At 44.0% G+C, this 204,847-nt stretch overlaps 6 protein-coding genes across 18 annotated transcripts in view; 3 read left to right on the forward strand and 3 right to left on the reverse strand.

The window, feature by feature from the left end:
- Positions 1 to 15,026: 15,026 nt before the first annotated feature.
- Positions 15,027 to 25,641, reverse strand: LOC110525787 (protein unc-45 homolog B). The gene is made up of 20 exons (XM_021606215.3): positions 25,493 to 25,641; positions 24,608 to 24,778; positions 24,449 to 24,485; positions 24,127 to 24,302; positions 23,853 to 23,942; positions 23,533 to 23,700; positions 23,189 to 23,354; positions 22,785 to 22,955; positions 22,387 to 22,558; positions 21,828 to 22,128; positions 21,555 to 21,649; positions 21,024 to 21,165; positions 20,746 to 20,886; positions 19,950 to 20,077; positions 19,749 to 19,815; positions 19,487 to 19,600; positions 19,237 to 19,352; positions 18,703 to 18,820; positions 18,429 to 18,584; positions 15,027 to 17,751 (listed from the first exon to the last, which is right to left on the reverse strand). The coding sequence occupies exons 2-20, from the start codon at positions 24,776 to 24,778 to the stop codon at positions 17,479 to 17,481; spliced, it is 2,802 nt and encodes a 933-aa protein (XP_021461890.3). The 5' UTR covers positions 25,493 to 25,641; the 3' UTR covers positions 15,027 to 17,478.
- Positions 25,642 to 32,796: 7,155 nt separating this feature from the next.
- On the forward strand, positions 32,797 to 137,406 carry LOC110525789 (phosphatidylinositol 4-phosphate 5-kinase type-1 beta). Of its 2 annotated transcripts, none has more exons than XM_090237709.1 (15): positions 32,797 to 32,928; positions 85,810 to 85,906; positions 86,699 to 86,767; positions 88,912 to 89,042; positions 105,037 to 105,154; positions 107,227 to 107,379; positions 107,557 to 107,853; positions 117,899 to 118,101; positions 118,314 to 118,397; positions 120,907 to 120,955; positions 121,085 to 121,169; positions 123,501 to 123,656; positions 128,384 to 128,501; positions 134,406 to 134,535; positions 136,166 to 137,406. In XM_090237709.1, the coding sequence occupies exons 3-15, from the start codon at positions 86,699 to 86,701 to the stop codon at positions 136,166 to 136,168; spliced, it is 1,596 nt and encodes a 531-aa protein (XP_090093835.1). In that variant the 5' UTR covers positions 32,797 to 32,928; positions 85,810 to 85,906; the 3' UTR covers positions 136,169 to 137,406. The 2 variants fall into 2 exon arrangements, with proteins under 2 accessions (XP_090093835.1, XP_036835832.1); XM_036979937.2 differs by having other exon boundaries at positions 32,808 to 33,591.
- A 99-nt stretch (positions 137,407 to 137,505) lies between these two features.
- LOC110525788 (ceramide transfer protein) lies at positions 137,506 to 177,598 on the reverse strand. Of its 10 annotated transcripts, none has more exons than XM_036979934.2 (18): positions 175,156 to 177,598; positions 173,478 to 173,612; positions 162,855 to 162,971; positions 152,757 to 152,864; positions 151,574 to 151,709; positions 151,166 to 151,252; positions 149,024 to 149,181; positions 144,880 to 144,972; positions 144,494 to 144,580; positions 143,971 to 144,057; positions 143,302 to 143,379; positions 142,484 to 142,579; positions 141,609 to 141,741; positions 141,413 to 141,483; positions 141,187 to 141,315; positions 140,928 to 141,057; positions 138,926 to 139,062; positions 137,506 to 138,607 (listed from the first exon to the last, which is right to left on the reverse strand). In XM_036979934.2, exons 1-17 carry the CDS (start codon positions 175,246 to 175,248, stop codon positions 138,935 to 138,937), a joined length of 1,866 nt encoding a protein of 621 aa, XP_036835829.1. In that variant the 5' UTR covers positions 175,249 to 177,598; the 3' UTR covers positions 137,506 to 138,607; positions 138,926 to 138,934. The 10 variants fall into 10 exon arrangements, with proteins under 10 accessions (XP_036835829.1, XP_090093829.1, XP_036835830.1 ...); XM_090237703.1 differs by having other exon boundaries at positions 151,166 to 151,249; positions 175,156 to 175,882; XM_036979935.2 differs by having other exon boundaries at positions 151,166 to 151,249; positions 151,574 to 151,712; positions 175,156 to 175,882.
- On the forward strand, positions 177,561 to 188,076 carry polk (polymerase (DNA directed) kappa). Of its 2 annotated transcripts, none has more exons than XM_021606220.3 (16): positions 177,561 to 177,936; positions 178,136 to 178,286; positions 178,900 to 179,019; positions 179,180 to 179,332; positions 179,781 to 179,912; positions 180,004 to 180,154; positions 180,660 to 180,860; positions 181,141 to 181,265; positions 181,398 to 181,564; positions 181,687 to 181,719; positions 181,835 to 181,931; positions 182,780 to 182,951; positions 183,159 to 184,400; positions 187,307 to 187,343; positions 187,515 to 187,609; positions 187,698 to 188,076. In XM_021606220.3, the coding sequence occupies exons 2-15, from the start codon at positions 178,155 to 178,157 to the stop codon at positions 187,597 to 187,599; spliced, it is 2,847 nt and encodes a 948-aa protein (XP_021461895.3). In that variant the 5' UTR covers positions 177,561 to 177,936; positions 178,136 to 178,154; the 3' UTR covers positions 187,600 to 187,609; positions 187,698 to 188,076. The 2 variants fall into 2 exon arrangements, with proteins under 2 accessions (XP_021461895.3, XP_021461896.3); XM_021606221.3 differs by having other exon boundaries at positions 177,562 to 177,936; positions 187,515 to 187,595.
- A 2,206-nt stretch (positions 188,077 to 190,282) lies between these two features.
- On the forward strand, positions 190,283 to 197,721 carry LOC110525791 (uncharacterized). The gene is made up of 15 exons (XM_021606222.3): positions 190,283 to 190,910; positions 191,529 to 191,629; positions 192,017 to 192,115; positions 192,302 to 192,400; positions 192,643 to 192,747; positions 192,872 to 192,976; positions 193,118 to 193,216; positions 193,350 to 193,448; positions 193,589 to 193,687; positions 193,836 to 193,934; positions 194,186 to 194,284; positions 194,386 to 194,481; positions 194,989 to 195,190; positions 195,444 to 195,575; positions 195,658 to 197,721. The coding sequence occupies exons 1-15, from the start codon at positions 190,727 to 190,729 to the stop codon at positions 195,711 to 195,713; spliced, it is 1,674 nt and encodes a 557-aa protein (XP_021461897.2). The 5' UTR covers positions 190,283 to 190,726; the 3' UTR covers positions 195,714 to 197,721.
- Positions 197,482 to 204,847, reverse strand: part of poc5 (POC5 centriolar protein homolog (Chlamydomonas)) — a 15,126-nt gene continuing 7,760 nt past the window's right edge. For both annotated transcript variants that reach the window (XM_021606223.3, XM_021606224.3), the window contains exons 6-13: positions 204,279 to 204,455; positions 204,000 to 204,104; positions 203,276 to 203,455; positions 201,780 to 201,951; positions 199,346 to 199,482; positions 198,855 to 198,956; positions 198,362 to 198,544; positions 197,482 to 198,221 (exon numbers count right to left, since the gene is read on the reverse strand). In XM_021606223.3, the coding sequence (XP_021461898.3) occupies positions 198,087 to 198,221; positions 198,362 to 198,544; positions 198,855 to 198,956; positions 199,346 to 199,482; positions 201,780 to 201,951; positions 203,276 to 203,455; positions 204,000 to 204,104; positions 204,279 to 204,455 (1,191 nt within the window). In that variant the 3' untranslated portion in view covers positions 197,482 to 198,086. The remainder of the gene's footprint in view (positions 198,222 to 198,361; positions 198,545 to 198,854; positions 198,957 to 199,345; positions 199,483 to 201,779; positions 201,952 to 203,275; positions 203,456 to 203,999; positions 204,105 to 204,278; positions 204,456 to 204,847) is intronic.

The raw sequence follows: 204,847 nt of genomic DNA on the forward strand, positions 1-204,847 counted from the left end.
TTATTATTGTTTGAACAGCAGATTGCCCCTTTAAACAATCTGTGATGTTGTTGATGTTTATTGAGCAACAAAATGTATCAATGGTGTTGACATACAGTGGCAAGAAAAAGTATGTGAACCCTTTGGAAATACCTGCTTTTCTGCATAAATTAATCATTAAATTTGATCTGATCATCTAGGTCACAACAATAGACAAACACTGTCTGCTTAAACTAATAACACACAAAAAAATGTATACGTTTTCATGTCTTTATTGAACACACCGTGTAAACAATCACAGTGCAGGGTGGAAAAAGTATGTGAACCCTTGGATTTAATAACTGGTTGACCCTCCTTTGGCAGCAATAACCTCAAACAAAAGTTTTCTGTAGTTGCGGATCAGACCTGCACAATCATCAGAAGAAATTTGGACCATTCCTCTTTACGAAACTGTTTTAGTTCAGCAATATTTTTGGGATGTCTGGTGTGAACTGCTCGCTTGAGGTCATGCCACAGCATCTCAATCGGGTTGAGGTCAGGACTCTGACTTGGGGCTGCTTTGCTGTCTGAAGTTTGCAAAAGTGCACCTGGATGTTCTACAGCGCTACTGGAAAAATATTCTGTGGACAGATGAAACTACAGTTGAGTTGTTTGGAAGGAACACACAACACTATCTCTGGAGAAAAAAAAATGCACAGCACAACAACATCAAAACCTCATCCCAACTGTAAAGTATGGTGGATGAAGCATCATGGTTTGGGGCTGCTTTGCTGTCTCAGCACCTGGACAGCTTGCTATCATCGACAGAAAAACGAATTCCCAAGTTTATCAAGACATTTTACAGGAGAATGTTAGGCTATCTGTCTGCCAATTGAAGCTCAACAAAAGTTGGGTGATGCAACAGGACAACAGCCCAAAACACAGAAGTAAATCAACAACAGAATGGCTTCAACAGAAGAAAATATGCCTTCTGGAGTGGCCCATGTTTTTTTTTGGACAGCAGTGGCTTCTTCCGTGGTGTCCTTCCATGAACACCATTCTTGTTTTGTGTTTTACGTATCGTAGACTCGTCACCAGAGATGTTAGCATGTTCCAGAGATTTCTGCAAGTCTTAAGCTGACACTCTAGGATTCTAAGTATTCATTGAGCATTCTGCGCTGTGCTCTTGCAGGCATCTTTGCAGGACGCCACTCCTAGGGAGAGTAGCAACAGTAATGAACTTTCCCCATTTATAGGCAATTGGTCTTACCGTGGACTGATGAAAATCAAGGATTTTAGAGATACTTTTGTAACCCTTTCCATCTTTATGCAAGTTAACAATTCTTAAACTTACAGTGGGGCAAAAAAGTATTTAGTCAGCCACCACTTGTGCAAGTTCTCCTACTTAAAAAGATGAGAGAGGCCTGTACTTTTCATCATAGGTACACTTCAATTATGACAGATAAAATTAGGGGGAAAAATCCAGAAAATCACATTGTAGGATTTTTAATTTATTTATTTGCAAATTATGGTGGAAAATAAGTATTTGGTCACCTACAAACAAGCAAGATTTCTGACTCTCACAGACCTGCAACTTCTTCAAGAGGCTCCTCTGACCTCCACTCATTACCTGTATTAATGGCACCTGTTTGAACTAGATATCAGTATAAAAGACACATGTCCACAACCTCAAACAGTCACACTCCAAACTCCACTATGTCCAAGACCAAAGAGCTGTCAAAGGACTTTAGAAACAAAATTGTAGACATGCACCAGGCTGGGAAGACTGAATCTGCAATAGGTAAGCAGCTTGGTTTGCAGAAATTAACTGTGGGAGCAATTATTAGGAAATGGAAGACATACAAGACCACTGATAATCTCCCTCTATCTGGGGCTCCACGCAAGATCTCACCCCGTGGGCTAAAAATGATCACAAGAACGGTGAGCAAAAATCCCAGAACCACACGGGGGGACCTAGTGAATGACCTGCAGAGAGCTGGGACCAAAGTAACAAAGCCTACCATCAGTAAGACACTACGCCGCCAGGGACTCAAATCCTGCAGTGCCAAACGTGTCCCCCTGCTTAAGCCAGTACATGTCCAGGCCCGTCTGAAGTTTGCTAGAGAGCATTTGGATGATCCAGAAGAAGATTGGGAGAATGTCATATGGTCAGATGAAACCAAAATATAACTTTTTGGTAAAAACTCGACTCGTCGTGTTTGGAGGACAAAGAATGCTGAGTTGCATCCAAAGAACACCATACCTACTGTGAAGCATGGGGGTGGAAACATCATGCTTTGGGGCTGTTTTTCTGTAAAGGGACCAGGACGACTGATCCGTGTAAAGGAAAGAATGAATGGGGCTATCTATCGTGAGATTTTGAGTGAAAACCTCCTTCCATCAGCAAGGGCATTGAAGATGAGACGTGACTGGGTCTTTCAGCATGACAATGATCCCAAACACACCGCCCGGGCAACGAAGGAGTGGCTTCGTAAGAAGCATTTCAAGGTCCTGGAGTGGCCTAGCCAGTCTCCAGATCTCAACCCTATAGAAAATCATTGGAGGGAGTTGAAAGTCTGTGTTGCCCAGCAACAGCCCCAAAACATCACTGCTCTAGAGGAGATCTGCATGGAGGAATGGGCCAAAATACCAGCAACAGTGTGTGAAAACCTTGTGAAGACTTACAGAAAATGTTTGACCTCTGTCATTGCCAACAAAGGGTATATAACAAAGTATTGAGATAAATTTTGTTATTGACCAAATACTTATTTTTCACCATAATTTGCAAATACATTCATAAAAAATCCTACAATGTGATTTTCTGGATTTTTTTTCTTCTCATTTTGTCTGTCATAGTTGAAGTGCACCTATGATGAAAATTACAGGCCTCTCTCATCTTTTTAAGTGGGAGAACTTGCACAATTGGTGGCTGACTAAATACTTTTTTGCCCCACTGTAGGTCTTCTGAGATCTCTTTTGTTCAAGGCATGGTTCACATCAGGCAATGATTCTTGTGAATAGCAAACTCAAATTTTGTGAGTGTTTTTTATGGGGCAAGGCAGCTCTAACCAACATCTCCAATTTCGTCTCATTGATTGGACTCCAGGTTAGCTGACTCCTGACTCCAATTAGCTTTTGGAGGCCATTAGCCTAGGGGTTCACATACTTTTTCCAATCTACACTGTGAATGTTGAAATTATGTATTCAATATAGACAAGAAAAATAAAATAATTAGTGTGTTATTATTTAAGCACACTATGTTTGTCAATTGTTGTGACTTAGATGAAGATCAGAAATCCAGGTTATTCCAAAGGGTTATTTTTCTTGCCACTGTACCTTTTAGAAGTCTTATTTGTATAAATTCCAGTCAGAGGCAGCATCCCTTTTCATTTGTGCAGCATCCCCATTCAGAAGGGCTCCCAGTGGTCTTTTGGAAAGGCAGGATCACAGTTCTAAAGGGCAGCATCCCCGTTTAGAAGGGCAGCATCCCCGTTCGGAAGGACAACATTCCGATTTGGATGAGCAGCATTCCCATTCAGAAGGGCTCCATCATCTTTTGTAGGAGCAGCATTCCCTTTCAGTGGCTCCTGCTCATTTGGGTTCTGCACATCTGCGTTCTGGGGTTTAAAGTATGGAAGAAGAAATGAAGTGTCACGACTCCCACCGAAGGTGGTTCCTCTCCCTGTTCGTGCGGTGCTCGTCGGGCGGTGCGCGGCGGCCGGGGTCGCCGGCCTACTAGCCATCATCAATCCATGCTTCATTTTCTGTTTGTTTTGTCTTTGGTTCATTCACACCTGGTTTTCATTTGCTTTAATTTCTGTGTGTATATTTACCCCTGTTTCCCCGTTTAGGTTTGTGCGGGATTATTTTCTTGTTTCTTGTGGAGGCTTTCCTCAGTGTATTTCGCGTGTGTTTAGTATAGTAGGTGCGTTGTTTATTTGCGCTTTACGGGAGTACTGTTAGTTCCCATTGTCTTGGGCGTTGTTTTGGGGTATTGTACTGTACCGTTTTTTTGGATTTGCCCTTTTTAAAATATACGCTACACTGACATCTCTGCTCTCCTGCTTCAGTGCGTAAACGCAACATTAAGAGAGAGTATGGAGGTGTAAATCACAGAATGAACTCAGGAGACAGCAAAGGAGTGAGATTATGGAGAGACAGCTAGTGCCATCCGAGTTATATTCTTTATGTACCCTGCTGCTCTTTTGTCTTTGTAGGGAACATCATAATGCATGTTGAATGAATACCCATGTAAATTAACAGCAGTATGTATTTCGATGGAATGTACTCTAGGTAATGCAATAACACAATGTAACAGTAATGGTTTTAGAACATAGTGTCACAACAAAATGTAAGAGCAATAGAAATGGTTCTGAGAAAACATTGCGGGAAGGTTCTGGTAATGTTGATGCACACACTATTAAAAACACCTATAACTTTAAGAGAGTTGTTATGGTGTGACGCTATTACATGATTGTTCCAGTAACGTTCCCTAAACATTCTTCAGCAATCATGTCTGGATTCAATTAAATTCGTTCTGAGAAAACATTACTGGAACGTTCCCGCTAACGTTAATGGAGATGTCATCCGAGACACCTATCCAGGTATAAGATCTTAATTTGATCAGTTTCTCACAGCAGGAAAATAATCCTGCATCAACAGGAAATGTGAATTACTATGTGGATTATAATGAATGGATATTTCTGTATGGTTTGATACATTCTTTCATTGAAAATGGAAATTACAAACATGAGCATATTTTAACCTTGAATAAACTACAAGCTTTCATTTCATGCAGCGCAGGAACATTTCTCCTGCAACACGGTGGTCAAATTAAGATCCTAACAAGCAATTATGTGTACTGATGACAACAAACTTCCTCCAAAATAAAACTCCAGCTCCAACAGCACTAGCAGAACTAAAACTGGGAAATAATTTATACATTATTTTAGCAATAAACACATCTGTGCCGTACATACCTACACGTACACTACAGTCACAAGACGCTTGCCACCTTATTGTCCCTATAATTTCTAAGCAAATAGCTGGAGGCAGGGCTTTCTCCTATAAAGCTTAAATTGTATGGAATGGTCTGCCTATCCATGTGAGAGACGCAGACTCGGTCTCGACCTTTAAGTCTTTAATGAAGACTCATCTCTCAACCTTTTAGTCTGGCCCAGGGGTGTGAAGGTGAACGGAAAGGCACTGGAGTGACGAACCGTCCTTGCTGTCTCTGCCTGGCTGGTTCCCCTCTCTCCACTGGGATTCTCTGCCTCTAACCCTATTATGGGGGCTGAGTCACTGGCTCACTGGTGCTCTTCTATGCCGTCCCTAGGAGGGGTTTGTGCCGTGGGGGAGATCTTCGTGGGCTGTACTCAGCCTTGTCTCAGGGTAGTAAGTTGGTGGTTTGAAGATATCCCTCTGGTGGTGTGGGGTCTGTGCTTTGGCAAAGTGGGTGGGGTTATATCCTGCCAGGTTGGCTCTGTCCGTGGGTATCGTCAGACGGGGCCACAGTGTCTCCCGATCCATCCTGTCTCAGCCGCCAGTATTCATGCTGCAGTAGTTTATGTGTCGGGGGCTAGGGTCAGTCTGTTATATCTGGAGTACTTCTCCTGTCTTATCCGGTGTCCTGTGTGAATTTAAGTATGCTCCCTCTAATTCTTTATCTCTCTCAATCCATTTCAAGGGGCTTTACTGGCATGGGAAACATATGGAAACAAAAGGGAAATAAACAATGAAAATGAACAGTAAACATTACACTCATAGAAGTTCCAAAAGAATAAAGACATTTCAAATGTCATACGCCTCTCTCTCTTTCTCTTCTCTCGGAGGAACTGAGCCCTAGGACCATGCCTCAGGACTACCTGGCCTGATGACTCCTGGCAGTCCCCAGTCCATCTGGCCGTGCTGCTGCTCCAGTTTCAACTGTTCTGCCTGCGGCTATCGAACCCTGACCTGTTCACCGGATGTGCTACCTTGTCCTGGACCTGCTGTTTTTGACCCTCTCTCTCTACCGCACCTGCATTCTCTAACTCTGAATGACAGGCTATGAAAAGCATACTGACATTTACTCCTGAGTTGCTGACCTGTTGCACCCTCTACAACCACTATTATTATTACTATTTGACCCTGCTGGTCATCTTTGAACGTTTGAACATCTTGGCCATGTACTGGTATAATCTCCACCCGGCACAGCCAGAAGTGGACTGGCCACCCATCAGAGCCTGGTTCCTCTCTAGGTTTCTTCCTAGGTTCCTGCCTTTCTAGGGAGTTTTCCCTAGTCACCATGCTTCTACATCTGCATTTCTTGCTGTTTGTGGTGTCTGTATAGCACTTTGTGACATCAGCTGATGTAAAAATGGCTTTATAAATACATTTGATTGATTGATATATCTACTTTAATAAGAATCTAGAAACATATGCCAGACTAGTGAAAACATTTTCTTTGTAGTGTTAAACAGTAGCGCAAAAAACGGTGGAGATATTATCAAAAACAACTGAAACAAATTTTCAGTCAGTAACCCTGTGCATTATGTTCAATATAATCTGTCTGTACACAATGTAAGCAAAATCTGGTTTAACAACAAATATTTTTTTTGAAATTCCACTGCAAACATTGTGTGTAACATGGTCTTTTGTTAATGCATTTTAGAGGGCCAGAAAGTAATGGTAACATGCAGGGGTTGGAACCGATTCGAGGAACAGAACTAAAGTGATCTAAACTCAGCACAAAAAGAAACATCCCTTTTTCAGGACCCTGTCTTTCAAAGATAATTCGTAAAAATCCAAATAACTTCATAGATCTTCATTGTAAACGGTTTAAACACTGTTTCCCATGCTTTTCCATGAACCATAAACAATTAATGAACATGCATCTGTGGAACGGTCGTTAAGACACTAAAAGCTTAGAGACAGTAGGCAATTAAGGTCACAGTTATGAAAACTTAGGACACTAAAGAGGCCTTTCTACTGACTGAAAAACACCAAAGGAAAGATGCCCAGGATCCCTGCTCATCTGCATGAACGTACCTTAGGCATGCTGCAAGGAGGCATGAGGACTGCAGGTGTGGCCAAGGCAATAAATTGCAATGTCCGTACTGTGAGACGCCTAAGACAGCGCTACAGGGAGACAGGACGGACAGTTGATCGTCCTCACAGTGGCAGACCATGTGTAACAACACCTGCACAGGATCGGTATATCCGAACATCACACCTGCGGGACAGGTACAGGATGGCAACAACAACTGCCCGAGTTACATCAGGAACGCACAATCCCTCCATCAGTGCTCAGACTGTCTGCAATAGGCTGAGAGAGGCTGGACTGAGGGCTTGTAGGCATGTTGTAAGGCAGATCCTCACCAGACATCACCGACAACAACGTCGGCTATGGGCACAAACCCACCGTCCCTGGACCAGACAGGACTGGGAAAAAGTGCTCTTCACTGACGAGTCGCGGTTTTGTCTCACCAGGGGTGATGGTCGCATTCGCGTTTATCGTTGAAGGAATGAGCGTTACACCGAGGCCTGTACTCTGGAGCAGGATCAATTTGGAGGTGGAGGGTCCGTCATGGTCTGGGGTGGTGTGTCACAGCATCATCGGACTGAGCTTGCTGTCATTGCAGGCAATCTCAACGCTGTGCGTTGCAGGGAAGACATCCTCCTCCCTCATGTGGTACCATTCCTGCAGGCTCATCCTTACATGACCCTCCAGCATGACAATGCCACCAGCCATACTGCTTGTTTTGTGTATGACTTCCTGCAAGACAGGAATGGCAGTGTTCTGCCATGGCCAGCGAAGAGCCATTTTTTTCCAGTCGCACAAAAAAAGCAACAAAGCGCCTATGTAAAGCCCTCACTCTGTCACTCAGAAACTGACTGCCAGCTGAAAATCTTTGCCAGTGTGTGTGTAGGCTATCTGCCCCTCCTCCCTCCGAAACATAGTCTACTGTAGCTACAAACATGATTCAGAAATTAAGGAGAGATTTTTCAAAAAATACACCTTTTCAATGCTAGTTAAAGATATTATAGTTATCACGTTTCACGTTGGATTTATTAAGTACAAAAAAGTAAGATGTGTTTTTATTTTAATTCTGGTGCCGCTCTTCACAATGCTTGTTAGCTAGCCGTCTAGCTCTGGTTGTCACGCTCTGACCTTAGTATTCTTTGTTTTCTTTATTATTTTGGTTAGGTCAGGGTGTGACAAGGGGTGGTTTGTTGTGTTTTGTCCTGTTGTAACGGCAGATCTCTTCTTCTTCTGAAGAGGATTAAGAATCGGACCAATATGCAGCGTGGTAAGTGTCCATAACTTTAATCAAAGAAAGCACTGAACACTGAATATAGTGAAACAGTACCGTGTGGCGACAAACACTGACACGGAAACAAACACCCACAAACCAACAGTGAAACCCAGGCTACCTAAGTATGATTCTCAATCAGAGACAACTAACGACACCTGCCTCTGATTGAGAACCATACTAGGCCGAAACAGAAACCAAACATAGAAAAACAAACATAGACTGCCCACCCCAACTCACACCCTGACCATGCTAAATAAAGACAAAACAAAGGAAATAAAGGTCAGAACGTGACACCTGTCTAGGGTTTCTGTATGTTTATGGGGTTGTTTACTAGTCTAGTTGTTTTGTATGTCTATGGTTGCCTAGATTGGTTCTCAATTAGAGGCAGCCGTTTATCGTTGTCTCTGATTGGGAACCATATTTAGGCAGCCATATTCCTTGGGTAATTCGTGGGTGATTGTCTATGTGTTAGTTGCCTGTGTCTGCACTTATCATATACATAGCTTCACGGTCGTTTTGTTGTTTTGTAAGTTTGTTTAAGTGTTCTTCGTTTCATTAAATAAGAAGATGTATTCATCCTTTTTTTTTTTTTTTTTTTTTTTTTTTTTTGAATTTTACCCCCTTTTCTTCCCCAATTTTGTGGTATCCAATTGTTAGTAGCTACTATCTTGTCTCACCACTACAACTCCCGTACGGGCTCAGGAGAGACGAAGGTCGAAAGTCATGCGTCCTCCGATTTGGGTTTGGCCCATCATTACTTTCCTGGATTGAGATTGTGCATTCGTCCCCAGTGGCTTCTGTTCGCACCAACAATGTTACCTCCAGCTACTTCCCTCTCCACAGTGGGGCCAGGCAGGGTTGTTGTTTATCCCCTTTCCTATTTGATATAGCTATTGAGCTTTTTGATATTGCCCTGCGGGTGGAGGAGAGGATTAAGGGAATATTAAGGGGCGACATAACTCACAGGGTGTCCTTATATGCAGACAATCTTCTTTTATACACCTCTAACCCTGTGGAGTCTATACCCGATCTCTTGGACATGCTACAAGGTTTTGGGAAATTCTCTGGTTATAAGTTAAACCTAACAAAAAGTGTGCTCCTCCCCATTAATCAGTTAGCAGAAGGGATTGGGTATGACCATTTGCCTTTTAAGGTGGAGCATCAGGTCTTTACTTATTTTTGGAACTTCAAAACACTCTTGGAGCGCACTAAGCAGGATTTAATAAGGTGGTTGTCTCTTCCCATTTCATTAGCAGGTCGCAATAGCTATGTTAAGATGAATGCATTACCTAGGTATAGACCTAAGCATTTCTGGGCGTATTCCGCCCAGGGAAAGAATCGGGCCCACTCTCTCTGCCGGTCCTGGCATTGACTCCTCAGGAACCTCCCCAGCTTCTAGTTCATCCTTTCCACCTTCCCATTGGACTGAGGCCGATACCCGGGAGTGAGGCTGACCGTGATCCCCAGTTTCTCCATGAACGCCCTCCATACCCGTGAATTGAATTGGGGCCCACGGTCAGAGACGATGTTCTCCTGAAGGCCATAGTGCCGGAAGACCTGCTGGAACAGTGCCTTAGCAATCTGGAGAGCTGTGAGGAGACCAGAGAGAGGAATCAACCCGCATTATTTTGAAAATCTGTCCACAACCACCAGAATGGTGGTGAAACCTTCAGAGGAGGGCAGATCCGTAACAAAGTTAATGGACAGATGAGACCAGGGACCCTGAGGCACGGGAAGGGGAAGGAGCTTCCCTGCTAAGGCGTGCCAGGGGGACTTAGTTTGACCACACACAGAATAGGAGTTGATGTACTGAATAACATCCTGCGCCAAGGTGGGCCACCAATACTTCTCGGAGAGATATTGGATAGTATGGGTGATTTCAGGATCTCGACGACAGCTGTGTGTGCCCAGGTCAACATCCACTACCTTATCCCCGTGGGAATGTAGATGAGCTCAGTAGAACAGGTAGTGGGTGCGGGTTCCCTCTCCAGAGCCTGGTGAATGTCCACATCTACGTCCCAGACCACAGGAGATACGACATGAGATGGAAAGGGATAGCAGGTCCTCCGGCATTTGGGTGACCAGTCTGTGATTTTCATCCTCGACCATGAGATTGTGGGGTTATGGCGTTGCAGCCATGGGAGGCCGAGGATGATCTTGTGAGCTGATGCACTACTGATGAGGAAGGGAATATTCTCCTGATGAATGGACTCCAGGGTGGGGGTGAGTGATGTGGTGATGTGTGTGATGGTTTCGGATCCTAGTGGTCAATTATCAAGAGCTTGGACCGGAAATGGACAATAAAGCTTCCTGCGGCACCGGAGTCCACTTGCTGTAGAAACAGTACCTGAGGGACAGTCAGCTATTGACACGAAAAACTGACTGGCAGAAAATAATGAAGATGGAATACTCACACCTGCCCCAGGGGATGGAGAATCACGTGACAGTCCCTCTGCTCTCGTGAAACCCGAGTTGGGACGTACCAGACACTGCTGAAGCTGGTGTCCTCCTTGACCACAACAGGGACAGAGACCAAGCTGTTTCCGTCTATGTCGTTCAGCCGCAGGGAGGCATGTGACCTCTACCTCCACGGGCTCAAGCTCTGATACAGAGTGGTCAATGAGGGAGGGAGAGAAGTGATGAGGGTACTGACATTATTCCCAAAGTAGGTTTTCCAAACAGATGGCAATCGCAAGGAGTGCGTCCAAGGAGAGGTTGTCATCTCGCCATGCCAGTTCCATTTGGACCTCCTCGCGCAGTCCTCTTCTGAATAGCATACGGAGCGTCGGCTCATTCCAGCCGCTGGATACTGCTACAGTCCTGAAGGTGAGTGCATGCTCGGCAGCAGTCTGGTCATCCTGCCTTAGTTGGAATAAGTGTTCACACCCTCTCTGCCCTCCGGTGGATGATCAAAGATACCTCTGAACAGAGCCATGAACCCCTCATACGAACCCCCAGCTCCTCCTCTCCTCTCTCCCAGACGGCTGTAGCCCAATTCAACGCCCGCCCAGTCAGCAGAGAAATAACAATGGCAACCTTGGACCTCTCAGTGGTGGGAGCTCCCATCTGGTGCGCAAAATAGAGGGATAATTGGAGTAGGAAGCCCCGGCACTTAGATGGGGTTCCGTCATATTTATCCAGGAGGGACAGACAGACATCGCTGACCTGGGTGGACTACTGAGTGGACTGGTGCTACCTCACTAGGTTGACTGGTGGCACAGCCCTCCTCTAGATGAAGGCAACGCCGCTTGGGCATGTTCGAGACGTTGAAGAAGGCGAAGAACCTCTTCCACAACCTTCCCCAGTTGCGTGAGTAGGTATCCCTGTTCGTCAACCATCTGGGAAATGTCCTGATTATCTGCCCCTTCCATTTGTTGAGGATGTATTCTGTAACGTATACGCTGGGAGTCGGGAAGCAATTGCAGGTAGTGAGTTTAATATTAAACAGAACAATAGAACCACGAGTAGCGTATAGACATGAAACACATAGTAAATACTGCCTGGGGAATGGAACTAAGGAAGTGACAGATATAGTGGAGGTATTCAGTGAAGTCATAGAGTCCAGGTGGGTCTCATGATGAGACACAGGTGTGCGTAATGATGGATGCTAGGTGTGCGTATCGATGATTGCCAGAGCCGGTGGTTAGTAAACCGGCAACGTCAAATGCTGGAGTGGAGGAGGGGGAGTAGACGTGACAGCACCATAAATCTAGAGAATTCCACACTTTAATGACAAAGTTTGATGTCAAAATTTTCCCACAAGAAGGACTGCTGCGCCACCTTCCTGTTCAAGTGAGTACAGAACAATGTGAGTCCAAAAATGTATTGTATGCTACTGTATAATGATGTAATATGCCAGGTAGATATGTATACTGTAGGTTATAAAGTAATACTAAGTTTATGTTGTGTAGTAAGCTGTTAGTAGCCCATATGTCTCACCCTAATAATTTGGTCCCTTTCCCCCTCTTAACATAGCCTACAGTTCTGGCTTGGTGTACAGGGAGAATACTGTAAGAATGGCCCATGTTCTGAATTCTGTCGCTGTACATTTCAAAAGTGCTGAACAAATAATTTTATTGACTACGTCCGTCCTAGCTCGCTCATTAATGTCGTAATCGAAATTACGGATTTCTTCTAATCTGCTCGTCATTCCCTTATGCTGTAGTTTGTACCTCTCAATTGTCAGTAGAAACCACATTTGTTTAAGCAAGTTGTCACTATCGTCATAATGATGAGACCAAGGCGCAGCGTGCATAGAGTTCCACATAATTTTAATACAGAGAAACTCACTAAACAAAACAATAAAGAACAACGAATGAACCGTGAAGCTATACAACTAGTGCAGACAGGCAACTAAACATAGACAAGATCCCACAAACACAAAAGGGAAATGGCTACCTAAATATGATCCCCATTCAGAGACAACGATAAACAGCTGTCTCTGATTGGGAACCATATCAGGCCAAAATAGACATACAAAAAACCCTAGATGACCCACCCTAGACACTATCACGCCCCAACCAACACAGAGAAAAAACAGCTTACTATGGTCAGGGTGTGACAGTACCCCCCCCCCCCCCCCCAAAGGTGCGGACTCCGACCACAAAACCTGACTCAATAGGGGAGAGTCCGGGTGGGCATCTAGGATAGATGACGCAGGGCATCGGGGGCGGCTCCGGTGCGTGGATCGTCGCAGGAGGCTCCGGACTGAGAACCTTTGCTGAAGACTCCGGACCGGGGACCGTCGGGGACCGTCGCCGGAAGCTCCGGACCCAGAACCGTCGCCGGAAGCTCCGGACCCGAAACCGTCGCCGGATGCTCCGGACCCGGAACCGTCACCGGAAGCTCCGGACCGGGAACCGTCGCCGGAAGCTCCGGACTGTGGAGGCCTGATGTGTGGGACCGGTACAGATGGCACCAGGCTGATGACACACACCTCAGAGCGAGTGCGGGGAGGAGGCTCAGGATGTACTGGACTGGGGACACGCACTTGAGGAAGAGTGCGAGGAGCAGGAACAGGACACACCTGACTGGAAAAGTGCACTTGGGGGAGAGTGCGAGGAGTTGGCACAGGACGTACTGGGTTGTAAATGTACACTGGAGACCTGGTGTGTATAGCCGGCATCAATTGTTCCGGAACTTTAACACACGTTTCAGGACGAGTACGAGGAACTGGCACAGGTGGCATCGGACAGCTAACACGCTCCTCAGGGCGAATGCCGTGCATACTATGCCAAACCAAAGGCTCTCTCTCTTCACTCCTCCAATTTGATCAACAACTCCTCAAAGGTCTCTAACTCGCCCTTCCGTTCACTCTCCTCCAATTCGTCCAATAACTCCTCGACAGTCTCGGACTCACCCCTCAACTTCGCCGACTGCTTCATGTGCCTCCCCCAAAAAAATGATTGGGGTTTCTGTGGCCTACCTCTCCGACGTCGTTGCAGTCCTCTCATGTTCCTAGGCGACTCCCGCCAAGGAAGGCGATCCTGTCCTGCCAGGTTTTCCTCCCAAGTCCAGGATTCCTTCCCATCCAGGATCTCTTCCCAAGTCCAGGATACTTCCTCCTTCTGGGCACGCTGCTTGGTCCTGTTGGTGGGATCTTCTGTCACTATCGTCGTAATGATGAGACCAAGGTGCAGCGTGCATAGAGTTCTACATAATTTTAATAAAGAGAAACTCACTAAACAAAACAATAAAGAACAACGAATGAACCGTGAAGCTATACCACTAGTGCAGACAGGCAACTAAACATAGACAAGATCCCACAAACGGGAAATGGCTACCTAAATATGATCCCCAATCAGAGACAACGATAAACAGCTGTCTCTGATTGGGAACCATATCAGGCCAACATAGACATACCAAAAACCCTAGATGACCCACCCTAGACACTATCACGCCCCAACCAACACAGAGAAAAAACAGCTTACTATGGTCAGGGCGTGACACAAGTCAGCCATAGCTCCCGAGTGGCACAGCAGTCTAAGGCTCTGCATCTCAGTGCTAGAGGGGTCACTACAGATACCTTGGTTCAAATCCAGGCTATATCACAGTCGGCTGTGATTGGGAGTCCCACAGGGCGGGGCACAATTGGTCCAGTGTCATCTGGGTTTGGCTGGTGTAGGCTGTCATTGTAAATAATAATGTTTTCTTAACTGACTTGCCTAGTTAAATAAAAGTTCAATTTAATGAAAAAAATACCAAATATGTTTTTTAAAAGGCAGTAGATGAGGCTGAATTAACTGCTTCGCTGCCAGATAAGTATCTGCTGATAGCCAGGTGTAGCGGTGGTAAGGATTCACTCCATGGTGCTGAAAAGAAAGCTTTTCTGTTGGGACAGTTTTATGCAGGCCCTAATAGTTTGTGGGCACCATTTGTCACAATTATAGTGCAGTTAATGTATTGTTCAGTGTTGTGTTGTGTAGTGGCTTTGCTGGCATGCATCTACTTTAAAATGGAGTTAGGCTCAATGGTGCTGCCAATGCTGTCACAAACGCTATAATGGAACAGATACAAAGATGAGTCCTCTATCTCGCTGGCCTGTTGTTTTCAATCGTATCTGCACTCTCATTGGCTAGAATGGTCCCACCTGATCTCACCTCCTCCCGCCTGCCTGCCATCTTTGAGGACATGTATTTCCTTTGTTAGAGCGGTCACGTGTATATCTTGTCAATATAATAGACAATCTTTGGCGCTACATCACAAGGTTATGCGCTCCTCCCCCTCACAGCAGCGCTAGGTAGAACTTTGTGGAATAATACAGACCTACAATTTTTTTGTCACAGCAAACATTACTTTATTTGGAAGGCCTGGTTTGAGATATAGCATATACACAGTGTACAAAACATTAAGATATTGAGTTGCACTCCCTTTTGCCCTCAGAGCAGCCTCAATTCGTCAGGGGATAGACTCTAAAGGGTGTCGAAAGCATTCCACAGGGATGTTGACTAATGTTTCCCACAGTTGTGTCAAGTTGGCTGGATGCTTTTATGGTGGTGGACCATTCTTGATACACATGGGAAACTGTTGAGCGCGAAAAACCTAACAGCATTGCACTTCTTGACTCAAACCGGTGCGCCTGGCAACTACTACCATACCCAGTTCAAAGGCACTTGAATATTTTGTCTTGCCCATTCACCCTCTGGATGGCACACATACACAATCCATGTCTCAAGGCTTAAAGATCATTCTTTAACCTATCTCCTCCACGTCATCTAAACTGATTTAAGTGAATTTAACAAGTTACATCAATAAGGGACTATAGCTTTCACCTGGTCAGTCTGTGTTCCTAATGTTTTGTACACTCAGTGTACATTCTACGTGATCATTTTGGGGTTTACAATTGAACCTTTTGTGAGATCTCTGCCAAGAAAGGAGGAAAGAATCAGCCTGTGGGCTTACTGCACATGCAAAAATACACACATACACATCAACATCTGTGTGAGGCTATTTGCCTTCTTTTTCTGGAAGTCATGAAGATGGAAGTCTTATTTTTGTGGGGGTAGGGGCCACCTGGAGGTCAATTCTGACATAAGCTGTATACCAAGATGGTGGATAATTGAAAATATTACACTCAGGCTTTTTACCATTGAAAGAAATGGTCAGTTCCGGTCTACTTAACTGGGTGTCTCCCATAGACACCAATGCAATAGCAGTTGTGTCTGGTCTATTTAGTTAATTGACTTTCATTCAACCATTAAAAAAAAATTGATGGGGGTGTCTCACATCCTCTTCCATCTCTGTTGTTAAAAACCAAGTGAGCACAGTGGATGGAAATAAAAATGCCACTCCCACTTCATGGTCATTGGATGCCGACAGCCCCGCCCATTTCTTCCGTTTGCCTTTAGCCAGACAACTTTGAGCTTTCATGGGCTACAAATGTTTTCCTCTTCTTCCTGCTGCAAAAGTCCAAACCTCAAAATAATATATATTTAGCCCATGTGACTGTTTTAACTGCTTATCAAATACAGTCATGACCAATGTCCACTGTTGAAAATCATACTAGGCTGTACTGACAAACAGTAGAATAAAATTGTCCACTAAAATCAAGATAGACAATAGTCAAAATTCTCATCTTTATCCTTAAGTGTAAAATACAAATAACATTAAACAAAGACCTCTTATCCACACAAATAAACTCTATTTAACTTACAAAAAAATCTATATAAAGTGTAGCCGGTTCAGAAGGGAAACATGAGTGTGGTGACTTCAGCTGACCGCATCAGCGGATATTGCACCAGTTGGATTCCCATTAATTACATGCGGTCTATTGAAGTCCACTAGTTCTGCACATGCTTCCCTAATGCTGGATGTCACACGCTCTCATGCGCTGATGTCTCTTGCTGCTGTAACTAGCTGTTACTCGCTATGCTTGCTGTTTCTGATATCCCACCACCAGCCCAGCCTCCACCTGTGGGTTTTGTTTCTGATATCCCACCACCAGCCCAGCCTCCACCTGTGGGTTCTGTTTCTGATATCCCACCACCAGCCCAGCCTCCACCTGTGGGTTCTGTTTCTGATATCCCACCACCAGCCCAGCCTCCACCTGTGGGTTCTGTTTCTTCCATCGGGGGGGATTTGATATAGCGTATCGTGCTCACTGCCTATAGTTTTATTATAACATTCATATGACGCTTGGCTCTGGCAGTGAGCTACCCTGCAGGACAGAGCTCTAATGCCAAGACAGGCATTGTTATCTTTTCTAATAAATGGTTAAACGTTCACGTGGTGTTTTCTTTCTGAAAATTCTAAATAAAATATCTCAAGAGATTCATTTGTACTGTCTCTGATTTCATGATAGGTGGCTGTTCAGGTGCACCATCAGTCCCATCTCCTGGCCTCCCTGTCCATTGGCCCACACTCAACACAGAGTTTCTCAATCTTCAGTCTCTGGACCTCAATCTGTGGGGTGTATCTGATCAGCAAGTTAGGCAGACTGTAATTAGCTCACACGTTGCAGTTTTCATTAAAAGGCACAAACTGTAAGTCCAATGTACTGTAACAAGTGTTGGCCTGACACTTTGGGAGGACTGTGGGCAGTGAGGGGTATGGGCGTTTGCAAGTGTACCCACCAAATATACACACTCATTGGACTAAAATGGAACTGTCATACATGTTCTTATTTCTGTGTGATTTGTTTCTGGTTGATTGGGTTGCGCCTTTAAGGGAGTAGGTCCATTGCAAGCCAGTCCGTAGTACTATAAAAAGCTTAAGAAACACTGCTTTAAGAAGGGGTTGTGAATGGCTTGATGAGGCCGAGGTCCATGGCCTTGACCAGGCAGGTGCGTGCCACATCGATCACAAGCTGCCTCTTGGGGTTGTCCATTGCTTTGCCAATCACTGTCAGGATCTCCAGGATCTCGCTCTCGATCAGCTTCTTGGCCAGCTCGCTGTCGTCCGAGTTCAGTATGTTGTACACGATCACCAGGCCTCTGTGCTGGATCTGGGGCTGGTCATGGAGAATGAGCCTCTGAAGGATCTCCATCCACTGCAAAGTCTGCGGAGTGAACCGAGAAAACTGGTCAGACAAAGTGATGAAGTGGATGAGGCCTCACCATACATTTTGAATAAGTATAACTATAATCAGTGTTGTGATGATACAAATGTATTAAGTAATATATAACTATAATCAGTGTTGTGATGATACAAATGTATTAAGTAATATATAACTATATTCAGTGTTGTGATGATACAAATGTATTAAGTAATATATAACTATAATCAGTGTTGTGATGATACAAATGTATTAAGTAATATATAACTATAATCAGTGTTGTGATGATACAAATGTATTAAGTAATATATAACTATAATCAGTGTTGTGATGATACAAATGTATTAAGTAATATATAACTATAATCAGTGTTGTGATGATACAAATGTATTAAGTAATATATAACTATAATCAGTGTTGTGATGATACAAATGTATTAAGTAATATATAACTATAATCAGTGTTGTGATGATACATATTGATTACGTAACACATAACTAGTCATTGTTGTCATGATACATACCGACTGTCACAACTATAAATCAATGTTGCGATGATACAGCGTTGTGATTGATTGGGACAATTCGGCAGTTCAAATCAGTTCATATCTTTGCACAGGAACTGCCTTTGGGTCACCCCAAGGTGAGTGTACTAGTGTGAATGCAACCAGACAGACATACCACCAGGGTCATCTTGGTGCACAGTTTCTTCTGGGCGGCAGTGAGCATGGCCAGTGCTCCGGCTGCAGCTCTCTGGAGCTTTTCATCGTCCTCAGCACACATCAGCACCAGCAGCTTCAGCCTATCATTCCCATCCTCCAGGTACCGATCCTGCACCTGAACACACAATGGTGACGTTAGTTACACTGGGTGACACGTTTGTTACCTGCACACACACACACAACACACCGTATGTGATGACACTGTTCCCTAAGATTGAGGGGTGTCCTCTCACCTCTTTGCATGTCACCAGGTTGCACATGCACTCTGTGGCTGCCTGTCTGATATGATCATGGTCTTCAAACATGTACTGCTCAATCTCAGGGAGAGCCTTCTCTTTCAGGATCTTCACTCTGGAGCCGTGGAGGATGGGAAGTAATAGTTATGAAATCACGCAAACGTCTCATCTCCTCCACTGAAAACTCTCTGGCAGCAACCGTCTCATCTCCTCCACTCAAAACTCTCTGGCAGCAACTGTCTCATCTCCTCCACTCAAAACTCTCTGGCAGCAACCATCTCATCTCCTCCACTCAAAACGCTCTGACAGCAACAGTGAAAAAACAAAAACAACTCTGGAATGTCCCCAGAGCATATCTGAGCTCACAGCTGTTTTCTGGTTAGAGTCATATTTATTTTGACAAACTTATTGAACACTTGTCCTCTCACACATCGACTACCTTATAGTGATTGTTGAATAATCTGTAATAGTCTCAGGTGTTTAGTTGGGTTATACATACTGTGGTGTGGTTGGTAAATTAACAGGCCTCACCTCAGTTTGTCGTTGAGACCAGCCAAGTTGGTGAGACTCAGAAGTGCCTCGTAGTTCTGCACCCCGTCTCTCTCAGGGTGCAACAGGCTGACCAGAGGACGCACCACCTCATAGATCTGTCAGAGAGAGAGAGATGACAATGCAGGGTGAGGGAGGTAGGGTAAGAGAGGGAAAGAGAGCAGGAAGCAGAATGAGAAACAGCCCACACCCTCTCCCCCATGTAACAGGAAGTGGTCAGACAGGTTCTTACCCTCTCTCCTGGGAAGGCAATCTCTGGGTTGGACACAGCAGCGATCTTGGCCAGGGCGTGGGAGGCCCTTATTTTCCCTATAGCTGATCCCTCCAGAGCCAATGGGATCAGAGCCTGGGGAACACACAAGAGATCAGAGGTTCAGACAGTCAGAAACCCTCTGGTTAGATAAGGGTAATACATCAAATGTAAGGCTGGCTATAGGAAATAGTGATAATTCTAGAACGGAGGATCTCATGAGTCTGTTGTGTCTGTCACTCACCTTGCCCCCTCCATGGGCGCAAATCATGCCACGGTCTTTGGCATCATCTGCCAAGGCAAGGAACACCCTGCGGATGAAAGCAAACACCATTGATTTCAATCCGATTTGTTCTGCAGCATTGCTTATTGTGTGTACTGACTGTAGGTTGGCTCTGGATAAGAAGCTAAATGTTCAAGCCTAGTACAGTCCCAGGTTGCTCACCTTGCCAGCATCTCTTTGGTCTGGTCAGTCAGGAGAAGGTTGTCAGCTTTCACCATGACAGTGAGAGCTGAGATGACCCCTGCCTTTAGCATCCTCTTCACTCTCTTCTGGATGAAATCCTTCTTGTCCTAAGGGCAGAGAAGCGTGTGTATTGTCAGCACCTCCCCCAGTCAATATACCTAGGACCTCAACATAGAAATAATAAACTTTGCTAACTGTAGAGAGCAACATAGTCACATGTATATAGCTTTTATACTAGTTTAGTTTACAGTGACTTGGTGTCCAGTTATTTCCTGATATAAATAAGGATGACTTGTTTGGTATTTGGTTTTTTTATTAGGATCCCCATTAGCTGTTGCGAAAGCCGCAGCTACTCTTCCTGGGGTCCACACAGAACATGAAACATGACATAATACAGAACATTAATAGACAACAACAGCTCAAGGACAGAACTACATACATTTAATAACGGCACACATAGCCTACACATCAATACATACACACAAACTATCTTGGTCAAATAGTGGAGAGGCGTTGTTACGTGAGGTGTTGCTTTATCTGTTTTTTGAAACCAGGTTCTCTGTTCATTTGAGCAATTTGTGATGGAAGGGAGTTTCATGCAATAATGGCTCTATATAATGTATGCTTTCTTGAATTTGTTCTGCATTTGGGGGCTATGAAAAGACAGCTGGTGGCATGTCTGGTGTGTTTGTGTGTGTGTCAGAGCTGTGCGTAAGTTGCCTCCCCCTGCCTGCTGGACAGACAGGGGGAAGCCTGTGTCTTTCTCTCATCTTACCTTGGGGTGCTGCTCTGGGACGTGCTGCTTGGAAAACTTGGCCAGCTGAACCAGCTCAGGCATGATCTCTTTCTTCTCATAGCTGTTGGTGCAGTTGACCAGGGTACAGGCCACAGCATATAGGATGGTCTTATCTTTAGACTGTATCACAGGGAAACAGGAAAGAGTGAAGTTAGGTACTCTCCTCCAGGTCCCATATTCACCCTTTAATGCCACTATGCTCCGGTCATCTTCTATGAGTTGGGTCTCTGCTCTGTCTTTAATAGTACAGTACCTACCTTGGCCAGTTCAAACATGGCTTTCATGGCAGGCTCGTCCTCAACAAAGTCATCCTTTACATCAGCGTCTTGGGTCAGGTAGGCCAGACCTTCTATAGCCCACTTCCTGGTCTTCGTGTCCATGGCAGAGTTACACAGCCACCTGACACACAGGAAGAGGGTTAACAGGGAACCGGGCTAACAGGAAATGGTCCTCCATCTTCAGATTATGACCATGGGAAGCCATTTCTAAATCACACTGAGGGAATATAATATTGTTCTCTCTGCAACTGAAACACGTCAATATATCAATACAAAAAGCACGTAATTATCCAGATAAAGAGTCATAATTGTCTGGACTTGGTGTGTAATTAGTCAAGTATAAGGGTACAGATATGTTCACATTCTTTTATTCCTGATAGTTGTAGTCCATAATACTTTTTGTTGTCTGTGATCGACTGTGTCTATGAATACTTCAGTGATATTAAGACCACAAAGTTACGTAATGGCAGATAAGCTTTCAAAGCTACCGACTCCAAAAAACAGACTCACTTCCTGCACTGCTTGGCCAGTTTCTCAGTGGAGCCCTCAGCAAACTGCCTCATACTATAGTCATCTCCACCTGCTGAGCCCAGCTTACACAGACCCTGGGGAAAGGGACACACAGACACACACAAAACAGTGAGTTCATGAACTTGGAGGGAAAGTTACACTTAGATCAATCTGAAGAGCCACTGTAACGTTACCAAACATGAAGAACTATCAATGAACCCCTCAAAAGAGCACATTTCTATTCTAAAGTATGGAAATCTACAGCTCACTCACCACCAGCGCACGGATCTTGATCTTCTCGTTCTTCGTCTTCTTGTAGATGTCTTTGAGCAGCGACACGCCGTTGGTGATGATGAAGGAGGCGCGGCTCATCTTTGTCGAGGAGTGGATCAGCGCTTCCACGGCGACCATCTGGTCCACCTCACGCTCAGAGCCGCACAGCGCCACCATCATCTCCATGATGCCCTGGCGACCCACCAGCTGGTTGCCAACCTCAAATGGCCCCTGCAGCAGGCCTGACAGAGCGTTGATGGCGTGGATGTTCCTGTCCATGTCGTTGGGGTCAAACTTGCCTCTGTGGAGAGAGTCAGGGTCAGGGGGAGTAGTGTTAAGGGTAGATGAGGGAGGTGGGGAGAGGTCAGGAATAAATGTTAGTCAGCTGATTTAGTACTCATCACCATCATCAACTATAGTGCCGTTAGATACTTCCCTCGTTGTAACATTACTCATGATGTACGCGTGCATCACAGATACCTATCAATCTCTGTATGATGTTACTCTGATTAGATATGCTACTCGTATGTTACTGTTATGTTACTAATATGTAACTCACTTGATGTACTCGTCACAGACTTCCCTGTAGTGGTCTCTCTCGGGGTCGCAGCGCAGGTCGTCCCAGAGCTTGTCAAGCAACACGCTGGCGATGAGCTGAGTGTTCTCCGTCATGGGCAGCTGGTCTGGGAGGTCAGGTATCTGGCCACACACCTTCAGGATTTTCTTCAGACCTGGCGGGGGGTTCACAAAGCCAGATGAATGACAACTTCCCTAAATTAAGTTGAACAACAGTGAGGAAGGACATTTTACTTTGTGAAGAAACAGTCTTGAGAATGTTCATCTCGTCTTTGGTGTCATAAACAATCAGTGTCCCTGTGTAAGAATTTCCACGACAAACATTTGTCAAAGGTCTACTTAGTGTCACAGATCATGATCAAAGCTAACCGACTCGCTCACCATGGTCGATGGTGAAGAGGCTCTTGGAGTGGTCATGGTCTTTCTTGTCCTTGCGAGGCACGTTCCTGCACAGCAGGTTCAGGGCCTGGTCTCTGCCGTGTCCTGAAACCTTCTTACTGGCAACCATCTCCAGCAGGGCCATCAGGATGCTCTTCAAGTCTTTGCTTGCATCTGCAGGGGAACAGAATAAGTGTCAGACCACTTTTATGAAGCGTTTAGAAAACACAAACAAGTAAATATATAACAAGTAAATAAATATAAAACAGAACAATGTGTTTATATATCTAATAGATGCTATTCGGAGGCAATTCACATTGGGTAAAAAACCCTACATACATGTATATAAATGTAGGGCTTTTGACTGTAACAGGATAGGAATGCAGAAACGTAAGTGGATGTCTCACCCAAAACCAGGGCTTCCTCCTTCCCATAAATCCTCCGGTCTCCTCCGGTAAGGGAGTCGTTGATGCACTGGAACAGGTCGGAAGTTGCCAAGGCGATGTCCTCATTGTCGACAGCCATGATGCTGCACAGCTTGTCAATGCCCACCAGGTGGATAATGGCCATAGTCTGTTTAGAGACAAACATACAGGTCAACTGAGTGTACACAAGGGGGACTAGGGCTAGACATTACAATAGAAACTTTGAAAAGGATCCATATCTGTCACAAAGGACCAGGAATTGGGAGGATTGGCTCCCCTTCTTACAGAATCCCTTATGCACTGCCCTGTCTTCACCTGCCCCTCACCCGTGCTTTGTGTCCAGTGCACATTCCCGCGAAGGTACGGATAGCGGCCAGGACCATCTCTACTTTTCCGGTCTCAAGCATATCCAGCAGCAGAGGCACTCCGTTGTTCTGGAAGATTCTCTCTGCGCCAGCATCTTCTCTGGCCAGAACCACCAGGTTGTTAGCAGCCTACATGGGAAGTAAATACTATTCATACTGGCATAAAAGTTACACACATTGCATTTGATATCAGACTATAAAAATATTAAAGACCACAGCATCATGTTTATCACAGTAAGTGGAATCAATGGAACTGATCTCTACTTCGGTGTCATTCAAACCTTTTCCTTCTTGTCCTTGTCCATCTCCTCATCAAGCAGAATGTCAAACATGTTCTGGACCCGTGAGTCTGTGGAGAAGGTTGTCTTCAGCTGTAGACAGAGAGAGAGAGAGAGCATAAGAGAGAGAGAGCATAAGAGGGAAAGAGAGATGCAGATAAGTACCGTAAAATGTGTTTTTATGTCTTGTTCATAAGTCAAACAAATATTATAATCACATAGTTATCAGTAAGTAAACCAATGGCTTGTGTCTAAATGGTCCCAGTTGGTAGCACACCTTGGCTTGGATCTCCGCCCCCAGCCTCCTGAGGGTCTCCAGGAAGGTCTTGTTTTTGGGCTCGATGGTGGAACACCTCTGGACGTCTTTGAAGGCCATGTCCAGCTTGTCCAGCTTCTCCAGAGCCTGGCACCGCCGGAACAGGGCTTTGACGTCTGCTGCATCCACGTCAATGGCTGATGGAGAGCAGAGAATAATACAAGTGTCTGGGTTGAAGTGAAAATACCACTGTGGTATGAGCATAATCCATGATTTGTCAGTTTATGTTATGGTGAGCATGGCAAAATGTTTATTTCTAAACATTTACTAGACTGTACCGTACCTTTGGAGGCATCAGAGGCTGCATTGGTGTAGCTTTCCTGAGAAAGAAAAAAGAGTTCAAAAACCTCAGAGGATCAGGAAATCACAACCAGGGATTAATAATTATAAAACTATGCAGTTTTTGCTTGTTGAAGGCCTGTGGTTGAGGTTAGGTGTTTACCTTTTTCAGGAAGCAGGCTGATCTGTTCCTGTAGATGACAGCGAGCACCTTTTTGTCTTTGCACAACTTGGTGGCTTTTGTGTAGCACTCAATGGCCTTGTCCACCTCACCGGCTTGGAAATGCTTGTTTCCCTCATCTTTTAACTGGATTGGATCTGCCATCTCTCCCATCTGGTGAGGAAATGAGAAGTTATAGTTCAACGGTTCAGGTTACAGTATGACTTGAACATTAAAGCCAATGAATGACTGGTACTCAAAGAGTAAACAGCACATATTTCTGGAACATTACATTACTCTTCTAACACTATAAATTGAACATGTATCTCTATACTTAATAGAGAAACAATACATTTAAAACACATTGCAGACAATTCTGAATCTGGAACAACGCTGTAAAAAAATATACCCACCTGTTCCTGGTAGATTGTAACTTTTACAACCAGCTAAAACACCTTGACAAGGTTTCCATTCATTTTGATCTCGGAAAAATACATATAATCACAGTTCAAAATTCTAAATCAGCATGAGTGATTACACCTCACTGTCCCAAAAATGACAAACAAATATAATATTGTAAGAAAAAATAATACTCTTCTTACCGTTCTCACTACAATGTCTCCTTACCTGAGACCCCTTTAGCAAATGGCCCAGCACGTTCTCTAACTTTAAATGGCCACCCCTCATGCCTTACTTGGGCATCGTTTTGCACCACAGTGGGGGCCTTACCACTAATACAATCATTCTAATGGACAGCCACTCCACCGCTCCTGATAGACAATCACCATGTCCCCTGTCCCCTGTCCTAGAGCCCCTGGCAGGCAAGCATGTCACTCAAGACTGTGTACACTCAATACATGTCTCTCAATAGTGCCATATAATTTATACCTTTCAGGATTGTGTGTTCTTCTCTTCTCCTTTAATTTTCACTTGAGTGTCTAGTGTTGAGCTTCACTCCCTGATTGTTTTGCTTTCTATTTTTTTGGTATTAGTGCAACCCCACCCCTCCTTTATACTCGTCTCATGAGGTGGGCCAAAACCGGGGTGGGACCATTTAAAAAATGGATGGGGGTCTACTCTACACAGAAGAGACACTTCCTGAGAGAACTGTACACTGAATTCTCACATTTAGCATTGGATCGGGTTTGTTAAAATGTCTAATTTATTTTATAAAAACATACCAATGCTGAGTCATTAAAATAATTGCATAGTAGTTTATATTTTTGTTCTCTATTTGTACGTTATGACATGGGTAACCCCTTGAAAAATGGTCTGGCCCTGATATGGTCTATTTAAAGAATAGGTTCGACGACAGCTGAGAACTCACCAGAAAATGCTTGTGCAGTTCTAGTGAGGCGGGGGTAGGTGTAGTGGGGGGTCTGGCAGCTCACTGGAAGCTGTAGGAACACACAGAATGACCTGGCAGCTTCTAGAACAGGCCTGGGCTAAGGCCGGACCGGGGGCCGTATGCGGCCTGCAACCTGTTTCAATACTGCCCGCGAAATCATGCTCAAATCACATAAAGAATTAGCAATAGTCAAGTTTTGAAAAACGTATTTGTTATTCAAATTAAAAGCCAAATGAATACTCGGCTTTCTGTAATGATTTAACTCCCACCGCTTGTGGAACATTTATTTTGAAGGCACGTATAAATAACAACTACACGAGAACATACAGTGAGTGACTGACAAGCTGACACACACGTCAGTTACAAATCGTAGCTAGCTAGAAATTGCGCAAAAATAAGTTAAAGATTTCAAAGAAAAGGAAAGTAGACAATGAATGTAGGGTGTTCCAGCAAGAGTGGACATCGAAATATGTCTTTATTGAGGTATCAGGGAAAGCTGTGTGCTTAGTGTGCAAAGAGAGCATCGCTGTCTTGAAAGACTAACGTTACAACTTGGCCTGACACTTCTAGGCGAAGCATGCAGGGAAATATAGGAGTATGTCTTCTGAGCAGATGGCAAGTGCATCGAAAGTGTTGCTTTCTCAGCAAGGACTTTTCACAAAAATGCATTCAGCAAACGACGGAATTGCGAGAGCTAGCTATGTACTGTCCCACAATATTGCTAAACATAGCAAGCCATTCACTGAGGGCGAATCCATTAAATAATGTTTAATTGACTGCAGCAATACTTTGCCCCGACAACAAAGAGCGGGTTGAAAATGTTTCACTGTCAAGACGAACAGTGACACGGCGTGTTGAGGACATCGCAGAGAATATGGAACAACAGTTGAAAGACAAGGTAGAGAATTTCACCTATTTCTCCTAGGCCCTGGATGAAGGCAGTGATGCACGTGACACGGCGTAGTCGATATTCTTACGAGGCATAACCCCAGACTTTGAAATTACAGTTGAGTTTGCTTCAGTGCAGTCAATGAAGAACACAACCACAAGGTCTTTTGAAAAGGATACAAGATCAAGTAGTTGAGCTAAACCAAGATCAGGAAATGATTTTCCTGCATTGCATTATTCATCAGGAGGTGCTCTGTAAATTGTTTCTGAAAATGAGCCATATTGTTGATACAGTCACTAAAGTGGTAAACTTCATAAGAGCAAAATCTTTAAACTACAGGCAGTTTGTCTCACTGTTGGAAGAGAGAGTCGGGTGATGCAGACCTCCCCTGCCACACAAACGTGAGATGGCTGAGTTTGGAGAAAGTGCTTAATAATGGTGTGGGACCTGAAGCCAGGAGATTTCTGAGTTTTTGCAAATGAAAGGAAAATGTGGATTTCCCTCAACTGCAAGATAAAGAATGGTGGACATCATGGCCCTCATGAATGAACTGAATTCCAAACTACAAGGGAAGGGCCTTTTTGCACATCAGATGTACATCCTTGTCAAAGCCTTAAAAGGTAAAATTACATCTCCTGACCCGCCAAGTACAAAGCCAACAATATAACCCACCTTCCGACACTACTAGTCTGTTCCCTATCAGATGACCAGCGGGAGAAGTATTAATCGCTGCTGCGTGCTTTGAACAGTGAGTTCTCATCATTTTGAGGATTTCAAAATGTTGGAAAATGACATGCTGTTGGTTTCCTCTCCTTTCACCTCCAATGTGGATAACGCGCCCAGTGACCTGCAATTTGAGTTTATCGATCTTCAGTCCGATGCAATGATTGGAGAACTATTCATAAAAATGTCACTGACGAGGTTCTATTTATCTATCGATGAACAAAACTTTCCAAAGACTAGGAGTCATGCTCAGAATATGTTTGTACTGTTTGGGTCCACCTATGTATGTGAACAGACATTTTCAGTGATGAAATATAACAAGTCAAGGCACAGATCTCTTACTAACTCTCACCTCTCAGCAATCCTGCGCATAGCTACGTCAGAAACTATATCTGACTTCCCTGCTCTAGTCAATGCCCATCAGAGACTTCACTCCTCACACTGATTGAGTAGTTTAAATGTAATGTTACGCTCTCTCTTTCTTGTGTTTTGTGCATACCCGGAAACAAGAGCTCTGTCCGTGGTTCTGAATGCACAGTTTACTTTTCCCTCCGTGTCGTGCATTGCATGTTTAATGAAAATTTAAATGAAAATATCCACCAAAAGGAGAACATGGATGTGATTTATTTCTGTGCATGTTAAAAAAGTAAAATAAGTAGCACATCTGGATGTGATTTAGGGTAGATATATCTATCAACACAGTCATACACAATGGATAATCCAGTAATATGATTCTGGCCCGCGAGGGCAAACATATATTCTGTGGCCCTCGATGGAAAATAATTGCCCAGGCCTGTTCTAGAAAGAGAAAGCTCTCGAGTGTGAGTGTGTGTTAGGCATGTTCTACAACTTTCTGGGTCTACTCAACGGTTACCCCATTCATGGACGCCAACTACTTTAGCGCCTATTGACGATAGTATCTTCTGACTCACGGAATTCTGTTAAGAGCCCTGATAGTTGCTCTAAACATGAACACGATTCTCTTGTGGTACTGTTGTGGAAACATAAGGTTGTGTATCTTTCACGTCTACGAGAAATAATTTTCAAAAAAAAGGTAAATTGCCACACACCTTTATAGGGGCATATCAGTATACGTTTTGAAAAATGTTTTGTATTGAAAGCGATGATTGACGTTTCGAAACATTAACACAGCGTCAGAATTGTAGTTTACGCGGAGCCAAATTTAATGGCTGAAAACCTTACATACGGAGAAGGGTTTGAGAGCTACTTGATGGTACTCCTGGCTGATCTATTTAGAGCTGTTGTAAGAAACAAATAGAGGGAAAAATAGAGACCATGTACAGTACATTCGGAAAGTACTCAGACCCCTTGAGTTTCTCCGTTACGGCCATATCCTAAATGTTTTTTTGTTTTTTTTAAATCCCCTCAGCAATCTACACACAATACCCCATAATGACAAAGAAAACAGGTTTAGAATTTTTAGCAAATTAATAATACATTTTAAAAAGCAACTTCTGCAACGATTACAGCCTCGAGTCTTCTTGGGTATGACGCTAGAAGCCTGGCACACCGGTATTTAGGGCTGAGCGATATGGCCAAAATCTCATATCCCAATAACGATACATATCATGATATAGCACATTTTCTGTAAATTCAATGAATAAATAGTTTATATAAAATGACCACATGTAAAAGCCTATTTCTTATTGCATTTTGAATTATACTCAACATGTCACGTTCTGACCTTAGTTCTTTTGTTATGTCTTTGTTTTAGTATGGTCAGGGCGTGAGTTGAGTGGGTTGTCTATGTTCCTTTTTCTATGTTTTGGGATTTCTATGTTTGGCCTGGTATGGTTCTCAATCAGAGGCAGCTGTCAATCGTTGTCCCTGATTGAGAACCATACTTAGGTAGCCTGGTTTCACTTTCGAGTTGTGGGTGATTATTTTCTGTTCCACATGGAACTGTTTCGGTTTTTCACGTTGTCATTTATTGTTTTGTTCAGTGTTCATTATTCTTATTAAAAACCAAGATGAACACTTACCACGCTGCGCTTTGGTCCTCTCCTTCATACGACAACCGTTACAGAATCACCCACCAACCAAGGACCAAGCAGCGTGGTATCGGGAAGCAGCGAGATCTGGACTATGTGACAACTTGGGACGAAATAGAAAGGTGGTCAGTCGACCCAGGGAGAGTGCCAGAGCCCGCCTGGGATTCTCTGGAACAGTGCGAGGAGGGATACCGGCGAATGGAGTTGGCACGGCGATCAAGGAAGCCCAAGAGGCAGTCTCCCGTCTGTCCTGAGTTGCCGGAGTCTCCCGTCTGTCCTGAGCTGCCGGAGTCTCCCGTCTGTCCTGAGCTGCCGGAGTCTCCCGTCTGTCCTGAGCTGCCGGAGTCTCCCGTCTGTCCTGAGCTGCCGGAGTCTCCCGTCTGTCCTGAGCTGCCGGAGTCTCCCGTCTGTCAGGAGCTGCCGGAGTCTCCCGTCTGTCAGGAGCTGCCGGAGCCGTCCGTCTGTCAGGAGCTGCCGGTGTCTCCCGCCTGTCCGGTGCTGCCGGAATCCCCTGTCCATTCGGGACCCGTGGCTTGGGTCCCCAGTCCGAGGTCAGCGGCGAAGGTCGCCGCTCTAAAGGGGCCACGGAGGCGGTTAAAGAGGCGGAGAAAGAATATGGTGGGGTCCACATCCCACGCCAGAGCCGCCACCACGGACAGACACCTAGCCATACCCTTCCCTATAGGTTCAGGTTTTGCGGCCAGAGTCCGCACCTTTGGGGGGGGGGGGGGGGTGTACTGTCACGTTCTGACCTTAGTTCTTTTGTTATGTCTTTGTTTTAGTATGGTCAGGGCGTGAGTTGGGTGGGTTGTCTATGTTCCTTTTTCTATGTTTTGTGATTTCTGTGTTTGGCCTGGTATGGTTCTCAATCAGAGGCAGCTGTCAATCGTTGTCCCTGATTGAGAACCATACTTAGGTAGCCTGGTTTCCCTTTTGAGTTGTGGGTGATTTATTTTCCGTGTCAGTGTTTTGTTCAACAATGGAACTGTTTCGGTTTTGTTTTTTCACGTTGTCATTTATTGTTTTGTTCATTATTCTTATTAAAAACCTTGATGAACACTTACCACGCTGCGCTTTGGTCCTCTCCTTCATACGACGACCGTTACACAACAAATAAAAAGGTACCTACTCACTTGATTTCTCCTTTTATTTAGAACCTTTGTGCAAATTTTCATATAAGCATGTAACAAAATATGAATGTATGAAATCTAAAAAGGTAAATAGAAAACATTTCAACTATAGTTGCAAACAAAATGTATATATTTGGGTGCTTGCCTGTTTTGCATATTATTTTGGCATTAATACATGTCACATATCAATTTGCATTTGGTACCTCCATATCACGAAACCCCTGTTCCTTGACCGTGTAAATTGGGGCCACATCTTTTCAGATGTAAGTTGTAACGGCAGCTGTTCTCTCCTTCCATCTTCGTGATTCTTTGCCATATGGTGTGCCGCGGGCAAAAGCCTCTTGCAACGTATGAGTCAGGGTTTGTTTTGAGCACTCGACTGTACTTTTTGGGGACTCATCCATAGACTCTCGCCGTACTGTTTCACATGATTCTTGCGTAGGTGGTGTTTGAGCCTGTTGTTGGGACCGGCCTGCGGCATATTTTGCAGAGGACGGGTTTCTGGTCCGTGTCAGACTTGTCATACCCAAACCACGTCCATGCGACCGAAGTAGTCCCTCTTTAAGGTACGAGCTCCATGTCTCCGTGCTCTGTGTCACGTTCACTCTCCTCCATGTTTGTTTGTGTTACAAATTTCCTTCCATACGGCAAAGCGTCGTCCAATTGACTAAAATAAATGATAAGAGCATAATGGAACGACAGACGTTTTTCTATCGTCACACGATATATATCGTCATATCAGCCCTACCTGTATATGGAGTTTCTACCATTATTCTCTGCAGATCCTCTCTAGCGTTGTCAGGTTGGATGGGGAGCGTCCCTGCACAGCTATTTTGAGGTCTCTCCAGAGGTGTTTGATTGGGTTCAAGTCCGGGCTCTTGCTGGGCCACTCAAGGGCATTCAGAGACTTGTCCATAAGCCACTCCTGTGTTGTCTTGGCTGTGGGCTTAGGGTTGTTGTCCTGTTGGAAGGTGAACCTCCGCCACAGTCTGAGGTCCTGAGCGCTCTGGAGCAGGTTTTCATCAAGGATCTCTCTGTACTTTGCTCCATTCATCTTTCCCTCGATCCTGACCAGTCTCCCAGTCCCTGCCGCTGAAAAACATCCCCACAGCATGATGCTGCCACCATCCTGCTTCACCGTAGGGATGGTGCCAGATTTCCTCCAGAAGTGACGCTTGGCATTCAGACCAAAGAGTTCAATCTTGGTTTCGTCAGACCAGAGAATCTTGTTTCTCATGGTTTGAGAGTCCTTTAGGTGCCTTTTGGCAAACTACAAGTGGGCTGTCATGTGCCTTTTACTGACACACACTGTCAACTGTGGGACCTTATATAGATAGGTGTGTGCCTTTCCAATTCAAGTCCAATCAATTTAATATACCACAAGTGGACTCCAATCAAGGATGGTCTATGGAAACAGTATACACCTGAGCTCAATTTCGAGTCCCAATTTTCATAAAATATATTTTTCTTAAAATAACATTTTTTTTCTCGCTTTGTCATTATTGTGTGTGTAGATTGATGAGGACAATGTAATCCATTTTAGAATAAGACTAACATAAGAAAATGTGGAAAAGGTCAAGGGGTCTGAATACTTTACGAATGCACTGTATAAACTCATCTGTCGTTTGCAGTCAAAGATGCATCCTTTTATCAAAATCAGCAGACAGAGACAACTGTCAGACAACAGGCACATGTCTCCCCTGAGAATCTGGTTCTTCAAAGTTCCTTCCTATCTAGGGAGTTTTTCCTTGTCAACTGTGCCTTTGCATGTTCTCTGTGAGTTGTATAGTAAGTAGTTGGTTCTTTAGTCTTGGAGTAGCTCTCAAACTCGAAGCGGCATTCTGCCTACTCCCTTTTATAGCGCTTCACCCACGACTGGCTCATGTGGACAACAATCCCGACACTGTTTTACGTTTAGAGATGTCAATCATCACTGCTTGTGATACGACTTTTGAAAATAATGACCCTTTTCTTTAAATCATCGAGAAAGAATCCTTAAAATAAAATATATATACTTGTAGCAGTTTTGCAACCATCTAAACAGCTATGAGTGCCTCCATCTGATGAAACTACACTTCCGCTACTCTTCCCGAGTTACACTGACACACAGTTGTTCGGGGCGTGCTAGATAGCTAATTATCACAGGTTGCTGACTCTTGTCTTCCATAAACAATCACTGTAACATAGCGATATGGCCGTGTGGGAACGCTTACCCTATCAAGGTGTGTATCAATGTAACCTTTTGTTTTTTGAAAATAATTTCTCGCTGATAAGCCCCCTATGCTTCCAAAACAGTACCGCAAGCGATGGGTGTTAATGTTCAAATTGAGTGTTGCTGCTCTTAACAAAACTCCCCCATACGTAAGACGTCTTTATCCAATTACTTATGTGTAATGGAACTGAGAGTCATGATCAAGGACTAGTCTTGGGCATGCCCGTTTATGATGAAACCCTTTCTATTTAGCCATTGAATTGTACAACTTTGTTGGCAGACATTCCAAATGCAACAATAGTTGTCAGCCACTAGATGACGATATTCCCCATTATGAAATACACCAGCAAGGAGATCAGTGGTGAAAGTCAAACCTTCTGTAGCCTACCATCACTGCCCTGTAGATGGCTTGCTTATACAAGTTCTGCATCACAGCAGAGTAGGTTGGTGCACTGAATGCCTGGTTATGCTGAGAGGCGGAGAATGAGAGCTGTGTGTACCCAAGTCTACCTCTCTGTCAGGAGCCAGATACAGCATAGACTACCGTACGCAGGGAGCCGCACTCACTGCTGCTTGCGCTCTCTAATTATTGCCTAAAGGGGACTGGAATACTCCCTGAAATCTCACGGAAAGACAAGATCAATTTTGCTATCCAAACGAGGAAGAACAGCTGGTAAGTTTGATGTGTTATTCTTGATAATTGTGATATTTACCTGTCCGTTGAAGTATCCATTTGAGTTGTGCCATATTGGTCAGGTGACATGACATGAGACGTTTCAGCAATTGCTGGGAAAGGTGTTTTTGTCAGTCGAAGATTAAGCGGCTACCTAGTAGGGCAAGGACGTGTAAATTACTAAAATAGTCAAGCCTGGAAATGCAACATAACATAACCTTGAACCCGTTTCGTGCCCACCAACTAATACAGCGAAATGTTGATGAGAACACCAGGACTTGTTTACCAATGGCCTGCAAAAGAAAACACTTTAGTGCACCCCAATTTATAAGGCTAACTTTAATTTATCTTCAGTATGGTGGCAAGGTTTACTGCTAGCTGTTGATGTGCTACTCTGAGAAACAGTTTATTCAGAAAAGTGTGAAATTACGTAATATTGCGAGGAAGTGGCGCCATGGTGTTAGCCTTCATGTAGCAATAGCTCAAGGTATCAGTTATTGAACACGTTACAGTTGCCATTGGTGATTAATAGGCTAGACTCTCATATTGATGATCACAGGGTTTGGGCTGAATAGCCCATTTCTGCTGTTGATTTCTGGAAAATAAGCCTACCAATTTACTGGTGAGATCCATTATGTTATCAATATTGGCTAGGTTGGGGACCTTTCTCAGTGTTCCAAGGACTCTGGGAAGCCTGGGACTTTTCAACACCTGGCATCCTCAGGGATACACACACTATATAATACTTTTTAGCAGGTCACCTTAATGAATTCTGTAAAGTCCGCTCCGCGTGGAAGAGCTGAAAAAATGGTTGTCTATCAACAATAATGACAAGCCACCGGGGTCTGACATTCTGGATGTAAAATGACTGAGGATAATAGAGGACAATATTGCTACTCCTATTTGCCACATCTTCAATTTAAACCTACTAGAAAGTGTGTGCCCTCAGGCCTGGAGGGAAGCTAAAGTCTTTCTGCTACCCAAGAATAGTAAAGCCCCCTTTACTGGCTCAAATAGCTGACTAATCAGCCTGTTACTAACTCTTAGTAAACTTCTGGAAAAAATGTTTTTTGACAAGATACAATGCTATTTTACAGTAAACAAATTGAAAACAGACTTTCAGCACGCATATAGGGAAGGACACTCAACAAGCACGGCACTTACACAAATGACTGATGATTGGCTGAGAGAAATGTATGATAAGATGATTGTGTGGGCTGTCTTGTTAGACTTCAGTGCAGCTTTATCGATCATAGTCTGCTGCTGGAAAAAACATATGTGTTAAGGCTTTACACCCCCTGCTATAATGTAGATAAAGAGTTACTTGTCTAACAGAACACAGAGGGTGTTCTTTAATGGAAGCCTCTCAAACATAATCCAGGTAGAAGCAGGAATTCCCCAGTGTAGCAGTTTAGGCCCCTTGCTTTTTTCAATCTTTACTAATGACATGCCACTGGCTTTGAGTAAGGCTATGTATGCGGATGACACAACGCTGTACACGTCAGCTACTACAGCGACTGAAGTGACTGCAACACTTAACAAAGAACTGCAGTTAGTTTCAGAATGGGTAGCAAGGAATACGTTAGTCCTAAATATTTCAAACTAAAAGCATTGCATTTGGGTCAAATCATTCACTAAACCTCAATTACATCTCGTAATGGATCATTTGGAAATTGTGCAAGTTGATGTGACTAAACTGCTTGGAGTAACCCTGTGTTGTAAACTGTCATGGTCAAGACATATTGATACAATAGTAGCTAAGATGGGGGAGAAGTCTGTCTATTAAGCGCTGATCTGCCTTTTTAACAACACTATCCATGAGGCAGGTCCCTCAGGTCCTAGTTTTGTCACACCTGGACTACTGTTCAGCCGTGTGGTCAGGTGTCACAAAGAGGGACTTGGGAAAATTACAGTTGGCTCAGAACAGGGCAGCACGACTGGCCCTTGGATGTACACAGAGAACTAACATTAATAACATGCATGTCAATCTCTCATGGCTCAAAGTGGAAGAGAGATTGACTTCCTCATTACTTGTTTTTGTAAGAGGTGTTGACAAGCTGAAGGTACCGAGCTGTTTGTTTAAAATACTAGCACACAGCTCGGACACCCATTCATACCCCACAAGACATGCCACCAGAGGTCTCTTCACAGTCCCCAAGTTCAGAACAGACTATGGGAGGCGCACAGTACTATATAGAGCCTTGACTACATGGAACTCTATTCCACATCAGGTAACTAATGCAAGCAGTAGAGGGCACACACTTAGTGTAGTGTGAATTCTGTAATGAACGTATTGTAATATTATTTTAAATTGTATAACTGCCTTAATTTTGCTGGACCTTGGCAGCAGCTAATTGGGATCCATAATAAATACAATTTGTTTTATTTACAGTAGGATATAGAATTTGACCAATAGGGAACTTCCTCTTGCGTTCATACATGCGTGTGGTTGGTTACACACAGCCCTTTTGATTTCTCATTTTAAAAGAACTATTACCACAGAATTTGAGCAATGGCTGTACTTTTTTTCTAGACTATATGCAATTTAATTAGAAAGAATCTGAACTGAAAAATCCCCTACTAAATAAAACATTACACAAACTGTACTACTATTACCATCATAGCTGTTATTTAAAGCTATTCTAGATGATATAGCTAAAAGTTGAACAAACCATACAACTCTATTCACAAGGACTACTTTGAACAATGTACACAACATTTCACAAAAACGCATTTACTGGAAGAACTGTGCAGATGCAAAGTTTGGTATCAGAATTAAGGTAAAATCTCCCTCTGTTTTTTACGTGACCACGTTTTCCAAAAAACTGTTAAATATCTGCTCTGAATCAAGATTCAAAAAGATGTCTGCAGAAAGAATAGGGTGTCAGCTATGTCATGACACCTTGAGTATGAAAACATATTCTTTTCGTTATTGAACTACAGTAGGTGAAGTGGATTTACATCCAGTAATGGAATTACATCATGGGTCCCTGATCTGTACTGTACAGAAATGCAGAATAATGGATATGAATATCATTCTCTTCATGGTAATGAATCCTAAATATGTACACAAAGGTAGAAATGTGCTATATATCCTTCTTTTGCATATCTGAGTATTATTCTACACACTGACTATAATAATAATGAGCTCCGCCCCTAAACAAGACTACATTTGGTTGGTCCAGACCAAATCTGAACCAATCATAGACATCCAAATGTGTGAAATATAGACATCACAGCACAATAGAGTTAAGTGCAGTACAGTAGAGCACAGTAAAGTAGATCTACTATATATTCAAAAGTATGTGGACACCCCTTAAAATTAGTGGATTTGGCTATTTCAACCACACCCGTTGCTGACAGGTGGATAAAATCGAGCAAACAGCCAATCAAACATTGGCTGTAGAATGGCCTTACTGAAGTGCTAAGTGACTTTCAACGTGGTACCCTCATAGGATGCCACCTTTCCAGCAAGTCGGTTCGTCAAATTTCTGCCATCCTAGAGCTTCCCCGGTCAACTGTAAGTGCTGTTATTGTGAAGTGGATATGTCTAGGAGCAACAACGACTCAGCCGTGAAGTGGTATGCCACACAAGCTCACAGAACGGGACCACCGAGTGCTGAAGCACGTAGCGCGTAAAAATCGTCTGTCCTAAGTTGCAACACTGCCTCTGGAAGCAACTTCAGCACAAAAGCTGTTCATCGGGAGCTTCATGAAATGGGTGTCCAAGGCCAAGCAGCTGCACACAAGCAAAAGATCACCGTCAAGCATCGGCTGGAGTGGCGTAAAGCTCACCTCCATTGGACTCTGGAGCAGTGGAAATGTGGGTTTGACGGATGCCAGGAGAATGCAACCTGCCCCAATGCATAGTGCCAACTGTAAAGTTTAGTGTGAGGAGGAATAATGGTCTGGGGCTGTTTTTCATGGTTTAGGCTAGGCCCCTTAGTTCCAGTGAAAGCTAATCTTAATGCCACAGCATACAATGACATTGTAGACGAGTCTGTGCTTCCAACTATGTGGCAACAATTTGGGGAAGGCCCTTTCCTGTTTCAGCATGACAATGCCCCAGTGCACAAAGCGAGGTCCATACAGAAATTATTTGTCAAGATTGGTGTGGAAGAACTTGACTGGCATGCACAGAGCCCTGACCTCAACCCAATCTAACACCTTTGGGATGAATTGGAATGCCGACTGCGAGCCAGGCCTAATCCCCCAACATCAGTGCCCTCTCTCACTAATGCTCTTGTGGCTGAATGGAGGCAAGTCCCTGCAGCAATGTTACAACATCTAGTAGAAAGCATTCCCAGAAGAGTGGAAGCTGTTATAGCAGCAAAGGGGGAACCAACTCCATATTAATGCCCATGATTTCAGAATGAGATGTTCGACGAGCAGGTCTCAATACTTTTGGTCATGTAGTGTATGCACTGTATAGTACATTATACTGTACTCTAGTGTGCTCTATTATACTGTACTTTTCCATACTGTTCTGTGCTGTCTAAACTTGTGAAACATAGACATCTATGACCTGTTCAGATTTGGTCCGGCCAAGAAGTACTGACCAAATATGAACTACTTTTCAACATGATGGACATCCGGTGTCGGTTTGTGCTCAGTGGGTGAGGATGCTTGTTACAGTAAATGGAAAGAGGGTAGGTGGTAGGTGTCGGTAAGAGCTGTGAGAGGTGACATTAACCGGAGAGAGAGAGAGAAGATTGAGAGGGAGGGGTTGTCCAGACTGTTTTCAGTCTTGCTTTTACCAACAGATATGAGCTGAACATAACAGTATGCCAGTGGAAGGACAGTAGCAGGTGACCCAACTGTGATTTGTGACTACAATGATTGATTTCCCATTATAGCCAATGGTAATTTCCATGTAAAAGGACCCATGAGCACCAATGTAAAGTTTTTTGGAGCATATCAAATTTGGTGTCAAATTAAAGCTAAGAGTCTATAGTTTTGGGAAATGAAGGCAAATATATGTTTTGGAACCATTTTCAATCCTAAAATTAGGAATAAGCAAAGGCTTTGATTTCTGGTCACACAGATGGAAAAGGAGTCTTTAAAAACATTTACTAAAAACAGTCTTAAAAGGTATTAGAAATACATCAAACACAATAATGTTGAAGGCCCCTGCCAACTAATATCAACATGTATATTTAGTTTTGTATAAATTATTAGCCTACTGTAAGTTTAATAAATATTAACTAGTGTCTTGTCATTTTGTTACCAAAAACCCACATATCTTTAAGATATTTTCTAATTTTTCTCCCTTATGAGGAGGGAGGATTCTGAAAATTCACAGACAAGGGTTGTTCCATGTCTTTTCAGCAAAACTGATGTTACCAGGTTCTGACCTATTTTGATTTGTATAACACTTTTTTTGGTTACTACATGATTCCATATGTGTTATTTCATGTCTTCACTATTATTCTACAATGTAGAAAATAGTAAACAATAAAGAAAAACCCTGGAATGAGTAGGTGTGTCCACATATTCCTTTATTAAAAAAGAATAGACTTTTAGCTTTCATTTGACACCCAAATTGACATGCTCCTATTTTGGGGAATATTCAGAGGTGGAAACTTTCTGTGTGAGTTAACGGGAATATATGCAAATTAATATTAATACTATTTAAATGTAGATGTTTGCATTGGATATATTTACCATATCATATGGAGGCAGAAACATAAACCTTTTACCTTATCATAAGTAGACATAATTGCAAATGTATTAAATCCTTCCAATAGAAATAAAAAAAACAATTTAGTTACGAATTGAACTTTAATTAAATGAGTTGACTCTTCACATGGGAGGATTTCACTGAACAACAAAAGAAAGGGAATATTGAATGATCCCCAATGATCCTTCGCATCTCCCAAAAATGTTTTCAACATACATCTGTAAAATTATAGTCTAGAAACTAAAGCTTTGGTCTTCCTCTCAGGCTTCCATGTCTTCTCCCTGGACCTCCTCAATGTCCACCTCTTGAACGTCAGACTCTGAGGCCTCATCTTCACTGTCACTTTCCAACCTTGTTGATGATAGCTCATTGTCAGACCACCAATTTTTCAACCCTTGTATTGGTCAGCCTGTTGCGTGCTTTGATGTGTGTGTTCCCATACAAGGACCAGTTGCACTCTGAGGCAGCTGATGTTGGTGGGATTTGGAGGATGATGGTGGCAACAGGGGAAAGAGCCTCAGATCCACAAAGTCCCTTCCACCAGGTGGCTGATGAGATATGTTGGGACGACTGCCATATTGCATTTCCATCTCAAAGCCCTTGCTGGGAAGTGTACTTCGCCAGACTGCCAAGAACCAGGCCAAGGTGGCGAGACACGGTAGTGATGACACCATAGGCCTTGTTGATCTCTGCACCAGGCAGGACGCTCTTGCCAGCATACTTGGGGTCTAACATGTACGCTGCGGCGTGTATGGGCTTCAGGCATAAGTCTTCACGCTTTTTAATGTATTTCAGAACTGCAGTTTCCTCTGCTTGGACCAACAGTGAAGTGGGCAGGGCCGAACGGATTTCTTCTCTTACATCTGCAGGCAGAGTCTGAACATCATACAGGATGGCATTGTCTCCCTCAATCCGTGCAATGGTTACTGCTATAGGTTTCATGCAGCTTACCACCCTCTCCCAAAATACATTATACAGTAGGATCCTCTTGATGGGGCTGTCCATATCGGCAGACTGTGATATGGCCATTTCTTGGAGAGACTGTCAAACATGATGGCCACACCACCCCAACGGGTGTTGCTGGGCAGCTTCAATGTGATGCTCTTATTCTTCTCACTTTGCTTGGTGAGGTAGATTGCTGCTATAACTTGATGACCCCTCACATACCAAACCATTTCCTTGGCTCTCTTGTAGAGTGAATCCATTGTTTTCAGTGCTATGATGTCCTTCAGGAGCATATTAAATGCATGAGTAGCACAGCCAATGGGTGTAGGACTCCTCCACTTTAGACCAAGCAGCCACACATCAGATAGTGCCTGTGTCATTTTCCTGTAAAGATTAGAAAAAAATCAGTACAAAAAAAACAAATCCAATTCCATGTACAGATAAATAGTTAAGCAGTTAGATTAAACAACTCCTTTGTAAGATACATTTTTAAAATGAAACATGTATGGAAACGGGTGAATTAACACTCCTCAGTTAGCAGTCTCAAGCAAGCTAAAACCCACATAGTAGCAAAAACTAACTAGCAGAACTAGCAGAAAGTTAGAAATGCTGTAGGCTACTATTCACAAGTTAACAAAAAATCACATATGTCAAATTAAATATATTCACCCCACCCAGTATTGTAATCAAGACTTACCAGAAAGCATGTAGTCCTTGGCTCAGACAGTGTAGTAGTGTGGGCTCAATAGCATCTCATTAGTGTGCAAGATCTTGAGAATCAGTTGTACATGTGATGGAAGAGTGTACTGCACATGTGATGGAAGAATGCACTGTGCATGCAGAGGGTTACACTTCTATTGAATTGTGATATATTTTGGTTAAACTATCCCCAAGACCTAGAGTTGCCTTATGTGTATACCACAAAAAGGTTCACTGTTATAAGCTAACTTTTTTTTGATGAATTTAAGCAAAATTCATCAACAACTCTACTCCTATGCAACTCTACTCCTATGAACTGCACATGGTAGTGCTCAAGGGTTCTTTTAATAGGAAATGCCCGAGTGCACATACAGTGCTTTCAGGAAGTATTCAGACTCCTAGACGTTTTCCACATGTTACCTTACAGCCTTATTCTAATATGTATAAAATATTTTTTCCCTCATCAATATACACACAATACCCCATAATGACAAAGCAAAACGTTTTTTAGAAATTTTAGCAAATGTATATAAAAAACAGATACCTTGTTTATATAAGTATTCAGACCATTTGCTATGAGACTCGAAATATGATCTTGTGTGCGTCCTGTTTCCATTGATGTTTCTACAACTTGATTGGAGTCCACCTGTGGTAAATTCAATTGATAGGACATGGTTTGGAAAGGCACACACCTTCTCTATATAAGGTCAGAGCAAAAACCAAGCCATGAGGTCGAAGGAATTGTCCGTAGAGCTCTGAGACAGAATTGTGTCGACACATCTGGGGAAGGGTACCAAAATATGTCTGCAGCATTGAAGGTCCTCATGAACACAGTAGCTTCCATTATTCTTAAATGGAAGAAGTTTGGAACCACCAAGACTTTTCCTAAACCGAGTAGATGGGGGAGAAGGGCTTTGGTCAGGGAGGTGACCAAGAATCCGATGGTCATTCTGACAGAGCTCCTCCAGAGTTCCTCTGTGTAGATGGGAGAACCGTCCAGGAGGGAAACAATCTCTGTAGCACTCCACCAATCAGGCCTTTATGGTAGAGTGGCCAGAAAGAAGCCACTCCTCAGTAAAAGGCACTTGACAGCTCGCTTGGAGTTTGCCAAAAGGCACCTAAAGGACTCTCAGACCATGAGAAACAAGATTCTCTGGTCTGATGAAACCAAGATTGAACTATTTAGCCTGATTTCCCAAGTGTCCCTATTTAGCCTGAATGCAAAGCTTCACGTCTGGAGGAAACCTGGCACCATCCCCACAGTGAATCATGGTGGTGACAGCATAATGCTGTGGGGATGTTTTTCAGCGGCAGTGATTGGGAGACTTGTCAGGATCGAGGCAAAGATGAACAGAGCAAAGTACAGAGAGATCATGAAAACCTGCTCCAGAGGGCTCAGGACCTCAGACTGGGGTGAAGGTTCACCTTCACCAGCCAAGACAACGCATGAGTGGCTTCGGGACAAGTCTCTGAATGTCGTTGAGTGGCTCAGCCAGAGCCCGATCTTGAACCTGATCAAACATCTCTGGAGATACCTGAAAATAGCTGTGCAGCGACGCTCCCCATCTAACTTGACAGAGCTTGAGAGGATCTACAGAGAAAGATGTGAGAATCTTTCCAAATACAGGTGTGCCAAGCTTGTAGCGTCATCCCCAAGAAGACTCGAGGCTGTATTCGCTGCTCAAGGTGCTTCAAGGATCTGAATATGTAAATGTGACATTTCTAAAAACCCTGTTTTTGCTTTGTCATTATGAAGTATTGTGTGTAGATTGACGAGGGGAAACCATTTTAGAATAGGTCTGTAACGTAACAAAATGTGGGAAAAGTCAAGGGGTCAATACTTTTCAGAGTGCACTATTCAGTGACATACCACACTCGCCTAGTACAGACTCCACAATCTTGACTGTGTTATATTCAGTGTTTCCTGACAGCCTGAGTAAGAAAAACTCCGGGCCCTATTAGGCTATATAGCCGATGACTCGGCCCTGGCCTAGCTTATTACTAAGGCATAGTTGTTTTCTGGTAAGGTCACATGGTCAGGACAAACCTTAGTTATGCTGCTTTAGTCAAACATGTAGCCTCACTCATTGCCCAGCACATTAACAGGGCTCTTTGCACTAGTGTGCTACATTCCTCCCCAGTGCTGAGAGCCGCTAGCAGACAGACCATCCCCTACTGAAAGTCACTCTGTAATGCAGAAAAACACTGGTCTGGATGTGTGAAATACAGTGCAATCGGAAAGTATTCAGACCCCTTGACTTTTTCCACATTTTGTTACGTTACAGCCTTGTTATAAAATGGATTCTATAATTGTTTTTCCTGATTAATCTACACAAAATACCCCATAATGACAAAGCATTAACTTTCAAAAAAAATGTATTGTTGCAAACTGAAATATCACATTTACATGAGTAGTCAGACCCTTTACTCAGTACATTGTTGAAGCACCTTTGGCAGCAATTACAGTCTTCTTGGGTATGATGCTTTAAGCTTGGCACACCTGTATTTAGGGAGTTTCTCCCATTCTTCTCTGCAGATCCTCCCTCTCAAGCTCTCTCAGGCTGGATGGGGAGTGTCGCTGCACAACTATTTTCAGGTCTCTCCAGGGATGTCCAATAGGGTTCAAGTCCTTGCTCTGGCTGGGCCACTTAAGGACATTCAGAGACTGCATTGTCTTGGCTGTGTGCTTAGGGTCCTTCACCCCAGTCTGAGGGGTCCTTCACCACAGTTTGTGTGCTTAGGAACCTTCACCCCAGTCTGAGGTCCTGTGCCCTCTGGAGCAGGTTTTAATCAAATATCTCTCTGTACTTTTTCCTGACTAGTCTCCCAGTCCCTGCCGCTGAAAAACATCCCCATAGCATGATGCTGCTACCACCACGCTTCACCGTAGGGATGGTGCCAGGTTTCCCCCAGATGTGACGCTTGGCATTCAGGCCAAAGAGTTCAATCTTGTTTTCTTCAGAACAGAGACATTTGGTTCTCATGGTCTGAGATTCTTTACCGACACAGGATGTGATCATGCTGGAGCAAGGTTACTGGAAGATGCTTAGAGTCAGCCCTCAAGGAAGTAGACAAAACCAGAACGCCATGTTGGTCTCTTTGTTGTGTGCTGGGTTTCCTCTACCGGTTTCTTTTATTCAACTCTGAACTACAGTGGGGCAAAAAAGTATTTAGTCAGCCACCAATTGTGCAAGTTCTCCCACTTAAAAAGATGAGAGAGGCCTGTCATTTTCATCATAGGTACACTTCAACTATGACAGACAAAATGAGAAAATTTTTTCCAGAAAATCACATTGTAGGATTTTTAATGAATCTATTTGCAAATTATGGTGGAAAATAAGTATTTGGTCACCTACAAACAAGCAAGATTTCTGGCTCTCACAGACATGTAACTTCTTCTTTAAGAGACTCCTCTGTCCTCCACTCGTTACCTGTATTAATGGCACCTGTTTAAACTTGTTATCAGTATAAAAGACACCTGTCCACAACCTCAAACAGTCACACTCCAAACTCCATTATGGCCAAGACCAAAGAGCTGTCAAAGACACCAGAAAAAATGTTGTAGACCTGCACCAGGCTGGGAAGACTGGATCTGCAATAGGTAAGCAGCTTGGTTTGAAGAAATCAACTGTGGGAAATGGAAGACATACAAGACCACTGATAATCTCCCTCGATCTGGGGCTCCACGCGAGATCTCACCCCGTGGGCTAAAAATGATCACAAGAACGGTGAGCAAAAATCCCAGAACCACACGGGGGGACCTAGTGAATGACCTGCAGAGAGCTGGGACCAAAGTAACAAAGCCTACCATTAGTAACACACTACGCCGCCGGGGATTCAAATCCTGCAGTGCCAGACGTGTCCCCCTGCTTAAGCCAGTACATGTCCCTGAAGTTTACTATAGAGCATTTGGATGATCCAGAAGATTGGGAGAATGTCATATGGTCAGATGAAACCAAAATATAACTTTTTGGTAAAAACTCAACTCGTTGTGTTTGGAGGACAAAGAATGCTGAGTTGCATCCAAAGAACACCATACCTACTGTGAAGCATGGGGGTGGAAACATCATGCTTTGGGGCTGTTTTTCTGCAAAGGGACCAGGAGGACTGATCCGTGTAAAGGAAAGAATGAATGGGGCCATGTAAGATTGAGTGAGATTCGTGAGAATCTTGAGTGAAAACCTCCTTCCATCAGCAAGGGCATTGAAGATGAAACGTGGCTGGGTCTTTCAGCATGACAATGATCCCAAACACACCGCCCGGGCAACAAAGGAGTGGCTTTGTAAGAAGCATTTCAAGGTCCTGGAGTGGCCTAGCAAGTCTCCAGATCTCAACCCCATAGAAAATCTTTGGAGGGAGTTGAAAGTCCGTGTTGCCCAGCAACAGCCTCAAAACATCAATGCTCTAGAGGAGATCTGCATGGAGGAATGGGCCAAAATACCAGCAACAATGTGTGAAAACCTTGTGAAGACTTACAGAAAACGTTTGACCTCTGTCATTGCCAACAAAGGGTATATAACAAAGTATTGAGATAAACTTTTGTTATTGACCAAATACTTATTTTCCACCATAATTTGCAAATAAATTCATTAAAAATCCTACAATGTGATTTTCTGGATTATTTTTTTTCTCATTTTGTCTGTCATAGTTGAAGTGTACCTATGATGAAAATTACAGGCCTCATCTTTTTAAGTGGGAGAACTTGCACAATTGGTGGCTGACTAAATACTTTTTTGCCCCACTGTACCTAGAACCGCTGTCTCTAGCAAGCGTGTATGACTGGCTGGGGTTTGAACTCGGGTCGACTGCACTCCACTACACTGTTAGCTAGCTGAGCTAAAGCCTAGTCGTTAGTTTAAGGATCGAATACGAAGTCTTCAGGTCTCAGGCAACATTACTCATCATCTAGGCTTGGTTCCCATACTAACTCCACGAGGCTAAGTTCAAATAAACGGTGTCAGGAGATGTTTTCCCCGTGTTGGATGTCTCGGACAGAGCTTGATTAGCAATCTCTGTCCGTTTAGTTTAGCGTTTTTCTTGTACCTTAACCTGTTTTGGAACAGTCACAAGGTGTCATGGAGAAAAATGGGTCCACTATGGAAACCTAACAATGGAAAAGGGGTGCAGTGTCATGGATGAAAATGGGTCCGTGTCGCCTTGACTTCGTGATGAGCTTCCCGTTTCCTACTGATTTGACTGTTAGGTGGAGATGACCAGCTCAGGGTCAGGTTAGTGTGGTACTGTGGGTTTGAATGGGAAAGCAGCTCATGCAAATCGTGTCCCCTTTGACAAATATCACCAGAGCAACAGTTGTGTTCTGTCTGGCGCTGTTCCTGTCCTCATTCTGATATAAGACTTGCCAGAGCAGAGCCACGCCTGCCTGCGACATTGTCATATTTTACAGCTGGATAGGGATTGGAGATGCTCGTATCTGTTCACCGAAACTCATAATAGTTATTCTCTGTCTAACCTAACAGGCTCAATTGCTGCCACATATATTTGACAGACAGCGAGCCGGTTGGTGACGAGATTATTCTCTCAGACGGTTATAGGCTTCTGATTTAGGTTTGTCTATTTATGTGCTATAGGCTTTCTTAATGTGCTTTGTTCCAGAGGTAAAACCATTTTAAAGTCCTGACCTGTAACCATCATGACAGTTCTTAGTTTAAACATTGATGAGTGACTGTGGTCTGAATTCTGTCTGTATGCAGCAAACCAGCTTTTACGCTATTGGTGACTCAGAACTACTGATGTCACTTATTTTCTCTGCTGCACACAGGATGAATAGGAGAAAGGTTACAATCAATATAAATGTTCTTCAGTCCGAAGGTTTAAGGGTTTGAGTGTGTTCCTGGGTAAAAGAGCATCATCAGACAGTCACACTGTACTACTCAGGCATATTACAGTACACTGAAGGAGTGATGGGGGTCATTTTTCCAACAAAAAACACAAGAAGATTTCGACACCCACCATCTCAGATTGTACTGAAATCTTTTCTGTTAGAAACCGATAACATTACCATTCCTGCAACTGAAATTAAGAGAATTTATTGCATCCAATTTGGCCATTCTTTATTTATAGGATTCATATAATATTCAATAAATATAGTACCTAACACCTGATTTAGATAATGACCATTGGTCGTTAAAGTTGTTAGGTTTATGTCCCATCCTACATCCTGATATTACCAAATTCTGACCAGTAGATGGTGCTGTTCCTGTTATTAGGTAGGGTGTCCACCTATTTTGTGGGTGATAGGGCGCTTTGGTGATTTCAATTTCACTTCCTTATGTTCTAAAATACATTTTACCTAGACAAATGTGATTCTTCATGTTCTGAATCGTTCAGTGGGGTCTTTCTCTAACATATTAATATTATATAAAAATAGTCACATTTTGTAGCCTAAAACATCCGATAATAAGCACCGTGCAGCTTTCTCACCTCAACTTTTGGAGGATTTAACATGTTGAGGTGGTTGTCTGCAAAGTTGTTTTTCTGTGGGTCGCAAAAAGCAAAATTAACATGACACGAGCTGAAATTAATGTAAAAGGCTTTGAAAATACAAAGCTTGTGGTACTGTAGGCTCAGTGTTCCATTGACATTTCACAGAGATACGCTTGTTGTTGTGAGAAATCTTCAGAAAATGGCGACAGCTATGCTTTGGAGGGGGAGGGGTAGGTATACTACACGGACACATACTGGCAAAGATATTCAGCTGACAGGCAGACACTGGAAGAAGTTTCTGATTGACAGAGGGAGGTCTTTTTTTTGCTTTAATATTGCAGCTGTATTGTAGGTTCTATCAATGTAATTGTCTGCATCATTTCCAATCCCCCATATATATATTTTATATATATTTTTGCCTTCTGTATTATTTTTCCTCTAACCTTACCACCCCTCCCCTAATTGGAGTAAGCTAATGGACAACAATACCAAAGCTTCTACTTCCAGCTTTTACATATGACACATTTTACAAACACTGTATATTTTACATGAGTTATTTATATTTTTAGTTCATTTTTTTGTCCCACCCTTCAGCTACCCTCAACCCCTCACATCTAACGGTTCTGTTCTGGAACAGTATTGATCACTTTCATTCCCGGTTCAGATTCTGTTCCTTAAAAAATGTAGTTATTTTCCAGTTTTCGGTTCCCTGAACCGGCTCCAACCCCTGCTCAAAATCGATATATACACTACATGATCAAAAGTATGCTCTTTGAACATCTTATTCCAAAATCATGGCCATTTAATATGGAGTTGGGTCCCCGTTGCTGCTACAATAACTGCCACTCTTCTGCGAAGGCTTTCCACTAGATGTTGGAACATTCCTGCGGTGACTTGCTTCCATTTAGTACAAGAGCATTAGTGAGGTTGGGCACTGATGTTGGGCTATTAGGCCTAGCTCGCAGTCGGCATTCCAATTCATCCCGAAGGTTGAGGTCAGGGCTCTGTACAGGCCAGTCAAGTTCTTCAATTTGGATCTTGACAAACCATTTCTGTATGGACCTGGCTTTGTGCACAGGGGCATTGTCATGCTGGAACAGGAAAGGGCCTAACCCCAAACTGTTGCCACGAAGTTGGAAGCACAGAAGCATCTGTATGCTGTAGTGTTTAAGATTTCCCTTCACTGGAACTAAGAGGCCTAGCCCGAACCATGAATAACAGCCCAGACCATTATTCCTCCTCCACCAAACTTTACAGTTGGCACTATGCATTGGTGTAGGTAGCGTTCTCCTGGCACCCGCCAAACACAGATTTGTCTGTCGAACTGCCAGATGGTGTAGCGCGATTCATCACTGCAGAGAACGTGTTTCCCCTACTCCAGAGTTCAATGCGGGGGAGCTTTACACCACTCCAGCCGATGCTTGGCATTGCTCATGGTGATCTTAGGCTTGTGTTCAGCTGCTCAGCCATGGAAACCATTTCTTGAAGCTCCCGACGAACAGTTCTTGTGCTGACGTTGCGTCCAAAGGCAGTTTGGAAATCGTAGTGAGTGTTGCAACCGAGGACAGACGATTTTCACGCACTGGGCATTTTCGCACTTGTGGTCCCGTTCTGTGAGCTTGTGTGGCCTACCACTTTGTGGCTGAGCCGTTGTTGCTCCTATACATTTCCACTTCACAATAACATTACTAGCAGGGCAGACATTTTACAAACTGACTTGTTGGAAAAGGTGGCATCCTATGAGGGTACCACATTGAAAGTCACTGAGCTCTTCGGTAAGACTATTCTACTGACAATGTTTGTCTATGGAGATTGCATGGCTGTGTGCTTTATTTTATACATCTGTCAGCAATGGATGTGGCTGAAATAGCCAAATCTGCTAAATTGAGGGGGTGTCCACATACTTCTGTAAATATACTGTATCTTACTTCTGGGTCATTCTATGAAAATGGTGGCTTTCCTGTCCCAGCCTTATTCACCAGGAAAAACACTTAAAAGTGTGAGATAATGACACAAAAAAATATTTTTTTGTTTTAATTGGTTGTTTTATTATTAATTAAACATATGTAAGACAGTTATTTTGCAAACATTTTTTTTGTATATTGTTGAGCACGGTCAGTACCATGAAATTGGCTTGTCCCTCGGTTCAGGAGTCATGGTTTAGTGACATATATTTTGAGTAAAAAAAATAAAATAATTCTCCCTCCTTTTAAATGTCATAATACAAAGGAAAGTATTATAGTTATTTAGTGGACTACTTAAAAAACTATAATATCAAATAAATATTACAAATGATTTACAAGTAATAGCTATCCATACATTTCATGTCACTGGTGTTAAAATGTGTAAAAAACACAACTTTGAAAAAATGCAACCTTGCCAAATTCTTCCTGGGTCAAAGGTTCATTGGAGACAGGACTGTTTTGAAAAGCACATGTTGTGTGCACTCTCTCTCTTCATATGTTAACAATTTGATGATTAACTTGGTAATTTCATGCAAGGATTTAAGATGTGTCACTGGGATTATACAGATTATAGTGAAAGGAAATTGAAATATGCAATTTAATCAATCATTTTTATAAAGTGATTTATTTACAATTTAAGAAATGTGGTTTGAGCCACAGTGGCCGCCATCTTTGATAGGCCATCTTGTCTGCAGATTTGTCACTGGTGTTACTGTTCTTGCTGGTAACACCAGTGACATGATGATAACGCCAGTGACAATCAATAACGCCGCACAAAAATTCTCAAGGTAATGTTTTATAAAACCCTCAACAATTATATAAAAATAGTATTATTAGCATTTTATTACTGTTTCAATATTGTAATCACATAATATGGCTTTCCTTTTGATAGATATGGCGAAATGAGGTGCTGCTGAAAAGCAAAGACTGCAGACAGCGCAGGGAAGTGTTTACTTGTTCACTGTTACATATGCTAATTATTTTGAATTTGAGGCACAAAACCAAAGCATTGATTGCTGTCATACCTTGTCCATAGACTGCTAACAGTAAGGAAACCAATATTTTAGTTCGTAACCATCCCTTTAAGTAGACCTAAACAACATTTGTCACATGGCACGAGAATTGCTATATATATTGTTTTAACAAGCTACATAGTTTTGTGGATAGGCGTGACAGAGTAGGAAATTATTTGTAATGAAAAATATTATTAATAAATTGATCAAATTTGTTTGAAATAATCTTATGTTTGTCATTGGTTTCACATTGTGTCACTAGTGTTACATTGCGTCACTGGTATTACTGTATGGCATATTGGTGTTCTAGCATCAGAGTTTCCCAATTTAATTGAAAATGTTTTTTGTATCTAGCTAACTGTTGCTACATTCATTAGTAAACATTTTAAGGATATGATCATTCAATTTTGTTGACTCAACCTAAATTATTTCTAATGTTTAAAAAAAAGCAATAAAATGTCAGACAATATAACTTTACACACGCATGTTTAAAGTAAATTATTTATCATCCAAACAATTTTTTAGTATTATCATGAACATTTTCTCCCTTTGATTATATATGCAAATTGTTGGTATGAGAAATTACATTCTAGAAAGCCTGAATTGTCATCTAAAATGTAGGTAACACCAGATTTTAAGAAGTTATATTTCTAAAAGTTGGCTGTTCAAAAAGCCACCATTTTCATAGAATGACCCCTCTATATTGTTTATGTCCTCCGGATTCAAAAAAGAAAGATGAATTCAAAGGTGAGCCTGTCATTTAGCCTTAATTCTCGCACAGCATCCAGCGTAACTGACTCGATGCTATTTTCCAGATTTTTGACCACTTTTCTTTAGCCTCCATTGATTTAGTCATCCTAATATTGGTCATCCAACAAGGGTAAAAACTCTTAACAACTTTTGAATGGATTATGATAACCATGCGGCTTCTTTTACACATTGGACAAAATATAAACATTTGACACCCTATATTAAGTAAAAAAAGTTTGATGTCAAATGGTAGTTCACCCAAATTACAAAATTACATTGGTTTCCTTACTCTGTAAGGATAATCAGATAACAAGTGCTCAGTATATGTGGGAACTCCTTAACTGATGGAATAGCATTCCAGGTGAAGCTGGTTGAGAGAATGCCAAGATTGTGCAAAGCTGGCATCAAGGCGAAGGGTCAAGAGGCAAAAGGAACACCTATGTGAGAATGCTATTCATTGACTACAGCTCAGCGTTCAACACCATAGTAGCCTCAAAGCTCATCACTAAGCTAAGGATCCTGGGACTAAACACCTCCCTCTGCAACTGGATCCTGGACTTCCTGACGGGCCGCCCCCAGGTGGTGAGGGTAGGTAGCAACACATCTGCCACGCTGATCCTCAACACGGGAGCCCCCCAGGGTTGTGTGCTCAGTCCCCGACTGTACTCCCTGTTCACCCACGACTGCATGGCCAGGCACGACTCCAACACCATCATTACGTTTGCAGACAACACAAAAGTGGTAGGCCTGATCACCGACAATGACGAGACAGCCTGTAGGGAGGAGGTCAGAGACCTGGCTGGGTGGTGCCAGAATAACAACCTATCCCTCAATGTAACCAAGACTAAGGAGATGATTGTGGACTACAGGAAAAGGAGGACTGAGCACGCCCCCATTCTCATCTACGAGGCTTTAGTGGAGCAGGTTGAGAGCTTCAAGTTCCTTGGTGTCCATATAACCAACAAACTAGAATGGTCCAAACACACAAAGACAGTCATGAAGAGGACACGACAAAGCCTGTTCCCCCTCAGGAAACTAAAAAGATTTGGCATGGGTCCTCAGATCCTCAAAAGGTTCTACAGCTGCAACATCGAGAGCATCACTGCCTGGTACGGCAATTGCTCGGCCTCCGACCGCAAGGCACTAAAAAGGGTAGTGCGTACATGGCCCAGAACATCACTGGGACTAAGCTGCCTGCCATCCAGGACCTCTACACCAGGCGGTGTCAGAGGAAGGCGCTAAAAGTTGTCAAAGACCCCAGCCACCACAGTCATAGACTGTTCTCTCTACTACCGCATGGCAAGCGGTACCAGAGTGCCAAGTCTAAGACAAAAAGGCTTCTCAACAGTTTTTACCCCCAAGCCATAAGACTGAACAGGTAATCAAATGGCTTCCTGAACTATTTGCACTGTGTGCCCCCCAACCCCTCTTACACTGCTGCTACTCTGTTTATCATTTATGCATAGTCACTTTAACTATACATTCATGTACATACTACCTCAATTGGCCCGACCAACCAGTGCTCCCGCACGTTGGCTAACCGGGCTATCTGAATGGTGTCCTACCACCCGCCAAACCCCTCTTTTACGCTACTGCTACTCTCTGTTCATCATATATGCCTAGTCACTTTAACCATACATACATGTACATACTACCTCAATCATGCCGACTAACCGGTGTCTGTATGTAGCCTCGCTACTGTATATATCCTGCTGTTATACTGTTATTTTTCACTGTCTTTTTACTGTTGTTTTTATTTCTTTACTTACCTATTGTTAACCTAATACTTTTTTTGCACTATTGGTTAGAGCCTGTAAGTAAGCATTTCACTGTAAGGTATTGTATTCAGCGCATGTGACAAACTTTGATTTGATTTGGCTACTTTGAAGAATCTCAAATATAAAAAATATTTTGATTTGTTTAATACTTTTTTATGATTCCATGTTTTATTTCATAGTTTTGATGTCTTCACTATTATTCTACAACGTAGAAAATATTACAAATAAAGAAAAAATCCTTAAATTAGTAGGTGTGTCCAAACGTTTGACTGGTACTGTATATTGTTATTTTGGATATGAAGTGTGAAAATGCTAATGTAGGTTCTGTTGACTTGCACTGGATTTGTACCACAAATGCTAAGCAAAACCAAAGCATGTGTTGCAGTCATACCTTGTCCATAGACTACTTACAAGGTAAGGAAATTAATATGTAATTGTGTAATTTGGGTGAACCATCCCTTTAACATTGATGTGGCTGAATTTAAATAATAATAATAGTAATAATAATAATAGCAGGAAAAGCCATCTAGGGGTCAGAATCTGGTAATATCCAGATGAGTTCTCTGAACAGGGAAAAAAACACCAAATTCACTGGGAATACATTACATAGGATGAAGAAACAATACTCCACAGCTCCATACTACTTGTCAGACATAGAGAACTGACACTGTATACTGTTTGTTGGGTGGGATTGGCGTGGGGTCCGTGGGTGGCTTTTGACCATTTCTTTGGATTCCTCGTCTGACTCATTGTTAGAAAAAAGTTTAGTACAAATCGGATTTAGGTTACTATATTTGTTGAATATTATTTGAATCCTATACTTTAAAATGGCCAATTTGGGTGCAATCAATTTGCTTAATTTCTCAGAGATCAAAATATATTAAAAAAAAAGTGTTGTAGGGATGGTAATCATATCGGTTACTAACAACAGAAAAGATTTCAGAACAATCTGAGATGATGGTTGTCGTGGCTTGTTGAAATGACCGAACGACCCGATAGGTACATAGGGCCATAATGGCAACCATGAAAGTCTCATTTGAGACATGGTTGCGTAACCTGTGGGTAGGGGGGCACTGAGCACTTTCTTTCCTTGTCTAGATAAACCACTGCTGCCTGTGACACTCACGATCTGACTGACTGGCTGGCGTGCCTTGTCCTTATGTGGGGGTTGAAGAGGTGGAACATTGGTTTTAGATGTCCTGATATAGAGCTAGCAGGGTTTTGTTTTCATAATGAAATCAGGCACTTTTCTCCTGATTGTTAGTGTATTTTGTGTGAACCTTCTTCATCGCAGTCCTCCTCCCTCTGAGCTGTGTTTCTCTTTCTTTTCATTCTCTGTCGTCTTTTCTGCAGTCCGTGCATTTAAACATTATGTTCAACTTCTCTGTTGCACCATAATGTTTACAGGTTGACCACGAGTTACAATACTACTGTTCCATTCTGTACTTTACTACCCATTACTACCTTTTAATGGGCATACATGTAAGTACTGTTTTGTGCAGTCGCTGTGTAAAGGCCCAGTTTTCTCCTATGTATGGAAGATTGATTGCCATGAAGAGGAATAACCTTGGAGGGAAGAGGGGGGAAAAACTCCCCAAAGAATGTTGTGGTTTTTTGCATTGTGGGTTGTTTACACATCCAGACTTGGGCAGCTTCCAGACAGGAGCTGAGGGTTCGGCTCCCATGGCAACAATTCCTTACCTTAAGTGATGGAATTATTTGAGTTTATCAGTTTACTTTTCCACTTGGGGAAAAAAACAATATTGCTGGCCTTGATTTAAGGCAGGAAACAGGTGGTTTTGAAGGCTTCTGTTGTCTTATCACTTATAGTCTGATGTCTTGTGTTTGACTCCTTATTCACTTCATAGAGACCTGGTTTAGGCTCTCCTGTACTCTGATCCATTGTGCAGAATGGTGTGTTTTTGTTATCTGTTGTGTTGCGGCCATTCACTAGGCAGGCTGAACCGTCAGCAGTTGTGTGTGTTCAGGCTGAGGGGCTGGCACCTAGCAGATGTCAACCTGATGGCACTGGGCACTCTTTATCCATCACCCTCTTTGTTCTATGAAATGTATTTGATCGCGCAAACTAAAGGAATTTGCAATGGCTGCAATACTGCGGATTACAGTAAATATACAAATATACCTAAAGGCCATAGGCAGTTCTTTTCTCTGAGCTCAGTTGATGTGCCGCTGCGGAGGGCTGAAACGTCTACCCATAATCCTGTATTTACAGACTCCATTAATCAGATCCACTGATGCATATAACAACTCTAAAGTAGTCCTCTGAAATACACATTACATGTAAATCGGTGTTTCTATAAGGAGTACATATTATGCACTTGGAAATTAAATTAATTTGAAAGTGTTGGGTTTGGTGTAGTTCAATAAAATAGAATTAGATCAGATAGACATATGGATGGGCTTGATAAACCAGCTTCACTGTTAGATTTTACTAAGTTGATGTCGGAAGTTTACATTCACCTTAGCCAAATACATTTAAACTCAGTTTTTCATAATTCCTGACATATAATCCTAGTAAAAAGTACCTGTCTTAGGTCAGTTAAGATCACCACTTTATTTTAAGAATGTGAAATGTCAGAATAATAGTAGAGAGAATGATTTATTTCAGATTTTATTTCTTCCATCACATTCCCAGTGGGTCAGAAGTTTATATACACTCAATTAGTATTTGGGACCATTTGCCTTTAAATTGTTGAACTTGGGTTTAACATTTTGGGTAGCCTTCCACAAGCTTCCCACAATAAGTTGGGTGTATTTTGGCCCATTCCTCCTGACAGAGCTGGTGAAACAGTCAGTTGTGTAGGCCTCCTTGCTTGCACACGCTTTTTCACTTCTGCCCACAAATTTTCTATAGGATTGAGGTCAGGGCTTTTTGATGGCCACTCCAATACCTTTTTGCCACAACTTTGTAAGTATGCTTGGGGTCATTGTCCATTTGGAAGACCCATTTGCGACCAAGCTTTAACTTCCTGATTGATGTCTTGAGATGTTACTTCAATAAATCCACATCATTTTCCCCCCTCATGATAACATCTATTTTGTGAAGTACACCAATCCTTCCTGCAGCAAAGCACCCCCACAACATGATGCTGCCACCCCCGTGCTTCACGGTTGGGATGGTGTTCTTCGGCTTGCAAGCCTCCCCCTTTTTCCTCCAAACATAACGATGTTCAAACAGTTCTATTTTTGTTTGATCAGACCACAGGACATTTCTCAGAAAAAGTACAATCTTTGTCCCCATGTGCAGTTGCAAACCGTAGTCTTGTTTTTTTATGGCCGTTTTGGAGCAGTGGCTTCTTCCTTGTTGAGTGGCCTTTCAGGTTATGTTGATATAGGATTTGTTTTACTGTGGATATAGATACTTTTGTACCTGTTTCCTCCAGCATCTTCACAAGGTCCTTTGCTGTTATTTGTGGAGTGGTTGAAAAACTAGTTTTAATGACTCCAACCTAAGTGTATGTAAACTTCCGACAACTGTACTTAGAGCGACTTACATCATCTTTCATACATACCACAACCCTGGTGTTACAAGCACCATGCTCTACCAACTGTGCTATGCTCTAACAACTGTGCTATGCTCTAACAACTGAGCCACCAATTGAGTTTCTTTGAACAACCCTTTAAAAAGCTCTTTACAGAATATCACAGAATTCCCTGAGTATACATGCTTCGTAAACAACAGGTGTAGACTAACAGTGAAATGCTTACTTACAAGCCATTCCCAACAATGCAGAGAGACAAAGGGAAAAAAATATAGAAAGATAACACGAGGAATAAATACACAATGAGTAACGATAACTTGGCTATATACACGGGGTACCAGTACTGAGTCAATGTGCAGGTGTACGAGGTAATTGAGGTAGATATGTACATTTGGGTAGTGGTAAAGTGACGAGGCAACAGGATGGATAATAAGCAGTAGCAGCAGCGTATGTGAGTCCAAAGAGTTAGTGCAAAGGGGGGTCTTGGATGGCTGGAGTCTTTGACAATTTTGTAGGGCCTTTCTCTGACACCGCCTGGTATAGAGGTCCTGGATGGCAGGGAGCTCAGCCCCAGTGATATAATGGGCCGTACGCACTACCCTCTGTAGCGCCCTGCGGTCTGATGCCAAGCAATTGTCATACCAAGTGATGATGCAGCCAGTCAAGATGCTCTCAATGGTGCAGGTGCTGCCATTTCCAGCTACAATAGTCATTTACAACATTAACAATGTCTACACTGTAATTCTGATCAATTTGATGTTATTTTAATGGACAAAAAAATAGCTTTTCTTTCAAAAACAAGGACATTTCTAAGTGACCCTAAACTTTTGAACGTGTATGTCAGAGCGGTATTGGACTAAGATGGGCGGCAGGGTAGCCTAGTGGTTAGAGAGTTGGACTAGTAACCGAAAGGTTGCAAGTTCAACTCCCCGAGCTGACAAGGTCTGTCGTTCTGCCCTGGAACAGGCAGTTAACCCACTGTTCAGTGCAGTCATTGAAAATAAGAATTTGTACTTGCCTTTGAACTGACTTGCCTAGTTAAATAAAGGTAAATAAAATAAGATAGTGGCAGAGTATAGAATACATATGAGATGGGTGATGCAATATTTACACACAATTAAAGTGACTAAGATACCGTAGAATAGTGTGGGAGTACAGTTTACACATATGAGATGAGTAATACAAGATACGGAGACATTTTAAAGTGGCTAGTGTTTCATTTCCTTAATTCATAATTCCTTAACTTAAAAAGTGTAGACCTTGAAATACTTACTTTACAAGTTTGCAGTTCAAGAAGAGTAAAGAAAATATTTACCAAATAAACTAAAGTTTAAAAAAAATATACAAAAAATAACACTAACATTACAATAACGAGGCTATATACAGGGGGTACCGGTGCAGGGGCACAGGTTTTGTCATGGCGTCTTCCCTACTGTCTTGGTGTGTTTGGACCATGATAGTTCGTTGGTGATGTGGACACCAAGGAACTTGAAACTCTCGACCCGCTCCACTACGGCCCCGTTGATGTTAATGGTGGCCTGTTCGGCCCGCCTTTTCCTGTAGTCCACAATCAGATCCTTTGTCTTGCTCACTTTGAGGGATAGGTTGTTGTCCTGGCACCACACTGCCAGGTCTCTGACTCCCTCCCTCATCGTTGTCGTCAGCAAACTTAATGATGGTGTTGGAGTCGTGTTTGGCCACGCAGTGAACATGGAGTACAGGAGGGGACTAAGTACACACCCCTGAGGGGCCCCAGTGTTGAGGATCAGCGTGGCAGACTTGTTGTTGCCTACTCTTACCACCTACGGGCAGCACGTCAGGAAGTCCAGGATCCAGTTGCAGAGGGAGGTGGTAGTCATTTAGGCAGGTTACTTTGGCTTCCTTGGGCACAGGGACTATGATGGTCTGCTTGAAACATGTCGGTATTACAGACAGGGTCCTGGACAGGTTGAAAATGTCAGTGAAAAAACTTGACAGCTGATCAGCGCATGCTCTGATTACTCGTCCTGGTAAACCACCTGGCCCGGTGGCCTTGTGAATGTTAAAATGTTTAAATGTCATAATCACATCGACTACAAAGAGTGAGATCACAAAGTTGTCAGGAACAGCTGATGTAGTTTTATTGGGATTTGCAGCTGTGGTTGGTAAGTAAGGAATCCTACAAGCTTCTGAAATGACTTCCCCTTTAACATGTAAAACTGTCATGTTTCATGTTCTTTCACTGCAATTTCTCAATAGTGCTGATTCAATGTTAGCATTAGCTCTAATTGGCAACACTGACTGAACACTGAGTTTCCAACTACAACATTAAAATGTGTTTATCAGCAGGGAGAAACTGTTTGAAATATATCTGTCCTCTTGGTTGTATAACAGCAGCTGAATCTAGATGGAGAAATTCACTTTTTCATCTGTTTGATCTTAATGATCTCCAAATGGCTAATTTCCACTTCCCAGCCCCACTGTTCCATTGGCAGCCTCTGGCTGGTGTTTGATTCTCTTCCCAGGGATTGGTTTGTGGCGTTATTTGTCTCTTGAGATTTGGATTGGCTGCAGCTGTAGGTCATGTTGTTGTTGTTGTTTTGGTCACGCTGAGTCCCCGCTCTCCCCATTCTCTGTCCTGGCAAGGCTAGGAGAGGCCCACAATGGGGCCTGATTAGGGAGACTGAAAGGAAGATCGATGAGGAGAGAGAGAAAGGGACTGTGTTGTGAGAGACTGTGCATGAGGAAAGGGTGAGGCTAGGAAGTAGAGGAGTGTGTGTCCGTCTGTGGTGGTAGTGACAATGAAAGCCCCCTATGTGCTGTCTCCTCTCTATCTTTCTCCCTCTCTCTCTTCCTTCTGTCCTTCAGTTCCTGTCCCTAGATCAGTGGTGGGACCATGTCCCCTGAGCCCCCTTGGCCACTTCTCACAACAACAAATATGGCCACATCCAGCGGCTCCAAGCATATGAATAATCATGTCACCTCCTTCTACACCTCTATAGGCAAATGCATAGTCAACATACCTCACAACGTGCTGTGCAAAATAAACTAATACAGTATAATTGAATAGGGCTCATATACAGTTAAATTCCCCAACACACAGCTTTATGGTAGTCGACTCAAGGCAACGTTTCTATTCTCTGTAAGGTAGTGCTGGCAGAGAGAGAGGACCTTGGACTGGGCTTGGCTGGGCTTGGCTAGGCTTCATTCTCTCTAAGTGTCATGTGTTTTTGTTGACAGTGGGTGGACTGTTATGGTTTGGAGTGTATAGGCTAATTAATTTTGTGGACACAGTCCTCCTTCTCTTAGCTTGCCAGCGTGGCTGCTGAATGAGACGAGAAGAACACTGGTGTCCTAGTAACGTGTACGTTTTAGCCCCTACGCCCCTCATACACAACTGGCGGGTCCGGATCCGGACCAGAACCGGGTCAATTCGGAATTAGCTTTTAAACAGATAAAAATGTATCTGTCCCATGCTAAATGTGTAGAATTGTACCAAATTTGCCTTAAAAATTGCAACATTTTCTCTACAGCAACAAGGGGGGTGTGAACAGTTTAGGGTCGACTGGGTTGGGAGGTGGGGGTTGATAAATGACAATATAGTACTTGAGTACCCCTGCCCAACGCCATATCCTTTTCACTCGCTATATCACTATCTATAGCCATAGTTTTCACTGTCGGATCCTATAGGCTAAGCATTTATGTAGGTGCAGTGATAGTTTCGCTTGAGGCTGTATGGTAGCCGTGCATCACTCATTTTAGTTAAACGACCAGAGACTCCTGCGTAAAGAGTAAAAAAATAAATACTTTATCCCACAGGTTTCCAGTATGTACAGTTATCTACAGATCTTCATGTAAACTAAAGGTATTGTAAGTATCTTCAGATAAGTAGAATTATTTCTACAGGGATATCAAAAATGAGGACATGGTCAGAAAACCGTATGGCTCCTCAGCTCAGCTTCAACTGACAAAGTGACAGTTACAGCTAGCGTTCTAACGTGAAACCCATTGACCCCATATTAGTGAGCATGAGCCGCTGCATGATCACTTAAAGAGACGGTATTCAATTATAAAAAAGCATGAGATAATCGAAACAATGTAATTTATTGTAACATACAAAGAAACATGAACTTAACCAATAACTGTCTCTTATACATTCTTTGGCTAGATATAAATCTAGCCAAAATCCCAAAATGTCTCCCAAGCTACTTTATATTGTGTTGTATTGACCTTTCTTTCTATTCAACATCTATCTTGACTAGCTCATCAAAACCCTCATGTCTCCCAGTCCATATGCAAACGTCAGTAAGGCTGGTTGTACGTTCCTCTCCCTTCCTAACAGAGCACCATAAAACATAAAACATCAGAAGACAGAAAAGCACTGTCATAGAAACCACTGTGCAAACAAACACCAGGTTTGATGAAAGGACTAGAGCTGTAAAATCTCATAAGCAATGGTCCCAAAGGAAGCAATCTAGCTTGCCCTCTACCTCGCTCTCATTCTCTTACTTTAGTAAACCATTCTCCCTTTTTCTATCGACCCCCTCTTTCTGTCTTTCTCTTGTTCACTTCTCTTTCTATATCCCTCTCATTCGCACTATCCCTCTTTTATTCTCTCTCACCCTATTCTCTCTCTCTTGTTGCTGCTACACTTGTGTCTCTGTCCCTCTTTCTATCCCTCTGTGTTTCTCCCCTCTCCCACTTGTTTGGGCCATGTGACTCTGTGTGCACAGAGGGTGACCTGCTCCTCTAGGCTCTGCTCTGCTCTTCTCGACTCCAGTTGATCTCTGCTCCTCTCTGCTGCACAGTGCTGCTGGAAACAGAGAGAGATTCCCTGAAAAAGAAACTCACCGATTATTCTCCAGGGCACGCTCTCTCTCTCTCTCTGTCGCGCTCTCTCTCTCTCTGTCGCTCTCTCTCTCTCTCTGTCGCTCTCTCTCTCTCTCTGTCGCTCTCTCTCTCTCTCTGTCGCTCTCTCTGTCGCTCTCTCTCTCTCTCTCTGTCGCTCTCTCTCTCTGTCGCTCTCTCTCTCTCTCTCTGTCGCTCTCTCTCTCTCTGTCGCGCTCTCTCTCTCTCTGTCGCGCTCTCTCTCTCTCTGTCGCGCTCTCTCTCTCTCTGTCGCTCTCTCTCTCTCTCTGTCGCGCTCTCTCTCTCTCTGTCGCGCTCTCTCTCTCTGTCGCGCTCTCTCTCTCTCTGTCGCTCTCTCTCTCTCTCTGTCGCTCTCTCTCTCTCTGTCGCTCTCTCTCTCTCTGTCGCGCTCTCTCTCTCTCTGTCGCGCTCTCTCTCTCTCTGTCGCTCTCTCTCTCTCTCTGTCGCTCTCTCTCTCTCTCTGTCGCTCTCTCTCTCTCTCTGTCGCTCTCTCTCTCTCTCTGTCGCGCTCTCTCTCTCTCTGTCGCGCTCTCTCTCTCTCTGTCGCTCTCTCTCTCTCTCTGTCGCGCTCTCTCTCTCTTTGTCGCTCTCTCTCTCTCTCTGTCGCTCTCTCTCTCTCTCTGTCGCTCTCTCTCTCTCTGTCGCTCTCTCTCTCTCTCTGTCGCTCTCTCTCTCTCTCTCTGTCGCTCTCTCTCTCTCTCTCTGTCGCTCTCTCTCTCTCTGTCGCTCTCTCTCTCTCTCTCTGTCGCTCTCTCTCTCTCTCTCTCTGTCGCTCTCTCTCTCTCTCTCTCTGTCGCTCTCTCTCTCTCTCTCTGTCGCGCTCTCTCTCTCTGTCGCGCTCTCTCTCTCTCTGTCGCGCTCTCTCTCTCTCTGTCGCGCTCTCTCTCTCTCTGTCGCGCTCTCTCTCTCTCTGTCGCTCTCTCTCTGTCGCGCTCTCTCTCTCTCTGTCGCGCTCTCTCTCTCTCTGTCGCGCTCTCTCTCTCTCTGTCGCGCTCTCTCTCTCTCTGTTGCGCTCTCTCTCTCTCTGTCGCTCTCTCTCTCTCTCTGTCGCTCTCTCTCTCTCTCTCTGTCGCTCGCTCTCTCTCTCTCTCTCTGTCGCTCGCTCTCTCTCTCTCTCTCTGTCGCTCTCTCTCTCTCTGTCGCTCTCTCTCTCTCTGTCGCTCTCTCTCTCTCTGTCGCTCTCTCTCTCTCTGTCGCTCTCTCTCTCTCTCTGTCGCTCTCTCTCTCTCTCTGTCGCTCTCTCTCTCTCTCTCTCTCTGTCACTCTCTCTCTCTCTCTCTCTCTGTCGCTCTCTCTCTCTCTCTGTCGCTCTCTCTCTCTGTCGCTCTCTCTCTCTCTGTCGCTCTCTCTCTCTCTCTCTCTCTGTCGCGCTCTCTCTCTCTGTCGCGCTCTCTCTGTCGCGCTCTCTCTCTCTGTCGTGCTCTGTCGCGCTCTCTCTCTCTGTCGCTCTCTCTCTCTCTGTCGCGCTCTCTCTCTCTCTGTCGCGCTCTCTCTCTCTCTGTCGCGCTCTCTCTCTCTCTGTCGCGCTCTCTCTCTCTCTGTCGCGCTCTCTCTCTGTCGCGCTCTCTCTCTGTCGCGCTCTCTCTCTGTCGCGCTCTCTCTCTGTCGCGCTCTCTCTCTCTGTCGCGCTCTCTCTCTGTCGCGCTCTCTCTCTGTCGCGCACTCTCTCTGTCGCGCTCTCTCTCTGTCGCGCTCTCTCTCTCTGTCGCGCTCTCTCTCTCTCTGTCGCGCTCTCTCTCTCTCTGTCGCGCTCTCTCTCTCTCTGTCGCGCTCTCTCTCTCTCTGTCGCGCTCTCTCTCTCTCTGTCGCGCTCTCTCTCTCTGTCTGTCGCGCTCTCTCTGTCTGTTGCGCTCTCTCTCTGTCGCTCTCTCTCTCTCTCTGTCGCTCTCTCTCTCTCTCTGTCGCTCTCTCTCTCTCTCTGTCGCTCTCTCTCTCTCTGTCGCGCTCTCTCTCTCTCTGTCGCGCTCTCTCTCTCTCTGTCGCGCTCTCTCTCTCTCTGTCTCGCTCTCTCTCTCTCTGTCGCGCTCTCTCTCTGTCGCGCTCTCTCTCTCTGTCGCGCTCTCTCTCTCTCTGTCGCGCTCTCTCTCTCTCTCTGTCGCGCTCTCTCTCTCTGTCTGTCGCGCTCTCTCTGTCGCGCTCTCTCTCTGTCGCTCTCTCTCTCTCTGTCGCTCTCTCTCTCTGTCGCTCTCTCTCTCTCTCTGTCGCTCTCTCTCTCTCTGTCGCTCTCTCTCTCTCTCTGTCGCTCTCTCTCTGTCGCTCTCTCTCTCTCTCTGTCGCTCTCTCTCTCTCTCTGTCGCTCTCTCTCTGTCGCTCTCTCTCTCTCTCTCTCTGTCGCTCTCTCTCTCTCTCTCTCTGTCGCTCTCTCTCTCTCTCTCTGTCGCTCTCTCTCTCTCTCTCTGTCGCGCTCTCTCTCTCTGTCGTGCTCTCTCTGTCGCGCTCTCTCTCTCTGTCGCGCTCTCTCTCTCTGTCGCGCTCTCTCTCTCTGTCGCGCTCTCTCTCTCTCTCTGTCGCTCTCTCTCTCTCTCTGTCGCTCTCTCTCTCTCTCTCTGCCGCGCTCTCTCTCTCTCTCTGTCGCGCTCTCTCTCTGTCGCGCTCTCTCTCTGTCGCGCTCTCTCTCTGTCGCGCTCTCTCTCTGTCGCGCTCTCTCTCTGTCGCGCTCTCTCTCTGTCGCGCTCTCTCTCTCTCTGTCGCGCTCTCTCTCTCTCTGTCGCGCTCTCTCTCTCTCTGTCGCGCTCTCTCTCTCTCTGTCGCGCTCTCTCTCTCTCTGTCGCGCTCTGTCGCGCTCTCTCTGTCTGTTGCGCTCTCTCTGTCGCGCTCTCTCTCTGTTGCTCTCGCTCTCTCTGTCGCTCTCTCTCTCTCTGTCGCGCTCTCTCTCTCTGTCGCGCTCTCTCTCTCTGTCGCGCTCTCTCTCTCTGTCGCGCTCTCTCTCTCTGTCGCGCTCTCTCTCTCTGTCGCTCTCTCTCTCTCTGTCGCTCTCTCTCTCTCTCTGTCGCGCTCGCTCTCTCTCTCTCTCTGTCGCGCTCGCTCTCTCTCTCTCTCTGTCGCGCTCGCTCTCTCTCTCTCTGTCGCGCTCGCTCTGTCGCGCTCGCTCTCTCTCTCTGTCGCGCTCGCTCTCTCTCTCTGTCGCGCTCGCTCTCTCTCTCTGTCGAGCTCGCTCTCTCTCTCTCTGTCGCGCTCGCTCTCTCGCTCTCTGTCGCGCTCGCTCTCTCGCTCTCTGCACTGTGTTAAAGAAGCAGCGGCTTGGTTGGTTGTGTATCGGAGGACGCATGACTTTCAACCTTCGTCTCTCCCGAGCCCGTACGGGAGTTGTAGCAATGAGACAAGATAGTAGCTACTACAACAATTGGATACTACGAAATTGGGGAGAAAAAGGGGTAAAATTCAAAGAGCTCTCTCTCTGTCGCGCGCTCTCTCTGTCGCGCTCTCTCTCTGTCGCGCTCTCTCTCTCTCTGTCGCGCTCTCTCTCTCTCTGTCGCGCTCTCTCTCTCTCTGTCGCGCTCTCTCTCTCTGTCGCGCTCTGTCGCGCTCTCTCTCTCTCTGTCGCGCTCTCTCTCTGTCGCTCTCTCTCTCTCTCTGTCGCTCTCTCTCTCTGTCGCTCTCTCTCTCTCTCTGTCGCTCTCTCTCTCTCTGTCGCTCTCTCTCTCTCTCTGTCGCTCTCTCTCTGTCGCTCTCTCTCTCTCTCTGTCGCTCTCTCTCTCTCTCTGTCGCTCTCTCTCTGTCGCTCTCTCTCTCTCTCTCTCTGTCGCTCTCTCTCTCTCTCTCTCTGTCGCTCTCTCTCTCTCTCTCTGTCGCTCTCTCTCTCTCTCTCTGTCGCGCTCTCTCTCTCTGTCGTGCTCTCTCTGTCGCGCTCTCTCTCTCTGTCGCGCTCTCTCTCTCTGTCGCGCTCTCTCTCTCTGTCGCGCTCTCTCTCTCTCTCTGTCGCTCTCTCTCTCTCTCTGTCGCTCTCTCTCTCTCTCTCTGCCGCGCTCTCTCTCTCTCTGTCGCGCTCTCTCTCTGTCGCGCTCTCTCTCTGTCGCGCTCTCTCTCTGTCGCGCTCTCTCTCTGTCGCGCTCTCTCTCTGTCGCGCTCTCTCTCTGTCGCGCTCTCTCTCTGTCGCGCTCTCTCTCTCTCTGTCGCGCTCTCTCTCTCTCTGTCGCGCTCTCTCTCTCTCTGTCGCGCTCTCTCTCTCTCTGTCGCGCTCTGTCGCGCTCTCTCTCTCTGTCGCGCTCTCTCTGTCTGTTGCGCTCTCTCTGTCGCGCTCTCTCTCTGTTGCTCTCGCTCTCTCTGTCGCTCTCTCTCTCTCTGTCGCGCTCTCTCTCTCTGTCGCGCTCTCTCTCTCTGTCGCGCTCTCTCTCTCTGTCGCGCTCTCTCTCTCTGTCGCGCTCTCTCTCTCTGTCGCTCTCTCTCTCTCTGTCGCTCTCTCTCTCTCTCTGTCGCGCTCGCTCTCTCTCTCTCTCTGTCGCGCTCGCTCTCTCTCTCTCTGTCGCGCTCGCTCTGTCGCGCTCGCTCTCTCTCTCTGTCGCGCTCGCTCTCTCTCTCTGTCGCGCTCGCTCTCTCTCTCTGTCGAGCTCGCTCTCTCTCTCTCTGTCGCGCTCGCTCTCTCTCTCTCTGTCGCGCTCGCTCTCTCGCTCTCTGTCGCGCTCGCTCTCTCGCTCTCTGCACTGTGTTAAAGAAGCAGCGGCTTGGTTGGTTGTGTATCGGAGGACGCATGACTTTCAACCTTCGTCTCTCCCGAGCCCGTACGGGAGTTGTAGCAATGAGACAAGATAGTAGCTACTACAACAATTGGATACTACGAAATTGGGGAGAAAAAGGGGTAAAATTCAAAGAGCTCTCTCTCTGTCGCGCGCTCTCTCTGTCGCGCTCTCTCTCTGTCGCGCTCTCTCTCTCTCTGTCGCGCTCTCTCTCTCTCTGTCGCGCTCTCTCTCTCTCTGTCGCGCTCTCTCTCTCTGTCGCGCTCTGTCGCGCTCTCTCTCTCTCTGTCGCGCTCTCTCTGTCTGTTGCGCTCTCTCTGTCGCGCTCTCTCTCTGTCGCTCTCGCTCTCTCTGTCGCTCTCTCTCTCTCTGTCGCGCTCTCTCTCTCTGTCGCGCTCTCTCTCTCTGTCGCGCTCTCTCTCTCTGTCGCGCTCTCTCTCTCTGTCGCGCTCTCTCTCTCTGTCGCTCTCTCTCTCTCTGTCGCTCTCTCTCTCTCTCTGTCGCGCTCGCTCTCTCTCTCTCTCTGTCGCGCTCGCTCTCTCTCTCTCTGTCGCGCTCGCTCTGTCGCGCTCGCTCTCTCTCTCTGTCGCGCTCGCTCTCTCTCTCTGTCGCGCTCGCTCTCTCTCTCTGTCGAGCTCGCTCTCTCTCTCTCTGTCGCGCTCGCTCTCTCGCTCTCTGTCGCGCTCGCTCTCTCGCTCTCTGCACTGTGTTAAAGAAGCAGCGGCTTGGTTGGTTGTGTATCGGAGGACGCATGACTTTCAACCTTCGTCTCTCCCGAGCCCGTACGGGAGTTGTAGCAATGAGACAAGATAGTAGCTACTACAACAATTGGATACTACGAAATTGGGGAGAAAAAGGGGTAAAATTCAAAAAAAAAAAAATGAGAGGGAGGGATTTCTCAGGGTTGGATATGTAGAGCAAGACATCATCCGCGTAAAGCGAAATCTTGTGCTGCAGGCCACCTGCAGAAACACCCATAATACTTGGATTGCTCCTTATCAGCTCTGCCAGAGGCTCCGCCCCCAACAAGTAGAGCAGCGGGGACAGCGAGCTTGTCTTGTGCCCCGTTCCAGAGGGAATCTGTCAGAGTTCAGTCCATTAGTAGTCACCATGGCATTTGGATGAGAGTATAGTGATTTGATCCATTTAATAAAATTTGGGCCCATATTGAACTGTCTAGGGATTGTTTATGTATTTTTTCACAGCATTCCAGCTCCCTCTCAAGATCTAGCCTGTGTGCTTCCATTGCTTTTTTCTTAGAGGAAGCATATGCAATTAGATGACCTCTTAGTGTGGCTTTAGCAGCGTCCCACATTGTGGCCGGAGAAACAGGAGAGTCTTTATTGTCTTGTGTGTAGTTGTCTATCCATGTAGTTACCAATGTATGGAACTCGTCATTTGATAGCATGGAGGTGTTGAATTTCCAGCTCTTTGACCTCGGGATGTTTTTGCAGAGGTCGAAGTAGAGGTGGACAAAGGCGTGATCTGAAAGTGCTATGGGTCCGATTGTACATGTGGCTGAATTTATGAAACTCTTTGGGATAAAAATGTAATCTATACGGGAGTAGGTGTAATGGACATTAGAGTAGTATGTATAGTCCATAGATGAGCTATTATTCTCTCTCCAGATATCTATCAGTCCCATCTCTTTAGTAAGAGAGTTCAACATCTTTGCAGATCTAGGATTTGTGGTGGGGACTTGAGATGATTTGTCTAGGGTTGGGTTAAGGGTACAATTAAAATCTCCGGCCACCACGCCAAAGGAGACACAATGCTCATTGAACAGGGTTATAATTTTTTACATGAAGGCAGGAGTATCTGTGTTAGGGGCGTATATGTTTAATATAGTAATTGGTTGACCATATAGTGACCCAGTTATCAAAATAAATCTCCCCTCCGGATCAGATATGTTTTTGTCAATTATGAATGGAACATTTTTATGGATAAGTATGGCTGTGCCTCTACTGTTTGATTTGAAAGATGAGACATACACCTGTCCCACCCAAGCTCTGCGGAGTTTGGCATGTTCAGCATCACAGAGGTGTGTCTCTTGTAATAGCGCAATGTCTGCTTTTTCCTTTTTTAGAGCACATAGTATCTTTTTCCATTTTATTGCATGCCCTAGACCATGGCAGTTCCATGTCAATAGATTTAAGGTACTAGTCATCGTCATCGAGCAGTAATCGAACTTTAGTGCAAGTCATCGCTGGTTAAAAGTGGATAGTAATTACAGCTGCGTTCACATAAAAAGAAAATAAATGGTGTACATAAAATAATAATCTCTGAACACCCCAGCCGAGTTCCCAAACAACTCGACACATCCCGTTGGATCTATTACACCCCCCCCCGCTCAGTCTCAATTCTGTGTTCCGAATAAAACAAAAACCGGGAACAGTTAGCAACGCACAACGTCTCCCTCTCCCCACCAAAGAAATGCCTCATCCTCTCCACCCCGCATTGAGTAAATAACATAGTTGCCCTCGTCCAGACCACAGTAAAAGAGGGGAGAAAAATAAAATCAATAGCCCAGCCTACATATGCCTCCCCCAAGGGACATAGGGAACCCCAGGTAATAATAGCAACAACAAAAAAAACAGGGAAATAAAAGTAGGCTGAAACATTAGTAGGCCTAGGTTAGGCTATACAGCCCATCCCTCTCAGTTAAAGGACAATAAATATAAATTGGACGGCTATAATGACATTTAGGGGGTGGATCTCTGGATATCGGCTATATGTCGTCTTACCTCCTTTAGTAATGGCATTAATTGCATTTAGTCATTGGTCTGTTTCTCATTGGCCAGTATTGTCTTTCAAAAAACGTTTAGCCTCTTCGGGAGTTTTGAAGTGTCGCACTTGGTGAAGAATCCTGAGCTCGTTTGGGTATTTGAATCCCCTGAAGATGCCTCGGCCAATGGAGTATTTCTTCACTTCGTCAAATTCTCGGCGCTTTCGGCGTATTCCAGCAGACAGGTCCTGGTGTAAAGCGAGTTTGGCATTTCCCACTGTGATGGTGTTGTTTTTCGCCGCCTGTAGGACTCGTTCCTTGTCGGTGAATCTCAGGAAACGTATGGTGATTGGGCGCGGTGGTTGTCTGGCTGCTGGTGGGGGCCTCAGTGCTCGGTGAGCTCTCTCTAGTTCTATGGGCCTGTCGGTGGGCAGGTGGAGCCACTCGGGAAGTTTGTCTTGCAGGGAGCGGATCAGTGGCATGTTTCCCTCTTCTTTTTCGCCCAGATTGAATAGAACACAATTATTCCTTCGCCCCCTGTTTTCCAGGTCCTCTGTTTTCTCTTCCAGATGCTCGATTTTCTTTTTAGCATATGCTATTGTTTCCATGGCATCTGTCAATAAGTTTTCCATGGATAGGATTCGCCCCTCTGCCTCGTCCAGGCGCCCCGCGTTTATGGTTATCTTGTTGTTGATGTCAGGCAAAGCGTTTTCCAGGATTGTCACCTTGCCCCCTATCGCACTGAGCTGAGAATTAATGGCATCTAATTTATTGTTTAGTTCTGTACGTTGGGATCTCAACTCAGAAAGGATGTCTTTGACAGAGTGCGAGGTTGGCATTCGTTGTGCCTCGTGGGGGAGCGGGTTCTCTTGCTCCTGGCTAATGGCGCTAGTTTTTTCTTAAACTAGCTTCTTCTTGGAGGCTTTTTCCGTCGCTAATACTCGAGTCCGGGTAAAAATGTCACCTGTAGTGTCGCCTTTTGTAGCCGCCATTACTTTTTCTTACTAAAGCTAAATGAGTGTGAACTTGGAGTGGAGGTAAGATTAGGAATTGGAAACTACTTGTGCGGAGCTCTTAGTTCATGCGGCCATCTCGTTCAAGGGTCACGTGATCCCCCGGACAGCTAGTTTCTGTCCTCTGGGTACATTGACTTCAATACAAAACCTAGGAGGATCATGGTTCTCACCCCCTTCCATAGACTTACACAGTAATTCTGACAACTTACGGAGAACGTCCTCCAACCTATCAGAGCTCTTGCAGCATGAACTAACATGTTGTCCACCGAATCAAAGGATCACAGAATGAATATATTACTGATAGTAGAAGCTACTACTAGCTAGCACTGCAGTGCATACAATATGGTGAGTAGTTGACTCAAAGACAGAGAAAGACAATACTTGAACAGTTTTGAACAAATTCATTTCTTCAAAAATGAAGCAGAAGCAAGAGAGAGCTATATTTCGTTGTAACTGCTAAACTACTTGCTGAATGTACACTGTACTAGGTCTGTCCCCGACTGCGCTGCGTAAAAAAAAATGACAGTGGGTGACTGTGAGACTAGCACCCGTTGTCTCTCTCTCCTCCCTGCTGCAGCGACCACCACAGAACATCAACAGTGTTTATCGCGCTGTCCCTTTTGCTGAAGATGTAACATAATTACAGCCATTTCTGACTGAAAAGTTCTGTTATCGAAATTCCTCATTTGTTTAGGAAAGAAATTCCCTAAAATGGATGCAGAGGTCATAACAAATAAACTCAAAACGGGGTGAATGTTTACTGGTTTCTCAGGAGGTAAAGGGGAAGTCTGACGTGTGGAATAAATTTACTGGAGATCAATAAAAAGAAGGTAAGGAGCAAATGCTGTGTGCATATTATGTGTTAGGTTACAATATCATTTTTCTGACCGTTTGGAACAATCTAAACAACACTAAATAAATGATAAGTGTACCAGAGTCTGTTGTGATATTTTTTTGTAAAGCCTTTATTACAGCAAAGACTAAAAGCAGTTGAATACATTTTTGAATGCAATTTCCGAATTGGAACGGTTTATTTATTGCTTGTGCTAATCATTTAAGTGTCGCTTTGTTATTTTAAAACTAAAATACTTGATTGCTTTTCAAATCATGAATGACTCGTATGCTGTGTGATGACATGAACAAATGAATTATAGATTGATACAGTACAGTAGCCTATAGAAGTATTGAAATATATGCCTAAGTAAGTTAATGTATTAAGACTGTCGTGTCTTTGGCTATGCCGGATTAAGTGATATGACATGCTATTCAATAAAATAATTTCTCCGTCATTAATATTACCTGATTGAGATGATGATGTAAATGTAATTAACTAGAGTCGGGCACCACAAAATAATATTTATAGAGCTGTTATCTTCCGAATAAACTCTTAAAGACCTAGTAGTATTTTACATCAATAGCAGTCAATATTAATCATCATCTTAATTTAGTCTCATCTGAAAGTTGTAAATTCTTAGTTATCTGCATGAACCCTGGCTAACAAGTTGAATCAGCAATACAAAATTAGGTATTTAGTAAATAAGTAATTAAACCCAACTAATCACACAGAATTACACATACACATATTTAAATCATAACTTGATTACACATAACGTCCCTAGCGGGCGGAACAGATATGACAGCTTGTTACACAAAAGAAAAGGGTCTGGGTTTGAGTGAAAGAGCTGGAAGAATGAGGAACAAAGGGAAGAAGCTGTGCTATCGTAAATACAGTATCCTATGCATTCTAAATTACCGCCCATTTGGAAAAGGAAAATGCAATAAATATTTACTCTGAGCTGCGCTTCAGTAGGTTGGTGGTAGATGGAAGGCCGTGTTGCCCAACCGAGTCCTTTGAAGAATGTCTCTGGTGGTCAAGTGGATACGTTGTAGTAACGTCGTTGTTTTATAGACGGGATACTCTGTCTGTTCCTTCCTAATTCTCGTTTGCATCTGCTGTTGCTAACTCAACGGCTAGGAGGTATCACTTCTGTAGTGAATAAGAGTTCAAAGTTCATACCATTCGCAACCAAAGCTCACGCTGATGTTGGCTTCGTTCTGTAGTTATTATCTGAACCATTCTGACATCGGACTGTTGTCCTCACATCTTCGGAACAGGAGGTTATATTGTCATCAAGGGCTTATATAGGAAGGGAAAGGAGGGCGTGTTTGAAAAGTTTTATGTCCCTTCACAGGGGTGAGCCACTGATTTGAGCAGAGCCCCCTATCTTATGAAAATCTCACATTTTAGAAGCTAAAATCACATTTCATCCCATCATGAATAATTTCATATTCAAACATTTAAATTGAACAACAATTATATGTGAATCCGATAACTCTGAGGTGTAGACTTTCCACTGTAGAGTTTGTCATCTTATCATTGATGAGAATGTCTCAGATGACAATCGAACTGACATCATATTAATTAAGTACAACCGCATATGTTCAATTGATCGGATTGCCAGAATATAGTTCATTTCCCCCCACCTTCTGATGTTCCCAGAATCTCTGTTAACCAAGGGTTTTGCAAATGTAACCTCAGTAGGGTAGAGAGAGGAAAAAGGGGGGAAGAGGTATTTATGACTGTCATAAACCTACCTCCCAGGCCAACGTCATGACAAGACTAAACAGGATGCGTTCTTAGACCTACAGCTCGATGGTGGTTATACAAGGCTGCCATACTAAGCCTACTAATGATAATGACATTTATTATTATAATGATGATCATAACAATAATAGTAATAACAATAAGGAGATCAAGAAAAAGAAGGGTTACTATTATTATCGATATTGTTTTTCGGACAATTTGGAACAATGTAAACAACACAAAATTAATTATAAATAATACGAGGCACCGTTCTATCGAATATAAAGTGTAAAGACTTTATTACGGCATGGATAAACAGTTTCACAAATGTACTAACTTGTTGTGGTTGTGTGAGTCTTGGTGCTCACGGAATCAGTAGGCTATTAAACAAACACTCAAACAGGCAACAAAAGCAAGATCTGTCTTATTGCTGTAGATACATATGGATGATTTACAGTTGAAGTCAGAAGTTTACATACACCTTAGCGAAATACATTTCAACTCAGTTTTTCACAATTCCTGACATTTAATCCTAGTAAAAATTCCCTGTCTTAGGTCAGTTAGGATCACCACTTTATTTTAAGAATGTGAAATGTCAGAATAATAGTAGAGAGAATGATTTATTTCAGCTTTTATTTATTTCATCATATTCCCAGTGGGTCAGAATTTTACATACACTCAATTAGTATTTTGGTAGCATTGCCTTTAAATGGTTTAACTTGGGTCAAATGTTTTGGGTAGCCTTCCACAAGCTTCCCACAATAAGTTGGCCCATTCCTCCTGACGGAGCTGGTGTAACTGAGTCAGGTTTGTAGGCCTCCTTGCTCGCACACGGTTTTTCAGTTCTGCCCACAAATTGTCTATAGGATTGAGGTCAGAGCATTGTGATGGCCACTCATATACCTTGACTTTGTTGTCCTTCAGCCATTTTGCCACAACTTTGGGAGTATGCTTGGGGTCATTGTCCATTTGGAAGACCCATTTGCGACCAAGATTTAACTTCCTTATTGATGTCTTGAGCTGTTGCTTCAATATATCAACATAATTTCCCCTCATGATGCCATCTATTTTGTGAAGTGCACCAATCCCTCCTGCAGCAAAGCACCCCCACAACATGATGCTGCCACCCTCATGCTTCACGGTTGGGATGGTGTTCTTCGGCTTGCAAGCATCCCCCTTTTTCCTCCAAACATAACGATGGTCATTATGGCCAAACAGTTCTATTTTTGTTTCATCAGACCAGAAGACATTTCTCCACAAAGTACGATCTTTGTCCCCATGTGCAGCTGCAAACCATAGTCTGGCTTTTTTATGGTGGTTTTGGAGCAGTGGCTTCTTCCTTGCTGAGTGGCCTTTCAGGTTATGTCGATGTAGGACTCATTTTACTGTGGATATAGATACTTTTGCACCTGTTTCCTCCAGCATCTTCACAAGGTCCTTTGCTGTTCTGGGATTGATTTGCACTTTTCACACCAAAGTACGTTCATCTCTAGGAGACAGAACGTGTCTCCTTCCTGAGCGGTATGACGGCTGCGTGGTCCCATGGTGTTTGAACAGATGAACGTGGTACCAGCAGGCATTTGGAAATTGTTCCCAAGGATGAACCAGACTTGTGGATGTCTACAATTCTTTTTCCGAGGTCTTGGCTGATTTCTTTTGATTTTCCCATGATGTCAAGCAAAGAGGCACTAAGTTTAAAGGTAGGCCTTGAAATACATCCACAGGTACACCTCCAATTGACTCAAATGATGGCAATTAGCCTATCTGAAGCTTCTAAAGCCATGACATCATTTTCTGGAATTTTCCACGCTGTTTAAAGGCACAGTCAACTTAGTGTATGTAAACTTCTGACCCACTGGAATTGTGATAGTGAATTATAAGTGAAATAACCATTCTGTAAACAATTGTTGGAAAAATGACTTGTGTCATGCACAAAGTCGATGTCCTAACCGACTTGCCAAAACTATAGTTTGTTAACAAAAAATGTGTGGAGTGGCTGAAAAATGAGTTTTAATGACTCCAACATAAGTGTATGTAAACCTTCAACTTCAACTGTATAAAGCCAGGCACATTTAACAGTTAGGCTTTTGATTATAGACCTAATTAAGAAGGTTTCCTCGCATCACTTTTCTTACACAATTAAGGCAAGGGCCGTTTTCTCGTCTCTTAACTCCGCTGCTGCCTCCACCACGTTTTTTCTCAACACCAATATGCTGGTCATCTTTGCCATTATGCACATAGCAACATGGTCTAGGAAAGGCGCCAATTCAACAGCGCACTGATGTGTTTCAGAACCACGGACAGCGACCACTATCCAATGCGGGAGAAAGACATTTTTTATAAAATAATGTTATTTTTGGTAGTGTTGCGCCATTGTTCTTACGTAATATAACCATATACAATTTCAGTAGCACGTCATAGAGTGATGGATTGTGCCATCCCAATGGCCTCCACAAGTCCACTGAGACAGGTGCGAATCAGACGTGTGTCTTGTACACACATTTTTTGCTACTGCTCGACTAAAGAAATCTCAGTCGACAAACAGCCTATCAAACAAACAATTGACCAGTGAACGAAATAGTGTCAATCCTACACTGTACTGCATGATTGTAGCGGGTTTATTAACGCATTAGTTCTAGTAGCTATGTTGACTATGAATTTAGATAAAATGGTGACAAGGATGTAGGCTGTGTGTAGCGGTTAGCTGTTATGATATGATGATTTGCCTTGGAAAGGCTTTTTTCGGCTGGTCACAGACAGCTGATGTATTATGCACTGACAAGCGAAGGGATAATAAGGTGAGAGGAGGAGATCGCGTAGATGTGAGAAGGAATTATACGATGAGCAAAGTGATCGTGCTGTTTGTATGTGGCTGCTATGAAAGTGAACTGTGTTTGTGTGTAGTCAGGGGTTTATTCATTCCACCGATTCTGTTGAAAAATGTTTCTTAAATGGAATGAAACGGATAAACATACCTGCATTTGTCCAATAGAAACTTGTTTGCAACTGTTGGACTAATGATTACATCCTAGTTTAGCTAAGTGCAGGCAAGATTGTGCAAGGCGGTATTGAATGTGTCACTGTCTGTTACCTTCATTACTCAAATTTTTCTCTCGACCTGTGTGCACATTTATAGGCTAGGTTGCAGCAACCTCATGATGGGTCTAAGGACAATTTTTGTGTCATGAAGTAGCCTAAACCTATCGCCATTACATTGCGCTGGGTGAATGGAATGTGAATGACAGTCATCCGATATGCTGTGATGGAAATAAAGCCATGCTCATAAAAATACAAAAAATCGTCCTCCATCACTTTAAACCAGGGGTGTCAAAGTCAAATGGACGGAGGGCCAAATAAAAAAATCAGCTACAAGACGAGGGCCGGACTGTTCGAATGTTCATTGAAAAATTTTTAAATGACGCATATAGTCTAGTGAACCTAATTGAACCTACTGAAAACCTAACAAATATATTACAATATGATCAGATAAATAAAGCAATATTTTCTTATGGCTCTGTCAGTAATCTTTAATTTTCAACAGACACAAAAGACAAATTTCCTTTATATAAATATCCCCATAACATGAACATTAAATGAAAGAAACCGGTATTCAAGGCACCATCAGTAGACTATATTTTCTATTTTAGCAAAAGTGGGCTAAATTTACTTCAAAGAAAAAACAATAATAGCAATTTTCTATCATCCACTCAACTGAAATATTTTTAAAATATAATTGGATTGAAATACAAAAAAATAAAGTGCAAAAATCTATTAATCAAAAACAACACTTTGTTTAAGGAGAAGTAACATGCAGTGAAAACAAATATTAAATTTTAACTTTTAAACTTGAACTGAGTAAAAACTCTAAATATGTGATTGCACAGTAATGTTCACTTGTTTGAGGTTGAGGGTGATACTTGGTGGTGTCCCATCTTTTCCACAAGTTCATCAATGTTTGGGGTAAGGCTCTGAGCTGAAGAAATCCTCAGAATTGAGTGGAGGTGTTCAGCAGTAAGTCGACTTCTGTGTGATGTTTTGTTCAGGTTCATCAAAGAAACCTGTGTGAACAACTGTTATGTGCTGCCAAACATAGACAACGTTTGAGCAGCCTGGATGCGCAGCTGGGGCATTGTGCCGGGGAGGAAACGGGCGAACTCCGCAGCACCCACTGCCGCATATTTTGCCCTCAGTGCATCATTGCATTGGAGGTCAATCAACTCCATTTGGAGGTTTGGTGGTGAGCTTTCCACGTCAACAGCAAATGGGTTACCGAGCAGTTCCAACCTGCTTTTTTGTGCTTCAAAGTCAGCAAATCGGCGTCGAAAGTCAGCGGCAAGCATACCTATTTTATCAGCCAACTGTGTGCTCGGGAACGCACTGGTAGAGAGCTTCTCTTTCATGGTCTGGCAGCTGGGAAAGTGGCTCAAATTTTCTTTCCGCATCTGCGTCTCCCACAGAGTCAGTTTGGTTTTAAATGCCTTCACTGTACTGTACATATCAGAGATGACACGATCCCGACCCTGCAGCTGCAAGTTTATTGCATTCAGATGACTCGTAATGTCACACAGAAAAGCCATTTCACACAGAAACATTTCGTCTCGGAGTTGTGTTGTGTCTTTCCCTTTGCTGTCCAAGAACAGACAAATCTCCTCACGAAGCTCGAAACATCTTTGAAGCACCTTTCCCTGGCTTAGCCATCGCACCTCTGTGTGATAAGGCAAATCACCATGCTCCGTTTCTAACTCCGTCAGAAATGCCTTGAACTGGCGGTGATTCAAACCTTTGGCTCTGATAAAGTTAACTGTGCGCGTGATGATGCTCATTACATGCTCCATTTTCAAGGCTTTACCGCACAACGCTTCCTGGTGTATGATACAATGATAAGCTGTCAGCTCACCTGTCGCGTTTTCCTCTTGCATCTTTTCCCGTATCTTCGCCACCAGTCCGCTCCTGTGTCCACACATCGCAGGTGCTCCGTCGGTTGTCAAACCCACGAGTTTTTCCCAAGGCAGCTCCATCTCATTTACACATCTTGACACCTCTTCATACAAATCATGCCCCGTAGTTGTGCCATGCATAGGACGTAAAGCCAAAAACTCCTCTGTCACGCTTAGGTTGGAGTCCACTCCGCGGATGAAAATTGACAACTGGGCAATGTCAGAAATGTCGGTGCTCTCATCCACAGCCAAGGAATATGCAATAAAATCTTTTCCCTTTTTCACAAGCTGCTCTTTTAGATTGATCGACAACTGGTCTACTCTCTCGGCAATGGTGTTTCTGCTCAGACTCACATTTAAAAAGAGTTGCCTTTTTTCTGGGCAAACTTCGTCACAAACTTTAATCATGCAGTTTTTGATGAAATCCCCCTCCGTAAATGGCCGGGCTGATTTAGCGATCTCTTCTGCCAAAATAAAACTGGCCTTGACAGCAGCCTGGCCTTGTGATTTGGCTTTTTTGAACAGAGCCTGTCGAGATTTGAGGCCTCGTTTTAATTCCTCTGCCTTTTGTAGCCTTTGTTCCATGTCCATATTCTTGTTTTTGTCCGCGTGTTTCGTTTCATAATGTCGTCTCAGATTATACTCTTTCAGTACCGCCACACTTTCTCCACACAGAAGACACACAGGTTTTCCAGCTACCTTCGTGAACATATACTCCGACTCCCACCTTGTTTGAAACCCCCGGTTCTCAGTATCCACCTTCCGTTTTGCCATTTTTGATGGGTATCTGAAAGTTAATTTTACTGTGATGCTGACGACTGCTGTGCCAATAAATATTGAAATGAAGCAGCCTACTGCTCGGTGCGTCACCTTTGCATTGTGGGAAATGTAGTATTGGTGCGTGTAAAAGATCTGCGGGCTGCCGGCTTGCTGCGGGCCGGTTCTAATAATAAATCAAGATCATCCCAGGGGCCGTAAAAAACCTTCTTGCGGGCCGGATGTGGCCCGCGGGCCTTGACTCTGACATATGTGCTTTAAACGGCACCGACCGCCACTGGTGGGGTCATAATAGTTTGTATCTCAAACCGTTTGGACTTTACAGACGTTTTTGTGAGATTAACTGTTTTAGGGATCGGTAGTTCAAATAGAGTGCTTATTCTTTGCTAATGTTTTATATAATGTATCTCATGCCTTTAACCCTGCTTTCTGTTCAATTGAGCAGCGTTGTCTGTGTATAAACTTAAAGGGATAGTTTGGGATTTTTGGCAGTGAAGCCCTTTAATCTACTTCCCCCGAGTCAGATGAACTTGTGGATAAAGTGTCCAGTATGACACAGAGACATACTGGACACAGAGTTAGAGGTAATTGTGCTAGCCAATGCTAACTAGTTTAACACAAAGACTGGAAGTCTTTGAGATCAGCTAGCACTCATCTGACTCTGGGGAAGGAGACAAAGGACTTAATTGTCAAAATCCCAAACTATCTCTTTAAGCACTGCTAGTTGGACTAAGTTTCCAGGTGCAGTGGACTGTTCTGAACAGTTAGCCTGCAGCTTTGTTCCTCTCTCAGAGGAGTGGTATGAGGGCATGCCAGATGATCCACAGACAGGCACTAACTTTCTTTAGCAGAATGTGGAACGGTTACAGAACTGGCTGTAAATTGTTCATTGCTGTACTTACGTAGAGGTTTTTGGGGCACTGATGCAGTATAGGTAGTGCGTAGATGGACGCAGTAGATTTTTGTGTGTGGGTCTTTATTTCTCATTCTCTCTCTCTTTCAAGCTGTATTGGTTGGATGAGCTTTGTTGTGTGGTCTATGTGGTAATAGTGTGAAGTCAGGACAGGACTGCAGTGGTGCTGCTTTGTGTTTTGCAAAGCATCATGGGCTGTGATGAGTTGAGATGGTATTTAACTAGGACAGAAGTCTTTCTCTCTCTCTCTCTCTCTCCATGCCACTTCTCCTATGCAGTATTATTCTATCTAGTCATACCACCCTCAGCTCAGCTAGGTTTCTCTGGTTCATTAAAACTGTTTCTGTTTCTCAGCATCTGTTTCGTAAACGGAACACTTCTGTGAACATTTTCACAGAAGTGACAATTTTACACGAGGGGGCTCGGCCAATTTCATAAGGCCTCGTCTGACAGTGTACCCAATTAGGAGAGTGAAGCGCAAACCTCCAGCGACGAACAAAGTGTTTACATGGTCAGGCAGGCATGTCTGCTGGGAACGGGAGGGAGCCCACAACAACCACGGTTAGCCTCGACCTAATCAGTCTAGGATTGTCTTCTTACTTAGTCCTTAAACCTTCTGCTGTAGTTAAGAGGTATCGAATATGTTTGAAGTGTTTTTAGGTATCTTCCCGAGAGATAGTGTTGTCTAAAGGGATATCTTATAAAGCCCGTATAAATATACTGGAGGTCATTTAATCTCTCCTTTAATTGTACCAGGGCGGTTCCAGCAATATTTGAGTCTCTTTTGAATTTCTAGTAGATGTGTCCTAGCCAAGGCAGCAATTGCTACAATTAAGTATCTTAATACCGTAGATCCCTGGGGCTAAGCTCCCTCTTCATGTAGCCCACTCACTGTGTCTGTGCCAGGAATCATCTGGGCTTGTTTAACATCCCTCAGTCGGGGTTGAAAGTCACGGCAGCCTGGCAGTCTTCAGCTCTCTGCATTGCTGACACACTATTGATTAGCCATCGCGTCTTCTATCGGCTGCAGTAATCCAAGAGTGTCAGGGGACTGAGGATAAACACAGCCAGCTTTGCTCTGTAGTATCCCTCCATGGAGATGATGTGGAGATATGAGATGCACTGTTTCAAGGTTTTATAGTGGTAGTTTAAATTAAAAGGAGAAGGGTCTCTGGGCTGAGCCTGGTAGCGAGTCTGTCACGTTCGTTGTCCTGTCAAACATGTGTTGTTTTGCTTCATGACTTTATGATTGGAGATTACTGCTCGTCTTCCAGGCTCTGCTGTTCAACAACAGGTTCTGCCGTTATTATGCAAACATTTGGACCATTTTCGACTAATGAGCTTTGATGCAAAAGCCAAGAGCACATCATTGAGAGCAGCTCAGCTTTCAGATTTAATCCCAGTGGATGACGTGTGAGTGGATCTCTCTGCTTCCTTCTGTCAGTATTAATAGTATTAGTTTCTGTGTTAGGAGGGTCAGGTATCACAGTAGCATGGGATTATGGTGGGATTATTATTATCACCGATATTCTTTCCTGTCTCACAGTAAACCCCTAGGGATGTGTGTGTGCGTGAGAACAGAGGGATATAGTGGAGGGGAGAAAGGGAATAGAGTGAAGCTGATGGGGGGGGAAAATAAACTCCTGGGGTTATGGAGACCGTGAGAGCACAGCCACACCTCACTGTGTCAAACTTCCAGTGTGTGAGACCTGGCGGACATATCCAGACATATCTCCGTCAGTATGTCACTGTGTGTGAAGCCATACAGTTGTGTAAAAGTATTTTGCTGAGAAGTCCTCACGGTCTCTGCAGACAAATGTGTGCGCACTTACATTTGAGTATTGTCCCATGTATCTGAGGTGTGAAGTGATGTGAATGAAATGGAGTTTGAGTCGGAGTGAAAGGATGTCTTCACGCCTCATTACAGAGGATCTACGCTGCTGTGCAGACTGAGTGCCTCAGTTTACGTCTCGTCCCACACCACTACTCACAGAGCAGAACCTATTTAGATCTCATTGATGATTGTAGCTAGTCTCCTAAACTGTGCTTTATTGGCTTCCTCTCCCTGCCTTTTATCTCTTCTCTTTTTTAATCTGTCTGTCTCTCACAAAACGTATACACACACACACACACACACACACACACACACACACACACACACACACACACATTACGCAGCAGTGCTGTTCCATTTGATTCTGATTGATTGGTGTTGGCCCCTTTACATTAAAGTACTGAGCCTGTACTTCATTATTGATCCAGCTCCTTTTACCCATTTGATTCTAATCCAAACCACAGCAGTCCTTCCTCCAAAGCAGAAAAATACGTATTTAAATATACTGAAATTATACTTGAATATATATATATAAGTATATATACTGTAAGTACTGTATGTCCTTCATTTTAAATATCCTAAAGTCTATTTATTATCTAAATTGGAACCATTTTAAATACATTTAATGCATTTTAAAATGTTTTATTAACATTTAAATGTATTAAATACATTTCAAATTATCTAAATTGGGACACTTTTTTGGGACTTAAGATATGCTAGAAAAGTACATCTCGTATTTGAAGTATACAGTATAATATGAATTTGTATTTTATTTAAGTGTACTTGTAAAATATCAAAATAAAATAAAAGTTCTCTGCTTGGGCTATTCCACCTGCTACGTTATCTTATGTAGCTCAGGAATAGTGTCAGTGCCTCGCCTCAGGAAGTACACATTTATTTAGTCCACAGCATTTCCCCAACATTATGGCAACGTTCTTATCAAGTTCCTATAACCACATTGCAGTGTCCTTGAGAGAGAGAGAGAGATTGTTCTTTTAGCTTGCTGCTCTGAGATCAAACATCACACAATTTACATCAAATCAGAGCCATGTACTCAATATCTGGCTGTGCGTTAATGGTGTTAGTGAGTTTCAACAGCTGCTGTTGCACCAGACGATGAGATGACGCTTCTATTTGAAAGTGGGCTATCCATCCACCTTTCTTTGTTTAGCTGGGAACAACAGCTCTGCAGCTGTGGGCCTCTCGTGGATTGTTTTGGAAAAGGTCTGATGGAGGGAGCGCTGGCTAGGCACGCCACGGGTCAGATAGCCTCAGAGAGGGGGAGGGCGGGATAGAGGGAGAGAAGGGAGGGATGGGGGATTAGAGGGTGTGATTGAGGGAGAGAGATAGGGATAGGGGGATAGAGGGAGAGAGAAAGGGGGATAGAGATAGAGATTTAGGGGGGGGGGGTAGAGAGAGTAGGAGTCAGGGAGAGTAGGAGTGAGGCACCAGCACAGCAGTGCCAACAGTCCAGGTCCCCTACACAATGACACACGAAGCCAGACTGACCGACCGACCGACTGGCTAATTAACATTCCTCATGTTCAACAGACAGACAGACAGACCCAGCACCAGAAAACATTTTGTTGTTGTTGTTAGTATAATTATTACCAAGGTGTAGGGTGCCCCGAAGGGACTTTTCTAATCAACTGTATGCAATAATTTCCTCTGTGTTGTCGTAGGAATTCAGTCTTCTCTGTGTTGAATTCTCCAACCCCCACTGTCTCACCTCTGACAAGCAGAGGTTACATCCTGGAAGTCTGACATCTGATTGGAGGTTAACTTTACAGTAATACTATGGGTGAACAACTCAGCTTTTGAACAACTCTGATGCTTATGAAGGGATCTTTAGATGAATTGTTCTTCCTTATTTGTTTCTCTCTTTCTCTCTTTGAACATGCTTAGAAAAATGCCTTGTAATGCTTTGTAACTTAAGCTTTATGCCTTGTATAATGTGAATCGTTCATTTGACAAAGTAATTAAGTACACTTATATTTAGAATTCCTTCTCAGACGTTTCCTCATTACCTATGACTGTAACTCAACCATAGTCTCTTGCGTATTGCTAATTATTTTTATGAAGTCAGATGAGCATTTTAATAGGCTAATTGGTCAGTCTTATTACGAGTCGCATGTGATGTGTGTGTATATATAATATAGGTTACTGTATAGACACACATCAAATATTACTGTTCCACAGTATTTGTGTTCTCTTGACGAGCATCCTGGTGAAATGTAGCCTGGCTGACGCGACCCACATGACTACACAGCGAGAGATGGTGTTAGCCAGATTAGGTGAAATGACCTTGAGGCTGTGAATTGTGCTCTTTATACATGTTATGCAATAGCATGACCTCCATGATATATTCATGATAATTGCATTTCCAATTCGCATTTGAATAAACATGTTATGACTCAGTGCTGCCCATGAAGGCCAACAGCCAATGTACACACACACACACACACACACACACACACACACACACACACACACACAGAGAGAGAGAACACACACACACACACACACACAGAGAGAACACACACATACAGACAGTCTCTCCTGAGGCCAATGTTTATACACACACACACACACACACATACAGACAGTGTCTCCTAACCTGCCCTACAGCACAGACATCAGATCCAAGTCAAATAGTATTTACTCTGTGTGTTGCTGCTGTGTTGTTAGCAACGGCAGAGCTGGTGCACCGATAAGGCTTCAGTTTGAGGATGAAGACAGTGTCTGTCTGTGCTAAATACCCCTCTTAATGTCCGCCTGCTTTGTTTTGTTTGGGTCCAGACACACACAATAACATTTTCAATTAATAATAAAACCAGAATTGACAATCCTCTTCAAGGACAATTTCACGCCAGCCGGAGCTGAAAATATTTTTGGTATCAGATTGTTCTGGAAATTCTCGCATAGAAGCTTCATTGGGAGGAAGGATGTTTGAAATGCTTTTTACATTTGTATCACAAACCATTTTTGACAATCATAATGAACGTGGCAATTTCAGGCCCTTTTTAGACCTGTACATGGCTCCTGTAAGACCCTATGATCTGTGAACACTACATGACACCTTGGTGTCGTTATACTCTTTATAATGGGCTCTAACATATGGAGTACGTCTACATTCTGAAAGACACATTTTCAGTCAAAACTACTGTTTTTGATTTAGCTGATTCTTAGACATATCGTCTGGAACCATATAATCTTCAAACTCATCGCTTTTCCAGAGTGGGCTCTCTGGTACTTTTAATGATATGACCCATTTTATACATAGAAATTAACGTTATAGGTCATTAAATCTCCACCCAGCACAGCCAGAAGAGGATTTGCCACCCCTCAGAGCCTCGTTCCTCTCTAGTTTTCTGCCTTTTAGGGAGTTTTTCCTAGCCACCGTGTGTCTACATCTGCATTGCTTGCTGTTTGGGGTTTTAGGCTGTGTTTCTGTATAGCACTTTTGTGACATCGGCTGATGTAAAAAGGGCTTTATGAATACATTTGATTGGTTAACCAATCACAGCCCTCCTTTTGGATTGCAAATTCCAATGACCATTCAATGTGTTGGGAATGTGATATACTTGTAGAGTATATTGTTCCAAACAATACGTCTTAAAGTGAACACAATCAAAAAGGGTCATTTTGAGATATTAATATGACTATTTTTAATATTGAATAAATTAAGGCTGTAATTCAGCTACCAAGCTTAGCACTGTTCTTCAAGTAAATGTGTTTTTGTAAAATGCTCAGTGAAAATTGTTAGAAGAAGTCCCTGTGCAGAGAATTGTATGTTTTGTTTTACTTTGCATTCATTTGTTGTTGTATGGTATACATTTTAAAGTGAAAAATCCTAGTCTCAGCATTTCTCTGTTACTGTGGAATTGCCCTGTCTTGAGGCTGGTAGACTTCCTGACGTGATGTCTACTTGGGAGGGAGAAAGTATGCGACAGGTGACATCATAGTTGTACATTTGACATTTTGGTTCCTCGCTCGTGTGTAGACGCACAAGAACAACACACACACACAGAGAATGCTAATTGGATGAAGGCTCACCAGAGCGAGCCCTGATTGGACACATGCCTGATGAAGTGAGATATGTTTGGACACAGAGCTGATAAGGAGGAGTGCTTATAGGTTGCAGCGGGACACACAGGCAAAGCTTATGTAAGTAATAATGGCGGGTGGACTGAATGGGCTGCGCTCTGAGTAGCAGGTACATTGATATGCTGGAGGTGAGGCCACTGCAGGTTTAGCTGGAGGTTAGCAGACAAAAATAGACACAGAAAGAAAACACTGAAATATATCCAATATCTCACTGTGTAAATGCCCCCACCATCTCTCTCTCTCTTCTCTCTCTCTCTCTTTCTCTCTCTCGCTCTCTTTATTAAACAACTGCACTTAGACTCATTTCACACTCACATACATTCTAGTTAGACACACACACACAAGCTGATGGTGTGGCTGAATGGTGAATAGCTTGGTTGTGTGTGTGTGTGTGTGTGTGTGTGTGTGTGTGTGTGTGTGTGTATGTGTGTGAGAGCGTTGGCTGAGGTTCCATTAGTCCTCATGCAGTAGTACACTCTGAAGGTCTGCAGTCTCTCTGCTTGACGTGGAGTCATTTATCCAGCGCAGTTACTGCAGCACGCATGGCTGCTCACACACCCATCTACCTCCCCTCTTTCTTCTTCCCCCCACTCCTCACAGGGAGTTTTTGTTTGGCTGTGTGAGGAGGGAGAATTGTGGAGTGACTGACAGCAGGAACACCACTAATGAATGCACAAAAACCCAATTGTCTTGCCTTCTCAGAGAATAGATCATTTGCTGCGGGATGGTTAATCACTTCAGGTTTTGAAATAGATGAAATTGCCTTTAACTGTCGGAAATTAACAAAAAAATATGAAATTAATATTTTGAGGGGCCACCCGCTAAAATTGCTCCAATAATGAAAACACTTTAGCGTATCTGCTGGAATTTCCCAGTTAATTAAAAAATATTTGCCTGCAGACATTTTTCCAAGTTTCTATTCTGACATCAGAGGTACGGCCTAACATTGAAGTAGAGGGCATTCTCCTACTGTTCTTTCACTCTGTAATCATATAATGTAATGGACTCTTTCTTCTCTTCTCTTCCAGAGGCTGTCTGGAGATTGAAACCTCCCCATGACTGCCTGATGACCAAGAGATGTGGTCGTGATCTCTGTTCCACTGGCAGAGCTTTTCACTAAGCAAGGTGACTGATTACACCTTCACGGTTCACTTAGCAGGGTGACTGATTACACCTTCACTTTTCACTTAGCAGGGTGACTGATTTGCACCTTCACTTTTCACTTAGCAGGGTGACTGATTACACCTTCACTTTTCACTTAGCAGGGTGACTGATTACACCTTCACTTTTCACTTAGCAGGGTGACTGATTACACCTTCACTTTTCACTTAGCAGGGTGACTGATTACACCTTCACGTTTCACTTAGCAGGGTGACTGATTACACCTTCACGTTTCACTTAGCAGGGTGACTGATTACACCTTCACGTTTCACTTAGCAGGGTGTGCTCATTATACCTGCTTCACGCGGACACTCCTGTCTACAGGGTCTTATTGATAAGCATCACTGCCAGATACTGCAGATATACTGTGTTCATTTACATCGTCACATTAAGACCTATAGGAGCAATTCAACATGACAATATCTAGTGTATGTAGACAATGTGGCTGTGTATCTGTGTCAGATGATGCAGTGAAAAATGCGTAGCTCACCAATCTGCACAGGTCTATTAGTCAAACTCAAACTGTAGGCCAATGTGGTCGTGTACTCTAGCCTGAGAAAGACGGTAGTGGAAAAACCTCCCTCTTTATGAGCTTTGTGTTCACATTATGAAATAACCCAAAATGAATCTAGTCAGTCAATGTGAATTGACTTTATTCCTGTAACACTGACCTAAAGTAGCACCTGAAGAAACTTTGTTTGTTTCTAAACTTTGACCAGTGAGTTCCTTTATTCTTCTGCTCTGTCCTCTCATCAGATGTCAACGACCACAGAAAATGGAGTGGGAGGGTCTCGAAACACGAGCGGAGAGAAAACATACAAGAAGGTAAAGTTTCATCCCTCCATATACTGCTCTCTCTGGCTGGATTCTACTGGCCTTTTATGACAACCATGAAGGGAGGTTTCTTAATGCTTGTTGAAATGAATGACCATTTATCACTATGAAGCCTGTTGATGTGACCTTTTAAAGTGACCCATTGTCATATGAGCTCCTATCAATGTCCTGCTTCTACACAGTTCGCACATGATGGGAAGCGATCCTCACAGTCCATTCTCTGCTTTACTACATTTTCATTTGGATCAGACGGTGAACATTTCAAAATACTTAAACTTACCTGCTGTTAACTTTTAAATGATTGGAATGAATTATCCAATGAGAGTATAAAGATTTCACAGGCGTCTCACAGTACGGACATTGGAATTTATTGCCCTGGCCACATCTGCAGTCCGGTGTTCGGTGGTGATGGGATTTTTGTGCCACACACAATATAACAGGGCCTAATGCAGTCGATTTGAAACATCTAGGTAATGAATTTGACATTATCAGAACTATTGAAGCCATCGAAGACGGTGTCATGGGCATCAACTGGCTTTCAATTTCATGACGTTAACGTGCTTGTTTCAGAAAATCGGACATTGTTTTCTGATTGCACTGTATGTTCCTGAATGGACTTTTACAAGACATTTTACACTGACCTTTTTACAATACATTTTACACTGACCTTTTTACAAGACATTTTACACTGACCTTTTTACAAGACATTTTACACTGACCTTTTTACAAGACATTTTACACTGACCTTTACAAGACATTTTACACTGACCTTTACAATACATTTTACACTGACCTTTTTACAAAGATTTTACACTGACCTTTTTACAAGACATTTTACACTGACCTTTTTACAATACATTTTACACTGACCTTTTTACAATACATTTTACACTGACCTTTACAAGACATTTTACACTGACCTTTACAATACATTTTACACTGACCTTTTTACAAGACATTTTACACTGATCTTTTTACAAGACATTTTACACTGACCTTTTTACAAGACATTTTACACTGACCTTTTTACAAGACATTTTACACTGACCTTTTTACAAGACATTTTACACTGACCTTTTTACAAGACATTTTACACTGACCTTTTTACAAGACATTTTACACTGACCTTTTTACAAGACATTTTACACTGACCTTTTTACAATACATTTTACACTGACCTTTTTACAAGACATTTTACACTGACCTTTTTACAATACATTTTACACTGACCTTTTTACAAGACATTTTACACTGACCTTTACAATACATTTTACACTGACCTTTTTACAATACATTTTACACTGACCTTTTTACAATACATTTTACACTGACCTTTTTACAATACATTTTACACTGACCTTTTTACAAGACATTTTACACTGACCTTTACAATACATTTTACACTGACCTTTTTACAATACATTTTACACTGACCTTTTTACAATACATTTTACACTGACCTTTTTACAATACATTTTACACTGACCTTTACAAGACATTTTATACTGACCTTTACAATACATTTTACACTGACCTTTTTACAAGACATTTTACACTGACCTTTTTACAAGACATTTTACACTGATCTTTTTACAAGACATTTTACACTGACCTTGACAAGACATTTTACACTGACCTTTGCAAGACATTTTACACTGACCTTTGCAAGACATTTTACACTGACCTTTACAAGACATTTTACACTGACCTTTACAATACATTTTACACTGACCTTTACAATACATTTTACACTGACCTTTACAATACATTTTACACTGACCTTTACAAGACATTTTACACTGACCTTTACAATACATTTTACACTGACTTTTACAAGACATGCCTCTCTTCTGGGAATGTGTTACCTTGCTCTTTGGAGTTTACGCCTAGTTCACCTACCTTTTTTTTAAGGTATCTGTAACCACAGATGCGTATCTGTATTCCCAGTCGTGATTGATTAGGGCCTAATAAATTGATTTCAATTCACCGATTTCCTAATATGAACTGTAACTCCGTACAATCCTTGAAATTGTTGCATGTTGCGTTTTATATTTTTGTTTGATGGATTTGTTGCTTGATTGAGTTGTTGATTCGTTAATGTATGTGTTGATTGTTTGGTTGTCCCTGACCCTCAGACCACATCGTCAGCCCTGAAGGGGGCCATCCAGTTGGGCATCGGCTACACAGTGGGCAACCTGACCTCCAAACCTGACAGAGATGTTCTCATGCAGGACTTCTATGTGGTGGAGAGCGTCTTCCTGCCAAGGTGAGGAGCAGGGACATGACGGATGATTATATTATATTATTATATTGATTAGATTGCTGTGAGATGTCACCCCACTCTTCCACCAAGGCACCTGCAAGTTCCCGGACATTTCTGGGGGGAATGGCCCTAGCTCTCACCCTTCGATCCAACAGGTCCCAGACATGCTCAATGGGATTGAGATCCGGACTCATTGCTGGCCATGGCAGAACACTGACATTCCTGTCTTGCAGCAAATCACGCACAGAACGAGCAGTATGGCTGGTGGGATTGTCATGCTGAAGTGTCATGTCAGGATAAGCCTGCAGGAAGGATACCATATGAGGGAGGAGGATATCTTCCCTGTAATGCTTAGCGTTGAGATTGCCTGCAATGACAACAAGCTCAGTCCGATGATGCTGTGACACACCGCCCCAGACCATGACGGACCCTCCACCTCCAAATCTATCACACTCCAGATTACAAGCCTCTGTGTAACACTCATTCCTTCGACGATAAACGCAAATCCAACCATCACACCTGGTAAGACAACCACGACTCATCAGTGAAGAACTCTTTTTGCTAGTCCTGTCTGGTCCAGTGACGGTGGGTTTGTGCCCATAGGCAACATTGTTGCTGGGGCGGCAGGGTAGCCTAGTGGTTAGAGCGTTGGGCTAGTAACCGGAAGGTTGCAAGTTCCGAGCTGACAAGGTACAAATCTGTCGTTCTGCCCCTGAACTCACTGTTCCTAGGACGTCATTGAAAATAAGAATTTGTTCTTAACTGACTTGCCTAGTTAAATAAAGGTAAAATTAAAAAAATGTAATGTCTCGTGAGGACCTGCCTTACAACAGACCTACAAGCCTATTGTGAGCAGTCTGAGCACTGATGGAGTGATTGTGCATTCCTGGTGTAACTCGAGCAGTTGTTGTTGCCATCCTGTGCCTGTGATGTACCGATCATGTGCAGGTGGTTTTACACGTGGTCTGCCACTGCGAGAACGATCAGCTGTCAATTGCTGTCAAAAGCTGTCAACGATCAATTGCCTCCCTGTAGCTCTGTCTTAGGCGTCTCACAGTACGGACATTGGAATTTATTGCCCTGGCCACATCTGCAGTCCTCATGCATCCTTGCAGCATGCCCAGCATGTTCACGCAGTTGAGCAGGGACCCTGGGAATCTTCATTTTGTTGTTTTTCAGAGTCTAAGGCTAAAGATAGTGTCCTCAGTTTTCACAACTGAGACCTTAATTGCCTACTGTCTGTAAGCTGTTTGTGTCTTAACGACCGATCCACAGGTGCATGTTCGTTAATTGTTAATTGTTTATGTTTCATTGAACAAGCAGTGTTTAAACCCTTTACAATGAAGATCTGTGAAGTTATTTGGACTTTTACGAATTATCTTTGAAAGACAGGGTCCTGAAAAAGGGGTGTTTCTTTTTTTGCTGAGTTTAGTACAGCACAGTATAAAATATTATACAACTGGTAGGTCTAATCCTGAATGCTGATTGGTTAAAACTTCATTCCAGCGAGTGTCTATTCACGTTACCACTGGCTAAATCTAAGACGTTAAAATGCTTATTTACTCTGTTGCATCTGACTGCACAATCCACCGTTTCATCAGCACAGCCAGGCAATTTATAAACTTGATCTCCACTATAAAAAGCATCTGGATATTTTCTCACATTTCTTTTAGACTAACATTTAGTTTTCAACAGCAGAGATTTGTATAAACCTTGCTCTGTCTCTGACATTTGCAACATTGTTTCAATATTCATATTCGATCTCCAGCTTTCGCATATTAATGAACGCGTTGAAATCATGAATCAGCATCATTTTTATGGATATATACAGTCGTGGCCAAAAGTTTTGAGAATGACACAAATATTAATTTTCTGCCTCTGTTTGAATGATGAAAATTTGCATGTACTCCAGAATGTTATGAAGAGTGATCAGATGAATTGCAATTAATTGCAAAGTCCCTCTTTGCCATGCAAATGAACTGAATCCCCAAAAAATATTTCCACTGCATTTCAGCCCTGCCACAAAAGGACCAGCTGACATCATGTCAGGGGTTCTCTCGTTAACACAGGTGGGAGTGTTGACGAGGACAAGGCTGGAGATCACTCGGTCATGCTGATTGAGTTCGAATTACAGACTGGAAGCTTCAAAAGGAGGGTGGTGCTTGGAATCATTGTTCTTCCTCTGTCAACCATGGTTATCTGCAAGGAAACACGTGCCGTCATCATTGCTTTGCACAAAAAGGGCTTCACAGGCAAGGATATTGCTGCCAGTAAGATTGCACCTAAATCAACCATTTATCGGATCATCAAGAACTTCAAGGAGAGCGTTTCAATTGTTGTGGAGAATGCTTCTGGGCGCCCAAGAAAGTCCAGCAAGCGCCAGGACCGTCTCCTGAAGTTGATTCAACTGCGGGATCGGGGCACCACCAGTACAGAGCTTGCTCAGGAATGGCAGCAGGCAGGTGTGAGTCCATCTACATGCACAGTGAGGCGAAGACTTTTGGAGGATGGCCTGGTGTCAAGAAGGGCAGCAAAGAAGCCACTTCTCTCCAGGAAAAACATCAGAGACAGACTGATATTCTGCAAAAAGTACAGGGATTGGACTGCTGAGAACTGGGGTAAGGTCATTTTCTCGGATGAATCCCCTTTCCAATTGTTTGGAGCATCCGGAAATAAGCTTGTCTGGAGAAGATGAGGTGAGCGCTACCATCAGTCCTGTGTCATGCCAACAGTAAAGCATCCTGAGGCCATTCATGTGTGGGGTTGCTTCTCAGCCAAGAGAGTGGGCTCACTCACAATTTTGCCTAAGAACACAGCCATGAATGAAGAATGGTACCAACACATCCTCCAAGAGCAACTTCTCCCAACCATACAGGAACAGTTTGGTGACGAACAATGCCTTTTCCAGCATGATGGAGCACCTTGCCGTAAGGAAAAAGTGATCACTAAGTGGCTCGGGGAAAAAAACATTGATATTTTCGGTCCATGGCCAGGAAACTCCCCAGACCTTAATCCCATTGACAACTTGTGGTCAATCCTCAAGAGGCGGGTGGACAAACAAAACCCCACAAACTCCAAGCATTGATTATGCAAGAATGGGCTGCCATCAGCCAGGATGTGGCCCAGAAGTTAATTGACAGCATGCCAAGGTGGATTGCAGAGGTCTTGAAAAAGAAGGGTCAACACTGCAAATATTGACTCTTTGCATCAACTTCATGTAATTGTCAATAAAAGCCTTTGATACTTATGAAATACTTGTTACTATGGAATACAGAAGTATAATTACATCTGACAAAAATAGACACTGAAGCAGCAAACTTTGTGAAAATAAATATTTGTGTCATTCTCAACTTTTGGCCACAACTGTACAAATAAATATGAATAGAAAACCGCTAAAATGAAAGGAAGTGCAGGTTAGAAAAGCCATGCTCGAACATGAAACGCAAACATTAAATTACTTTACATCAGGGCCTTCCGGGTGGCGCAGTGGTCTAAGGCACTGCATCGCAGTTCTAGCTGTGCCACCAGAGATTTTGGGTTTGAGCTCAGGCTCTGCCGCAGCCAGCCGCGACCGGGAGGCTCATGGGGAGACGCACAATTTGGCCCAGCGTCGTCCGGGGCTAGGGAGGGTTTGGGTTGTGAGTTGTGTTTCGGAGGACGCATGGCTCTCGACCTTCGCCTCTCCCGAGTCCTACTAATACTAATTGGATACCACGAAATTGGGGAGAAAAAGGGGTAAAAATGTCAAATCTCTCCCTTTACTCAGTCACAGATATTTTTTACACTTATATATATATATATATATATATATATATATATATATATATATATATATATATATATATATTTTTTTTTCTCCCCAATTACGTGATTTACGATCTTGTCTCATCGCGGCAACTCCCCTACAGGTTCAGGAGAGGTGAAGGTTGAGAAGTCATATGTCCTCCGAAACAACCAGCCAACCATGCTTCTTAACACCCGCCCGCTTAATCCGGAAACCAGCTGCAGTTTCAGGAAACTAGGCGTATGTCGCGCGTCACTACTTCACAAGAAAGCCATTTCAACATAAAATGTATTTTTTTTAATCAAAATTCTTTTTTGGGGGGCAGAAATGCCATTTGGAACATTCTGAACTTTTAAATTGCTAAATTACGAGCCTAGTTAGTTTAGCCACAGAAAAAGCCAGCAACCTCCCGCTAGCCATGATTGGCTGAGATAATGAGTGGGCTGGACATGCCGAGAACTGGGTTCGTATTGGTCTGCTATGTAGCACGCTTCTGTCTATTTGAGCTGGTCAGTATGTGTAGGTAATCCTGACTAACGCGGCTTTAAAAAATATATATTGCATAGTGGAACTGCATAAGTGTTGCTCTCCACTTTCTGGAGGACCGAGTTTTGAAATCAGTGGAATTAGCTAAGGAGATGCAGAAAACACCTGTCTCCGGATTACATCTTCAAACTATGGGCAACCATGGCATCTGTGACAGAGGGAGAAGCGTCCATCCATGTATAATGCATCCATCCATGTAAGATAGTCTAGCTAGCTACATTTTCAGATATTACACATTTCAAATTTTGTCAAAAAGTTGTTTTCATTTCAAGTTAGTGTACTGTTAGCTAGCTAGCTAATGTTAGCTGGCCGGCTCACTAGCTAACATTACTTGTTGTAATATTAATCGTATTTCAGAACCATTTGCTTTGCTAGTTATAGGCTGTTAGCTAGCTAACATTGAACCTGGTTGGTTAGCTACCTGCAGATTCATGCATGGTAGTAACGTCATGAGTTGGGATTATGGTTCATTGTTTCATTAGCTAGCTACATGTCTTAACTTGAGGGCCGGGGGCAGTATTCAGAAATTCGGATGACTGACGTACCCAAAGTAAACTTCCACTAGATGTCAACAGTCTTTAGGATGAGTTTCAGGCTTGTTTTTTGAAAAATGAGATAGTATTTGTAGTTTTTCTAGGTAGCTCCCATTTTGACTGTATTGTGGCGCGCGTGCATGAGGGCACGCACTTCATTATTTATCTCCGGTAATGAACATACTATTCTCCGTCTTAAATTGTACTGTTTATTTACATATTAGGGTACCTGAGGATCAATTAGAAACATTGTTGGGACGAAGTTTATTGGTAACTTTTGGAATTCCTTTATATGCATTTTGAAACCGGCGGTTTACTGAATCAAGCGCGCCAGCTAAACTTACTTTTTTGGGGATATAAAGAAGGACTTTATCGAACAAAATGACCATTTGATGTGTAGCTGGGACCCTTGGGATTGCAAACAGAGGAAGATCTTCAAATATAAGTGATGTATTTTATTGCTATTTCTGACTTTTGTAATGCCTGTGCTGGTTTGGAAAATGTTTATAATGAATTTGTGTGTGGGGCGCTGTCCTCAGATAATCGCATGTTATGCTTTCGCCGTAAAGCCTTTTTGAAATCTGACAAAGTGGCTGGATTAACAAGAAGTTAAGCTTTTAAATGATGTAGGACACTTGTATTTTCATGAATGTTTAATATTACGATTTTGTATTTTGAATTTGGCGCACTCCGATTTCACCGGATGTTGTCGAATTTGATCCTGGTAACAGGATTTCCGTACTAAGAGGTTTTAATAAGACTCCACTATGCAAGTATCCATTTCAATAGATTGTTCATGATGTCACTGCGAGCTGTTGATTGATGTAGCTGGTAATTTTGCTCTGGCTATCTACTCCGATTTCAGAGCACTCTCGTCTGAGTGTGCCAGAGCTTAGAATAACTGACGAATTTACCAATATGGCCGGTGTTAGTAAACGTTGGCAAAATTAAGCCTAATTAAATTGCTGCCAGCAGCATAGTTGCAGTCACCAATGCTCTGGATAACACAAAAACAGCCTAACCAGCTCTGCTCGGGCTTGTAAAATGGTCAAAGTGAGCTGTTCTCTCATTTGTGTCTGGAAGTAGTTAGCAAGCTAGTCAACATTAGCCAGTTAGCTTGGGTGCTTGACTGCTGTTAGGACAGAATGCTCAGATCAACCCTTAAAGAGATGGGTGGGGCTAAAGGTTAAGAGGGTGTGAACGATGCTGAATGGGCGTAGACAAAGAGGAGCTCCAGTACATGTACCAAAATATTCAAAGGCCATTTTCCCAAAAGGGATGTTTCAAGTTATCAACTTTCAAAGCAGAATTACTTTCCCATTGTTCCTCAACTGTAGTGCATGATATACAAGTTTCTAGCTCTGAGTCTCTACTTTTATCTAATGTAAAAAACCCAATTTCAAATTTTGTTTCATAAGACCGAATCGAGCCGGTCAGTCACCAATGTGTCGGGGGAAACGCTGTTCAACCGACGACCGAGGTCAGCCTGCAGGCACCCAGCTCGCCACAAGGAGTCACTAGAGTGCGATGAGCCAAGTAAATTTCCAAAATAAAAGTCTAGAGCTTGTTTTGGAACTGCATTCCATCACGACGTTACACCAGTGGATGGCGGAGTATTGGCTTGGGTCTTCAGCAAATGACTTGTGTCTGAATAATAAAGACACAGAATGTCTAGAATAACTGCCTGAGCTGCAAAACAGAAAGTAAATATGATTTAGGATAGGCCTATTCCGCTATCTAAGTATGCCATGGTGTTGTGTTATTTATTGTCCTTATAATTGCATAATTTATTTTTATAGCTGCATAGTGCTACTGTGGTGATCATGTAACCTAATAAATCACACTTTTTCCAGTATTTGGGAGCACCTAGGCCTTATTAGGCATTTTGACTATTGTATTAGTGAATTTCACTCTGTATGTAGGCTTGTTCTAGCTATTTGCGTTGCACGACCCCATCACGCAGAGGCTATATTCATATCAATAAATGAGACAAAACTAAATATTGATTAAGTCTAGGCTATAATCTGTCCTGATCGAAATAGCCTTGGGGTCCCTTAATAGTCTGGACGTTTCCCTATCAGCCACTGCACATGCTTCTTCAACAAGTGTGTTTAAAATGCATTTTGAGACTGTATTTAGAGGCCTGTGAGCTAGGGTCTCTTTTTAAGGGAAGCCCTATAATAAAAAGTTATAAAACACAAATAGAGTTCTACGATTATTACGCAAAGCACCAGTACCCAAAATGATAGCCTGAATTGCATTGACTATAAGTTGAATGCCTATTTGTTTTTATTTGGATAGGCCTAAATGAAACATTAAATTATTAAAGTGATAGGCTAAAGAACTAAGAATTTAGATAATTTTGAATACACACATGGATATCAATAAACTAATGGATAAGACTTCTATTCCCTTTTGATTTAGTTCCTATTGCAACTGAGACAAATGACTGAATGGCTGACATACTGACTGGATTAATTAAATGTTCAAATATGTTGGAATGACGAGTTGCACGCATCATGCATGCTCTGCACTGGTAAATACTACTGGTTATGTTTCATTATTCCTGGTAGACACGACTGGTTATGTTTCATTATTCCTGGTAAATACTACTGGTTATGTTTCATTATTCCTGGTAGACACTACTGGTTATGTTTCATTATTCCTGGTAGACACGACTGGTTATGTTTCATTATTCCTGGTAGACACTACTGGTTATGTTTCATTATTCCTGGTAGACACGACTGGTTATGTTTCATTATTCCTGGTAGATAGTACTGGTTATGTTTCATTATTCCTGGTAGACACTACTGGTTATGTTTCATTATTCCTGGTAGACACGACTGGTTATGTTTCATTATTCCTGGTAAATACTACTGGTTATGTTTCATTATTCCTGGTAGACACTACTGGTTATGTTTCATTATTCCTGGTAGACACTACTGGTTATGTTTCATTATTCCTGGTAGATACTACTGGTTATGTTTCATTATTCCTGGTAGATACTACTGGTTGTTTCATTATTCCTGGTAGACACTACTGGTTATGTTTCATTATTCCTGGTAGACACGACTGGTTATGTTTCATTATTCCTGGTAAATACTACTGGTTATGTTTCATTATTCCTGGTAGACACTACTGGTTATGTTTCATTATTCCTGGTAGATACTACTGGTTATGTTTCATTATTCCTGGTAGATACTACTGGTTATGTTTCATTATTCCTGGTAGACACGACTGGTTATGTTTCATTATTCCTGGTAGACACGACTGGTTATGTTTCATTATTCCTGGTAGACACTACTGGTTATGTTTCATTATTCCTGGTAGACACTACTGGTTATGTTTCATTATTCCTGGTAGACACTACTGGTTATGTTTCATTATTCCTGGTAGACACTACTGGTTATGTTTCATTATTCCTGGTAGACACGACTGGTTATGTTTCATTATTCCTGGTAAATACTACTGGTTATGTTTCATTATTCCTGGTAGACACTACTGGTTATGTTTCATTATTCCTGGTAGATACTACTGGTTATGTTTCATTATTCCTGGTAGACACGACTGGTTATGTTTCATTATTCCTGGTAAATACTACTGGTAATGTTTCATTATTCCTGGTAGATACTACTGGTTATGTTTCATTATTCCTGGTAGATAGTACTGGTTATGTTTCATTATTCCTGGTAGACACTACTGGTTATGTTTCATTATTCCTGGTAGACACTACTGGTTATGTTTCATTATTCCTGGTAGACACTACTGGTTATGTTTCATTATTCCTGGTAGATACTACTGGTTATGTTTCATTATTCCTGGTAGATACTACTGGTTATGTTTCTGATTGCAGACAGAGCCCATAGAATGGGATGGTGCAATATTGAATTAGTCATATTTTGATAAGGTGCATGCATGTGGATGTCCACGTCACCCAGAGACATGCCCATTCTGTAGAGAGATACACCTAGCATACTGAAACTTCACTGTTGTAGGCATAATACAGCTAGTGCTATCTAGACTTGTACTGGCAAACAAATCCATTACATTAGCTACCTATCTACCTAAATATGAAGTAAACTCAACTGAGGAGTAATAGAGAATGGAGACTTTTAACTTAAAAATGTGCAGGATCCATCTTCCCAGTTTCCCTGACTTTGTTTATACTGTGTTATGTTTGAGCACTCTTCACAGGCTGTTCGGTGAACATTGTTTTTGTTGGTGAGATGAAACTGCCAAAACAAAAGGTATTATTGTACGTCAGAATTCCAACACAAGATTTGTTCAAGCCTAAACTGTTAGTCTGTAATCGTAACATGGTGTTTGAATGCTCACTGGTAAAATTTCACATTTACGTTTCACACATGGCTTTTCTTACGATCCTAACAATTTACATATGGATTTTCTTAAGATCCTAGCGATATGTGCGTTCAATCTTTTGTCAGCTATCTCACTCCATAGCTTAACCCCTTGTTGATTATCCCTTACGTATAGTAATACTGAGTAGCAGTTTACAATATGTTGTATCTACCTACGTATGCTTTCACACAAATACATGCTTTACAGCCTGAGTAGATGAATCCTAATAAGTCCTTTAGAAACACCACAGCCTACGTTGACACTGCTGTGAAGTGACTCGTTGACTTTCAGCAGTGAACCTGCAGTATGGCTGAAGAGGGAACAGAGGTTGAGCTAGATCTGTCTGCTAGCTGAAATAGGAACGCTTCATGTCTGGATCTCTCCATGAAACAAGGGAGGAGGCGTTCCCCTTAAACAGTAATGACTCACATAGAGGATTCATATCCTAAAGAATAAAAAAGGGGCTTCTATCATTTAACATGAATGTGAATCGGCTAGTTGAAGTCATGGTGTATGGACTCTGTCAATCCAGTGGATTATATACCCCAAATCCCTGGAAATCAGCTTACTGTGTCTTAACACCAGTGTGCAAAACATACTGCATGCCGTGTCATGCCTGGCCCATCAAATTGTCTGTCTTTTAATAATTACATCAGCAGCTTAAAGAAACACTTTACATAACCCCAAACACACCCAGGAATACACGCACCCATACACACAAACACATGCACATACACACACACACACACACATACACAAAACACACACACAAGTGTAAGAGATGACATTATTAGTGCCGTCTGATCACATCTCTTGGTATTAACAGATGAGCGAACGTCATGCACTGTTTGAGTAATCTTCTTGTCTATATCGCACATATTTCGCCAAAGATCTAGAATATCTGTTACCGAACGACATTAAACAAACCTCTCCCCATATGAAAAACAGAAAATCACCAGAGAATGTCATCCTCTTGATTGGTTGAGTTTTGTAAGCAAGTTTTTTAAGAATTGATATTTGCTAATGGTCATGCCAGCCTCTTTCCCTTCCAAGCTCTGCAGAGACTTGGACTAGGAAATGCTTTCTGTGTGTCCCTTTCCAAATGGCACATCAGGTCATGCAAAGTCTGTCCTTCAATAGAAACTGAACACACTGGTATATGCAAACATGCTGTCAGATTTAACTCGCACTCTTGAGTTTCACATTTATTATGCTCATTTCAATATATAATGCAGGTTAAAGGGATTTTATGCAAATTTTCCTGCTTAACACAGGTGCAATAGCCATCCCAGAATGTTGAAATAAATTTGTTTAGCCAAACGTACAGAGAGAGAACAATATGTTCTCATTGTCTCTTTATGGGCTGAGAGTGGGCTGGTGACAATGACAACACTGGAGAGACCAGGTGTTTTAACCTCTACTAGAAGAGACAAAAGACTCTCCATGGAGGAAAAACAAACAGAACAAAATGAGTGTAGGAGGAAGCTTAAGCCATGACGTGGCTACAGGCATACAGTAACACAGTGGTTCCCAAACTGTGGGGCGTGAGGAGCCGCCGGGGTGGGGGGGGGGGGGGGGGGGTTATTTTTATTTTTTAAAGGAACTCAGTCCGGCTTTAAACTTACTCTTGAAAGTTGTAGCATGCACGACAGCGCCAGCTGTTCTGGACGACCGTGTGGTAACGCTCTTGGTAGCCGATGTGAGCAAGACCTTTAAACAGGTCAACATTCACAAAACCGCGGGGCCAGATGGATTACCAGGACGTGTACTCAAAGCATGCGCGGACCAACTGGCAAGTGTCTTCACTGACATTTTCAACCTCTCTCTGACTGAGTCTGTAATACCTACATGTTTCAAGCAGACCACCATAGTCCCTGTGCCCAAGGAAGCGAAAGTAACCTGCCTCAATGACTACTGCCCTGTAGCACTCACGTCGGTAGCCATGAAGTGCTTTGAAAGGCTGGTCTTGGCTCACATCAACACCATCCTCCCAGATACCCTAGACCCACTCCAATTCGCATACCGCCCAACAGATCCACAGATAACGCAATCTCAATAGCACTCCACACTGCCCTTTCCCACCTGGACAAAAGGAACACCTATATGAGAATGCTGTTCATTGACTACATCTCAGCGTTCAACACCATAGTGCCCTCAAAGCTCATCACTAAGCTAAGGACTAAAATAAACACCTCCATCTGCAACTGGATTCTGGACTTCCTGACAGGATTCCCCCAGGTGGTAAGGGTAGCCAACAACACGTCTGCCACGGTGATCCCAGACACTGGGGCCCCTCAGGGGTTTGTACTTAGTCCCCTCTTGTACTCCCTGTTCACCCACAACTGCGTGACCAAACACGACTCGAACACTATTAAGTTTGCTGACGACACAACAGTGGTTGGCCTGATCACCGACAATGATGAGACAGCCTATAGGGAGGAGGTCAGAGACCTGGCAGTGTGGTGCCAGGGCAACAACCTCTTCCTCAATGTGAGCAAGACAAAGGATCTGATCGTGGACCACAGGAAAAGGCGGGCCGAACAGGCCCCCATTAATATCGACATGGCTCGAGAGTTTCAAGTTCCTTGGTGTCCACATCACCAACAAACTTTCATGGTCCAAACACACCAAGACAGTCATGAAGAGGGCATGACAACACCTTTTCCCCCCTAGGAGACTGAAAAGATGTAGCATAGGTCCCCAGATCCTCAAAAAGTTATACAGCTGCACCATCGAGAGCATTGCTGGTTGCATCACCGCCTTACAGAGAGTAGTGTGTACTACTGGGGCCAAGCTTCCTGCCATCCAGGACCTATAAAATAGGCGGTGTCAGAGGAAAGCCCAAAAAATGTCAGAGACTCCAGTCACCCAAGTCATAGACTGTTATTTCTGCTACCGCACGGCAAGTGGAGCACCAAGTCTAGGACCAAAAGTCTCCTTAACAGATTTCACTGCTGAACAATTAATTAAATGGCCAACGGACTATTTACATTGACCTCCCCCACTGCGGGGGTCGTGGGATGTTCCCCAATGCTGGAAGGGGGGCCCGAGTGAAAAAGTTTGGGAACCCCTGCAGTAACAGAACAGCAGTAGTTTTTGACTCAATCTCTCCTTCTCTCTTTCTTTCTATTTCTCTCTCTCTCTCTCTCTCTCTGTCTCTCTCTGTCTCTCTCTCTGTCTCTCTCTCTCTGTCTCTCTCTCTCTGTCTCTCTCTCTCTGTCTCTCTCTCTCTGTCTCTCTCTCTCTGTCTCTCTCTCTCTGTCTCTCTCTCCCTGTCTCTCTCTCGCTCTGTCTCTCTCTCTCTCTCTCTCTCTTTCTTCCCCCCCCCCCCCCCCCCCCCCCCCCCCTTGAGAGACACAGGGCACGAGTGACTGACGCAGAGCTCTCAGAGGATCCTCCTTCACTTCCCTCATCTCCATTGGTTCCCTGAACTCATACTGCCAGGCTGCCACTGGCGTTGGCACCTGTACATCTCAGACATTGTTTATCTGCTGTAACTTGTGTTCTTTTCTCGAACAGTACTCTAGTTCTGCTCTGCGTGGATAAGACACTTTCATTGCTGTGTGTGTTTGTGTGCTCTTTCATCTAAATGGTTCTAATATGAGACTATACCGTTTCAGTCACAGCAGGCAGGCAGCACATAGCTCTGTGCAGCTGGAGGTCATTCTCTTTGCTGCACACACACACACACACACACACGCACACACACACACACAGCGTGATTTCGTTCAGCAGTAGGCTGATGATCACACCTATTTATGTTGAGGCTGTAGCCTGTCCTGTTACTGGGTGGAAGCACTGGGTGGAAGCATCTTCGGCCAATTGAGGGTTCAACAACCTGGTTTCGATAGCAGCTCGCTGTGGAGGTGCCCCTGAAAACGAAGCCTTTTTAACGCCCTTTTAATGGATTGAGATTTAGGATGCAGTGTGTTGGCGTGTTGTTACAGGATCATCTGGAGCTAATCACCCAGTAAACCTCCTGTATTCTGTTCCACCTGGCACGGCTACAGGTTCGTACCGAAACAGGCTCAGTCTCTAAGTGAGCCATGTCAGCCTCTCATCAAAGAAAGAGAAAGAAAGGACAACAGAAATGTGTGTTATTTATTCTCTTTCTCTCTGAGTGGTCGTGTGTGTGTGTGTGTTTGCGCGCATGTATCAGCAGTTAACCCCTTGCTAGAGAGATGCCAGAGAGATGGGCCCTTCAGGTCAAAGTTATTACCACCTCTCTATTATTACACTGTCATTATCACTGGGACAGGTAGATCAGAGGAGAATACACCATGGAGTTCCAATATGCAGCACTACCATATAGAATATATAACATACTGTATGAGCAGGACCACCTATTATCTATATGTTATTCTACACTCACATTACTTTTCATTTGAAATGATTTTCTACCGTTCGTTTCTATTATGCCATAGCTTTAGTTTCAGATTCACGTACTTTACTACAAGGCTGTTGTACCCTCCTCACCACAGCTCTTATGAATGCCCTGACACATCCTGCATTTGTGATCAGTCGTCATTGCTATCAGACAAAAGGCTACAGGACAAGCAAAGAAAGAGTGAAAGCCAGAGATGGAGGGAGGGAGGGAGAGAGAGAGAGGGAGATGGAGGGAGAGATACTGAGGAGTGAAGCAAACACTGTCGTAATGTGTCCGTGTTGATTATGCATCTATTCAAACACAGAAACAACAGAGATTAATTAAGATAGAACACACACACACACACTACCACTCAGGACCCTGAATGAAAATGCATATAAAATCGAATTGTATTTGTCACATGCGCCGAAGACAACTGGTGTAGACAGAGTAAAAGCAGCAAATGAGTGTAAAAGTGTGTGAGTTATGTATGTATGTATGTATGTATGTATGTATGTATGTGTGTGTGTGTGTATGCGTTGTATCTATGTGTGTGTGTGTATGCGTTGTATCTATGTGTGTGTGTTTGTTTGTATGTATGCGTTGTATTTATGCGTGTGTGTGGTATGTATGTATGTATGTATGTATGTATGTATGCGTTGTATCTATGCGTGTGTGTGTTTATGTATTGTGTGTGTGCGCGTATGTAGTGTATGTGAATGTGTGGGAGTGTCAATGTAGTGTGTTTGAGTCCGTGTGTATGTGTGTATATATATGTATGTGTGTATGTGTGTATATATTCATTCTAGCGAGTGTGCGTAGGGTCAGTGTGTGTGTGTATATATATATATTTGTGTGTGTGTGTGTGTGTGTGTATATATTCATTCTAGTGAGTGTGCGTAGGGTCAGTGCAAGATAAGAGTCAGTCCAGATAGTCTGTGTACCATTAATTGACTATTTAGCAGTCTGGCTATTTGGTTGTCTTCTGGCTTGAAGGTTCGGAGCCTGTTGGTCCGAGAGCTGATGCTCCGGTACTGTTTGCTGGACGGTAGCAGAGTGAACAGTCAATGGCTTGGGTGGCTCGAGTCTTTGGCAATTTTTTGGGCCTTCATCTGATACCTCCTGACATAAAGGTCCTGGTTGGCAGGCAGCTTGACCCTGGTGATGTACTGGGCCACCCACATCACCCTGTAGAACTGCTTGAGGATCTAAGGGCCCATGTCAAATCTTTTCGGCCTCCCGAGGGGGAAGAGGTTCTGCCGTGCCCTCTTCACGACTTTGCAGGTGTGTGCGGACCATGTTAAGTCCTTAGTGATGTGGACGCCAAGGAACTTGAAGCTCTCAACCCGCTCCACTTCAGCCCTGTCCATGTGGATGGGGGCATGCTCTCCCCTCTTTCTCCTATAGTCCACGATCAGCTCCTTGGTCTTTCTGACGTTGAGGGAGAAGTTGTTGTCATGGCACCACACTGCTAAGTCTCTGACCTCCTCCCTATAGGCTGACTCATCGCTGTCGGTGATCAGGCCTACCCTACCACCGTTGTGTCGTCCGCAAACTTGATGATGCAGTTGGAGTCGTGTGTGGCCATGCAGTCGTGGGTGAACAGGGAGTACAGGAGGGGGCTAAGTACACACCTCTGAGATGCCCCGTCTTGAGGGTCATTGTGGCGTAGGTGTTGTTGCCTACCCTCACCACCTGGGCACGGCCGCCAGGAAGTCCAGGATCCAGTTGCAGAGGGAGGTGTTCAGTCCCAGGTTCCCCAGCTTGGTGATGAGCTTGGAGGGGACTGTGTTGAACGCTGAGCTGTACATGAACAGCATTCTCAGATAGTTATTTCCCCTCTTGTCCCGGTGGGAGAGGGCCGTGTGAAGTGCAACTGAGATTGCGTCATCTGTTGGGGCGTTCTGCGAAATTGGAGTGGATCTAGTGTGTCCGGGATGATGGTGTTGATGTGCGTCATGACCAGCCTTTCAAAGCAGATACATGACGGATGTGTTCGTGCTGTGGGCTCAAGGGGACTGCAGACTGCCGTCAGTGAGTCTGTGGAGAACTCCATGCCTTCTCTCTGTCTATGGACACAGATCTCATATCATCATAATGCTGGTCCCCTGTGTTACATGGTGTTGTATTATTGTGTTCTATGGGTGTTGTTTAGGGTAATCAGAGGCATGCTCTCTCGCCAGGCTCTGGACTCTAAACAGGGCTGACTGCCACTGGTTCATCTGGCTTGCCATGGGTAGCTGTACTTAAAGACATCCTCCAGTGATTTTTGAACTTTTACTGTTGAAAAGCGATATCCCGAGTATAAATACAGTATAAACACGGAGGTGTGTCTTGCTTGTTTCTGTATGTGGGGATATTCTAACTGACTGTTCTGTGTCTTTGTGTCCGGTGGGCCGTTTCCATCAGCGAGGGGAGCAACCTGACACCGGCTCACCACTACCCAGACTTCCGCTTCAAAACCTACGCCCCGCTGGCCTTCCGCTACTTCCGGGAGCTCTTCGGGATCAAACCAGATGACTACCTGGTAGGTCTAAACACTGCACCTGGTACACACCAGGTACACTCCTAGTCCACACCTGATTATGGATTGAGACACATCCCGTAGGTTAGAGTTCATCCTACCTATCATGTAACGTTCGTCAATCAACTCATTGGGATCAGTGGTGACTAAAGTGTATGGGAGTGTAACCAGAGTTTTACAGAGCAGTGGTTTTACCCTGTTCTACCTATCCAGCTGTGGAGATGGAGATGGGGGTTGGGTTTGGGGGATGAGGTAATAGTTGTGCTAATTTCATTATGATGGGTTTAATTGCATCCCCTGCACATTTAAATGAAATCAGGCTATAATTTCCCAGAGGGTCGAGGTGGGTGGATGTGTGGCGGCGTGCGCGTGAGAGTGCGTGTATCAGCAGTTAACCCGTTGCTGACCGATTCCACTCAGAAGGCATGCCAGAGAGATGCCAGAGAGATGGGCCCTTCAGGTCAAAGTCATTACCACCTCTCTATTATTACACTGTCATTATCACTGGGACAGGTAGATCAGAGGAGAATACACCATGGAGTTCCAATATGCAGCACTACCATATAGAATATATAACATACTGTATGAGCAGGACCACCTATTATCTATATGTTATTCTACACTCACATTACTTTTCATTTGAAATGATTTTCTACCGTTCGTTTCTATTATGCCATAGCTTTAGTTTCAGATTCACGTACTTTACTACAAGGCTGTTGTACCCTCCTCACCACAGCTCTTATGAATGCCCTGACACATCCGGCATTTGTGATCAGTCGTCATTGCTATCAGACAAAAGGCTACAGGACAAGCAAAGAAAGAGTGAAAGCCAGAGATGGAGGGAGGGAGATGGAGGGAGAGAGACTGAAGGGTGAAGCAAACACTGTCGTAATGTGTCCCCGTTGATTATGCATTTATTCAAACACAGAAACAACAACAGAGATGAATTAAGACAGAACACACACACCACTCAGGGTCCTGAATGCAAATGCAGATAAATTGTGTATGTGTTCATGCTGTGGGCTCAATGAGTCTGTGGAGAACCCCATGCCTTCTCTCTCTCGTTGTTTCTCTCTATTAGAACACACAGCTCTGTTTTACTGCATTATCATTAAACATCCACACTACTCCACCTTCACTGACTTCCCCTGGTCCTTTGATTTCCACACAGAGGGGGTTCTGTGTTAGAGCAGGGCTTTTATGTTCATTTGGAGAATAACGCCACAGATGTTTTTGGAATGATTGTCGTCTACATGGGTTCTATTGCCAGAGGCCCATCTCATGTAAGCTAAACTGGAAATGTTCTTTTGTGCTTTGTTTGTGAAGGTTCAACTGATAAACGCACACGAATGCTGGTGGAAACAGAATACATTCACCCTTGCCCTGGGGCCTATTGTATGGTCTTAGATAACCTCTGTGGAAGTAATAAAGCTGAATGTGTGGTTTGTAAAAGCTGAGTGCACAGAATTACGGAAAGTACTATATTGATGCCATACCCTCAATGAACTATTGACCACCTGTCTACAGCCAATCCTAGCAAAACAGACCTTTCACTCTGTGTGTGTGTGTGTGTGTGTGTGTGTGTGTGTGTGTGTGGAGGAGCTGGGGGGTGTGTGTGTACACGCGTGTCTGCATGTGTGCGTGATAATCATATACCGCACCATAAAAGCCGCACACCCATCTGTGAATGAATGAAACTGTGTGTTTGCTTTCCAGACCACCCTTATTGGCAACGTAATCCTTTTTAACCACAGTAAACGGGTGAGGGGTTAGTAGTTTGTCCATGGTAGAGGTTGTGCTTTATAAATCAGTAGAGAACATTATTTCCCTGAGGATTAGGCAGCGAGTTCAATGACCATAGGAGTTATCGAGCAGCACAAACAGATCTGGGACCTGTGGTTGTACAGGCATACTAAACCAATTTTGTTATTGTTTTTACAGGCATATTAAACCAGTTTTGTTATTGTTTTTACAGGCATATTAAACCAGTTTTGTTATTGTTTTTACAGGCATATTAAACCAGTTTTGTTATTGTTTTTACGGGCATATTAAACCAGTTTAGTTTTTCTCCTCAGTACTCCATCTGTAATGAGCCTCTGATTGAGCTGTCCAACCCCGGGGCCAGCGGCTCTCTGTTCTACCTGACCAGCGATGACGAGTTCATCATCAAAACCGTCCAGCACAAAGAGGCTGAGTTTCTCCAGAAACTACTTCCAGGTTACTACATGGTGAGTAACTCACCCAACCTAGTCTGCGTTTCCTATATAGTGCACCACTTTTGACCAGGAGGTACTGCACTATGTAGGGAATAGGTTGCCATTAAATGGACACAGACCTGGACCCAGGCCTATTAAACAGAACCTATTCATCAACTAACTGTATTCCACCTCTCTCTCCACACGCAGAACCTGAACCAGAACCCACGCACCCTGCTGCCTAAGTTCTACGGCCTGTACTGCATCCAGTCTGGAGGCGTCAACATCCGGCTGGTGGTGATGAACAACGTGCTGCCGCGCTCCGTCAAGATGCACTACAAGTACGACCTGAAGGGCTCCACCTACAAGAGACGTGCCTCCAGGAAAGAGAGGGAGAAGGCCTGTCCCGTCTACAAGGACCTGGACTTCCAGGACATGCATGAAGGGCTCTACTTCGACGCTGACACCTACAATGCCTTGATGAAGACCCTGCAGAGAGACTGCCGGGTAGGTGTGGACTGGGACAGCTGTCTGTCTGTGTCGATCTCTGTCTGTCTGTCTGTGGGTGCCTCAAGCTCCGACCTTGCGGTGGAACCTCGCGAAACTATGTTACGACACTGGCATGAGTACCAAGAAAAGTAGATTACACAGCTGGTTTGAATGTAATGCCACAATTCAAACTTGTTAGATCATCCCAGTGTTACAAAGCATCTAAGTAAACATATGGCGGAAGCAGTTTTAACAACAACAACAAAACAGGAAATGCATTTTCTTCACATTCTTTCAGTATTGTATGCAGGTTATAGTGTCATTCTGGCTTTTCCCGTCATCCTAGAAATGGAAAGGAGAAGTGCTATCAGATGAGATGGTTCCTGTGACTCATTTCTAAGGTCTGCTCTTTTCATCCCCACACACACTCTGGACTTAAATGGCCAAACTTCTTGTTATGTCACCCTTTGGACATTGGGTCAGATGACAGAACTAGAGAAGGGCACAGATTTGTATTTGGCATGGGAATCCAGTGAAGTACTGGGACTCGTTCTGTCTATGGGAAATCAGCAACCTCTCCCCTTCACATAGGATACAGATGTGGGATCTTAATTTGATCACTCTTTTGTTGATGAGAATTTTCCTGGAAATGCAACCTTCTAGTGTATTCAGCAGGAACTTCAAACTTCCAGTGTATTCAGCAGGAACTTCAAACTTCAAAAGTTTGTCATTTCCAATTGAACATTTCAGACTTGATTTGCCTTAACCTGAAATGCATCAACCGCTACATAAAATGTCCATTAATTATAATCCACATAATAATTCACATTTCCTGTTGCTGCAGAACTATTTTCCTGCTGTAGCAAACTTGCTCAGATTAAGATCCTACATCTGTTCTCTGCCACCTTAGTGCACACACTCAAATAGTATACACTACACGCGCGGCACACATGTACACTAATGCAAGTATGCACACACGCACATGCACCACACACACAGACACACACACTTCCACTCTTCCACTTCATACCCTGCCACATTGAATTTAAGCCAAGAACAGTGTGCTTGTGATTGTAGGGTTGGATGGTGTGTTTTGAGAAAGGGGACTGTGTCTTTCTGCAGTGTTTGGCACTGGGATTGTGTGTTTCCACGGTTGGTTCCTTGGGAGCTCTGTGCTCTGTTTCAGTTCCATGACAGTTTTCCAAACATTGAGTGTGATTAAGAAATGTTCCCAGCAGCGTGAAAGAGAGAAAGTAAGAGAGAGCACCACTCTAAAGATAGGGGGCTGCATTCCTGTCTATTTCAGAGCAATAGCCAGATTGTCCTGTCTAATCTAGTGAAGTGGTGGGATCAGAGCTGTTGTTTAACAGAACAATAGGAGCCAGGAGCTACTTTACCACTCCTAAAATGTACATAGACCAAACAGGACCATAACAAGTCAACTTACAGAACCAAAGCGGTGCATGTTGGAGTTTTTCGTTAGCACTACACAGCTGACTCAAATGAGCAAGTCATCAAACTTTGTTGATTTGAATCAGCCGTGTAGCGCTAAGACAAAAAGACTCAAAATATTCATCCCTTTGTGTCCCCAGGGCCAGAACCACTGGTCTATGGCACGACTACATCTATCTCTGTTGTTATTGTGCTCTGTTCACACCTACACGACCTGTTGGTGAATTGAAAATGGAGTTGGTGGAAACAGGAAAGAAACACATAAAAAACATCTAATGTGGACTACCTCAGGTGATGACCATATAGATGGTGTTTATAAAATGATTGACAATGGTCTTATCTATTACAACATGTATCAAATCACCTCAACTACCCCGTACCCCAAGCACATTGACTCGGTATTGTTATTGGTATTGTTATTGTGTTTGTATTTCCTTTTTTAATGGTGCTAACTTTCATACTTTTTAACTCTGCGTTGTTGGAAAAGGGCTCCTAAGTCAGCATTTCATGGTAAAGTCTACACCTGTTGTATTTGACTCATGTGACAAATAAAATGTGATTTTTATTTGGGCTAGCTCTGAGGTGATGACAGGGCATACAGTTGAAGTCGGAAGTTTACATACACCTTAGCCAAATACATTTAAACTCAGTTTTTCACAATTCCTGACATTTAATCCTAGTGAAAATTCCCTGTCTTAGGTCAGTTAGGATCACCACTTTATTTATGAATGTGAAATGTCAGAAAAATAGTAGAGTGATTTATTTGAGCTTTTATTTCTTTCATCACATTCCCAGTGGGTCAGAAGTTTACGTACACTCATTTACTATTTGGTAGCATTGCCTTTAAATTGTTTAACTTGGGTCAAACGTTTCGGGTAGCCTTCCACAAGCTTCCCACAAAAAGTTGGGTGAATTTTGGCCCATTCCTCCTGATAGAGCTGGTGTAACGGAGTCAAGTTTGTAGGCCTCCTTGCTCACACACACTTTTTCAGTTCTGCTCACACATTTTCTATAGGATTGAGGTCAGGGCTTTGTGATGGTCACTCCAATACCTTGACTTTGTTGTCCTTAAGCCATTTTGCCACAACTTTGGAAGTATGCTTGGGGTCATTGTCCATTTGGAAGACCCATTTGCGACCAAGCTTTAACTTCCTGACTGATGTCTTGAGATGTTGCTTCAATATATCCACATAATTGTCCGTCCTCATGATGCCATCTATTTTGTGAAGTGCACCAATCCCTCCTGCAGTAAAGCACCCCCACAACATGATGCTGCCACTCCCGTGCTTCACGGCTGGGATGATGTTCTTCGGCTTGCAAGCATCCCCCTTTTTCCTCCAAACATAACAATAGTCGTTATGGCCAAACAGTTCTATTTTTGTTTCATCGGACCACAGGACATTTCTCCAAAAAGTATGATCTTTGTCCCCATCTGCATGTGCAGATGCAAACAGTAGTCTGGCTTTTTTTATGGCGGTTTTGGAGCAGTGGCTTCTTCCTTGCTGAGCGGCCTTTCAGGTTATGTCGATTAAGGACTTGTTTTACTGTGGATAAAGATACTTTTGTACCTGTTTCCTCAAGCATCTTCACGAGGTCCTTTGCTGCTGTTCTGGGATTGATTTGCACTTTTCGCACCAAAGTATGTTTAATCTCCAAGAGACAAAACGCGTCTCCTTCCTGAGCGGTATGATGGCTGCGTGGTCCCATGTAGTTTATACTTGTGTACTATTGTTTGTACAGATGAACGTGGTACCTTCAGGCATTTGGAAAGTGCTCCCAATGATGAACCAGACTTGTGGAGGTCTACACATTTTTTTCTGAGGTCTTGGCTGATTTTATTTTGATTTTCCCATGATGTCAAGCAAAGAGGCACTGAGTTTGAAGACCTTGAGGCCTTGAAATACAGTCATGGCCAAAAGTTTTGAGAATGACACAAATATATATTTTTACAAAGTTTGCTGCTTCAGTGTCATTATATATTTTTGTCAGATGTTACTATGGAATACTGAAGTTTAATTACAATTGTTTCATAAGTGTCAAAGGCTTTTATTGACAATTACATGAAGTTGATGCAAAGAGTCAATATTTGCAGTGTTGACCCTTCTTTTTCAAGACCTCTGCAATCCGCCTTGGCATGCTGTCAATTAACTTCTGGGCCACAGAAGTTAATGATGGCAGCCCATTCTTGCATAATCAATGCTTGGAGTTTGTGGGTTTTTGTTTGTCCACCCGCCTCTTGAGGATTGACCACAAGTTCTCAATGGGATTAAGGTCTGGGGAGTTTCCTGGCCATGGACCCAAAATATCAATGTTTTGTTCCCCGAGCCACTTAGTTATCACTTTTGCCTTATGGCAAAGTGCTCCATCATGCTGGAAAAGGCATTGTTCGTCACCAAACTGTTCCTGTATGGTTGGGAGAAGATGCTCTTGGAGGATGTGTTGGTACCATTCTTTATTCATGGCTGTGTTCTTAGGCAAAATTGTGAGTGAGCCCACTCTCTTGGCTGAGAAGCAACCCCACACATGAATGACCTCAGGGTGCTTTACTGTTGGCATGACACAGGACTGATGGTAGCACTCACCTCATCTTCTCTGGACACGCTTATTTCCGGATGCCCCAAACAATCGGAAAGGCGATTCATCCGAGAAAATGACTTTACCCCAGTCCTCAGCAGTCCAATCCCTGTACCTTTTACAGAATAACAGTCTGTCCCTAATGTTTTTTTCCTGGAGAGAAGCGGCTTCTTTGCTGCCCTTCTTGACACCGGGTCATCCTCCAAAAGTCTTCGCCTCACTGTGCGTGTAGATGCACTCACACCTGCCTGCTGCCATTCCTGAGCAAGCTCTGTACTGGTGGTGCCCCGATCCCACAGCTGAATTAACTTTAGGAGACGGTCCTGGTGCTTGCTGGACTTTCTTGGGCGTCCTGAAGCCTACTTCACAACAATTGATGGTTGATTTAGGTTTAGGTGCAATCTTACTGGCAGCAATATCCTTGCCTGTGAAGCCCTTTTTGTGCAAAGCAATGATGAAGGCACGTGTTTCCTTGCAGGTAACCATGGTTGACAGAGGAAGACAATGATTCCAAGCACCACCCTCCTTTTGAAGCTTCCAGTCTGTTATTCGAACTCAATCAGCATGACAGAGTGATCTCCAGCCTTGTCTTCGTCAACACTTTGTTTGGGATTCAGTTAATTTGCATGGCAAAGAGGGACTTTGCAATTCATCTGATCACTCTTCATAACATTCTGGAGTATATGCAAATTGCCATCATACAAACTGAGGCAGCAGACTTTGTGAAAATTAATATTTGTGTCATTCTCAACTTTTGGCCACGACTGTACATCCACAGGTACACCTCTAATTGACTCAAATGATGTGAATTAGTCTATCAGAAGCTTCTAAAGCCACAACATACTTTTCTGGAATTTTTCAAGCTGTTTAATGGCATAGTCAATTTAGTGTATGTAAACTTCTGACCCACTGGAATTGTGATACAGTGAATTATGTGAAATAATCTGTCTGTAAACAATTGTTGGAAAAATTACTTTTGTCATGCACAAAGATGTGATTGTCAATGGCATTTGTTTTTCTCCTCCACAAAATGGCTTCCGTTAACCAGCTTCAGCTACTCTTATTTTATTGGACACTCTGAGAATAGCTCAACTGAGCTGTTATTCCACATCAAACGACAAGTGGTGACTAATGAATGGAGTTAGTCTGCATGAGTAGCATGCTGTTAGGGGTGAATATATATATATATATATACTGAACAAAAATATAAACGCAACATGTAAAGTGTTGGTCAAATAAGATTCACAAAATTTTCCATTCGCAAAAACGTGTATTTCTCTCAAATTTTGTGCACAGATTTGTTTACATCCCTGTTCGTGAGCAATTCTCCTTTGCCAAGATAATTCATCCTCCTGACAGGTGTGGCATATCAAGAAGCTGATTAAACAGTGTGATCATTACACAGGTGCACCTAGTGCTGGGGACAATAAAAGGCCACTCTAAAATGTGTGGTTTTGTCACACAACACAATGCCACAGATGTCTCAAGTTTTGAGGGAGCATGCAATTGGCATGCTGACTGCAGGAATGGATTGTCCACCAGAGCTGTTGCCAGAGAATTGAATGTTAATTTCTCTACCATAAGCTGTCCCCAACGTTGTTTTAGAGAATATGGCAGTACGTCCAACCGGCCTCACAATCGCAGACCACGTGTAACCACGCCAGCCCAGGACCTCCACATCTGGCTTCTTCACCTGCAGGATTGTCTGAGACCAGCCACCCGGACAGCTGAAGAAACTGAGGAGTATTTCTGTCTGTAATGAAGCCCTTTTGTGGGAAAAACTCATTCTGATTGGCTGGGCCTGGTCACGCCTTGAAGGCTTTGGCAATGGCTGCTATAGCTGGCTGATTCCTCTCCTTATGTTTGTCCACTAAACTCACAAACTCCTCAATGTTGACTTTCTATTGGATACAGCTCAAGTAGGTAAGAGTCCGTCACAGACTCTCGAAGATGGCCTCTTGTTTGAAGTCTTTAGAGGGGTCTTTTTCCATCCCTCCCGCTCTCCTCCTCCTCTCTCACCCTCTGTGTTTCAAAGTAGTTATCTTCTTCTTCTAGGAAGGCACGGCGCTAAAGGGAACAGTGTTTCATGTTGAATGCAGTGGTTGTACTGTAAGTGACTCTGGACTCTGTAGCTAGTTTGTTATTGTCACTGCTTCCTGTCTTCCCTTCCTGAGCTGGAAGCAAAGTGCCCTCAAAGCAATATCTCTGTCCGTTTCCATGAGTAAGCAGTAAACCCCTCGCCCCAGGGCCTGCTGCAGCACCGAAAAACAGGAGAGGCGGGAAAGGAAGGGGTAGAAGGGGGAAGAGGTTAGAGTTGTACAGAAATTCAGCCAGGGTATGAAGGGGAGGTTAGCGGCGAGATGAGATTGGGAGACCATGACGTCTCTGCTGCTGTGCTGTATGTGGGTCACTGAGGGAAATGTAGGGTGCTCTCTCTTTCCCTCCTCTCTTCATCTCACAACAGCTCCCTCGATGCCCTCCATATGGAGAATGAGCTGAGAACATGAATAAACTATATCCATGTCTATGACTAGAGGGAGAGAGAGACTGAAGGAAAGCCTGCTCGTGTTTGACTTGGAACAGGGAGCAATGTCATTGTCATAGCATGGCTGGGTTCTGAGATGTTGTTGAGATGATGACAATGTAAACTGTAATGACAGTTTAGCAACAGGGACAATCTTTTGTAAGTGGTTGCCAATCATGAGTGTTGAGGTCTTTGACTAGGGCAGAGGGATGTTGACTGCCATTTAGCCTTTTTGTCTGGGAATCCCCCTATTAACTCGAGACGCAAACAAACACACACTCACATGCACACACAAACGTACACACACGCTCGCCCGCACACCACACGCCACACACAAATAGAATGGGTGGGAAAGTAATGTTGCATAATTGTTATGGAACTCGAGGCCGGTCATGTTGTCAGACAAAAACAACCTTTTATTTGTCCCACTCCTCTCTTCCTGGGTCATGTGATTCTGTAATTCCATTGGAACATGACAGGGACAACAATGCCCTCTCACAAAGCCAATCAAGCCAGGGCCGATGTCAAATGACACCCTATTCCCCGTATAGTGCACTACTTTGGCAAGAGTAGGATCGGGCTGCTACGCACGCTTACCCCCCCCCCCACACACACACACACACACAAAAAACGTATGGAAAATCGTTGAATTAGAATTGGTAACATGGAATGGAGACATTCTATGAAATGTCAATGTGAAAGCTGGGAGTGTGATTTGTATGAAAGGCACGGCTGGCACCATATTTTAACTGCAATGGAAAGAGTCTCTCTGTCATTCCTCTCTTCAAAGGGTGCCAGTGTATTAGTGTCATTGTAAGTGGGCCATGCTGTACTGTGGGTTTCAAAGACAGACCCTCTCAAGAGACCGATCCAGAGGAGAGACAGGGCTTGGATGTGCTGAATTACATCGAAGATAATTTGTTCAAGGAAAAGGGAATCTTGTAAAAGGGTGACTTAGTGAACACGTGTTAAAATAGTCCCCCTAATACTTTTCCATCCACTTTTACAGAAACTCTGAAGACAGACAGCAGTTTGAAGTCAAATATAAGGTGAACATCTACAGTGTGTTGATATTATGTTGAAGTGATTGTTAGTTACTGTTGGCTCACATTGTCTAACCAGCAAACCGGGATCATTCCCAGAACATTAGCTAAGATTCCATTAAGTTTTAGTTAGGGATTTATCTAACATTAGGATGATAGCATCCCAAAAACATTGAACAAATATATATATATATTTTTTTTTATGAAATATCCTTGGAATGTTCTAACATTAACTCAAATGTTGTGCACAACATCTGTAACAACCACCACAGAACATTCCCCGAACGTTTTCATTAGGTTTCCAGGAAATACAATAACACAATGTACTATTTCATGTTTTTAAGTCATTCTGCCGCAACAAAATGGGAGAACAACGTTCTGGGTACGTTCTTATGAATGTTCTGGGAACTTTCACAGAAACAATTTAGGTTTTCTGGGTATGCTTTTTATTGCAGGTGAGGAGGAACACCGACTTTGTACCTTGGCAAATCACTGCTCAGCATCAATTGAAGAAGGATGCACACATTTGAAGTGCCCGTTGCAGTAGTATAGAAGCCAACCTGATGAAGGCAGGCAGCAGTATGGTTTGTGTAGCGATGGTTTGCCTGGCAAGGAGAGCTGGTCAGGCCAGCTGGGAGTCACATGGGCCTACTGTGGGCAGGTTGGTGTGTGGGTCTATTCAAAATGGTGTCCTTTGAATAGGAACGGAGGAGTCAGGAGGAACAGATGCAAATCAAATACATGGAAAAGGCAAAGCTCGAACAAGAGCACAAGTGTTTTCTGAGTGTGTGTGTTTGTGTCTGCGAGCGTGTGGCTGTGTGTGTGTGTGTGTGTGTGTGTGTGTGTGTGGGCGCATGCGTGTGACTGTGTGTATGGGCTTGAGTTCGTGATTTGCATTAGTCATATAAGGACACTAAATAAATAATTAACCATGATTAAACAACCAGCAACAATGTAGTTTATAAAGCAAACATAAAGACATTTATCATTGGGAATAACCAGGACATAGCTGTTCTATAATATTATTTTGGCTGTACTAAGTCATGTCACATGTTTCCTTGTGCCACATCAATGTATTCTAGTTACAGATACATCAGTGGTATGATAAGATGTCAAAATGCCATCTTTGCTGACCTATAGCCTACTGTCCACTCCTAGTAAGTGTGTGTTGATGTTAGTCTCTTAACAAAGATCCTCATTCTGGACATACTAGGCAACGTTACTTTGATTAGATCACAAAAGGCTGATCTGGTTCTGTTGTGGTCCTTTTCCTCAGCCTGTTTTCTATTGGCCAGTTCGTTATATGGGATAATGATAGCTGAGTCCCTTATGGCACCCTATTCTCTTTATAGTGCACTACTTTTGTACTAGTGAACTACTTAGGAAGTTAGGGTGCCATTTGGGATGTACCTGATGCTGGGAATACTGTTGACGAAATCCATCTGTGTTGCTGACTTTAGGGGTTACCATGACGATCATGATGAACATTCTTGTCATTTTTAGGTCTGCAGCCAAGCCACATTTGTCTGGGTGTTCCCTGTTATGACAGATTTGACAAAACCTGCTGTTTCATTCCCTGTTCCTGCTTTTTCTTTCTTTTGTTATCGTCTCTCTTAGACAGACAGACAGTGTTATTAGTTTTGGGGATTTGCACGGTAATGCTTAGAATGACATGGTTCCTGTGGTCCAATGATCAGATGATCAAATTTGATCAAATTTGCGTCCAAAAATGGCTAATCTTATTATTGCTGATAGCACCATAAAAATGATGACTTTCCATGCAAGCACGTCTGCACACGTATGTATGTATGTATGTATGTACGTACACACACACACACACACACACACACACACACACACACACACACACACTTGGCATGCAAAAGCAGTGCCAGCCAAGTCAGACTAAAAGGCCTGATAGCACCCTTGACCCCATATTCAGATTGTGTTTTTTGAGCCCCTCTGATGTCGTGAGAACGTTCTGTTTGAGCAGTGAGAGGAAACCTGGGGCCTGAGAAACCCTGGGAACAGAGACACACGGGTCAATATGTAAATCATCACTCAACCGTGGAGCAACACCTTTCTTTATATAGCTCAAGAATCAGTTACAGAAAGATTTCTTCAATGCTTTTTGGCGTTTGAGGCACACTTAGCTTAGTGGTAGCATGACACACTTTGTACTTTTCAGGTCTGTGTAACAAAAGCTTCTGGCCAACATAGTACAATAGAATAGAATATCACTAGTGCCTATTTATTTTTGGTCCCACAGAAATATGGGTCACATTTCAATAAACCAGATGATAGTAAAAACGATTTGTTGTTGTTTAAAACGAACACACCTGTGGCTGATACTAGTCAGTCGAGGACTAACAGCAAGGCCAAGACAGAGCCGACTGCATTTCCACTCTCTGCTAGCTAACAGGTTGCTGATCATGGTAATTAAGCTGTGGTTTCATGTTGTGTGCTGCAGGTATTGGAGAGCTTTAAGATCATGGATTACAGTCTGCTCCTGGCCGTGCATGTCCTGGACCAGAGCCCAAAGGAGGGGGGCGAGCCGGGCCAGGCAGGGGGGGACGGCAAGAGGCCCGTGGCCCAGAGGGTCCTCTACTCCACAGCCATGGAGTCTATCCAAGGGGACGGCAAGGCTGCCGAGGCCCACACCACAGACGACACGTGAGTCAGCTCACCACAGGCATGCTGCCCATACAAACACACATACACAGTAATAGTTTAATGACATTTAGACATACACTGGCAAAACTCACAAACACTCGCAATGATCAAAAACCCAACCCTCACTGAGATGCTTTGAAGGATGACTTGGCAGATAATCCTGACTGACTACTTTCTGTCACAGGACTTGTATTTACTCTGCTGTATTTCAGGATGGGTGGAATTCCTGCCAAATCACACAAAGAAGAGAAGCTGCTTATTTTCCTGGGTATCATCGACATCCTGCAATCCTACCGGTACAACATGACTTCATAACATGCTATAAAACATGTATTACATGGAATAATGACAAACTATTTACATGTTCAGCATTATGTTCTGTAACCTGGAGTTTTCTGTCCCTATGCTGGGGAGGGAGAAAGAGACGAGAGACGCAGAGGGAAAGAGAAGAGACGCAGAGGGAAAGAGAAGAGACGCAGAGGGAAAGAGAAGAGACGCAGAGGGAAAGGGAAGAGACGCAGAGGGAAAGAGAAGAGACGCAGAGGGAAAGAGAAGAGACGCAGAGGGAAAGAGAAGAGACGCAGAGGGAAAGAGAAGAGACGCAGAGGGAAAGAGAAGAGACGCAGAGGGAAAGAGAAGAGACGCAGAGGGAAAGAGAAGAGACGCAGAGGGAAAGAGTAGAGACGCAGAGGGAGAGAGTAGAGACGCAGAGGGAAAGAGTAGAGACGCAGAAGGAGAGAGAGACGCAGAGGGAGAGAGAGACGCAGAGGGAGAGAGTAGAGACGCAGAGGGAAAGAGTAGAGACGCAGAGGGAAAGAGAAGAGACGCAGAGGGAAAGAGAAGAGACGCAGAGGGAAAGAGAAGAGACGCAGAGGGAGAGAGAGAGAGGCAGAAGAGAGAGAGAGACAGCAGAGGGAGAGAGAGACAGCAGAGGGAGAGAGAGACAGCAGAGGGAGAGAGAGACAGCAGAGGGAGAGAGAGACAGCAGAGGGAGAGAGAGACAGCAGAGGGAGAGAGAGACAGCAGAGGGAGAGAGAGACGCAGAGGGAGAGAGAGACGCAGAGGGAGAGAGAGACGCAGAGGGAGAGAGAGACGCAGAGGGAGAGAGAGACGCAGAGGGAGAGAGAGACGCAGAGGGAGAGAGAGACGCAGAGGGAGAGAGAGACGCAGAGGGAGAGAGAGACGCAGAGGGAGAGAGAGACGCAGAGGGAGAGAGAGACGCAGAGGGAGAGAGAGACGCAGAGGGAGAGAGAGACGCAGAGGGAGAGAGAGACGCAGAGGGAGAGAGAGACGCAGAGGGAGAGAGAGACGCAGAGGGAGAGAGAGACGCAGAGGGAGAGAGAGACGCGGAGGGAGAGAGAGACGCGGAGGGAGAGAGAGACGCGGAGGGAGAGAGAGACGCGGAGGGAGAGAGAGACGCGGAGGGAGAGAGAGACGCGGAGGGAGAGAGAGACGCGGAGGGAGAGAGAGACGCGGAGGGAGAGAGAGACGCGGAGGGAGAGAGAGACGCGGAGGGAGAGAGAGACGCGGAGGGAGAGAGAGACGCGGAGGGAGAGAGAGACGCGGAGGGAGAGAGAGACGCGGAGGGAGAGAGAGACGCGGAGGGAGAGAGAGACGCGGAGGGAGAGAGAGACGCGGAGGGAGAGAGAGACGCGGAGGGAGAGAGAGACGCGGAGGGAGAGAGAGACGCGGAGGGAGAGAGAGACGCGGAGGGAGAGAGAGACGCGGAGGGAGAGAGAGACGCGGAGGGAGAGAGAGACGCGGAGGGAGAGAGAGACGCGGAGGGAGAGAGAGACGCGGAGGGAGAGAGAGACGCGGAGGGAGAGAGAGACGCGGAGGGAGAGAGAGACGCGGAGGGAGAGAGAGACGCGGAGGGAGAGAGAGACGCGGAGGGAGAGAGAGACGCGGAGGGAGAGAGAGACGCGGAGGGAGAGAGAGACGCGGAGGGAGAGAGAGACGCGGAGGGAGAGAGAAGAGACGCGGAGGGAGAGAGAAGAGACGCGGAGGGAGAGAGAAGAGACGCGGAGGGAGAGAGAAGAGACGCGGAGGGAGAGAGAAGAGACGCGGAGGGAGAGAGAAGAGACGCGGAGGGAGAGAGAAGAGACGCGGAGGGAGAGAGAAGAGACGCAGAGGGAGAGAGAAGAGACGCAGAGGGAGAGAGAAGAGACGCAGAGGGAGAGAGAAGAGACGCAGAGGGAGAGAGTAGAGACGCAGAGGGAGAGAGTAGAGACGCAGAGGGAGAGAGTAGAGACGCAGAGGGAGAGAGTAGAGACAGCAGAGGGAGAGAGAGACGCAGAGGGAGAGAGAGACGCAGAGGGAGAAAAGGGAGAGAGAGACGCAGAGGGAGAAAAGGGAGAGAGAGACGCAGAGGGAGAAAAGGGAGAGTGATGCAGAGAGAAAGAGAGAGAGACGGAGACAGAGACATAAGCTCCTCAGTGTGAAAAGCCTCTAGCACCAGAGAGACAGTAGTGTCACTGTAACACTTTTCCCTGTTCTTATCTCAGCATCTCTAAGCTGACCTCAGGACCCGTCGGTTAGTGTCTTGGCTGGTTGTTACATAATGAGCACAATGTAATGGATAGCTTCATATTGTTACCCATATATATTTCCCTCCCTCACTATTTGGTTTGCCTGCCTCAGCCCATCAGGGGAGCGTATTGCATAACATGAACGTAATATTGCTGTGGTTCCTGTTCTGTGTTTGGTGCCAAAATGAAGGCTCTCAGGTTCTGGATGTTGGGGGGTTTGGTTTGGTTTGGTTTGTTGCATTACGTTTGTGCCAAGGCTTCTTTTTTTCTACCTCAGATTCATTAAGAAGTTGGAGCACTCGTGGAAAGCCCTGGTCTACGACGGCGTAAGTTGATATACTGCAAATCTGATCCACGTGTCCTTCTGGATACACACCATTCATAGGTTCCTTTCTTATTGATCTCAAATAGCCCTCTCTGATAAATGCTTGTATTGTCTTCTGTTCTGTCCTCAGGACTCTGTCTCAGTGCACAGGCCTGGTTTCTATGCCAACCGATTCCTCAAGTTCATGAGCACTTCGGTGTTCCGGAAGACTCAGAGTAAGTCTGCTGGCTCTTGTTCCTCAGTCCCCTATGAAAGGGACACCTGTATTTATGTTAGGACTTTCAACTGGCACACGTGCCAGGCACTGGGACCAGGAAGGATGGCCTGTGGGAGGTTTGAGTAAAAAAAAAAAATAATAATAATTTAAGTGTGTAGAATGGACCTAATATATTTTGTAATAACTGTGCTTTTTCTGGCCCGCAAATTGATTTTGACAAAAAAAATGTTAAAAAAAGAGTCTGTGCGGCCCTCCGTTGAATTTCGAAATCCCAATGTGGCCCTCGAGCCAAAACATTTGTCCACACCAGAGACTGAGACAGGTTAGTCTTTCGGTGTGGCACGTACAGTTTAGTCAACTGTAAACTATTGGAAATCTTATGTTTGTACAGATTCCTAGTTTTATTTGTTTGTTACCTGCAATATCAGGTGATTGTGGAGTGGATGTGATTTATAGACGCTTTAAGTCAGCTTTTCCCAAACTCTGTCCTGGGGACCCGAAGGGGTACGTGTTTTTAGGTTTTTGCCCTAGAACTACACAGCTGATTTCAAATAATCACAGCTTGATGTTGAACAAAACCGAACCTTCCAGTAAATATATAGAAGTAGCTGTGTTGAAAGCTACAACACAGCTGTGTCGATGTACAGTATACATTTCTCCTGTGAGAGGAAGTGATTGTGTGTTACCAGTGTAGTGTGTGTAGAACAGGTTTGTTATGTTGACGATCGAGTGGCACATACACACTGTTGTCAGTCAGTTAAATGGGTCAAATTTAAAACCCTTCCTCAGCTCTTCTGTCTGTGCTTTCAGGTCACACTGACATACTGATATACACTGAGTGTACAAAACATGAGGAACAGCTTCCTAATATTGAGTTGCACCCCCTTTTGCCCTCAGAACTGCCTGAATTTGTCAGGGCATGGACTTGAAAGCATTCCAAATGGTTGCTGGCCCATGTTGACTCCAATGCTTCTCACAGTTGTCAAGTTGGCTGGATGTCCTTTGGGTGGTGGACCTTTCTTGATACACGCCGGAAACTGTTGAGCATGAAAAACCCAGCAGCATTGCAGTTCTTGTCACACTCAAACCGGTGCGCCTGACACATACCACCACACCCCGTTCAAAGGCACTTCAATCTGTTGTCTTGCCCATTCACCCTCTGAATGGCACACATACACACTCCATAGCTCAACTGTCTCAAGGCTTAAAAATCCTTCTTTAACCTCTCCTTCATCTACACTGATTGAAGTGGATTTAACAGGTGACATCAATAAGGGATCATAGCTTTCACCTGGCCAGTCTGTCATGGAAGGGCAGGTGTTCCTAATGTTTTGTACACTCAGTGTAGATTCCTGACATTGGTTCTCAATGATGTTAAATCGTTTTTGTTCTGTATTTTGTTATTTTACCAAACAAAATACTTTTCATTTTACCAGACGCTCTTATCCAGACCAATGTACAGGAGCAATTAGGGTTGAGTGCCTTACTCAAGGGCACATCGACAGATTTTTTTACCTGGTCGGCGAGGGGATTCCAACCAGCAGCCTTTCAATTACTGGCCCATCGCTCTTAGCCACTAGGATAACTGCCGGGCTTTTCCCAGAAATAGCTTGTTGTTTTCAGAGAGGAAATGGTTGCCCTCTGCCCCATGTTTGGGTGGTGGCCATGACAGCCCCCTAGTGGTGGTAATGTGGGAATCAATTTAAGGGGCTGAAGCCCCCCTCACTTCAGGGTTTTGACTTGGGGGAATATTTTATGTCAAGATGATATAAAGCAGTGTTACGCAACAGTGTGGACCGCTAATTAAATGAAGATTGTTTCTGTGATGATTTGGGATTTAGCTGCCTGGTATTATCATGCCAATGCTTCTGCAGTTAGATACGATGGGGAGAGGATTTCATGCTCTGCTTGGGAGTCGGAATGGAACGTCTGAGGGACAGTTGTGTAATAATTAATATGCGTTAACAGTTTGATATTTTTACTGCTAATTTGGGACAGACGCTCCGAGCCTGATTATGCACGATAATGGTTGCAATCAGGATAATCTGTTCCCTCCATCTCTCCCTATTTCTCTCTTGCTTTCTCTCCCCTACCCACTCACTCACTCCCCTACCCACTCACTCTCTCCCCTACCCACTCCCTCTCTCCCCTACCCACGGTCTCCTCTTGTTCCTTATTTTCCTCTCTTCCTTCCCTCCTCTTTTCTTCTCTCTTCCCCCACCACTCATTTACCCCTCCTCTCTCTCTTTCTCTCTCTCTTTCTCTCTCTGTGTCTCTCTCTGTTTCTCTCTCTCTGTTTCTCTCTCTCTCTCTCTGTTTCTCTTTGCAGCCATTCGGTTCTCCCCTTCTAAGAGAGCACGTACATCCATCCCTGCTCTGAAGTCGTTCTCTCAGGAAATCCTGTCTTCTCAGAAGGAGGAGAACGAGGAGGAGAGTCGGGACAGGCTGGGAGGAGCACGCAGTCTGGCCAGTCTAGACGGGCAAGGTAGACCAGCAGCACACATTTATGTGTTTTATTTCCCTTTGGAGGTTGAGCCAAAAGCACCAAACAGGAGTCACTTTTGCTCCCCAGATCTGTCATGTAGAACACACCTCTATGTCTGGATAGAACCACTTGGTCCACATAAACAGGTCCTTCACTAGCGCCATAAAACTGTCTCCTGTCCACCTCCAGGCCTCAATGAAATGTTGCCTCACCGGAATGATAGCCCAGCCCTGTTATTACAGCCAGCCCGTTTTGTGTGCGTGTGTGTGTGCGCGCGACTGAGTGAGCATTATCAACAAGTTCTCATTATCACTCGCTCTTTGTCTCTTGGGGATCCATTATCAGGCCTGACTCCAGTGATGGGGGTGTAAATGGCTGGCTGAGTTAGAATCAGGACCCTGTCAGCAGTGACGGGGGTGTATATGGCTGGCTGAGTTAGAATCAGGACCCTGTCAGCAGTGATGGGGGTGTATATGGCTGGCTGAGTTAGAATCAGGACCCTGTCAGCAGTGACGGGGGTGTATATGGCTGGCTGAGTTAGAATCAGGACCCTGTCAGCAGTGACGGGGGTGTATATGGCTGGCTGAGTTAGAATCAGGACCCTGTCAGCAGTGATGTGGGTGTATATGGCTGGCTGAGTTAGAATCAGGACCCTGTCAGCAGTGACGGGGGTGTATATGGCTGGCTGAGTTAGAATCAGGACCCTGTCAGCAGTGATGTGGGTGTATATGGCTGGCTGAGTTAGAATCAGGACCCTGTCAGCAGTGACGGGGGTGTATATGGCTGGCTGAGTTAGAATCAGGACCCTGTCAGCAGTGATGGGGGTGTATATGGCTGGCTGAGTTAGAATCAGGACCCTGTCAGCAGTGACGGGGGTGTATATGGCTGGCTGAGTTAGAATCAGGACCCTGTCAGCAGTGATGTGGGTGTATATGGCTGGCTGAGTTAGAATCAGGACCCTGTCAGCAGTGACGGGGGTGTATATGGCTGGCTGAGTTAGAATCAGGACCCTGTCAGCAGTGATGGGGGTGTATATGGCTGGCTGAGTTAGAATCAGGACCCTGTCAGCAGTGATGTGGGTGTATATGGCTGGCTGAGTTAGAATCAGGACCCTGTCAGCAGTGATGGGGGTGTATATGGCTGGCTGAGTTAGAATCAGGACCCTGTCAGCAGTGACGGGGGTGTATATGGCTGGCTGAGTTAGAATCAGGACCCTGTCAGCAGTGATGGGGGTGTATATGGCTGGCTGAGTTAGAATCAGGACCCTGTCAGCAGTGACGGGGGTGTATATGGCTGGCTGAGTTAGAATCAGGACCCTGTCAGCAGTGATGGGGGTGTATATGGCTGGCTGAGTTAGAATCAGGACCCTGTCAGCAGTGATGGGGGTGTATATGGCTGGCTGAGTTAGAATCAGGACCCTGTCAGCAGTGATGGGGGTGTATATGGCTGGCTGAGTTAGAATCAGGACCCTGTCAGCAGTGATGGGGGTGTATATGGCTGGCTGAGTTAGAATCAGGACCCTGTCAGCAGTGACGGGGGTGTATATGGCTGGCTGAGTTAGAATCAGGACCCTGTCAGCAGTGATGGGGGTGTATATGGCTGGCTGAGTTAGAATCAGGACCCTGTCAGCAGTGACGGGGGTGTATATGGCTGGCTGAGTTAGAATCAGGACCCTGTCAGCAGTGATGGGGGTGTATATGGCTGGCTGAGTTAGAATCAGGACCCTGTCAGCAGTGATGGGGGTGTATATGGCTGGCTGAGTTAGAATCAGGACCCTGTCAGCAGTGATGGGGGTGTATATGGCTGGCTGAGTTAGAATCAGGACCCTGTCAGCAGTGATGGGGGTGTATATGGCTGGCTGAGTTAGAATCAGGACCCTGTCAGCAGTGATGGGGGTGTATATGGCTGGCTGAGTTAGAATCAGGACCCTGTCAGCAGTGATGGGGGTGTATATGGCTGGCTGAGTTAGAATCAGGACCCTGTCAGCAGTGACGGGGGTGTATATGGCTGGCTGAGTTAGAATCAGGACCCTGTCAGCAGTGATGGGGGTGTATATGGCTGGCTGAGTTAGAATCAGGACCCTGTCAGCAGTGATGTGGGTGTATATGGCTGGCTGGGTTAGAATCAGGACCCTGTCAGCAGTGATGGGGGTGTATATGGCTGGCTGAGTTAGAATCAGGACCCTGTCAGCAGTGACGGGGGTGTATATGGCTGGCTGAGTTAGAATCAGGACCCTGTCAGCAGTGATGTGGGTGTATATGGCTGGCTGAGTTAGAATCAGGACCCTGTCAGCAGTGATGGGGGTGTATATGGCTGGCTGAGTTAGAATCAGGACCCTGTCAGCAGTGACGGGGGTGTATATGGCTGGCTGAGTTAGAATCAGGACCCTGTCAGCAGTAGCCACTAAGCTTTCGTAACTCTGACCTTCCTTCCTCTGTAACACCACTGTTGGCCAATATTACAGGAAGAGAAGAGGGTGTGGACTTCTGAATAAGGCTGAGGGAAGTCTTGGTTTATATTGCAACATGGCTTCTTTAGTTAATTGGAAATCCTATTTTGTTTCCTGTTTTAACTCAACAACACCCTGGTACATTATGTACAACCGTCACATAACATACCATGTACCCCGTCCACGGGTGATTTCATTTGGCCCCCAGAAGTGTTTTTGTTCGGGGGGGGGGACTGTAAAAACACCAGCAAATCAACTCCAAGTGATGTTGATCTGTTCTAAAGTATCCCCACGCACCATAGAGAGACATATATAAATGTAAGGTTTTAAATGATTGTTTTCATCAAATATTCATCTAGAGGATGATCCCTTCCATGAAGCAAATTAAAGGTTTCAATTTGAATAGCTTCCTCTATTCCAGTTAACCAATTCTACTCATACTATTCCAGTTAACCAATTCTACTCATACTATTCCAGTTAACCAATTCTACTCATACTATTCCAGTTAACCAATTATACTCATACTATTCCAGTTAACCAATTCTACTCATACTATTCCAGTTAACCAATTCTACTCATACTATTCCAGTTAACCAATTCTACTCATACTATTTGAATAGCTTACTCTATTCCAGTTAACCAATTCTACTCATACTATTTGAATAGCTTCCTCTATTCCAGTTAACCAATTCTACTCATACTATTTGAATAGCTTCCTCTATTCCAGTTAACCAATTCTACTCATACTATTTGAATAGCTTACTCTATTCCAGTTAACCAATTCTACTCATACTATTTGAATAGCTTACTCTATTCCAGTTAACCAATTCTACTCATACTATTTGAATAGCTTCCTCTATTCCAGTTAACCAATTCTACTCATACTATTTGAATAGCTTACTCTATTCCAGTTAACCAATTCTACTCATACTATTTGAATAGCTTCCTCTATTCCAGTTAACCAATTCTACTCATACTATTTGAATAGCTTACTCTATTCCAGTTAACCAATTCTACTCATACTATTTGAATAGCTTACTCTATTCCAGTTAACCAATTCTACTCATACTATTTGAATAGCTTACTCTATTCCAGTTAACCAATTCTACTCATACTATTTGAATAGCTTACTCTATTCCAGTTAACCAATTCTACTCATACTATTTGAATAGCTTACTCTATTCCAGTTAACCAATTCTACTCATACTATTTGAATAGCTTACTCCATTCCAGTTAACCAATTCTACTCATACTATTTGAATAGCTTCCTCTATTCCAGTTAACCAATTCTACTCATACTATTTGAATAGCTTACTCTATTCCAGTTAACCAATTCTACTCATACTATTTGAATAGCTTACTCTATTCCAGTTAACCAATTCTACTCATACTATTTGAATAGCTTACTCTATTCCAGTTAACCAATTCTACTCATACTATTTGAATAGCTTACTCTATTCCAGTTAACCAATTCTACTCATACTATTTGAATAGCTTACTCCATTCCAGTTAACCAATTCTACTCATACTATTTGAATAGCTTACTCTATTCCAGTTAACCAATTCTACTCATACTATTTGAATAGCTTACTCCATTCCAGTTAACCAATTCTACTCATACTATTTGAATAGCTTACTCCATTCCAGTTAACCAATTCTACTCATACTATTTGAATAGCTTACTCTATTCCAGTTAACCAATTCTACTCATACTATTTGAATAGCTTACTCTATTCCAGTTAACCAATTCTACTCATACTATTTGAATAGCTTACTCTATTCCAGTTAACCAATTCTACTCATACTATTCCAGTTAACCAATTCTACTCATACTATTTTGAGGGATAGAAGGTTGATGCAGGGACACTTACATAATTGTTTTATTCACACTTTATTATCTCATCTAATTAGACTAAATCAAACACACACGTTCTGTCCAACTGTCTTTAGACCAATAGTACAGCAGCGTTTATAGATTGACTGACTGAAGGCATTATCACTGAGATCATGGCTTTGTTTTTGTTTATCACTGAGGTCATGGCTTTGTGTTTGTCTCTCAGTGAGGTCATGGCTTTGTGTTTGTCTCTCAGTGAGCTCATGGCTTTGTGTTTGTCTCTCAGTGAGCTCATGGCTTTGTGTTTGTCTCTCAGTGAGCTCATGGCTTTGTGTTTGTCTCTCAGTGAGCTCATGGCTTTGTTTGTCTCTCAGTGAGGTCATGGCTTTGGGTTTGTCTCTCAGTGAGCTCATGGCTTTGTGTGTGTTTGTGTGTTTCTCCCAGTGTTTGGCTCCTACCTGCGTCCTGACCTCGTCCCTGACACCCCGTCCTTCTACGAGGGCTCCTCCATGGGAACCATCTCCTCCATCTTTGTCAACCTGGAGACCCAGTCTGAAGAAAGGTACCTCTATCTGCTGTCTACCTCTGTTTCCTCTAGACCTTCCATGTCTCCCCTCCATCCCTCTACCTGAAGACTCCCCTTCCAGTTCTACCTGTCTTCTCAAAGGCCCAATTCCAAATGGATATATTTACACCCTTGTGTAAATATTGGCAACAATGATTTTGACCTGGGACACCAGGTGAGTGAACAATTGAGCTAATTAATGACGGAACCAACAAACCCTCCAGATCAGGTCAGCAGCAGAGCCCCTGAGTTGATCAGCCCTGCCTCCCATAGGGATTTCCCTGAGGGGAGAGTGTGATGTAGATGATAACAGGTTAGACACACTGAGCTACCTGGGAGGCCTGAGGGAAAACATAGGACTCTGCCCCCACACGTTGTGGTGACGAGCCACATGGAACAGGTGACTCAGATTTGTCAGGCTTTGTGACAGTTTCCACTAAAGATGCCCAGGAAGACCTGCTGGGAAGACCTGCTGGGAAGACCTGCTGGGAAGACCTGCTGGGAAGACCTGCTCAACATGCATTGAGTTCAGATGCAGTGCAGTCCATAAACCATGGACTTAAAATTCTAATCTCCCTCTAGAAAGAACCGTTTCTTCTCCTCTCATCTCATCTCTCCCCCCAGCCCCCTCTCTCTGTCTGTCTGTCTGTCCAGTAGTCTGTTTCTTCTCCTCTCATCTCCCCCAGCCCTCTCCGTCTGTCTGTCCAGTAGTCTGTTTCTTCTCCTCTCATCTCCCCCAGCCCTCTCCGTCTGTCTGTCCAGTAGTCTGTTTCTTCTCCTCTCATCTCCCCCAGCCCTCTCCGTCTGTCTGTCCAGTAGTCTGTTTCTTCTCCTCTCATCTCCCCCCAGCCCTCTCCGTCTGTCCGTCCAGTAGTCTGTTTCTTCTCCTCTCATCTCCCCCCAGCCCTCTCCGTCTGTCTGTCCAGTAGTCTGTTTCTTCTCCTCTCATCTCCCCCAGCCCTCTCCGTCTGTCTGTCCAGTAGTCTGTTTCTTCTCCTCTCATCTCCCCCAGCCCTCTCCGTCTGTCTGTCCAGTAGTCTGTTTCTTCTCCTCTCATCTCCCCCCAGCCCTCTCCGTCTGTCCGTCCAGTAGTGTCAGGTTCTGACTCTAACTCAAAGCCTCCATTCTGAGGCCTGCCTGGTCTTGCTCCCTTCTCAGGCACCTGTCTGTTGCCCTCAATTGTTTTATTAATGTTTCATTAATATTTGACTCCAGGCTTTCAGAAGGTCTGATTAAGAGGCATTGTTCAGATGAAAAATTGTGTGATTTGCTGCCAGGGTGACTTTCCACTCTGTATATACTGTCAGTCAGTAACGTGTGTGTGTGTGTGTGTGTGTGTGTGTGTGTGTGTGTGTGTGTGTGTGTGTGTGTGTGTGTGTGTGTGTGTGTGTGTGTGTGTGTGTGTGTGTGTGTGTGTGTGTGTGTGTGTGTGTGTGTGTGTGTGTGTGTGTGTGTGTGTGTGTGTGTGTGTGTGTGTGTGTGTGTGTGACCTTTTAAGAGAGGTAGGCAATAACGTGCCATAAAATGGTAAACACATTCCTCAATTTAAGCAAAGTCAGGTGACTTTGTAAATGGCCTGTTTCAGATTTCACGCCAGCCCCATAGAGCCCCCTGCTGTTCACGATGCTTTGTTTTCATGGACATTTATTTTCCTACGTCAGGAGAAGATTATTTGGGGACTGTTTTTAGATGTCCATAGCCCAGTAAAGGAGCTTCACATAAAACAGAATGTCCCAGAATTCCCTGCCCTAGATTCACTCATATCCTGTTGTCTGAGTTCATAGACATAAACTTCCCCTAGAGAGACCTCTACAGCCAGACATCACACAGTCAGACTGTTTCTCTCTACATCCCCTGAAGGTGTTTTTTTGTCTTTTTGATGCTGGATTCTTTGATTCAACATGCATTTAGCTACACCATCTGTATGGCCTGTTATGTTAGTGACATTTGCATACACATAGCATTGCCTTTGCGACCATGAAAAAATAGTTGCATATCATATGTTTTTGTTGATAACTGTTTATCAATGATAAAACGTATTGCAAGTACTTTATACTGCAAAATGTTATGTTTATTCATTGTTTAAAGTACTTTGAGTAAACAAATCGGCTTGTCCCAGTAGTGATGTGTTGAGTTGTAGTGACATGTTTTGGGGATGTAGAGTCTTCACGTTTTACTGTCTTAAAATGAAGTTTTAAAAGGGATTCAATTAGTTGTTTTCCCTACACAACATGCTCAACATTTTCAGAGTGAACGATCATTTTAGGAAGTTGTCCTAATTAATACAAATAAAAAATAGAAAAACAAGGATTTATTGATGTCTTCACACCCCAGAGTTCATAGTTGGTGGAGGCAGCTTTACACATCTGGGTATCGTTTTGAATAAGATTCTACAAACTTCGCACAACTCTTAGAGCAACATTTATCCATCATTTTTTTGCGAAATTGCTCAAGCTGAAGTTAATTTAAGTCTCCGGACTGAGACTGGACCACTCCGGGAACACGCAGCACCTCTTGGAAAGCCATTCTGGTGTCTTGGCATTAACATTTGTTTAATTGTCCCGCTGATAAATATGAACTATCCCAGGGTTACGTTTTCAGAAGGCTTTCCTCTTTCTTTTTACCTGGGCTTTGCTTCTTTCATACACTGCTCAAAAAAAATAAAGGGAACACTAAAATAACACATCCTAGATCTGAATGAATTAAATATTCTTATTAAATACTTTTTTCTTTACGTAGTTGAATGTGCTGACAACAAAATCACACAAAAATGATCAATGGAAATCAAATTTATCAACCCATGGAGGTCTGGATTTGGAGTCACACTCAAAATTAAAGTGGAAAACCACACTACAGGCTGATCCAACTTTGATGTAATGTCCTTAAAACAAGTCAAAATGAGGCTCAGTAGTGTGTGTGGCCTCCACGTGCCTGTATGACCTCCCTACAACGTCTGGGCATGCTCCTGATGAGGTGGCGGATGGTCTCCTCAGTGATCTCCTCCCAGACCGGGACTAATGCATCCGCCAACTCCTGGACAGTCTGTGGTGCAACGTGGGGTTGGTGGATGGAGCGAGACATGATGTCCCAGATGTGCTCAATTGGATTCAGGTCTGGGGAACGGGCGGGCCAGTCCATAGCATCAATGCCTTCCTCTTGCAGGAACTGCTGACACACTCCAGCCACATGAGGTCTAGCATTGTCTTGCATTAGGAGGAACCCAGGGCCAACCGCACCAGCATATGGTCTCACAAGGGGTCTGAGGATCTCATCTCGGTACCTAATGGCAGTCAGGCTACCTCTGGCGAGCACATGGAGGGCTGTGCAGCCCCCCAAAGAAATGCCACCCCACCCCACATCATGACTGACCCACCGCCAAACTGGTCATGCTGGAGGATGTTGCAGGCAGCAGAACGTTCTCCACTGCGTCTCCAGACTCTGTCACGTCTGTCACGTGCTCAGTGTGAAACTGCTTTCATCTGTGAAGAGCACAGGGCGCCAGTGGCGAATTTGCCAATCTTGGTGTTCTCTGGCAAATGCCAAACGTCCTGCACGGTGTTGGGCTGTAAGCACAACCCCCACCTGTGGACGTCGGGCCCTCATACCACCCTCATGGAGTCTGTTTCTGACCGTTTGAGCAGACACATGCACATTTGTGGCCTGCTGGAGGTCATTTTGCAGGGCTCTGGCACTGCTCCTCCTGCTCCTCCTTGCACAAAGGCGGAGGTAGCGGTCCTGCTGCTGGGTTGTTGCCCTCCTACGGCCTCCTCCACGTCTCCTGATGTACTGGCCTGTCTCCTGGTAGCGCCTCCATGCTCTGGACACTACGCTGACAGACACAGCAAACCTTCTTGCCACAGCTCGCATTGATGTGCCATCCTGGATGAGTTGCACTACCTGAGCCATTTATGTGGGTTGTAGACTCCGCCTCATGCTACCACTAGAGTGAAAGCACCGCCAGCATTCAAAAGTGACCAAAACATCAGCCAGGAAGCATAGGAACTGAGAAGTGGTCTGTGGTCACCACCTGCAGAACCACTCCTTTATTGGGGGTGTCTTGCTAATTGCCTATAATTTCCACCTGTTGTCTATTCCATTTGCACAACAGCATGTGAAATTTATTGTCAATCATTGTTGCTTCCTAAGTGGACAGTTTGATTTCACAGAAGTGTGATTGACTTGGAGTTACATTGTGTTGTTTAAGTGTTCCCTTTATTTTTTTTGAGCAGTGTATTTCTTTTGATCCTGACTCTCCAGTCTAACGTTTAAAGGGACATTAAAAAAAAAACATGTTTTTATCTCCAGCACCACCCCAATATAAACATATGTGAAAATTGCACGTTTCTATGTTTTGTAGTAAAAACGATAGAGGAAGATAAGTCTTTCCAATGACGTCATCGGTGTGCATCGTGATTTTTAACCAATTATGAGTAGGCATTGCCAATTGGTTGATGATGTCATTGGAAACACTTATCTTCCTCTATTGTTTTTACTACAAAAAAATGTAACGTGCCATTTTCACATATGTTGATGTTGGGGTGGTGCTGGAGATTATGAATAAAGGTCGCTGTTTCGAATCTCAGAGCCGACTGAATGAACAGATCTGATGTGTCCATGAGCGAGACACTTAACCCTAATTGCGCCTGTAAGTCACTCTGGAAAGAGCGTCTGCTAAGTGACTACAATGGGTGTGAAGACGTACGCAATCAATACATTTTTTTATTCATTTGGAAAATGTTCTATAATTTGTCTTTCTCTTTGAAAATGTGGAGTAGGTTGTGTAGATAGGTAAGAAAGAAATCCAATGTAAAGCTTTTAAGATTACATTTTAAGGCAGCAAAATGTGAAGACTGCAAGGGGTGTGTAGACTTTCACTACATACTGCATCTAGTATGTTGAATGCTAGAAAGTGAACAAAAGTTATTTTAATATATTGTATAGATCAATAAAAAGTAAGAAGGCTATTAAAATACCTACATTTGTTTTAATAGCATAATGCGTCCACCAGTTTTATGTCATTGGTGTTACCACCTTGAAAATCCCTCGTTACCTATATCCTGTACAAGGACCTTGAGCATACTCTCCAGTGGCAAACAGGGGAGGGGTCTATATTAAAGAAAAGTATTAGCTACTCACACCCTTTTACTATGTCATGAAGTCGAGGATTCCATAGATAATTTGGCGTGTCTAAATCCAAAGTGTCACTTGGTGTTAGTCAATTTAAATGAAGGGGAATAACATTGTGAGCTAAATTATTAATCATATCACCTCAGTAAATTATTTTTAAAGGATTGATAACCATAGATTTTAGCATGTGCAGCCTCCATTTCAGAAAATCCTTATTTTCTTAAAATCTCTCATTGGTGTTGTCATCATTTGTGTTACTACTCCTACATTTGTGGAACAATGTTATCATAGTGATAAAAAATATTTAAAGTCATTAAGCTACCATATTAGTTGATTTAGAATGGGAAGATATATTTACAAAATCTAGAAAAATTAAGTAAACATTTTTCCAAAAATGCCATGCCCAAATGCTACCATACTTCAAGAACGACCCCTTTATTTTGATCCACTTAATAAACAAAACCATATCGGCTTCATCCATACGGAACGCACTGGCCACCACACACCAGTTGTTACCAAGTTGTTACCAAGCCTCCACCTGGGAAGGAGTGTGTTAAGGAGTGTGTTATGTTATACTTTAGTTTCATCCCAAATATCACCCTATTCCCTACACAGTGCACTTCTTTTGACCAGAGCCCCAATGGGCCTTGTCAAAAGTAGTGCACTAGGGACAAAATAATGACACTATGTAGGGAATAGGGTGCCATATTGGGACTCAGACTTTCTTTTGTATGTCTACTCATATGTGTCTCTGGTTCTCCTGTGTGCCTTTAGAGACGACATGGCGTCCAGCTCCACATTCACCCTGGAGGACAGCGCCATCTGTCTGACGTCAGAGCAGAGCACCATGGACGTAGAGGTGGACATGGACCAGGACGACGGCTCAGTGCTCGACATCTACTTAGTGAGTTCTCACCCACTGGGTGTGTCCCAAATGGCATCCTATTCCCTAAATAGTGCACTACATTTGACAAGTGCCCATATATAGTAGTGCACTATATAGGGAATATGGTGCCATTTGGGAGGGGCTGTGGTGGAGCGGTCTGAGAGCTTAAAGTCCCTCTGTGTCCACATCACTAAGGACCTATCATGGTCCATACACACCAACATAGTCATGAAGGGGGCACGACAATGCCACTTCCCCTTCTGCAGGCTGAAAAGATTTGGCATGGGCCCTCAGATCCTCAAAGTTCTACAGCTTCACCATTGAGAGCATCTTGACTGGCTGTATCATCGCTTGGTATGACAACTGCTTGGGCATTCCGACTGTAAGTCGCTACAGAGGGTAGTGTGTATGGCCCAGTACATCACTGGGGTCAAGCTCCCTGACATCCAGGACCTCCTATACCAGGCGGTGTCTGAGGAAAACCCTAAAAATTGTCAGACTCCAGCCACCCAAGTCCTAGACTGGGTTAATTTCTTTGCCACATTTTTTTGCAGTATTATTTTAGTGCCTTATTGCAAACAGGATGCTGGTTTTGGAATATTTGTATTCTTTACAGCCTTCCTTATTTTCCCTCTGTATTTTTTGTTTGTATTGTGGAGTAACTACAATTATCTCCTATCACTACCATTTAAACTCTGCAACTGTTTTAAAATCACCAATGGCCTCATGGTGAAATCCCTGAGTGGTTTCCTTCCTCTCTGGCAACGTATTGATACATCCTCCAGAGTGTAATTAATAACTGCACCATGCTCAAAGGGATATTCCATATCTGCATTTTTTTATCACCAATCTACTAATAGGTGCCCTTCTTTGCGAACCATTCCAAACCCTCCATGGCCTTTGTGGCTGAATCTATGCTTGAAATCCACTGCTCGACTGAGGGACCTTACAATTATCTGTATGTGTGGTGTATAAAGATGGGGTAGTCATTTATAAATCATTGTTAAACAGTATTATTTCAGACAGAGTCCATGCAATTATTATGTAACTTGTTAAGAACATTTTAACTTAGTTTAGTTTTGACATGGGGGTTCAAGACATATCAGCTGTTTAATACATTTGTGAACATTTCTAAAAACATCATTCCACTTTGACATTATGGGGTGTTGTGTGTAGATCAGTGACACATCTCAATTCAATACATATCAGGCTGTAACAACACAATGTGGATAAAGTCAAGGGGTGTGATCACTTTCTGAAGGCACCTTATCCTGATTGCCAAGTCACTTTTACCCCTACCTACATACATATTACCTCAACTAACTCGTACCCCTGCACATTGACTTGACTGATCTGTTCCTAAATCAAATACCCTAATAATAATCAAATAATAGGTTTTCCTTGTATTCAGCCTCGTTATTTTTGTGTTTCTTTTTTAATTTAGAAAATGTCTCTTACTATCTCTGCATTAGTGGGAAAGGGCTCGTAAGTGAACACCTGTTGTATTCGGCGCATGTGACAAATCAAATTCGATTTGGCCCTCCAGGACTGAAGATGCCCACCCCTGCCTTAGGAACAGATATGTCAAGGGGATATGAGCTGTATTTGTAGTATTTACTCACACTGCACTTTCTCTCTTGTGTTTCAGTGAAAGGGGAAGCTTACAGACAACCATTTCCTCCACCATTTTACTTTTGTCAATCATCTGACAATCGCTACACTCCATTGGACAGGGCTCCTTTGACTCCACCCCCAGCGCTGCTAGATCCACTCTGTCACCAAAACAAAGGACTGGGATGCTCACATCTGATAGGCTGATGGACTGAAACAAGACACCAATGAAATCAGTGATTGACATCCATTGGAATTACATGACATTCCATAATTGTGATCAATTTCAGACCCAACTGCTTCTTAGAGTATGTCAGAGAAGTCCCTTTTTCTTTTTCCATGGCCTATAAATTCATATATATTTAGAAAAAGTATAGAAAAACATTTATTTGAATGTTTTAATTTTCCTACTGACCAGAAGTGACTCTTTAAAGTGATTTAAAAGTTATAGCACTTGCTTTGTAGTAGCTGGTTGGATGAACGTTTACAGTGACAACAGCATCTTGGCCGTTGCAAAAGTGTGATGGTGTCATGGAAAACAAGGCCCATCTGGACGAGCCTGGACTCATTATGCTGTAAATGGAACTGATACATTCTGAAACCACCAAGGCCAAACTCATTGGCTGCTATGTTGAAGGTAGCCAGCCAACCAACCATCTTGCTATGAAGTACTGTCGGATTGGAATGAAGTAAAGGAGCAGTTTGAAGGCCTGCTGTTGACCTGAGATAGGGTCAGTGTTTCCGGATCTCCAGCTCCATGGAGGGTGATATGCACTCGTTCCTGACAAAATGGCACTTTGGATGTTAGTTTTGAATACTGTATGTAAGAACTATTTTTCTTGAATGTTGGGTTTAAGTGATCACCAAACCTAAACACAGTTTTGGATCGGTGGAATATGCACATTAAGTACACCTATGTATGTCATTGCTAAGTACGTGGGTAGATGCACAGACAATGAAGGACTACGGTAGATTGTTTTTGATGCACAGACTAGTTTTATGGGGAAGGGGTGTCATGGCTGAGGATTTTCTGATACTGAACAAGCGTGTCCTCTTTATCGCTAAGCAGCAGTTGGTCTCCATTTTAGACTGAAGCTGGTACATGACCTCACCCTGAAGACCATATCAAACTGTCTCTCCGAATTCCATGATCACGCGTCGGTTTTGAGACCATAATTTATTACATAAATCTCAAATATACGGTTTGCTGAAGAGAAATATTTTAATCATTGAATGTAAAGACACTCCTAAAAGAAATAAAAATGCTTGACACTTGTCTCTCATTTCCTATTCATTCATGTAGGAGGTAATGAGGGACACATCCACACCAAACCCCTGCTCATTTGCTAGTGTAAAGTACAAATGCAAGTCAGCTCATTTCTGTAGTGTAGCGATTTTAATTTATCGAACATTGTCCAATTGCATTATTTAGTGCAAATAACACTTAAGAGGACTTAGAAATATACAAAGTGTGCCCATTCTTTATATAGAACATTCAAGACAAATGTATTCAGCTGATGTTTCCCCATGGATTCTGAGAAGCTGATTGGAAGATTCTGCCCTCAGCTTTACAGACTTTTTGATTGCACAATCTTGAGGTGTGAAATGTTTAGTCTCAATCTAAAAGCACATCTGGTCATATTATACTGTAGTAGATAGATGAGCTCTGTGGATTTTTCCTGGTGTCGAAAGCATCGTGTCGGGATGTGAAATGTCATGTAGAAACGGCCCTCCCAACAACCACAACGTATATCACTTGGACAAAACAGTGAGGGAGGGGGCAACCAACACTTGATAGTGTTGCTGGGTCACATTCAACAGATTACTTCAATCTTATCCATCCATACTGTCAAATCAAAGAACATATGACAATACTTGTTCTTCCAATTCCAGGTTGCCTTAAGTCAATTCACATACACCGACCGGTAAACTAATTATCTCGGCCTCTGTATAATACATCACATCCATAGAGCTCCTTTACAGCTATAATGATCTACAAATATAGAGATTTTAGCCAAAAAAAGAGTGTACAAAGCTTTGGACTCCCTCCCCCCATCAGACCACAGGTCGTCACTAGAGGGAGAGGAGAAGGTTAGCCATACTTTGCCTCTACTCAGTTTCCTTCTTTGTAGTGAAAATTAACAGCATGAAAAGACTGTGATAATCAGTGATTAAAGCAAACTAAAAAGTATAGTCCGAAATTATTTACAAAACAATTTACAAAAAGATTGGTTCTGTCGTTTCAGAAATTCTTGAATTTATATACAAACACATCCATGGACAGTTTAACAATGTTTTTGTGGCTCAGGTGGCTAGCAACTACTGATGGATTAAAGCCCTAAATCAGTCTGATACGATTATTTCATCTGGAACATTCTGGATGATTTGTAAAGAAATTCCGGTTGACAGATGAATGGGTAATGTAGTCTGTGGGAGCCCATATCTCTTCAGGACAAAAAGGTGTTTCGCCTTCCAACACCTGAGAGAAGACAAGGAGAAAGAAAGTTACCAAAAAAAGGGAAAATCCACTCAACTATTTTATTTTATTTATTCAAATGATTCATGGTGGTGACACTTCGCATCTTAAACGTGACATGCAACAGTGGACTAATGAGAAAAGAAATACAAAAAACATATTTTTTGTTGTTGATTTTCCCTTTAAATATGGCACACAATGAAAGACAACCTCAACTGATTTATTCATTTGACATGTGTGGTAAAGAGTAATTCAATGTCTATGGTCTATATAGAAGGCTTGTGGCTGTGAGGATACGAGGGGGTTTGAGTTAGGTATTACCGGTGAGATTTAGAAGAGGATAGGTTTTCCGCTGGTCTTCTCCTGGACGTAGCCGGTGAAGCGTTTGAGGAACTTGGGGTATTCCCTCTTGGCCACGGCTCTGAGGACTGAGGCAGGGGCCCAGCCTCCAGGGTTCACTAAGGAAAAACAACCTCTCGGTCAATACATAGCTACAAACAGTAAGCCTGCATGGAGTGATAGAATCACTATATTCAACATTTACAGTGCCTTGCGAAAGTATTCGCCCCCCTTGAACTTTGCGACCTTTTGCCATATTTCAGGCTTCAAACATGAAGAATCAACAACAAGTGGGACACAATCATGAAGTGGAACGACATTTATTGGATATTTCAAACTTTTTTAACAAATCAGAAACTGGAAAATTGGGCGTGCAAAATTATTTTATTATTTTACTTTCAGTGCAGCAAACTCTCTCCAGAAGTTCAGTGAGGATCTCTGAATGATCCAATGTTGACCTAAATGACTAATGATGATAAATACAATCCACCTGTGTGTAATCAAGTCTCCGTATAAATGCACCTGCACTGTGATAGTCTCAGAGGTCCGTTAAAAGCGCAGAGAGCATCATGAAGAACAAGGAACACACCAGGCAGGTCCGAGATACTGTTGTGAAGAAGTTTAAAGCCGGATTTGGATACAAAAAGATTTCCCAAGCTTTAAACATCCCAAGGAGCACTGTGCAAGCGATAATATTGAAATGGAAGGAGTATCAGACCACTGCAAATCTACCAAGACCTGGCCGTCCCTCTAAACTTTCAGCTCATACAAGGAGAAGACTGATCAGAGGCCCAAGAGGCCCATGATCACTCTGGATGAACTGCAGAGATCTACAGCTGAGGTGGGAGACTCTGTCCATAGGACAACAATCAGTCGTATATTGCACAAATCTGGCCTTTATGGAAGAGTGGCAAGAAGAAAGCCATTTCTTAAAGATATCCATAAAAAGTGTTGTTTAAAGTTTGCCACAAGCCACCTGGGAGACACACCAAACATGTGGAAGAAGGTGCTCTGGTCAGATGAAACCAAAATGTAACTTTTTGGCAACAATGCAAAACGTTATGTTTGGCGTAAAAGCAACACAGCTGAACACACCATCCCCACTGTCAAACATGGTGGTGGCAGCATCATGGTTTGGGCCTGCTTTTCTTCAGCAGGGACAGGGAAGATGGTTAAAATTGATGGGAAGATGGATGGAGCCAAATACAGGACCATTCTGGAAGAAAACCTGATGGAGTCTGCAAAAGACCTGAGACTGGGACAGAGATTTGTCTTCCAACAAGACAATGATCCAAAACATAAAGCAAAATCTACAATGGAATGGTTCAAAAATAAACATATCCAGGTGTTAGAATGGCCAAGTCAAAGTCCAGACCTGAATCCAATCGAGAATCTGTGGAAAGAACTGAAAACTGCTGTTCACAAATGCTCTCCATCCAGCCTCACTGAGCTCGAGCTGTTTTGCAAGGAGGAATGGGAAAACATTTCAGTCTCTCGATGTGCAAAACTGATAGAGACATACCCCAAGCGACTTACAGCTGTAATCGCAGCAAAAGGTGGCGCTACAAAGTATTAACTTAAGGGGGCTGAATAATTTTGCACGCCCAATGTTTTTGATTTGTTAAAAATTTTGAAATATCCAATAAATGTCGTTCCACTTCATGATTGTGTCCCACTTGTTGTTGATTCTTCACAAAAAAATACAGTTTTATATCTTTATGTTTGAAGCCTGAAATGTGGCAAAAGGTCGCAAAGTTCAAGGGGGCCGAATACTTTCGCAAGGCACTGTAACTCTCATTCTCCATCCACACAAAGCTCTGCCATAAAAGCTCTATATACCAGAGCAGCTTAGCTGGGTTCCATTTGGTCAAATAAGGAACATAATGGAAGAAGATTTTTATATTGGTGGATAAAGTCAACTTGACCAGGCAAATAAGGACAACCATGTGGGGACATGAAAAAGATATTGAGCTGCTGTACTCACCGTTGGCCACATACGTGATCTTACAGAGGACGTTGTCCCTGCTGATCTCTTTGTTGCCCTCTGGAGGGCTCACCAGGGTCTGGCAGATCATGGCCACGTTGATTTTGGCACGGATACACCGGTTGGTGGGCTACACAACGAAAAGGTAAGAGGAGAGCGGAAGACACTTCTTTACCCCTTCCAATGCGACATCGATCCCTAGCATCAGATGTTAAGAACATGTATGACAACAATCCCTGGGTGTGTCTGTGGAACTCACCTGGGCGTTATCGTGATCTACAGAGAAGTTGCAGACCAGCCACGTGTCTGGGTCATTCTCATTGGTCGCCAGGATTTTCCTGATAGCTGATAGGTAGAGGACATCCCTCTGAGAGGCAGGCCATACTCTCTGAAACACAACCATTGGCTGTCAGTCAAAGGTGACCTGTCCAAAGACAACCCGCCTGACCGACTACGGTGAACCTGAAGAACCAGAGGTATATTACCTTGTGTGTCTGGTAGACTATAACAGCATTGTCTGAGAGCGTCTCCACCACGTTAAAGTTTTCAATGGTGGCTGGAAGAGAAATAGAGCAAGACAGGACAAAAACAAAAATTCAAGACGTTGTGTGCAAATTAAGAAAACAAAAAGATGCTTATCTATGAAGTTAACCTGATGATGAAAGAGGCAGATAGACTCACTCTCCCAGTCATTGCGTACGTCCGTGTCCCAGAAGTAGTGGCACAACTCGTGTCCGGTCACACCCTTCACTGCATGGGTGGCTTTCAGAGGGTCCAGAACGATGCCGTTCTCCTCCACCTCTCTCCTGTACACCTGAGATAGCACACAGTCACTGACAGTAGCCATGTTGGACCCATACACACTGACAGTAGCCATATTGGCCCCATACACACCGACAGTAGCCATATTGGCCCCATACACACCGACAGTAGCCATATTGGCCCCATACACACCGACAGTAGCCATATTGGCCCCATACACACCGACAGTAGCCATATTGGCCCCGTACACACCGACAGTAGTCATATTGGCCCCATACACACCGACAGTAGTCATATTGGCCCCATACACACCGACAGTAGTCATATTGGCCCCATACACACCGACAGTAGTCATTATGGCCCCATACACACCGACAGTAGCCATATTGGCCCCATACACACCGACAGTAGCCATATTGGCCCCATACACACCGACAGTAGCCATATTGGCCCCATACACACCGACAGTAGCCATATTGGCCCCATACACACCGACAGTAGCCATATTGGGCCCCATACACACCGACAGTAGCCATATTGGGCCCCATACACACCGACAGTAGCCATATTGGGCCCCATACACACCGACAGTAGCCATATTGGGCCCCATACACACCGACAGTAGCCATATTGGGCCCCATACACACCGACAGTAGCCATATTGGCCCCATACACACACATCACTGTTCACAGTATGAGTGAGCGGGTAGGTAGTCTTCTATACTATCCATGCAGGGGGCAGTGTGTATAGTCTGTAGGTAGAGTCTAAACACGCTGGCTAGCCCCATCCTCACCTTCATCTCGCCCTCCTCCACCACCAGCTGCCAGTTGGCGTCGCCACCCATGTCCTGCAGGGAGTAGGTCATGTGATTCTGAACCACGTCCTCCACCTGAGACAGACAGTCAGACGTCAGATGTAGCGGGCCTGCAGTCACTGCGGTGTAGCAGTCTCTGCCTGAACTACATGCCACTATTAGAGAGACAGTATCACCGGGAGGGAGAAGAAGACAAGGTACAGGACATACAGACAGCACACTTGATGCTCACATTGCTGGGGTCCATGCCTGATCATGCAGTGAATGAGGGAGCGAGGGAGGAAGAGGGGGCGAGGGAGGGGTAACTACAGGAATCCAGTCGTGCATTGCATCCGCTGAGCTCAGATGGTGGTCAGGGGGCGTGGCCGTAGCTCTACATGCTAGACACAATTCAATCCATATCATTGTGTTATGTCGAGTCGATGACGAGGCCCTTTCTCAACGTTTTCATGAATCGAAGCTGCCCTGTAGCTCAACCTGCCTACACTGATAACAGATGTCTTCTAATCATTTTGCAAAAGGAATGAACATGGACTCGTCAAGGACAGCCCTGGACAGTGTGAAGACAGATCTCGGGGGTGGGGGTGGGGGGGGAAACACACTAAAGTGCATCAGAAAGATGGAACAGAGACAACGAGTTGAAGAACAGGTCATCAGTCAGTGTTGAAGCTATGTAGACAGTACAGTGTGTATTAGAGCTCCTAGTCATTCCCATGCAGCCAGTCTCAGTCAGTAGAGGGCAGTGTGCATCCCCAGGGGGCTGGTGACACGCTAGCGGTGCTCAACACATACAGTACCTGTGTGCTGAATCTGTGAACATCATCTGAGGCACTGACTAATTCAACAGAGGACAGGGAGGAAGAGTAGCTATGGGGCTACGCAGCAGAGGAAGAGGGGGAGGAGCGGAGAGAAAGTGTGATGGGAGAGAGAGAGAACAGAGGAAAGGAGAGAGGGGAGAAAGAAAGAGGAGAGAAATAAAGAGGTGAGGAGGGGGAGAAAGAGGGGAGAAAAAACATCCAGGGAATGAGACTCAGGATGCCGCCACACGTGAAAGACGAGCAGAGAGGGTTTATACCACCCTTCACTACATGAGAGGGTTACCCAAAACAAAACAGACTAAATCAATACGAGAGGTCAATAGAAACCCAGCGTAAAACAACATGGCTGGAGAGCAGAGGAAATCCCACACAAACACCACCAGAGAAAGGCCCAGTAAGAATACCCATGTTGGAAAACGTATCAAACCAACACACACACACACACACACACACCTCAGATGTCTCTATGTGGCCTACAGACGAGAAGACCACAATAACCATGTACTGGCAGGCCTGTTACAGTGAAACAGCTTCATAGTGAGAGGGAAGAACGTCAGAGACAAACCATATCAACTGAACAGACTCTTGACTGTGCTAAATGCACTGGTGACACGCTGTCATATTTAGTTGGTCTGTGTGTGTGAGTACCTGTTTGGCAAAGCGGTGTGTCCCGATGACGGAGTATGCGTCTCCAGGGGGGACGGGGGTCAGTCTGGGTATCCTCACCTTCTCTGACTGACACGGAGGAGGAACACACAACCAGACATCAACACCACATTAATCTCAGGTTGTCCAATTTCAAATAAAATTTACACCCAAAAAATATAAAAAATTAAATTAAATGTAAAAAAATATATATATAAAATGATATATATTATATATATATATATATATATATATATATATATATATATATATATATATATATATATATATAAAATTATATAATCTATATAAAAATCTATATAAAATTATAGTATAATCTATATAAAATTATAATAAATGATTTATTATAAAATAAAAAATTGCTCATATCTCTAGGTCCAACATCTACATGCTAGATCTGAAAGGAAAGGATTTCTCTGCAGTAGGAAAGGTGGACAAACCCACCATATTGCTTTTCCCTCTAGAGGCTGCTCAGATCTACACAGAATGTAGAAGTGTACCCTACCTGTTCCTCTATCTTGTCTTGTCTGTCCAGGGCAGCTTCCACCGCATCAAAGAACTCCTCCTCATTGATGAGGCTGTTAGGACCCTCCTGTAGAAACACCACAGTCAGACAGACGTACTGCTTCCAGGTCAGGATGTAGCATCTAGTAGCCAAATCAATCTCATGCAACAGGAATCAATGCCCCGCAATCTGACGGAGAAATACCCACTATGACTATTACAATGTCAAAGCCATGAGCCGCAATATGTCCATTTTCTAGTCTAGTATCTATACTGATGAGCCAGTGGTAAAACATGACTAAGATCACTCATGTGGTTCCAGTATACATCATCACTACAGGTGGAAGTGTCAGAGTGTCGTCAGTTTGAAATGTTTGGAATTATTACCTCGTAGTCGGGGCCTCCGTAGTGAGATTTCTTCTTCAGTTCACTCAAGGCCGACTTGTAGGCATCCTCCACCCTCCTCCTCTTCTCCAGCTCCTGAACGCGCACACACACACACACACACACACACACCACACGCGTCAACTGGAAGGAACACTGTTCTTGTAGAGCATGCATTTATGGTAGGATCTCACGCTAGTTTAAAATGAAACATAAAAAGGTAGTTATCAAGCTGGTTAAAAAGCCCATAATCAACCACAGTTGTCATGCCAACAAGCCTGTACTTTCAGGGGATGAACAGAAAATAAGAGTTGCTGGAGATAATCTTACACTGATCTTAAAACAGTTAAGACTACAGTAGGTCTAGTTCACAAAAGAGTTGTCAATCCTGACCCCGTTGGTGTGTGTGTGTTCTCTCTGTACATCAGCACACTGTGATACAGGCCTACATACCAGCCAGCCAGCCAGCCAGCCAGCAGATGCCTGGGAGTTTATTTCTGCTCAAACTGGTTTAACCTCCAGTCTCAAGCTCCACCACAGGCAAATAAAACTGACTCAAGACAAGAGAGTCTCGCCTTTGTCTGGCAACCCCTGAGACGAGCTCACTGTGCCCCATCTATGTGTACTAAACCTGGCCGACCGGCCTGAGAACCTGTCACAAGGAGTGTGGAGAGAGAGAGAGAGAGAGAGAGAGAGAGGAGCGCAAAGTGTTACGAGATGGACCACGACAGTACTGGTTCATCTCTACCCCAGGTCCATTACATACTGTACTGACTAAGGATAGAAAGAACGTGTACCTTCGGAATGAAGATCTCCACCTCGAAACGAACAGATCTGTCAAACTAGTGAATAAACCATTGTCATACACTACCTAACAATTGCAAATACAAACTCCAAATATTGACTAGAATAGTGGAGGGAAGGAGAAAACTGAAGTAGAGCAGTTAGTTCTGGTTCTAGGTTCCATTTCGAGTGTTTTCCAATCCACTGTGGAGTGTAGTAACCATAGCAGAGACCTAGGCCCACACCTACTGTAAAGAAGAAGCTGCATGTCTGTAGTGGGATCCATCTCCGGCCGTCGTATTTCAGGAAGTCGGCCCCCAAGCGTAACGAGGGCTTCCAGGAAGACAGACTGTACCAAGACGTCCGAGCAGTCATCCTACTACGAAGTCCAGTCTGTGTGTTGGTGTGTGTCCCGTCCTGTGACGCTCTCTCCCTGATCCACATAGGTTACTCTCAAGGCACACACCCGGCCACGCTAGTGTCAATCCGGTAGCATCAGCCAACTGCAGCCTGTTCCTACCTTTTTTGGGGGTTGGGCAACTTGCCTTGGGAATAAGATGGAAGAACTGGTTTTTCGACAGCTGAGCAGGGTGAGGATGTGGAGCTTTGTCATGCGTCTGGGCGGATACCAACAGACTGCAGTATCTACAAACTCCAATCTAAATTCTTAATCCATTCATATCCCCATTAAAACCTTTCTTTACAGAAATGCAGCCAGGGCTCCAGACTAACGTTTTCCACTGGTGGCGTTGGTGCTACAAACTATCTCAGTTAAATGGCACCAGCACATGATTTGGTCGCAGCGCGCCGATACTGACCTGAGTCGCAGCGCGCCGATAATGACCTGAGTCGCATAACGTACCTGCATTCCGTACAGAACCAGGCTAGTAATGACTAGCCACATTTCGAGTTAACATGCCCTCGCCGTGCTCGACATTCAGGTAAATTTGCCAGTAGCACATTGGACCAATGCCAATTGAAAGCTACCGGCCCGAATGACAAGAATACGTTATCTTTCATTTGTGGGCTGAACAAGTAGCCTAAAGCCTATAATGACCTACCATCCATACACAAATAATTGTTTTATTATGACAATATCATATTTACATTGATTGTCTGGAGGGAAGAAATTAAACTGTTGCGCCATCTTAAAAAGGTTGTTACTTGTTAGAGATTCTGAACAGTCACTACAGTTGTAGGGCCCTATAAAATCACTACAGTTGTAGGGCCCTATAAAATCACTACAGTTGTAGGGCCCTATAAAATCACTACAGTTGTAGGGACCTATAAAATCACTACAGTTGTAGGGACCTATAAAATCACTACAGTTGTAGGGCCCTATAAAATCACTACAGTTGTAGGGCCTATAAAATCACTACAGTTGTAGGGCCCTATAAAATCACTACAGTTGTAGGGCCCTATAAAATCACTACAGTTGTAGGGCCCTATAAAATCACTACAGTTGTAGGGCCCTATAAAATCACTACAGTTGTAGGGCCCTATAAAATCACTACAGTTGTAGGGCCCTATAAAATCACTACAGTTGTAGGGCCCTATAAAATCACTACAGTTGTAGGGCCTATAAAATCACTACAGTTGTAGGGCCCTATAAAATCACTACAGTTGTAGGGCCCTATAAAATCACTACAGTTGTAGGGCCCTATAAAATCACTACAGTTGTAGGGCCCTATAAAATCACTACAGTTGTAGGGCCCTATAAAATCACTACAGTTGTAGGGCCCTATAAAATCACTACAGTTGTAGGGCCCTATAAAATCACTACAGTTGTAGGGCCCTATAAAATCACTACAGTTGTAGGGCCCTATAAAATCACTACAGTTGTAGGGCCCTATAAAATCACTACTACAGTTGTAGGGCCCTATAAAATCACTACAGTTGTAGGGCCCTATAAAATCACTACAGTTGTAGGGCCCTATAAAATCACTACAGTTGTAGGGCCCTATAAAATCACTACAGTTGTAGGGCCTATAAAATCACTACAGTTGTAGGGCCTATAAAATCACTACAGTTGTAGGGCCCTATAAAATCACTACAGTTGTAGGGCCCTATAAAATCACTACAGTTGTAGGGCCCTATAAAATCACTACAGTTGTAGGGCCCTATAAAATCACTACAGTTGTAGGGCCCTATAAAATCACTAGTTGTAGGGCCCTATAAAATCACCAGTTGTAGGGACCTATAAAATCACCAGTTGTAGGGCCCTATAAAATCACTACAGTTGTAGGGCCCTATAAAATCACTACAGTTGTAGGGCCCTATAAAATCACTACAGTTGTAGGGCCCTATAAAATCACTACAGTTGTAGGGCCCTATAAAATCACTACAGATAATTAATAATAATAAATAATATAACATTTTAATTTTAAGCCCTTTAAATTGAGCGCCTAGGAAGATACCATTATGTTTGGCTACTAGTGTTTTGTACTGTACAATGTATAATGTAGGCTACATGTGATGGCAGAGTTTACTAAACAAATGCCCCGTGATTGATACAAATCACCATGATATCATTCACTTTGCAGGCAACATTTAACTGAGAAAACCTTAAGAAATATTCATTCAAACAGGGCATGATGACCGAACTTGACTTTTTGAATACCTGGTCTGCATACCCATCGTTACACACCCATTGCTGTTTGAATACATCTTGATAATAACATTCTCAAAAGTAAAATGTGAACCAAAAACTAAATGCGACCAGCTACATTTTCTTCACTGACACCCAAGCGACTGATGTCACACTGCCAAGGCAAATGCTCAAAATTAGTGTTTTTGTCGCAGTTTCGAGCCCTGGCAGCTGAAGGGTGGTTTATTTCATACAATGTCTAAATAAACAATCAAACTCTACCTTCAGAAGCAGGAGTGTCTTGAAAGGTGTTTAACAAGTGCCTTCACTACAAAGTGCTTTCAGAAAGAATGTCAACCTGGCCATGTTTTGGTCATTCAACAGATCACATGAGAGCCTAATAGAATGGAAATCCACCATGATCTCCCCTGAAGAGTTGAATTATTTTCACATGTTTTACTTGCCTATTATTGCACAACAGTGTGGCCAATCTCGGGTGGGTGGGGCATTGACGGGATCCACCAATCCCATCCAGTTACATGAACCTTGGCATGAGTGGTGTACGGTCTGCTCACTGGCTAAAACCATAAACACACCCGTCTACTTCTATTTTACCCGCCAGGTTGATTGACAACGCATACTCTTCTCGCATACTCTTCTGCAACAACAACTTGACTGGGGAAGCGTTTCCATGGGAGGTGAGGGGTTGAATTCTTCCAGTGACCTTGGCTAAAGAAGACATGTGATTGGCTGTGGAAGCAGTAGGCTGTGCCATACCTTGTCCAGCCTCTTCTGCCAGCTGTCCTCCCTCTTCACCATGAGCTCGATGCAGTGGGACAGGGTAGACAGGATCCCAGCTGTAGTGGCCTTAAACGTGATGGCCTCGCCCTTAAAGTCGATCCCATTCATGCCCTTAGGACTGGCAGGGAGAAACACTGAGAACGAAAAGAGAGCGAGAGACTGTTAGATAAAACATTTTTTTTTTAAACTGAAATATTTTGATGCACAACACACAAATTCTACACAAACACACATTTGGGACGAGAACACAGTCATCCACAGTGCAGCACCCCTAGAGCTATTTAGGGGTCAAGAGCCTTCCTCAAAGGAACTGCTATGAGTAGTAGCAACTCCAGTAGTAGTTACTATAAGTGTGATTATATACACCAGGTAGTTTGGGTCCTGATTGGCTGAAAGCTGTGGTATATCAGGCAACATACCCTGGGTATGACGCAAAACTACTTGTTTACATTGGTAACCAGTTTATAATAGCAGTAAGGTACCTCAGAGTTGGTGGTATATGGACAATATACCACGGCTAAGGGCTATATCCAGGCACTCTGTGTTGCGTCGTGCGTAAGAACCCCCCTTAGCCGTGGTATATTGACCATATATAGTCATTTGAAAGTATTCAGACCCCTTCACTTTTTGTTACGTTACAGCCTTATTCTAAAATGGATTAAATTGTCGTCTTTTCTCATCAATCTACACAATGACAAAGCAAAAACAAGTTTTCTAGAAATATTACATTTACATAAGTATTCAGACCCTTTACTCTGTACTTTGTGTACTTTGTTGAAGCACCTTTGGCAGTGATTACAACCTCAAGTCTTCTTGGCTATGACGCTACAAGCTTGGCACACCTGTATTTGGGGAGTTTCTCCCATTCTTCTCTGCAGATACTCTCAAGCTTTATCAGGCTGGATGGGGAGTGTCGCTGCACAGCTATTTTCAGGTCTCTCCAGAGATGTTCGACCAGGTTCAAGTCCGGGCTCAGGCTGAGCCACTCAAGGACATTCAGAGACTTGTCCTGAAGCCACTCCTGTGTTGTCTTGGCTATGTGCTTAGGGTGTTGTCCTGTTGGAAGGTGAACCTTTGCCACTGTTTGAGGTTCTGAGCGCTCTGGAGCAGGTTTTCATCAAGGATCTCTCTGTACTTTGCTCTGTTCATCTTTCCCTCTATCCTGACGAGTCTCCCAGTCCCTGCCTCTGAAATACATCCCCACAGCATGGTGCTGCCACCACCATGCTTCACCGTAACGACGATGCACTATCCTGACGAGTCTCCCAGTCCCTGCCTTTGAAATACATCCCCACAACATGGTGCTGCCACCACCATGCTTCACCGTAACGATGATGCACTATCCTGACGAGTCTCCCAGTCCCTGCCTTTGAAATACATCCCCACAACATGGTGCTGCCACCACCATGCTTCACCGTAACGATGATGCACTATCCTGACGAGTCTCCCAGTCCCTGCCTTTGAAATACATCCCCACAACATGGTGCTACCACCACCATGCTTCACCGTAACGATGATACCAGGTTTCCTCTAGACGTGACACTTGGCATTCAGGCCAATTTGGGTTTCATCAGAACAGAGAATCTTGTTTCTCATGGTCAGAGTCCTTTAGGTGCCTTTTGGCAAACTCCATGCGGGCTGTCATGTGCATTTTACTGAGGAGTAGCTCCGTCTGGTCACTCGACCATAAAGGTGGGACCTTATACAGACAGTTGTGTGCCTTTCCAAATCATGTCCAATCAATTGAATTTACCACAGTTGGACTCCATTCAAGTTGTAGAAACATATCAAGGATGATCAATGGAAACAGGATACACCTGAGCTCCAATTTGTGTAAATAAAGTATCCGTTTTTATTTTTAATAAAAATGTGCAAAAATGTCTAAAAACGTGTTTTTCCACTTGGTCATTATGGGGTATTGTGATGTCATTATGGGGTATTGTGATGTAATTATGGGGTATTGTGTGTAGATTGATAAGGGAAAAAATTGATCAATTTTAGAATAAGGCTGTAACGTAACAAAATGTGGAAAAAGTGAAGGTGCCTGAATACTTTCAAAATGCACTGTACCACACCCCCCCCATGGGCCTTATTGCTTAAACCTACACTGTTACTCACGCTTCTCTTTGCTGCCGTTGTTGTTGTGAAGGCAGTCACCATTGGGACGCGTGCTTGTGGGAAAGTCATCTTCATCCTCCTCCACTACTGGAAACGACAAACAAGAGTCCATCACTGATCTACCTCCTGGGGAACCACTAGGCAGGTGTGGTATTTACACCACAGAAATACAGAGCAAATGCATCTCTGTGACAGAGGCAGTTGTAATGGCCAGTTCAAGTACAAGAGTCCATCACTGATCTACCTCCTGGGGAACCACTAGGCAGGTGTGGTATTTACACCACAGAAATACAGAGCAAATGCATCTCTGTGACAGAGGCAGTTGTAATGGCCAGTTCAAGTACAAGAGTCCAAATGGAACTTTAAAATGATTATTCAGCAGACGTTTCTTGTCAAATCCATTTGTACCTTTGTCTCTCTGGAACTCGTCCTTGGAGACGCCGTCTGCGCAGCCGTCAAAGTACTTCTGTAGCGTGTCCACCTGTCTGCACAGGATGTCTCTGAACGTCTCCATCTCCGCCAGCTTCTCCCGCAGGCTGTGGCCCTTCTGGTCCAACACCACACACAAACAAACACAGGGGTTCACCGTTACATGTGAAAATAATTCAACAATCATGCATTGGGAATGAATGGGAGGGCTGACGACATCAGGGTTTTCTAATCCTGGTCCCAGTTCTTCAAAAATTGTCTAAATCGGATTTCGGCAATTGTATAGGATTAAATGTTAGAACTGGGTTTCCAAACTGAAAAAGGAGATTTGGATCCTTCGGATAGGGATTCAGTAATCCAATTTGACCTTTAAAATCAGGATTAAATGTTGTTTAGAGTTTTTCAATTCTCAAGGGTAGTGATCAGAATAGTTGATGCTAAAAATCTGGATTATCTCGATCCCACTGGAAGGGTGGATTCAGAAAGGTGAAAGGCTCTACAACCAAGAAATGTCAAATGTAACTAAGGTGAGGAGGTTTTAAAAAAAACTTTCTTACAATTTAAAAACCAAAAGGTTCATTATGTTCAATTGACGGCAGTATAGGCATGTGATCAGTTGTTATATTGAGAAGTGTCAAATAAATGCATCCACTTACTTTTAAGTGATATGCAGGCTCTATTATTTGTAATTAAGGTAGCTTTATTCATGTAGTTTACTCATCTCTGTTTCCCTATGACAGTGTAGAAGTTCAACCACAACCTGTCCAGTAGATTGTAAAGTGTAGGTGTATTCAAAGCACTGGGGGAAAAAAACAGATTCTGTGATCTTGATATTGTGGTATCTGGATCAGAATTATTTTATCAGTTTATTTTTTTATGAATACAACAAAAAAAATAGCTAGATCGATCTGATCCGGGATAGCAAAAAAGGAGGATGACAGAATCAGGATCATTCTGATCCGATTAAACGTTTTGACAAACTGGGCCCAGGGGACCCAAAAGGGGTGTACATTTTAGCTTCTCCCCCCCCCCCAGCACTATACACCTGATCCTGGGCAAAAAGTAAAATGTCCCTTTGGGTCCCCAGGACCAGGATTAAGAAACACTGGCCTAGACCTTTCCTGGGGCTGTAATTTTAAACAGTGTTGTGGTGGTAGTTTACCTTGAAGGAGGAGGTGGAGGTGGCGGAGAAGCCACTGGCAGCGGACGTGAGAGACAGCATGGAACCATGACGCCTCAGACTGGACTCTGAACCATACCCCGACTCCACCTGGAGAAAGGGAGGGAGGGATAGGATAACACCTCAGATCAGTCTGCATAGTAATGAGAAACAACATACCCCCAGCCAAAGAAATAGACACAGAGTGGAGTAAATCAAACCCAGAGAAACAGGATGTGTACAGAGAGAAACAGGCCTATATGAAAGAAGGGGGGACAGGAACACTGACTATGCCTAACCCATCAGACCCAATAGGTTTGGAGCAGGGTTTCCGTCAGGAAAATTTGGCGCAGGACAACATGACCGGCAAGATGTTCATTTACCGGACATGTCAGAAATTGACCAGACATCCATATGCATTGGGTGCATAACGCAAATCACATTTACATTATTGGAATTCATTTGAAACAGAATAGAAATTAGCCTGTAAAGTTAGAATGATGTTCTTATACCAACATGACTGATTTCATTGAAAAGCAAAACATTTCCTGTTATGTCTTCATTCCTGCTATAAATAATAAATATCATTTAAAAATTTTTTAAAAAACTGCCAAGAAGAACAACTCACCTACACAGTAATAAAACAAAGTCAAAATATAATAATTGCATAATATAACTTGCAAACGACGTGTCCTATGGGCTATTTGTATGAATGTTTTATTAATAAATAAAAGCTGTTTTAAAAACTAGGCCGCTCTAATTTAATTTAGCCTAGGCGTGAACATTTTAAATTAGGTCTAATAAATCGAACACCGCTGTCTACGAACGCCAGGGCCAGCAGGCAGGTCACGGCTAGAAGGGATACAGCTTGTCAAATTAACGTCTGATTTGTTAATTTGACAAAAGCTGGAATCCCTTCTACCCATGACCGGGTCAGCCCTGCCTCTCTCCCGCTGTGATTCAGCACTACAGCAGTGGCAAGAGGACACTCTAGGAGGCCTCAAAATAAAGAAATTATTAAACTGATGTTGGACATGCAAATTCAAAATGTAAATTTTTTTTTTAAAAGTTTGGTCCATTGAAAGAAAGCTAATTTTACAATGCTCCCTGTAAAACGAGGCCCACACCATGCATTTATGAAAGCACTTCAAATGATATCTCACTCTTTTTACAGTTCTACTGGATGATGTAAAATGTTCTGTTTATTGTAATTTGAACTGTGTTGGGGGTCATGTGTGAGCTACGTGGATTATTGATAACTCTGTTTCCTACTATAAGCCGTTGGCTGCCTAGTGATTGCTACCCAAACTAATGTAAATAGTAGGCAGCGATGTTTCGTTTCCAATTGAATAAGCTCAACTGAAATCAACCAATTAAGCATGGTACACATTACTACTCTGGTTGATCAATCCATTCCAAATCTTTATACTACACATGACACGGGCGGCATATGTTGCCTAGGGCGGCAGCAGAATTGCTAGGACCGGGCCTGACAAACAACAATTTGCCTCTAATTTACTTGCGTTTGCAGCAGAGTGAGCAGCTGCTGTTGGGAAGTCAAAACTGTCCAACTCCTTGTAGAAGCTTGCGATGAGCATCAGCCTCCTTACTTTGTGCTCAAGAAGGCACGAACTGGAGGCCATCTGTTTTGGAGAATGAAGCCCCTCTTGGCGGGCACACTGGAAAAGGGGATAGGCCTAATCAACACAATCTTTGCCAAAGTTGCCCAGTCTGGTAAACACAGCTGAAGTCCCTTATGACAACCTCAAGTGTTTTCCGTGAGGAAAAATAGAAAAACACTACACTAATTTCCAAGCAGCTTGAGGATTTATTAGCCTATGAAGTATATGTCTTTGAAGTTGATATTTCAGTCAATGAATAAAAATAATTATTGCAACGGATATTATCATCTTCCAGAAAATGTGGCTGGCAAAAATGTTACTTAAAAATCTGCTTTTCATATTTATTTTCTTACATTTACCGGCTAATGGAAACCCTGGTTTGGAGGCCTATAGGAGGCTTGTCCAGGTGCATTGTATGCCTTGACGAGGAAGATATGACACACACACCTCAAGTTTTTCCTGTTTGTACCACTTTCAACGGTCACCAACCAGTCGATCCGTTACACTCAAACAGTCAGGATGCAACATGTTACCACCTGTCCTGACTAGAGACTAGGAGCCCAGTTCAGCTCGGTGGAGTGAAGAGCAGAATAACAGCACTTCAACAGCACTTAATTCCTCTCTGCTGTGATATTAAGTCTTCTTCTACTCTGCTCCCAACCCCTTGTTTGTGAAAAGCACAAGGTCAGTCAGCCAGAGTAGAACACCCCATTAGCTATTTTAGGGGTTAATTGCCTTGCTCAAGGGCACAACGGCAGGAGATGGTAACCTGCAGTACATGGGATCTGAAAGCAGCAGCCTTCCGCTTGCAACTTCATCTTCTTCTTGGCCCTGGACTTGAACCAGCAACCTTCTGGCTACTGGTTGGCCTCTCACCCATTACCAGCAGGTGTCACAAGAGCATGTAACAGCAGCAAACACATTCCTCTGATGGAATCTACAGGAAGGTGACAGACAGGGGAGCAACATGTAGCCTGGCTGACGTGCAGACCCACGTGATAAACAGTGAGAGGAGTCAGTTGCTTTTGCCAGACAAAGCAACGGCTACATAACAGAAGGTGGAAAAAAATATTGAACTCAGGCATCAGGCAGTTGAGCGAATGCGCCACAGGAAGTTGGTGGCACCTTGATTGCGGAGCATGGGCTCGTGGTGATGGCCGGAGTGGAATGGCATCAAATACATCAGACACATGGTCTCCAGGTGTTTGAGGCCATTCCATTCGCTCCATTCCAGACATTACCATGAGCCGTCCTCCTCTCAGCAGCCTCCTGTGGAATGCACATCACCATGTTCACGGAGAAGTCCATCATCAATCTTATGAGGATGTCTTTTGATCGGAGTGAATGGCATACCATGACTGAATTAGAGTAAACAATAGGCCTAACTATTCAAAAGCACTAATCTCCATTTGGCCTTTATGTCCTATTCCACTGTGCCAGAGTTTGGTCCAGGAAGTAGTAACATGTTACAGGTATAATCCATAGAAAGGTCAGATAGTAACAGAGAGCTGACAGTGTCCACACCACTGGAACATTGGTTACATAACGGTATATTATGGTTTTATACAGCATTCAAATTCACTTAGAAACTAACTTCTACTGAGAAAAAAAAGTGTAAAACAAAAGGCTAGGAGCTAGGCATTCAACATTCCCTTATCCACATTTATCTAATATATAATATATATATATATATTTACATAAAAAGAACAGACAAGGCATTCTCTCAACGGTAAACCCATTCAGTTTCAATACCAGTTTTGCATCAACCACAGCCCCCCCCCCCTTTACACGATGACTATACACACAGGGACCAATGAGACAATGTGCTTGATAATGAGGAGTAGCATGCAGCAGGCTAGCATAGCATACCAACACCAATTTACAGTCGGTCCGTGGTGAATCATTGAAGCTAGTAGCTCGTGCTGTGGCTAGCGCGCTAGCATGCTAACATCACACATAGTAAGTGCATGTGAAGAAAAGAGGAGACCGTTTTGGATCTGAAGCAGCCATCATGCTGACAAAGCTCCATTGAAGTTATTGATTGATTTGCTGGCAGCATGCCCTCCATCGTGCTAAAGGCAAGCCCACCATTCTGCCATTCCAGCAGCCAAAGCAGAACAGGACTCTTCTGCTGCAGTTGTCCTGCCGGCCGGCCGGCCTCATCACGGCCTCCGCCTGCTGTACCTTCCCACAACACTCCCACTCTTCCTGCTATTGCCAGGATGTAATCCAGTATTCCCAGACAGTGCCCTGCAGACAGGTCTCACTGTGGCACAGAGAGGAAGAGGAGGAAGAGATAAAGATGAGAAAAGCAGCAGCAGCAGCGGCTCACCTAATGGAGCAGGAACAAAGGAATAGATGGGGGGCCTCAACGACCAGTTGTTCCTGAGGAGGAGCGGACTAAGAAGAGGAGCGAGGTGCTGGTTTCTCCTGCTTGTTAAGCAGACTGAGTGAGAGAGAGCAGCGAGAGACCAGCCAGAGACCAGCCAGAGACCAGCCAGAGACCAGTCATGCCCAGATTGTTGTATGAGTGAAAGAGGAGCGGAGTCGTTCAAACACACCAGGGTTTTCCGTTAGTTGGCTTTTGGGCGATAAAAAAGCTTAAAAGTCCATAAATAAATCAAATTAAAATAGAAATATTTACAATTTTTTTTAAGTCGATGCTGGCCAATTGTCCGGGAGAAAAAAAAAACATTGCCAAATAATGCTTTTTAGCCTATTTATTGATGGAAATGCATTTGACTGGTCTCTAGGTTCATTTGCATTATTTAGTGGAATGAAGTTGGCAAGTGTACAGTATATTAGTTATGCATGGTATTTATCACACCCGTACAGCATGTAGAATGAGCCTTTTGAGTGGAAAATGGGTCAGCCAGGCGAGCCACTGCTACAGCAAACGGAAGGCAGGCTTCATCAGCGCGTCACACGCCACTTGGCAATGAGCTGGAGGCAGTATGCATTTTGAAAACGTGCACTTAAAATGGTTTGAAACCTTTTTACTACATACATATTTCACTACAAACGTTGTATTACATATTAGAAAAAGGCATGTCTCAACTTGCTTCAAAGTAGCCAAGCCAAAAATCAGCCCATAGGCACCATCGCAGACATATTAGTAACCCATGCAAAGTTGCTGCATATTACAACTCCCCTCTTTCTAAAACTATAATGGATATTTGCATCTCTGTCACAAGACACCGTTCGCAGGTGCAGTGCGCTTTTGACAAGATATTTTCCAGTTAATTGCATTAATGGAACGAACAGTTGCATGTAGCCTACTGAAGTACAGCTCATTGCAGTTCTTCTAACGTCAATGAATTATATTTCAAGCTAAACGTTCTGATCTGTTGTATCAGATTGTTTTTTTAATGTAACCTAGGATTAGTGGTTGTATGAATTTGTGATCCATCATTCCATAACTGTCCCAGAATCTGTTTGGAATAGGTCATTTCTTTGTCGACAAGCTGACCAATAGAATAGGTAAACTATTCTACCATGGGGAATAGTGGATTTACATAGGCTAGTTATTCAGCGGTTCGTTATTGGTCTTGTTGGCTGAGGAAAAGTACATGTGGACAGTTTTTCTAACATTTTCAAAGTGCACATCAGAATTTGGTAAGGACCGCACATCGCTGCATGTTCTGTTAATATTAATTACCATCATCTAAATGTGATTCCTGTCATTCTGAGCATCGTAGGTGGACAGCCTAATAAGGTTATGCATTCAATGCATATGGGCCCGGTTCATTTCTCAAAATGTCTTGGTGAGAACAGCAGCATCCACCTGGAGCTCAGTCTTATCCCCTTCAACTACAAGCCTTCTCCCCTTCCCTCCCTCCAACTACAAGTCTTCCCCCCTCCCCCCCCTCCAACTACAAGTCTCCCCCCCCCCTCCAACTACAAGTCTTCCCCCCCCCCCCCTCCAACTACAAGTCTTCCCCCCCCCCCTCTCCAACTACAAGTCTTCCCCCCCCCCTCCAACTACAAGTCTTCCCCCCCCCCTCCAACTACAAGTCTTCCCCCCCCCCTCCAACTACAAGTCTTCCCCCCCCCTCCAACTACAAGTCTTCCCCCCCCCCCTCCAACTACAAGTCTCCCCCCCCCCTCCAACTACAAGTCTCCCCCCCCCCCTCCAGCTACAAGTCTCCCCCCCCCCCTCCAACTACAAGTTTTCCCCCCCTCCAACTACAACCCCCTCCAACTACAAGTCTTCCCCCCCCCCCTCCAACTACAACCCCCTCCAACTACAAGTCTCCCCCCCCAACTACAAGTCCCCCCCCCCCCCAACTACAAGTCCCCCCCCCCAACTACAAGTCTCCCCCCCCCTCCAACTACAAGTCTCCCCCCCCTCCTCCAACTACAAGTCTCCCCCCCCTCCTCCAACTACAAGTCTCCCCCCCTCCAACTACAAGTCTTCCCCCCTCCCTTCCCCCCAACTACAAGTCTTCCTCCAACTACAAGTCTTTCCCCCTCCCGCCAACTACTAGTCTTCTCCCCTCCCTTTCCTCCAACTACAAGTCTTCCCCCTCCCTTTCCTCCAACTACAAGTCTCCCCCCTCCCTTTCCTCCAACTACAAGTCTCCCCCCCCCCTCCAACTACAAGTCCCCCCCCTCCAACTCTCCCCCCCCTCCAACTACAAGTCTTCCCCCCCCCTCCAACTACAAGTCTTCCCCCCCCCCTCCAACTACAAGTCTTCCCCCCCCTCCAGCTACAAGTCTCCCCCCCCCTCCAGCTACAAGTCTCCCCCCCCCTCCAGCTACAAGTCTCCCCCCCGTCCAGCTACAAGTCTTCCCCCCCCCTCCAGCTACAAGTCTTCCCCCCCCTCCAGCTACAAGTCCCCCCCCCTCCAGCTACAAGTCCCCCCCCCTCCAGCTACAAGTCCCCCCCCCCTCCAACTACAAGTCCCCCCCCCCCCCCTCCAACTACAAGTCTCCCCCCCCCCCCTCCAACTACAAGTCTCCCCCCCCCCCCCTCCAACTACAAGTCTCCCCCCCCCCTCCAACTACAAGTCTTCCCCCCCCCCTCCAACTACAAGTCTTCCCCCCCCCTCCAACTACAAGTCTTCCCCCCCCCCCTCCAACTACAAGTCTTCCCCCCCCTCCAACTACAAGTCTTCCCCCCCCTCCAACTACAAGTCTTCCCCCCCCCCCTCCAACTACAAGTCTTCCCCCCCCTCCAACTACAAGTCTTCCCCCCCCTCCAACTACAAGTCCCCCCCCCTCCAACTACAAGTCACCCCCCCCCCTCCAACTACAAGTCACCCCCCCCCCCCAACTACAAGTCACCCCCCCCCCCCAACTACAAGTCACCCCCCCCCTCCAACTACAAGTCTTCTCCCCTCCCGCCAACTACTAGTCTCCATACCCTCACCCCCAACTACAAGTCTCCATACCCTCACCCCCAACTACAAGTCTCCATACCCTCACCCCCAACTACAAGTCTCCATACCCTCACCCCCAACTACAAGTCTCCATACCCTCACCCCCAACTACAAGTCTCCATACCCTCACCCCCAACTACAAGTCTCCATACCCTCACCCCCAACTACAAGTCTCCATACCCTCACCCCCAACTACAAGTCTCCATACCCTCACCCCCAACTACAAGTCTCCATACCCTCACCCCCAACTACAAGTCTCCATACCCTCACCCCCAACTACAAGTCTCCATACCCTCACCCCCAACTACAAGTCTCCATACCCTCACCCCCAACTACAAGTCTCCATACCCTCACCCCCAACTACAAGTCTCCATACCCTCCCCCCCAACTACAAGTCTCCATACCCTCCCCCCCAACTACAAGTCTCCATACCCTCCCCCCCAACTACAAGTCTCCATACCCTCCCCCCAACTACAAGTCTCCATACCCTCCCCCCAACTACAAGTCTCCCCCCTCCCGCCAACTACTAGTCTTCTCCCCTTCCTTCCCTCCAACTACTAGTCTTCTCCCTTTCCCTCTGTCTTTCTCCTTCTTTCCAGTCTGCTTGTTATGCTTCCTCTGGGGCAGGCCTGTGCAAACAACCAGTCTAGAGGGGTGTTGAGTTTCCCCACCCTTTCCACCCCCTATTCAGTGCCTGGAAATGGAATAGTCCTGTCTGAGCCGAGCAGTGCTTTCACGAAGTGTAGCGTTGACTACGTTGTGTGCGGTACCACTTGATATCTGCGATTGTGTCGGATGGCTGACTACAACACATGCATTATTCATCAAGAGCTGCAATTCAGAGTAGTAAAACACCTGTCCAGGACCACACACACAGCTTTACTGCTACGCAAATTAAAAGTGCTTTAAAAAAATTTAAAAAACTTGACCAAATTTGAAAGATGCGACCAGAAGAGTTGAACAATGTCCATGTTAACAACTAAGGGTATAGGCCCTAGAAGTATAGTCAAATTAAGGACTTAACCCAACTCTTCTGTTGAAGTACTGTGGTGTAATACAACATGACTCACAGGGACAATGACTGAGTGGTCTCTGTAGGTCATTTAGTTAGTCATCATCCCAAATGACTCGTGTCACCACTTCCAAGGCGCTCCCACAAAGCAAACACCTCGTATTAGCCCCCACCCACCAGAGAAGCTGACACAGCGCAACAACCCTTTTAAAATGGCCTTCTAGTATCTACTGTTTCATTATATGACTAATCTTGTGTGTCCGTGGTGTGATGTAGAGTGCAGTATAAACTACACCCAGGAGCTGTCTGAAATCTGGATCAATACCACCACACTGAACCATCGCCTCACTGAACCATCAACACACACACACACACACACACACCACAAGAGAGTCAAGCGTCCAAGGAAGTCCACATGCAAGTCCCTGTTAGGTCAGTAGGTGGCAGTGCAGACACATTTCCACTCCTGCAGTGGGTATGGCTGAGTGAGTGGGTTAAAGACTCTGCATGGTAAACCCGACTTCTGCAGTGGCCGTACAGAATTTACTGAGATACGGGAGTGAGTTTGTGTTTATACAGGACCTCCCGCATTCACCTACCGTCAATCAATCAAGTCAATGCAAAACTATACAGAGCTATACGGAGCCCTCTGAATTGTTACAACATTTGGGAGGTGCGCGGCGATGCGTTACGGAGCTCAATTTGGCCTCTGAACGCCTCCGGAGGCTCAGCAATTGTGTCACACCCTCCATACTCCAACGACATTTTCGGATCAAGCAAGTCAGTTAAGAACAAATTCTTATTTACAATGACGGCCTGCCCCGGCCAAATCCAGACAACTCTGGGCCAATTGTGCGCCGCCCTAGGGGACTCCTAATCAAAGCCGGCTGCGATACTGGCTGGATTCGAAACCAGGGTGTCTGTAGTGACGCTTCTAGCACTGGAGATGCAGTGCCTTAGACCACTGCGCCACTCGGGAGCCTAAATTGGCTTTTGCGGTTGGTCAGAGACCAGGTATAAACCCGCTACTAGTCTGGAAGACACTTAACAGGCTCCTGTGATCAGTCACACCACGTCCAACAACAAACATCCTTTCAACACCTACACCCAAACACACAGGCAGACGGTTGCAGATACACGATGCGCGCCTCGCTCTCCGTTTGTCTCTGACGTCACTTCACAGTGGAGAGACGTGTTGCTGCTACTTCGCTGTCTGCACCAACCGGAGGTCTAATACTTTCCTTGAAGGACTTCTGCTCCTACCTGAGCATTCAAGAAAAACTCATTAAAACAGACCAAAAGGTAGATAACAAAGTCAAGGACTAGATTGAATTGAATGGATTCTTGGTAGTCTACGGTTGAAGTTGTGGTTCTTTCAATTCAATTTGGCCATGTGGAGGGCACTGCTGACCTGAACCCCGTACAGTCCTCTCCTGTCCTAACCAGGAGAGATCCCTTCACACAGACAGTGTTGAATGTGTCAGCCTGTGGAGTGTCTGGTCTCTGCCCATATGCAGCACATGTTAGTGTTAGGACAATTTGTCAGCATAGTGCTGGCCATGCAGCTCAACACGAACACACACCCAGCAATGGGACCCACCCTACATCAGGTGGTCACACCATCAGTGTGTGAACAGCACCACCCCCCCCCCCCCCTGGCCACTCCCAAGATTCCCAGCATTCCCAGGGTGATGGGTTGTGACCCCCCACATTTCCTGACTCCACTCCCTTTCTGTTCACCTCACAGAAATACCAGGCCCTTGTTCTGTTCTAAAATCAACCCTTAAGCTGGTACATTCTACCGCCAGTACCAGTCAACCCCACTTATTGTGTAGATCTGAAAGTACTGGACAAGTAACATGGAGAAAATCAGGCCGGAGCAACAAGGACCATATAGACGCTATGGTGTATTACCATCTAACCTACTCAGATCAACATGAAGTAGTGGCGTTTCAAACAGAGCCCCAGCCCAGTGCCATCTCACTGATGGATACCAGAGCTACACTCCCTAGACGTGTCAGCTGACTCCAGTCCAAGCCAAGGGGAATACCTCAGTTCTATCTAAGGAGAGATTCTTCAGTCTTACCTTATGTAGTTCGATGGAGTCAATCCATCGGAGGCGGTGCTTTGGGTCCTCTGCCCGTAGGTACCACACACTGTCGTTCACACTGATGTCAATACGACACTCATCAAACTCATGGGGCTGCAGAGAGAGAGACAGAGAGAGGAGACACATGAGTGACAATACTTACACTAGGAGACATCAAACCCTACAGCAGAAATGGCTGAAAAGTGAAGTCTCTACCATTACCAGTTTAAAACAAACGAGTGGTCAATAGCATGTCAAATTATATGTTCCCTCTTTCAGATTAGTCCAAAACAGCCAATAATAGACTTTATTATCATGCCTTTCACTGAGTTGTTGTCCTGGGAATGTTCCAATCACATGTCAGATGAATGAGGAATGTGGTTCTGACACATATGGATTCCATATAGAGAATGTTCTAGAACTCATTAAATAGGGCTGTAATTACAACCTGATGTCTAATGCATTCCTCTCGGAACCAGTGTCTTCATAAATGTTCCCTTCTCATCCCTCTCCTCCTCCCCCCTGATCTCCATTCCAGCTTCAAGAATCCAAGCACATGCACCAGGAATCCCATAGCTTCCTTTGGGATTGGGTCAGTTCTCTGTTTTCTAAATTACAGCTCCTCCAATAGAAATGGCCCGCTAATGCTAGCTGATGTTGCCCTTGTTTAAAATCAACTTGACTAATTAAGCGCCCCCATTTTATTCTCTGTAACCTTTGTGGACAAACTGCAGTGCCCCTCCCTTCCCCCCCACCACATTCTCTAGAACATAGATGGAATTCCCACATTATTTAACACAACATTGCATATGTTGCATAAATCGATCCCCATATGTTTCATTTCATGAGTTAAGCTGAACTTGGAGGGCTGCTGGTTTCTCTTTCCAGTACTGCTAGAAGTACATAAGCACAGATCTGTAACAAGATCTTCCCCATTGGAGGAAATAAGACAAACCTGACACTAGATCAGTGTCTATGGGGAAACACTATTTTGACTCATCACATACGCTGCTGTTACTGTTTATTATCCCTACCTATTTATTTTATTATTTTACCTTTATTTAACTAGACAAGTCAGTGAAGAACAAATGCTTATTTTCAATGAAGGCCTGGGAACAGTGGGTTAACTGCCTTGTTCAGGGGCAGAGCGACAGATTTGTACCTTGTCAGCTCGGGGATTTGATCTTGCAACCTTTTGGTTCCTAGTCCAACGCTCTAACCACTAGGCTACCTGCCTATTGGTTACGAATATGTACATATCTACCTCAATTACCTCGATCCCCTGCACATGGACTCAGTACCCTGTGTATATAGCTAAGTTATCACTATTCATTGTGTATTAATTCCTTGCGTTATTATTTCTAATTCTCTGCATTGTAGCGCTGAGCAATTAACCAAAAAGTAGGTTATTTTTCGTTTTTTAAAAACTGATTGACCAACGTAGGTTCAATTATTTGATCTCCATTTCGTTCATTTTTTTCTGTGAGCTCCATGCTCAGTTTCTAGTCTGAACTGTGCAATGTAGTAGGGAGTTGTAGTTTCCAACAGGCAAATATTCTACAGAGTTAATTACCACATTTTCTGCGCTAAAATACAATGACCATAATCCATTGTGCGCCCGCTTACTTGTCAGGAGCAGAAACACAGACCTTAGAAATAAGTTGCTTTGCGAGGTAACTTCCTGAAAATACATCATCTGATGACAAAGTGATTGATAGTTAGCACTCAGCAGTCATAAAAAGTAGGCTGAATTTACTTTGAAAGCACAGACAGCAGCTCTAAAGAGATGACTTGGAATAAACTAATAGTCATCAAATTAAACAAATGGAATTTAGACAACTGAAATATTTAATGAAAGTAATGTGAATAAATGGCGGTTATTAAGTGATACGCATTAATAGGCCTGAACTACCATCATGACTTTTGTTTTATTCTGTGTTAATGCATTTAATGTCTCTTTCTCCCTGAAATCAAACAGCACGACTGTATTGTTGGGGAGGGCCCGTAAGTAAACATTTCAATGTTCGCCTACACCTGTTGTTTATGAAGCATGTGACAAATATACATTTTATTTGACTTCTCCACCCTACTCCTATCAAGCATTCCTTTAAGAAACTCTTATCTGTGTGACTCATAGGAAGCATTAAGTCCACTGGCACAAGGCTGTATCAGACACGGCCCATAAAGCCTGGCTGTCTCTCCTTTAAAACTGTTCCTTCCCCAGCAGCACAGTGTGCTGCTATCCATTTCTCTGTGAGTGTGTGTGTGTGTGTGTGTGTGTGTGTGTGTGTGTGTGTGTGTGTGTGTGTGTGTGTGAAGAGATCTGATTTAGAACACTTCAGCCAACGTTACAGTTGCTGGTTCCTCAGGTTTTGAAAACGTTGCTGGTATTGTTGACATGATCAATAGTAGTTCACAGCAGCATTAACAACTCTCTAATGTGAAACGATTTTACATTGTGCTTGAATATAAAAGTAACAGAGAATACAAAACACAATCCATTTCTGGAAGAAAAAAAAGAAAAACACAGATACTGCATGAAAAGAGCTTTTCTAGAAGCACAAGATACTGAACTGCAGAAGATATGTCAGAGAGCGATGTGTAAACAGTAGTCTGCAGTGTCATGACACAGCAGGAGGTTGAGCCATAGCCAGAAGCACAATCATCTGTTGCATTTCCTGCACAAACATCTACCATGTGTGTGAGGTGAGCGCACTGTACCGAGTCCATGGTGACCTAACTGTGAAGCTGGCTTCTACTGAGCAAGGTATTAACCGAAGGATTGTTTCCGCATTCCTCAGACTTCACATACCACTGATAGAGGAGTCCGTCAACAGAGAGCTCAGGATTTGGGATATTTGGAAAAAGGCCTCCGTTTCTCTGATATTTTATTTAACTAGGCAAGTCAGTTAAGAACAAATTCTTATTTACAATGAAGGCCTACCAAAAGGCAAAAGGGATAAAAAATAAATAAATGTAAATGTATAAATTTAGGACAAAACACATCACGACATGAGACACAACACTACATAATGAGAGACCCAAGACAACATAACAAGACAGAAACACATGACAACACTGCATGGTAGCAGCACAAAAACATGGTACAAACATTATTGGGCACAGACAACAGCAAAGGTCAAGAAGGTAGAGACAACAATACATCACACAAAGCAGCCACAACTGTCAGTAAGTGTTCATGATTGAGTCTTTGAATGAAGAGATTGAGTAAACTGTCCAGTTTGAGTGTTTGTTGCAGCTCGTTCCAGTCGCTAGCTGCAGTGAACTGGAAAGACGAGTGACCCAGGGATGTGTGCGCTTTGGGGACCTTTAACAGAATGTGACTGGCAGAACGGGTGTCGTATGGGGAGGATGAGGGTTGCAATAGATATCTCAGATAGGGGGGAGTGAGGCCTAAGAGGGTTTTATAAATAAGCATCAACCAGTGGGTCTTGCGACAGGTTCCTCAGATGACCAGTTTACAGAGTATAGAGTGCAGTGATGTGTCCTATAAGTTTCATTGGTGGCAAATCTGATGGCCGAATGGTAAAGAACATCTAGCCGCTCGAGAGCACCCTTACCTGCCGATCTATAAATTATGTTGCTGTAATCGAGCATGGGTAGGGTGGTCATCTGAATCAGGGTTAGTTTGGCAGCTGGGGTGAAAGAGGAGCGATTGCGATAGAGGAAACCAAGTCTAGATTTAAATGTGCTGAGAGAAGGACAGTGTACTGTCTAGCCCTACTCCCAAGTACTTGTATGAGGTGACTACCTCAAGCTCTCAACCCTCAGGAGGTAGTAATCACACCAGTGGGGAGAGGGGCATTCTCCTTACCAAACCATATGATCTTTGTTTTGGAGGTGTTCAGAACAAGGTTAAGGGTAGCTTGTTTGAGCTTGTTGCACACTAAGAAATCTTTGTTGTAGAGCATTTATCACAAAATCTTGGTAGGGGCCAGCTGAGTAGAGCTTCCTACTGCCTGAGCTGTTGTTGTTGATGTAAATTGAGAAGAGCGTGGGGCCTAGGATTGAGCCTTGGGGTACTCCCTTGGTGACAGGCAGTGGCTGAGACAGCAGATTTTCTGACTTCATACACTGCACTCTTTGAGAGAGGTAGTTAGCAAACCAGGCCAAAGACCCCAATACTCCTTAGCCGGCGCACAAGAATGGAATGGTCTACTGTATCAAAAGCTTTCAAAACACAATGTAAACATTCACAAGGCCGCGGGGCAAGACGGATTACAAGCACATGCGCTGACTAGCTGGCCTTCCGGATAGCCTGAGTGCACTTATTTCTCATTTGCCTGAACGAGAGCCAATCAGCCTGAGTATGCGTGTGACAAGCCAAATGGAATTCATGAGGTGGAGTAACTCTGCAAGATCACAGGTCAAACCAGGGGCTGAACCTGTTTTTAAATTCTAATTTTCTTTATGGGGGTGTGTTTGTTAACAATGCCACTGAAAATATTTAAAAAAAGGTCCAAATGTCTTCAACAGAGGGGATCAAGCTGATTCTATATCATGTCACAGAGGCCAGTTCATGAAGGAAGGCTTGCTCATTAAGGTTTTTTAGCCAGTGTCTATGACAAATCAGGACAGGTTGTTCCACTGAGCAGCCATTATGAACACTATAAAAGTGATCACTAAGGTCATTACAGAAGACACCAGACTGATACCTGTCAGGAGTATTTGTGAGGATAACATCAAGAAGAGTAGCCTTTTCTGGGTGCTTGGAGTCATACCTTGTGGGATTGGTAATAATCTGAGAAAGATTTAGGGAGTCCCATTGCTTTAGGACTTGGTCGGGTGGTTTAAGCATGTCTCAGTTTAGGTCACCTAGCAGGAAAAATTCAGAAGGGGCCAGGAGAGAGCTTGGGGCAGGTAGGGTACAAGCCGATGCTGATGGTGGACGATAGCACCCAGCAACAGTCAACAAAAAGCTATTTGAAAGTTTACTGCTTAATTCCAGCAAATCAAATTGTTTGGGGACAGACTTGGTGGAGACAACCGAGCACTGAAGGTGATCCTTGGTAAAGATTGCCACCCCCCCACCTTTGGTTATAAACTTTTTCAGGCAAGACAGATCTTACAGAAAGGTTAACATCAGTATTCAAAACACTCTTCCTTAACCACGTCTCAGTAATGACCAACACATCTGGATTGAAGCTGTGAACCCACACTTTAAATTGATCCATTTTAGGTAATAAGCTTCTAGTGTTAGCGTGCAGAAAACCCAGGCTTTTACGAAAGCAGAAATCAGGAAGCAGATAGAGCACAAGACAGAATTGGGGGTAGCAACAGTAGATGGGCAGGGTGTACATGCACATTTCCAGATATTGTCAACAGTAATACAATCAGGGAGGACAAGGAGAACTCTGCAGTGCTGATTTATGACATCTGAATGTGCATCAGATGGCAAAAAGATCATATTGTACAGCAATTTCATCAGGTAACATGAGCACAAATCCAGTGAGAGGTGGTTAGAATAGGATGGGAGGCCAAAAGTCTGTGTAACCAATAGAGAGTCTGAGTCCCGAGTGTGAAGCATTCAGGAGTCATATCCCTTTAATATCATATCCCTTTAATATCATATCCCTTTAATATCATATCCCTTTCACACGAAGAAGTTTTTCCGGCAACTGTTTTTCCCACGTCGGCCTGGCCAACAACCAACACACAAACAACAGAGTTACACAGTGTGACACAAACAACAGAGTTACACATAAGCAAAAGTAGAGTCAATAACAATAGAAATATACCATTTATCTGAGAGGGATTGCCAGTATCAAAGGCAACACTTTTATTTACGCCTAACGACGTAGTAATTATCTCGTAAAACTTCTGCCTGCGGCTTAGTATGAAACTTAGCCGTAATGCTGAGAAGGGGCAGGTAGGGTACAAGCCGATGCTGATGGTGGACGATAGCACCCAGCAACAGTCAACAAAGAGCTATTTGAAAGTTTACTGCTTAATTCCAGCAAATCAAATTGTTTGGGGACAGACTTGGTGGAGACAACCGAGCACTGAAGGTGATCCTTGGTAAAGATTGCCACCCCCCCGCGTCATTGGCACGCACTAGGCTCTTAAACCCTGCTCGGCAGCGCCAGTGCTAAGCTTTGCGAGGCATGTCACTTCTCCCATCTCGTCGCATAGCCCACCACTAAGCATGTATGTTTTCTTATGCACTACGGGATGGATACATATAGAATTACTGTGTGGATTAAAAACCAATGAATTATGAAAATATTGGAATAAAGTAGGCTAACGCAATTGAAAGCATGTCTCAAATTATTGCTTACTGAAACTCCCAAAGTCATCCAATCTTTGCGCCACATTTTAAGCAATAGCCTCCCCACGTGTGGTCAACGAGATCATTTCAGAACCGCTTTGATTAGGACAGCGCCGTTCCACTGCTTTGAGACAAGGGTGGGGACTCATCTTGATAAATCAATCCATGTCCGATTCTTGTTTTCACTTCATCTCTGTTTGGATATTGGTTGGGCTACAGTCAGGCTGGGAAAATGTTAGCTAAATGGAGGCGATTGCTGCCCATGACCATCCTGTCTAATTGGTTCATTTATTACAACATTTTGACCGCATGTTATGTAGTTCAACAATTACATTTTTTTGCTCTTCACTCGCAGTCGCTTCGTATCCTAGGCCTCCTCCCGACCAAAAGTCTGAATTGTCTCAATCAATGTGATTTTGATTCACTGAATTTCTGTCTGTATTGACTATTTGATTCATTGGTTTCTGGTTGGACAAATACGTGGAGGTGGTACAGCTCATCTATTCGTTTTCTCATCTATCACTGATCAGAAACATTTAGCGTGCAATAATGTAGCCTAAATCAAGTGTAGGCCTACTATTTTGCTTGATCGCGTATATGCAACTCCAAAAGCCCAGCCCATAGAGGTTGTGAAATATGAATACAAGAAAATAGGATTGCTATTCTTTTCTAAAAATCAGTATCATGAAGATTATACTTTCAATGGTAAGACCCTACGCCCGCTCCCTAAAAGTAGAGTCCGGGTAGGAAAGAGATGAAACGTGGATAAAAATAAATAACTCCAAATATACATTTTTTATATTTACATAACAGCCGGTCCACACGTTTCCGTGACAAGTGGTGTGGGAAAAATATTATTTGTATTTTATTACGTTATATTCCATTACATTGTTACTACAAAATATATGCATTTTAACTGTGATATCGTGTCTGTTTAATGAACTATTGATTTCATTCATTTGGAGATTACATAATTAGACTCAAAATATGCCATTCTATTGTTTTGAAAATACTTTTTATTAGTCTTATGCTTCTTAGGATCTGCCTAAACAAATGATTAAATGGTGTATATTCAATGGATTTATTCAAATATAGGCCCACCCACATCTGCACACCACTACTACTAGTCACCAGCATACCGCTACAGTATGTGCACGGGAGGTATAGAAGGCGTATGTAAGCAAAATGTGGGGGGGGGGGGGGGGATGGGCTTGTTTGTAAGGAGGTCATAAACATTGCCCCATTTTTATTTATTTTACATGCAAAATACTATAAATCCTTTATGAAAGCAGTATGAGTCTTGTTGTCGTCTTCCTTATTCCAGACTGAATGCCACCGACTGGGTGGGTGTGCTGCTAGTATTAAACCATTGTAGTCCTCGGAGTTGCATTTACCTAGAGAAAAGGAACTAATGCTCTCTCAAGAGCACACAGACACCTTTGCAACTTCCTTCAAAGTGGACGCAGACATAAAAATGGTCTCCACGAGTTCATCTGACTCTGGGGAAGTAGAATCAGAGCTTCGTTACCGAAATCCCCAAGTATCCCTTTAAGGGAAGTTGCAACATCCCATATTGTAGTGTTAATCCGAGTTGATCATTTAAATCATATTGCACAAATAGCAGTAATACCATTTGTTTGACCTCTGTACTGAACCCTGGTATTTTCAGAGAAAAAATGTAATGTTTAACCAGGGTGTTGGATTTCAGCTTATCTGACCAACAGGAGGCCTGCAGGAGGGAAATAAAGGGTCAAATGGCAAGAAACAGAAGCTGTTCCATAAATGAGAGATAAGAGTCCAAATGTGGATGTGTCCAGTATGGGTGACACAATAGAGAATGACATTTCCCACAGAACGAATACCCCTTTTGGAGCAAAATCCACCATTTGTCCGCCCAGATACAGAAATCCCTCCCTGGAAACATACTGCAGATCGGTGGGAAACGATGTCTCAGATACTGAATAAGAAACGAGAAGAGAGTCTACAATAACCTCCCTAAAAAACAGAGACAAGCATTGGACGATTTCAAAATAAATGATTCCACTGTGATTGTACGTAATGCTGACAAGGGCAGAGCTGTGGTGTTGTTAAACTGTGATGACTATGTGACTGAGATTCAGGGACAATTGAACACCACTACTTTCTATCAGAAATTGTCACGTGACCCCACACCACTGTTCAAAGATGAGATTCACTGCAAGCTGAAGTCTCTGTTGGAAAATGGAGAAATTATGCAAAAAGAATATGAGTTCATGAAAGTAGACAATCCAATCAGGAGTGTTATTCATGCCTTACCAAAAATCCACAAACTATTGGATAAGCCACCAGGGAGGCCTATTGTGGCTTGTTTGATGTTGAATCTGTGTATACTAATATCCCCTATCAGGGAAGCCTGGAAGCCACGGCACACTGTCTTAGTCAACGACCCACTGGCACACTGTCTTAGTCAACGACCCACATGCACACTCCCTAGCACTAACTGGATTGTTGAACTGGCTGAGACGGTTCTGACTAAGAATGTTCATTCAACAGAAGGAAACTGCTACGGGTAGTAGAAATGGCACCGAATTATGCCAAACTGTATGTGGGGTTGTTTGAGAAGAAGGTGATTTTCAGCCCTAACAATCCATTCCTGCGCCATTTATCAGACTCTGGAAACCCTTCCTTGATGATGTATTCCTTCTATTTCAGGACACAGCAGAGGGAACCATCGATTCCAGTCCATCAATACAAGCAGGGAACATTTAAAATTGACCCTCACCTTTGATGCGCATGAAACAAGTTCTTGACATTTTGATTAAGAGGGGGAGGGGGGGGGATGGGGGGGGGGGGGGTAGCTTTAGCGCGGACCTATACAGGAAGCCGATGGACAGGAATTCCCTGTTACGCAGGGACAGCTTCCACCACTAAAAAGAAAAAAAGAGCCTCCCCATTAGCCAATACAGTCACAAACGCAGTACTTGTAGTACACAGAGCGACAATGACAATAAAGCCAACTATCTGGATGAGCGTTTTGGACAGCGGGGTTACCCAGATGAACGGCTGCATGACGCAAGGGAACGTTATTAAAATATGACCCATGATGATAGCCTCACGCTATCCGTTTGACCACATCATAAAAAATAAAATAAAAAACACTGGCACATCTTGAGCACTGACCAACAGCTGGACGTTTAAAGAACCCCTGCAGGTGGTCTTCAGACACGCCCCCAACATCAGTCAAATGGTGGTGATCTTCCACCACTGCCACACAGTACCTTTCTAGACAATGTGCCGGACGGTAACTATAGATGTGGCCGATGTACCCAGTGTAACTTTACGAACAAATACACAATTACAGGCCAGGCCATCATTACGTGTTCCACAAAAAAATGTGATATAACTGAACAAGTGGATTTGTGGTCTACGCTATGTAGGAAAAATAAAGAGAGCTCTAAAAACAAGGATAGCAGAGCACATGAGTAATATCAGGACTCTTGACCAGAGAACCCTGGTGTTAATACTCCGAGTAGAGGGGGGGGGGGGTCATTTTGTAAATATATATTATTTTCTGGAACTACTACATGTGCCCAACTCACTGATATTAAATTTAGAGACACACAAATTGCTTTTGCACCCACCTGGCGTCATGTCTGCAATTATCATGTGAGGTGAAATGTACATGTGTGGATGTGAACACTCGGTTTGTTTGACCTGACGAAGAGCAGTTTCTGATGAAAACGCTGTCAATAAAGCTCCCAATTCACAGCTTTACTAGTGTGAGGGCCTTCATCTTCACTAGTATTCTTTATTAGCCCAGCACCTATGTTTTTAAGGATGTACATAGGAACTCACACTTTTCTATAGAAGAAACAGAAGCACGGCATACAAAGGCTGAAAGTATGTGGCCAAAGATGACATTCCAAGACGGAATGAGGATTTCAGTTGCCTAATAAAGGACTATGTACACGTGTTTACAAATGGGTCTCCTTGTAGTGTCAGTATGCCCTTGTCTGATCAAAATACTGCTCTCTATCCCCTACTGTGCACTAACAGCCTCATTACTGGTTAATGTTTAGCTCTCTGGGGCAGAGAAAATTGGACCCAAGGAATGACAAGTTATTGCTCAAAGTAATGACAGAGAACATCCTAACATTGTCTGAGTTTTAGGCAAGCATTTCACTAGCATATTTTCACCTAATCTTTAAAACCAGTAAAACGGGACCGAGATAGTCTTTTGAGATAACCTTCCCTTTCCCTGCTGGTACGATAGAAATCATGAAGTCCATTTTGCTGTGACATGTGCCATAATGCTGCTTCCTGAGAGGAAATAGACCTTTACTCTAACTTACTGTGATGATCGCCTTGCTGAGACACAGAGAGCCCCTGCAGCCGTACTCCCGCTCATCCTCTGACTTATAGTAGCTCAGAGTGTTGTTCTTCAACACTACCCACCGGTCCTGCCATCCGTGAATGTAGTTGGTCCACTGTCAACGAACAAAAAAGGCAGATAGTCAAGACTACATTTCTACTAGCAGTGCAATTACAGTAAGAAGGAGGTCATGTATTTAGTTTCACACTTAAGTTTCAAATCACTAAAGATGATTAGTTGAATGGATTCCCCAATTAACTGAAAAGAGAAGTGGGTGTTTATGGCCCACAAAGATGCCATACAAAGCAACTGAGCCCACCTTGTTATGAGTGGATGGAGCAGTTTGATTGTGGTACCCATTGTCTGATAGTAGGCCTAATTGATCAAACATTGTCAACCTAATCCAACCATTGTCCACAATAAGGAAGTAAGGAACCACAGGGAAGTGTACAACAATTGACTATCAATCACAACTCATACACCGGTTTGAGTGCTTTGAATCAAAAGTTAGCAGCTAGCTATCTACACTGAACAAAAAATATAAACACAACATGCTAACATTTCAAAGATTTCACTGAGTTACAGTTCATATAAGGAAATAAATGATTTAGGCCCTAATCTATGGATTTCACATGACTGGGAATATTGACATGCATCTGTTGGTCACCGATACCTTTAAAAAAAAAATGTAGGGGTGTGGATCAGAAAACCAGTCAGTGTCTGGTGTGACCACCATTTGCCTCATGCAGCACAACACATCTCCTGCACATAGAGTTCATCAAACTTGATTGTGGCCTGTGGAATGTTGTCCCATCCTTTTCAATGGCTGTATGAAGTAGCTAGATAGTGACGGGAACTGGAATGCGCTGTCGTATACATCGATCCAGAGCATCCCAAACATGCTCTTTGGGTGACATGTCTGGTGAGTATCCAGGAACTGGGGCATTTTCAGCATCCAGGAATTGTGTACAAATCCTTGCAACACTGTGCATTATCATGCTGAAACATGAGCTTATGGCAGCGGGTGGATGGCAAGACAATGGGCCTAAGGATCGGATCACATCAAGGTATTCGGTAAACCCACCGCAAACCATGACGCACTCTGTTCAAAGTTGACATCCGAACACCGCTCGCCCACATGACGCAATACATGTGGTCATACTGCAAATTCTCTAAAAAGAAGTTGGAGGCGGCTTAGAGAAATGAACACTCAATTCTTTGGCAACAGCTCATGGACATTCCTACAGTCAGCATGCCAATTGCACGCTCTCTTAACTTGATACATCTGTGGCATTGTCTTGTGTCACAAAACTGCACATGTGGCTGTTTGTCCTCAGCCCAAGAGGCACCTGTGTAATGATCATGTTTATCAGCTTCTTGATATGCCACACCTGTAATGTTAATGGATTCTCTTGGCAAAGGAGAAATGCTCACTAACAGAGATGTAAACAAATTTGTGCACAACATTTGAGAGAAAGCTTTTTGTGCATATGGAACATTTCTGGGATATTTTATTTCAGCTCATGAGACCAACACTTTACAGGTTGCGTTTTTGTTCTGTGTAGTTATTCTAGTTGTATCCCAGCAGTGTTTTTGAGAGGATCACGCCCTCACTAGCCATTTGAATAAAGATCAATCGTTTGTTTTGTAGGACTTACCTTGCTTAGGACGCCACCGAGTTCAACAGGATGCCCAGATTCGGGATCCACATCTTCATCGGAGCCCGACGAGTTCGAACTCTTCTCCGACATTTAGCAACCAAGTCGTTGGGTAACGTTAGCTAGGGAGAGGCTGGCGTTTACCACGAGAAAACTAAAATACACAAATTGATAAGACGTGGCCAAGCGAGTGTTGCCAAATCGATAAGACAGCAAAACATGAGACAATCAGGAGTGGCTTGCTTAGCTGTCGTAGCTAGTTAAGACTCTGGCATGCAATCTAAATTCACAATTCCTTGCGGGATGTGTGTTTCAATAAGCAACACGACGTAACGTTTAATATAAATATACTCTACAATGCAATTAGCGAAAGCTAGTTAGCTGGCTAGAAATCCAGTCATAATGCAGCAGACAAAATAGTCCTTCTGTTCAAATGCGCCATATCCCCAACGATCAAATACACATAGCGCTAATCCCTTCAGATGGCTCAGAACTACGATCGCTATCTCGCTACCCCGCTAGCGCCCTCTGGCGGACCTTGGGACGACCATAGAGATGTATAGATTTCGCTTTTGTAGTATTTGTCCCATAAGTTTGTTTCAACTTTTAATGTCACATGCACATGTACAGTGAAATGCCTTTCTTGCAAGCTCTAACACCAACGATGCAGTACCCAATTAAAATGCAATACTACAAATGAGGTAGAACAAAAACATACAATATAAAATAAAAACACGATAAAGTAAGCATACCATACCATATACAGGGTCAGTTCCAGAACAATATGTACAATGTGTAGGGATACTAGATCGATAGAGATACATACGTTTTTGGGAAAGGTGACTAGGCATCAGGATATACACTCCATGGCCAAAAGTATGTGGACACCTGATGGTCAAACATTCCAATTCATCCCAAAGGTGTTCGATGAGGTTGAGGTCAAGGCTCTGTGCAGGCCAGTCAAGTTCTTCCACACCGATCTCGACAAACCATTTCTGTATGGACCTCGCTTTGTGCATGAGGGCATTCTCATGCTGAAACAGGAAAGTGCCTTGCCCAAACTGTTGCCACAAAGTTGGAAGCACAGAAACATCTAGAATGTCAATGTATGCTGTAGCGTTAAGATTTCCCTTCACTGGAACTGAGGGGTCTAACCCAAACCATTATTCCTCCTCCACCAAAATGTTACAGTTGGCACTATGCATAGGGACAGATTTGTCCGTCGGACTGCCAGATGGTGAAGGGTGATTTATCACTCCAGAGAACACGTTTCCACTGCTCCAGAGTCCAATGGCGGCGAGCTTTGCACCACTCCAGCCCACTCTTGGCATTGCGCATGGTGATTTTAGGCTTGTGTGTGGCTGCTCGGCCATGGAAACCCATTTCATGAAGCTCCCGATGAACAGTTCTTGTGCTGACGTTGCTTCCAGAGAGAGTTTGGAACTCGGTAGTGAGTGTTGCAACCGAGGACAGACGATTTTTACGTTCTACGCGCTTCAACATTCGGCGGTTCCGTTCTGTGAGCTTGTGGCTTACCACTTTGCGGCTGAGCCATTGTTGCTCCTAGACATTTCCACTTCACAATAACAACATATACAGTTGACTGGGCAGTGCCAGCAGGGCATACATTTTATGAACTGACTTGTTGGAAAGGTGGCATCCAATGGAGGCTGATGGCTCATAATAATGGCTGGAATGGAATCAAACACATGGAAACCAAATGTTTGTCTATGGAGATTGTATGGCTGTGTGCTCGATTTTATACACCTGTCAGCAATGGGTGTGGCTGAAATAGCCGAATCTACTAATTTGAAGGGGTGTCCACATACTTTTGTATATATAGTGTATGATAAACAGAGTAGCAGTAGCATATATGATGATTGTATGTGAGTAGTCAGTAGAAATGTATGTGCATATTATGTGTGTGTGAGCAAATGATGGTGTTAGTAGTGTGTTGGAGTATCCATGTGCTTAGTTTGTAGGGCCCTGTGAGTGTGCATAGAGACCGTGCAAAAAATAATAGAAAATATAAAAAAATGTAGGGCTTCTTGTGAGCGCAATGGCATTGTGGCCATCTCCATTTTGAAGTAGTCCATTTTCTTCTTACTACTTTTATGAGTTGGTTAACAAACAAGATTGTGCTTACTGCCACCTGGACTGTGTTGTTTGAAAAAGTATAAAGCCACTGTTGGTAATTTACTGCTACTTGCAGTTATGGAATGTTTGGTCACAAGTATAATTCATTGGCTGATCCCTCCTGATGACCTGGATGGAATTATGTGATCCTTCCTTAACCCATAGGAAGTCTCACTCGGTTGACTTAGTTCAAAATGGGGAAAGTCCTCAATGACGTTGCTCATGCATAAATTCGCTTTTGGGCACTAGAGTCCTCTATACATCTCTATGGGGACGACAGAAACCTTGGACTCGGCCTGTGGTTGTTAGGTCAGGTGGTAGAGAAAGGAAGATAATTCCTCCATTATCTCTGGTTAGGACATCGCCGCTATGCAGAAACTGTTCAAAATACCTGAAACAGTTTGATATTTCATTGTTTTAATAAATTAATGGATTAATATCACGTTATTCATAAATCAACAACATTTCATCACCTGTTAAAAGTTTGTCGCTGGATTTGTTTCTTGAAGGTTTTGTTTATACGCGCGTTGCGTGGTTTTACATCCGTAAACAAGGAAACTGCACCTCCCCCTAATTGACGTAGAGCGCGGAAGCAAATTCAGAACTCAAGACTGAAGAGGCAAAGGCAAAGAATATACTTTTACCGTAAACAAACAAAATATTATTTATTTTTGCCATGGATAGTTAGAAATTAGTATTACTAGCTGTTTAGATTATTTTACATTGTGGAACCAACTTGTATGGATGAATACATATTTTGCTAGCTAGGTTGTTAGCTAGCAAGCTAGTTAACTTACCATAATACTTCTTAGCAAATGTTGTTTGGTTTATGTGTTCAATGCAGGGTCTCACTTGAAGGAAGTATGGCGACAGGGGGGACCTCCTCTTCCAGTGGGGAGGGCTTCCTCTCAAGAATGGCCCTCAATGACAACAAGGCTGGAATGGAGGGCCTTAACAGGGACAAGATTAACAAGATCATCATGGAGTCCTCCAAGGTACAGTACAGGTTGATAACTTCTGTCTGTTTATCCAAACACGCAAACGAACACCCTAGACTTTGAGTCAATACCCTAGCTAAGTTACCTTACTCTAATGGCACAGGAACTGACAAACCCACGTGTGTTGAGGTCCAGTGGGTTCTCTTCTCCATGTTCCATGGCCTGTTACTGGAAGTCACCCACCTCTCTGGTTCCCTCTCTTCTCACAGTTCCATGGCCTGTTACTGGAAGTCACCCACCTCTCTGGTTCCCTCTCTTCTCACAGTTCCATGGCCTGTTACTGGAGGTCACCCACCTCTCTGTTTCCCTCTCTTCTCACAGTGTTCCATGGCCTGTTACTGGAGGTCACCCACCTCTCTGGTTCCCTCTCTTCTCACAGTGTTCCATGGCCTGTTACTGGAGATCACCCACCTCTCTGTTTCCCTCTCTTCTCACAGTGTTCCATGGCCTGTTACAGGAGGTCACCCACCTCTCTGGTTCCCTCTCTTCTCACAGTGTTCCATGGCCTGTTACAGGAGGTCACCCACCTCTCTGGTTCCCTCTCTTCTCACGGTGTTCCATGGCCTGTTACTGGAGATCACCCACCTCTCTGGTTCCCTCTCTTCTGCAGGGCTCCAGGTTCTATGAGAACGAGCTGAAGAAGGAACAGCAGGTGAACCAGCGCATTGAGAGGATGATGTTGCAGAAAGCACACATCACTGAGCAACAGCTGAGCAAAGCACAAGCACAGGTACACGGCTATACACACACACACACACACACACCTACACAAATAAGTATTATGTGACCTCTAACACACAGATACACTAGGTTTACAGTATAACTTCTACAGTGTATATTTCTGTGTTATAATTTGTTTGAAGCTGTCACCTCTGAACGTCTTGTTGTAGGTGGAGAAGTTGACCTCTGACCTGGAGAGGGGTCGTGACCTGAGCCGTGTGATTGTGCATGTGGATATGGATGCCTTCTATGCTGCGGTGGAGACGAGAGACTGTCCTGACCTGATGGACAAACCCATGGCCGTGGGCTCCATGAGCATGTTGGTGAGATTCTATACGCCATGAACAGCACTGTTCATTTGCTAGAAACGTTTATATTGACCAACAGCCTCAGAAGCCAAGGCTTCTCGTGAAAGAGACAGGATTTAGAAGGCTGGCCACGCAAGACTATGACAAACAAGACCCGCTAGAGACAAATAACAGAGATGAGTGTAGTGGTTGTTTTGTTTGATTGTCATTCATTCGTGATACCAATTGTCTCCAGTTATCATGTGATGTCAAAATAAGACAGCCAAGTCTGTTGAATGATCTCAGCATTGCTAGCCAGAGGGAGGATCATATCTGGGGATCTTTCTCCTTCACATATGAACTGGTTTATGGTCTTCTCACTAGATCTGAAAGATGTGCTTTTATTGCACGACAACACAGATCTCATATTGAACCCCAGGTTATTTATATCTACAAATGTATGTGTTTTGTCCACTCTCCTCAGTCAACATCCAACTACCATGCCAGGAAGTTTGGGGTTCGTGCCGCCATGCCTGGCTTCATCGCAAAGAAGCTCTGCCCAAACCTGGTTATTGTTCCAATCAACTTTGACAAATACAAAGCAGTGAGCGCTGAAGTAAGGATCTGACACACACACACACACACTGTATATATAAATCCTCCCCAAAGAGACATATGAGTCCCTAATCATCCTAAATCTCTGCTAGGTCCGGGAGGTCTTTGCAGACTATGACCCTCACTTCCTGCCCATGAGTCTCGACGAAGCATACCTGGACATCAGTGACCACCTTGAGCAGAGGAGAGGCTGGCCAGAGGCCCTCCGTACCCACCACACCAACAACACTGGGACAGCTAGAGGTATCTAGATCCATGTCAGTGCTAGGTCAGATGTCTAAACACAGGGGATGACTATGTCATAACTGAGCGTTATGGTCGTTTGTTACACTGTTGGATAGCTTTTTTTTAAAACAATATTGCAGTTGTGGTTTACGGACTGTGATAAAGTTGTCATTTGTAAGACAACTTTGAGAGTAGACTGTAAGTAGGTTAGATGTAGTATAAATTATATGTTATATGGAAGATGTAACAAAAGGAGAGAGGTTTACTAAGAGCTTAATAGCAAAAGCCTCATGTCATTCTTCCTCTATTTCCTGCCTGACAGAGAAAGTGAATTAGAAGGGATTAGAACTATGTCTGTGTATTCTGTCGCTTTCTCTTATCTAGTTCACTTTTGCCACCTGTCAAGAGTAAAGAGGGACAAGGGGAGCAGACGATAAGAGACGTGGATCCTCTTCTGTGAATCATCTCTCACTATCTCACACCTTCTCTCCCTGTCTATCTCTCTCTCTCTCTCTCTCTCTAGTTGAGGACCATGGTGGCCTACAGGAGACAGTAGAGGTAGAGGGTTTGTCTCCTGTCCTGTTTGAGAACAGCCCCAGCTCCTCCCCCTGTCTGCAGGATGCTGCTGGGGGAGAGGTGGAAGTGTTTGGGACCTGTGCCGAGGAGGCGGTAAGAGAGATGCGCTTCCGCATCGAGCAGAAGACCTCACTAACTGCCAGCGCAGGTGAGAGAAATGCTGTGTGTTCATGTTCCTTGGAGGACACATTGGATTGAGTCCCAAATGGCACCCTATTCTCTATTCACTATTTTTTACTAGGGCCCATAGAGAATAGGGTGCCTTTTTGGACACCTCAGAGTTACATTGTTAGTTGTGTTAAAATACCTCAGGGAATATTTGATATGTTACTATCCCAGGCTAACTTTATCATCATATTCTGTGTATAGTTACATTAAGCATGTATGTATGTGTGTGTGTAAAAAAAAAAAAAAAAAAAATCTTCTAGGCATTGCCCCAAACATGATGCTGGCCAAGGTGTGTAGTGATAAGAACAAACCCAACGGCCAGTACAGACTCCCCTCTAACCGACAGGCTGTCATAGACTTCATACAGGACCTGCCAGTCCGGAAGGTAGGCTGTAGTACACCTACCCTTAAACCTAGACAGCCTATTTTAAGGGATGCATACTCTAGGTGATTGTTTATGGAACATGTTGCTGGCTGATGACTTACAAATACAGATGATGGTCTTTTGGTGTGCCAGATCTCAGGCATTGGGAAGGTGACAGAGAAGATGCTGGGAGCTCTAGGTATCACCAGCTGTTCCCATCTTGGCCAGGAGATGGCGCTGCTGGCCCTGCTGTTCTCTGAGACGTCTTGGCATCACTTCCTCCACATCTCCATGGGCCTGGGCTCCACACACATCGAGAGGTGCTGGCGGGCAAGCAGAGGGGGGTGGGCAGTGGGGAGAGGGGTGACTATACAGAAAACTCATCTGTAAAATGAGTTCAAGTCATCTGACTGAGTCTGTCTGTTTTTGTATTTCCTTACAGGGACGGAGAGAGAAAAAGCATGAGTACAGAGAGGTGTTTGTTTTTATTTTCTGGCAACATATATGTGAAACACATAGATAAATAATGGTACATACTCGAACGCTCCCCATATCCAACCTGTTTCTCTATCTCCCTCATTCTCTGTCAGGACTTTTGGAGAGATGGGTGCATTAGAGGAGCAGTTCTCGCTGTGCAGGGAGCTGTGCCAAGACCTGGCTCAGGACCTGCAGAAGGAGGCGCTCAAGGTACTCTACAGCACAGCTCAGTTGATTACAGTACACTATTACTAATCGTATAGGTCATTACTAGAATATATTGCAGTTGTATAGCACATTTATATTCTTAAACGGTATATTCTTAAACTCAAATTCACTGTCTGATCTATTGGATTCATAGTAAAAAAAATAAAATCAAACTCTAGTATTTGTATATGTTTGAAATCAAACTCCAGTATTTGGCTTTTTGTGGCTATTGTGTGAAATGCAGAGCCGTCCAACAGTACATAACACATGGAACTGTTTGTTATGGCCGGTGTGTTAGTATTCAGCACCATTGTGAACAGCCATTGCCTGACTGCCTGCCTCTTGCTCTGTGCATTGAGATTGCCTCAGATGACTCTTTCCTCTGGGGAAGAGAGAGCAGAAAAAGGTTCTTGAACAGAAAGGATGTTTCCGTAGAGAGGGTATTTTGGGGTCTTAAAACATTTCAGCGCTAGTGTTGGCTCCCAGACTCAATCTGTCTCTAACCAGCATCTCACACAATTACCAGAGCGTCTGTTCCCATCCCAATCGATAGAGAGAGCTGGCTTGGCACTGCCGTCACCCGCTGACTGAGCCCTAATATGCTTTTGATACCTGGAAGAAATGGAGAACCGTTATGGAGAATACCAGGGACCAGTGTGAGCCTCAGCCTGCCTGGGGAATAGGCTGCTTGGGAATGACCATCACTCTCCTAGGAAAATGCCTTTGACCCTTCTTCACTTAGTGTCATCTGTCAGTCAAATCTATGTCTGTTCTGTCCTTTTGACACCTCCCCCAGGTCCAACCAGATTTAATCTGTGCTTCACCCTTTAATTTGCTCTGTGTTCTTCCAGGGCAAAACGGTGACGTTGAAGCTGAAAAATGTCAACTTTGAGGTGAAAACCAGAGCGTGGACGTTGCCGTGTGCTGTTGCTACGACGGAAGAGCTCTTTGCTGTCGCTAAGGACTTGCTGAAGACTGAGATCGACAACGTCAGCCCCCAGCCACTGAGACTGAGGCTTATGGGTAATCTTACTTTACCTTCTCCCGTCTGTTTAAATGTGGTGTCCCATTGGCAAGAAAATACATTAATATCAGCTTTCAAACATGTTGTACATAACAATAATATATGAAGTACTTTCTACTGAATCTGTTAATAATTCATATATTTGAACTTGTAGCTTGATTAAAACAATTGACTGCAGTTTTAAATCAACGCTTGCGTGTCTGCAGGCGTTCGGGTTTCCAGTTTCGCCAGTGCTGACGACAAGAAACCCCTGCAGAAGAGCATTGTGGGATTTCTCCATAAAAAACAGACTGACTCTAGTAGCACCTCCCAGATCTCCTCCCACAAGCCTGTGAAAGAGCATCCACCTAAGTCTCCAGGCCAGACTCAGCCCTCTGCCTGCCCTTCCATGGTACAGCAGAGACAGGGGCAAGAGGGTCACGCCTGGGTACCTAGCCGAGGAGGGGTGGAGGTGGGCGGGACTGGGGAGAACCAGCAATCCTTCTTGCAGAGAGCTCACGCCCAGAGGCTGCGACTGCAAGCTGAGAGAGAGGACCCACCAGAGAAGGGAGATTGTAATGGCTTCGAGACCAGACGGGGCCCAACCTCATCGACCACCACCCCCGAAGGGACACAGACACACACTCCGAAGAATACAAATACATCAGCAGAGACAGACATCTCTATGAGTGCATTGACAGCTTCGGACAAAATGACACATGAACCTTCAGCCCATGCGTCTACTTCATCATGCTGTTCAACAGAGCCAGAGTCAGGGACAGACAGTCTGACCTGCCCTGTATGCTTCAGGGAGGTGAACACCACAGAGCTGACAGTCTTCAACAGACACGTTGACCAGTGTCTCAGTGGGGTTACTATGGGGCAAAACAACCACACAGACACAGAGCTAGAGAGAGGCCCCCGTGTCTGTGAGGAGGAGGTGGAGAAAGAGATAACTGGAGGGAAGAGGGAGGAGGGGCCGAAGGAGAAAGGTAGTGAGCTGCTCAGTAGGTGCATGTTGGACTCAGTGGGCCTTCAATTAGACTCAAGTGCAGGTGATCATACGGAGTCCACTACAGGTTTACTTCTATATGAGACGAGTACAGCTAATATTTCACTAAGCACTGTGGGCCTGAACCCTGTCTGCCTTAACACTTGTCCAAATGGAGATGTATCTATACATAGAGCTAACACCCTGAAGGTTTCATCTCAAAGTGACCCTCGTGTTCGGGTTTGTCTGTTGTCCCCCGGTGGCCCTCGGCCAATGACTACGCCCAAGCCCGAGTCACGTGACCACAGAGGCCCCGCCCTCACCTGTCCAGTGTGTCAGGAGACCCAGGACACCAATGACCTCACCCTTTTTAACCGACACGTTGACCTCTGTCTGAACCAGGAAGTCCTGCATGAGCTTGGGGGACTGGCATCTGTGGACCGCACCACCCACACCGCACCACCTGCTGCCCACAAAGGTCCGTGTTTCAGAGATGTTTTATTTACTGAATGATCATGCATTACTGCCATTGTCATTCAAATAGACCAGGGACTTCTAAACTCTGTTTTTCTATGTGCTGCCACTACCAGTCTCATCCCCAGTGCTTCCATTGGTCCTGTTTCTGCCTCTTCCTACTCAATATGTAATCCACTTACGTGGTGGGTGTGTCGGGGGCATAGAGACAAATGTGTTGTTTTACAGGAAATGTTGCAACGTGAAAGCAAGTTTTCTGCAATTCTACGCATTTTGCCATGCCTTATTGTGAAACTTAGCAACATGGTAAAGGCCCAAGGGCCACACCCTCTCATGCAATACCATGCCAATTGGCCACATGGTGGGCGATTGAAAATGCTAGCTTTGAAAGGTCAGCCCCCCAGCACCCTGTGTTCTTATGCTCAAACGTTATAGAAAAAAATCAATGGGTACACAAATCGGGGCCCCTGGGCATGTCCCCTATGTGCTCGGTTGGTAATCCAGCCATGCCAAAAATACTCATAAATTAGAATGTTCGATTCTTCCTGAATGTCTAGCTTTTATTTAGGGTATATCTTTTTTTATGCATAATTATTGGCACCCTTGACAAAGTTGAGCAAAAAAGACTGTTTAAAATAAATAATACAAATACTGAGCTATATTGTATGCAGAAAAGTTGGGAAATGTATTATTTTATACTAATGCAACTGCTCAGAGAGAAATAGTTTTCTAAGAAGTTGTTTAAAACATCTCTAAAAGATAGGGTCAGAATTATTGGCACCCCTGTTTTCAGTACTCAACCTTCCCCTTGTGAGGATAACGACCCTGAGCCTTTTTCTCAAATGTTTTATGAGATTGTAGAACACGTTGGGACGGATCTTTTATCCTTCGTCTTCTCTTATGGACTGCCTTCTTCAATTCAAACCACAGATTTTCAATGGGGTTCAAGTCCAGAGACTGAAATGGCCATTGCAAAATGTAGATTTTTGTGGATTTTGATTAGTGCTTGGGGTTATTGTCTTGCTGGAAGATCCACTTGAAGCCAAGTGTCAGCCTCCTGGCAGAGGCAACCAGGTTTTGACATAGAATACCTCTATTTTCATGTTATCTGACTGTAGAACCGGTTCCAATCCAAGTGCCAATGCCGTTTATCAAAGTCCAGGTGGTGCTATGGTCAGATGACATGAAGATGGAGCTCTTTGGCCACACACACCAGTGGTGGGTTTGGTGTCGAAAAACAGAAGCATACTGTATGTAGACAAAGTACTTCATACCTACGGTAAAATATGGTGGTGGATCTTTGATGTTATGGGGCTATTTTGCTTCCACTGGTCCTGGGGCCCTTGGTAAGGTCAACGGCATCATAAAGTTGACCAAGTACCAGGACATTTTAGCCAAAAACCTGGTTGCCTCTGCCAGGAGGCTGACATTTTGCTGCAAGTGGATCTTCCAGCAAGACAATAACTTCAAGCACATGTCAAAATCCATAGGTTAATTGATCACAAAATCGACATTTTACAATGACCTTCTCCGTCTCTGGAATTGAACCCCATTGAAAACCTGTGGTTAAATTGAAAAGGGCCGTCCATAAGCACAGACTAAGGATATCAAGGATCTGGAAAGATTCTGTATGGAGGAATGGTTTAAGATCCCTCCCAAAGTGTTTTCCAATCTCATAAAACATTTTAGAAAAAGGCTTAGTGCCGTTATCCTCGCAAGGGGAGGGTGCTGGAGTACTGAAAACACGGGAGTGGGCTGGACTACTGAAAACAGGGGAGGGGCTGGACTACTGAAAACAGGGGAGGGGCTGGACTACTGAAAACACGGGAGGGGGCTGGACTACTGAAAACAGGGGAGGGTGCTGGAGTACTGAAAACACGGGAGGGGGCTGGACTACTGAAAACAGGGGAGGGTGCTGGAGTACTGAAAACACGGGAGGGGGCTGGACTACTGAAAACAGGGGAGGGGCTGGACTACTGAAAACAGGGGAGGGGCTGGACTACTGAATACAGGGGAGGGGCTGGACTACTGAATACAGGGGAGGGGCTGGACTACTGAAAACAGGGGAGGGGCTGGACTACTGAAAACAGGGGAGGGGCTGGACTACTGAAAACAGGGGAGGGGGCTGGACTACTGAAAACAGGGGAGGGGGCTGGACTACTGAAAACAGGGGAGGGTGCTGGACTACTGAAAACAGGGGAGGGTGCTGGAGTACTGAAAACAGGGGAGGGGGCTGGACTACTGAAAACAGGGGAGGGTGCTAGAGTACTGAAAACAGGGGAGGGGGCTGGAGTACTGAAAATAGGGGAGGGGGCTGGAGTACTGAAAATAGGGGATGGGGCTGGAGTACTGAAAATAGGGGAGGGGGCTGGAGTACTGAAGACAGGAAAGGGGCTGGAGGACTGAAAACAGGGGAGGGGCTAGAGTACTGAAAACAGGGGAGGGGCTGGACTACTGAAAACAGGGGAGGGGCTGGAGTACTAAAAACAGGGGTGCAGTCTTTTTTGCTCATCTTTATCAAGGGTGCCAATAATTATGGACCTGACTGTAGGTTAGTTAATTTTTCTACATACTTTCTGTCTGGTTTTATTCATTTAGGTTAACACTGAAAACTATTTTCCATCCTGAAATTGAATTACACTATCCTGAAGTCTTATGGTTAAAACTAGAAGGGGTTAAAACTTATGGTTAAAACCCTTCCCTGCTCTCTGCCACTGGTAAATCCCTTCTTCACCCATTGAATCCTGACAATGGAAAGACGATCTCTCCCAGTTTCCCCTTAACTATCCTGCCTGGGACATTAGTCTTTATAGCTTTAAAATGAACACAAATGACTTGCCGGACATAGACAGTCGTCGTTCTGTTTTCAGCGGAAGAATCTGATGGAGTTTTTCGTGTTTCCCTCCACAGAGCGAGAGCAGCCCCTGCAGAGAGGCAAGAGCAAAAGGTATGACTACATCTCCTTACACACATAAAAGAGAGAGATTTAGTTTGAAAGTCAGCACATTCATCGAGGAGTTAATTCAACATGTTGTGTGGTACGTCAAAATAAGATGGGTGCAGACAGTGAGAATCCCTCAGTTAAATGTGCTGTGTTTTTATTCTGCTACACTTCCAGGAGAGGCTTGTCTCCCCCACCCCCCTCTAAGAAGGCCAAAGCCCTGGGCCCAGCTTGGAACACTATTGACAAGTTCTTCAGGTGATGCAGCTTAGGTGACAACACACACTACTCCCAGACGATCCTGCGTATGAAGTATTATGCTCAGACAGTGATAATGACTGACTGTTACCTTGATCTCAGGTGAATGGAGTGCTGGTGACCTCACTAGCAACCATCCCTACCTACCTAGTACTTCTTGGATTGCTGGGAATTTGGATTGCTTACTCAAGCATTGAAGATACACTTCTTTCAAAAGAAATACATTTTTATCTCTTGTGCAGTTTTAAAAAAAAGTCATAATGGTCATAAGTTAGCAGGCAGAGCCTTTGCAGGGGTTTTAGTGAAGGTAGTTGATGCAAACCAGTACCAGTATGAGATGGTGTATTTTTGCATAAGATAACTTAAATATAGGCTATGTATAAAAAATAAAAATAAAGGAATATTATTGTATTCAAATTTCATAGGCTATTTTTCTTACAGAAAATAAAACTTGCCACCACTGTAAATGTGGCTCAATTAATTATTCTCCTTGTGTCATTGTGTTGAGCATTTAATGTGCACAGTACAAATGAGGCTATTACGATTGCTTGAAGACATGGCTAAAGGTCAATCAGATTTGTGAACATGGTCCCTAGCTGTGTGTTGCCGCCTTCTATGTCTGTTGTGAGGTGTGGAAACACTTTGTTGCTTTTATGAATTTTGTCTTGCTGCTTTTTGTTCTATCTGTATGCTACGTCTTGCTTGTCCTATGTTGCTCTGTCTGTATGCTACGTCTTGCTTGTCCTATGTTGCTCTGTCTGTATGCTACGTCTTGCTTGTCCTATGTTGCTCTGTCTGTATGCTACGTCTTGCTTGTCCTATGTTGCTCTGTCTGTATGCTACGTCTTGCTTGTCCTATGTTGCTCTGTCTGTATGCTACGTCTTGCTTGTCCTATGTTGCTCTGTCTGTATGCTACGTCTTGCTTGTCCTATGTTGCTCTGTCTGTATGCTACGTCTTGCTTGTCCTATGTTGCTCTGTCTGTATGCTACGTCTTGCTTGTCCTATGTTGCTCTGTCTGTATGCTACGTCTTGCTTGTCCTATGTTGCTCTGTCTGTATGCTACGTCTTGCTTGTCCTATGTTGCTCTGTCTGTATGCTACGTCTTGCTTGTCCTATGTTGCTCTGTCTGTATGCTATGTCTTGCTTGTCCTATGTTGCTATTGTCCATATTGTAATTGTTTTTAATAACCTGCCCAGGGACTGCGGTTGAAAATTAGCCGGCTGGCTAAAACCGGCACTTTTACTGAAACGTTGATTAACGTGCAGTCCCTGTAAAAATAAAATAAACTCAAACGATTCTATGGATGAAGATTGACAGCCATCGTCAATGGTGACAACATCGTGATGTGACAGACGATGGTGTAACCTATTTGAACTTGACTGACGCCACGCAGAATGCCTAGAACGGAGTCGGTCAGGGCAGCACATGAGGGACATTCCCAGTAATCTATCTTCCTATTTGCTATAGCCTATTTCAGCGCAAAATGTCCAGTCAGACAACATCCTCGCTCTCGCTCTGTCAGATACATGGGCCTCATAGTCTAAATCTATTATTTTTTTTATAACGGACACTCCTTAACTATATTGTGTTGTTTTAAAAAACGTAGGCTATATTCCCTTGTCTCTCCATTCGATATGACTGAGTTTGAGGTATAGTATGCTTTCATCATTTTATGCATGCATTCTCTCCCAATGTATTCATCTGAGTTCCATCTCAAAAAGTTGTTTGAAGGACCTACAAATGTAGGGTAGCCATGGGACTAATAATGAGAGCGAAAAAACAATATCAATGGCCAAAAGAAAAATATAATTACAAGTTTAATCAAGTTCAAGCTTATTAATTAAGAAAAATGATCCATCTGGTCAAAAAATCCATCCATGCAAAGTTTAAACCAAATGGCCTATAATATATCCTGCTAGGCCTACCATAACTTTAAAACAAATTAAAGTTATGAATAGTAGCCTATTTCCCAAATATTCTAATAGCCTGAGAAGGTACTGTTGTCTTCAAGTTGCCACCACAAAAATAACAAGAATGAAAGTCTATAGCCATAGGCCTAGGCTAGGCTATTCTCAAGCACAGCTTTATGAGAAAGAACAAACAATAGCCTGTTATGACAGGAGGATGACGCACAGCAATTATTATCCAGTTCTGAACGGAGTAGACTGCTTCTATCCAGCTCATGATTTATAACGTAACTCACTATGGTAAGAAAGCCCGTTCCTCATCAGTTGACTGTCACTTTGCTCCATCATGTGCGCGAGACACACACACACACACTCCTGTTTTGTTCCATGCTGAAACTCTAGGACCTTCAAACTCAACTCTGGACCTCGAAGCCAGTTCCACTGCATTTTTTTCATTGTTCCCCTCTAATCAGGGACAGATTTAGACCTGGGACACCAGGTGGGTGCAATTCATTATCATGTAGAACAGAAAACCAGCAGGCTCCGGACCTCATAGGGTAAGAGTTGAATATCCCTGGAGGGGCAGGACCGAGTTTGGGAAACCCTATTGGGCGATGTCAGTCTACATCTGACATCTACAAATCCATTTAAACACACACATGACCTAGACTGCTGTTGTAGTTTAGATTGGAGCTTAGATTCATAATAATATAATGATAGTCTACTTTACAAACATGTAGGAGCTTAGTCACTAATCAAATAAATTAATGACAAGATGGGATTCATGAATCTGCACTCATACAGTTTATTCCAATGTTAGACTGCATGTGCAGGTAGTGCATGACACAATATTGATCATGCACTCAATGTGAAGGGTGTGAGCTTCTAGAACAAACAGAGGTCAGCCCTCCAGCCCAGGAAATGTACATACATTGCTCCATTCCCACACCAATTTGTATTCCTTATGCAGGACGAGCTTCAGTGAATGCTATATCACCCGTATAAGAGAAAGGTTTACCAGACTGTTGTGTATTTGACAGTGCTGAGTTCTCTTTCAGGTTCCTCAGCATCTGCTCCAGTTCCTGACCAGACTTTCTGCATTAATTCAGTACTTCTACATGGTTGTTTGGCAAGACAAGCATAGAGAAGCAGAGGTGGTATAAAGCAGAGACAGACTGGGATCAAGCCCAGGTTCCAGGGAGAAGTCACCAGATATTCACCATGGAGAAAAGGTCCTTGAAGGAGATACCGTCTCTGAAAGAGAGGATGGGGGCACAGCTGAAGGAACTAAACCTGAACCCTAAAACACTGAAAAACTCAAAAAAAGCAGTGAAGGGATTCACAGACTTTATACAGAACAAGGAGACGGAGGAGACAGACAACAGCTACGATAATAAAGAGATGTGTGAGTACCAGGTTTGTGTGTGTGTGTGCTTACACATGCGCGCGCGGGGGTGTGTGTGCGCGCTCATGTAAATGGCTGAGTGACTGGAAGCCCGTTTAGATTTTTAAAAAATGTTTTTATCAAAGTCATCTAACTTAAGTAAACACTGATGACTAAGGTGGTTGGTTAAGGTCCAATTTAAGAATTATAACCTGAGGAATCAGAGCCTGGCAATTGCCCAGTTTGACAGGATTGTAAAGTGTGTTCTTGTAATTATGGTATCACATGTTAAGCAACATTGGTGAATATTCATGCTAGCAAATTCTTCTACAGATCAAAGCAAGCAATGAATATCCTTATCCTCTTGATTATGAGGTTTGTTAGGCATGCCCTACAAGCTCTTTGCTCACTGGGTGTTCACATCCAGTCAAATCATTACCCATGACAGATGTATAGGCTCTACAAACACAGAGAAAGAGCTGTGTTTGTATAGGGCACACACACACACACACACATGACTAATTCCGCCCTGTTCAAACTATTCAAAGTAACTCCTATTTCACACGCTCTGAAGAAAAACATGCATATTGATGTGTTACTTATTGTGAAGCACCTTGTGTCTCTGTTGTGTGTTTGTAGTGTTGGCGCTAGAGAAGGAGTACATTGACGCAGCAAAAATAAATGATGTACAGACCATGAAGCTTCTGGGGAAGGCGGTCAATGTCGACGCAAAGAACTTGGTGAGTCAGTCCTCATATCCATGGAACACCGAAGGTCAAGTAGGGGGTGCTTATATTTGTCCTGTTTCACCCATGTACAAGTGTGTAGTATGAAATGGAAATTTGTTTTTTGCACATCCCACTCCACCTGAGACCCTCAGAGTGGGGTCCCGGCCAGGGATCAGCCATTAGGGACCTTGGAGCAATTAGGATTAAGTGCCTTACTCAAAGCAGATCAACAGATTTTTGCCGTAGTCAGCTCAGGGATTTGAACTAGCCACCTTTTTGTTACTGGCCCAACACTCTAACCGCTAAGCTACCTGCAGCTAGCCACACTGCAGTTAATATCACCATATATTCTGCTCTGTGTCACTTGTTCGATTAACTTGTCCCATGCATTGATCCTAGCATGATCGCACTGCCCTGCACTATGCAGTAGCTGGAAAAAACATAGAGGCCGTCCAAGTACTTCTACAGCGCAGAGCAAATCTCAATCAAGCGGACAAGGTAGGACGACACAACACTATTTCATTGTTAGTGATGGTGACATTTTAAGCTTGTCCTCTTCAACAAACAATCCGACAGTTGAAGAGATTGGCCATGGTTTGTGAAAATGAAACGGCTCAACTCCCTCTCTTTTTCTTTCCCTCGGTTTCTCTCTCCGCCTATTTCTTCCATTACTTACTCACATAGCATGGAGTGACAGCCATCCACCTGGCTGCCTGGTTTGGGAGTGTAACCATCCTGAAGTTGCTTGTGCAGGGTGGTGCTGACCCAAGTGTTCAGAATGCGGTAGGGAACCTCTGTTTAAAACGTTCTCTTTGCTATTCCAGAAGGCCTTGAGTGTGTCTCAGTTATGCCTTTCCTTGTGATGCTGGTCAGACCTAAGTTCTCTGACATCTCAGTCATCTGGGATGCCAATTACAATAATCAACCACCGAGCCAATTTCTACATAGCCATTGGAGAATCTAATATGTCAAATTGTCTTGAGGTGTCATGCATGGAGATGGTGACTTGTATTGTCTGTTCTCAGTTGGGACTGACCATTATGCACTGTGCTGCCATCAACAACCACACTGACATCGTGACGTTCATTATCTACGACTTGATGATGAAAGAACTGGACAAAGAGGACCTGGTAATCACATAGACATACAGTATCAGTAACCATTGCATCCATTTCAAATGTTGGTTGGGCTGCCTTTGTTCAGTAAGCTGACTCTTTTTCTTCCTCTCCTCTTCTCCCTCCTTCTCTTTCTCAGTCTGGACACAGGGTGTTTGCGTCGGCAGCAGAGCATGGCTCTGTTGAGATGCTGCAGATGTTGATGGAGGAGGCATACAATATGGCCACCATGGAGGAAGACCAGGTGTGTGTGTGTGTGTGTGTGTGTGTGTGTGTGTAGGAGGCTGTATGACTGTTCAACTGTTTCTCCATCTCACCTTCCTGTTTACTGTGTATCTCTCCTTTCCTCCCACCCTCCTGCTTTTCCTCTTTCTTTAATTGCTAGAATGGGGACACACCTCTGCACTTGGCTGCCAGCAATGGCCATTTGGATGCCGTCCAGCTACTGTTGAAGAGCTTTGATACTCGTGATGAAGTCAATAAGGTAGAGTCCCACTGGAAACATTGTCTGGAGCCGTTTGATTGCCAGCATGTGTGACTGTGTTTGCTCAATGCCTACACCATACAGTAGCTGCTTTAGGTCAATAGCTGATCAATGAGTGATGTATCTGGGGCAGCTTGGGGAGACGGCTCTGTACCTGGCTGCTGACGCTGCCCATGAGGACTGTGTCCAGGCTCTGTTGGAGGCAGGCTGTGACCCAAACATTGTCACCATGGTACGCCAGCAAACCATACCAACCACACACTCCAACCAGTCAGTATAATGGTCACCACTAGGCAAAGTTACTAAATCATTAAAGGAAGGATCCCTCCAGACCCAGTTTATTATACTATAGTACTTTACCACCCCCCTTAGGGCCAAAGCAGTGCTCTACACCCTGTCTCAGAGAAGGGTCACACGTCGTTGGTGAAACTCCTCATAGAGAACACGGCCCAGATGGACTTACAAAACCAGGTGAGAGTGAGCATAGAGGATTCGTACTAAGTCTTGGTCAAACATGAATGAAGCCAACATGTTACCCTAGTAATTACTCAGTAGTAAGTGACCTGACATCAGAGAGTTTCTATCTAATGGTCCATGTTTGTTGTGTCTCTGTTGGCAGCACCTCCAGGCTCCTCTCTACCTGGCAGTGAAGAACTGTCACATCCCTGTCATCCACACACTGCTGGAGGCTGGCTGCAACGTCAACATCACTGATCATGTATGTACAACGCATGTGCACTCAGTCCTAATGCTATTTTGAAATCATCAGTTGCATCCCAAATGGCACCCTATTCTCTGCCCCATGGGCTCTGGTCAAAGTAGTGCACTATGTAGGGAATAGGGCCCCTTTTGGGATGCAACTAATGATTTAGAGGCATTGTAATGGTTATGGGTTTGAGTTTGGTAACCTGACTCTAGATCTGTGGTTAAGGGCAACATGTACCTTTCGCTCCTGTCTGTCCTCCTTAGAGGTCCCAGACTGTCCTGCATGTAGCAGCAGAGCTGGCCAGAGTGGACATTGTTGACATGCTTCTGAAAGCTGGGATGGACCTGACCCTCCAGGACAAGGTAGAACATGGACAACCACAACTGTGATGTAAACCTGAATTTGACCCCTCTCCTTTTCACTGCAACTTCCCACTCAATGTTTTCTCCTTCGTTTTGAGCAGCAGGGTAAGACAGCACTGGCTGTGGCAGCCCGAGCAGACGAAGTCATCATCGTAGACATGATCATCAAGGCAGAGAGATATTTCACATGGAGGAGGGTAATAGAGAACCATAATGGAAATAAATAACTTAATTGTGTGTTTGTTTATTTTATACAATTGTGAAAGAATGCAGACATTGTACTGTTATGGGAGTCCTCCCTATTAGTGATATGGCTGTATGTGTTTTTAAATTATACAATTCTGTAAATTCAATCAATCAATGAGACTAATACGTTGCTATAGTCATCTGTTAATCCATGCACTGTAGTGGAGCTAGAAAGATTACATTCATCACAGATGATTAATTTCCTAACATCACAACTCCAGATGAATCCCTGTAATAACATTAATGCTGGCTGTGGGAAAAATGATTTGTGCTGAAATGCTCGACAACCAATTTCATTGTCAATTTTATAGTGTTTCTTCCAACCTTACCTGACACTCAAAACAAGTGGCTCTGGCATTCAATAGGCATGGGCCTGCGTGTGCTTGTCTGTGGACACCGTGCTCAGTGTGTGAAGCTTGTGTCCTTTCTCAGGTGACTTAATGTGATTACCCTTCCAGGCCAACACTGAGCTTAATGAGAACCTTCACAGCCAGTCTCCGCTGACGTTTAAATTAGACCATCGCGCGGAGAGCAAACATGTCCGCGGTACGGCCTGGCACCTGGCCTACCGCCTGCTGGAGCCGGGTGACTGGAAGAGGCTGGCGCTGCACTGGCACTTCACCGAGCAGCAGGTGGCTGCCATCGAGGAGCAGTGGACAGGTGACACAACCCAGTGGGGTAATCATTCACAGGAATATCAGAAAACGGCTCGTTGATTATAAATACAAAATGTAAAGGTCTGGCAAGAGGGATTCTAAAGTATTGTTCTGTAGTTACTTGGAATTGTGTCCCAGAACCAAGCCACTTAATAAGGAAAGGACACTAGCTTTATTTTGTTAATGTTTCCCTTATTTGACCAGGTAAGTGGACTGAGAACGCGTTCTCATTTAGTCTGTTCACTGCTTGTGTGTAGGGAAGCGGAGCTACCAGGACCATGGGAACAGGATGCTGTTGATCTGGCTCCATGGGTCAGAGCTGGCCCAGTTGAATCCAGCTAAAGAGCTGTACCAGGGCCTGCTTGCCATAGACAACAAGACCATAGCAGGTATAGTGTGTCCATGACCCTTACCTCATTCATGTTGAAGCCATAACAGAGAATTATAGATGGCTGTTTGGTTGTTTTGCAGATAAAATACGAATGGACACAGAGGACGGAGACATGAAGAAATGCATCCTTTCATAAAGGGCGTCGACATCTACAGACAGACGTTCAGTCAACCAGATTCTATATTTTCCCAAATGAGAGCATTTGTGCGGTTCTTTTTCAATGGATCCATAGTAGTACACATTTCCATGTACCGTCAGAAGTTTACATACACTTAGGTTGGAGTCATTCAAACTCGTTTTTCTGCCTCTCTACAAATTTCTTGTTAACAAACTATAGTTTTGGCAAGTCGGTTAGGACATCTACTTTGTGCATGACACAAGTCATTTTTTGACACAAGTAATTGTTTCCAGACAGATTATTTCACTGTGTCACAATTCCAGTGGGTCAGAAGTTTACATACACTAAGTTGACTGTGCCTTTAAACAGCTTGGATAATTCCAGAAAATGTCATGGCTTAGAAGCTTCTGATAGGCTAATTGACATCATTTGAGTCAATTGGAGGTGTACCTGTGGATGTATTTCAAGGCCTACCTTCAAACACAGTGCCTCTTTGCTTGACATCATGGGAAAATCCCAAGACCTCAGAAAAAAAATTGTAGACCTCAACAAGTCTGGTTCATCCTTGGGAGCAATTTTGAAATGCCTGAAGGTACCACGTTCATCTGTACAAACAATAGTACACAAGTATAAACACTATGGGACCACACAGCCGTCATACCGCTTAGGAAGGAGATGCGTTCTGTCTCCTAGAGACGAGGTTACTTTGGTGCGAAAAGTGCAAATCAATCCCAGAACAACAGCAAAGGACCTTGTGAAGATGCTGGAGGAAACAGGTACTAAAGTATCTATATCCACAGTAAAACGAGTCCTATATCGACATAACCTGAAAGGCCGCTCAGCAAGGAAGAAGCCACTGCTCCAAAACCGCCATAAAAAAGCCAGACTATGGTTTGCAATCGCACATGGGGACAAAGATCGTACTTTTTGGAGAAATGTCCTCTGGTCTGATGAAACAAAAATAGAACTGTTTGGCCATAATGACCATCGTTATGTTTGGAGGGAAAAGGGGGAGGGTTGCAAGCCGAAGAATACCATCCCAACCGTGAAGCACGGGGATGGCAGCATCATGTTGTGAGGGTGCTTTGCTGCAGGAGGGACTGGTGCACTTCACAAAATAGATGGCATCTTGAGGTAGGAAAAGTATGTGGATAAATTGAACATCCAGTCAGGAAGTTAAAGCAACATATCAAGACATCAGTCAGGAAGTTAAAGCTTGGTCGCAAATGTGTCTTCCAAATGGACAATGACCCCAAGCATACTTCCAAAGTTGTGGCAAAATGGCTTAAGGACAACAAATTCAAGGTATTGGAGTGGCCTTCACAAAGCCCTGACCTCAATCCTATAGACAATTTGTGGGCAGAACTGAAAAAGTGTAGGTGAGCAAGGAGACCTACAAACCTGACTCAGTTACACCAGCTCTGTCAGGAGGAATGGGACAAAATTCACAGTGGGTGCGTGTGGAAGGCTACATGAAATGTTTGACCCTAGTTAAACAATTTAAAGGCCATGCTACCAAATTCTAATTGAGTATGTACACTTCTGACCCACTGGGAATGTGATGAAAGAAATCAAAGCTGAAATAAATCACTCTTTACTGTTATTCTGACATTTCACATTCTTACAATAAAGTGGTGATCCTAACTGACCTAAGACAGGGAATTTCTACTAGGGTTAAATGTCAGGAATTGTGAAAAACTGAGTTCAAATGTATTTGGCTAAGGTGTATGTAAACTTCCGACTTCAACTTTACATCTAATTAGGGAATGGTTTATAATTCTGAGAATATTTGCAATTCATGTTTTATTCATGTTCAAGAATTTACCGTAAAAGTTTATAGTGCAGATTTTGACCAAAACATGAACATATGGCCTTGATACAGTCCTGAAAACTTGACCACAAGTGTTGTTCTCAACACATCATCAACGCAATATTATTTCAAATATGCGATTTCACACAACAGTCAAGAGACTGACTTTCCATCATTTAAAAACAACAAATAAAAAAACAGAAGAAAATACAAAAACAGTCATTCACAATAAGAAGTAAAACTAGTGAAAAAGTCATTATCCAAATGCTCTGAAAAGACAAGGCGGTTCCATCCATTCCACCATTCTACCTTCCATTCCAAGTGTTATCATGTTTATTGATTGCATTTGAAAAATTATTTTCTGTAATCCTAAACTTAGTTCTCACAGAAATGGTTCAGGTCCTTCATAGTTCTCTCATAGTAGTGAACGTGTGTGTGTGTGTGTGTGTGTGTGGTTACGTATGTGTAGAATATTTGGGAATATTCATTTGTGCACATGTATCACCATGACCAAGTCATGTACGGGAGTACTACTTGTATTTGCATATAACCATAGGTGATATTGTTGAGTGTGTGTGTGTTTACTCAACCACTTTGATAGAGTGTACGTGGTAGGCTGAGTGTGTTCTGGAGGAACTCTTGCTGCTGTAGGGGCCCTGGCCCTGCTGAGAGGAGGAGCGGGGGAACTTAGCTGCGGTGGCCTGACCCACCGTGAGCTATGAGAGAGAAAGAGAGCGTTAAGTGAGACAGGTTGAGGTCTGTTCAGCGAAGGTGAATGTTTCTACAGATCATAAATCAACTTGTCTGGTGATTTTGGTTCATCGTAAAATAGACATGCTTGGTGATGATGGTGTACCTGTGTGACGGGGTGATGGCGCTCCACGATGACAGAGCTCATTGGAGGAGCCACACCCATGACCTGGAGGTTGCTGGGAGCACGTACGGAGCTGGGAGCGCGGAGATCGGCGCGTGCCGTGATGCGAGCGGTCACGGTTTTGGAGGCTTTCTGTTGACCCGATGTGATCACCCGTGTACTGACCTGATACAAATGATGATCATTAAGGAACAGTCAACAAATATGCGTGACCTTTCACTTTTTGATAAATGGTGAGGAAAAGGTCACAGTAACCAGAGACAGTGGCTAACACCCTTTTCTCAAACACTTCCCATCATGGATTTCAGATTGGTTAAAACTCCCTCTAGCCAATGATTACACTAATCCAATGCAATGATTGTAGATCCATGACAGGAAGTGTGCAAGTGCACACTTTAGGAGTGGGGGTATAGAGTCGGGACATGGCCATAAGAAGCTCCCAGTGCCATAGACCATAATCAATGCTAGTACTAACTTGTCTGTGGGAGCTTGCAGTGCCCCCTGGCGGTAGGGTGCTGTGGACCACTGTGGTGGAGGGGAACAACTCAACTCTGGAAGCTGGGACATTGGAACCCACCTGACGGAGAGAGTGAGTGGGCAGACATTAAGAGTGCAGGTAGAAGCCCATACACAGGAAAGGAGATGAAGAAATTAGACAAACTGATGCCCTGTAAATATAACAGGCCTATCCAATGTATCACACAGAGGCCTGGTGTGTGTTTGAGGAGTCAGCAGTCATAAACCATTATCTCGAGACAGGCTGTGACTGTACATTGTGTAGTGGCAATTATAAAATACTTTTAGTGAGAAAATGTTAGTCTTGAGAAAGAATATATACAACTGCAGCAAATGATATGACAATATGATGTTTAATGATGGCGGAACCTGATCCATAGTAGTAGTGATTGCCATTGCATTTATGGACTGTAACCAGGGTGGGTGTGTGTGTGTGTGTCAGCATCTCACTGTCTCCTCTGCGTCACTCTGGGACGGTGGTACAGGGGGGTCAAAGTGGACCGGGCTGAACCGAGTGGAGGAGGCAGGCCTTTGCTGGAGATGGGCCAATGAGCCGGTGCCAGGATCATCCCGAGGGGGCGGAGCATCTATGGAGGGAAGACCAATGAGAGCAGTCATATAATCATCTGTACACAGGCTTAAGTCCTGAAGCCAGACCAGCTTCATGACTGGACATGTGAAAGCTGATAATCAAATAAGCCCAGTATAATCAAATGTGACCAACATAAATCACATTCTGTCATTTGCAGACACTGGCCCTGTCAATTATAAAACGAGACAAATTACTGTATGACATTCCAAATTATTCTGATGAGAATTTTTTTATTAGATTTACCCCCCCCCCCCCCAAAAGACAAAACTCAAATCAGACACAGATAAATGTGTGTTGAAACTAGAACCACTCTTTAAGTTTGAGCTGAATCTCTAAAATCTCAAGCATGTATTTGCGGATGACGACCGCCACACCAAGGTTACAACCTCCACAGAGCACCACGCCGTCAGCATTTCCAAAGACTTACCATCATCACGCAAGGAGCCAAAGTGTCACACTGCAGAAACAGTGTCTGTGTTTTAGGGTAACAGAGCCTAGGCAATAGACTAATAAACTGAATGCGTGACTTGATCGGATACAACTGGGGGAGGTGGTATAATATAGGGGTGGGCATTAGACATTTTTGGACTGTTCGAGTAAAATATATATTTTTACAACACAAGGCCTGCACTGTTTATATGCCAACAGTGCGCAACAATGCCTAATTAAATCATAACCATTACAGATCTAATATAAATATATTAGTACCAGTCAAAAGTTTGGACACACCTACTCATTCAAGGGTTTTTCTTTATTTTTACTATTTTCTACATTGTAGAATAATAGTGAAGACATCAAAACTATGACATAACACATATTGAATCGTGTAGAAACAAAGTGTTAAATCAAAATATTTTTTATTTGAGATTCTTTAAAGTAGCCACCCTTTGCCTTGATGACAGCTTTGCACACTCTTGGCATTCTCTCAACCAGCTTCATGATGTAGTCACCTGGAATGCATTTCAATTAACAGGTGTGCCTAACAGGTGTGGAATTTCTTTCCTTCTTAATACATTTGAGCCAATCAGTTAGATTGTGACAAGGTAGGGGGGGTATACAGAAGATAGCCCTATTTGGTAAAAGACCAAGTCCATATTATGTCAAGAACAGCTCAAATAAGCAAAGAGAAATGACAGTCCATCATTACTTTAAGACATGAAGGTCAGTCAATTCGCAAAAAAACATCAAGCGCTATGATGAAACTGGCTCTCATGAGTGCCGCCACAGTAAAGGAAGACCCAGAGTTACCTCTGCTGCAGAGGATCAGTTCATTAGAGTGACCAGCCTCAGAAAACAGCAGTTCAAATAAATGCTTCAAATAGTTCAAGTAATAGACACATGCGCATTTTGGTCTCAAAGATTGATCATTTGTAACGGGGCTCAATTTGGTGAATTGAAAGACGTGAAACATTTTTGGGGTGTCATCAACCAAAATCTGTTTTCTTTTCGATATGCAGATGTTCTATTTAGTTTATTACCATCTCCACATTGAACACTGTATGCTGATGAATTATGTCCCAGACATCTGTTTGATGAGTTGGCCCGAGGCTTAATGATTCTAATGAAAATACCCTCTTGGTCTTTATCAAATGAATGTTTTTGCATATTTTCAATGTGGAACCTGTCTATGTTTATGGAGGGGGGGGGGGGGGGTATAGCCTAGGCAGTTCGCAAAGTAGCCTCAGTGGAAAATAGACGGGACACAATTCTATTCATGGAATAATTCCAAAACTGCAGCTCGTTGTTGGAACACATATTTTCCTAATTCAATCAACCAGTCCATTTTTATTTGTGATAACATGTTGTCACTTGTCAAGGAATGTATCTTGTGTATCCCATCAGTTAGATATGTTTTTGTAATCATTTATTTCTGTAGGTCTAATGGGAGCTTGTGTGTGTGCACTCTGCACCTGTGTGTAGAGGGAGTGGTGGAATGCATTTGAGTGAATGAGACACAGAGGGGAAAGGGAACTTAGGGGAAAGGGAACTTAGGGAGAAGACTGATGCTCGGCTTGTTAAAAAAAAGAAAGAAATGCACATCTACAAATGGAACACTAGAATCCAAAACATTTGGGACAACATTTCACTTGCCCGTTCTGGCAGCCACAAAGCCCATTCCACTAAATAGTTTCACAGCACTTGAAAAGTTTTGACGTCCGTTCGAGTACTAGATTACTCATGCCCATTCCTAGTATAATATACTTCTTTTAACAATCTGTTCTATGAATTAAAGTGTCAGGGACAGAGGGGTTTCTTGACAGAGCCGTGTGTGTGTGTGCGGGTGTTACTAACCGTGCAGGTCGTGCTCCGCTCGTCCCTCCCCAGTGTGGAACATGCTGAGAGCCTCCATGTTGAGGGCACACACGCCCCTCATAAAGGCCTTCTTCATGGACTCCTCATAACGCTCCCTCTCGGAGTGCAGCCTCTGGATCTCAGCCTGGGCAGCATCCAGCGCTTCCACGTGCTACACAGAGGGAGAGGAAGGAGAGAGAAGAAAGAGGGGGGAAAGAGAGAGAGGGGGGAGAAGGAGAGAGATAGGGATTCATTAATTTAACTGTACTGTAATTAAAATGCAAAGGCCACATTGGGGAAAACATAAATAAGAGGACTGGCTCGATTGTAACTGAGGAATGAGGTTGAAGGGAAGCTTGTTTCACTTCCTTAACTCTGAACTGACCTCACCTACTCCATGCTGCAATTCCTCGCTCACGCTGTAATAACCATCTCTCTCCCTTCCTCTATCCCTCTCTCTCTCTCCCTCCCTATATCCCTCTCTAATAACCATCTCTCTCTCTCTCCCTCCCTCTATCCCTCTCTAATAACCATCTCTCTCTCTCCCTCCCTCTATCCCTCTCTCTCTCTCCCTCCCTCTATCCCTCTCTAATAACCATCTCTCTCTCCCTCCCTCTATCCCTCTCTAATAACTCTCTCCCTCTCCCAGGCTGTTCTGTTCTAGCTCTACTCTTTCTCTGCCCATCTACAGTACTGCCATTCCTCTCATCCACTCTGAAACCCTTCTCTTTACCCCCCCTCACTTTTTGCTAGGCCTACAAGCCTTTAGTACACTGTCTCAACACCATAGGAGGTTGGTGGCACCTTAATTGGGGAGGACGGGCTCGTGGTAATGGGTGGAATGGTATCAAATACATCAAAACACTTGGGTTTCCATGTGTTTGACGACATTCAATTCGCTCCGTTGCAGTCCTTATTATAAGCCGTCCTCCCCTCAGCAGCCTCCACTGCTCCACGCGTCTATGGAACGGTCGATATTCCTCCATCCCTCTCTCTCTCTCCCTCCCTCCCTAATAACCATCTCTCTCTCCCTCCCTCCCTCCCTCTCTCGCTCTCTGTGTGTGCTAGGCCCACTTCCTGCTCTTGCTCCTCTCTTTCCCTGGGCTCTAACTGCAGCCTCCATCAACTAGGCTCACTCACTACTATAGTGCAGCAATTATACATGACCATTATTCGAATCTCTTCACATAGCCCGACTTACAGAAAAACCTTCAAAAAGGTATATTTGCCATGTAAATAGCTGAAAGGTGCCAGGCCTGCAGAACTATGCAGTATGGTGAATGACACTATTTCTGTAAGACAATGTTTACTCAGTTTCTCAGTTGTGTAGTTAGCTTCTGTTCTGTGCTCATGTGAAACGGTCTTCTTCTTTTAGGACAGGACACCATTTCAGAGTGCTGGAACCAGAGATCATATGTAATTCTATGGTTGGAACTCTATAGGCCTACTCTATGTAGCAACCTCTGTGTGCGGGTGTGTGTGTAGCTCCTCCCTACCTCTGCCATCTTGTCCTCATAGCCAGCTGACAGGCGCACACAGACCTCCTCTGCCCGGGCGCGGCAAGCCTTCTCCACCTTCTCCTTCCAGCTCCCCTCGACCAGGTTGTGCCAGCCTGCCCACACCTTCCTCTTCAGCTGCAGACGGTAGTGCTGCTCTGCCAGCCGGGCACTGTGGGCCTGGGGAGAGGGAGGGGAAGGGACACGGGGGGACAGGGGGAGGAACGTTTAGGAAGACTCTGCTACACACAGGAATCAAACCGACACTTCAGATATCCAGTGAAAAACAAGGTATTAAATACTGTCACATGGATGCAAATATCACTTATTTAATCCATGAATATCAGGCACCGGACCAATAATACTACATGTAATAAAAAAATCACAAGTGGAAAATCTAAGTGTGAAAACGTAATGTATGCATGTTCAATGTGATGTGACATGGTAATGCATGTGTCGGTTAATCATGCAGAGATTCAGGATTTGCATAACCCTGCTGGAGTACTGTCAGCACTTAAAATGTACACTTCACCAAGGATGTTATGACATTCATTTCACAGAATAGACATGTGCAACTCATTCCGTGGTTAAAGGAGTGAACTGTCATTTAAAAAACAGACATTAAGATGCAGTGAGCCGTATACGTGTGTCCCGTACCCACTGTTCCCCATCTCAACCACACCCTAGCCCTCTGAGGGAGACCCCTCTCCCCCCGGTCTCTCACCTGCTCCCTGGCTTCGCTGTGCTGCAGTCTCCAGTGGGTGAAGGTCCTCATCAGCTCCAGCCTCTCCCTCTGTCTGTCCACAGCCTGGCTCAGGTTCACTATCACCTACAAGAAAAACAATACAAGTCACACACACGATGCCTCACACACTCAATTCATCATAACACACCAACACTGTTGAAGAGAACTGTATGCCTTGTCTTTACATAGGTAAGACCCTACCAGTAGCGGGTGTGGGGTGCGGAGGTGTGTGTGGTATGATATGTGTAGACTGCGTACCTCGTCCTTCCTCTGGTTGGAGGTCTCGTAGGTGTGGAGCAGTTCCTTCAGGCTGTCCATCTCTGCAGTGAGGCCTGCTATACAGGCAGCATGCTTCTCCCTCTCCTTCCTCACCTCCAGCTTGTGCTGCTCCATGAAGGCCAGCTTCCACTTCCTCAGCTCCATCAGCACGTTGGCCTGGGGTGGAGAGACAGGGATGGAATGGTTTAACAAAGAAACAGCCCACTTCAACGGCACAATAGAGATACGGAATCACAAATGACAAATCAAGAATCAGATGATCATTTAGGAAACACGTCGCTGAAAGCGAAATGTGATAAGCGCTGTAGATGCGGTAACGAGGTCAATGGAACGCAGACCCGTGGGGGATAGAAGAGGGACGCCAGATTGGCGCACATTTAACAAATCTGAGTGGATATTGGTCAAATCCGTCATGATTGATGCATCGTAACAGGCTGTTACGTGTGTGTGGTTACTAAAGTCAGATTTGGATTTATTTGGCTGTTTTCGACTGCGTAACATTTAGAAGTAGTCCCTTTTCAGGTTTAGAAATGACTGCTAAATGCTTA

Source organism: Oncorhynchus mykiss, chromosome 6 (genome assembly GCF_057628025.1).
Source record: "Oncorhynchus mykiss isolate SJ-2025 chromosome 6, ASM5762802v1, whole genome shotgun sequence".
Lineage (NCBI taxonomy): Eukaryota > Metazoa > Chordata > Actinopteri > Salmoniformes > Salmonidae > Oncorhynchus > Oncorhynchus mykiss.

Bases quoted from the DNA above. Each gene is read 5' to 3' on its own strand.
- LOC110525791 (XM_021606222.3), top strand. From the start codon at position 190,727: ATGGAGAAAAGGTCCTTGAAGGAGATACCGTCTCTGAAAGAGAGGATG. The intron at 193,935-194,185 runs GTATGTACAACG...TGTCCTCCTTAG, and splicing joins ACGTCAACATCACTGATCAT to AGGTCCCAGACTGTCCTGCA. The intron at 195,576-195,657 runs GTATAGTGTGTC...GTTGTTTTGCAG, and splicing joins AGACAACAAGACCATAGCAG to ATAAAATACGAATGGACACA.
- polk (XM_021606220.3), top strand. From the start codon at position 178,155: ATGGCGACAGGGGGGACCTCCTCTTCCAGTGGGGAGGGCTTCCTCTCA. The intron at 180,155-180,659 runs GTATCTAGATCC...CTCTCTCTCTAG, and splicing joins CAACACTGGGACAGCTAGAG to TTGAGGACCATGGTGGCCTA. The intron at 182,952-183,158 runs GTAATCTTACTT...GCGTGTCTGCAG, and splicing joins ACTGAGACTGAGGCTTATGG to GCGTTCGGGTTTCCAGTTTC.
- LOC110525787 (XM_021606215.3), bottom strand. From the start codon at position 24,778: ATGGGAGAGATGGCAGATCCAATCCAGTTAAAAGATGAGGGAAACAAG. The intron at 22,956-23,188 runs GTGAGACATCCA...GTTCCCCTGCAG, and splicing joins GGAGGAAGCCCTGGTTTTGG to ATGCAAGCAAAGACTTGAAG. The intron at 19,601-19,748 runs GTGAGTGACAGA...TGTGTTCCCCAG, and splicing joins GCGCCCATGGAGGGGGCAAG to GCTCTGATCCCATTGGCTCT.
- LOC110525788 (XM_036979933.2), bottom strand. From the start codon at position 175,248: ATGTCGGAGAAGAGTTCGAACTCGTCGGGCTCCGATGAAGATGTGGAT. The intron at 162,972-173,477 runs GTAAGTTAGAGT...CTCTCTCTGCAG, and splicing joins TCAGCAAGGCGATCATCACA to CCCCATGAGTTTGATGAGTG. The intron at 144,973-149,023 runs GTATGGCACAGC...GTGCGCGTTCAG, and splicing joins GGCAGAAGAGGCTGGACAAG to GAGCTGGAGAAGAGGAGGAG.
- LOC110525789 (XM_090237709.1), top strand. From the start codon at position 86,699: ATGTCAACGACCACAGAAAATGGAGTGGGAGGGTCTCGAAACACGAGC. The intron at 107,854-117,898 runs GTAGGTGTGGAC...TGTGTGCTGCAG, and splicing joins CCCTGCAGAGAGACTGCCGG to GTATTGGAGAGCTTTAAGAT. The intron at 118,398-120,906 runs GTACAACATGAC...TTTCTACCTCAG, and splicing joins GACATCCTGCAATCCTACCG to ATTCATTAAGAAGTTGGAGC.